The sequence below is a fragment of the Hippocampus guttulatus genome, chromosome 9 (assembly GCF_054856545.1).
Source record: "Hippocampus guttulatus isolate MCC_2025c chromosome 9, RoL_Hgut_1.0, whole genome shotgun sequence".
NCBI classification, from domain to species: domain Eukaryota; kingdom Metazoa; phylum Chordata; class Actinopteri; order Syngnathiformes; family Syngnathidae; genus Hippocampus; species Hippocampus guttulatus.
This window is the reverse complement of record NC_141269.1, coordinates 5,305,032-5,581,707: the sequence shown is the minus strand read 5'-3', so window position 1 is coordinate 5,581,707 and position 276,676 is coordinate 5,305,032. Positions and strand designations below refer to the sequence as shown.

The following is a 276,676-nucleotide window of genomic DNA, read 5'->3' as shown; positions in this document are numbered from 1 at the left end:
TAATGCGACAAAAATTTGGTGTTTCGTGAAATGGGTGGAATTTTGAGGTAATATGCATAAATCAGTGGGTAACATGGGCTCCCTCTAACGGTATACAAGAGAATCGCCAAATCGACTATTCAAACTGTGCAATTGCAATTACAGTGGGTGAATTTTTTTTAATCCTTACATACTTTTGATAAGTGTAGTTCAATCGACATTTTCCTAATATTAAGAAGTGTATTGATGTTTTATTATTTAATCTTAATATATATTTTTAAGAGTAAAACCACTACCGCATTTTTAATGACCATTTAGGTCGACTATGCTCCTTTATTTTAATGGACAATTTGGTGGTACTTTGAAAGAAATATTTTTGGAGACAGTAGGTGGTGTAAAACCTGGACAAACACTGTGCTTTCATCGTGTTCCCGACATACCGGTGTCCTCTTGGACGCTGTGGGTGTTTTGGGCTCTTGCTTGACCTTGGTGTCCTGCTGAGGGCAGGTTTGGACCAGGGAGTCAGGGAGGCGGGAACTGGAACGAGAACCAGCAGAGGATTTTCCTTCGAATCCTGAGGGAGGCAAAAAACAAACAAACAAAAAAAAAAAACGAACAAACAAAAGCAAAGATGTGATTATCTTTAAATCAAACATAAGGATATTGTGAGTATATCGGATTTCCTTAAACATTGCCTAGGTTGTCTTAATATTGTCTAGGTTTACTTAAGATCAACTGATATGGTAACAATAGGATCCGACTCAGCAACAATAGGATCCAACTGGCCTGATTAATGACACAATTATTGGTTGTGTCATTAGCCAATATGCCATGTGTCATTCGCACCAGCAGTTTTGAATGAAACAAACTGGTCATTCCAGCCCCACCTGTAGATGAACAGAACCCGTTATCTCAATAACCCCCACTGTGGCGTGCCCTTTGCCTGCTGAATTTTGGAATAAAGAAAGCCTGGGTCAAACATTCACAGAGACAAAAAAGCCTCCTGCTAATCCATGCAGCCCTACGTAGTTTATACCTGCGGGCCATTATCATCCTACATCTTAATTGAATGAGGGTTTCGAGGCGAGACACATTTTCTTGGTTATGGAACAGTCGCAATGCTGAAGTAAGCCCTATCAGGTAATCCCACCTTTTATTTATAGACATTTTTTTCAAGGATGCCACACCCTGCCATTAATTAAAAGAGGAGGGAAGTATTTAGGGAAATGCTGTATATTTTTAATTTATAAGTTGACACTGAAGAGGCAACGGGTTGCACTTACTGTGTTTGCTGTCATGTTTTTGTGTGTCAGGGCGCATGGCTGGGCTGAACGGCGGAGGGGTCAGCACTGGCGAGCGGGATGGTTTCTCCTCTTTTACCAAGTTCGACCTCTGATCCTAAACACAGATTGAAATTTAGGTCTAAATATACGAGACCAAAACGTCCATACACACCCAGCATAGTCCTAAGAAAGTATATAGTTTTTCGGGCCAGTGAACCCAAGACAAACATTTTTCTTGATCTGCGAGGGAGACGGCTGTCCCGTCGTTTGGAACTGCGGGATCAGTGGGCAGTGCATCATGAGCGGGGAGGGACTGTCACGCAGGCAACCTGAAAGAGGGGCATCAATTGAAAATGCTTTGCCTAAGCATTCAAACCAACACAATTGCAATACATGAAACATACCGTGTTTTCTGCACTAAGAGGCGCACCTAAAGCTCACCGCGCGCCTTAAAATCCGATGCGCCTTATGGTCCTTACGGTAATATTTCGACCCCAAAACGGCTCCTTGCTTGAGACATGCTGACAACGTAGAGTTCAAACTTATGGCGATGGGTTACGCAGTTGAACACGGAAATAGAGCAGCAAGAGAGTTCAACGTGAATGCGTCAATGTTATAACTTGCTGTTGGTTAAGTGAACTGTGTCGCCGCTTTATTCAATAAGTTTTACTGACATCTGATCGTTCTGTTGGGTATAGCTCCATCTAGTGGATGCATTGTAGATTGCGTCTTATAATGCGGTGCGCCCAATGTATGAAAAAAAATTACAAAATAGGCCATTCAATAAAGGTGCGCCTCATAATCCAGTGTGCCTTTTAGTGTGGAAAATACCGTAATCCTTTTTACAGTGGATGTAAAAGTCAACACACCCGTCTTCAAACTGCTAGGTGTTTGTGATGTTGGAAAGCCCCCCCGAAAAGTTCTTACCAGTAGAAAACTGGTCGGCCTTGATGCGTGCCGAGGGCTGTTGCTGATGTTGCTGCAGCTGTTGCAGCTTCTGCTGGAGGCTGGCCCCCTTCTGTTGTTGCACCGCTGCAGCGAGAGCATGCGGGTAGGACTGATGCGTGTGGCCGTGAGCCGTGCCGTGCCGATGCATGGCCGCGGAGGCGGTCGTCATCGCGGCTTGCATTGAGGGTCCCAGCTGAGCGGCGTTTTGCGCGGGCGAGTGCAGCGGTTGAATCTGCCCGGACGTCCGCGGTTGGAGCGACTGCAGGAAGCTTTGCACCTGGCTGAGGGGCGGCGATTCTGCGCTGGCTGGTGTCGGCTCGTCGTCGTCCTCCAGCAGGGCCTGCGGCGGCTGAGCGGAGAGGGTGCCAAGGATGCCGTGCGATGGCGGTGAAGGTACGCGAGGCCGTGGAGCAGGCTGGGGCAGGGGGAGTGGAAGCGAGCTCTGAAGCTGAGGTGGGGGCGTCGGGAGAGAGAGCAGCGACGAAGGAGGCGGATGAGAGTTCTTGGGAGGAAGTGGGGCTGCATGGCTGCTCGGGCGAGCTGGCTGTTGGGGAAGCGCGGTATGGATGGCTGAAAGTAAAGAAAAAGGAGTGCCCGTTAGGGCATTGATTTGATACAACATTGACCCGGCGTCCACATTACGACAAGTTTGTTGCAGTGTGTTAACTGTACTGCATTATATTTAGCGTTTCTGAGCCAAAATAATGGAAACTTCACAAATGCAAAATGGCACTGACCTGGCGAGGGTATGACGGGATGTTGGTTCAGAAAAGGGTGCGTCTCAGTAGGTGTGGGGCCAACCGGTGCGGCGACATTGAGGAGGCCAGAGGTGAGCGGGGGACAAGCAGCTCCAATGACTGGACCGGGATCGGTGTTGGGCTGGGTTAGGTGAGGGTTCATAAAGTGGGTCAGTGGGTCAAATCCGGCGCTTAACAGCTGGGAAGATTCCAGAGCGGGGACAGGGATAGCGGGAGCAGGGATGGGAACGGAAACGGGGACCGAGACGGGCACGGGTGGGGGAGCAATGTATTCGAGTTTGGATTGGACCACTTGAGGCTGCAGAACGCCAGGGCCGGTGATGCTGGAGACAGGCTGCTGCTGCGACCTTTTGATGTCCTTGTTGGACAGAGTCTTCTGCTGCTTGGGAACCAGCCCTGCTAAAGAGAAATACAGCCGAGTTTAAGATTTGATGTAAAAGACTAGAATGTTGGCCTATTTATTTTGGTACCATTGTCAGATTCTTCACTATCAGAGGAGTCACTGGTGCCAGAGGATGAAGACCCCGTCTTCAACTTTGTGACGTTGGTCATTTCCGGGGTTTTTTCTACAGCGACACACAGTGGGTTTTCATACATGTAAATATAGTCTGTTTTGTAACCAAGCACTTGTTTCTTCCTCTGTCTGTGACTGTGAAATTCATGTTATTGGAGAGGTACGAGTATTGACTCTGAGAACTCATTGATACAGAGTATGATACACTATGCTTCAATTTGAAAAAGCCTACCCGAGGACTTCTTCTTCCTCTTGAGGCAGCTCGATACGTATTTCTCCAGCTCGCGCAGCGTGGAGGGCTTCAGCGTCTCAAAGTCGATCTCAATCTCGTCCGGATTGGAGTTCTTCATGGAAGGCTCCCGGGTCTGGATTATGTGCACGACGCGGCCCAGCTTGTCGCCGGGCAACTTGTTGATGTCGAGGCTCAGCTGGCGTTTCTCTTCGTACGACATGGGCTTGCCTCCAACAGCTGCCGCGCTCCCGAACAAGTCTGGTGTGAAGACCAGGAGCAAGTTTACAAGAGACCAACGGCGATGACAATTTGATGAGCTAACATGCATACATACCCATGTCATCTTCTGCTTCGAGGGAGGCTGAAGGAACCAGAGGGGTTGGCCCAGTCTGAGGGGCCACAGCGGGGCGACTGTTTTTGATGCCTTCTTTCTTACTGCAATTCATAAACGCCATCAGCTCATGAGACAATGCATCATTTACCTTTGAAATGTGTTAATTAGCGTGTCATAAAGGATTAAGTCACCATATGTCATGAAAAGGCTCGCTAATGGCTAGAAATATGGCAGTTCAAGAAGGCAAGCACAAAACACTCATTTTAACTAGATAAAACTGTGGCCAAAACATGCTCGGAGGAAAAAAAAACATGAACCTGGTTATACATCTATTATGCCATTGACTGTTTTATTGATTACATTTAAAAATATTTTTGAAAAGGTTTCTACAATGAATGCTATCCACTGTGCTGTAAAAACTACCGACCCCGGCTTCTTCCTCTCCTTGGAAATGGGCATCTCTTTGCTTTTGCTCTTCTTAGAAATCTGAAGCACGGCAGGCTCCGGGGCTTCCTCCACTCCCATTTTCTTCTTGTGCTTCTCCTTCTTCTTCTCCTTCTTCTCCCTCTCCTTCTTCTTGGGCTTGCAGACCTGAGGCTGAGAGAGGGCGGCCAGTTGCTCGTGCACAGCTTTGAGCTGCGGAGGACACAAAGAAATGCGGTCGACAAACACGCAGAATCGTCTCGTGAACACTCACTAAAACCAATGGTCTCGAGCTCACCGTTTCTCGGTGCTACAAGGGCGCTTGCTAGTGCTACGTGAAAGAATCGTTGATAACACTGAAGAAATTACGCTGACAATGAAAACTAGTCAGTGTACAGCTTATACTGTTTCCTTTTTATGTACATCTCTGGCCCTAAATGAAAAGGCCCAAAGTGTCAATATTTTGAGTGGCCACCATTATTCCCCCCCCCCCCCCCCCCAAATCTCTTGGGCATGGAATCCTCTTCCACTTTTTCACTTAGGGGTGTCCTCACTCTTGTTGCCAGGGGGGTAGCTACAAATGACTGTTTTTTTTGTTGTTTTGAGAGAACAATGTATGTACATTTCCACAGTGAAATAACTTGCTAATTTTCATTGTGTCAAATTATCATTTCTTCAGTGTTGCCCCATGAAAAGAAATAAATGTCTGCATATCAGCAACGATACTTTAATCAATGAAGTTTTATTTTTCACCGTTTCACCAGCGTAACAGAGTGGCTAACAAAAATTTGAAATATAGCTTTTAGGACTAAAATCTGTGCCTTATTCTTGATCGATATTTGGGCCTACTATGCGACTGTATTTTATGATGTTGGCAATCGGAAATATTTTTGTGGTGGTGCTCGGCGTCAAGATTTTGAAAACCTTTGCTCTGACCTGTTCCTGCAACACAGCCAATCGCTGCTGCCGCTCCTGATCAGAGTCTGCCGCTGAGGACTCGGATTCGGAAGCACTGGAACTGCTGTCTTCTGAGACGATGGGCGGGGGTGGCGGCGCTGGTCGAGTGGATGGAGCAGGGTGGAGGACAGACGACGGGGTGGGAACCGGGGCGACCTCCTCCGGCTCATCGGGCATCTTGGCAAAACGCATCTCGAAGACGTCCTGGGAGAACATGTGGGGGTTTTACGTTTAATGAGATCGCTGAGTACTGTACTTTTCTTTGTATTTTCCAACAGTTAAGGACATTGTTTTTGTTAAAACTGTATCATATACAATAATATCCCCTTTTTGGGAAGTACAACATGTGCCTTGTCTTGATCAACACTTGGGCCTACTACATGATTGTATTTTCATGTTGGTCATTCTGGTGGTATTTGGAGAGACAAGTATTTTTGGAGACAGTACAAAGGACGAAACGCTTACCTGTAGTTTCCGTGCCATGGCTACCACATCGTGGCCCGGTGGATTATACTTGTAACAGTTGGAGAACATCAATCGGACGTCTGCTGCAAACTCTTGGGGGTCTCTGTACTGCCGATTGTCCAGCTTTTTCTAAAGGGAGGTAAACATTTCCTTTCAAGGCGTTTTAAATTTTTCGTTGGCTGATGGACAGTAAAGAAACAGCTGAAAAACATCACTCATCCCTTACATCCCAATTTCAGTTGTAACAAGTGTGTTTTAATACCTGTATTCTTTTTAATTGAAATGTGAAATACAGAACAAGTCGCACCAACCATGCAATTTGCAACAGCTTCTTTTTAAGGATAAAACAAATCTGAACATATCAGGAGTTTGAAACGTCTCATAACAAATTTTGAATGAGTGAGGTAGTTCCAGCAGAAGCACTTGTGAAAGGCAAGGACAAAAAAAGAAGAAAAAAAATTTCTAAACCTTTTTTTTTTAATCAAAGGGCATGCAGAAATTACCTTAATGGTGCCGAGGTCCATGGGATGCTTGATGATGTCATGGTAGTCATGGAGGCCAAGAGCTTTTGCATCAACGGGTAGGTGAAATGGCCAAGCGTATGCAAAGTGCTTCTTGGACAGCATCTCTTTGACAAGGAGGGAGCAGGAATGCATCTGATCTTCACGTTTGGTCGTCAACATGCCTCCCGCCTCCAAGCCGCCAACCAGGTGGTGCTGCGAGTCAGGCTGCAATGGGTCTCGCTTGGGCTGCTTTGATGGGCGACTGCTCTCTCGGCGCGTGCGATTCTCCGCCGAGACGGGGGATGATTCGCTGAGCTGGTCGTTAGCTGTAGGCGTAGTGGTGTCGGCTTTCCTCTTTTGGCTCTTCCTTTGCTAGACCATCACAAGAGGTCAAAGGATATAAACAAAAAGACATCATGTCGCATGGTTGGTAACAACTGACTACTTTTTGGGCTTGGCAATAAATGGATTCCAAAATAATATTTATCAGGTAATAATAACATAAATAAGTGCTTCAAAGAATATGTGAAAAGAGTTTTAAAATTAGGGATGTCCCAATCATGCTTTTTTTAAAAACCTGATTGCACTCAGCTGTTGTCTGCCCATTATTCTTTTAACAATCTGGGTTGCTTCCTTCCACCTCACATCCATTCTTTGGTTCCATGGCCCTCTTATGACACTAGCTGCAATGAGTCGAGTAACAGGAGGCTAACCCAACTCATGCTCTTTCAACCAGTGCAGTAGGTGCCGGTCGCATTTTTCCCCCTTTATATCATAACATCCAGTTTCAGCCGTGTTGTTTTCGTGATCAGTTTTCCGTTTCAACAATGGATTGTCGGTCAAATCTTGTTTGGGAGGAGAGTCAAAACAAGTCTCAGGAAGGGGGATAAAAAGCAAAACTTGTTTTGTCAAATGCTTCTTTCTATAAGCAAATGGGGGAGACATAACACTTAAAATCGGAAATGGCATTTTTGTGAAAATAAATCAATCATTTTTTGGATTTAAAGGCCATACTTGCCCATCCCCCTTGTAGGTACCTTGATGAGAGCAGGGCTGCTCTGCAGCATCGAGCTAGGATGGAGGCCTGGGAGTGCGGCTGCCGGAGGCGCCACAGCGGTCATGCCCTGGGGGAGGACGCCTGCTGTTGAGAGTGGATACGGAGGTCCTAGATGGGGTGCGTGGGCTGTAGGTGTTGGAGGCACACGTGGGGGCTGGGCCAGCACAGGCGGGGTTGGCGACGCGTGGGTCTGCGTGAGGGTGGAAGGGGGCGAGAAGCCTCGTGTGTGTGGGGTGCTGGATGGGGAGGAGAGGTCTTGGCTTGATTCAGACATGCTGATGGGAGCTGAAATCAAGCATGTAAATGAGTGAACACCAGAAAATAAGAGTTGAAGATTGAGTCCAGCAAGGATGCTACCAGGCTCTCGCTTGATGCCGCGGCGTCCTTTGGCAACCACGGCAATTTCCGTCTCTTCCTGCGGCATCTGTGTGATCTTCTGGAGGAAGAGCTTCTCCAAGGCCTTTGCCATCAACACAATGTCATCGCTGGGCTGCATAAGGCAAAGCAATTTGTGTTGCATTTACCATAATATCCCGACGATAAATCACACCCCCCACATCCCCCATCTTTGATTTAACATCGGCGGCTTATTTGCAGATTTTCCCAATCGCAGGAGCTTTGCATTCTCGTCTATGCTTTAGTTTCTCTTTCATGCGCTCAGAAATTCTGTTTGCCGTTCGTGAAATTATCCATGAGCTCCGTGCATTTTGAAGACCTTTGAGATCGGAATTCGAATCTATTTGGCATACAAATATTTACTGTAATTAACACACACACACAAAATGTGTAACAATACACTTTTTGATCGACAGAGTACGTGCCAATATAAGGCCAATTTTCGACAAAACGATATATTGCTATTTTTGGGCGGCATAATTTGATAAAGGGGATTGATTCAATATTTTGCTCAGGTCATAATGGATATGTTGATTGAAATGATGAATTATTACACCCCTAATTTTACAACAAAGTTCCCAGCTACTGACCTTGTTGTAGATGTAGCAATTGGTGAACATTGTGTTGAAGTCGTGAATACACTCCTGGGCGTTTTTGTAGTAGTGGTTCTCCAGACGTTTTCTTATTGTACCCATGTCCATTGGGGTTTTGATTATTTTATTGTAGTCCTAGAAATGGGACAAAAGGAGAAGATTTTCAAGGCTATCTTAATAGCTGTTAAAAGGTCAGGTTGGTATCCTGTCAGCACAATGATCGGTTGAATATTATCTTTAAAAAATTTTTTACTGGATATCGTAAGATGAGTTGAGGTCAGTCTGTTCTCATCTTTCTAGGTCACAGTTTTCAATGATGAATGTGGACTGCCTGTGGTGTAGTGATTGTTCATACTGGTAACTTATACACACTGCAACGGAACGGGATGTACTCGTTATTGCAGTCAGTCCCTAAAGGTTCAAAAACTGACCGACATCTAAATTGGCACAAAATCATCATGTGTGACGTCACACAAGATGTGAGCACCTTAAGCTTTAACACCACAAGTGTGTTTTGCCTTTTTCCTCATGATGACACCACAGAAGAGTAGCGCTGATGTCAAAAAGGAAGGAAACGTGTGATGTCGATCACAAACTGCTCAGGACCAAATTGCGACGTGGGAAGCATGCGTGTCCAGGCTGTTCAGTAGAATGTGCGTAGACAACAGCTTTTTACACTTGCATGACAGTTACGAATGTTACAAACAACATGATGCAGGTCTTTTGGTGACAGTTTATGTACACCTTCCCCAGCGTCCATCAGTCATCAACGGGTGAGTACACAATTTCTATTTTTATTAGCCAGCACTAAACTGGCTGTGGAGCTAATCAATGTTTCATGCTGACAGTTAAGACTCGAATTTGTGAAAAAAAATAATAATTCCATCGGGGAAAATACATTTCCAAATGCTTGACCAATACAATTAACCAGAATGTATTGTGTTCCACTGTACTTTAACACCTGCCCACGAGGCAATTTGAACCACATCCCTTCATAAAAACAAAACAAAACAAAAAAACACATGACTCACGGGTAAATTGAGTTTGACGACATCTACAGGAGCATGAAAGGGCCATGCGAACTGGTGCTTCCATAATGTCTTCAGTACCACTTTGAGCAAGTACTGAAAAGAGAAAATGAGTCGTCAGTTGCAGCCTCCTGGCTGCTCCCCCCCACACCCCCCCCCCACCCCCGTCGCCAAAATAATAATAAATCACAACAAAAAGCAGCAGTCCCTCTTACAAACCTGTAGCTGGTTGGTCTGTCGTTTGGGTCTTGTGGAATTCCCTATTTCGGGGGGTGCGGGGTTGAGGATATGAGGCTGTGGGGCTGAAGGAGGGTTGTGGCTGCTGCCAGGCTCCAGTCCGTCCCCCATCACAGTGGTGGTTTGCAACGGCCAAGCAATGAGTTTAGGCAGATTGGACCTGGCGGGGGCAGGTGGGACCGGGAGGATCCCCCTCAGGCCATTCCAATCCTCGCTTGACTCTCTGTTCAAGAGAAGTATGAGTTTTGGGGTTCGAGTGGTTTCTTTCTCTCTCAGCATCAAGAGCAAGTCAATGCCTTGTATCCCACAGCAATAACTTCACAACACTTCAGTAAACACTTGTCAACACCTGCACTGCCAGTTCCAACAGTCCTAATCGCAAATATAATGGGTGTGTCTTAATGTTATCATTTGTCTTTGCCCCTAACAACCAACACCCCCCAAAAAATAACACTTTATAATTCCTTCGGGCCATTATAACCAACTTCCCCAAAATAGGAGCCTATCAAATGGATGACATCCTGATGGTTTGAAAAAAGAAATGACAATTTTTTGGAAGCGAGAGTCGCCGCTTGGAATTGAAATGGATTTCCATGGGACAGGAGAAGTGAACCAATCTCTTTTTTTGGCAATGGATGCTACAGCTTCTTGTTGACTTTGAAACTTAGCTTGTAGCCGACGTGTGCACATTTTGAGCATGACGTCTCTGATCCACTGGTTAAAGGACACTTTGATTCTCTCCTCTTTCATCTCAAACTGCTTCAAACGACAAAGCGTGTGACGGAAAAGTGGTTAGGACTGCACGACTGTCCGTGTTTTATGTTATGTGTTGTGTTTATTATTTTACTTTGTTAACTGTTTTGTTAAGCGCTTTGTTACAGCTGCCGCTGTTGTGAAAGCACTATATAAATCAGCATGTATTGTATTGTACCATACCAAGGATGGAAACGGGAAGAGAAAAAAAGATACATAACTCCAAGGTCTGGGGAAATTGGATTCACTGCGCATTCCAGAAAAAATTTAAATATTAACATTTAGTATTGATTCTACAATTTCTTCATTTTAGCTGTCAGTAGCAGCATGTCTTATTAAGTTACATTTTTAAATAGATCCCTAAAGTTTCCCCTGTTTTACGTGGATTTCTTATCAGCCTTCAGATTTCTAAAAAACAAAACAAAAAAAGGCTGATGCCGATTTTCTGCAGTTGACGAATATTGGTCTCTCTCTAATCATTAGTACAGTATACAGTACAGTTTATCACGGAGGTCATGTTCTATGTCTATATTTTACATAAATTATATTGATAAAAATACCTTATTTCTTATGGTTGCTCTACATGATTCCCACTAGTGAGCTAAATGAACGTGCTACGTTGATGTTCCTGAAGACTTACATGTTTGTTGCTGTCTGGCCGTTACTTAAACTTGTTGGTCGTTCATAATGTGGACAATGAGAGGGCAGCGACGCTCTCTCTGAGAGTGCAAACTGCAACACAGTGAGAGAGACACATCACCCTCACAGAAAAACAAGAGGTAACGAGGGAAGTTACAGAAAAGTAAATAAAATAATTACAAGGGGAGGGGAGAAATCACATGTGCATTTCAGCGAGATGAACTCACCTTGTGTGTACATTTTGTTGTTTTGTACGGTGCCTTTTATTTCTATTCATGTGATAATTGTATTTCTATGTCAGGCCTCAAATAGGTAAATATAAAAGCCAAAGATCTGATTCACAATGTGCCCCCTACTTGTGATTTTTTTTCTGCTCCTTCTACAGCGTGATGTTATCAGAGAAGTACATAGCACTGGCGACCAGCTGATAGATGGCTTACAGAAGAGTTGACGCAATATTCCAGTCGAGGTCCAACAGACAACCTTGTGGGGTTGATGCTGAAGAAAGTAACCCTTGTCAAATTGATGCAGAGAAAGATCCAGATCGCTATTGGCAGTGGTCCAAGTTAACGGCGGATAACTGCTACCTGTTAAATATTAGGTACGCTAAGCGCCCAACCCAAGATTAATGATCGTTTGTGGTATCCATTACTAGGGGTGCATGGTATATACACGATAAGAATTTGCTGCAAGGGGCTAGACCCCATGTGCTTGTCAGTGGGCCCACGTCCATAAATTGTCTTAACTAAATTTGAAATATTAAAGTACAAACAGGAGTGTCATCGTGCGCACTGTAATTGACAACTGAAGGAAGACTTCAAAGCTGTCCTCTTTCATCTATGACTGCTTCAAAGCCAAAGCAAATATTAATAGAGAAGATGTTGGTATTTATTGTTCTGGTTTTGTGTTATATTTTCAAGACAGCGAGCCCCTGTCCTCTGTATGTTTCACATATATTGTGGATTGACAATAAAAGCGTAATCATATTGTAAAGTACAACCATACCATGAAGCGTTTTGGGGTTGGAGAATCGAGTATCTATAATACAGTGGGACTTGATTCCTAACACCACTAAGGTTTACCCTATTTCTAATCTTTCTGGATATATATATATATATATATATATATATATATATATATCGATCGATAGATAGATAAGACAGAAAAGACAGATAGTGTGTCTTTAGCCAAACAGCATAATTCCCTCTAACTTACTACTTGCTTGCTAAAAAAATGTCCCAGCTCGAGGTGACATTTTGTCAAATTGTCCTAGAATCCACAGACACAAGCTCATCCAATTTTTCTTTTAATTACTTACAAGATCGACGGATGTATACATCGTCGATGCAGGCTCCCAGATATTTGATGCTTCATTCGACTTTGAGTGAAAGGCAGAGCTATCCAATATTCAACAACCTTTGTGACGGTACTCAAAGAGCGAACTTCAAAGCATCAAGTAGACGCTAATTTTACCTACGTAGGAAGTGTTAGCCAATGAGCTACTATGTTCTTGACGGTGGATTTAACGTTACGACAACCGAGCGGGGGGAAACGGAATTAACCTAACACCATGTGTCCGTTTAAGCCACCAGCAGCTAAAAAAGAGCGACCACGTCCTCCCCCCCCAAAACGTCGTGCTAGCTGCTACATCGCTGTCTTTGCTAACCTTCCATGACAAGCAAGCACGTCGCCATGTTTCACCAGCAAGTGTCAACTTCGCACGTAAACGACCTTTCAGAATACAACCAGGACGGCTCCATATTCACGTAAACGAGTTACGTCACGTTGCACACGGCCTCCCGCGCTATGCCGCCTCGGCTACGCCGTCTGGAGTACGTAAGTTATATCATGAATACGGCCTACGGGGATACAAACAAACAGCTCGAGTTGAGCTAGCTGCTTTTAGCACGAGTGCGAGCTAACGTGTACATAATGTGACGGCGCAGTGTCTCAAACACCACAAAAACCATCTTAGTGCTTGTAATACAGAACGGAAGGAGCCGAGAAACAACATGCGCCAAAAGTAACGTTAGCTTCAAAAGACACCAACATGATCAATCGCGTGTGTCGCCCGAACCGGTGCAAGGCCCCACGCGAACACAGCTCATGCCGAGGCTCACTCTTGACAGCGGGAGGAAAGACACCATCGATACGGGGCCTGATCGCGTTTTTACCGGATCTCACCGGTTTCTCACTCTCGCTACATACGCCGGTGTCACCCAAGCAAGAACGATTCATACCTAGCTGAGTCGGTTGTCAGCGCTCGGAGGACGTTCCTCGCCCCAAATCCAGAACAAACAGTCCCAGTTCGACGTTGATTACGTCAGACGCACGGCGGCGGGGTGGGAGGGACGCCGCTGTCAGTGTCAGGCGAAGCTCCTCCCTCTCCTCAGGCATATTACGCAACACTTTGCATCCATTTCAACGCTACAGTGCAAGTATATTATCTAAAATAAATACAATGCTTGTGAAGAAACTTCTTTATAATAATATAAATTGGTATTATTTTGAACATGAACGTAAATGTAAATAAATTAAAAGCAACTTTTCATAAAATATATTGTGTCCCCGCATTGAGTCGCACACCTCGTTTAAAAGAGGCACCCTGTCCAGTCCCCACCTCTGGCCATCCCCATCGCTGCCAAAACCACCAGCACACGCGACGATGAGAACAAAATGGAGCAGACCTGATATTTTCCTTAAACTATATTGATATTGCCAGTCGAAATAAGCTACATCATGATAAAACAAGAGCAGTGAAGATCAATTGGAATTCAGGAAACAGGCAGAAATGCATACACATCTTACATTGCACTAATGAAATACTTTCATTTCTCAATTTTAAAAAAGTGTGCATACTTTCTACAATGTCGAGACATTACTTTTGTCCTTCTTGAAACTATATGATGTCCTTGTCATAAATGTTAAAAGTTCTTGGAACACGTTACCTCATGACTGGGTTATTGTGATTTGCATCAGTCTTCATGCGAAATCTGTCAAGCACAGTGAGGTAAGCATCAATTTCTGCTGAAGTCTTTCCTCAAAGCTTGACACAGTAATTCTGGATAGTTTGAGATGCTATATAATTTATTGTGCGGATATTTTGCTGATGGAGCTAGAGTAAAAAAAGTCATCCAAGCGTGAAAGGGTTGTTTACTCAAGTTTATTCATGACACTGTAGAAGTTACATTAATAGCGAAGGAACATGGGAATTGTTCAATTCACAACTGCTTTAAGCAGAACAAAACAATCCACCACTCAGTTGGAAGTGGGAAAAAATATATATCCGTAATGGGCAGAACGCAATTTTTAGGCTGACAAAATCGTATAATACAAAGTGCCTTGAAACAATTCGACAGTGTAATATAAATGAACAATAGCTTGAACAAAAAGCCACACAAAATATTGAAAAGCAATAAACACATTTTGCGATGGTTGTCTTCGGATTGGTATCAAACTGCCATGTTCCAAATGCATTTTCTGACTATTACACCAAAGTATAAACACGGACATTTAGGTGGAATAAAGTGAAATTTGTAAGGGTTACATATTTCATTGTTTGTCATGTGTCTGCTCCGTTCACCAGGGACAAAAGTTCATTCTTTATGCTCGTCTTCTTCAACGGCAATGGCCACCTCTGCTCCCTCCTCTTCATCAATTTCATCGTGGACCACGTATCCCTCTTCGTCGTCTTCTTCATCCTCTGCCACTTCAAATTCTTCTTCGCCCTCTGCCTCACCCTCCTGGTGCTCCAGGTTCTCCTGCTCCTCCTCGGCGCTCTCCATGAATGCCTCCTTCTCTCCCTCCACCCGCTCCTCCTCCTCCTCCGCCGCCATCTTTACTTCCTTGGCTGCCTCCACCTCGGTCTCCTGCTGCGCGGCTGCCTCGACGGCTGGGGTGCCTTCCTCGGCAATGACGGATTCCTTCTGTCCCTCTGTTGCATCCACCACCATGGAATCGGATGCCTCCTGGCCCTGTGGGTTACCAGTAAATGGATTTTCTCCCTGGAAAAACCAACAAGGCTATCAGTACAATGTCCGCTCCAACACTGCAAATACAATTAGGTTGATTTACATAACCGCGCCCAATCCAGTTTTCCCCGCCTACGACTCGGAAGCCGGGCTGGCTGAAACGCCGCTGTTCAAGTGACGGCTAAGATGGTCAAAGCCAAAAGGTAAGCAAAGCTAAGATATCGGCAGGGAATAACAGGAGGAATAGTGCTACCGGTATTTGTGTTTTTGTGATGTGTTGGCAGGGCACATATGGGACACTAATTGACAAAGAGTAAAGCTAAATAATGGTGAAAGATGCCCACAAATGTTAAAAGTGCACAATTTAGTTTCCCGATATCCAAGTATTTTTATTACAGTGAAGCACTCCATATTTTGCCTTTTTGCGTGTCAAGTCAGCTTTTATTGTCAAATATGCTCTATGTGTAACATACAGCACAGATGAAATTACTTTCCTCTCAACCACAGTGCAAACATGTAGTGCATTGAACACACACAGCTAAAATTTACGTTAAAATTCCATAAGACATAAGTATATAGACATGCTAAATAAAAACAATTATTTCATTTATTTATAAAAAATTATAAAAAAAATACATGAGTTTTTAAATTGAATGTATCTTCCTTTAATCACTATAAAACTCATCTCATTCCCTTTCTTTGTGCTCAAGACAGGCCAAAACAAAGCGTTACACCTTTGAGCCTTCATGTGCAATCTTAGCGCTGTTAAGATTGACTGCATCCCCTCTAATGCCTTCCAGGTGCCCCCCCTCCCCCTTGTCGTTTGGGGCTGCATGCCCTTACGTACCTTGAGGTAGCTCTCCAGCTTCTTTCCAATGACTTTGTGGTTGAGAATGCTGCGTGCAACCGACAGGCTGGATTTCTTCGACTGCTCCATCATTCCCTTGAATCACACAAAGGGAAATCCGTCAACGTGCATTTCTGAAGAACATTTAGAAAACAAAGTGGGATTGAGGGATGTCCCTTTCATAAAAAGAAAAACAAACGTGCATATACCTTGCGATTATAGTTATGGTCAGGGCATTTGATGTGTTTCTGAATCATGTGAAGCTCCATGGGGATGAAAATGTCACATGCGCTGCAGTGTGCAGCTTCCACTTTCTTCATGAAGTGCTCCATGCCAAGATCTGCAGCAGCGTACGCAAAAACCCGCCAATCAGCAATGGTTTGACTTTTTTTCCCCTTTCCGACCAGATCACCAGGCCCTCAGCTGGAGTCGCTTACCCTTCGTGAGGTCCTGATCTCTGTACATCTGGCAGAGGGCAGCGCTGTGGTGTTCCATCTGCTTGACGATTTGGTCCATTTTCCTGAACTTATTCAGCAAGTACTCCTGGGATTCAAACAGGGAAAGCGTTCAGCTGCGTGCCGCACATTTGTCGTGTTCAGTCATACTGTATTTCCTCACACAAGGCTTTTCTGGCAGAATGAGGCATGCACCATTTGTCAGGAAACAAATCGTATTTTGATCCGATTCTTTTTGGGCCGATGATGAAATATTTAACATGTTTTCCAAATGCGGCACTCTGCAGGTAAGAACACTTGTTCTTTAAACTCCACCATTAACTTCACCGTTACAGATACGACGGTTGAGCAGGCAGACGCAATCAGGATGCCTCTAAATAATGTCTTGTCGTTGGAAAAACCACAAAGCATGCAAACCATTTTCAAGTGAGCGACTGCTAATCACCTCGAGGAAGTCTGTGGTTGGCTTGGAGAGTTGGCCCGACAGGAACTTCAAGTGGTCTTTGTGGAAGCGACTCTCCAGATGTCGTTCCATATCATCCTTGTAGAATGATTTGAACTTGCACACAGAGCACGCAAACATCACCCTGGAGGCAGGAAATGGGACAAGTTGGCGTTTAAGCTTGCCGCCAAGTTGAACCACAGCATGAAGAACTGCTGATGTACGCTGAGAGTGGCCAGAGTTGAGTTTTTAATTTCCCTGCTCACCTATCCTGAAAGCCCCTCTTCTTTTTCATTTTTGCAGATTTGCCCGGGGTTCGGGGAGGAGGCTGTATTTCCTGAGGCGCTGCCTTCTCGGTGCCATCGTCCTGTGTAGCTGCACCTGGGAGGAAGACGGGAGCGGAGCTTAGTTGTGCAGAGACACTCTGACAATCAGCAGCATCAAAAATTTTGGTGGAGCATTATCAGAGCTGCCAATCTATAGAAATTGACTTGAATTTGTCAGAATTTCCACATTTAAAAAAAATTATGTCAAACACACGACCGCGGGACAGTTATTGCAGTATATTATGTAACACAACCCACCCCGAAAAAATAAATAAATCAAATACTCACTACACTACATTCATTGTCACTCATAAATGATGGTTACATCATGTTATTTTGGTGGAAAAAATATATACGCTAGTGGAGGGTGACATGAGTGTCGTTCGTTTCCCGGATTATGTGGAACATGGCCAGGCTGCAGAACTGAAGCATTTTACAAATTGGAGGGAAAACTAAACCGTCCAGTAGCGCCGACTGGTCACACTGGTGCGACCAGCTTTTACAGTTGGTTGCACCAACACAGAATTGGTTGCACCCATTTTTTGGGGGGTGGCACAGCATGACCACATTTGCTGATGTATAGTTGTCTCAATTGGCATGTTGTAGTTTGGGAGAACGTAAAGATTGACAGGGACTGATGTACTTGCAAAACTAACAAAAACACACATTAATTTGGCCAATGAACCAAAAATGTTGCGATCAGTGTTCCAAGCGTGACATTGTGATGACCTAATAGTGTTGTCGGGTAAGTTCAACATCACTCACACCCATGACCCTCTGTGTGCTCACCTGAAGTTCCATCAGTAGTCTCCTGAAGGAAAAAATAAAATAAAATAAAAATACCACAAATATTATTCATCATCTTGAGCGGATGGTGTAGTTGAGCGCAACCACAGGTAGACATGGTTCCACTCATGTGCTCCTTCCATGCGGTGCAGTTGTGATACTCACCGCAGCTGCAGTCGTTGCCTCGCCGTTGTCGCCATTTTTCTCTTCTTTCTCTGCATGGACAAAATGGTCAAGCACAAAGTTTTCTAATGGGCTCACTTTAGTTGAAATATGATCACGCCAACTAACATGTGCCGCATGTCTGCAACGTACCCTCGAAAGCGCCAGCATCTGCGCTTTCGGTCCTGTTCATTTTCGACTCTGGCTCATCTGCGGGAGTGAGCATCTGCTTTCTCTTCTTCTGGACATCATTTGGTGGTCTTACCTGCTAAAGTTCACCCAATATAGACTTGAGAAAGGATCAAGACATACTTTGCTTTTATTTTTTGGGGGGTTGGTGGGCAAAAACAAGGGCCCACATTAACTGCCCCCCCCCCAAAAAAAACTGCGCCAGACCTAAGTTACACTGCCACTAAATCTAGTTCATGAGTGAACACCAGAGCAAGTTAACATGTGATTAGACGACTCACCTGCCAGCGAATTTCAGCTATTTTCTTAAATCAAAAATGACCTTGCTAAACATTCGACTGGCGACAAAGGCAAAAACAAAAATGCCTTTTTATGTGTGCACACTTCACTCCTCATCTCCAGACAATGACCCAAATAAGAGGGACTGTGATATTGTGCAGTTAAGAAACAAAATGTTTTCCAACAAACCCTTTGGGGTGTACTTATTTATGTTAAGAACACAATCAGCTATGCAATTGATAGATCAACCCTCGCAGATCCTGGGGTCATTCCTCAGGTGAGGACCAGAACACACGATGAGGCTGCATTCAGCCATTTTGGTCCCCAGCTATGGAATGGCCTGTCAGAGGACATCAGATCCAGAGACTGTTGATATCTTTGAGAGCTTAAGGCACACCTTCTTGGCTTGGGATTTGGAAGAACATAACTATTTTAATTCTTTTAAATCAAGCCTTTTTTTTCCCCTGCACCAGTGTTTCCTCATGGGAGGCCTCAACGCTGGGAGGTGTGGCAGCTGTCATTCTTGCCAGTGTGGATGAGGTCCCCCCCTTAGGTGCTCTTTTCCTCGTATGGTTTCTTTGTGCCTTGCCACGTCTTTTTTAATACAGTTCATCAGGGTGTGGCGCGAGCACAGGCATGCCTGTGGCGATATGTATCTGTACGTTGGGGGAGGGTCCCCTTTTTATGTTGTATTTTTGGTGTTTGAATTGCACAGCACTTTGAGTTGCATTTTCATGTATGAAAAGTGCAATATAAAGATTGAATGATCGATACAAAGAGACCCCCGTTGTTCACGTCTGGTTACGTGATGCGGCAAAAGTGGAGGCATATAGGAGCGGTGCCAAATAGCAGTCAGTGTTAGCACAAAACATCGAGGCTTCTCCTAGAAAGCATTTAAAAAATAAAAAATAAAAATCACTGGGAAACTGTCTCAAACCACTTGACGTTGTGTGGGGGTTAAACCAGGGGCACTTGAATTGGTGGCAGATGTGTCCGGAATCCAATTTAACACGAGTTTGAATGTGTTTGGTTAACTCAGAATACAGCACGTGTCCAAGTTATGGGTGCGTGTATGACTCGTGCAAACACACTTTATCTCAGTTTTATTCACCCTGTCTCAACCCCCCCCCCCCCCACCCCACACACACACACACACACACACACCACCCATTGAAATTTACCAATTCTAGGTCACCTTCTATTAGTGGAAAAGGTTTTGAAATCAATCACGAAACCCAAAAAGATCAGGGGTGGGGGGGGGGGGGATGTCACAGCACATCTAACCATGAAATTTGCTGCTGCAGTGAGAAGCACAAAATTGCTTGTAGCTTACAAAAGAGCAGTTCAGATCCACAAAGAACTTGACATTACATTGAGTATTGCTAATAAATAGTGGGCAGAGTGCGGTGGGCAAGTGATTTAAATGTGGGTAAATGTCAACAGAGCGGGCACTGATGTGAAAGGCTGGCTGGCCAGTTGGACTACGGTCGAGAAAGGTGGCAATCAGAACAGGCTTCTTGGCCAGTATCTGAATAGGGGTTCCTCATTTGGCAGGAGGTACTTACTTTGTTGAGGGGTCTCTTGCGGCCTCGCTGGCGGCCAGCCCTCGGGCCCCCTCCAAAATGCCTCCCGGGAAAGTCGTGGGGCCCTTGGGAGGGACCCTGGTGGAAACCTCCACCCTCTGAGTACATGCGGTTGGACAGGAGGGATGGGAGCTTGCCTCGACCACCCCCTGGGGAGGGACCGCTTCCCCGGCCACCTCCGCCAAATGGCATGGGCTCTGACCTGTAGCCCCCAAACCCTCCGCCAGATCCTCGACCTCCAGCGCCTCCACCCCTTCTGGGGGAATGACGGCCTGCTCCGACCCATCCTCCCCCACCAGAGCCGCTGGTGAAGGACTCCCTCATATTCTGTCGCATTTTAGCGACTCCATAAGAAGAGGAGAGGCTGTTGAAGCCACCTCCCCCTCCTTGCCCCATGCCCCCCCCGAAGCCCGAGCCTCCTCGCTGGCCCAACAGCATGTTGTCACCACGGCCATCATCACAGCCATAGCTACCGCCACCGGATCTGAAGAGATCTCGGGAGGAGGAGGAGAGCGAGTCGAAAGAATCGAACTGGCCAAACCTGCGGGATGGAGGGAGAGGGGTTGATAGAGAAGAGCAGAGAGCAAGGCGGGAGGCAAGGAGGGCTGGCAGGTTTGGATTGCTCCATCAGATACTTTTGCACCTTCGCGGTGTCGCCATTTTCTTGTCAGATCACAAGACGGACATCCACCAACACTATGGTCTGCTTGCAATATCTGACAGAAAACATTGGAAATCGCCTCTGATCGGTACATATACAAGAAGTCTTCCAACTACATTTTTCACTCAGAGGTCAACCAGTGTTGCCATCAGAGGTGGGGAGGGGGGGGGGGGGGGTGCAGATTTACTTCCTCTTTCAAGAATGAGCACACCAAAGTAGCCAATGGCGCTTTGAGAATAATAAGACTACAGCGAGTACAAAAACAAGCTTTAGGTCTTTTCTTCTAGGTTCTCGGAATAGCAGACAGCCATGAGCAATTCGCTGTTGTAAGGCCAGTAGCTTGAAACTCATCTTGTGTGTGAACCTTAAAACCAGAGCGCAGGGTTAGGTCACATGGATGAGAAAAGCAACGCTTGTGAATAATGTAAACACAGTGAAGACGGAGGACGGCGTTCAAGGCGTGAAGAACGAGTAAACAAGTATGCCGATACCAGCAACAAAAAGCAAATGGGTTGCCTCAGACTTGGAAGAATGTGAACCAACAAAATGGATGGCAAGGGAAGCACATTCGAATCTGGCCCTAGAATGCTTCTACTAGTCGCAGTCATAAAACAACATGATGCCCAGCTTTTTTTCCCCCTTCATATGGGGCATGTGTAAAAACAACAGCTCAAACACAAAACTGCAAAGAGTAAGCTGAGGAGATGCTTGATCTTTTCATCACCATCACATGATCCACAGGACAAACGTGCATGGCATGACATAACAATGACGCAACAATAAATAAATACAAAACGACTTACCTGTCACCTCGGCTCTTCATGCCCCCTTCCAGCTGAGTGAGCATGTCCAAGCGCTGGTTAATTTTGGCAATAACTTCGTCTGCATGCGTTATCTTTTGCTGGAGCATGGATGACCCAGAGAGGCCTCTCTTGGAGTTACCGCCTCCGTAGCCCCCGAACCCCGACATGGAATTCTTATAATTCCCACCAAATAGATCAAAGTTTCCAGAACCTAATAGAGATTACAGTATTATAGAGGCAACACTATAACATTAACTATTCATTCATATCTCCTTATTACAGCACTTGCACTATCTCCCAGGTGTCAAAGTCAAGGCCCGGGGGCCAGATCTGGCCTGCCACACACTTTTATGTGGCCCGCGAAAGCAAATCAAGCACGTCAAGTTCCACAATGCTTGGCATAGTCTGAACCAAAAATTCAAATTGTCATATGGAATCTCCAATAACAGTCATTATAATTGACTTCAGATTGGAAAAAATAGTTATTGATCAATTTGTTGTGCGCTGTGAATTTAATATGTGGAGGGGGTTAAACATTTATATGGTTTCCCAAAATTCATAACGGCCCTCCAAGGGAAACCGTAACTACAATGTGGCCCGCGACAAAAACCCGTTTGACACCCCTACACTAACTGTTTGACCATTGAGCTCACAATTGGGCTGTATTTATACTTTTATCATTTATTATGGCTACAGGTCACACCTGAAACGGTCACCTTGATGGAATTTACTTCATGGAATGAATAAAGTATCTACCTACCACCCAAACGGGCAAGATATGTATGAGAAGTAGAAAATGTCCTCAAGTGGTGGAGTTTTTTTTTTTCATTTCACAGGCATAATCTATCTAATGCGGGGTACACACATACCAATAATCTTGCACAATTATTGCAGCCCTAAACCCCCTTCTGATCAAAGTCCAGATTCTCTCATGTCCCTAAAATATTATCATGTGGTGTGGGTGAGGTCCCGTTTCTCATCATACTTTCTTCATCCAATCAAACGTTCCATAAAATATGTATGGTGAGGGCTTTTGTCGGCCCACCGTGATCCGTTTTGTCGTCGCCCTGCCTGAACCAGCAGTGGCCCTGTATGTTTGTGATATAATACGCCAAGTTTCAATGATTATTTCACATTTAGGGACTTTATATTGCTTTATTTAAACCTTTAAGAAATATTACTTTTGTGTAGTTACTTTTTCTTTGCATGTTGTGTTTTATTTCATTGTATGAAATCTAAGCACATATGTAACATTTGACATTCTCTGACCTTTATATCTTGTTCAAGCCATTCCTTATTCAAGGATTTAACCTCATACACAAAAAAAAATCAATAAGGATTGATCCATTTAAGTGGATACAACTAAAAATAGTGAATAGAAACTTTTTTTTTTAAAATCAACAAGAACTTTTTGATTTAAATCGATCGACTTTAAAATGTGTACCGGCCCACTGACAGTCCACTGACGCTGGCTTGACAGTCAGAGTGTCCCCGGGCCATTGTTAATGTTAAGATGCAATAAAACACATCTTTATTTATAGAGTGTTTTCACAACCGCTGTGTTAAAAATAGGTATGCATGTACCCCGCCCAGCTATCTATCTATAGTTGAGTAAATGAGCAAATTCTGTATATTTTAAAGTCATGTCCTCGTCTTCTGTCAGAAAAGGTCCTTCGATTGGATACGCTATAAATACAGTTGAGTTGAATTATTTATATCGTGACAGGGAAAACTGACTCAAGGTTGGTCTGTATATGTAATGTAGTCAGGATCAGTGCATCATATCAAATACTGTATTTCCTTTACGTGACAATTTGATTTCAACCACATCGCTTACCTCTGTTGCCAGACCCTCCACGACCCCAATTGGAAAAACCTATAAAATACAAGCTTAGTATCAAATTGGGCCAAAAGAGTGAAAGTAATTGTACAAATACGATTAAGAATGGCAACTGGGATTTTTTATTAAGTATGATCAACAATACGTAATTCGCATTAGGACGCTTTATTATTTTTAAACATGCGGTGATACGAATTACAGCGACCGTAAGAGTCATGTTGTTCAGACAGCCATCTTGATACCAAACTATGATGTTTCGTGTTAACGAAACGTTGAAATCGTTAATTTGGCAACGTGCTAACAGCCACACGCAAATGGCTATATGCTAACAATGATGAGTTAGCTTAACGATGACGAAGAAACAAACGACGGCTTTGCTATTTGAATGCCAGCACACGTTTTAACGCATTAAAGGAAACGATTTACTATTTCACACATAAGAGACTTTGATTTGTGAAATCAAGAAATAAATCAAGTCTGCAAGGCTTCGAGTCCATGGCAATTGTTTGCAAGGGGTAAGGCTAGCGGCTAACAGTAAGCTAAAAATAAATATATAAAGCGACGAATGTAAGGCAGAGTAAGTAGTGCTCCGTCAGCTAGATATGTCACGACAATAGAAGCATATTTACTTGAGCCGTAGTTTCTCCCTTCCATCGTATTTTATGGTCTTGTGAACGTAAATAGGCCAAGAAGCGCTTGTTCTGAATACACAACAAGCAGAGACGCAGACAACGAGCCGACCCACGTCACGTGATCACAGTGACGTCACGTTGTGTTACAGCGCGCAGCGAGGGGCGTGGTCTACACGTCGTTCTTTTGCAGGGGAGCTTTTAGCAAGAGCTGTGAAAAGAAGCCACCCAACCCCCAGTCAAAAATATCTGTGGATGCCCACAAACCCTTGCTTGAAACTCTCACCTTACATCCCTGGCCCTACTTTGGAATCCCTTCTTCACACCCTAATCTTACTTTGAAACGCTAACCTTATTTTGAAAGCCTTTTTAAAAAACCCTAATGCTATTGTGAAACCCAACTTTGAAACCCGAATCATAGTTTGAAATGCTGACCCAAATTTGAGGTTTCAAATTAAGGTTTCAAAGGAGGGTTAGGGTTTCAAAGTAAGGTTATAAACTTGACTGAGGTTTCAAAGTTAGTTTTAAATGTAGGCTAAGACTCTCAAAATAGGGGTTCAAACTTGGGCTAGGGTTTCAAAGTAGGGTTGCTCAAGTAGGCTCGGGTCAGGTTTCAAATTATGGTTTGGTTCCAAAGGAGGGATTTAAAGTAGAATAGGACATCTGTAAATCACACAACAAGGCCTTTCCTTTGAGATTCATTTGCATTTATCACAGCAGCATTTCTTCACCCAGCCACTGAATTTCTAAACCTTACCAATTCGTTTAGTAGTGTTGTGTGTGACATCGATAAACAAAATCACCTCCGCTCAAGAACATTATTATCAAAAGGTGATGCTAATTTCCCCTTGTACCATATGTCTCCTTACTAAGAAAATACCAACAACCAACCCTTTTTGTACTGATTGAATCGACGCTAAAAATCGCCCTGATCGAGGAGTTTGTTGGAGCCTCAAGGGGGCAGCAGAATTTCATTATTCTGATACTGTAAAACCTGTTGCTCAATTGTCACAAAGGGAGGCATGACATGACTAAAAGATCTGGTCTGCTTTGATCGTTGCGTTGTATTTATTCTCCCCCTCTGTATCGCGTAATCCGGAAGAGGGTTTACTTTTATTTCAGTTAGCTTGTCAAGCCACAGCGCATTCGCAGCAGTGTGAAAATAAGCCGAGAAGGTCGCATAAGACCACAGTTCAGTGTGTCAAGGAAGTGTCTTTTGCTTTTTCTTTGGCCTTCTGCAGCATGATTGTTTTTGCCGCAGTTTGCATTGTGCATATTGCGCCCAGACTGCTCTGTACTGTACTTCAGTTTTGTCAGTTCATTTGCTTTCATTTCTTTATAAGTCTACATAAGAAGGTGACTGGGGAGGCATTCACAGCACCACACTGTCGTCGGAAAAATTCAATGAGCGGCAAAATGTCTTTTTCTGGCAATAGACCACATGCATGTCAACCACAAAAATCTTCTACTCAATTTATTTATTATACTCATAATCTCTCAAGGGCAAACTGAACCCAACCCACTCTGCTGTATATTTTGTGCCGCACACCACAAAGAGAACCACATCAGACTCATGCAGGCATGCAAGGAGACTTGTCAGAGTGAAAACAAAACAGTGTGGCGCCTCTTGAGCTGAGGGCATGGGGATGACTTCTGCTCAAGGGCACTTCAATTATAGCCAGCTGTCCGACAACGGTTGCCATTTTCACCTTTTGTCCACAATGGGGCTTGAACCAGCCCAAGTCCTGACAGATGAGCGACTGCATGTGCTAAAATCACGACAGTTACATTTCGGCAGGGGGGGATGTTGAGATTTCTAAGAGCCCCCAGACAACTCATAAAAACATGAACAAAATTCTCTTTGATTTCAAGCAATATTGTTTTAGTCTCAATTATCTCGCACTTTATTTCATGGCCTAAAAGCATCCAGTACAGCGCAGTTATTGTAGTGCTCCTTTTAAGTGACATGCCTGCAGCAGATGCTAAGCTAACGTCTGTGCTCCATTGCATTTAAAGCGACGGACTCCGCTGCTAACATGGCCATCTCATCGATCCATGCATAGTTTTGATGAGAACGTTGCCCTCCTAACATGGCCGCTCATTTCACAAGCCGTTTACCCTGCTTTAGTCCACACTCTAGTCTGTTAATTTATCATGAGGGGGCAGCGTAAACCGGACACACGTGCTACAGTGCCATTTATTGGCTTTATGATGAATTGTGGCAAATTCTGGAACCAACAGACTTTGAGAGGAACCATGAAGGCACATAAAACATATGAATGGAAAGAAAAGTTTGGCGTCGACTTCCCCTTTAAAGTGCAACTATCGCCACCGACCTGCGTCCTCGTGTCACACTAGCTGGCTCTTCGCGAGCATGCAGATTATTCAGTCCTGCACAATTCTGCCTCACAGCAATGTTTGTTTACATTAAATTTGCTTTCAGCTGTGAGTGATTACGTTGCTTCATATGCACTGCAGGAACACTGATTTCTAATTCACCTTGCTTATCTTTGCTTATTTATTATCCATCCATCCATTTTCCGATCCACTTTATCCTCACAAGGGTCATGGGGCATGTGGAGCCTATCCCGGCTGTCTTCGGGCAGTAAGCGGGGGACACCTTCAACAGGTTGCCAGCCAATCGCAGGGCACACAGAGACGAACAACCATCCGCGCTAACACTCACACCGAGGGATAATTTAGAGTGTTCGATCAGCCTGTCACGCATGTTTTTGGAATGTGGGAGGAAACCGGAGTACCCGGAGAAAACCCACGTAGCCACGGGGAGAACGTGCAAACTCCACACAGGGAGGCCGGAGCTGGAATCGAACGCAGTACCACTGCACTGTGAGGTTGGCGCGCTACCCACTGGACCACCGCTTATTTATTATTTAGATTAAATTCAAATGACTCTTTTCCTTTTTTTAAACTTCCATATCTGAGTTAATATTAATAATTTGTTTGAAAATCAAAGGTGAATTTTTACCAGATTTTTGGCGCTCCCTTGGCATCTGCCTATCAGTCCTATTTGGGTGAGGCGCCCCTGATTGCATTTAAACTTCTGTGTACAACCATGTTCCAACACACGGATGTGGTGAGGTTGACTGTGTTCGGCCCCAAATGACTACATACGCCCCTGGACAGATGTTTTGACAAGCTCCCCCCTCCCTTACTCACCCACCCCCGGTCTCCACCCAGGCAGCCTCTTCTTCCCTCATCACCGCCCCCCTGGATCCTCAGTTGACCAGCGTCGCAAGAGAGCGTCGCTCCTGCGCCCGGCAAATCTTCGTCTTACCTCCTCTCCCTCATCGCCTTTCTCGACTTTATTCGCCACGACAAGGTTTTCTCGAGTGAAAACTACTTGCGCACCTTGAACCAGCCCGCACGGCCAAAGGACCTGTTTTTTTTTACCCCACCACCACCTCCGGACTCAAGCCAAAGCAGTGGATGATGTTGCGAGAAATGTGGCAACTACGCGTTTGATTTTGTTGTCATTTGTGCCTTCGCTCCGTGTTGCCTTTTTTGGGAGGGGGGAAAGGCTGGGAATCATCTTGAGACGAGAGGAGGGTGTCTGCCCCAAGACATTTTAGAGGTAAATCGCTCATTGACACGCTACACTCAGCTGCTTTAAAAACGCTCCCAAACGCCCAGACGAGACTGACGACGTTGTCATGAAATGCTAAATGACCGTCGATCCTAGTTTTCTGTCTTTATTTCTGCAGTTGAGTGCGTAATTTCTGGAGTGGCAGCAGCTCGAAATACCTGAAATTGTCACTAATGCTGTTTTATAACCCGAGCGCATCTATTCATTCATTGACGTGTTCATATTCACACAAATCTGCTCCAGGCTGTTTTTTTAACCACCCTCAGCGCTTATTTTGAAAATATTGTATATACAGTATATTTTTAGAATTTGTTATTTCTATTTTTCCCTGCACATTTAACATCTAAATATATGAAAACATCAGAAGAAGGCTGTTTTATTTCTAGTTCTCCACACGTGACTATTATTTTGAAAATATTATTGACTTTTTACAGGTATTCAATAAATATTTTAGTTTTGTTATTTTCCATACATTTCTTTAAAAAAATAATATTAAGATTAAAATCTAAATTTACATTTAGCAGCAGCATTTTTGGGATTAATACACTTCCTAGATTACTGATATAAATTATGATTTTATTTTATTATTTAAAATATATGAACCTAAAAATCTTAAAATAAAAATCTATGAGTAAAATCGAAAAACACATTTTTCTTCTTGATGATTTCACCATTTTTAATTCAAATTTCTATGTTGACTTTTTAAAATGATTGAATCTTTGCAGGGTTAAAATATATTCTCCTAAAGGAAAAACAAAGATCTATGAAAATTGTTCCTTGTATCATCTCTTTCAACTGTTTACATTTTCAGTTATTATTTTTTCAATCATTATGTTAACTTTATTACTGTAAATATAGCGACATAGAAAAGAAAGCATTTCATGAAAAACAAATCTAAATATAAAGTATGGAAAAAAATGATGAAGAAATATTCTTCAAAGAAGAAAAACAAATCTTACACTCATAACACTAATACACTAATATAATGGTAGCACACTGGGTTTTTGACAATAAAACAATGTCAAGTTATTGTACTGGAATTGTAAATGTGACAATTTTAGAGCCATTTATATGATGAGCAACAGCGTGGTGCACTAGTGGTTAACGTGTCCGTCTCACAGTTCTGAGGTTCGGAGTTTGGACTTCCTATGCGGGTTTTACACATTCTCCACATGTCTGGGTGGGTTTACTGTGGATACTGTAGCTTTCCCAAAACATGTTAAGTTCCCTAAATGACTCTTAATTGTTCATAGGAATAGATTTGTGCTTGATAAATCACCAATAAGCGTTTTCCTACAAAAGTATTTGTGGGTGCACTGGATTGGATTTGAATCATGATGGATTGCAACCCGACTGAAGCAAACTGCTCAGCTCTGAAAAGTCAAACTACATCCACGCTGTGGCACAACCCCCTCGGGTATCATTGTTCTGACGACACTATGATGGAAAAAGGAGTTCAGAACATTCGATTGGCCATTCCTCCACCTTTCACCTAGCTGTCCTGATAAAAAACTCCCGTACACCACCGCCCGGCCACAGTGTGGAAACTACACCTAAATCCGCCCTGAATTCCCGCAAACTCTCCAGTCACCAACCTTAACTCCCCATCTCCACCTCAAACACGACTCACTCGGGTTTCAAGACCCACTGGGGCCCCAAGAGGCGGGGCTGTTTCATCCTGACTGTCCTTGCCAGATTTTTTTTTTCCCTCGTTGTGATGGTTGACGATGGCGGTGGTTTCGTAGCCTAATGTGAGGCTTTTCTGTGCTGTTGACGGCAGCAGGTTGCAGCCTCGTTGCATCATACTGTGGATTCGGAAAGGTCAGACTCGAGTCTTTTTCCTGTTCTTGGGTGCGTCTTGCATAAAAGCCCCTTTCCACCCACACTGTCTGATGCAGGGTGGAGGGCTGGGAGCTGCTCACAAACACAGTTAGGGCCACAACTATTTGGACAATGGCAGTGTATACCACTATAGAGGATTTGCATTGGAATTCTTTCCCCTGTAATTTAAAACAGGGCATGCCTGTCACATGCCAGTTAGTCTGTTAAAGCGATGTTACAATACAGTATATATCAAAAAAAAAAAAAATCAGTCAGTGAGCGCTGTAGCCTGGAGTCCGATCTGAGTTTCCTCCCCAGAGATCCTTTGCCGCCTTCGCTCGCTGCTATATGGCAGCTTGTATTGCTTTCCATCAATTGCTCCATTGCCTTCGTCTTTGAAACACATTTCATTTCTTTGCTCTTCAAAAAGTCTTTCCAAAACGTGTCGCGCCGTCCTATCCGTTTTGTAGCATTTGTCTGAAGTTGAGTATCGCGAGCATCTCGCCACACCTTGGCAGCCATACCTACCTGTCACATTATACTGCCCCCTCAGTGTGTGACCCTTGATGTGGAATGCTTTGGATTGGTTAAATTGCTCTTGGTTCCATCTGTCCGGTCAATCAGACTTCAGAAGATTGGAAAGATTTTTTTCCACGTTGCAACCATGCATGACAATGATATGATGCCATTATCCAGAGTATTCTAGACTTAACGTACTTGGGTCCCTTTACATATAAACATCTCAACTCCTCTTTTAGATCATTAGTACGGTACTGATTTCAGTCGTTCTACGCAGAGGATAAAGAGTAGGAGCATTTCAGCCATTGCTTAATGGGTTAAAGCACAGGTGTCAAAGTCAAGGCCAGGGGGCCACATCTGGCCCGCCGCATCATTTTATGTGGCCCATGAAAGCAAATCAAGCATGTGAAGTTCCATGATGCTTACTAAAGTCTGAACCAAAATTTCAAATTGTCATATGTAATCCACAACAACAGTCATTATTCTTGACTTCTGATTTTAAAACTAGTTATCCATCAATTTGTTGTGCGCTGTGTATGCAATATGTTTCCCCAAATTCATAACAACCCTCCAAGGGAAACGGTAACGACAATGTGGCCCACGACAAAAATGAGTTTGACACCCCTGGGTTAAAGCATCACAACATAGATGGTAATTAGCATTAGCATTAAGCTAGCAAGGGGTTACTAAAGGCAGTTATTAAGCACACAAGGTGTAATTCTCTTTGTTTTCTGTTTAGTTTGACAGTAAACGACAACCGAGAGTGGCATGAAACACTGTGCAGCCTGTTTTTAATGAATTATTCACTATTTGTCAAACAGCTCCTGATTGTAAAGTGTGTTGATTTGAATTCACTGCCACATACAGTGCTATAAGTCAATACAAAAATCAGTCAAACGACGGCTCGTATCTTGGAAAACGTGTACATTGAGTCACTCGTATCTCAAAGCACCGCTTTATTTTGAAGGGAAGGCTCTTCATCCAGTGTAGATGTCCACTGTGGTCATCCAGGCCATTGTCGCTGAGCTCACCAGCTCGCTTATGATTGGCAGGGCCTGCCTCTTTTCTATTTTATTCCAAGGGTATTTAAGAAGGGTTGAGGTGAAGTTCCTCTACACTACACTCATCCAAGCATGCCTTCATGGAACTTTAAAAGGTCTCCCTCTAACTGCTCACCCAAAATTGAAGGGGTGCTATTGTCCAATATGTCTTACAAAAATGAATAGGTAAAGGGAACAGATTACGAAAATAGGCTTGAATACAAATAGTTGTGTTGCCTTTGAAGTGCCTGCCTACCCATCAAGGTGGGAAATTAAACTGCCGAGCACAGGATATCTTTTGTGAGCAGTCTAGTTCACCTTGACAGACACTTACCAGTGAGATCCAGCCCGCTGTTGCGCATACACTTGCCGGCAAACTCATGAAAGGCAGCATGCGAAGCCTCTAATAGCAAAGCTCAGGTTATCCTCTGGACACCGTTGTCGTGAAAAGGAAGGGCATCCGGTGTGAAAACTGTGCCAAACATATGCGAGTGGCGTGCTGTGGCGACCCCTGAAAGTGAATAGTTGCTTCTTCTTAGAAAATAGTTTGGATTATTTTACAATCCAACAAGTTGGGTTGGTCTCTTTTTTTTTTTTTGTACCCAATTTGAGTTATTTTTGACCCAACTGTCCTTCGAGCGCATGAAATAAACAAAAGTTGAATTTCAGTTGTAATACAGTACGGCGGTGACGCTCGCCTTCTTCCTCCTTAACTTTCCTCACTGTGTTGCCGGCTGTTGACTATCACTGGCTGGCTGTTTGTACATGATAAGTTCAGCGGGTTCAGAGCAGCCATAAAAGCACGGCTTGCCCCAGCAGCAGCAGCAGGGGCAGGAGTGAGCTGGTCCTCCATGGGAGGGGAGCACAGGGTAGGAGGCGGCGGAGCAGGCGGCCTCCCCTGGTTCTCCTCCACATGCAACGCTATCCCTCTTGCTTTTGCTTGGCTCCCTGCTTGGCTGCGGTATTGTTTCTGGGCGCAGCCCTGCACCAGACATTCATTTTTCTCCTCTTAGTATGCAACCACAAACCAACCGCTGGCTCCCCGCATCCATTCATCCCAGGAATGTCTTATTCACCTCGTCTCCCCGTCTCCGAACTGAAAGCTCGCATGCTCGGCGGTGCCAACATCTGCAAATAAGCAGACACATGTGCTCACACGCTTTTTTCGGGCGCGGAGCCGTGCCATCGTGCTCACACTGTTCGGCCAAACACGCACGCACGAAAGGCGCGACCACCTGCGAGGGTCCACGCAAGCACGCACACACACACACACACACACGCACACGCAAACACACGCAAACACACGCACGTGCACACGCACACGCACACAACCCTGCTTTTCTTCTCCCTTCTTTTCCATTATCCTCATGAGAACGCAGAGCCGAGGTCTTCTCTTCCAAACCAAACATAGAGAAAATTCCACAAACCCCACCCGACACAACGCCCCCCCCCACACCCAACCCCCACCACCACCCTCGTTTCTACCTCCCCTCCATCACTCCGACTCCCTCCCCCCTCCCGTCCCCTCACTGCCTGCCTGTTGCTTTCTTCTGGGGCTGCGTTTGAGGAAACAGGAAGAAAAAAATAAATAATCATTTGGTCTCCTCGTGGAGGATCTGTCAAAGTGAATGAGTGGAACGTGAGAAAGAAAGGATGGTAAACAAAGATGAAGTGTCACGCCGGACGGATCAGAGCGGAACCACAGCTTTGTTGCTCATGCCGTTTTTTTTTTCATTCTGCTTTTTAATTTTTTTTTTTATGGCAACGGTGATGATTTTGACGCTTTGGTTTGGTGTCTGCCTCGCACCCAGATGTGTCTTTTGCTACAACATCATCATCAAAATGCTTTGGCGGTGACAAAAAACAAACAAACATGTAATTTTCCTTTTTCAGTTTTCATGATTGTGATCGCAGGAAGTAGTTTTGTGAAGAAGGGTCAAAACATGCACTGTCGTTTGTGTAAAAATGCCAAGCAGTTAATCAACTTCAGATCGACAGTGCAATGTAGTAGAATGGCAATTTCAAACTTGCAAAGGCTGCATTTTTGTATATAAAGAAAACGGATATATTTCAGGCGGTCAGTCGGCTTTTCATTTTATAGATCCATCATCCATCCGTTATCTGAACCGCTTATGCTCTCTTGAGCTATATATATATCATTTGAGAGGAAAAAAAGAAGATTTGGAATGTGTATAGCCATTTTACTTATTTTAATTTTTTTTTTAATAATATGCCCCCTTTAACCCTTTCATGCACCATGTAAACTCATAACATGATAAGCTGTCCACTGTAGTAACCGCTGTCCCCGAAAGAGTTAAGGCAGCGGTCCCCAACCTTTTTTTGCCCCACGGACCGGTTTAATGTCAGACAATATTTTCAGGGGCCGACCTTTAAGGTGTGACGGATAAATACAACATTATATGACATGGTCTGCATGAAAATCGGTGGAATTTTCGAAACATAATAAGAAACACGAATCATGACACGAGGAACGTCCTATCTGGTCGCCTCTGGTTGCTATGGTAACATTTAAACGTGCCTTCAAAATCAGATGCACCACAAATACAAAGTGCGTGAAAAATACGACTCACCATCGCCGCATATTATGCAGAGTGGGCTAGGAGCGTGGGAATCTCCCGTTGAGATAAATACGTATCTTAAGTAGGACTCCTGATACTGTCCATTCAATGTAGCCTTCTTTTTCTTGAAAGGCTGAGGCTTCTCGTCTGTCTCCTGGCCTAGCCTTTTCTCCTTCCCCCAAAACATTTCTTTTTTTACTGATTTTGCTAGCTTCAGGGTTTCATTTTAGCGGTAACTTATCACGTGACAGAGAAGCGCGCCTTCTCCTGCGTCAAGAGTGACATACCGTTGACGGATATAACAGAGAATCCAATATTTTTTCAAAATAAAACTGATTCCGAAATCAATAAAATGGAAGTCATGTAAGTTCTTTAGTCTTTTTGTGCAGCCTGGTGCCAAATGACCCACGGACCGATACCGGTCCGTGGGCCGGGGTTTGGGGACCGATGGGTTCAGGTGCTGCTATCCTTACACATACTACATTATTTTGGTCTAGACCAGTGGTTCTTAACCTTTTTAGAGGTATCGAACTCAACAAGTTAATATGCACATTTGAAAAATAAATCTTTTTTTTTTCTTTTTTACAAATTCAAGATATAAAAAACCCGCATTTATTGAAAACAGAAAAAAAGTACATACAATTTAAAGAGAAAAGTATACTTTTTTATTTTTAATTGTATGACGGACTATCACGACAGTCACACGCTGACTACTAAGTGAACTAAATTTCTCACAGCACAGATTGGACAAGCAATGACATGTGATCATCTGCAGCCAGTGATGGCCAAGCGGGCGTGTCATAATTAATTAACATGTTGAGTCGCGTGTGTCTTACCCTCCATGGCAGAGGCTCCGTCGAACCCCTGAGACCGACTCATCGAACCCCTGCGGTTCGATCGAACCCAGGTTAAGAACCACTGGTCTAGACACCGAAAGTAATGTGGCTACTACAACCTCACATCTTTCATCTGCTCTGATAGACTAAAAAACAGCAATGGATGACACCCAGTGGGAGGAATAATAGAGGATCACTACAACACGAAGTAGCTCTACGGGATACCAAATGCCTGAATGTATGATTAAGGTCTTACGGAGCAGCAACATTTTCTCCAACAATGTCAGTTAGGAATCTTCATTGTTTGCTTGAAGTGTTTGCTTCCTCTTCTCTCAACTCTCTTTCAGTATTCTGTTATTACAGACTGAAATGAGTCTGCCGTTTTCCATCGTTACGCGGTACCCACCTTGACCTTCATCCACCAAGCATTTCCATCACCGAGGTTCATACCAAATTGTGATTTTTATTTTTTATTTTTTGGCATACCTGCAATTCACATTGATGTGGTTTGACTTTCCCGTTGGTTTCAATGGTATTTCCACATCGAGTTGATTATTTGTCTCTATTTTCAAGTGGCACAGTTGAGCTATGTGTCATGGCAAGAAAAAAAAAGCTGATGTATCGGTTATGCTGTAGCTCTTGTGAATTGCAAAAATCCGCAAATAATTGACGCGGTCCTAAAAAGTAATTGCCTATATTTGCCACAAGATGGCACCAGGTTATTTGAAATGGAGATTGGTGTTCCGTTTGGATTGATTTACTGTTCCCGGTTCACAGTCCCACAATTTTGCAGATTTTAGTTTTGTCCAGTCATTTTTACTTCAATTTTGCCCTTAATTTTGGGATGTAATTCCACTTTTAGCCACCAGGTAGCGGGACACAATTGTGTTGAACACTGCAAACTTGAAAGATGAACAGAACACAGAAAGTGTTTCAAGATGAGCCACATTTTTGCTGACGAGATTTGGAAGAAATCATTGAATGTTTCCATCCTCTATCGTCCTGCATTTAATGCCTACAGAAAGAAAAAGTTGAAGGTTCATTTCGTAATGTACAATCTTTGGCCATGATTATTAATGTATATAATGAGATCATTAGTTTAGGGGAAAAAAATGCTAAATTCATTCAAAACACAATATTTTTTTCTTGTCCACTGCTCTTCTTAATTTCTCTCAATATATTAAATATTTTTGAAATGGTTTAAAGACCTTGGATTATCGTAGAATTTTTATAGTGAATAACTGAGGATGGGCTCCAATGAATTCGGTCAGAGATTCTGCAAACGCCAAAGCACACAATACTGGATTGTTGACTCGTGTGTACTTGGATGCACACGCAGTCGTATCTGATCTGTGTCATATGAAATCTGCAATGAAAGAGAACACAAGGGAAGGATAGGATCACCTTTCTTTTCGGCAACAACCATTGAATCCGAATTGGGAACTGAGATCTGCGGTGGCTGTGAAGCCATCTTAGAAGAAATGAAAAATTCCCGGTGAATTAAAATGTATGATTTAGTCAAATCTTCTCGCCTTGTTATTTGATGGAGGCATTTTTGCTCGTTTCCCTCTTTGAATCCCCAAACGACAAAAAAGACCGAGAGCCGACACGACAGCTGGGATTGCTTATTATTTACTGGCGCATGCTCTCTGAGTGGAAACAAATTGGGTGAATCTGCTCGGCGCTGAGGAATGTGAAGCGCCACAGTGTCTTTTTTTTTTTTTTTTTTTAGGGGAGTTTGGACGACAAAAGAGTGAAACAGAAAAGGTGGAAAGCGAGCGCGAGATTGTTTTTTTCTGCTGCGCTGACCACTCTTGACCTCGTCTGCCTCCCCTACAGCAAGCTTTTTTTTCCCTCTCTACCTTTGCCGCTTCTTTATCCTCTCCATCTTTAGTCTTTCTCCTCGCTCTTTCAAAGGCAGCCGGGGGGATGAAAGGCTAGAGGGGAGTTGGGGAGTGAGGGAGGGGGTGTTTGGAGGGGGGGGGGTGGATCTGTTGCTCTGCTGCTGATGAGGAATTACAGGGAGGGAAAAGCAGAGAGGAGGGAACGCTCTCTGTGTGTTGACCTTGTCCCGCTGCCAAGTGGCGGGATGTTGGCGGCGTGCAGGAGAGAGGGGTCGGGGCGGGCGGGGGGGGGGGGGGGGGGGGGTGGTGGTAATAGCGGGTGGGGGGTTAAAAGCATTGGGAGAGAAGAGAGGACGCTCGCAAGTGGAAGGGCGGAAAACAAGTGTTAATTTGAAAATCTAATCTGGCTGAATTGGTGTGAAAACAAGACTCCAACAAAGCGCGACATCATTTTGACTTGTGTCCATCAAACAAAAGTATCGCTCGGTACAATGCACAGATTTGGTTTAGGCCGCATCATAGGGATGGGCATTTGACGATGGAAAAAATATGAATCAATTTTGTGATTGTTATTATATATATATATATATATATATATATATATATATATATATATATATATATATATATTTGCTATAATCGGGCAGCTTGAGTACATTGTAGATTTTTTTTTGCGTTGTACTTATATGGCAGATTATTCGCAGTATTTTGCGGTGATTATTTTTTCCACACGGATTGTTACTGCAGACTCAGGCAGGAGAAAAGAGTGACGAAGAATTTCCAAAGTTTGGGATCATTTCACGCTGAAGAAAAAGAAGCTAACGTGAAATGTGCTGATTGCAAAGCGATAATTGCATGTCGATGGCAAAGTAAACATGGCTAACTTTTTTCTTTTTTTCTAATATAGTTTACCACCGCAAGTTGCAGCGAATTGTAAATTATAACAGGTGGTTAGGATACCGGGAAGACGGACACTGCCATTGGTGTACTTTCAATTACTTTAGTGAACAAACAGTGACAGTCGATTTTTTTTCATTCTCTTTACTACACTGCTTCCAGTATGTGGATGTGAATTTTTTTCTTTTTTCTTTTTTTGAGGCTAATCAGTTTTCAGCTTCCATGTGCTGTTATGTCCATCAAATCTGCCCAGGGTCTTTAGAATCAGTACCTATGGCCAGTGAAACTTAGACTCTACAGTGGAATGTTGATTTGACGGACCTGGAAAGTCACAGACTCCAATCAAATGTAATGGAAAGAACCGATATTAGCTTAGCATTGCCAAAGACGCGCGGCTCAAAATTAGCATGCCGTAGCTACATTTTTTTGTCTTTATTTTCAATAATTTTCTACCGCATTGTGTTTTTAGGCCACAAAAAAATACAAAAATAGTTATTTTTGTAATGGATTGCGGGGTTTTAGGCCATGAAAAAAAAAGGTACATCTATATACCAATCACATTGAAAAATTGCCTCTTGGATTTGAATCTTCATAGGTGACCTTCGTATTACACAACACTTTACAGTTGCATCTGTACTTTAAGACAAGTAGGACAAAAGGGTTGCGTGTGCTGTTGATTGTTCTCGCCTCATTGCAGCCACCCCCAACCTAACATTTGCGAAATGATTTGCACTCTCCAAAAAAACATCATCATCTCTCTTTTTGCGGGGAATGGTTCCACCCACTCCTCCTTCAAAGACCCCCCCCCCCCCCCCCCCCCCGCCTGCCCCGCCACCCCACCCAAGCGATGAATGCGGCGGCTGGTGCAGATTGCCGGCTGCTTTGGCGGAGTTGCATCACTCTGCGCCTTCGGGACGTAACATGTAATGATCCATTTAGGAATTCTGAAGCCCCTTTTAAAAAATATAATTTCCAATTGTCATTTGTTGTTGAATTCCGCACAAAGTACACGTACAATTTGAATGTGTCGAGCAAGCAGTTGTTATGTTTTGGTAAGGATCTAAATATAGCTCAAGGGATACAAATGTATTTCAACTGCACTTGCACTGGGGTCAAGTGCAGGGTCAGTGGTTCCGTTTTATACGTACTGCATGTTTACATTGTTGAAACATTGTGAAGGGTGCAGGTACATTATCTTTTCTCTTTGTGCCATGCAATGATGTCATACTATTGACACAGCTAGTGTCATCCTGCGGTGGATGACACACACACACACACACACGCACACAGATTGAGCTTTACGGTTCCAAACTGTACCATCCGCATCCGTTGTTGGTGGTGTGGTCAGGGGAAACCCGCAATTCTCCATGCCGTACGCTTTCATCCATTGAGTCCTGGAAATCCCTCTCTTTGACCAACTATACACCATTTTCGTGTTTTTGTCGACTGGAACGCAGATGCGTGCACACATACAACCCTAACTGCTGTGACCACCAGTTGCAGTTTTAGTCCGCGCTCGATATTTTCCCATGGACAGACCACAGTCTCAAAACCAAGTCCCCTGTGATCTTCAATTGAGTTTTGCAAAACTAGACAGGGATCCTCATTTACTTGTTTTATTTTTATTTATTTTTGTCCCAAGAGGTCTAATTCCAAGATAGATGTATTGCATGACTTTAAATTAAAAATAATGATAGCAAACAGTGGCGTGCAAAGGCCCGGGCTCCCACAGGGCAAGGGCCCCAGAAATTCACCTGCGAAAGGTGCATCCCGGATGATCGTTGAAGGTTTATCAAACGATATAAAGGAGGACCCGTTGGGGACAAAGGTTGTATGAAGGAATAAGGGCAATCTTATTATGGCACTTAAATTTCAAAATCATACGTCTGCAAACCCAATCTCCTGACGCCACGTTGATGGAAAAACGCGACAGGGTATCTGTAAGGGGGCATACAGCGTAATTTTCAAAATCTTCTCTCTGCAAGTTCAGTTAAAGGGAGTTTTGCTTCTTTAAGATCTGTGTCATTTTGTCCAAATCAAGGCAGTGAGCCCTCCACCCCCACCCCCACCACCACTAAAAATTAGGAGTCGACATCCTTCCCTCATTTGAGTGATGGAGCGTCTTATTTGACTCTTCCCTTCCGCTACGGGTGCTGCGCCTTGAACAAAATCAAAGGAAGTAGAAAATGAAAAATCAAGGAGAGGAAAATGTTGCCGGGACAGACCGAATGAAAGCAGGCGAGGTAGGCTCTGCTGGAGGACCGGGAGAGGAAAACCACAGGAAGGAGTGTGATGGAGGGAATTGGGGAAAGGGAGAGGGGGAGAGAGGGAGAGAGGGAGAGGGAGAAAGTCAATAGAAGGCGAGGAAGAGGCCACATCAGGGCTCCATGGAAGGTTTCCTGTATGTGCATATGTATGTATGTAGCACAGACAAAAACACTCTCTCTCTCACACACACACACACACACACACACACACACACACACACACACACACACACACACACACACACACACACACACACACACACACACACACACACACACACACACACACTTCAAATCACTTTTTGATAAAACCGTCAGTCTGACCTGACAGTAGTAATTAGCAAAAACGATTTGTGTCTGAGTGCATTTTGCACCGGTATCCTCTACAATGAGTTTTAATGGGGAAGTTAAATCCATCCATCCATCCATCCATTTTCCGAACCGCTTGATCCTCACTAGGGTCGCGGGGGGTGCTGGAGCCTATCCCAGCCATCTCCGGGCAGTAGGCGGGGGACACCCTGAATCAGTTGCCAGCCAATCGCAGGGCACACAGAGACGAACAACCATCCACGCCCACACTCACACCTAGGGACAATTTAGAGCGTCCAATCAGCCTGACATGCATGTCTTTGGAATGTGGGAGGAGACCGGAGCACCCGGAGAAAACCCACGCAGGCCCGGGGAGAACATGCAAACTCCACACAGGGAGGCCGGAGCCGGAATCGAACCCTGTCTGCACTGTGAAGCCGACGTGCTAACCACTGGACTACCGGGCCGCCGGAAGTTAAATCAACCATTCAAAAATGAGCCATTTTGGCACTTGCTGTCGACTGAAAATGACATCACAGTGCCCAAGGGCTTAGCTTGCCAACGTCACATGACACTTAGGCACTGTGATGTCATTTCCAGTCGACAGCAAGTGGCAAAATTGCTGCCTCTTGCGATGGATGAACACGGGTGGATTTTTCTGCTATATTCATATTCCACAAATGCAATATGGATCAGAATGGCGTGTTTAGACCAGCGGGAGAGCAGAGCACATATTACTGTAAAGTACATTTTTGACTCGACTTTCCTATAAAGAAACCACCAGGACCGAGGAAAAACAACCAATCAGAGACAGAAGCTGTGAATGCCCAGGCACACTGATAGCTGGCCCTGCAGCCTCACGCTGACCCGTTAGTTGGGCTTTCGGGGTTTTGCTGAAACTGTAGCGGAAAATCCACCCATGAGTGAAGTGAGGCTATGTGCAAATCTTACGAGCAGTTTTAAAACCCTAAACCCCCCACACCCCCCTGTAAGTCCAATAACAACTTATTTTTACTTTGCCTCCACTTTCAGAGGGGTCATCCAGTCTTTTCATACTGTGTGTATGTAGATGTACGTTATGTGTGGACTCATGGGCGTACCTCGGTGTAATTGTATGCACGTGCAGTGCGTGTGTGTGTGTGCGTGTGTGTTTGTGTGTTAACTAATGAAAAGTCCCTGGTCTCCGACATGTGTTTAGAATCTCTACCATACAGCATGTATGTGCGTGAGAGGGTGTTTTTGTAGGCAGGCAAGAGATCCATAAGAGAGTCTGGGCATGCTGCCACAAATATAAGGTCATTGAGGGAAAAAGTGGTGGAGGAGCTGCAGGAGGTTGGATGTGGTGGTGCTGTTACGCTGTTGTGAGGGGCGGGGGCGGGGGTGGGCTCACGTGGGGTTACGAGTCTGCCACTGTGATTTCAGGCCCTCAGTGTGCGTGCCTGCGTCCATATGGTCTTGCATGTGCGTGCTTCTACAATAACTACAATAACTCCAAATAGCTGCGTACATGTGTGTGAGAGAGAGAAAGAGAGACGACGAGACGAGGCAGAAGTCAATGAGTTTGCAGTGGAATGCGAAACCAGTGTGGACAGCCGTCAGACTGACTTCACTGTGGTTTAGCCTCTGCCTCGCACAACGTCAAGGGATCCCGCCTGTGATCGCGGGAACAATTATTTGGAGCGGGAAAATGTTCGCCCGCATCTGGAGAAAGATTAATAGAGAGATAAGCCGATCAATGGAAAGATTTAAAGATGCAGTGGTGGAATACTGGTCAACCTGCTAGAGGCCTTTTTTTTTATGCTGGATAGTCGTACAGTCAGTATTTTGGAATAGGCGTCACCAAAAAAAAAAAAAAAAAAAAAAAAAGGACCCACAAAGCCAAAGAAAAAGTGAAAACACTACCATCGCACTCTTAGCTTGTCATCACAAAAACACGAGTATACACCAGGGTCCGTTCGCGGCCTGTATATGTTTCATTTATGGACTGAAGGTGTAAATAAAGTGTGCGTTGTCCTAACTATGCGTGCAGCTGGTGCGCATTTCCTCACATGTTCCGTTCCGTTCATCTCCTGCAGATTACACCCCCATCCCCCCCCCCCCACCCCCTAGAGTGTCCTGTAAAGCACATAACTGCCTTTTGAGTCACTCAGCTCCAACAAGAATTCCTGCGCTTGAGTCAAGGAGCTGCTTTTTCACTCTTGCGCTCCCAGAATATCACATGACCCAGGATGGAAAACTACCATTTAGTAGCCTTAGTCAGTCCCCGGAGCACAGAAAGGGTTAGAACGCACTTACGCTATGATGAATCGCAGCGCCTCCAAAATACTTAACAGGCTGTAACGAAAACCAAATCAGAAAATCTGTTTAGCTTTAAAAGTGAGTGCGTTGGTACATACAAATGAGTCAAACTCGTAGAGCTTGACCGGGCCACAATCCGATCAAAATTATAACTTGGTATAGATCGGTTTGTTGTTGCTGATATATAATGCATACATATGTGTGTGTGTGTGTGTGTGTGTGTTTGTGAGAGAGAGAGAGTGAAAATGTGATTGCACAAGTGTGCACACCCTCCTGTAATTGGGGATGTTGCTGTGTGCCGGATTAACCAATCACATTTAAAATGGCTCTGTTCTAATCAAGTTCAGCCATTCTAATAAGCTTCTCTTCTTTCCCAGCTGGGCTGCTTGCATTACACATCATGTTGTCCTCGGACGAGCCGCTGGACCTCAAGCTTCCCTCGGGGCGGACGCGTTGTCCCCTCCGACTGGGAAAGCGGAGCTCGTCATCCATCTGCGCACCGCTCGGCATCCACCCGCGACCGCGCCTGATTTACACCACCTTCCCGTCACCGCCTTCCTCTCCAGGTAAAAGCCTCAACCAGAAGGGTCATTAGGATCCTAAGCAAAAACTAGATTTTCGGGCCCTCTACTTTTGCTCTCAATACAAATTTTCTCATCCCAACAAACTTTTTAATACAACTCCAGTCTCTGTTGACCTTTACTTGCTCTCGAGGCCCCCTCGTGGTTGCCAGGCCCTAAACAGGTGGTTATCGCTCATACCTTGGAGCACTCCTGGTCAAGCGTTATTGTTCTCGTTGACGCGTGATGCCACACTGCGCAAATTAGTAACGTTACCCTCCTAATGCAATCAGGTTATGAGCGGATTCTCTGTTCTTTGCCAGTAACCTAATCTGCTGAACTCGCTCAGTGGTCTCTCAGTGTGTTGTGTTCTCAAATAGAAATGCCTTGTCCCCCCCCCCCCACCCCCCTCCTCCTCCTCCCCCTCCCCACGCCCACATAGGTTTGTAACTGGCAGTATGTATCATAAGACGAGCTGACGCTGACTGACAAAGAAACCTCAGCAGAAATTCTTCATGTGACAGGCCAAGCTTTGTCTGTACCACAACAAAGAAATAAACAGGAGTGAGCTTCCATTTAAAAATGCTTACTCATGAGTATTTGGGCAAAACACACACACGCACACACACAAACAAAGCGCACTCACACACACAAAATAAATGATAGAATTACAATACAAAGTAAAATTATGATGGCAGGGCACTTCACAACAAGCGGCCGTTTGGTATTGGGAATAAAAATAAATCAATCAATCATATTTTAAAAGAGGCTCCGTAAATGTTTATGCCAAACCCAAGCAGGCATCATCATCGCTGCCCTCGTTCTGGCTTACACTGTCTCCCCCCATTCTAGATTCCCAGTCTCCATGTCATGAGCGACCTGGATCCTGCTTTACTCCCCCAGCCATGGACCTCAGCCTGTCGCCTTCCTCCAGACACGACTCCTCCCTTTCCCCGTCTCCCTCGTCCCCATCCCCCTCGTCCCCTCTCTCGCCTCTGGAGTCCCCCTACAGCAGCAGAAGCAGCGGCAGCCCTCGGCCAAACGCCTTCACACGGGTGAGTCCGGGTTACTGGCTGAGTCAAAATCACCATAAGGTGCCCTTTGGAACATTCCCATTGCGCAAAAAATTGTTGAGACGCTGCAAGTCCGGTTGATGCAAAATCCTCACAGGGAGAAACATAAGACGCAAGACTCTTAAGTAAACATTTCAACATAGGTAGGCGCTCGAATTGCCCCGGCGCTGTATAGTCTAGCTGCCAAGTCAGGGGAGGAACATGATAGGGGCATTTGTACACAAGTTATCAAAAAGTCATATTTCCATAATATATCTATTTTGACACATGGAAGTTGACAACATTGTTTTGTATCGACATCGCAGGAAGCGACGCTTCATCGAAGGGTGGAGGCTGACGCGTCACCTCCGCGCTATCCTTTTTATATGCCCATCGCAAGCCCACCGGCGGGGTACAGCTTCCCGTCTTCTCTTTTCAGTGGTCAGAAGAGGGACAAGCAAGCCACACCTGAACCCTCACTGGACGCTCAACTCGCATGCCGCTGGATGAAGGTAATTTCTATTTTATAATCATGCTCATAAACAACTTCGTAATAAGGTATCGTGAGCCTTGGCCTCGAGTACGTGAGCCCCCCGCCCCCAGCCGGAAAAAGAGTTCAGAATGACCTACTCTTATAATTTAAACCCTAAACATACTGTACCCTAAACAAAGTCGAACGTGTGATATTTGGAATCCGTTGGAACCGACTCGGTTTGTGTGTCCTGCAGTGCCACCTGCTGTTTGGGTCGCTACAGGACTTGGTGGACCACATCAACGACGCCCACGTCAAACCCGAAAAGGATTCTGGGTACTGCTGTAAGTGGCAGGGTTGTGCTCGCAACGGGCGGGGCTTCAACGCCAGGTGTGTTTGTATCTTCTGTTTTCATTCGGATTGTCTGTGTGTGTGTGTGTTTGTCAACTAGCAGGTACACTATTCTGCCTCAAGCTAACATTAGCTCACATGTTGAAGTACACCGTGGGTAAAGCACATGCTCACATATTCATGGCCATGTTTTAAATAAGTTTTATTTTCTTTAGGTATAAAATGCTGATCCACATCCGCACACACACCAATGAGAAGCCGCATCATTGTCCCACCTGCAGCAAGAGTTTTTCCCGTCTGGAGAACTTGAAGATCCACACGCGCTCCCATACAGGTGAGCTCCGCAAATTGTACAAAGGATAATTCCGGTTTGAATCAGAGAGGAGGGATACACGTTTCTGACATAACAGATTTGCTACAGCTTCCTTTTAATTAGAGGTTTTGTCTAAAATATTTAATGACATTATGTCAATATGAAGAAACTGATCGGTAATGACACAGGTGAACAACAAGAGAGAGAAAAAAAAAGCTTGGAATGAAAGTGTTTACGTTTCCAAATGATCACTTTTGTAACTTTCCAAGGAAATCATCACGTTTCAAGCCGGCCGGTTTCACACATTTTAAAGTATACATTATGTTACATATTCGTAAAGGTATTTTTTAAACTAAACACTATTGAGCTACATAAAACATGGGAGAAAAAATCCTGACAGTGATATACTGTATGTGAGATGTCTGAAAGCATTACGCATAAGAGTGTCACTTTCACACCTTAACATGCAATCAATATGACGGAAAAGTCATTGTCTATCCTACCATCCAGTCAGGGCTTCGTCAAGTAACGCATATGCCAATATCGCCCGACACACGTAATACAAACAGGAACGAGTCTAAAACATGTTTGACAGTGTGAAGAATTAAAAGAATGTTTTGTAAGAAAGGGGCTATTACGGCCCTCCTTTCGGCTGATTTTGCGTGAAAGGTGGGGCACGATCTCAATGTTTTTGTATTTTCCACTGTCCAGGAGAGAAACCTTACATCTGCCCGTATGAGGGCTGCAACAAGCGTTACTCCAACTCCAGCGACCGCTTCAAGCACACCCGCACGCACTACGTGGACAAGCCCTACTGCTGCAAGATGGCCGGCTGCCTGAAGCGCTACACCGACCCCAGCTCGCTACGCAAGCACATCAAAGCCCACGGCCACTTTGTTAGTCAGGAGCAGGGCGCCGCCCCAAAGGCGGGTCCTCTCGGAAACCAGGGGACGACTGACCCCGCCTCGACGGGGGGCACCCGGCTCATCCACCCGGGGGCGGCCGCGGCCCTCCTGGGCGGTTTAGGCACGACGCTGCCGCTGTCGGCGCTGTGCCACCCCCATGCGCCGCTCTTCTCCGTGGGAAGAAGAGGAGGCCTGGGCCCGCTCGGCCTGACGGACTCGCCGCTTTTTCACTTTGGACTATCGGCGGCGTCCGTGTTGGGGCTGAGCGCTCTGGGAAGGCTGCGCCGTGCCGAGGGCGACACCGAGCCAGAGGGGGAGGCTTTAAACCTGTCTGCGGAGGTGGCGCCCAGAAGAGGGGATCCCCTGTCCTGGGTGGTTGTCCCTCCGAGGGCACTCCTGCTCAAGCCAGCTGTTGTCAGCTAGGATGGTCTCTCTCTGTTTGGAGGCGGGGCGATGAGTGTAAGGGGTGGTCTGACGTGGTATTTTTACATCACTGACTTTTCCTGTTTACCCATATGGCCGAACAAATGACACAAAAAATCTTTCACTTGCGTGTGATAGTCAATTTCTAATACCGATTTGAAAGTAGTCATAAAAACAGGCTCCACAAGTGACCCACCCAATGTGACACAATCGCATGGATAGTGGTGACTACATGTGGGGGTTTAGGACCGAGCCATTATAACAACACAGAAATTCACGAGAAACTGACGCCCACCCAAAAGAAGTTTGGAATTGACAGTCGATGCCACAAGAGGGTGGCAATACACTTTGGTCTATTTGACAATGCTATGGCCTGACTTAGCCAAATAACACAAGGTGGGTTCCTCCCACCCGGTCATGAAAACATCCGCAAAAAAAGCACATTTGCATTTGCCCAACCACAAATATGCGTGGATTCGTTTTAATCCCCCAAAACAGGCAACGCAGTGTCAGGCCCAGTGTGTGACACAAATGCAGCCGTAAAGAAAGTGTAGTGCTTTCCATTGTCTGCTGACATTGCTGAAGGTATACAGTGCTTAACAAATGGAAAATGACAAGAGGTCATCAAAGTGCTCTCATTTGGACTCTTTCAATTTCCGCGAGCTCTTGACTTTACAATTTTGAACATGGATGAATCAAGCACAAACATTTATTTCTAATATTGTGTTATTTCTGACATCTGGATCAATTCATAATGAAATTTTCAAATATATATATTTTTTGGGGGCAATCTAGCGATTTGAATTTGAATCTTGTAGGCGATTTGGCATTTTTCAAACAAAAATGTCCCCATTCCTACTCAATTTCAGCTTTGGACCTTGAGACTTTTTTTGCATCCTTTTGGCTGCTGATCAATGAAACAGGTTTCAGAGGCTCATTTGTTCTAGCTCTCCTGGGTGGTGGTTAGAGACTCCTACCAATACCGATATTTTTACCAAGATAACAACAGTTTTCATGTACGTTTAGACCCTCCAAGAAGGCAAAGCATTTGTGTGAAGCAAACTCCAAAATACGATTTCAAGAGATTATCGTTTAGGTCCAAGAACATCTACATACGAGCGCATTAACCTGACGGATGCGTAGAAAACGGATGCCGTTCTAATCGTTTGCTAAGCACTGCAAATCTACGTACGAGAGAGGTGTAAACAGTCATTGCGGCCAAGAAATCAGCTGATGTTGAAAATCTGATTGTAATTCTTACTTTGCACTTTTATCATAATGAACCCTCTGTAAAAGAGAAATATTAAACGGAGGATGGGGAGCTTTGGAAGACTTTCATCCTGACGTCTTGCAGCGGACAATCGACGGCCTTTTCGCGTTCGACAAACCTCGCTGACGCTTCCGCTCGCCCGTATTTTAGCTTTAAACGAAAACGGGAATCAAGAGCGGGATTGCGCGACGGGGTGCAACCGGGAAACGTACAGTATAAGTTAACGTATGACTAAGTCGTTGTAGACTGCGGGTTCTACTAAGGGTGTATCTATCTTCAGGGAAATATATAGGCAAGCATAAAATGCTTTAACGTCAAAAAGATTTCAATACAGCGACATCACCTGTGGACAACAGTACAGGATTGGGCCGCGTCCCGGATCACCAAATAGTGGACTTTGGATTGTCAGGGGGAAAGTCCCTTTGGTCTACCCCTTGCACAAAGCTAAGTCTATAATAGCATGCTAGCATAAGTTTGGTGTGGAAAAGGAATGAATGTCTCAGGTGGGGAACACACATCATTTTAACTGATTTTTTGAAAGAAAATGAAGAGTGGACACATGAAGGGGGGAGGGGGGTGGTTAGTGGTGTGCTATTGCACTCTTAAAATTGCTGGGTCAAAAGTCATCCGAATTGGTTGAAATAGCCATCGCAGCTCCGCGTGAAAAAGGGACCGGGACAAATGCCGTTTTTATTTCTAACCCAGCACATTGGATTGAGGATTTGGCCTAGCACGTTGGGTTGAAATTCGAATTCAACAAGGGGGCAAAGCAACCTATACTGATAAGTTAAAAATACTAAGAAATGTCGTAGCATGTTAGCAGTATAGCTGTGGCTAAAAATCTGTGTTACCCGAAGCCACCAGCAATAATTGCTAAAATTGTCAGATTAATTTGATTTCCACTTCACGACACAAAATACTCAAATACAGTACACTCAGTTCATCCAACTCAAGTTCTGTGGTGCGCTCGAGATGACCAACACACAGAACCAAATCACCACTATTAAGTCCGATGAGGATTCGCGATCGTAAATATTGAACAGATCTGACATTTTGGTGAATCATTCGACTCGGTGTCGGACGCACATTTTGCCACTGGAAATACTGCGCGGGTTGAACACGCACGATGGTTGGCCCAGACCGTTTTTTCAAGTAGATCAGGGAGGGAGCAAAAAAAAAAAAAAGACTCTGAACACACCCCACACCACAGGATAATTACTCAGAATAATCTTTAGAGACCATTTGGCACTTGCTGATTTTGATCGGAAAAGATGGAACATTTCTACAAATTAAATCTGAATATTGTGCACCCAATTCAAAGATACATTTTGGTGAGCTTTCATTTTCCCTGCGCCGGTACTCTTGTCCACAGATTATGTGTATTTTAAAAATGAGGTTCGCGCAGCCTTTTGTGGGTCTTCGATGTTCTTTTCACAGTGACAGTGTGGCGTCAAAAACCGCAGCAATCGGCGGTTCTTTCTGCCCGCCTCCTGGCCACGTTAATCGTAGACAAAGATCTCCACGGGATCTGCCAATGTCTCCTTCGCCGAACGAGCGAGGAATGACTTCCGACAGTTCAACAAACAGGTCGCGCCCGTGCGACTGCCACATACTTGACTTGTTTCTAGTATTTTACATAGAGCTTAGAGAAGAGGAAGGCATTTTTACTTAAAAAAATAATAATAATAAAAAAAAAAACTTGGCTATTTTGCCAAGTCTGACAATGGCTACATGTGGCCTGTTTGTGTTGTGTTATATCTTAGTGAATATCTCTGACCTGTCCCAAATGTGCCTTGTGTTTCCAAAATGTATCGCACGGTATTTGAAAACATTGACGCAAAAAAAAAAAGTGTATTCATGTAACTTCTTTTGTGTAACTGTAACAATGACAACAGATGCGACTTGTGCATCAGGGCCACTGTGACATTTTCCAAATGACAATGACGGAATGTCAATAAAGACAAATATGAATGGTCTCTTTCTTCCCGTTTTAATTTTAAACTTAATATTTAACTTAAAAACTATAACTCCCCCTTTATTCTTTTTCATTTTATTAAAAAGAAACAGAAAAACTCTGCCACGACAATCGTCATTTGCCTATAAAATTGTTAGAAGTATACTACAGTATTACATAGAAACCTGATTAACATTAAAGAACAAAAGAAAGAAATGTAGTACAACTTATAGCGAAGAATAACTCCATTCACATCGATTTTTAGAAGAGAACCTAAACACAACAATACAACACCAAACAAAAATTAAGTAAACAATAAAAATACTCTAATTTTTTTTTTGGATCAAATTAATGCACCATTTGAACAATGTCACCATTCTGAAAACAAAATTAAACAAATCAATCAACGATAAAAAATCTAATTCAGTCCAGCAACATCAACTCAGGAGTACAATACATAAAACACTCCGACCTCCAAAATAAAAGCATTTGTGCTTTAAAAAAAAAAAAAATAATTATGAGATTGGCTAGATCACAGGTGTCAAACTCAAAGCCTGGGGGGCAGATCCAGCCCGCCACATCATTTTATGTGGCCCGCGAAAGCAAATCACGCGCGTCAACTTCTATGATCCTTGCTAAAATTAGTACTGAAATGTCAACTTTTAATATGTAACAAATAATGTCGAGATTTTGTGATAATCTTGTAACCCTGTTCACACTCACTCAAACAATGATTGAACAAACTATTGTCGTTAATTTGACTGATTTCAAAATTGGTAATCTATAAATACAGTTGAGTCGAGTTGTACAAGTAATAATAGATAAAAATATCATTAAATTTCACCGTCGTACCGAGCCAACGAAGGAAGATGCAACCCCAAACCGGCCCTGGAAAAAAATGAGTTTGACACCCGTGGTCCAGATCTGTTAGCAAAATGTAGGTTATTATTCAAAGATACATCCCCTTTCACATGTGCAAAAGCAGAACAGAAATACCAGAAAAAGAAGATCAGTTCAATTGTCCATATGTTAGTGTGGCCGTGTAACAGGAAATGGGGACACGCAATCATCGATATTCTAGCATGTCGACAGAAACACACCCTAAATGAGTGTCTTGAAACTTCTTCTGCCGGCCGCTTGATGCTTCCTGGAACTAAAATACTGTACTCATCGTGGCACCGGACTTGGCTCACCTTCCTCAGTGAATGTTTCTATCGAGATGACCTTTTTACAATATACGTCAATCGGTGTGGTTAGCAACACTTCAGAGAATTACAATGTTTCCTTTTCATGCTTTCCGGCAATCTCAACTCTTTTTTTTTTTTTTAAAAGAGTTTCTTGCATATAATCGGCCAAATCAGTTAATACAACCAAATAATATGATTACATACATACTGTATATCTTTTTTACAAATGACAAAGAAAAGTGATGTATAAATATGCTAGTGTGTGTGCTTAAATTTAAATAGTCTGCGCGCAAACCGACAGTTGTACAAACACACTTAAAAATAGCACATCGAAGGGCAAAAGCATTTGTTTGTGTCAGACTGAGACATACGAAAGAAATGATCCACGACTATATTAATATCAAACAAATTAAAAACTTCAAGAACGAGGTTGATTGCTTTACTTTGTCCTATTTCCTTTCAAATCCCTATTATCTGTTTATATGTCAAACAAACACACAAACACCAAGAAGTGGTAATAGTATAACCTCCTAACTACCAGTAGTTCAAATTTGTCCTCTGTAGAGGACTTTTGTGAACCTAAATATCTCCCACCCAGTGCCTCCAATCGCATTAACTGCTTTTGTTACTCCAAAGAGGACATTCGGTGCTTTCCAATGATACCAAATTTGTAGGGGTTAGAAAAAGTAAGAAAATGGCTTCCCTCAGTGCAAGCACCTTTTATGGGAAGAGGAAAAGTAATACTTTTTATCAAACACATTTTGTCTTGAAATGCTGTTGGCATTTTAATGATAAGACTCTTATGAACACGTTAAAGTGTTGTTTGAGTTGTTTTAAGTGTATTTGAGGCCGTTTAAAAAATGTAGTGGGATTTCAAAAATTTATTTTGGAGTAGTCCAATTACTTCACATGGATTGGGGAATTTCAAAATAAATGTGATTGGACAACATTTTTTTTCCTAGTAGACAGGAGGATAACAGGCTTAAATACTGTGTATACTTCAGTGTTAAATGGGGATTGCCAATATAATACAGCCATGAAAGATAAATGTTCAGTTGGTGACAAAAACTTTTTTTTAACACTCTTTCAGCATGCAGAGTTTGCCCCGTGCACTGTTCAACTCTCAACTTACTTTCCTCTCTCAACCACACAGTGCAAACATGTAGTGCAGGGATCCCCAAACTTTTTCCTGTGAGGGCCAAATAACTTTTCCCTTCTCTGACAGGGGCCGAGTTCGGTTTGGAACAAAAAGTGTGACGATCGCAGGAGGTGTCGAGACATCAACATTTATTGTTTTCCAAAAAGCCGCACATAACCAGGTATTAACCTTTTTCCGGGCTCTTGACAGGCACAATTTATGAAATCAATAATAACCAATCTTTTTTTTTCTTTTACTTAATCTTTTGGCCATTAGTCCATTATTTCTTTTTTGACAGGAGTGCATCGCAGATTTTATTTATTCATTTATTTATTTTTGGGAGAGAGGAGTTCCGAATAGGGCACCAACTGCAGAAGGGTGGAATAGAATGTTATGTCCTGTGCATCTACAAGTCTCGATCACCTGGTCAGACCTGGAGGGGGAAAGCCCCCCCCCCCAAAAAAACATAAAAAACACATCTTTGGTATTGTTCAGGGGGCCTACGAAAATGCAGAGGCGGGCCACATTCGGCCCGCGGGCCGTAGTTTGGGGACAAATGATGTAGTGCATTGAACACACAGCCTGTCATGGATGTTTTTTGGAATGTGGGAGGAAACCAGAGTACCCGGACAAAACCCACGAAAGGCCCGGGGAGAACATGCAAACTCCACACAGGGAGGCCAGAGATGGAATTGTACCTGTGCACTGTGAGGTCGACGCGCTAACCACTGGATCACTGAATTTTCGGCCTTTCATCCATAAAAGGATACAAAGTGGATTTCGTGAAGACATTTTGTTTCTTTCTGACCAACGGCTGGAATACGAAGAACAGCAGTCTTTTTTTTTTTTTTAAACCTCCTCCATGCCGTGGTGGCGTCATACCTGAGCCCCTTTGGGCGTGTGACAGTTTGAACACACACTCGTGCATTGGATTGGATATAAACTACACCATTGACCAAAGCAAGGGAAGAGGTGAGACGAGTGCAAGGTGGGGGACAAATTTAAAGACTTTACCCATGGAAGACCGTAAAAGAAGTCTGAGTTGGAGTGGACTCAAGAGGTATTGACTGATTATGTTGTTTTGTTTCGGGGTTTTTTTTTTCACTGAAACTATCAGCCACTTTTTCATTATTTGTGTTGAAGGTGAAATACTGCTTTGTACATGGTTGGATTTTCAGGAGATTTTGTTTCTTTTTGACCAATGGCTTTAACACGGGTTTTTGAGGATGATGTCGATTCTGAGATCAAAGAGAAAAATAAACAAATAAATAACGAATCCGATGACCAAATAAGTGTCGAACTGATTAATCCTTTCATGCACCCCTTAACCTGATGACATGATAAGATGTCCACTGTCGTAAACGCTGTGCCTGAAAGGGTTTAAAAAAAAAAAGACTCATATTTAGCACATTTATGTTCAATATTAGAGGCGGCCCGGTAGTCCAGTGGTTAGCACGTCGGCTTCACAGTGCAGAGGTACCGGGTTCAATTCCAGCTCCGGCCTCCCTGTGTGGAGTTTGCATGTTCTCCCCGGGCCTGCGTGGGTTTTCTCCGGGTGCTCCGGTTTCCTCCCACATTCCAAAAACATGCATGGCAGGCTGATTGGACGCTCTAAATTGACCCTAGGTGTGAGTGTGGGCGTGAATGGTTGTTCGTCTCTGTGTGCCCTGTGATTGGCTGGCAACTGATTCAGGGTGTCCCCGCCTACTGCCCGAAGACGTCTGGGATAGGCTCCAGCACCCCCCGCGACCCTAGTGAGGATCAAGCGGTTCGGAAAATGGATGGATGGATGTTCAATATTACCGGTGCTTTGTCCTTTTGTGTAACTTTACAGCCAAGAGGCAACAAAAAGTAACAATTCAACACACAATTTAAAATGCCATACAAATTAGAATCGAATGGCTGACGATACATGTCAAGCCCATCCATGTGCTTAACCCTTTCAGGGACAAAGGGTACTATAGTGGACAGCTTATTGGCTTACCAGGTTATCATTATTTATGCATGAAAGGTTCATTTGAATTGTGTCTGTTTTCCAGAAGACTGCGGTTCAAGTACCTGTTCCTGCTGTGCGTCATTCTATCGTTTTATTCCATTTGGAAGAACAAGTCGCTTCTCCGTCAGCACTCCCGGTGGTTGACGGACGAGACCCATTATGCCAAAGCCCCTCATAACCGGGTCCATCCTAAGCTCCGAGTCAAACTGGATGAGAACAATCCCAGCAACATGGGGAACGCTGGGGGCACGCAGTACCACCTGGCGTACCCGCGGAACTATCACTTCCTCCTGGATGTTGGCGACGTGTGCGAGAGTCGTACGCCTTTCCTGGTGCTGATGGTTCCGGTGGAGCCTAAAAACGTTGCGGCCCGGGACGCCATCCGCAGCACGTGGGGCAAGGAGAAAGTGGTCCAGGGCAAGAAGGTCTTGACTCTTTTCATGCTGGGCCTGGCCGAGGGGCCCAATCTGCAGCAAGAGAACGAGCTGCACGGCGACTTGATCCAGAGTGACTTCAGGGACACTTACCGCAACCTAACCATCAAGACCATGCTCATCATGGATTGGCTGGCCACGCGCTGCCCGACGGCCGCCTACGCCATGAAGATCGACTCGGACATGTTTCTCAACATCGACAACCTGGTGCTGATGCTGCAGAAGCCGGACATTCCCCAAACTGACTACCTGACCGGGCACCTTGTGTGGAACTCACCGGTCATTCGCAGTAAGAGCTCCAAGTGGTATGTCTCAGAGGAGATGTTCCCTGATCGGGTATACCCCCTTTACGCTTTGGGCATGGGCTACGTGTTCTCCAATGATCTGCCCCGCAAGTTGGTGGAGATCTCTAAAAGGATCAAGCCCTTCGACATCGAGGACGCTTATGTGGGAATGTGCATGAAGAAGCTCGGACTGGCACTCACGTCGCCGCCTGATCCCTCCCAATTCCGAACCTACGACAATAAGTTCGAGCGCTGCACGTACTCCAAGATCATCACCTCCATTCTAGAGTCCCCAACACAGCTGATCGATTTCTGGGGGCAGCTCAAGATGGCGCCTGGACCCCCTTGTTAAGACACTTGTTGCTGTGTTTGGGTTCACTCACTATTCAACTATCCGCTTTGTCAAGGGTGTCAAATCCCTCCAAATTACTTATACATTGTAAACATTTACTTATTGTTGTCATGTTCCTGTTCTGGGTCTGGCCAGCAGGTGGCAGACTGAGTGAACTTGCTGGCTGCACACCTGCTACCAATCTGTCAATTATGGAACTGTGTATTTAAGCACCCACAATCTGTCTTCTGGTTGTGGGAGTATTGTTTATGCCTTGCTATTTCCATGCCCAGAGACTATTTCTGGCTTTAGATCTCGTCGTGTTTCGCTTTCGAACTCTCGGTACCAATGGTTTTGTAAGTATTGGATTTTATTTTGTGATTTGGCTTTCGCTTGCGTGTAGTTTGATACATTGTTTTTTGTTTGTCTTCGCGGTCCTTATTTTCCCCCCTTGCCTTTTATGCAAGCGCTTTTTGTTGTTCGTTTTTTGTGCCCTCTGGTCCTTGTTTTGACCAGCGCTTTATGTTATCTCTTAGTCGTGGCGATTTTTGTATTAAAAACATATTTTTGCAACGGAGACCTTGTTGACGTCTACACTTTGGGGTCCAAAACTTAATTCGGCTTATCCGAATCGTAACAATTGTTGTGACTATTCAAATATTAAAAGATGCTGTCGATTGCAAATTTCCCCCACGTGGGACAAATGGAGGTGATCTTATCGTATCTTATTTCACTCACTGTTGATTTTCACTATTACTGTAAAATGTCTCTTATTCAATGAAGTTGGTTGCCAGAAAATGTGAATAAAACGGGAATAAAGAGTCCTCCGTTGCATTCATTCTTCGTCAGGCTGCACCGTTGTGGTTGCTCCTCTTTTGTCCACCAGAGGGACCACGAGGATCACAATTGGACGCTTCCAACTTCGGAGGGGAAGGCCATTCTCGACATTTCACACGTCAATGCCCAAAATAACCATCCATCCATCCAGCCAGTCACACAAACCGGTCTGTCGTGTGTGTTAATTCATCTAAGACCACCACTATTCCGCGACATTTATAGAGACCATCAACACTAGAGAAAAGCATAACTGACACCGAAGACCTGGGGCAGATTTGATTGACAGAGTAACACCAAAGTTGAAACCTGACTTAAATGATCAACTTAAAACAAATGCTTTTCACTGTCTTCTGAGGTTCTTTTTTTTTTTATGGTTATTTTGCGAGCTCCATCTTTATCACTCAAGTTGTCTCGACAGTTCACGCCGCTGGATCTGAAAGGCCAGGATGAGGCATCCTTTGTGCGTTCAAACAATAGCAGATAGGCAAAGAAACCGCAATATTTCTGACGTGTGCAGAAATTTGTGAAAAATTCGGAACTACTTCAGTGCCTTTGCCGTTTTTACGAGTTTATCAAGAAAAACGTGCAAGGGGTTTCATGAGTAGGTAGGATCATTTATGCACTTGTATCCGCAAAGTTTGACGGAAATCGATGTAACTCTCAGTTTTTTATGACGCCGTTTCTGCCTTTGCCTCTATGCAAAAAATCCATCTCAGTAGGCCACCACCATTTAAGTATTGCCTGTACTAAGAATGTTTACAAATTTAAATCGCCAGTTGCTTTGAAAATAGAATTTTAAGCATGATTGTTTCAGCATGGGAAGCATTTCACACACACCGCATCTATAAAACCCATTTTGCATTTTAAAAAAATCGCTACATTTTATTATTTTTAAATATAAGTGTCTTAACCGTTATCGATCAAATTATATGAATATGACCCGAAGTATATGAATATACTTCAATTAAGATTATGCCAATTTGAATTATTTTTTTTTACATTTCAGTTTTGAAACCCTACCACGAGTCGTGTGAAAAGTAAGACAAAACACATCCCGTGCCGAGCACACAGATAAACGCAACAACGCGTCCTCTTCTCATCGTGTTTACATTCCACTGCAGAGGGAGGTTGACATTTTGGGAGCAGCGTGAAAGAGAAAAGTGACGCTTCTTCGAAAGACAAGTCATTTCCGCTGTGCTGGGTCTGTAGGTGTAAAAAGCACGATTGTAGCGGATGACATGTAGTAATTTTCAACACAAATCAGGCAGGACTGAAATATTTCCCATTCCGTTTTTCCTTTTTTAAATTTCCACAGTCTCAAACCAAAAAAGTGTGCCTCCCTCTCGTGGCCGATAGTGAAATTACACCCAATATAAACGACAGGTCGGTGAAAAGCCCGCACTTTTAAAATCAACGTTTTAAGTGAGAATTATCAGAGTTCATTGAAATTTATCGCTAAACTGATCTGACTTGACCCAACAAAGTGACCCAAACCGAATCAGGGACAAAGGTCCAGACCAAGGAATTTATCGTTAGCTTAATAGCATCGCCTGTTTTTTTGGGCAAAAACAAAAAAACCCCACACACACACAACAAATTTAACAAACAAAAAAGTATCCAGTTGCCTCGATTCAACTTTTGCTGATTACTATACCATGACCTCGATGACTGAGAATGTACGAACCTAAGGGGTAACAAAATTTTTCCAGCAAGCACGTTGGTATTTTTCAGTGACATTGTGACAGTCAGTTAAACAGGACTGGGGCAATGATGCTATTTGGCCAACAAGACATTAACATGGGTTTTTATCAGAGGCGATTGCTCTAAGACTGCAAGGGAAGCTCAGCTTCCCCTAAAATTACTGCAATGCCCTTTACTTTGGAGTCAGCCAGTCCTCCATTAAGCGCCTTCAGCTGGTCCAGAATGCCGCCGCTCGCCTCTTGACTGGTACTCGTAAGAGGGAGCACATAACTCCTACTCTGGCATCCCTTCACTGGCTCCCCATTCATTTTAGAGTTATTTTCAAGATCCTCTTATTTGTTTTCAAATCTCTGAATAATCTCGCGCCACCTTACCTCTCTGAGCTCATCCGCCCCTACACACCTGCCCGGCGCCTCAGGTCTGTGGACCAGACTTTATTAGAAGTACCAAGAACTAAACTGAGGCTCAGAGGGGATCGAGCCTTTTCTGTTGCTGGTCCCTCTCTCTGGAATGACCTCCCACTAAACATTCGGCAAGCCTCCTCGCTGCCCATCTTCAAAACCCTCCTCAAAACTCACTTGTATTCTTTGGCATTCGACTCAGCATGACTTAGATTTGTTCTTGGTTTTACTGTTTGGTGCTTTCTACTGCCTTTATTACCGATTTGTCTTACTGTTTATTGTGCATGTTAAATTGCTCCATGTACAGCACTTTGTATGCAGCGATGGCTGTTTGAAAGTGCTCTATAAATACTGTTGACTTGACTTGACTTGACTTAAAATGTCAAAAAATAAGTGATAAAATATATGTGTGTACATGTCATTGACTAAATATGCGCTACAACGCGCTCGACTTTGGTTGTGAATCAGCTTCTTATTACTGGTTACGACGCGACTCTCTTCTCATTCATTCCCACAGCTTCACTGTGCTTTAAACCGTGTGGACGCTGAGCGTCTACAGTGCGGACGCGGGGCGTCGAGGGAGTAGTCCCAATGCATCGAAACGAAGCGAATCATTGGATAAATGCTGGTTTTGTTCCGCCCATCGGACGCTCAGCGTCTCTGGGAGTCGATGGACAGTGGGCGTTTATGGGCGGGCTGGGACGCTCAGCTTTTCTGCATGACGATTGGATGATCTGTCTGAGGCGGAATCTCTTGATTGACAGCGAAATGAGCCAATCACCGATCTTTTGGTGTTGCCATCCATGGGAGCATTTTTCAATTCTCATTCTGTTCCGAGTTGAACTGGAGGCTTCTTCCAATTATCTTCGCAACACTCTCTTTGTTGAAAATGACTCGTGACAAATTAATCTTTTATTTCTGGTGGGTTTTATTGTAATTGCTTGTGTTCGCAGACTGACTTATATCACCACAGTTAAGACCCTGGAAAAGACGCCTTGTTCAAAATAAACAGACACATTTTATGATGTAGGCCGAAATTTAGCTTCCCCTCCTTGACAGACCAGCATCCGCCACTGGTTTCAATGGTGTGAATGGAATGGTCGCCCATTTAGAGAGAACCACCCAGCAAGTAGTGAACCAACAGGCAAACAACTCAGAGGACCCATTATTGTTTTCCCCACGTTAACAGTAAGTGCAAGTGAGCCCCGTCTCTCGTAGTGTGATTCTTCCCATGAGAAGTTCCCACTTTTTTTTTTTAAATTGTAAAGCAGCAGAACAAACTCCGCTGTTTGTTTTTACCCGATCCTGTCAAATGTTCCTCTTTCTTCACACACAGACATGCGCATACACACACACACTCAGTGACGAGTTTATTAGTATTTTTGGTATGTCGTATTTGGCTTTATTACAGTCTTGGCATCAATAATATATAAACACGCAGACACAAACAAATAAAGAGAATTACATCATGTGTATTTACCATCAAATTATCTTTGCCTTTCAAAATTCTGATAGCATAGTGCTAACACATCGCCGTGCTAATGAAACCGGCATCTATGTGGCAGAGGTTTAACCTTTTCAGCAACCGGTGTTCAAATATAAACAGTGCTAGAAAGCACATAGGCAAAAAAAAAAACCCTAACAAACAAAATACTCACAGGCATATATTCTTTATCCTCTGCAAAACCGAAAAAATATAACTACAGTTTATTGAGCCATTGTGGCCATCTTTGTGTATTTATTATGGATGTATTATTCAGTTCAGTTCAAGGTGTACCCCGCCTATTGCCCGAAGACAGGAAAGGCTCCAGCACGCCCACGACTCTCGTGAGGATAACAGATGAGAAAATGAATTAATAGATGGATGGTATTATACTGCCCCCTGGTGGCCAATGCGCATATATCATCACAATATGGTGTCTTTTCCCAACTCAAAGCGAGAACACTCTGATTTCTAAGACATTTTAAATGAAGCGAGAAGCTAATGCGGTCACGTTGCTTCTTTTTTTTTTAAATCCCTTTTTGTTGAGTGTTTTTTTTTTTTTGTCTAATTGTTGAGTGTGCACATATTGCAGTTCGGGACTGGCGAGGCAGGTAGTCCCCGCCTCGCCTCTCCTTCTGTGCACCTCCTCCTTCAAGTGTTTCCCCGTGTGTGGAGTGGAGGCGAACACTGCCGCAATTTGGATTAAGACACGCAAAGAGAATAGACACGGGGCCGGGTCGTCGTGGAGACTTTCCGCGTGAACGGACGCTCACCGCGGTTGTGTTTATGCTCAAAGTTTGGATACATAGTTTGGACCCGAACATATATCCCGCTTGGATTTGATTCGATTTTTTAAAAGAACCGCGTCGTAAAGGGTAAGTGACATCTCGCGTTTCACACCCACGAACCATTCACACATGTGTCGTCGTGCGTGGAAATGAAACACGATTAGCCTGAGTGAGAGATTGTGTGGGACGTGGCCAGGGTTCACCTCTTACGGACACTCACATTACTGAACTGCTCTCTGAAAGTTACCCACCTTCTAAAACTATCACTCGCATGACTGAAATTCGCTCAGACACAATTGAAACGCTCTCACTTCACAATGAAACAAACACACTACCGAAATGTGCCCATACGCACGAGGCTTTTTTTTTTGTGGCAAATATAACACCACTGATATGCTATCCCAGACTACTAAAAGCTCTCAGGCACACAACTGAAACACTCGTGCACTCCTGAGTTTTTTAGGCTCACATACACTACTGAAACATTTTCATACATCTCTCCATCTCTCTCTCTCTCACACGCACACACAGTTTGTCCACATTTGTGAGAGGCTCAGCCTGTTTCCTGTGCGCTTTCTACATATGCTTCATTTTGGGTTTGGCTACCTGACAACAAGGAAGAAACATTCAAAATCAAGAGTGCTCAGACAGGCACAACAACAATCATTAATAGATTTTTAGAAGTAGAGTATATAGCTACGAAAAAATGTATCTGGAGCCGTATGATTTTTTTCATATATTACAAATATTGATTGTTTATCAGTGTTTTTTTTTTTTAAATCATGAGGTTTGAAAATTGCAATATTTTGATTGGCCATCCCTCAAAAAGCAGCAGGGTTCTTGGGCTGATTTCAAACAATAATAAACTTAAAACTACACGAACAAAGATGATAAAATAAAAATAAAATTGGATGTTTAAAAGCAGTCAGGTTCTAGATCGGGTGTATCAAAGCAAATCCTCCACCACAAAAAGACAGCAAAAAAAAAAAGATCACAAAGATTTGGAATGAGGAATTGGTATGACCTCTTGGCTGGATTCTCATTCCAAACCTGTATGGTTACTTGAATATAATTCAAAGTCATTTGGATTCCTGGTCCGACAAAAAAAAAACTCAACTTCTTGGACAGCATTCAAAGCAATACGGTTATTCAGTTAGCAATCATGCTTTCTAAGCAACTACAGAATATGGCTGACCACGTTGAAAACTTCTAAATTGATAGACAGTACCAGAAAAGCACCTTGATGATTGGCTGACAAGCTAACAAGGAGCATTGGACTCTCAAACATCATCCAAGTCATGCCAGGAAGCAGAACCTTAAGGAATGGGCCTCCATTTCACCAAAACCAATCGGCTTCTTATTATGACAAGGATCTCAGAAGAAGAAGAATCAGAAGGCTGAAAAATGCAAAGAACTCAAAAGCAGTTAGGCCCAGGCAGAGAGAGAGAGAGAGGAAAGCAAACATTCCTGACTCGCTGCCTCAGCAATTTAATTAAGTTTTTCTTATTTTGGAGGGGTGGTGGTGAGGGGCGCGGGGGGCGGGGGGCGGGGGGGGGGTGTTCCATGGAGATGGAAGATGCTGCAAGGGCCGGCACCATGAGAGTTTTGGTAATGTTTGTGGGAGCCTTTCAGTTGTGTGTGCTAGGGGGTAAAAAAAAAAAAACTGTTGTGGGTGCTACCATTTCAGTACTGTATGAAAGCGAAAGCATTTCCAGTAGTGAGTGAGACAGTGTTTCGGTAGTGTGTGTACAAGCAAAAAAAAAAAAAAAACACACAACCCCCCCTATTGTGCGCATGAGTGGTTTTTGAATGTGACTGCTTGATTCACAACACAACCACCTTCCCAGTTATAGGAGGGTGTGCACAGTTGTGCAACTCCATTATTTATTTAAAAAAAATACATTCTCAGTTGAGCTGCTATAGGTCATGTTCATTGGTGAAAAATCTTTTGAAATGATTTATCTTGTTCTCATTTTTTTTTTAAATCACAAACATCTGACATTCAAACAGGGGGATGTAAACTTGATATCAACTGCATAGGATCGGAATGAAAAAAAAAAACCTAAAAAAAGGTGGGTGCTTCTTTTGAAAGCGCGGTAAACTCCGACCCGCTTCAGTCAGCATCTTTTTTTTTTTTTGCTTTGAAATTAATGGGATTCTTTCTTTGATACGGGGCAACTGGAGTTCAGTGGCAAAGGCGAGCCTGCAGGGGCCAAACGTATTCCCCGTCCCAAATGTGGAATGTGGTCGAATCGTGCTCATTTGTTTTCAGCGCGTTTCACTCTTGTACGTTAGACTGCACTGCACTCGACTGGCGTGTCCCTCCACTCCAGCATACTGAGACAATCAGCTCCAACATGATCGATTTGTCTACATTCCACTGGTCCCACTCACTCGCGAGGCAAAAAAAAAAAAAAAATCATTTGGTGCTACTTCGATCATTATGACTTTGGCATTTCCTGCAGGCTGCCCATTTTCACCATGTCTGGGTGATTCTTTTATTTTTATTTCTTAAGATGTAATAATTTGCTTTGGTTTATGCTTGGAACATTGGGGTTGACCCCCCCCCCTCCCCCCACACAAGGCTCTTTGATGGTTTTGGCTCAAATATTGTGGCTTGCAAAATGCTTCAGTTGGACAAGGCTGTGTTTAATCATTATTATCCTAACGTTTTTTGTTTTGGTTTGTTATTTTGTAAAAGTACAACTACTAACATTACAATTTTTCTGTCATACTATTAAGCTTGTATTTGTTTTAATGATATTTTTTTATCAAACTTAATTCTCACAAAACGGCAAAGAATGAACTAATTTCGAGTCAATGAATGAGCAAACTTGAAGTTGGGCAATGCAACAAAAAAATCCATCCATTTATCCACTTTCTAATCCGTTCATCCTCACAAGGGTCGCGGAGGGTGCTAGAGCCCAGCGGTCTTCGGGCAGTCGGCGGAGGACACCCTGAACCGGCTGCCAGCCAATCGCAGGGGCATCCACAAAATATTTTAAGTTTTATGAATGAGAAAATTGGCTTCCCCACATTTTCCAACGAAGAAATAAGAGTTGGCAGAACTAAGTGTCCCTTGTATTGTCCCTCAACTTCACGATATGAGTAAAGTCAACGCAGCAAATTGTTTGGGAGAAAACAACTTGCTTTCTTTGCGATGCTAACTCGCATTGTTGCCATGAACATCAATCATTTATATTTTTCAAGTTGTTCCAACTTCACCCTTTCATGCACCAATAATGACAACCGGTGACCTGATAATATTAGAAGCGGTCCACTGTAGTAACCGTTGTCCCTGAAAAGGTTAAATTCCCGTTTTAGGCTCCAAATCATGCCATTTTTTTCATGTAGTGTCCCGAATTTATCCTCATAACAGTTCAAATTTACAACTTTTTTTTTTTTTTTTTTTTTTAGAATTGACGGTAATGTAGTGCACGTTGTCCTTTTCCGAGTGCCTAATATCGTTTCAGGTTTCAATGACAACAGGCTCACGTTGAACCTTTTACAAGTCATCTTGACACCTGAGGAATTCTAGAAGCAAAACTACACGGATGAACCCGCGCCTCGGCACGCTCACCAGAGGGGAACTTTTCTTCCCTTAGAAGTCCCCCCCGCCCCACCCCGCCCACCACCACCACCCCCAGGGAGCCTTTAGGGCTCGCTACTCTTTTTGTAAGCCATGAAGTGTGTCTCCAAGTCCCTCCCCCCCATCACCCCGGCACGTTGTATAAACACAGCGCTTCAGTAAGAAGGTAAAGAGCATGACATTTGTAGAAAAAAAAAAAAAGCACTCGCCGTGAACATTCCGCAGAGGTACCAGGAGACACCGGCATACAGAGGTGCGGATCTGAGCTCTGGTGACATTATTATGACGCTGATGTCAGGAGTTCGTCTCCTGCTCAGTGGTTCGTTTTTTCTTTTTTTAGCCTCACGTTAAAAAAAAAAAAAAGACTTGGCGTCGTTGTGTTAACTACAAGCTAGCCACTTACAGTATATGTACTACCATATCTACCTCGCTGCATACCTCCCTACTCACATACCAACATTCCTTCCTTTGCACCGGTCCCCAGTGGTCCCCAACTCCCGGGCCGTGGACCGATACCGGTCCGCGGGTCATTTGGTACCGGTCCACAGAGAAACAATAAATAACTTACATTACTTCCGTTTTATTTATTTCAGAATCTGTAAGATGTTTTATTTTGAAAAATTACCGGATTCTCTTACATCTGGCTATAGCAGTGGCGTCAAACATACGGCCCGTAAGCCAGAACCGGCCCGCAAAGAGGTTCGATTAGGCCCGCAGGATAATTTAAAAGTGAAAACATGCATAAAAGACACGGAATTAATATTTTTTTAAAGGTGCAATTCATGGAGTATCCGCTAGGGGACACACTGTTTTGATCGGATTAGAAAACAACATTGTTTTGATCAGAGAAGAAGACAACAGCAGCCTCAGTCCATCACAGACCCAACACAGCAGACGCCATCAATAGCACTCTCACATTTACCCATTTAATAACACTCTTAGTTTGTAAGGTGTAGGGAGGGATTACGTTTAGATTTGATATGCACGTGGAAATGGCTTAAAACATAATTTCTTTATAAATCTCGTTTAATCTTAAAGTGCATTACTATATTTTTCAATACCAATTACTTGTTAAAGTTTGTACAATCAGTGGGATCAGTTGCAATGCATATATGTGAATGATAAAAGTAAATTGCACATTTGTCGAAGCGAATGCAAGGTGCTTCATGAAATGTTTTGTAAAAGAATGTTCATTGAATTTCAACATTTTCCTCATGTTCTTGTGCTTTAGACCAAAACAAAGGAAAGACATATTATTTTGGTTATTTATAGCAAAGTATGGTATCATTTTAATGGTCCGGCCCACTTGACAACAACCGAGGCCGTATGTGGCCCACCATTTGAAATGAGTTTGACACCCGTGGTCATATCATATTATTTTGTTGTATTTACCTGCCACACATTAAAGGTCGGTCCCTGAAAATATTGTCTGACATCCGTGGGGAAAAAATGGTTGGGGACCGCTGACCTAGAGGACTTACTAAGCCCACTGAGCTATCTTCCTACCTACTTTGACTTTCACTGATGTTTTTGTAGCACCATCATGAGCATTTAAGCTACCTGCATACCATGCATACCTACCACCTACCTACTCGAATGTTAGCTGTAGTGCCACCTCAAGGTTACCACAACATTGTTTCTGTATTACCCCTAAGGCTCGATACTGCAAACGACTTCAGATTTTCCAAGTTGTCCCTCCAGTCAGATATGAACAAAACTTGCATTTACCCATAAACATGTAAAAGTGTTGTCGAAGGGATGTATGAAAACAGAGTAGGGAGGGAGACAAAAGCACAGAGCCTCTCTCACCTGAGGCGACGTTTGCTGAGTTATCCCGTCACCTCAGTTTCGAAAGTGTGACACGCGTGTCTGTGTAATTTACACTGCTGTCGTCGAAGCTGCTCCTCTCAACACCTGTTGTGCCTTGCAGGTGTTGATGGGTCACAACCTCGGCCTTTTCTGCCTTTTCTCAGCCCAGAGGCCAAGGGTTCTCAAACTTTTTGGTGCCCCGGGGGGGGGGGGGGGGGGGGGGATTAAAATTTTTCCCCCACCCGCTCTCATACTGCCCCCAAATGCCATTAGGATTTATCTATTTGTTTATCTAATTGTAACATGTATTTGTTACATATTTTGATCCCTTTTTATGCTTACGAAAACATTTATGTCTGAATTTTTTTTGGGGGGGGGGGGCTTGTAACGAATTAGGTCATTTACATGGAAAATGCGTCTCGACTTACAAAATTGTCTAGTTAAGGAATTTCTTCCACAACCAATTAATTTTCTCAGTAGAGGTACCACTGTATTATCAACATTTAGACATTTAAGGAGTCTTACCCCCTGTCACGTAGCAAGGTGGTGGTGGACCCTAAAAAGCAGGCAGGAGGAAGGAGCCGGGTGTACTTGAAAGATTGTATTAAACCTCAGAAAATTAAATCCAAAACAAACAAAGTCCAAAGTATCAAACAAAACATATGACTGAAGATAAAACATAACAATTAAACAATGACCAAAACCTGACTGAAACAAACATGACAGGAGCATACAAACAGCCGCAAACAATGACGGGAGTCCTTTTATAGCCACTAATTACCTAACGACCAACAGGTGTGCAGCTGCAGGGGGAGCCCTACAGTGCCACCTGTTGGTCCCAAACCGAATCATGACCCCCCCACCCCCTCAAAAAAAATCACGTCACGGCTTTTGAATTGCCCAAAATTAAGATAGAGAGGGATAATTGGTTAATCGACAGGTAGGTTCCCAAAAATCGTTTTGAATTGATATGACAGAACTGCTTGCAAATTGTTTTGTGGACAACCATAGTTTGTGGACCCCAGTTTCAGAATCTTTGCCAAAGCCCGCTGTCCGTAAAAGGATTACAATGTCGAGAAAATGCACAGTAGACATAATACTGCGGCAACACCATGTGTAGAAAAGCATACGCACATCGTTGTCAGTGTCGCATGCTTCGCTGCGGGCCGTCTGGGGATTAGGAGGTGAAAAGTCACCGTTTGGAGAAGAAGGAGGGGGGCTCGGGTGGTCCACATCAACAGACCACATGAAGAACAAAATAGCAAAGCAGACGAGAGATTGAAAGCATGCAGGGAGACGGATGAATCATAATCACATCATCCAGTCACCACAAAAAATAAATAAATAAGAAAGCGTCGCGACATTGCCACAGCTGCTCTTTGCTTCAAGAAGTTTTAGATGTATTTGTTCAAAATGCATCTTGTGTGGGCCTTCTATAAACTGATGGTAATGTTCAAATCACGAGACAATCGCTCAACAAATCAAGTTTGGGCGATAAAGCATGTTTACACATCAACAAACAATTGTTTTTGAAGTTTCACATACAGACGACAATGTTGTCAAAACAGTTTGCGTTCACAGAACTACAAAAGACAATATGCATTAGGGCTGTCACTATTGATGACTCTATTGATTATTCCATTGATTCATTGAAAAAAAAAAAACACTTTCATGAACAAAACTATTTTTTCCCAATTACTGTTGATTAAAAACGATTGAATGATGTTTGATATTGTTTAATGATTAAAAAAAAAACAAGTAAACAACAATTTAGCATGATCACACAAGACGAATTGATTGATGGACTCACCAACATTTTCACCTTTTTGAAACGGTTTCTGTCATTGGTTCGGTCATTGTTTTCCCACAGTAAAAACAGATGTTTGTCCAATTTTGATTCATCACAAAAGACAAATCAGTCTGCTTTCATGGACAGAAGTGTGAGAAAGCGATGACTTGATTATTGAAATAGTTGCTGATTAACTTGATAATCAAATAGTTTAGTCAATTAATCGATTAAAGGGGACGTAAACGAAGACAAAAACCAGTAGTTAGAACCACGGCATTCTGATTCATTTTGCATTTGTGAGTTAATTGGGAAAGTCCACCCGTTTAGGAACATCTCAGGCGGCGGCCATTTTGCCACTTGCTCTAATGCTCCCCTTTTAAACAGGTTAGCATTATTTTAGCCACCCAACGTCATTGTTGTCATGTAAGGCCACAAAAGGCTATGAGACCAACATAAAGGTTTTTGGAAGCAGATCTCAAAGTGGATAAGTACACCCCCCCACCCCCCAAAAACACCCTAAATAATCATAAACGTAAAAGGAAAACATTGCCTGCTACTGGCCTGGCATGCACATTACAGCATTTTCTGTATGACTAGTAGTTAGAACCATGTGTTAAAGTTTTATGTCGTTTCGGCGCCGAGGAACCAGAAATGTTTCATTGCACATGTTCTGTAGCTTGTGTGGTATGTGGACATCTTGCTCACAGATGAGAGCGAAATGCCACGAAAGAGACAACAAACAGATCCAAACAAGCGGGACGAGCGATTAGCTGAGAGTGTTTTTAGTGTGCACGTGGCCCATAAAGCATCAGCAATGTTAGCTTTAGATGGGATGTGTATAGACATGAGCATTTTTTATTTATTAATTTTTTTACTAGGAGCAGAATGCCCCTCCCTCAACTCCCCAAATGGCACATTTGTATTTCAATATTATTTTCAATATATTTTTCAGATTTTTTTTCATGTTATGGGGGAGCCATTCCACCCCTTTATTTATTTATTTTGTGGAAAAGGCTTACTGGCGGTTTAATCAGATTATCCCCCCCCCCCCCCCCCCCCCCAAGAACTTTATGGACCATTTACCGGATCCTAGACACTTGGGTTGAATGGATTAGGATGGACATTTGTTGGCGTACCTAATGAAGCGTCTGGCCACTGCATATTTCCTCTGACTGAGCTGTTTTTCTCTTTCCGCGCACACACTGGCCCAAGTTATGCCGAGCGTAGCCATAGCTTCACGCCAGACCGAGACGCTCCAAAAACAAACACACGCCATCCAAGACCGGCGGTGAAGCAGAGGAGAGTCGCTATGGTGACGGACGATTCAGAGTTGGGCGTTCACTGATTCGCAGATGGTTCTTGTTGGAAAGAAAAAAAGATTGATGAGACAGTCGTGGAAGCCGTAAAAGCTTCGACGGTATATCTGTGTTGTCTTTGATTTACACGTTTTTGATGCCCCACAAACTTACCAGGGGCATGAATGACAAGACGCGAGTCGCCGAAACAGATTGATTAAGGAACTGTTAAAAAAATAAAATAAAAATTAAGGATTTATATCTGCATGGAAAAAACAACATGGTCAGAATTTGATCTCAACACGCGATGTACACATGAGGCAAAAAAGTGTTTTCTTTTTGCTTTTGGAAGGCATTTTTAGTCAACGAAGGCTGGTGCAAAAAAGCCAAGGAGAAGCAGTGCCACCTTGATTTTTAAACCGCGTGAAAACAAACTGTATTGAAGGCACGTTCTTTTTTTTGGACACCTCTGAACAGAATTAGTCGTCCTCGCCTTTGCCGCCACCGCCACTGGGGTGTCATGTTCTCCAAATCTGATCACATGCACGTTTATTGCTTGTTACGATTTCTTCTTCGTATTCTTAGCTATTTCCCCCACGGACATTGAAGGCGCCGTAACGCTCGATGCTATTTTTAGTAGAGCGGAACCATGTCAAAAGTCGTCTGAGCGTCTTTCCAACAAAGAAGCATTAATTACCCTGTTAACAGGGTAAAATCAAATTAGGTTAGGCGGCGTGCGTGCAAGTGTGCAATTGTGCACACCCCTTTGTACCACACAACAGCATCATTTTTTTTTCAGTTCCAAACCTCCCTCGGGGCTCGTTACGGAGTTGTAAAACAAGTCGAGCGCCTTGCCACGAGTGTGCTTGTCTTTTTAGATATATATATATATTTTTTGAATGAGATTGAACTTAAGGCATCATTAAAACATGAGTGGGCTGAGGACTCAGAAGTGCCTGTAAGTTGTAACTGCGATAGCGTTGCAGGCGTGCTCGTGAGAGCATTTCACTGGGGCGAGACAGCATTTCAGTCGTGTTTTAGTTGTGTGTGTCTGCGAGTACGGCTTCGGAGTGAGTGAGTGTATTTGTGAAATCATCATTCTGAATTGCTTCATCCTCACGAGGGTCGCAGGGCGTGCCGGAGCCTATCCCAGCTGTCTTCGGGCAGTAGGCGAGGGGACACCCTGAACCGGTTGCCAGCCAATCGCAGGGCACACGGAGACGAACAAGCATCCGCACTCACACTCACACCTAGGGACAATTTGGAGCGTTCAATCAGCCTGCCATGGATGTTTTTTGGAATGTGGGAGGAAACCGGAGTACCCGGAGAAAACCCACGTAGGCACGGGGAGAACATGCTAATCCCACACAGAAAGCCAGAATCGAACCCTGCGCCTCTGCACTGCGAGGCAAACGTGCTAAACAGTCATCCACTGTCACACCGCTCGAAAAACAGTTGGGTCAAAAAAAGACAACAATGTGGGTCCCAAATGGATGGACTGCTACTTCGGTCAACTCAACCCAATTTTTTTTTATTTTTTATAAACCAACCTGAGTTTTTGGGGGGTTTGCTCAGGTCAGTCAATTTTTTTTACCCAATTTGGTTTACTTCTGACCCATCACACGCACGCACACACACACACACACACACATAAATGACGATACTGCTGCTAGTTAGACTACAAATCAAAGTCTTTTGCATCTCAATGTGTTTGTCACCCAAGAAAGCCGAAATGGCTTCCATATTTGGCGACTCTGGCGGACGCAGTACGTGAAGGAAGCCGAGTGGTTTGACATGTCTGCTTCCACGCTGTAAAAGATAACAGCGTCAGTCCTCGTAACGGGCTTGGGGGGTTGAGCAGCGCTTACAAAGGGTCTGACTCGTATGATCTTTTGCAGAATGAAGCCATTGTTTCTCTACGAAGCAGTCAAGGTCGGCAGATTGGAAACCCATGCAGGCAACGGCTCTAATTGATTCCAGAATGTGTGCGTGTTTACTTAACTGAAGGATTTGTGAGGGGTAAATGTAAATAGATAAGTGACTTAAGTAAACATACCCCCCCCCCCCACACACACAGGCATACGTACGTAGACATCATTTAATCTCCTTGTGAATAAATGGTGTCATACTCATTTGCTGAATAGTCCGTGCATGAGCGTGTGTGCGTGAGTGTGTGTTTGCACGTGTGGCAATCCCTATAGTTCTTCCAAGTTCTTGTCAGCCGTAAATCCGCCGACACTCATGGACTAAGGCGGTCGTAACGAGGTGATCCAAGCAGTGGGGCACACTTTTTCGTTTTTGCGTGCATGTGCATGCACGTGTGTGTGTTCACGCACATCTGGTCGATTTATGTCAGTGTGGCCAACCCCTCCAAAAAAACGGATTTTTGTCTTAAGGGGATCCACAAACTAGCCGCACTAACTAGATTCCTTCACTTGCAATGTAATGATGGGTTGTTATCGTAATAAACCAAGAAGCCATTTTCCTCGACTTTCTCTATTCTATTTTTCAAGGCTATAATTTAATTCACTTTGTTTTAAATGTCATTATTTCGTTGCTATGTCCAATCGGTAATTTTAAAGACTTAGGAAAATACCATTAATGCCAAAAAAAAAAAAAAAAAAGACGCTCATGTTTGTTTTTCATAGGACAGTGCTGAAATGTAACTTGAAATGGCGAATAGCATATTAGCAAGTCCGGTGTTTGTCGCTGCTCAAGAGATTTGGTTTTCCAGTCGAATGTCAGTTTCGCAATGTTTGGGACTTGTCGGAAATGAAGGGGAACCAAGCAACTCAGTAAATTGTCGCCGGCCAAAGGCCAGACGACTTTGTCCAACAGGGCTCGAGGGACGCAACAAAGGCACGAGATAAATAAATAAAGAGGAACAACGTGCCAATTTGTTCTTTTCTCAAAAGTGAGAGAAATTCTGATGACTACCAGACCTTGGTGACTGCAAAGCCATGTTTTGAAAACAGCTCAAAAGCTTACATGTGTTTAAATTTGACGTATAAGGAGTCAGGCGACTCCATGGGGGAGATTTGATCCATTTGGGTCTTGTGTGAACGGGCCCGACATTACAGGCTGTTTAATACTCGATACAGGCCACGTCACCGATGTTATTCGCGTGGATGGTGGGAGGAAGTCGAGGAAGGTTTACTGTCTGGAAAACAAGGTGAATTAAAACCTCGGTGTGACTCTTTGCTCAAATAACTACTTGACTGTAGGTGCGACACTGTTTCCAGATGGAAGCAGCTCATTGAGGAGAATGCAAGGGGGAAATTAGCCTTGTGGTCGCCTCAAGGTAAAAAGATTCGGTGAAGATTTGTTGCTGAACTGCAGTTCTAGAACAACAACTTGGTTGATTGATTGCCTCGTTTGGGAAGCCAGGAAACGAGGAGCCAAACAGTCCGAACTTGGCCGTTCCCAGTTTTTAAGTTTTAGCTCTTTACTCTTTGACATTTTGCTCACAAAGTCGGGTCTCCGTAGTCAGTCAGATGCTTTGTGCGCTGCACTACTAGCCCCGTCCCATGGAGTGCACCATACCATGTTCGGATGTATGAGCTAGGGATGAGTGAGCACCAATATCAGAGTATCAGTCTGGGGTCGATTCCAGCCTTATTTTTTAGATACCGAGTACTCACAGAGGCTGCCGATACCAGCCACCGATACTTAAAGAGCTGACATCGAGTCAGTTTTCTTTGGCAGTGGTTTAGCGCTATCCTGTGGCAAATCATCATGTGTCAGAAATAAGGGTTCTGTTGACAATGCTTTGTCATTGTGTGAAATGAAGAGAGACATGTTTACAACGCAGAGTTCAAACTTAAGGCGATCGGTTTCGCAGTTGAACACGGAAATAGAGCAGCGGCAAGAGAGTTCAACGTTATCGAGTCAATGTTATAACTTGCTGTTGGTTCTGTGAACTGTGCCGCCGCTTTATTAAATATGTTTTACAGACATCTGATCGTTGCTATATAAATCAGGGTGTCGTGTAGTGTTCTGTTGGCATTTCCTTGTGCGTAGCTCCATCTAGTGGATGCATTGTAGATTGCGTCTTTAAATCTGGTGCGTCCAATGTATGAAAAAAATTACAAAATAGGCCATTCATTGAAGGTGCACCTCATAATCCAGTGCACTTTTAGTGTGGAAAATACGGTAGTGTAAAAATCGATGTGTTTTTTGTCTACGCCAGGTAGTTGCTGTCCCAGTGTCAAGAAAGTTACCTGTTCGATGATGCAGGCACGTTTTTGAATTTTCGACTCATTATCCTGTTTAGGATTGCAGGTCGAATTTAGCTAATCCCATATCAGCAAGAGAAGAAGTGTGCAACCTGGGCTGGTCGCCAGTCATTGACAGCGGCCATATTGACAAACAACCATTCCCAGATACGGGCATTGGCCAATATAGAAGCCACCCACATAAGCACAGCGAGAAGATGCACATTGGAAAGAAGATCTGAGCCAATACTCAAGTAAGCAAAGGAAAAAAATAATGCCAAAACAATCTCAGGGATTGTTCTGGAACAAGAAGTCAGAGAAGTGTGAGTCTGTTGCCAAATGCCTTTTGGCAAACTTGCATGGGGCTTTTCATTTGCTGTTGCTCGTAAACACAATTGGCTCAGAGGCAGCAAGGTATTAAGAGGTGCGCCCACGAGCCCCTGCATTCCATACGTACTGATTACACACAGGAACTGGCCTCTATCAAGGTGTGTGAACTACTTTGTCGCCAATAAAGACCCAGACAAGGGAAATGGAATGAAATTCGGAAATATATATATTGTGTGTGTGTGTGTGTATGTTTTAATGAATTAGTAAAAAGATATCTGCCATCAGAAAAGGAAAATTTGACTTGGCATGTTTTCTTAACCCTTTCAGGCACAGCGGTTACTACAGTGGACGGTTTATAATGTTATCAGGTTACATGTTGCATGAAAGGGTTAAAATCAGGTAAACACTGGATTGTGCTATTTTTTTATTTTGTACTTTGGTATAATGTATTATCTGTTATATTGATGGAAATCATGTCACTCACCACGCTATTGTAAGTGTCTGGTCATCTTAATATAGACCCCAATGCAGTTGTCACTCTGCAGTCTAGACAGCAGTTGTCAAGTGTGAACGGCCCTACACAGGGGATTGAACTTTTTTTCTCCTTTAACAGTACTTGCCTCATGATGCAATTAATCAAACGACAGAAATTGTGGATTATTGACCAAGTATTTTTTGCTCTAAGACAACACAAATGCTAAGTAGCAACACTTGCCTGCAATACATGGAAGAAAATATCACCCAACCATTTTCCATAGCGCTGACATTTGAACCCAGAATCTTCGAACTGTAAAGCTGACATGCTTACCGCTAATCCACAGCGTTGCTCTGGATTGACATAAAGCGCCATGTACTGTACGATGTTGATATTTTGTCAGCCACGCTTCCACTCCAGTGTTTGGATTGCACAACGACCAGGTTGCGCATTGCGCTTAGACAATTGCATTTTGGAGCGATGTGGGGCCTTTTTAAGAGACCACAGAGCTTTTTCGGGATAAAGTAACAAGATATTCCACTTATGGGAAGTTAAGGGGGTGGGAGTGGGTGTTTTTTTTTTTTTCCCCCTCTCAGAAAAGATGAAGTAATCTCCCCTTGGACACATGTTCCCAAATGTAATTTATGGACCCCGTTTTTGCACTTAAGTACCTTCATTCCTTACTTTCCCCCCCTTTGTCCCTCTCCTACCTCTGTGCAGTCGATAACGGATTCCCAAGCAACGGGAAACGTTTGTGCAACACACATATTTTCACGGTTTACAATCTCCGAGCCCCCTTTTAACCTTTCATGCACCCAAGATGTCCACTATAGTAACCACTGTGCCTGAAAGGGTTAAGGATGATGCAACCGGGGTGATTTTTACATCCAGTTCACCTCTAACCCAACTTCTTCAATCCTCTTCACGCTCCTCTAGGAATGCCGAAAAAAATAAACCACCGACATTATACAGTCTCCAGCCACCTGCCGAGATTCAACCACAGTAGATCTTTTGATGCCTCGGCACCACATGACCGAAGAGAAACATACAAGAGAATACGTACTGTGTTTCAATAAGACTTGTGAAAAATAGTCGCTACCTCCTCATTTTCTTTTGCCTACATCCTTTTCTCCGTCCCGTTTAGTTTTCTTCCCTAGCTATTCCCTCTAGTCTTTAGGAGGACAAAGCAAAGGTTCATGTGGCTGTGTCGCAACGTGAGTGATGGCTCCAGTGCGTTATGGGTAACTTAATCCAGCTGTGATGGCGATTGCGCCTCGGCTGCTGTTCACCATGTAGGCTGTTGGTCTCAGGTATGCGTGCCGACCTGCTTTGCGTCACGTCAGTGGCCACGTTTCTGTTTGACGTTGAAAATGGCAGAGGCTCCACGTGAATGAGAAAACTGTGTCACATTTAATAAGGACTTTGAAAAAGTAGGAACTGGCTTTGTAGGTCTTCTTGACAGATACTTGGCTTCGGGTTAGGTGATGCAGTCAGTCCTGAAAGCCTTACAAAAAAAACAACAACATGGCTTTAAAAAAGAAGGTAAAGGATATAAAGTAGGACTAAATTGGAATTAAAATAAAGATTGAGGGTCCATCTTACAGATACACCTTTACAAACCACCTGTTCATCATTTATTTCCAATTTCTGTGGCCAATCAAAATTAACACCTTCCTTTTGTCTGTTTCCGTTTTGTCTTTCAGAGTTCCAAGCCCTGGAATGACCATGTTGCTTAATCTCGTGCTCCTCTTCCTCTCCTCAAGTCTGGTTTTATCCATCGAGTGCCCAGAAGATTGTACTTGTAACAGTCCAGGCTCAATATTCTGCATCGTTCGACGGTCCACCACTATGCCCCGGGTTCCATCCAGCACCATCAATCTTTACATCTTCCAAAACGGCATCAATGCTCTGACCCAAAACGACTTTGTGGGTCTAGGAGACTTGGATTTGCTAGATCTGAGCCAGAATGAGCTGAGAGAGGTTCCAGACGGTGTATTCAAGATGCTGTCGAAGCTGAAGAACTTGGACTTGTCCTCCAACGTTATCACTCATATTTCCAAAGAGAGCTTTTCTGGCTTGGTCCAGCTGGAGAGACTGTATCTCCACCAAAATCACATCCAGAGCATCCAACGAGAAGCTTTTGAAGGTTTAGAAATGCTACTGGAACTCAAGCTCCAAGGGAACAAACTCACATCTTTGCCCTCTCTTAATTTACCCAGGCTTCTGCTTCTAGACCTGAGTTACAACAACATCCCCACCTTGCATGTCTCAGACCTTCAGACACCCCACTTAGAAACCCTGAAAATGGCTTCTCTCGGGCTTGTTTCTCTAGATGAAGATCTTGTCGCTTTTCTAGGGAACCTCCACGAGCTAGACATCTCCATGAACCAACTCACGGCGGTTCCCCAAGCCCTAAAGAAGGACTCCCTAAAGGGCTTGATCAAGCTCAATCTGGCTGCCAACCCACTGGGTGAGCTCAGGACAGAAGACTTTCAGAAACTCACCGGGCTCCAAGAATTAGATCTCAGTGGTCTCAATCTTCAGGGCTTTCCCCAAGACTTTTTCCAGTCTTTCCCCAAACTTGTACATCTGGCAGCAGCTGAAAATCCATTCAATTGTTTGTGCCCCCTCGCTTCGTTTGCGGTTTGGCTGAAAGAGAAGAATATAAATCTGGGGAGGCTTAGGGAGACCAGGTGCCACTTCCCTCTAGCTAATGCCGGGAAGATGCTTTCAGCACTGGACCATACAGATTTTGGCTGTCCACCGACCACAACTTTACTGATGAAATCACCCATGGGGAGTACTCCAGCGCCACAGGATCCTACGACATTCCAAGAAACAACCCATACCAATGCAATTCCTCCTCCTCCACCACCACCAAGTGAACAAAGCCCGGACTCAAAAACAGACCCGCTTTCATCAGAGGTTACCGCCTCTCCAAGCTTCACCAGTGGGAAATATGACCAGCACATCTGTCCACCAAATATTTGTCTCAACGGTGGCATTTGTAACTTTGACCCAATAGGGCAACTGGGCTGTCTGTGTCCTTCAGGAACATCTGGACTCTACTGTGAAAATGTCGACAACGCTACGGAACCACCAAAACCTCCGGGAACAGAAGTGTCTGTTGAGGATTCCACGGTTCTTGCAGAACTTGATGCCATCAGCTCCCGCCAGGTGACCTCCACCTCTATTCTTCTCGATCTGCACCTCTTCATTAAGACACGGCCAAATATTCGTGGCATCAGGCTGACCTACCGCAATCTCTCTGGCCCCGACCGCCGCCCCATTATTTTGAGCGTGCCGGCATCCTACCCGGAGTACACCCTGCGTGGACTCAGACCCAACTGTACCTACTCCGTCTGCGCGAGCCCCCTCGGGGAGAGAATGACCACAAGGGCAAACAGCTCAGTGGAGACGGGGTCATGTACAGAAGCTCGGACGGCAGGGGTTCCACTGACATCCTTAGAACCGCGAGTGGAGACTCAAAGCTCACTCATGAATACTCTCATTCCTGCAATAGCTGCTCTGGCACTGGTGCTGGGGTTGGCATTGGTGGTCGGTCTGATCATCTGTCTCCGGAAAAAGAGGCAGCGTAAAGCGGGAATGGAGCTCGAGCTGGGTCCTGCAGATCCTGATGATTCATTGGAAGTGGACGGCATCAAGGCATGTCCGGAAGATGGGGGAAACGGCCCACTGCCCCACAAACAGACAGAAACTGACCGTTGTCACACTCGACAACCAACCACATCGTTGCAACAAAACGGCAATTTGGACTATCAGGTCCCACTGATGGAAGGCCACTCCCCCTCAAATAACAGTCGATCATCCCTAAAGCCATCGTATTTCTAAGATGCAATAATATATGAACACTTTGGAAGCCCTGCCCATCACCTGCGTAGTGGTTTCAGCATTCTGAGGTTTTGTCCCAGTTTCAATGCGGCACTTTTCCTTTGTTTTGTAAGACGATACCATTACTGACTGGAATGACGATTCAGACAACAAGGAGTCGCACTCACATTTGCAGCATGTTGGAAATGAGCCGAGTCAAGGCGGGACAACAAGCAGGCTGCAGTTTTCAAATGGGTTTGATGGTGAGAAAAAAGCCAACCAAGTGATGTAACAAAGTGCAATTGACAAGAAAAAGTCCAAGCGGAAAAGTGCCATTATTTTTAACATGGACACAGCCTTTGATAATGGTTTGTTTTAAAACTGTTTCTTGTTCAGGAAACATTGAATGAGTTGTAAATCTGTTGCTGGACTTGGAAGTGAAACTGGAGGGAAGCGCAGCTATTCATGATACAAAAAAAATACATTTGAAGTTTGACACAGCTGCATTTAAACCGGAAACCGACGAGTCTCTGCTATTTACTTTTCACCGTTTCCATCATGCAGTACGACTGATGGTCTGATAAAGCTTCGAATCATGTCACCAGACTTACTGATGACATTTGTGGATCGAAACTTCCAAGCATACCAAGTGTATTCTGTCAAAACACCCATCTGTTAATCTCTTCGCCCAGCCGATTGCTTTTGGGTTGGATGGAAGCTTAAAGACTGACGGACTCAACACAGAGGCATCGGGTCTGTCCACACAGTTGTGCCGTGGACAGGAAGGCCGGTTTGTGTGGCTGATGTTCCGATTCATTGTTGTTGTGACATTGTTTTCTGCCAATTAATTCAGTTATTTTGCTGTTAATTGTGATTTGAAACGATACCGATTTGGATAGACAAAAACATGCTTCCGAGTCACTCATGATTGTCAAAATTCTTTGCGACGGAAGCTGAGATGAATGTCACTCGAGAATAGCATTCAGGTAGCTGACAGTTTGGGACAAAACAATATGTTCATCTTTGTGTGTGTGTGTGTGTGTGTGTGTGTGTGTGTGTGTGTGTGTGTGTGTGTGTGTGTGTGTGTGTGTGTGTGTGTGTGTGTGTGTGTGTGCGTGTGTGTGTGTGTGTGTGCGTGTGTGTACAGTGGTACCTCTACTCAAGAAATTAATTGGTTCTGGAAGAAATTTTTTAACGAGAAAATTTTGTAGGTAGAGACGCGTTTTCCATGTAAATACCCTAATCCGTTCCAAGGTCCCCCAAAATTCAGACAAATGTTTTCTAAAGCATAAAAATACATCAAAATATGTAACAAACACACATTACAATTAGATGATCACACAATAAATGAGAGTTGTGCACAATGTAAAAAACATAGAGTAAATAAAAATGATGGTCATTTTTTAACTGCGCAAACGACCCGTCCAAGAATGTTCTCCCATGCTCGATGACCGTTCTTTTGATCTGTACTTCAAAAGCATAGTTTAGAACAACTGGATTCACTGTTTTGGGTTTTGCAGGCATGGTAACATATGCCTATATAGTCGTTCTGAGGACTGAGCTCAAAAACCGAGATTCAGAAACTCATCTGAGAGTCTCTGAAAATAGTCTTCCCCAAACTTCAGACACCTTGAATTCAGCCATTTTACCCCGACTGAGACTCAAACCTCGTCCTCTGGTCTGGAGCGAGAACTCATCACCATCTTATGTGTAAATGGTTTACAACAGTGCGCCTTTGATTCACCAGGCACGCAGATGTCTTTTAAAACAGTACTCGTTAAACGTGATGCAAAATCTTGGCTACAGCTGAAAGCGACGTTGTATATAAAAGGTAAAACTGCTTCGTCAAGTTTTCAGGACTAAAGTGCAGTCTAATGTGAATCCATACATCACCCCCCTGCCCCCAACCAAGATCAGATCCCATCTGCCCATCCCATGAACACATCAACTGGAATACTATTATGCTGCTTTGGACTGTGAAAGGGAACAGCAGCTGTTTGCAACTTGGTCGCTAAAGCACCATCATGCTCTGTATTGTTTATCTCAAGTGTTTATGTGTTTGTCAAAAAAAATGATGCCAACACAAAGGACAGTATTAAAAATAAAAGTAGCAATTTTCTATAAAACTGTGTCGTCCATTTCATTAGAAATAAGCGAAAGTGAAAGTTGGTTCAAAGGGATGAGGGGAGGTCGTCTTTCTGGACACGTTAACGCTTTCGTGCACCAATCCCTTTGTGACGTTGCTTTGGTTTGGGGTAATTTTCCATGTTTCTCAAAGCCAAGAACATTTGACAAAATGTTTTTTTTGGGGTTTTTTTTTGTGGTTTTCTTGTGAATGCATCATTGGCTTCTTCAACGTAACCGAACATAATGTTTAAATCAAGAAAATGGTCCAATCAGGGAATCAAAGCAACGTGCTTTCGGTGCAAATTGGGACATTGTGTCATTTGGTCAAAAGTATAATCAACCTATTTCAGACATGTGGCGTAATGTGCTTCCTGTTTAAAAGATCTTCTTACACACTGACTATTTCGAGGTGCCGGGGCTGCTCGATGGGGCTCCAATTATGGGAACAATCATCTGGTAGTAATAGATGTAGCAGAGCCCTCTTGGGGGCTGCACCGATCAAGAAAGCAGAGGTTAAAAGAGCACTGCAGACAGATCGTTTTAATAATGAAAACTAAACCATAAGACTGCCATCACAATGTGTGGATGACTTGTATTTTACCAATGAAGGCAAACTACTATCGTGGTACCATGAATTGCAGTCCCACGACATCCTCAAGACTGTTTTGGAACCCTAAAAAAAGTCATTCATTCCCTTTTTGTACGTCAGATGAGCAAGGTAAATTTGACATCAGCATTGTATCGAACTTGCGGGGGGACGGTTGTCACACACAGTCGCTTTCGCAGTGGTCAACTTTGTATCATTCCCACGTGGATAGCTTCACGTCATTTCCCGTAAACGTGCTTTGCACGCGCATATCTCCTGCACGGACTCCAGTGAGTCTGTTATGCTTCCACAAAGTAGACCACACGGGAATGAGGGGAGACGTTTCATTTGGCTGGCAATCAAATCGGCTGGGTTCAGTCCTAACAACGTCCAAAATTCACTTGCAAAAACTGAACCACACCAGAACTAAAAAGAATTTGGTCCACTTTTGGTCCGGACCAAACAAGCACACCAAAAGACTTTTCTGGTGTAAATACACCCTCTAGCATAAAAAAAAAAGATCTATAAATCATATATGAGGGATTTTTGTCTTTACAACCTGTCCCCCATCATATACCATGGTATTTTGAAATTAATCACTCTTATCACTAGACAAATAAAATAGACATGGGCAAAGCCCTACAGGCCATGGATACTTGGTTCTATCTGCAGCCCATGACGGGAGGAAGTAAGGAAATCAACACATCTGTCACATCGCGGCTTATCAAGCCAAACCTTTCCATGCCAAACTGATAGAGAAATCTACGAACAAAATTATATCATGTTTAAAGTTTCGGTTAATTTGGGCATGTCTAGACATGCTCAGCGCAGAGGTGTCGGCCGTTTGGGTGGAGGGCCTTTTCTTGAGTAATCACGTCAAAGCAAGGGGGCGAAGGCTAAATTCAATCAGAGTGGGAATAAACAAATTGGGAACAAAGAGTTGTTGAATACCAAAAGACAGTTTGGAAACAGCTGTCGCGCCCAGGTGGACATTAGTCATCAGCAAAGTCTGTGACTTGTGTATTCGGGTAAATCAGATCATTGCCGGGGGGCCGGACCGGGGGGCGCGGGGTGCAAATCTCGGGGGCAGTGTCTTTCTTGTATTTTGCAATAAAAGTTCGAACCGGCGGAGAGGGAGCCGAGTGTGTATCATCGGAGCAACTCACCGTCGTTCGCTCTCAGAGATCCGCTCCCGCCGATATTGAAGTCAATTTTCCTGTGTGCCGAGTCATTTCTTTAACTTTGACCGAGAAAATCTCTGACACAAACAAAACAACGGTTGGTGAACAAGTGACTTAAGTTGGGCATTCCGTTGCTGAGCGGCTTCCCTTCAGGAACCACTTAAAACCACGCTGTTGAGCCTAATTGCCGGCTCTAAATGGCCTCCGGGCATGGATGTGTTTGACTGCTTGCTTGTCTTTGCACGTCAACCCTGAATGGCCTTTAGGCTGATATCAACTGGGATTGACACCAGCCCGTGGTCCTCTTTAAAAAAAAAGTGCTAATAATAGCAGAATAAACAAATACTGTTGTGTTTCACATTTCCCGGAATGTTAATGTAAACCTTCACACAAATCCATTTACAGTGTGTGGATTATTAACAATGAACACTGGGATCAAATTGGATTACCTTTTTAAGTGAATGTTGGTCAGTAAATTTGGATTTAACTACAGCATTCGATACAGTGGATCAGAGTACAGTATTCTGTTGGCTCGTTTGCAGCACCTAGTGGGCATTGGCTGTCGCGCCTATGAGTGGTTTAGGTCCTATTCAGCTGACAGAACCTTTTGTGTCAGCCTTGGTTGCTCTGAGTCACAAACTGCCCCACTGTCGTGTGGTGTTCCACATGGCTCAATTCTGGGGCCTCTGCTGTTCTCACTGTTTCTGCTCCAATTGGGTTCTATCTCAAGGAAACATGTTATTTCCTTCCATTGTAATGCTGTCATGCTGTAATGCTGGATGTAGATCTGTAAAACTGTCAGATCTACATCCCACTGAGCAAAAAAGACGCTTTCTCATTGAGGCTAATTTCTTGAATTTCACTGAAAAGAAGACAAAAGTGATCGTGTCTGGTCACAGTGGCTGTTGCACATTCCATCCTATGGACCTGGGCCCCTGGCTCCTTATCTTAACACAACAGTCTTGAACTTGGGTCTTTAACTGGACCGGCAAATTGGTACCGTTGTTAAATCCAGCTTCTTTCATTTTAGGGCAGCTGGCTAAAGTAAAACCTCTCCTTTCTCATGAACACTTTGAGACAGTAACTCATGCCTTTGTCACATCCCGGCTGGAATACTGTAATGCATTTCTCTTTGGAGTCAGCCAATCCTCCATTCAGCGTCTCTAGTTGGTCCAGAATGCAGCTGCTCGCCTCTTGACTGGTTCTCGTAAGAGGGAGAACATAACTCCTACTTGGGCATCCCATCATTGGCTCCCTATACATTTTAGAGTCCTTGAGACTTGATTTTTAGTTTGACTCTTTTAGTGCTTTCCACTGTCTTTGTTCTTAATTTATTTTAGTTTTTGTTGTTGTTTTAATTACTTTATCTGCATGTATAGCACTTTGTATACAGCGGTGGTTGTTTTAAAGTGCTCTATAAAATACAATTGAGTTGAGAGAATCTGAGAACCGGTTGTTTTGTCTTAGTTTCTTCTGAGGCAAACCCAATGAATGAAGACATAGTCCGCTGTTACGCTTTGAAAGACGATCCAACGTTTACTTGAATTAGCTTTAATTGGCAGGTGAAAGCCAAAGGTCCCTTATTACCCAAGACCCTTAATGACTTCCATGCTCTTTGAGGCATGAATCTGAAGTCTCGGACTGCCGTTGAAAAAAAAAAAAAAAAAAGTTAGCAAATTGTGGGTCACTGACTGACTCCATATTTTTCTTCCTGTAATTGTCCCAATACTTTTTAGAAGGGTTGTCAGGTCTTTTTGCGAGTCTTTGGCCCATCTCCAGGCCCCAAGGGCCAGGGTAGGGCGATGTTGTGATAAGAGGTGGCATGACAGCAGAGAGCAGGATTAACAACCTTTGCCGGCTCTCTCTGCAAAACATAACACACCCGACTTAATATGAGCAACTGGCTGTCAGCCATGTGTTCATCATACATTTTATTTCAAGGCCATATCGCCCAGTTCCACCGTCATGGTTTTAATTTAACGAGCACATTTCGGTGAACGTTTCTTGTTCAACGGCATTCACAGTTTGTAAATGTTTACTGCTGCGGCTTAAGAAAACCACAATTTGGCATTAAAGCGAACCTCAACTGTGTCGCTGTCATCTGAGAGTGAAGGAGACTCTCACACAGGAGATAAATGCATCCAGTTGCGCCCACATGAGACATTGCATGACAGTGACACGCAACCAAGAGTTGTAGATGCACAACGTCGTGGCGCTTGTAAAGGGACAGTCTCGGTTAGAACTTGGATTTGGGGATTTCAATGGTGCAATTTATCCATCCATCCATTTTCTGAACCGCTTTATCCTCACAAGGGTCGCGGGGGTGCTGGAGCCTATCCCAGCCGTCTTCGGACAGTAGGCGGGGAACACCCCGAACCGGTTGCCAGCCAATCACAGGGCACACAGAGACGATCAACCACCCCCGCTCACCCTCACACCTCAGGACAATTTAGAGTGTTCAATCAGCATGCCATGCATGTTTTTGCAATGTGGGAGGAAACCGGAGTACCTGGAGAAAACCCACTCAGGCATGGGGAGAACATGCAAACCCCACACAGGAAAAGCCGGAGCCGGGATCGAACCCACGAACTCTGCACTGTGAGGTCGACGCGCTAACCACTGGTCCACCGGGCCACTCCTGGTGCAATTTATTAAAATCGATTTAACTCATTCACAATCAGAGGCAAAATAAAAATTAACGCGCTCGCAGAGACAAAGAACAACAAATCAACAAGATCAAATAACCAATAAAAAAAACAAAACAAAACAATGAAAGTCACACGAGTGCAAAAAAATGTTCTGACATCCATTTAGAACAATGTCATAGTTCTTTAGCTGCCTGTTTGGAGGGTGCGGGGGGACAGCTGTAAATTGCCCCACTCAGAACAAACTTAAAACCGCCGCAGGGCTCATTCCCCTCGACCTTTTACCTTTCAACACGCCACCTCTGACCCCCCAAGTCAGTTCCTCTCCAGAGCCACTTTAAAGCAGCAGAGTGTTTTACTATTTTCAGTAAGTTATGCCAGCCTCCCTTGTCATCTTTAATTACATCTCCCCCCCCATTCTGGGCGCACTTTCCGGCATGTTCACGACACGCGTTTGTTTGCCACCAGCTTGCGTCGTCCTCAATTTGCCTGCCTTTTCGTTAAGGTGTGGCAAGCCTACAGGGAACCGAATGTATGGCCTTGCCCCTCTCCTGTCATGAATGGAAAGCAAACTGGAAAATTGAATTCAGCTGAGGTGAAGCATGTTTTAACAAAGCCCAACGGCTCACGCGAAGACAACAGAGAAAATCTCAAAGATTTAATCGCCACTTAGAGCTCCCTCTGGAGTCTTTCTTTTGCGCCGAGGCCACAATACAACACAGGAACAAATCTAAAATCCAAGTGACAGGCAACGGTTTGCGAGTGTCTGCGCAGGTAGCGAACACAGATTTTTCAGTTATCGTTTTTCTTGTGGCGACACGAAACACGTTTTGCTGAGCGTAATTTACGAGATATTTTGTCGGCTCGGCTAATCTTATGCACGTTGCGCTGGGATGGCGCCGGTGGATTTCCATAGCAACCAGCGGCTGCGTTGAGAAACTCTCCTGGTCACGATGATCCCAAAAAAGATGGAGGGATTGCTCAACTGATTGGCAGCGATTCCAAGTAAAAAAAGGTTTATACTGCCGCGGCGAAGAGGAGCCATGCAGCTAAAAAGTATCCAAACTTAATTGGCGAGATGGCAGACCATCCAAGTGCCTCGGTGTGGAAAAGCTAAAAGGGCCTTTCCATTTTCCCATCTGGCCCTTCGGGTGTTTGCTACTTTGAGCTTGTTGACTGACAACCACTTCCCTGAAGTGGAGAAAATCCTCAAGAGGCTTTTGAACAAATAAGCGACTTTTGCCTGCTCAAACACAAAGACAAAGACCGCCTGGATTGACTTGACTCACTGCGATGAAATGTTTTAATATCGAGTCGGTCAGCGGGTGCGAGAGCACAATGGCTTTGCCCTGGGAGACCAGGCACACAAGGTCAGCTATGCTGCCACTCAGCCACCCAACCAACCCCCCCTCGCGCACACACACACGCACGCACACACACACACACACACACACACACACACACACACACACACACACACACACACACACACACACACACCCTTAAACTCATTCAGTCATGTAGTTACCCTCCGTACCAACTGGTGGCAGTGGTCAGTTAAGGTAAGTTCAAATTCAAGTTGAAGTTACGACACCTAGCTTGCAATCAATCAAACGGTTTTCGGAGGGGATGCAAAAACATCTGAATGTTCTCAATTCCTTTTTACACAGCAAAGCAGTTTCGAGCAGACTAAGGCTACCTGTAGGAGGAGTGCCGTAGCATGGCAGTGGTTCGTATACGGTTGATGTCATGTTCCTCTTCTTTTAAAAGCAGTGGAGAGTGAATAAACAGCGCCTCTGCTGGTTGCAACCGTGTAGTGCAATTTGTTTTGCCTCAATTGCTTGATTGAAGACATGATTAATCAGAAACCAAAAAACACGGTATCATATCACTAACCCATTCACTACCATAGTCTTCTATAGATGAAGTTCTTCAACAGGGTTTAGAGTCTGACGCTGCTAATTATGACTTTCCATCTTGTAAACAACCGTACGGACAAACAGACTGCAGGAGTTTAGTATTTTAGGTGTACCCAGGTTTTGAGTACAAATGAGAGATTAGAAATTAGAAAATGATTACAGGTTGGAAGTCAGTATTCGATGAGAATGAAATTGATTGGCCAAATACTGTATGCAAGAATATACAAGGAATTTGCCACTTCCACAGCAACAACAACTTGCTCGCCGCCAACTCAGCTAGCAAAGGCGAATGGATTTTTGCCGACACATAATCAGAACCTCGGGTGAGGACTGTGTATTTTCTTGAACGTTTTTTCAGTTTTTGTCACGTTATTAGATAGATAATGATTGTGAACTGCTGCATTGTCATGTCAACGATTGGACTTTAAGGTGATGGAAGATAAGAGTTTTAATTAATTATGTTTCCTGATTCATGATATTCTTCAAACGTGTCAACGCGACACCGACTCTTTTCCCTTCTTGCTTCAAGCGCACCGGAAGAGTGCGAGCGGATCTCCCGCGGCAAATGTTTTCCCCATTACTCGCTGTCTTTGCTCGGATTAGAATACGCACGGAGTGCTGAGTGACAGGCGGAAAGAAGCCTGTGAAAACACGATGGCAATCCTCCACGCCGTACCTCGCCAGGTTTAATCACAAACATGCCCGCTGCGTGCCCCCCTGCCTCTCTGCGCAGGAGCGTTCTCAGACAAAGGCGCTGCATGATGAACTCAAAACATTACAGGGGGCCCAATGGATTTACAACGGTCCCCACATTCCACATTTCGAGGATACGAACGGCACAAAATGAACTCGGCTGCACAGTAGCGTTGGAAGACAGTACTGTGTGGTCATGCAGTACAAGAAGACGCACTTGAGTCTTCTGTCACCGTTTTCTTGGGGAGTGCATCGCTCCGATAAAAGACGATTCAATGCGTATCTCGATACAGGAGGGGAGAGTGATACCATTCAAGGACGATTTACTTGAAAGTGGAAAAATGAGGTGAAGCTCAGACCATCTTTGCTTGCGAATGAATGAGCAATTCAGGGAAGCTCTTTTCATACGAAATCACGGCGGCCACCTGTTTCCAGTTTGCCTGTTCACCTGTGGGATGTTGCAAATAGGTGTTTGATGAGCATTCCTCAACTTCCTTGTTTTGCCGCCTGTCAACTTCTTGAGAACATTTTGCAGCCATAACATTCTAAGTCAGTGGTTCTTAACCTGGGTTCGATTGAACCCCAGGGGTTCGGTGAATCAGTCTTAGGGGTTCGATGGAGCCTTTGCCATGGAAGTTAAAACATACCCGACTCAAGATGTCAATTAGTTATGACACGCCCGCTTGTCCATCACTGGCTGCAGATGATCACATGACATTGCTTGTCCACTCAGTGCTGCGGGAAATTTAGTTCGCTCAGTTGTCACCGTGTGACTGTCGTGATTGTCATACAATTTTTAAAAAACTATACTTATGCCATGTAATTTTATTTACTTTTTTCCGTTTTTAATATATATTTTTTAATGTCTTCAATTTGTAAAAAAAAAAGATCTGGTCTCGTCTTGGTCGCCATGTGAAGTCAAGGCGGCGGGTCAAAAAGTCACCTGACCTTGAGTCTTGAATCACGCCGGCAGTGTGACGGACAGCTCCCCCTCTCTCTGCCCGCCCCCTTCAACATGACTGACCTTTTTTTTTTTCCGTGACAGGACCCCAAGCCTGGGCCACCCACTTCAAAGCCGACATTTTGCCACCTTGACCCCTCTTGCACAGAGGGACTCAATAACACGTGTGTCGTGCGACATGGAAGCCATTGCTCGTTAGCACTTGAACATGAGTCGAAGTCGGAACCGGTAGAGAGCCCAGGCAAACGCCGACTGACAGATTCTTCAAAATCAGTCAAAGCAGATGTCATGTTGAGCGGTTGTCCTTCGCCTGACATTGTTCGATCCGATTCAAGCCCAAAAGTTTCGAACTGTGAAGCGGATGCGCTCGCCAGTTGTTTGCCGTAATATGATGTATTCATGAATATGTTTTTGTATCCTGTAGGATTCGAATTACAAAGCCACCAGTTTTATTTGTTGTTCTAAGATGATTCAATTTCCTGGTGCCCCCCCTACCACCAAAACTGAAATGTATTTTCCCCATTTGTAACCTCATTTTGAGATCACAGTGATGAAGAGCGTTTGAGATTCTTCTTCCTCAAAACTTAGCATCAGCGATGACATCATCAGGGCCATCGGTTTTCGTGTTTGCTTTTTAAATGATGGATCGCTATCGGAACAATTTTTTTGAGAAAATAGAAAAATAATCAGTTTCAGCATGAAAGTGTCACCATCATAAGAGTGCATTCGAAAAGTATTCAGAACACCCCCACCCCATATTTAGATTTGTCACAAACCTTTTCTCTTCAAAATTTTACACACAATTCAATGAGGAAAAAAAAAGGTAATAGACATTTGCTTAGCATGTGCAATATCCATCTATTCCTATCTATAGTCGTGTGTGCATGTCTCTCAAACATGCTATTCTCGGACGTTTTTTTTTTTTTTTTTTAACAAGCCCCTATCTATGGAATACAATCATAACAGAGGTGGTGGGGGGGGCAGTTGCATGCCATTAACCCCCCTCCCCCCCAAGCACAAACGAGGCACGTTTGGATAAAAAAAACTGTGTCAAGCTTTTTTTACAATTATTTACACGAATTTTGTACGGTACTGGGCATTTTTTTAGGCCACGAAAAACTGTACTTCTGTTGAACAGACATTTGGTCATGTATCATGTTCTTCGATCAACAAAGAGAGTCTCAGTCAGCTGCAGCCTGCTGATGACTTCTACAGACGCGACTGTTCAACTACCACCGGCCAAAGACAATACGGCTTAATGATCACCCTGAATGGGGCAAGCGACATCTAAACGGATGGAAAAATTCCGCAAACATGATCCTGAGGAGAAAGCTAGCTTTTTGGCCATGCATGTCTTTGGTTGGCTGCTCACTTTTCGTGTGAATTGACATCTAGAGGCTGCCCAGCGCAAACCGCAGCTCTGCTCGTTTGTCAGCTACCGCTTTGCTTCTATGGCAGGAGCGCAGAACCGGACACACAGTCTGTAACAATGGGGATAGATGCATAATCGTATCCAAAGATGACACGATGTCACTTTCTGTAGACATAAAACGAAAGATGCTGGAGGATCGAGATACTGACTTCATCTCTTTTGAATCTCCTCAACAAAAATGAGGCCGACACTTCCTGTTTTCTCTTCTTTGTCTTTCAAATTTACTGTTTTACACACAGTGCCACAACCTAGTGGCCGAAAGTGGAATTACACCCAAACACAAACAACATTGAGACATTGACCTCATCTCTTTTGGATCTCCTCAGCAAAAATAAGGCTGACGCTTGCTGTTTTCTCTTCTTTGTCTTTCAAATTTACTGTTTTACACACAGTGCCACAACCTAGTGGCCGAAAGTGGAATTACACCCGAACACAAACAACATTGAGACATTGACCTAATCTCTTTCGAATCTCCTCAGCAAAAATTTGGCTGACACTTCTGTGTCTTTCAAGTGTATGGTTTTACACACTGCGCCACAACCTAGTGACCGAAAGTGGAATTACACCCAAACACAAACAATAACATCACTGAGTTATAACGGGATTTAAAATAATCTGTCAAAGAGCTGGACAAGGGAGGGTTACTTTACACACAAGAGCTCAGTAAATTACCTTCTGTGAACATTTAAAAAAACTTTAATTACCACCTTCATCATTTTACAATTTGGACTTCTACCGAAAAGGAAGTCAGGCAAAACCAAGAAACCATCAAACAAGAGCTCAACAAATCCGAGCATTACCTTGTCCATGTGTTTTTTTTTTCATTTTCTTTGGCTTCTTGGCAACGGCAGCCAAATTTTATAAATATTTAAATATATATACCGTGTATATATATATATATATATATATAGATAGATAGAGATATACACACACACACACACACACACACAAACGTCTGTGGTTACAACCTCTGGTCATCAATCAGAGGCTGCTGACTCCCATCTGTGAGGCATCAAGCTGGAAATCCCCTCATTCGCACTCCTGAAGTATTTCGTGTGTGTGTGTGTGTGTGTGTGTGTGTGTGGTGGTATGAATTTGGGATTTTAGGCCACATGTGGGCCCAGCATGTGGCTGAGGAGGCGTTTTGGCCCATGTATGTGTGTGTATTTTGCTTGCGTATGTTTGTGCGTGTGTGAGTGAGCAAGAGAGGTAGTTATCATAGTCTCTCTTTAGGATTGGCAAATTTGGCGCAAGACTGAGCTGTTCATTTACAATAACACACAAACACAGTTCATGCACAAGCTTGCTGCTTACACATGGACCTCCAAAAGCCATTTACACCCCCCCCCCTTTCTCACATTCTTACTTCAGAGTGGATGTCATGTTCCCTCGTCTGTCTTCTCCCCTTCTGCCTCGCGCCTTGCCAGGCCTCCCTGCTCACCTCAAACGTCGACACCCACGCCTTCCCCACTCCAGCAGCAGCCACTTCCTCTAGGGCCGCTTTCGCCTCTTGGCTGAAACACAAAAACAGTTCATGAATTGCGTTTATTTTTGCCCACTTGTTCATTTAAAACAACCGCGTATCTTAGCCTTTCAGTCTGCTAGCTTAATTTCAATGCTAATTAGCATCGATGATGCAGTTCTACAACTCTATCAGCAACTGATCGAACACAAACGGTGTCTCAACATCTGTCGAAAGACAATCCTCAGTCATATTATCTATTGTCGGCAAAGAATGACAAATATTAGTGCCGCATTAATGAGCTGAGAGGAGTTGAGGCATCTCAATCAAGAGAATATCTGTCTTTCTTACATGACTCCCAGACGGTCGAGATGGCCACTCAATGTGACAAAAATTATTTTCGCTTCTGTTTAACCCTTTCATGCACCCCGTAACCTGATAATATGATTAGCTGTCCACTGTAGTAACCGCTGTCCCTGAAAGGGTTCATTACAGGATGTCATGACTCCCTGTTATTATAAAGTCACATTCCCAAAATCTGCACGTGCGAATGCTTGTTTGTCCACAGGCGCCCCGTGATTGGCTAGCAACCAGCTCTCCTGTTACGCTAATGAGATTGAACGCTATAGAAAATGAAATGGATGAATGCAAGTTTAATGGCTGGACTGTTGATCGCACTGAGATATTACTGCAATATTCGAGTCTTCCCACACATTGAGGCCCCTGGGGTCGTTGTTATTTCACGCATGACTCAATGCAGGCCCACATCGTGGAAAGGAACTGTTGCTAAAAATAGCTCAAAGGGGTGTGTGAGGGGGTGGGGTGGGGGTTATGGTTAGATGGGAGTGTGGGGGTCACCAGTTGAGTGTTGAATTGGCTTATTTTTGCTTTGCTTCTTTACTTTATTGATCTGTTTGTTTTGCTTTTCGAGCGGGAGCATCTTCCCACGATCCCATCGAGAGAGGACGGGTTGTCGCCGTCACACACATGGACCCGCTCATACAAACATTCTCACACACACACGAACACAGACAGAGAGACAGACAGACACATACACACAGAGCTCTATATATAAATTATAAACATAGTCACGGATTCACTTATTCTCAGATTTTTATTTCAATATTGTTTGTTTTCCAAACCCCTTGGAAAATGTGTGGAAATGCATATTATAGTGTTTTTGAATATTTGTTTTGGCTTTACAAAGAAAAAATAATTCTCTGTTGCATTTCATCCATCCATCAATCTTCTGATCCGCTTTATCCTCACAAGGGTCGCTGGAGCCTATCCCAGCCGTCTTCGGGCAGTAGGCGGGGGACACCCTGAACCGGTTGCCAGCCAATGGCAGAGACAAACAAACCATCCTCACACTCACACCTAGGGAAAATTTAGAGTGTTCAATCAGCCTGCAACGCACCCGGAGAAAACCCACGCAGGCCAGGGGAATACATGCAAACTCCACACAGGGAATCCGCAGCTGGAATCGAACCCGGAACCTCTGCACTCTGATGTCGACACGCTAACCACTGGACCACCGGGCCGCCATCCGTTGCATTTCAATGAGCGTTAATCAGAAGTGGGTTATCGCTATGCGGGGACCCGCTTGGTCTCTCTCCCAGTGAGGGTCCACCGTATAATTTTAAGTTGTAATGTCACCTTCCACCACAAGATGGTAGACACTGTCTTTGCACCGGGTCTTACACTGTCCTTCTACTGCAATGCAGTATAATGTATGCCGAATAATTTTTTGTGTGGATTATGTTACTCTTAAAATGCTTCATGTCTCTTGCCTACTAAAGGTTTAACATTTTTCTCATTTCGCATGCCACGTACAGAACAGCATTTTAGAGTGACTGGAGGTTGCCTAACTAACCCCAAAATGTTGTCTGTTTTACCACTGGTTTGGGAGTAGTCCCACCAGAGAAATGACCACCAGGAGGGGGATTTATTTATTTATTTTACAAAGTAATAAACTGGACTCAGAAGGCACATGAGGTAGTGGTGATAGAGGGGAAAATCCCTAAAGGTGGAGACAAAGGAGAAAGAAGGTATGCAGCTAAAGAAGTGTGGTTGTTATCGTTGGAAAAGAGCTGGAAGAGAGAACAGCGTGTGTGTACGTGTGTTGATGCATATGAATGTGTGTGCTGCCGACACGCTTGATACAATCTCAACTTTCCCGAGCCGCACACTTCCCACACACGCGGCTGTGAAACCTGCAGGGTTGACATCTGGATCTCTGTTGCTTGATCCATTTTCAATGAAGTCGATCCACGCCTGTGCCGATCAAACACGATTTGTTTAATTACGTGAAAAAGGAGATTCGCCTTCGCATCTGGATGGAGGGCAACGCTTGAGCACGTCAAGTTTGGATCAGCGCTAAGCCGTTAAAAGTACCTGTTCATATGAGGCGGAGGTGGGTGGTCTGTGCGGCGTTCTCACCGGTTTTGTCTTTCCGAAGCTGGCACTCTGCCCCAAAAATCAACTGGCAGTCTTCCGGAGAGCGGTTTGTTGAGCAAGAGTAGGACACAGAGTGTGCATATATTAAGGGATGGGCAACTGGCAGCCTGCATCCACATTCTGACCTTTGATGAATTTCATCCCCCCTGCCAAAAAAAAAATCAATTTGAGCAGATTTTTATTTTATTTTTTTACAAATTCAAAGCCCCCCCCCCAGCCCCCCAGAAAAACTGATGAAAAAATTCTGACCCCCTGCAGTATTTAAGTCGCCCATCCTTGCCCTGCGATAAGAAGTCCCATATTCCCTCTGTGATTGTTCCACTTCAGTCACGTCAGTCAAGTCTGCACAATTGTAGAGCCTTAGCCCAAATCCAGTATTAACACTTCCATCTTTGGTTTCAAACCCTAACCCCCGTGGGAAGACCGGTGTTTGCAACCCACTTCCTCTTTCCAACACCGGGGGCAATCGTAAAGTGTCATCAGCAAACACCAAAGGACAGATGAACGAGCCAGTGGCGTCACGGCTCCCACCTGGGTGTGTACTGTTGTCCCGGCGAGACCCCCGATTATCCGGGATGAGCAAACAAGCGCGCTGCTTGGTAAACACGAGGCGGTGCAGCGGGGATTAGCGAGGACAAACACTTTCTTAACGGTCAAACAAACGTCAATGGCTTCAAAGTAAAATGTTAACAGGCTCGCTCGCCATTAACTTTGATGAGGCTGTGGAAAGTGTACAGAGGAAGATGATTGCATGTGCCCAGGTGGCCAGCCTCTTCACACTGACACATAGGAGCGCTAAAATTGCACTGTGCATTCCATTCTATTAGCGATGGCAAATAGTCACGACGGGAATGTACGGTCGTTCTCATCTCTCCTAAACAGGGTTGTAAATTTTGGATTTTAGATTTGAGTTACTGGAGTTTATCCTTTCATTGTGACTCATTTTTGAAATTCTGTTGGTTAGTTATTATTATTAAAAGCATATAAATATACTGTATAATCCCAAAAAAATCTACTTAACTTCACAACCACTGGACTGGAGTGACTCGTGCACATTGAACACCACTTTCGAGTTGGCGCGTCAAAAGCAATGCTGTATAAACAGCACCGTGTGTGTGTGTGTGTGTGCGCGCGCGCTTTCCATGATAAGCAACTCTTCTAGCGCAGTTCTCTCAGCACGCCTGCAGCTGTTTCAACAAAAGAGGAGAATCAATCCTCCCCCCCCCCCCATCGTTCTGCGTCCCGCACGCAACACGTTTCATTCTCTCAACGCAAATAACCACCCATCCCGATTTTATTCCAAATGCCAAAAAAAGGCGTTCCGCGAAGCCGAGTTTGCCAAAGGGAAAATGTAAAACACGGCCATTTAGTGACGTCTTGCACGACATCGACGCGGCGCGCGCGACGCTGTTGTTATGAAAGAAGGTCTGCCATAAGATTAATGCTGACAACAGAGCCTCCCTCGTGTGTTTACGCCGCGCTGTCACCACATCGTCCAAACAAACGCTGAGAGATGAAGGCGAGTGTAAAAGTGACGTGGGCCTGAGACAGAAAGCAGGACCCTCTTAACCTCAGCACGCACCAAAATGGTCGCGAAATATCGGCCTCAAAAGTCAAACAAAACCTATCAACTTAGTCACTTACAAATCATACCATCATCACATCTCTTTACAAGCGTGTTTCACTTCAGCTTTACCAGAGTTGTCACATTCCATTAAAAGGTGTACCCGAGTAATCTTTCACGGGTTTTGGTGCGGTGAGCTGTCAATTTCCGGGGACCACGTGATTCTTTTCGTGCCAATAAGATAGCTGGCTAGCTAGCTAGCTCCCACCATGATGGCTCAGCTGGACGTGGTGGATTGATTCTGCTCGATTTTGGAGTTAACAACACGTGGCGTAGTTTTACTTGATTTTGGTTTTAATTGACAAACGTCAACTCGTTTTGCGACTTTTAGTTGTAAAGTTGGTGCTTTTACTTCTGCTCAGGCAAACATCTGCTTTGTCCCCCCCCCCCCCCCTCCATTTGACTGCTTTTGTCACATTTGCCAGTTTCCCTCCTGTAATTTTGCTTCATACCCTACTGTCATTATATATAATTAGACCTTAATTGACTTTCCTGGTGAAACAACGGTTAAACATCCAGGGGGACGGGAAAAACAAAAATCACAGCAGTGAGAGCAAGCCAGAACCACTCCTGCATCATGGGAGCAATCAGGCAGGGTTGGGTTACGTTACTGAGCCGACGCAGAGCAGCACATTTTTGGCTTACGAAAAGCAAAGAAATCAAAGACGTTGACCTCAGCCAACAGTTTTTTTTTTTTGGTGGCACATTGTTGACATTTTTATTGTGCTTACATTACATGATCTGAGCCATGTCTCCAGGCGAACGTCAAAGCCGTTTTGAGGACAACGGTGACAATCTAAGCTCAAGTGGTCGGGCTAAAATCTGAACATTTTGGGTATGGCACACACCCCAAATTATAATTATAAATGACAAATAATGACTGCATAATTTCCGAGTAGTGTTTGGACTCTGTAATCATTCTTCATGCTGCCTTGGCGGCTGGATGTGATTTATAAGGCCAGTTGTTAGCCATGAGGCCAACAAAAATCACCAGAGTAGACTAACACGGGGGGGGGGGGGGGGGGGGGACACACAGCAAGAGAAATGTTCTGAAAATGAATGATGAGAATGTCCCATGCAGTTTGCTGCTTGTTTACGTGTGCATTTAACGCAACGCTGAAGAACATTTTAACTGGAGCTCAACCATTTTGAAAAGTAATCCAAATGGGATTCTTTTTCCTAAATACTGCGATTGCAAATCAACATGCATTTTTTTTCAAGGTCGTCTTCACAAGCAATAAATTCAGCTGCATAGCAATAAATGTAATCAGATTTATATACTGTACATGTTTTAGTTTTAGGCTAAACTAAAGGAAATCAACCATGAATTAATATGAAAGAAAGTTGAGTCAGCGCTCATTTTGACATGTTTTCTGACTGCAAATAAATGAGCATTTTGCCATCAAATGCCCTTTGCTTGTTTTAGTCCCGTTACAGTATGAAGTGTCACAAAAGCAAAAAAATAGCATCAAAGTCACTCTTCGACTTGAGATGATTTAGACTGAGATTTTGGGGGCAGAGATTCCAAGATTTTCTCCACTTTTGGGTTGGAAACGGGTGTTTTTGGTTAAACTAGCCTACAGAATGTTCTACTCTTGGTGACATGGAAAAAGCTAACAAGACGTTTGTTTGTTTTTTCTGGTGGGTTATCTGGTTACATTGTCAGAGAACACAATCTCCTGTGGGTCTTTCAAATACAGTACACCAAAAAAATCTCCAAAACAGCTGGTAATATGTGGAAGTCTTGCAGGTTATGAGTTGATGGTTGCCTAAATTAAGCAATCTTAAATCATACACACACACAAAAAAAAACGCAGAGCCAGATAGCCAGTAAATGGCTAGCTCATGAGCACTAAATACAGGCGGGAAACAAAACAAAAAGTCCCATTTCCTGTTGTGCAGTTATCAGCACTCTGTGACATCACAAAAAAAAAAAAAAAAAAAAAAATCAAGAAAAGGAAAAAAAACGCTTTTGGGTGATTCAAGTTCCAAGAGTAAGAAATCGTCAGTGATGCTTTGCATAATAACAGCTTCCGAAGACACTCTTTTTCTGGGTAAGGCAATGCTGGAAGGCATAATGACAGAGTCGGTGGATGTGAGAGATTTTTACTGCTGTAGTAAACAGCATTGCATTTGTGTGTGGGAGGCCAAAGGGTGACGTTGGTTCCTGCCTGTTTCCCATTTTTCCTCAATCACGGCGACGTCGCTTCCACTTTCAGCCTGCGTGCCCTTCCACCCCCGCAGCCTCGGCTAATTGGCCCGCCAGATCATTGCCATATGCATCTGCGCAGTGTGTGTGTATATATATTTTAAGACCATATAATGGGGTCAAGGAAATGTCCCCGCCTCAAAATCAGACCCCAGATTGAATATCAGATTACGAGATTACTTGATGCTTTCCACATGGGCTTTTATAAATCGGTTCTGGGCCTCCCACCCTCCTTTAGACACACTGTGACATATAACAAACATGCACTCGGGGATGAGCTCATGCTTGTTTATGTTTAAGTAGCCGTTTGCCCTCACAACAGCCGATTTTTTGTCCTCCGAACGTAACGGGGTGTTGGAATTTTTAAATGTGACGTGACATCCGCTACGACACCCAAAAGATAAGAGGCAGCAACAAACTCCACGGGGTAGGGCTGAAGGTATCGCGGGCCGCTGTTGGAAGGCGAGAAGAGAAATATACAGGACATACCACAAGATGCAAATCACTCAGAAGAAGGCCAGGTTAAATTTTGCAGTACAGAAACGAAGCAAAAAAAAAAAAAGAGTTTTGGAATGATTTTTTATGGACTGATGACACTAACATTAACTTCTACCAGTGATGGAAAAGTTAAAGTATGGAGAAAGAAAAGATCTGTTTGTGAGCCAAAACGCACACTGAAGGAGGCTGCAGTCAAGGCATTTCAAATGAAGTTCGGTCAACGGGGTTCATCGGCTTGAAGCACATATTGCAACTACGGGTTATGGCCACCAAATATTACATGTTATCATCATCCTTTGATGATGACATCCAAAACTAAAATAAAGGAACTAACAATGCTGCTCCTATTGTACAGAAGATGAACAATGACCACATAAGGCAAAAACAATTTCCCATGGGAGACTCCTGGTCAAGAAGATGAAGGCTCCCACCATTTCTGGACTTCTTCATTCACTGATTTGTCAACTAAAAAGCAACAATTTTGTGCATTTCACACTGTCCGAACACATTTGATGAGGTGCTTACTTTGAGGACGTATTATTAGGAACCACCTGTACGTGTCCAATTAGCCTCAGCTAGCTGCTTCTCGGGGGCCTTTGTTACTGCCCTGCCGGAGGCCGACCGACAATGCGGACGGCAAACTGTTTCCTGCGTTTCCCAGTTACTCCCAGCAACCAGCTGTCAGTCACGTGTGATTGACACACGGCCACTTTTCATATGTTTGTATAAGCACGAGACCAGACAAGGGGCGTCTGGCTTTGTGACTCGGAAGAGGTGAAACGCTTTGAGGAAGTCTTGATGCATAGCATTCAATCGGCTTTTATTGACTTTGCTCTCTAATCACCATTCAAGTCGCTGTCGTCTGTGTGTTCCCACTCTGTGTTTAACATGGCAAATTTGAATCTGCTGTGACTTTTTTGTTGTTGTTTTTTTTAAGCTTTTGATTTCTCACTTTGGTTTGGGGTGGCGTCTGAACTCCATGAAAGGAACCAGAGTGAAGGGGTTTGCGTTTTAATGAGCTGGACGACAATGCTGCGGGACGGTCACACTCGAGATTTGACTTTTTTGCCTGTAATTACACAGCAAGTGAATGCTTCTACACCACCGTCGCAACCCACGGCAATGAACACATTGTTCACTAAATACCGCTCTGACAGAGTTGATGAAGACTGAGTATTATCTTTGTAAAAGCAGCTTTTAAAAAAAAATCTTTTGTTTGAATTATACTGCAGTGCAGATGGAGGCGGACCGAACTGCTAATTTTCTAGTTTCTTCATTGCCACCTATGTTGAGCTTGTTGCATGGCCGCGAGAACACACTAAAGTGACTTTTGTTCAAATGTTCAACTTGTTCCCGAGATTTCTTAGTGAACAGAGGTAAAGTGCTTTGTTCAAGCTGTTTATTGACCGGAAAATTAAATGTATTTAACTTTGAATCCGTAAGCGACCACTACATGACAAAAGTCCGCTAGCTTAATGCTAACAACAATGCAAAATTCCATTGGGTGCTAAAGGGACTACTATCGCAAAATATGAAGACTGACAATGCAACAATACTCAGGCATACTGTACATTCTTTATCCTCTGCAGCAATACCATTACTACAGTTTACTGTACGGGTGTGATACTTCGACATGTACTATCGTGCTCGTGGTGACAAAATATTTACTGAATGCACAAAATCACGATTTTTTAAAACATTCTATTAAACAATTTTGTTTACAAGACCAATAGAGGAATGCCATTCCTTCGGTCACCAATTAATGGCAGTGACGTACAGTGAGAGGCAGAACAGATATAATGCTCTTCCATGCCCCCCACCCCACCAAAAAAAGGTAAAACAGTCAAACGTTCTGCCTTTAAGTTATCTTTTTTATTGTCAGCATTAAGGGACTGAAAAGTTATTTCATTCATTGTACTTTTTTTTTTTTCAATTGATCGGATGTTGGAATTTTATACTGCCAAATATCGGAATCTACATCAGCCTCAAATAATTCATATTGGTCAGGCCCTACATTCAACAGAATAGCTTTGGCTTCAACTAAACTGGGGAAGATTTCACAATGAGTGTTGTTTCAATATTTTGATATTTTTGTTGGCATGAGGGTTGTAAGTGCCTTGGCCCAATAAAAGTTGGTAAACACTAAATGTCCATAACCTGTTTCCAATTGGGGACCATGTGAACGAATAGCGTAGAAGAGTCCTGGAATTTGTACAAAATGGCAGATCGTTTAATTTTGTGCACAGCTCCTCAAGTCTTTTTTTGTGGTCCCGTTATGACAGGCATCACCAACTCATTTCATGTTGATCAGTGAAACTTTTGTGTGTGATGGTGGGACCCCTAAAATGAATACTAAATCACAAGGAACATTTCCGTCTTCAAGCTCGGCAATTTTTTCCAGCCATGGGCCGAGGAAGAAACAACACAGAGACTCAACCGTCGCTCCATAATTACACAAGAGTGATTTAGGAGTGTGACAGCCTCAGACTAAAGAAAATTTACGATGCCGCTGAGGCCCACATGAGGAGGAGGAGAAGGAGCAAGCCATGGCCGTGAAGTTTGCTGAATTCCCATGGGAGCTTTCTATTCTTCTTGGAAATTTAATTTTGCTGTATTCCGAGGTTTGAAAAGTGAATTTCGGGAAAAAAAATACTTTCAACTTAAAACTCAATCAATGTTGACTTTTTTACGGGGAAACAAAGCCCCAAAGGTCATCGTTTTCTTTTTGCGTCTGCCCGTGCAAAACAACTGCTTGTAGCATGATGGCATGTCTTAATAGAACAAAGCCAAATCAATGTTTGCTTGACAGGCAAACCAGTGTTGGCTCCAGCTCGCCGGAGGACGTTTTTCGACTCCGAATGAGATCAGCGTAACTTGAAATACTTCAGCGATCAGTCCAATACGGACGCTGAGCTTTTTTTTTTTTTTTGTTGCTAACCACGGCGCAGACGTAAATAGCAAAAAGGATTCCGTCAATTACTCGTCACACAGAACCACCTCGTGGAGTGTGGGCGGCTCGGTCAGCTTGAGTCAGGACGTTTACAGTTGTCGCGTGGAAACCGCACGCTGAGAACAGAACGTTTTCTGTGGTCCCAAAAAAGCAGCGAAAGGGGACAGCCGGCGTCTAACTTCAATTTGCCTTTGGAGTCTCCCTGCCGGGCTTCAAAACCACACAGCGGGTGATGACCCCCCCCCCCCCCCCCCCCCCCGGTTGTCCTCAAACATCAGCTACAATAAATGAAAGCTTGTGGAATTTATTTAAATATATTTTTAAGCCGCCGCTACAAGTTTCTTAGAGACATACAAGCCTTACGCTAATTACCATCGTCCTTTGCCACTTTGCGGAGGCGTTGCCATGTTTTTCTGGCCTGTTTGCTGCGCGCAACGTTTGCAACTGGCCCCATGCAAAGGTGACTCCTTCCGGATTCGTCGTCTTCTTTTTCCACATTGACCTTCATTGTCTTAGAAAAAGAAAAGAAAAAAAATCCCAAAAAATCATTTGATTGAGAAAATAGTCATTTGAGGGATTTTCCTTTTTTTAAAAGAAAAAGATGAAAATGTCAAGAAAAACTGTAATTGAAAAACCCCCCCCTAAAAGCGAAAGAAAAAAGTTTTGGAGAAAAAAGCTATACTTTTGAAGACAAATGGGTTGGTTTTTTTTTTTTGAAAAGTAGTAAACAGCAGGGAAAAAAAATCTTTCGGGTCTGAGAAATTTTCTTCTTTTGGCATATTGACCTTTTGTTGAAAAACAGTTTGACAGTGAGCTTTCAAAGATCCAGCTCACGCTAAGGTGGCTTCTATCAATTTGATCCTCGTACGTAAAGGCAGCACAGCTGCGGCAGCTCTTCCTGTGTTGGTGTGGGTTTTCTCCAGGTTCAGTTTCTACCCACATTTCAACAACATGCGCATTAGGTTCATTGCGACTTCTAAATCGTGCCAGTGTGAATTGGTTGTTTACTAGATGGGAAAAAAATGTATCATGGTCCAGCTCACGCTCACTCACTCCCGAGGACAAGTGCTACTGAAAAAAATGAGACTTTACATGAGGGTGAAATGCCCACCTTGTGGTCTTCATTTCAGCTAAACATTTTCTTGAGTTTAGAAAAGAAGCCTCCCTCCTCCTTCTCTTTTTCCTCCTTCTTCTGTTTGTCCACTGCTTCTGCTGAACTGCTGGCCCTCTCACTAGAACCTGACGCTCTGCCGCCCCCTGCTGAAAGCAAAGCGTCAACTCCATTACTGTACATGAACTGTACGTCTACTAAAGGTGGGCAGTCTTAATTCCTTGTATCATTGCTTCCTTCCATTTTTTAATCGCAATCGGAAATCACAATATAAGTGACTCAATATTTTGTCACTTTTTCAAATTCTAAAATATTTGTAGGCTTCTATAATTATGACAATTAATGATTCATTACATTGCTCGTCAACTAAACAATAAATCTTTCCTTTCATTAGTAAGCTGAACTGAAATGTAGCTGTTCTCAACTGAGAAAAGCAAAAAGGTAAAAACAAGTCTACCTTATTTTACTCTCCAACCTGCTCAGAAAACACTTCGGGGCTGATTTTCACAAATGTTAAAGCTGTTCAATAGTTACGATCGGAGAACATCTTCGAAATCAGTTCGGATTTGGAAAGTCAATATCAGTGTACCTCGATTAAATGGTCAAATTTACACCAAACTGTGTTGTAGTGCACAATTTAAATTAGAATAACGCATCATGGTTTTTTTGTTTTGTTTTTTTTCTCCATGGTACAATGCTTACCTGGAGACAGAGTGACACCATTAACGGTCCCAGGAACATCTATCTCCTCCTCGGCGTAACTGAGTAGAAGAGATCGCTGCCTCCGCGTCAACTTCCTACAGAAACAAACAATCAAAAATGAATGACATGCACGAAGAGACTTGCAGTGGAAGGTTAAAAATGCAACGCATGACAAAAAAAAAAAAGAACTTTTTAGTGGCTTGTACGCAAAAAGTTTGATCTTTGGATTGCCTGCCCAACCCATCAAGTGTGTAATTAAACGAATATTTTTTTTTTCTGAAAATCTGTGAACCAGCCATTCTGAATCTTAGAATTTAGGTCATCGTAATTCCTGCAATTTACACAATCCAGTCCTAACACAGTTTGACTTGGCAGCTAGGCTAGGCGAAGAGCCCGAGCCACTTTCAAGCCATGACCCAAGTTCTGAAACACAAAGCCAAAGGGTAAGGCAAGCTACACTGAGTTGTGTTGGATGCACAGATCAGCTGCGCACACTTGCTGTCTCATTCAAGTCTCTTACTTGGGCACGCTGATCTTGATGTGCACGTAGTGATCACCGTAGCCGAAGCTGTTCAGCCTGCGAATGCCTTTCCCCTGCAGCCGAATCACTTGATCCGTTTGACAGCCGGCGGGTATCTGCAAATGCCGCGACGAGCACATTTGCTTGGATTAAACGTCGCAATCGCAAATTTTAGGGGCACGTCCAACAATCCGGGCTTTCTAACCATCTCACCACAATGCTGATGGTTTTGTAGAGGCCTTGCACGGTGGCGGTGCCACCCAGGATGGCTTGCGCCACAGAGATCAGCACGTCTGAGTGGATGTCGATTCCGTTGCGCCTGAACACGGGGCTCCCCTGGACCTGTGTGGGCCCATTTGATAAAACAAACAATAAGGGACAAGGGAAAAGACATTCAGCCTTATGCCGAATTGATAAGACTCACCCGAAACGTAATGAGAATTTCCTTCTGGCCGATTGACATCTGCACGGTCTGACCATGTTCAACCCCTGTAGACGATTGCCATATTCACTCACAAGGACACAAAAGTGGGTTTCGCAGCACAATGTGAGATCCAAAACGTGAAATCGTGCTCATCATGGAGAGTGCATCCCGACTAGGCAATTATTTTGTAAATGTGTCTGGTCACTTAAGTATTCGACATCTACTCCCCCCCTATGAAGAAAACAAAAAAATGTGCGTATAATTACATTAATTCAGATGTTATTGTTCACACATGAACATTAAAGAACTGGAAAGCTCTTTTCAAGTCTCTGGCTAACCAAAACAGCAGTATTAAACAGCAAGAATTAAAGATGATTCGACATCATGTGGAGATGTTGTCTTTTTCCAGCGTTAAAGAAGACAGACATGTGACATCAAGCTGGCTCACTTTCTCACCACTTTTCCACATTTCAGTACAGTACCCGCTTGACAATACTGTACTGTCAAATAGTCATAACATTTTTTTTTATTATATCACATCAAAAATGCAACCCCTCTCCCAATTTGCAGTTGTGGTCAAGAGCCACTTCATTTTCCATACATCTGCACCACTACCCTCACAAATTTTATAAATTTTATCTCATTCGCTTCCGATTGATTTGATTCATGGTGTGTGTCACTTGAATCACACGATGCAAATCAGGTCTTTATTACGGTGGAACAAAACATGACACACACAACTCAGTATGAGGCAGGGACACCGCACAGAAAAATGATGAGATCCAGTCATCCTCCTGTAATATTTCAGAATGGACACCTACCGGCCGGAACCGGCACCGTGATCATCTGCCTCTTCTTTGTCTGACCCGAACCTCGGCAAAGAGCGCAGGGCGTGGTTACGATGGAGCCCTTGCCGCCACAGCGTCGACACGCGCTTCGCATCATGAAAGGGCCCGTGTGCAGCGACTCCTGTGGAAAGTAAAGCGCTGGCATAAAAGACTTTAATGTGAAATTGGGGAGAGAGGTGTGACCCACCATGCCGGTGCCATTGCAGTAGTGGCAGTGCGACACTTTGGTGCCCGGCTCGCTGCCCCTGCCGTTGCACCTTGGGCAGGCATCCTCGACGTTGACTGACAGCTGCTTGTCCACGCCCTTGGCCGCCTCGGCAAACGTCAGCTCCATCACAAACTATTGACGTGCAGGAGAAATGCGTCAAGTGCCAAGTGATCGTCTGTTGTAGATTTTAGAGATTCCCCCCCCCATAAAAATACGATCTCTAATTTCAAATATTTTTTTCCTCTTCAGATATACAAAAAGAAACCGATGTGACTCAAAATAAAAAGTGGAATCGATTACATTATACCAATTCACCATTTTTGTCATATTGAACCTTTTTACATCAATCACCAGTTAGCTGTGAAGCGGCCTTATTTTCTCTCACCTCCGGCCGTTGCTCAAACATGCTGTTGATGTCTTGGAAGCCACCGGCGAAATCCCCGAAGATCTTCCTGAAGAGCTCCTCGGGGTCCACATTGGCGCTGCCGGCTCTGTAGTATTGCTGCTGGCCCGCCCGGCTGGCATCGAAGCCGGCCGAGCCGTACGTGTCGTACTGCTTCCTCTTCACCTCATCGCTCAACACCTGTGATGCAGCAAGGATGTGGGAAATAACAACGGGTAAGCCAGCACAATCGAATGAAATTCAATAGTGGCTTTATTACTTGACAGATAACAGCACACAATAGTGTACTTTATAAAAACATAAAGTAACAACATAATTCTTTAAAAGAAAAAAAAAATTAAAGTGCGTTATTTCATGCTTCAGTTCAATGATTGTGCAGCTCCATGAATTGTGTGCGCCTCTTCCTGATGCTTTATTTCCATCTGCGAGAAGGGGCGATGTAAAAGTCGGTGCGTGTATGTTACCAGTGACTACCTCGTAGGCTTCAGCCAGTTTAGCAAACTTCTCTTTGGCCTCCGGGTCGTCTGGGTTGGTGTCTGGGTGGTACTTCTTTGCCAACTGTAAACAAAAGGAACTCAGATTAGACTGTTCGGCATACTTTTGTAAGGAATTTACCATGGTTTAATGAGGTGAACAACAACGGCGGTTGTCATACCTGGTAGTATGCCTTTTTGATGTCCCTTTGTGAGGCCGTGCGGGCGACGCCCAGCACTTCGTACAAGTCTTGCTTGTTCGCACATTTCGTGCTGCTGCGGAAGCATCGGTCTGGGATAACGTGAGGACATCGCAAGGCTGCAGAGGGGACAACACAATTGCACTTGTCACCTTGGTTGTACTGATCTTTGGTATACAATTGAGGGCATAAAATTGCGGCTCACGATTTACAAGTTGACACATTTGCGTTTGTCTTCCCTATGGGAGCCGTCTCCTGATATCCAATTAAAAACTCACCTTTCACAGTTTTTGCGCTCTTTCTGAAAAGGTCTAAATTGCCACGAGTTGCCTCAAAAGCCCTGTCTCAATAGGAATTGGTGTCAAGGAACTTGGAAGTATGTTGAAGAAATACACCTCGACTGAGAGAAGTTTTTATAGGTCGATGAAGAGACAAGTTTAACCTGGGTTGTTAGAGGAATTTATGAAGAGAACATGCGCACCTCAAATATTCCTTTTTCTACGACTGACAGTTGGTGCCAACAGATACCACCAAATACTACCAAATGTACGCTATTGTACATGTAAATGTTGTGACTAAATGTTCATTTAGTCCGGTGCTCATAAACTGCCAAATTAATGCAGCCATGACAGTGGATACGACTACGTAAGTAAACTGGTAAACCATGACATCAGGCATGAACAGATGTGACTTACTGGTGGCAGGCCGTTTTAATCTGTCCCATTTATCACATCCTAAAGCCTGTTTTTAAACACTTTACATGACTGGTTTGGCAAGCGCTGAATATGTTTTGCTAACATTAAACGGACTCACCTGTCAGTCGGCTCAATGTCGCCGCATTTTTGTGGCTCCGCGAGCTCGGGTGAGCCGTCAAATATCTCCGGTGTGCGACCGAGGCCGTGGCCGAAAAACACACATTTCTGGCGAATACAAAATGGAGATGAGCGCGGCAGAGTTTGGAAATTAGTGACGTGATGAAACAGCGCGGAGTGAGCCGGGTCAGGGAGGACGCCATTTTAATTTCGTCACTTCCTGTTCCGTAACGGTGTGGGCGTGCGCTAAAAGTTCTCTCTTTTGGCGGCAGAGTCTTGCGTTTTATTTGAAGAGTGGTTTCACTGCCACACCTAAATTCAAACAGCAGGTGGCGCCACCAATCTGTTAATAATAAAGAAGGTAATGTAAATAACAACGAGGGAATCTTTAACACCAACTGGGTCGTTTGTGAAGTAATGAAATAGGATATCTGGTTCTCATTCCAAGCCATCTCCACGCCAACCTCCTCGCTATATTTTGAGGATACACAGGAAGCTGAGATGAGACCGGACACATCGGATTTCTGTTTGTTGCTTGTTGTAACAACAGGCAAGGCGTCCAAAGATCCCACCATTTGACTCATAAGTCTTATGAGTCAAATGCTTATCCTGAGCTCATTTCTTTGTCTTTTAATCTCTCCAGCTATGGAGATAGACGCTCTGAGGTCAAGCCATCAGATCAGTGGGAGGTGAGGCAGAGGGCTGCTGTCAGGTCTTTGCTTGACCTTCTTGATGCCTCTGCAACTTCAACCCTACCGTACACACACGCAGACACACGCAAACACACTATAGTATAAAAGAAAATTACAATTGCCCTAGAATTGAGCCGTGAGATATACCTATGACAAAGGTATGGACAGAGATCCAGGAAGACAATATTCATTCAGTCAAAAACAATTTACTCCCAAAATACCTGTCTGTTCTTTTTCTTATTGTTTATATATTTCTGCAACACTTCGGTGGACTATACTACCGGAGGAAAACTTGTGTTTTTTGACATACTTACCTAAGTAAAGATGATCCGGATCTGATTCTGATCATTTTCATGCACTCGATAAATATCACAATGAGATGTGTTTGTTTTCAGCTAGCTATCATGAGTTTGCCCCTTGGTGATGCGACTGTGAAATTCTAATGTTATGTATTAACATCAGAGAGAAGCATAGATTCCCTTGTTGTTGAAGGGGTTTTTTGATTTTGGTAACCAATCAGTTTCGGCTCAGCTTCTTGAGTGCTCGCAAAGCGTGACAGCAAAGTGACCTCGCTTTCTCAAACACACGCAGTTGTTAACCTCGCTCGTAGGCAGATTATATCTATTAGATAAATCACACCATGTTCACCAATTCTTCCGTGTTGTGGAGATGATGCAGCTGTTATGGTTACATGCTGACACTGAAATAACGAATTGTTCAATAGTATGTGTGTCTGAGTCACCAGTATCTGTTTTAGTACCATTCGGAGTAAAAAGAAAAGGATAAACGGAAGGAAATACAGCGGAGTCTTTGATTTAGGAGATAACCAGATTTTGTTGTCACGCACCATAGTCACTTTGTTCTACTAAAGCAGCAATAAAATCAAAATTATAGTCATTGTTTTTTTCAACAACACGTCTAGGCCATAAATAGAAAACAAATTATAAACAGTCAGGACGACGATAACTGTGTGTGCCTTCTTTTGCTGCATGAGATGTTCTTACTCCTCTGTGTAAACGAGCCCAATACGGTTTGTGACCGTAATTGGTCAACGGGCAATGATTCCTACTTCTCTACGTTGACATAAATAAAATATTCAAAGCTGCACTACGTGGTTTAATATTTTTTGGTGTTATCAGAAAGTGCGTCAAAATATCCAAATCTAAAATATCCAAATTTTTTCTGGTGTACATTAATAAAGTATGCTTTTGGTGGGGGAGAAGAGAATTCTCACTTGGTACATGATGCAAACTAGCAAATTCAATTCTTAGCTGCTATGATGTCACACTATTTACGTTGCCAGTGCAATTATCATTATTCCCTAACCCTGATCAGGATTTATCTATCCAAACCGAACTGGACCGCTTGATAGAAGCAAGGTCTTAGAAAGATTCAGAAGTGAGAAGCTATTGTTCCAGCCTGAGCCTTAACTGACTCAACTAGCACCCACCCTAGTTTGGTATTCCAAATAAACGGTCCCCAAACACTAGGCCACACAGAGAGACAGAACAAAATGATATTTTATTGCTCAACTGACTCTGACAGAAGTTTAATTTTGAAAACCAGCTGCATCTGCCTGAACCTCTGTACAGTAGTCAAATACGATAATAAACGAGTAAGCCCACTAACCGGCATAAAATAGTAAAAACAAACAAACAAACAAACAAACACCTATCTGTAATGATGGCAACCAAAACAAAAGTACATATCAGAAATGAACACACTCTGGGTGTTACTGTCTCTCCCATTGCCCAAAAATGGGACAGGGCTTCCATTGGTTCCAAGAACTACAGTCACCGTAATCGTGAGTTATATTTTTATTTATATACATTTTCATTTGTCTCTATATTGGTCTGTCAATCAATTGCTTTAATGAGAAACCGGTCCGCAGCTTGAAAAATGTCAGGGACTGTGGCTCTAAAGTCTTCATGGTGACTCGTTGTGACTGAAATGACATTGTTTTCCCAAAATACCACACGGTCATTCACATCAACAGACAGGAAGCGACATCAGTTCAGCCACTCTCCTTGTCACCCACCTGAGTGCAGCCTCCAGGTACAGGTCAATGACCAGAGCTGTGGGTCAATAACCGGCTCCCTTGTTGATCGAGGAAGACCTCTCTCAGGTCTGATGTGTTTCATCGGCGGACAAAAGACCAGATAGAATACGCCCGTTAAGTGTTTGCATCGTCCGTGTATCCTTCTGGCTTTCTTCACCTGCTTCCCCATCAAACCACGGATCTGTTTTTATCCTTTTGTGACATGGTTTATTAAGCCCCAATGTGAAGGAACATGACTGGGGAGTGAATGAGGGCTGAAAGACGCACACGCCGCACAACTTGGCAGGATGTTACTTTCTTTTTACCGGCTGTTTAGTCAACAAGCGAAGGTGCATGCTTGGCTCAGTTTCGGCACATTTTCCCCATTGCTTTGTTGCCACTGAGAATGAGAAGGAGAGAAAAAGTGTGATGTGTTTCCCATCAATCTACAATTCTATTATTTTTCTGACCCAAAATATTACCCACAATTCCAGATGTCAGAACAAGTGTGTCGATGAGAAACCAAAGTTGAGGCCCAAACAATGTAGTCTGTACTTTTTTGCCAGTTAATGAGAAACTTTACATCTGTAGTCCCCAATTTTTGCCACCTATTTCCTCCATGTCTGATCCCTCATATAAACTACTGTGGTGGCCAGGGAGGAGTGCCAGCTCAAGGAGAAAGGTGGGGGGAGAGAACAAGGCCGGAGGCAACAGAGAACAAAGTGCACCACGTGAAAATGAAAGCAAGACCCAGCGTCCCCCTTTGACAAAGATGACTTTTGTTTTGGGATCACTGCAAATCCATGGATTGGAATTCTGATGCCGTCCTTACGAACTACAATAAGAGACGGATGAGGAAAAGAAGACGCGACGAAGCACAAGATGAAGAGGATGCGGGCATATCAAAGCCGGTTGACAATGTTGGTTTTTGCCTGAAGAAGAATCCAAAAGGAAAGACGGAGAACTTTGATCTCTTCAGGTAAGATGTTTCCAAAACAAGGTCTTGTGGAGCGTAAATTTCAGTCCGGATTATTTCTGTTGGGTCGTTCCTGCCTTTTAGGTACACATTCATGCTGGACATTTTTGGTGTTTAGTAAATGGCTCTAAATCGCAATTGCTAGTGTAAATTCAGACTCAGTTAACGACTCAGCAAATCCCAATGGTGGTCTTCCTTCCTTTGTCCCGCAGGAACAATAGGCGGCCCCCCTCGGGTGGGACTATCTTGAAGGAATCTCGATGCCCATGGAAAGCAAGATGGCACCTGATGGCGGGACAAAGCTCAGGTCAAGAGGTTGGGAGCCAAAGGTCGGGAAAGGAGTCCCGATGCGGTCTGTGGGGAAAAAAACGTGTTGATCACCTCTGAGCCTTTACAGACTGACAGATGTTTCTGTTTTTTTTAAGTCGGCCTGATTGATGTACTTGCCTCAGCGTGTGACTCAAGACTTCATATGGACACCTTGGTCCTGAAGATGTCTTGCAGTGCCATTTGTTTAACCAACGGGATGGTTCAATTAATCATCAACCCTTATTCATACTCTTTTGCCACCTGTTTTGAGTATGCTACATTGACCTCCAATACAAACATTCTACTTCAATTAGACTCACATTTTGGCAGAAGGATCCTTAAAAGCGCCACCTCGTGAGCTGCCCTGATAGGACCTTTAGTTTAGAATTCCAGAAGCACAGGAAACTACAATTTCTACTAGGACAGCAACGTCAGTGGCAACAATGACAACCCATGACCATTACTTTGATGAAAAATACCCCTTTGGCTGTCAAGCTAGCCAGCTATCAGCTGGTGGCAGAGGTTAGCTACCCTTCTGCTAGCATCGCGCTTCGAACAGTCCCAACATTAAATTACCTCCCATCTCTGCTAGCATAGCGCTTGAGGCGCTATATAATATATAAATATAATTCATTGTATTACTAACATGACCTCAAGAAAAACTACTAAAACTATTGTGTGGGATTGTTTTGACATGAAACCCTACTAAATAAACGTAGGAAGAGGCTTTATCATTAGTTAATTAGCAAATGGAATAAAAGCTCATTGCAAGCAGGATGCGAAGCTTCCTCCCATCCTTTGCAGGGTTCATTAACGTCACAGACTCCCACTGCTTCCTCGCCTTGCTTTGTAACCATTATTGATGTGAGGGGTTTAATGATTATCTTAGCCTCTTTAACTGTGTGTAAATCATCATCATCATCGGGAGTAGCAGCAGGGCTTCTTCCTTGTGGAAACCTTTCATTCAGTGCACCATGTGTCCGCTCTATAAATGTGGCTTCAATAAAAAGTCAGAAGATTTACTATCGTCCGGCGACCCCGCGAGGCCCTCCCGGGTCTTCTTTCTGCCTATTAAAATGTTCCCGTCTTTTTTTATCGCCATATATATCTCATGTCAAATACTTCAAAACATGTATCGGCCAACAAAAATTGAGGGCAGACTGATTTATCATTTGAATCGTATTGAAGATGACTTGGATGTATCTCGCGCTTTTCGAGAGACCCAAATCATTTCATAATTATATATTTTTTCCAATTAATATACTACTGCTATGACTACTACTTTAGATTTACTCAGCGCCTTTTGAGGGATGCAAAAAAAAAAAAATTAAAAATTAAATCAACATTAAATATAATTTGGCCTTGAATGTTTTTGTCTTTCTTTGGTTTGGATTGTACTTTTTAATATATTTTTAAAAAATCTGAAATGTATGATTGAACTCTAAATATACATGACTCTTAACGATATCAATGAATATGTTTGTCTTATAGGAACTGATTGAATAAATCTAAACATTGTGCATCTTTAAATAGCCCAAGTGATACATTTGAAAAGAATTCTCAATGCCATGGGAAGCCCCTCTTTATTTTATTTTTTTAACTTCCTGTCAACTTTCCATCTTCCACTGTCCCGCTAATTCCCCGGATGATAATCTCTTGAGCCTCACTCGGGTTCATAAAGTGACCTCTTTGCTGCGTGCAAACTGCAGATAATCCTCTTGTTATCCCTGCGCATGCGTTTCACGAGCCAAGTATGAATTTTTAAAAGTTTTCACAAAAACCACAGAAACCATTTTGGCATCAATATTACATCGGGGAATTGAGGTCAACTGTCATGACCTTTAGACCCTTTAAAGATCCTGTAAAGTGAAATATTACAAAGTAGTGTCGAAATACATTCTGTACGTTTGAAGAAGTTGAAAACAAGGACAAAACTATGCAGTACTCACTTGTGGAGAGATAGCATTAAATTGTTTTTCACCATTTCAGTTTTGCAGAGTGTTTGGGGGCGTGACTAAAACAGCGCCCAGTGACGCACTTGGGTGTCAAGCAAGAGTCACTCCTCACCCACTATGTGACAACTCTGTGCTTTTCTTTGCATCAGTGACAATCCTGCACAATTTTGAATCACTTATTTTTATTTACTTGGTCGATTTCTACCGCTACATTTTGCGGTTAGCTAGCTAGCTATGTCGACACCCCCTAAAAACGCATCTTCTCTGCATGCCACATTTTACAGAACAGTTCAGTTTGTGTTATTCCGTTGACCTCAATGTTGAAACATAAACCGTTGTGGGTAATTAACTTGCAGGGAGCATGTGCTCAAATATCTGTCACAGAGTGTGAGGCGCAGAATGAATAAATGGTTAACTAAGTCTCTCTGTTATGTGGACTCACATACTGACACAGCACGAAGCAAGGCGGTGATGCATTGGACGAGTCTGTCACAAGTCTTTTCAGCCTGCGAGCTAGCTGGTGGCTAGCACCTCTCATCGCAGCATGAAAAAAGCAGCGTGACCATTCAATTAGAATGTTATCCTTTGTCTTTGTTACTTTACTGTCTGCCTCTCACGCCGTCACAGCAGCATACGAAGGGCGTTTGACCAGTTGGACGCTGGATGAGAGTTGAACGCTTTGCCTAGCGCTAGCTAGCTGGTACGACACAATACTGATGGATTTACTTGACCAAAGCAAGAAATTCTACCGTTGGCCGGCGTATGTCGAGGGATTCGGGAAGTTGAAGTAAGCTATTTTGAACTAAAAAGTAAAACCCTTCCATGGGATGATACTTGTACGTCAACACATCATGTACACTCTGGTTCACTTTACAGACACGGCTCTTTCGTTTTTTTGAAATCTGCGAAAAACCCGTGAAAAGGTAAACTCGCAATGGTAGAGGTTAAGGTCAAAAATGAAAACTCTGCGATAGATTGAAGCCACAATAACCGAAGTGCGAAGTATAGAGGAAAAGCGGTATTTGGCCATTTTTATTTTGATGTTTTTAACTCGTTCATTCATCAAATTTGACAGGCAACATTACACTTTGCTGTGGTTTGTCAAAATGATCAACCTTATCCTCAGGTAAGAAAAATAACAGTTAAAATTAATTTTAAAGGTGGATTCATAAAAAAAGTGGATCATGGCCTCTCCTTGCTGCTCTTTGGCATCACAATGGCTCTTAATGGCTTTGAGCTAAATGCGAGCAGGACTATGAGGGATTAAAGAGGGCGGAACATGCCAGAACAACATCAAAACCATCGTCGGACTTTGCTCACAGCTGCACGGCTTAATCTCACGGCAAGCCTTTGAAATAGGTTGCCTTGATTGTTGTACAAGGTAGAGGGGCGGGGGAGCGGCGGGGTTTATGTTCCATGAGTGACACTCAATCACCACGTCACATCTTTAACAAGCCTCCCACTCCAGAGTCCATTAAAAAGTATTTAACACTCCCCCATTCGAGCTGAAGTGGACTCCCTGTCTCCGTTTTCCACAAGCTGGCTTTTTCCTCTTTTGTGCCTCAGCAAACAGGAGGCAAGCTTTTTGGGCTGAAACAAAAGAGGAAGAACCGCAGGGGATGGAGACGTGTAGGAGGGTGGGGGTCACTTTGTGGGGTTTGACAGCAGGGGTGGCTTTCTGCCTCGATGGTCATATATGTGAGCCAATCCGTGACTGTGAAACCAAGGGACATAACTCATCGGGATTTTTGGTGTACCGTGACAGCCCCTAATATTGAGTCCCTGGCCTTCTCAGATACCTTACGTGACTGGTCACTCAGTGGCCAAGCAGCACAGCAAGAAACATATGTGCTAATGTTAGTTTATTTCCTCTTTTGCCGTGCCATAGCTCCACACTAGAGGTGCTATGATTTCTCAATTAATCGACAATCAATGAACAAATTAACCGATAATTATTTTTGACAGTTGATAAATTGTTTACATAAGTGTTTTAGTTTAATATTGTCCAATTGCTCGGAATTCTTCCCACTAAGGGTTTCGTTAGCGTAATTTTCTTTTTTTTTTAATTTGGAAAACATTTTTTTACTACTTTCAGCCGTCTTATGTACCAAACCAGTAACTGAATCAGAATTAATGTTTGTGCATTTTCTGTCACTTTCAAATAGTTTCCTTTTATCAAATAAAGTGATGGAAATTAAATCATGTTTTTTTTAAATTCATTGATTACTAGACAAAATAATCAACACATTAATCAATTACACTGGTGAACAAGTTTTTTTGGTTTTTAAATTAGAGATGCTAGGAAACCATTATCTAGATTTTTTTTTTTTGCATGGATTCCGAATCCGCCCCGATTTATTTCTCTAGCACATCAGGTTTTCATAATAATAATAATAATAATAATAGTGATAATAATAAAAAATAATACTAATAGGGATTCATTCAGATTTGGTTCAGCAACAGGTGGATTTTTTTTCCCCCTGAATCCGTATTGCGCAAGATTTTATAGGCCGTGGTTACAAAAAATGAAAATATATCTCAAACATGCTGGGGGGGGGGCGATGTCAGAAAGACATTTTGGGAGACATAAAGCCATCTCTGATTAAAATTAGCTGTTGACCAATTTTATTAAAACAATTGTTAGTTGCAGCCGGACGCCACAGTGTGATACTCCGCGGCCTCCATTTTGCAGCAACGACATTATTATTATTTTTTTGTTCTCCATTGCTCGGCATGTCTTGCTGAGATCGAGGTGCAACCAATCCCAAACGGAAGAACGTAAACCTTAGCTATTGTCGAAAAGGCAGTTTTTAGATGAAAACAAATATAACCGATGTCACTCTTATTTTTCTTTTTTTTTTTCACTTATGTGACAACCATTTTGTATGCTTGGACAAAAGCAGAAAAGGAGTCAATTTCAAGGCTGGCAGTGATAATCAGGTTTATTTCCAGCCTCTAACTGACAATGCAAACATGAGGTTGCCTGATTTGTGGTCAACTCCCCGCGTCAGGTCGCATCGAGCATTTTAGCCAGCATGTTGCTAATCTGCTTAGCTGAGCTTTACCGAGATGGCAGTTTCTCCGGCTTTGAGACACACTTCAACACACACGTTTTCATTTCCTCCCTCTCACCTTTCACTTACGCTCGCTTATCCCCCATCTGGCTTCTCTCTTCCCAACATGCACATGAAATCTACGCCTTTGTGAGATGCCGGGATGCGGCGTGAAGAACGATTTGTCAACCTAGCCATAGTTGATGCGGACAAGATTTCGGAAAAAGTTCCACTTTTCAGGCATTTTCAAGATCAAAAACGCGATTTGTTGGGTAACGAAACAAGCAAAGTGACACACTAATGATGACTTTTCAATTAAAAAGAGTATTCCCGAAAAAAAGCATGCATTGAAAATTCTGGGAAATTGTAAAAATGCCTCATACAAACATCTCATGTTTAACTCACGCTGACGGTCTGAAAATGTCATGAATACAAAACCCCGTCTATGCCAGATGTAGCAAAGCAGCCCCAGAACATAACCTTAGGTGGAGCTTTATGACACCGGGCAGAACATTTTTTTTCCACAGGGTGCTGTGATAGTTTTTGAGATTTCATTGTGTGTCAGATGCAGAAAAGCAAAAAGATTTGCCTGCACAGAGATACACCGTGCCAGATGCAAAGCAGCCCCGGAAACATAACCATGCCTCCTCCATGTATTAGAGAGCGGGCACAGGGTTTTTTTTCCCCTCTCTTTGTGTGATGTGACTTGCCGAACAGTCCCACTTTTGTCTCCCCCCCCCCCCCCTTTTTTTTTAGCGGCTTTGGAAACACAGCTATCATGTTCTTCTTTGGTCGTGTTTTCGAAGGCTGTTTTTGACGAAGGCTGTGTGGTTTGACTTCCATAAAAGTAAAGTGGAGATGATAAAACAACTGGAGTTACCTCCGCAAACAGTGACCTTCCTCTTCCGCATTCTTCTTCTGCGGACTTGTAGTTGCGTGCTGTTCTCACTTACAACTGGGTGGAGAATTTAGCTTCTCAACATTATGATCCTGCGCATAATCTCCCTCAAACACACACACACACACACACACACATGCGTGTACACACACGCACACAGTGGACAATTGTATTCCCTTTCAGGACAAATGTTCCCATATAAATAGTTTATTAGTAATGGTTACATATCTGGAGGATGTTTCCCCTGTCTTCTTTGTGACGTTAAACATAGGTTATACAAATGAAGAACGTACACGATGTGCGAGATAAATGTCAAAATATATATTTAAAAAAACAAAAACAATGAAATTTAATCATATGCTCTGGAGAGGATTCATCCCAGTTTATAATCCGAGAGGATGAGCGGGTTACCATATGCAAGAAGTCCCACCTCATTTCTGATCCCATTTCTCCATTGAGGAAACGACGGTGTGCTAGTAGGTTGCCCGTCTTTGTAGGTCCATCAAAGGTCCGAAAAAGGTGGCAGCATGACTTCCTCTATGTAAAGTTCCGCAAGCATGACGCTAGAAGGCTCAAAAAGAGTGCAGTATATCCTTGTCTTGTTCTTGTCCCAATTGCTGCGCTAACTCCATCGTACAATCAGTGTGTTCACCTGATGCCTGATGGGAGAAAAGACGATCAAACCGAGGACATGTTCGTTTAAGATTTTACAGTGTAAACGATGAGCCAAAACAACATAGTCCGAGTCCGTCTGTTTTCCGTAACAAATCTGTGGTGTCTCTCGAAGGTTCCATCTGTCCGTCCATTTTCTCAGTTATACTGAGTTAGACTACAACTGGGAGTGGAGTTCAACAGTTTGAAGGAAATGTATAAAATAAATAAGGAAACATTGTCATTAATCAATTTTAAGGGATGAAAAAAAATGTGTCAATGAATGCAAAGAATATTAAAGGACTCTTGATGATCTAAGTGCTTGATGGGCCAGGTTAAATCAAAGAGCGGGCCGTTTGGGGCCCGCGGGCCATACTTTACTCACGCATAATCATCATATTCATAATAAAAATGTAAATCCATTGATTGTTGTGAGTCAGCAAGGTGAAAGGTCAGCTCCAGGCCACTTTCCTGTGTGGTACTAAAACCAATTTGTTCCCGGCAGCGGGAAGTGGGTTCCATTGAGGAAACGCACACAGAGAAAGGAAAAGAACCATAAATACCTTCTGGCTGTACTCACTCACCGTTGTCTGTGCTCGAGTTTGGACCCAGTTGTCGCCTGTGGGCGCACGTGCACTCCAGGTGGTCCTCCAGTTGCACCTGCACCTCCCTCAGTTTGGGTCGCCGCCGCACATACTCCACCTTGGCCACCTGGATCGAAGAAATTGGAGGATGATATGCAGAGATGCAAAGGAATCACGATGAAAATAGCTTGTAAATTTTGGTGGAGAACTGCAGAGGCAGATCTAGTTCTAGATACAGGGCAGAGCACTCGTGTAGTTCATCCGTTTACCCTGACGGTGCGGTGGTGCTTGCGGGCTGCCTGGCACCGCATGTTGCTGGTGTTGCAGCAGCCCGTGCAGCGCTTCACTTCCACGCACGGCGGCCAGATGATGAAGTTGGCGGCGGTGGGGTCCACCTGACTGCGAGGGATCTCGTAGATGGAGGTGCGCACCTTGCAGCCCGCAGGCAAGGCCTCCTCCACCACTGCAGGGGACGACCAAGAGACACTTTTATTGACTTTGATTGTACTTGTATCACACAGTATGCGCGTCTCGCCAACGCTATACCCATATTCGTTTCTTTGAGTGGGTTATTCTGTTTGAAAAGTGCTGTAGAAATTAAATTTGATTGATTGATTGACATGGCACCACCTGTATCGTGCGTGCATCTACGTATGAATGTCTCAGCATTGTCTCGAATGCACATCGTGTCTCGCCATTGCGTCACGTGTCGCGTGTTTGCGCATCAAGTTTGTGCACGTGTGCGTGTGTTTTAAGTGCGCACTCACAAGTGCTCCGCCTGTAACGCTCATGGGTTTGCTCTTGCTTGAGTTCCGGGAAGGCGTGAGAGAAGACCTTGTCATAGTCGTGTTTGGTCTCCTCGATCGCCTCGTTTTCTGGACCTAAGACAAAACAACACCTCAGGATGTTGCACGTTGTACTTTTTAAACTTCCCCCTAACCTTGTGTCATCTGACATAAACAAGCCGAACTCTCAATAGGCATCACGCGTTGTAGCGTGAAAATGCACATTATTATGAGAACATTTCACACATGCATGTGCCGATCTGATGATTCTCACAGTTTCACAGTGTCCTGAAAATGGAGCTCGGGAAGCACTGAGATGTTTCCGCACAAACTCATTACACAGATGTCATTACACATAGGCAAGCATCAATCAGGGGCTCCGTCTTGATGAGATTACGATAACTCATTTACGGGGGTGCCCACGTGTCCCCTGTTTGCTTGCTGGCATGAAAACACATTCCATGTGGTGATTGATCCAAGTTGACTATGCGTGTTATTTGCTTATGATGGACTTCTGTCTCATGCATTTGCTAGCTAACGGTCAATCAGAGCCGACACCGTTTTGCATACTGCGATTAATGGCCCATTCATTCAAATCATATCTAAAAAGCACAATGACACACACACATGCAAAAACAACCTTTTAATTCTTCACAATTCTAAATGCTGCTTTTTACTTTTGTTTGTTCCTGCTTGTATTATGAATGTGTTGAGCAAGGTTGTGGATGTGATACATTTAATGACATGAACCCATGACTGTGGATGGTATGATAAACAATGACTTCTCATCCATGTTGTGTGCTTGCTATAGTGTGAAAATGGCTCAAACGGTCTATTCAAAAGACAGTTTGTAAATAAATTAAAAATATATATTCAGACATGACATGACCACCTATGGTTGTCTCATATCTCTGTAACTGACTGATTTTGCTTGCTATCCATGTTGTAACTGGACTAATGGGTCGATCCCCCTCAAATGTGGGCTGGTCTCGGGGCATTTTAAAGTGCTCTATGAATACGTTGAGTTGAATTAAAATGGAAGAATATAATTCAATAGCACCGCATTGGCCCAAAAAGTAGGTTCCTCATTCTGTGGATTGCACAGGTGTACCTAATGAAGAGTCTATTGCATGTAGGAGCGCCTCGCAAAAAAAAAAAAAAAAAAATCTTGGCTGATCTCAACCCTGACGTGCAGGAATTCCGGCATGAATTATACATGGCAACGTAGTGGCCTTGCAGTGCAGACCAAATAATGGGCAGCGTGACAACAGCATAATGAAGTGAGGCACTTGGCCCCGCCCCCCTCAAGCGGGTGTGGGGGGGGTTGCAAGGGCATCACACTACCCATTTGCATGTCAATGATGCCAGGATTAATGGTGGCACCACACGTGAAAAATGAATCAGCAGAGTTGCCATTTATGCTCTGGAAAAGCTTCTTTTGTGTGGAAGTTATCTCCACGCACACGCACACACACACACTTGTCTAAGCACCTGAACAAAACAATGTGTCGACTTCCAACATGGCAGTGCGTGACATTACGGGAAAACTATCTATAGACGTGAATCCAAACCACGTTAGTTTACCAAGAAAGATTGCACAGGATGTAGTGTTTCTCCTGATTGGTCCAAAAATTATTTATGAAAAAGAATAATTCTTTGTTCATCTATATATGACAATGGCGTATCATGTCAAACAGAACAATAACACGCTTTTCCCCATTTTTTGTAGAAAGGGCTTATGGGAGGTTTATCCCAGTTTCTTCCAAAAATTTGGCGTTTTTATTTATTTTTTCCCATCAATTACATCTGGTTTATCACCATTCCCTGTTCCCCACGAATGGCTGGGGTCACGCTGCACTTGGTGTTAAAAAAAAAAAAAGTTTGAAAACCACTGCTTTATACCAAGGTTGATTCACACTACCATGCAATTGAAAAACAATAGCCTTTGAATGTTTTGTTTTGTTTTTTTTATAAAAAGAACCACATGTATCCCACAAATGCTTAATTGTCATGCCGTGTGGTCCCATTCAAGCGCTGAATCATAAATGTATTCTGAGGTATGTCCAAAGACTTTTGTCCATATAGTGTCAGGCTATGTAAGTACAAACTCAAGTATTTGTTTAAGAACCACTTGGGTACATGTGGACGTGAGTGTTAGCCTTAGCCTTAGCGGCAGGGTGAGATCACCATGACATCTTAAGCAAACGTCTTAGCCTCAAGTCCCACAAGCGAAATCCTCTCAAGCCTTCCAAGTTCCGCGTGGAATTGCTGAAGTGCCGCTTTCCTTTCCAAATCGTTCGTCTAGGTTTTGGCAAGCGGCTCACACGTTTTTAGGGTTCACCCAGAGTGTAAAGAGCAAGTCGGGGCAAGTCGGTGTCTTGGCAACGTTGTAGTAATGAGATGAGAGGACAGCATCCTTTCCCTGAGACAACTGCACAAATACATCCAATTTGTTCTTTCATGCCACTGCCTGACTGATTGGGAAGGAGGGGCGACCTTAAGGCGTTCAGCTTGAGAGCCCCATGCCGCACACATGTAGTGGGAATTTAATGGTTGTCATGCTATAATTTTTGGATTTTGAAGTTATTTTTTCTGCATGATTTTTGTTTAATTTAAATTATACTACTTTGTACAGTTTCTCCAATTCTATTTTTTAAATTTATGGTATAATTGTAAAAAAAAAAAAGTATACTATTTTTATGACTTGTACTTTGCTATACTTTGTACTAGAATATTGATTTTGGGTGTATACTGAAATTTTTACCTGAGTCTATTTTACAGTTGTTCATGCACAATTTTTGTCTTTGTCTTTAATGCCACTTATTATTTTATATTTTTATGATTATGTTTTATTTTATTAAGACAATTATAATCAGATTTGTATATTTTTATTAATAATACAATTTGCCAAAAAATATTCTAACATATTTTGAGTTTGGTATTTATGGAACGGATGTAAATTACAGTACATGTTATTTATATTACCATCCCTACTGTGAGTTTATTAATTTTTAGCATTAATTTCTCAATATTTTATGAATGTTGTCATTTATACTCTGATTTGTACATTTTTATTTAAGGTCATTTATACGACGGTATGTATAGTTTACAATATAGTATTTCATTATTTTATCAGTTGCGATAGGCTTTCTTTACATTTTATATATTTTCTTTTAAAATACTATTCTTATTATTATTAATAAAGAACAGCGAAGACGAAAACAGGAGGCATTTTTACCTACGGTGTCTATCTCGAGCAGCCGCTGGAGGTCGTTGATGCTCCGGATGTCGTTGCGGGAGAGCCGCTCCACAAGCTCCCGGGGAATATGAGACTCCTGCTGGAAGGAGAGTGAGAGAGAAGGTCGGTGTTTTATTGAGAGGTAGTCGAGGAGTTACGCAGTTATGCGTTTCTCACAAACATATTCGTCAATCAAGTAAACCCGGATTCAATTTTGTGTTTCAAAAAACATTCAAATGTTAATTTTTGTCATTTGAAATGTTTCAAGTTCGGTTAAATAATTCAAATGAATTAGAGAATATTAACCTGCCACTTTCGGGTATAGTTACCTCAGCAGCGGCTCGTAAGAGGCAGAGGCAGCCGGCGAGGAGCTGGTAGAGCGCGGGTCTCATCTCCTCTCGGATCCGCTGGGGAGGCTCCGCGAAGGGGCGAGGGTACACTGACGGAGCCCGGGTGTTGCTCCCTGCTCACGGCCGGAGCCCACAACCATGCCTCGGGAGAACAATTAATTCCCAGAAGAATGGAGTTGCTTAGTTCTCCTTTATTCTTGCTCTTAAAAAGAGATGTCGTGAAATCCTTCAGCCACCCCAGCTTCTCGTTATAATCCACTAAAATCAGTGATCGAAACGTACGCGTTAGGTGGCCCTGCCTGCTCTCTACAGGCAACTGAACTCCAGACGTTTCGGTCGCTGAATGTGACTGTGCGCGTCCTCGTGGTCAAAAAAAAATAAACGGGAGCGCGCTCCTTAAAAGCTGGCGACATGAAATCAAGCAGGTTAACTTTACAGGGTAGACACATTGTGGAAAATTGACATTTTTAATGGCTTATATGCAAAATAGCTGGCTCTACTCTTGTGAGTACCTGTCCTCAAGCAAAACTGTCAGGATTATCAAACACAAATGAACTAGTAAGGAGAAACGAAGAAAGCGAGAGAGGTCGGTGTCGAACGTTATGTCAGTGCTTAATTTAGTTGTGAAACTGGTTAATGAGTGTCACGACGAAATTGCCGTTCGTGACTTAAGACGTTCATATCATCTTTCCCCACTGACATGAAAGGAAACACCATTAATTGGTTTCAACCCCACCCCACCCAAAAACGAACCTATTTTTTATGAGGAAAACAAATGACGATATAGTGTAGTACTCAAGAAAAAACACTCAGAAAAGAATATATTCAACTGTAATTCAAATGTACATCATGATTTCATTTATTGTGCGACTCCATGTGTGCTTACATTAGCCCCATGGAGGCAGTATAATACACATATGTGTATTAACACAAAGAAGACGGTCACAGCTGCTCAGTAGGCTGCAGAAATATTGGGTGGTTTTTTTAAAGTTTTTTTTTTACAGAGGATGAATGTGGGTATTGCATCTTGCATTTTTCTTGGAGTGGAGCACTGAATCATTGTGGAAATAAATTCATGGAATGCATTGTTATAATAATATTATTATTATTATCTTTAATATGTTTTAAAAGCAACCCCAACATCTGGGCACAACTAGTGTGTGGGAGTGGGGTCAAAAACAGAAGGAGTGGTATGGGGAAAGATTACTGTCAGAGAAAGTTTCTTCACTGCAAAGTGAAGTTGTGTGTGGGTGAATGTGTATGTGTGTGCATTTGAGAGAGAGAGAGAGAGAGAGAGATTTCAGGCAATTTTGGACTAAACATTTGTCCAATTAAATCCCATTTATCCTGTCACAAGTGAGGAACCCTCCCAACAGAAACACACGCGCACATGCAGTGGTGCAGTGGAGAGGAAGTGGGTCACAACCAATTCAGACCTTGAATGGCAGCACGCTGTCACTTCCTGCGTCCTCACATTGTACGATGCACCTCACTCGTTGCTTCTCTGGACCGACACGCCTCCCTGCTGTCAAACGCTCCAAGTGTGACCGCCACAAACAAAGAACCACTCATCAGTACAGTACATACAGTCACAGGCCAAAAGTGCTCAGATCCTGCAACAAATTTGCAGTTGAAATAACAATTGGGAATGACAAGTGACAAAGATTAATGTGAGCCATAAAAGGTATTTTAATATGATTTCATTTATTTATAAAATAACCAGAAAATAAGCCTGCTAGCATTTAGACAGGCAAACTAACAAAAAACACAAGGCTCTGTTCACTCCCCTTCCATCCAGAACGTTTACTCCTCTTCCTCTTTCCTACTTCCTTCAATTCTATCACCATCCATTCAACAATAGATTGACGTGATAAATTAAATATTGCCCTAAATTACACAGAGGCTGAATCATCAAACTAAAACGTATGATCCAGGGGACAGCTGTTTGGATAAGTGCCGAGTGTGAAAACAGCGTCTCGTGGGAGGGTTGGAAATTGTGATTCAAGGTGGCCAATTGTGTGTGTCGTTTCACTTGGGAGATTTTAATCTCCTCACGGGGAAATAATTGGGAGTCAGTGAGGGAGTTAATCGTGCTTCCCGCTGACAAAAGTCACCACACACACACACACACACACACACACATACACACGCCCACACAGGACACACTAATTACTCTTACGCAACACACGTGTGAATGAAAACACCACCGTATTATCAGTCCTTGCGGTTAGTTGTTTCTGACTTAAAGCAAGTTTTATTTTGCTGACATCAAATAAATGTTACCACATTTCTATTCAGTGGTACCTTGAGTTCTAAGTTTAATTTCTTCTCTCGGCTGCCTATTGTTCAAAATGCATCTTTAAGTCAGTCATTCTAAGTTTTGCCAAATTGTGATGGGATGGTGGTTGGCGTTCTTTCCACTGCATGCGCCACATGCACGGATCCACACGCTGAAGTATAATTCAACAGCTTAGTAATGAAGCGCTTGCCACCATGAATAAGCAAACAAAAATTTCAGACTCTAAGAAAGGAATTCATCAATTTCATTGAAATTAGATCACCTTGGGCAAGGTTCAACTTTTACGGTTCCACTGCACAACCTTGACATCCAACGAGGAGGCTACAGCTCGACAGGAGCGGATTTATGTCATGTAACATCGTGAAAAGACAAATCTCTCATTTTCAAGTCTTTCTGGTGCTCTCTTTTCCAAAGACGCCAATTAGTAAAGGTCTCATACCAAGTATTAGCATGCTGGGAACTGGGAGGGCCAGAAAAATCCCTCTCTGTCCTCATCCAAAGGGAGGATTTCTGCCTCATTGTGGCCGCTTTGGGAGCGGAGGATGTGCGGGGCGTCGTTTGGGAGGACTGATGTGGTGCTTTTGGCTCGGAAACAATGCGACGCTGTCTGCTACGAGCTAATGGAGGGAAGCAGTGTTTGCACACACATGCACACACACAGAAACACGCTCTCGCTCGTTTCAATGAGGTGACATCATGGCATCACTGGGACAGCCACTTTCAGATGGGTCGTTCGGTTCAGATTGGGTTTGGCTCGCTGTCAATATGAAATGCGTTGTTTTACAAAGGTGAGTGTAGCACAGTGGCAGAGCATATGACCGAATCAGCATATGTTTGAATCTGGTTACCCTTTCAGTTTTTTATTTCTCATCTGTGAGTTTTGTGGGAGCATTGACAGTCTAGCACAAAACAAAAGATATTCATACATACACACAAAAAAAAAACCTCGCAAAGAGGGGGTGTAGCTCAGGAGCAGAGCATTCTACTACAGATCAAGAGATCCCCAGTTCTAATCTGGATGCAACCTTTTAGCTGTCGTTAAGTTGAAACTTCGGGGCCAGCTTCACTTTTATTGATACATTAAATATATGAAAGTGGGCTCTAGAAAAGGGGGTGTAGCTCAGTGGCAGAGTATTTGACTGGAGATCAAGAGGTTCCCAGTTGAAATCTGGGCGCCCCCTTTTTGTTGAGTTGAAACTTCGGGGCCAGCTTCACTTTTATTGATATATTAAATATATGAAAGGGGCCTCTAGAAAAGTGGGTGTAGCTCAGTGGCAGAGCATTTGACTGCAGATCAAGAGGTCCCCAGTTCAAATCTGGGCACCCCCTTTTAGGTTGAGTTGAAACTTCGGGGCCGGCTTCACTTTTATTGATACATTAAATATATGAAAGACGGATCTAGAAAAGGTGGTGTAGCTCAGTGGCAGAGCATTTGACTGCAGATCAAGAGGTCCCCAGTTCAAATCCGGGCGCCCCGTTTTAGTTGAGTTAAAACTTCGGGGCCGGCTTCACTTTTATTGATACATTAAATATATGAAAGGCAGCTCTAGAAAAGGGGGTGTAGCTCAGTGGCAGAGCATTTGACTGCAGATCAAGAGGTCCCCAGTTCAAATCCGGGCGCCCCCTTTTAGTTGAGTTAAAACTTCGGGGTCGGCTTCACTTTTATTGATACATTAAATATATGAAAGGAGGCTCTAGAAAAGGGGGTGTAGCTCAGCGGCAGAGCATTTGACTGCAGATCAAGAGGTCCCCAGTTCAAATCTGGGCGTCCCCTTTTCGTTGAGTTGAAACTTCGGGGCCGGCTGTACTTTTATTGATACATTAAATATATGAAAGGGGGCTCTAGAAAAGGGGGGTGTAGCTCAGCGGCAGTGCATTTGACTGCAGATCAAGAGGTCCCTAGTTCAAATCTGGGCGTCCCCTTTTCGTTGAGTTGAAACTTCGGGGCCAGCTTCACTTTTATTGATACATTAAATATATGAAAGGGGGTTCTCGAAACAGGGGGTGTAGCTCAGTGGCAGAGCATTTGACTGCAGATCAAGAGGTCCTCAGTTCAAATCTGGGCACCCCCTTTTCGTTGAGTTGAAACTTCGGGGCCAGCTTCACTTTTATTGATACATTAAATATATGAAAGGGGGTTCTCGAAACAGGGGGTGTAGCTCAGTGGCAGAGCATTTGACTGCAGATCAAGAGGTCCTCAGTTCAAATCTGGGCACCCCCTTTTCGTTGAGTTGAAACTTCGGGGCCAGCTTCACTTTTATTGATACATTAAATATATGAAAGGAGGATCTAGAAAAGGGGGGTGTAGCTCAGTGGCAGAGCATTTGACTGCAGATCAAGAGGTCCCCAGTTCAAATCCGGGCGCCCCCTTTTAGTTGAGTTAAAACTTCGGGGCCGGCTTCACTTTTATTGATACATTAAATATATGAAAGGGGGCTCTAGAAAAGGGGGGTGTAGCTCAGTGGCAGAGCATTTGACTGCAGATCAAGAGGTCCCCAGTTCAAATCTGGGCGCCCCCTTTTAGTTGAGTTGAAACTTCGGGGCCAGCTTCACTTTTATTGATGTATTAAATATATGAAAGTGGGCTCTATGAAAGGGGGTGTAGCTCAGTGGCAGAGCATTTGACTGCAGATCAAGAGGTCCCTAGTTCAAATCTGGGCGCCCCCTTTTCGTTGAGTTGAAACTTCGGGGGCCGGCTTTACTTTTATTGATACATTAAATATATGAAAGTGGGCTCTCGAAAAGGGGGTGTAGCTCAGTGGCAGAGCATTTGACTGGAGATCAAGAGGTTCCCAGTTGAAATCTGGGCGCCCCCTTTTTGTTGAGTTGAAACTTCGGGGCCAGCTTCACTTTTATTGATATATTAAATATATGAAAGGGGCCTCTAGAAAAGTGGGTGTAGCTCAGTGGCAGAGCATTTGACTGCAGATCAAGAGGTCCCCAGTTCAAATCTGGGCACCCCCTTTTAGGTTGAGTTGAAACTTCGGGGCCGGCTTCACTTTTATTGATACATTAAATATATGAAAGACGGATCTAGAAAAGGTGGTGTAGCTCAGTGGCAGAGCATTTGACTGCAGATCAAGAGGTCCCCAGTTCAAATCCGGGCGCCCCGTTTTAGTTGAGTTAAAACTTCGGGGCCGGCTTCACTTTTATTGATACATTAAATATATGAAAGGCAGCTCTAGAAAAGGGGGTGTAGCTCAGTGGCAGAGCATTTGACTGCAGATCAAGAGGTCCCCAGTTCAAATCCGGGCGCCCCCTTTTAGTTGAGTTAAAACTTCGGGGTCGGCTTCACTTTTATTGATACATTAAATATATGAAAGGAGGCTCTAGAAAAGGGGGTGTAGCTCAGCGGCAGAGCATTTGACTGCAGATCAAGAGGTCCCCAGTTCAAATCTGGGCGTCCCCTTTTCGTTGAGTTGAAACTTCGGGGCCGGCTGTACTTTTATTGATACATTAAATATATGAAAGGGGGTTCTCGAAACAGGGGGTGTAGCTCAGTGGCAGAGCATTTGACTGCAGATCAAGAGGTCCTCAGTTCAAATCTGGGCACCCCCTTTTCGTTGAGTTGAAACTTCGGGGCCAGCTTCACTTTTATTGATACATTAAATATATGAAAGGGGGTTCTCGAAACAGGGGGTGTAGCTCAGTGGCAGAGCATTTGACTGCAGATCAAGAGGTCCTCAGTTCAAATCTGGGCACCCCCTTTTCGTTGAGTTGAAACTTCGGGGCCAGCTTCACTTTTATTGATACATTAAATATATGAAAGGAGGATCTAGAAAAGGGGGGTGTAGCTCAGTGGCAGAGCATTTGACTGCAGATCAAGAGGTCCCCAGTTCAAATCCGGGCGCCCCCTTTTAGTTGAGTTAAAACTTCGGGGCCGGCTTCACTTTTATTGATACATTAAATATATGAAAGGGGGCTCTAGAAAAGGGGGGTGTAGCTCAGTGGCAGAGCATTTGACTGCAGATCAAGAGGTCCCCAGTTCAAATCTGGGCGCCCCCTTTTAGTTGAGTTGAAACTTCGGGGCCAGCTTCACTTTTATTGATGTATTAAATATATGAAAGTGGGCTCTATGAAAGGGGGTGTAGCTCAGTGGCAGAGCATTTGACTGCAGATCAAGAGGTCCCTAGTTCAAATCTGGGCGCCCCCTTTTCGTTGAGTTGAAACTTCGGGGGCCGGCTTTACTTTTATTGATACATTAAATATATGAAAGTGGGCTCTCGAAAAGGGGGTGTAGCTCAGTGGCAGAGCATTTGACTGGAGATCAAGAGGTTCCCAGTTGAAATCTGGGCGCCCCCTTTTTGTTGAGTTGAAACTTCGGGGCCAGCTTCACTTTTATTGATATATTAAATATATGAAAGGGGCCTCTAGAAAAGTGGGTGTAGCTCAGTGGCAGAGCATTTGACTGCAGATCAAGAGGTCCCCAGTTCAAATCTGGGCACCCCCTTTTAGGTTGAGTTGAAACTTCGGGGCCGGCTTCACTTTTATTGATACATTAAATATATGAAAGACGGATCTAGAAAAGGTGGTGTAGCTCAGTGGCAGAGCATTTGACTGCAGATCAAGAGGTCCCCAGTTCAAATCCGGGCGCCCCCTTTTAGTTGAGTTAAAACTTCGGGGCCGGCTTCACTTTTATTGATACATTAAATATATGAAAGGCAGCTCTAGAAAAGGGGGTGTAGCTCAGTGGCAGAGCATTTGACTGCAGATCAAGAGGTCCCCAGTTCAAATCCGGGCGCCCCCTTTTAGTTGAGTTAAAACTTCGGGGTCGGCTTCACTTTTATTGATACATTAAATATATGAAAGGGGGCTCTAGAAAAGGGGGTGTAGCTCAGCGGCAGAGCATTTGACTGCAGATCAAGAGGTCCCCAGTTCAAATCTGGGCGTCCCCTTTTCGTTGAGTTGAAACTTCGGGGCCGGCTGTACTTTTATTGATACATTAAATATATGAAAGGGGGCTCTAGAAAAGGGGGGTGTAGCTCAGCGGCAGTGCATTTGACTGCAGATCAAGAGGTCCCTAGTTCAAATCTGGGCGTCCCCTTTTCGTTGAGTTGAAACTTCGGGGCCAGCTTCACTTTTATTGATACATTAAATATATGAAAGGGGGTTCTCGAAACAGGGGGTGTAGCTCAGTGGCAGAGCATTTGACTGCAGATCAAGAGGTCCTCAGTTCAAATCTGGGCACCCCCTTTTCGTTGAGTTGAAACTTCGGGGCCAGCTTCACTTTTATTGATACATTAAATATATGAAAGGGGGTTCTCGAAACAGGGGGTGTAGCTCAGTGGCAGAGCATTTGACTGCAGATCAAGAGGTCCTCAGTTCAAATCTGGGCACCCCCTTTTCGTTGAGTTGAAACTTCGGGGCCAGCTTCACTTTTATTGATACATTAAATATATGAAAGGGGGTTCTCGAAACAGGGGGTGTAGCTCAGTGGCAGAGCATTTGACTGCAGATCAAGAGGTCCTCAGTTCAAATCTGGGCACCCCCTTTTCGTTGAGTTGAAACTTCGGGGCCAGCTTCACTTTTATTGATACATTAAATATATGAAAGGAGGATCTAGAAAAGGGGGGTGTAGCTCAGTGGCAGAGCATTTGACTGCAGATCAAGAGGTCCCCAGTTCAAATCCGGGCGCCCCCTTTTAGTTGAGTTAAAACTTCGGGGCCGGCTTCACTTTTATTGATACATTAAATATATGAAAGGGGGCTCTAGAAAAGGGGGGTGTAGCTCAGTGGCAGAGCATTTGACTGCAGATCAAGAGGTCCCCAGTTCAAATCTGGGCGCCCCCTTTTAGTTGAGTTGAAACTTCGGGGCCAGCTTCACTTTTATTGATGTATTAAATATATGAAAGTGGGCTCTATGAAAGGGGGTGTAGCTCAGTGGCAGAGCATTTGACTGCAGATCAAGAGGTCCCTAGTTCAAATCTGGGCGCCCCCTTTTCGTTGAGTTGAAACTTCGGGGGCCGGCTTTACTTTTATTGATACATTAAATATATGAAAGGGGGCTCTAGAAGAGGTGGTGTAGCTCAGTGGCAGAGCATTTGACTGCAGATCAAGAGGTCCCTAGTTCAAATCTGGGCGTCCCCTTTTCGTTGAGTTGAAACTTCGGGGCCGGCTTCACTTTTATTGATACATTAAATATATGAAAGGGGGCTCTAGAAAAGGGGGGTGTAGCTCAGTGGCAGAGCATTTGACTGCAGATCAAGAGGTCCCCAGTTCAAATCTGGGCGCCCCCTTTTAGTTGAGTTGAAACTTCGGGGCCGGCTTCACTTTTATTGATACATTAAATATATGAAAGGGGGCTCTAGAAAAGGGGGGTGTAGCTCAGCGGCAGAGCATTTGACTGCAGATTAAGAGGTCCCCAGTTCAAATCTGGGAGTCCCCTTTTCGTTGAGTTGAAACTTCGGGGCCGGCTGTACTTTTATTGATACATTAAATATATGAAAGGGGGCTCTAGAAAAGGGGGGTGTAGCTCAGCGGCAGTGCATTTGACTGCAGATCAAGAGGTCCCCAGTTCAAATCTGGGCGTCCCCTTTTCGTTGAGTTGAAACTTCGGGGCCGGCTGTACTTTTATTGATACATTAAATATATGAAAAGGGGTTCTCGAAACCGGGGGTGTAGCTCAGTGGCAGAGCATTTGACTGCAGATGAAGAAGTCCCCAGTTCAAATCTGGGCGCCCCCTTTTAGTTATTTGAAACTTCGGGGCCAGCTTCACTTTTATTGATACATTAAATATATGAAAGGGGGTTCTCGAAACAGGGGGTGTAGCTCAGTGGCAGAGCATTTGACTGCAGATCAAGAGGTCCTCAGTTCAAATCTGGGCACCCCCTTTTCGTTGAGTTGAAACTTCTGGGCCAGCTTCACTTTTATTGATACATTAAATATATGAAAAGAGGCTCTAGAAAAGGGGGTGTAGCTCAGTGGCAGAGCATTTGACTGCAGATCAAGAGCTCCCCAGTTCAAATCTGGGCGCCCCTTTTAGTTGAGTTGAAACTTCGGGGCCGGCTTCACTTTTATTGATACATTAAATATATGAAAAGGGGCTCTAGAAAAGGGGGGTGTAGCTCAGCGGCAGAGCATTTGACTGCAGATCAAGAGGTCCCCAGTTCAAATCTGGGCGTCCCCTTTTCGTTGAGTTGAAACTTCGGGGCCGGCTGTACTTTTATTGATACATTAAATATATGAAAGGGGGCTCTAGAAACAGGGGGTGTAGCTCAGTGGCAGAGCATTTGACTGCAGATGAAGAAGTCCCCAGTTCAAATCTGGGCGCCCCCTTTTAGTTGAGTTGAAACTTCGGGGCCAGCTTAACTTTTATTGATACATTAAATATATGAAAGGGGGCTCTAGAAAAGGGGGGTGTAGCTCAGCGGCAGTGCATTTGACTGCAGATCAAGAGGTCCCTAGTTCAAATCTGGGCGTCCCCTTTTCGTTGAGTTGAAACTTCGGGGCCAGCTTCACTTTTATTGATACATTAAATATATGAAAGGGGGTTCTCGAAACAGGGGGTGTAGCTCAGTGGCAGAGCATTTGACTGCAGATCAAGAGGTCCTCAGTTCAAATCTGGGCACCCCCTTTTCGTTGAGTTGAAACTTCGGGGCCAGCTTCACTTTTATTGATACATTAAATATATGAAAAGAGGCTCTAGAAAAGGGGGTGTAGCTCAGTGGCAGAGCATTTGACTGCAGATCAAGAGGTCCCCAGTTCAAATCTGGGCGCCCCTTTTAGTTGAGTTGAAACTTCGGGGCCGGCTTCACTTTTATTGATACATTAAATATATGAAAGGGGGCTCTAGAAAAGGGGGGTGTAGCTCAGCGGCAGTGCATTTGACTGCAGATCAAGAGGTCCCTAGTTCAAATCTGGGCGTCCCCTTTTCGTTGAGTTGAAACTTCGGGGCCGGCTTCACTTTTATTGATACATTAAATATATGAAAGGCGACTCTAAAAAGGGGGTGTAGCTCAGTGGCAGAGCATTTGACTGCAGATCAAGAGGTCCCTAGTTCAAATCTGGGCGTCCCCTTTTCGTTGAGTTGAAACTTCGGGGCCGGCTTCACTTTTATTGATACATTAAATATATGAAAGGAGGTTCTCGAAACAGGGGGTGTAGCTCAGTGGCAGAGCATTTGACTGCAGATCAAGAGGTCCCCAGTTCAAATCTAGGCGCCCCCTTTAGTTGAGTTGAAACTTCGGGGCCGGCTTCACTTTTATTGATACATTAAATATATGAAAGGGGGCTCTAGAAAAGCGGGGTGTAGCTCAGTGGCAGAGCATATGACTGCAGATCAAGAGGTCCCTAGTTCAAATCTGGGCGCCCCCTTTTCGTTGAGTTGAAACTTCGGGGCCGGCTTCACTTTTATTGATACATTAAATATATGAAAGGAGGCTTTAGAAAAGGGGGTGTAGCTCAGTGGCAGAGCATTTGACTGCAGATCAAGAGGTCCCCAGTTCAAATCCGGGCGTCCCCTTTTCGTTGAGTTGAAACTTCGGGGCCAGCTGTACTTTTATTGATACATTAAATATATGAAAGGGGGCTCTAGAAAAGGGGGTGTAGCTCAGTGGCAGAGCATTTGACTGCAGATCAAGAGGTCCCCAGTTCAGTTCCTGGCGCCCCCCTTTCATTGTTGTTTTATATCAGTCACGTGCTTTTCCATTCAAAGCTTCATGGAGGGGTTGTCACTGACATAAAGCGCCGGTGCCATCTACAGGAGATATAAACTGTCCCGTGTGATGCCAGACCGCAAAGGGCTTGATTTCCAGAGGACGAAAAATTTTTTTATTTGACATTCAACATTAATTGCTACTTAAATATACACTATGAAACAGTAAAAGTTGGATGTGCCAGTCTAGTTCGTCTTCAGTTTGTCTTTGAAGTCGTTTCAAGCAACTTTTGTGTCCAGCCACTTAACTTGGATCAGCGGCACTATCGATTGACAAAGAACAGAAGAACTATGTTAGAGGTAAATGTGGGGGGTGGGGGGGGGGGGGGCACAAGAGTGGAGTGGGCTACTTGTTGGGTTTCAGAGGTTATATCACGCTATGCCTCCACCTATTTGCAGATGCTACCTTAAATATAAGTTTTGAAACTCATCTATGTCCCCCCCCCCCGCCTTCTTTTTGTGCAGTGTTCTCCACTAATGTGAATGTTTTCTCTTCTCTACTCTACTCCTTGTCCGCAAGCGCTTTGGCAAGGGACTGCAGCACCTCCCTCTTGTCATACAGGTACATCTGCGTCTCCCACAGCATGTCTACTAGAATGGCATCGCTCACTTCATCAAGCATCACCTCCTGGGAAAGCTGCGGGCTCAGTCTGCAGGAGAGGGGAGGCAAATACAGTAACAACAGTGAGTCAAAAGATTGTTTTAATAGTACTGTTAGTAATAGTTGTAATCACAACAGGGGTGAAACAAGACATCTTTGTCGTGAAGAAACACCAACAAAAACTTTGACACTAACACATCCCGAGAGTATTTGCAAGTGCTTCTACCTGTGTAGATGTGATTGTAACATACCTGTGGTAGATGGTGTCAATCATTTCGCACCAGGCACTCGCTCGGTCCACGGCGCAGCCATCAGAGTCAGTACACTGTCCGGCAGCAAAGCAATGATGTCATGCACGTTAGCGCAAACTTAATTTTTTGAGTGAACTGATACTCACGCAGTCCACTAGCATCTTCCCCAGCTCCTTGGCTCCAACAATGCTCTTGGCTAGTTCCAGTGGATTTGAGGGTCGGAAAACATCCACGGAACTCACCGCCACCTGGGGTGGCTTACCTGAAGGACGCGGGGGGGGGGGGGGGGGGGGTGGTGAATAACTCAACAGGCACTTATCATCATTCGGCGCAGTGGAGCCTATTTGTATTCACACCGCTGGACAATTTAGAGTTTTCGGGCAACCCAACATGTATGTTTTTGAAAAAGTGTTACGGGGGGGACCCAACAACAAAAAAATCGCAGGAAGAACAAGCTAGCTCCACACAGGAAAGCCAGAACTGAGATTCAAATGTTTTCATATGTGCCTGTGTTATACTGCCCCCTGGTGGACGCGCACACACACACACACACACACACACACACACACACACACACACACACACACACACACACACACACACACACACACACACACACACACACACACACACACACACACACACACACACACACACACACACACACACACACACACACACACACACACACACACACACACACACACACACACACACACACACACACACAAAGGAGCACAAAGCTGGGCTGGAACACCAATTCATGACCTGAGTTTTGAATGTGGTCACAAAACGAATTAAACTCGTTAGTCAACCCATCGGTGCACAGTATTTGACTTTCTTACGTATGCGTGCACACAAGTGTGAGCGGCTTACCAGTCCCTAGAGAAACAACTAGCCCCAGCTTCTTGATCTCCACCCCATGACCCTGAGAATCAAGAGAGAATATTCTTGTAAATCAGACGGCTTTTAGTTTTTGAACACAGAAATTCAACAAAGTTGCATTACCTCTGCTTTTAACGCTTTGTAGTGCCGATGGATCTCCGACAAGGCGTCTAGAGTAGGGTTGTTGGCCAACAGCCCTCCGTCCAGAAAGCGTCCCATTGGCCGGAAGTAGGTTGGGGCGGCGCCACTGGAGCGGGCAGCTCGCCACACAAGTTGCTCTTATGAGAAGACATAACACAATAGATTCGCCTTGAAATGTGATTTGCGTGTTCCATGAGTGATGCCGAACATTCCTCCTTGCTGACTGACTGACAAAGTGACCAAGTGTCTCTCAGCGAAGCGCACGCACACACCTTCATCAGTCCCCTTCCTACGCTTACTGGCTGGCTCCACAGTGTATCCTACTAGCAACAAATCCTCATCCTCCCATCCTGCAACAGCAACACAGCTGGCGCACAGCGGCGACACAGCACGGCGAATCACGCACACCCTAAGGTACACACACACGGGTGGTTCTTACCTTCTGGGATGGTGAGGGGCTTGAAGGTGGCGGTGGTGGCGTAAGGGGACTCTCTGCCGACGGAGGGAGGGTCGTAGTTCCTGAAAATGTGAAGCTCTCCAGGGTGGCGGTCTGCCAGAACGCTGGTCACCATCACCCTGCGTGAGATACAAGAGTAAAGAAAGAAGAACTTAGCAGATTCACGGACAGTTGTCAGTCATCTCCCAAGCACTCTCACCCGTTTATGTGGAGTGTGTGTGTGGCTTTTGATGCTGGGGGGGAATCGGAATTTTACTGTTGACTTTGCAGAACAAGGGGGGAAAAGTCAGAATCGATCTGTAGTGTGAACACAGCCGAAAATATTGTGATAATCCAAAGAATTTTGTTGCATTTCAGTTTATTTTTTTCAATATCCAGGTAACATTTTTTTCATGATTTTATTACTTTTTGTATTATCGTTTTTGTATTCTTCTTCCATTTAAATTATTTGTTTGTCTTTTCGCCTAAAATTTACAGCTACTTTTTCCACATTTATTATTATTTTTTACAAAACTTATTCCCAGTAATTAAAAAAAAAAACAGTAACAAAGAAACAGTCTATCCTTTTCCTCTTTGACATTGATGACAAAATTCTGATTTTCTTTTGGACAGCAAAGAAAAGGAGGGTGTCTAAGATGGTTTATAAGTGTTGTAATGGGGCTGAATAAAGCAGCACCTGGGGTACTGGACGTCTGCCATTTTGGTATTCTCTCCAAACTCTTTCTTCAGGAAGTCCTCGAGTGGGGCCGATTCGTAGGGTCGCAAGCCTCTGAACACCTGCTCCTTCATCCGAAAGTACAAACAGCGGAGGTACTCCATGGACTTCCCTGCACATTAAAGCAGAGTTGTCATCACATTCATGTTGAGATGAGGGGTCAAGTGAGATGTGAAATTAAAAACACTAACAAACAAACAAAAACAACAAAAATATCCCAATGTGCAGACCATGGACAATAGCGAGGGCCAGAATGCCGCCAGTGCTGGTGCCGGCCACCCAGTCAAAGAGCTCCCTGATGGGCCGGCCGGCCTCCTTCTCCAAAGCGATCAGCATCTGGATCAGAACCAGGCCCCTGATCCCTCCTCCATCCAGACACAGCAACCTGTCCGTCCTGCAGAGGGTTCGAACGTAAACTGCAGTAAATCACTCCGCTTTCACCATGTAACAAAGCTACATGTACACACCTCCTTTTGTTCATCTTGGGACCGTCCACCTCTGACTTGCCTCTGCTCATTGCAGCGATCGTAGCTCCCATGTGTATTATGTCCTCAAATCCTGCGGGGTGATCAGATGGCAGTGGTTTGTGAAATCACGAAATGTCCATTTTCAGTCAGAGAGGGACACTTCAAACATTACACTGTGTGTATGTGGCAATGAGCCACATCACCAAACACGTGCTGAAAGCTAATTTAATAGGCAAAGGATTGACTTGTTCAACACCTAACATGCAAGCAATTAAAAAAAAAAAATCAACTCTTCATGTCTCTTAATTTAAAAATGCTATCACTAAGTTACATGAAACAAAGTACCTAAGTACAAGAAAATGTTAAGGAGATGCATCAAAGAGTTTAGAGGAGTGGCAGATAATGAGCAAGACGACAACGGTGTTACCTATGCCTGGCGCAGCAACTTTGTTGCCGATGGGCAGAGGGCTGCCGGGGGAGGGGGGCAGGCAGCGTTGCACACCCACACTACACAGCATGTCCAGCAGTATCTTTCTATTGGGACCTTGTTCGTTTTGTTTTTTTCCCCCCCAAACAACATGCACGGCAAATCGCAGTTAGACATGCACACACAAAGAAAGGGGTTACAAAATTTTTATTGGTAGGTTAATAATGATCATAAATAAAGATTAATAAATGACTTAATGGCAAGCTCAAGATGGCTTCCTTCAAATAAAATAAGTATGAGGAAACTCGGGAGTGACAAAAGAGGATTTTTAAGCAGTACCTTTGCTGGTGCGAGCGGCAATCAGGCCCGGCGTCTCTCCCAAGTCGTTGTGGATCTCCACGTTGGCTCCGAACACAATCAGAGCTTTGATCAGCTCCATGTGATCCATCTGTTCCCACACAACCGGTCATTATTCCGTTTGGCCAGGATTCGGGGCCACAAATCGCAGCCACGCACCTTCATGGCGAGGTGCAACGCCGTGTTTCCGTCCAGACCCTTCAGGTTGGCGTTTGCGCCGTGGGTGAGTAAGACCATAGCTGCTTCGAAGCGACCTTTCTTGGTGCAAATGTGCAGTGCACTCTCGCCTGTCTTACTGAGGTAGTTGATTGCGCTGCCCCTCTCCAGCAACATGCGGCACATCTAGAACGCAGGGCGTGTTGAGAGTAAAGCTCTCAGCGGTGGCGAGTAATGAAAAACAAATACGTTGTGCAAGTCATTGAGAAAATTCAGTCATGGTCTGTTCGCATGGCACAGTTGCACATTGGCCCACAACAAACAACGCTACAACTTAAAATGTAGGCTGGCGTTGGGGCTGTTTAGTGGGCCCGTCTGAGAAGTTCAACATTGCCCTCTGCTGTCAACTTTGTGTCGGCGCATCAGGCAGCTTCTTTTTTTGAAGATTTGCAATCGCAAAGGGCGCCCCGGTGATCCAATGGTGAGTGCGTCGACCTCCCAGTGCAGAGGTCGTGAGTTTGATCCCGGCCTCAGCCTTCCTGTGTGGAGTTTGCACGTTCTCCCCGGGCCTGTGTGGGTTTTCTCCGGGTTCTCCGGTTTCCTCCCACATTCCAAAAACATGCATGACAGGCTGATTGAACACTCGAAATTGTCCCTAGGTGTGAGTGTGGATGATTGTTCATCTCTGTGTGCCCTGCGATTGGCTAACAACCATTTCAGGGTGTCCCCCGCTTACTGCCCGACGACAGCTGGGGTAGGCTCCAGCACCCCCAGCGACCCTTGTGAGGATAAAGCGGATCGGAAAATGGATGGATGGCAGAAGCAAAGCAGGTGGGCCTTTAAATGTAGTGGCGTGCCGAAGTCGGGCGGTGGCACCTTGAGATGAGGGCATTTACCCCAGCCCCACACCCGCTGTTGCTGAAAAATTTCTACGAGAAAATGTCAAGGTCAGTTAATTGACATCTTGGGGTCACCGCTACATGGCGAGGAAAAAAAGAGACGGCAACAGCACGGAGGAACGTGAAGGAAAGCGTATTACAACATTGGTAAGAGATTTAGAGCACTAATATATTCTCCATCCATGGCCTTATCCATATATTATATTTATAATTTCGTAGTATAATCTGAAAAAAATAAATAAAAATATGATGTATTTATAAAGCGCTTTCACGACAGCTGCAGCTGTGAGAAAATGCTTTACAGAACATCCACAAGTAGCAGTGATCTTGTCGTATTGTATGTTGACGGTGTGTCGCTGGTGCTTGTACGTCAGTTAAGGTTGTTTCTGAGCTGGAAATCCACATCGGCGCTACATCACAACCCGTTCCCTTTGAAACACGTCATCGACAAGTAAACTGGTCAGTGGCAGTGAATGAGTTAAGTGTGAGAAATTTTGCCAGCTCTACAAGCTGTTGATAAGCTCTGGAATGACATGTTTTGTGATGTCCCTCACCTCTGCTGTTTTTGCCCAGTGGAGGGGCGTGCCTCCATACAAGGAGTCTTCGGCGTGCAGCTGGTCAGGGTCTGCTTTCAGGATCTCCTCTGTACAGCTGACAAAGAAAACATTTCTTATGAAGTGCTACCCATCATATGGAGTGACAATTTATGGAACTCGACAACGATTGTGGGGGTGAAAACTGTTTGCATACACATCAAAGCGGGACAGCCGCTTATCTCGCTCGACTTCTTTTCAATGATGATCGAAACCCGCAATTGTACTTTGGTTTTTCTGTGGATTTGTGTGTGTGTGTGTGTTTTAATGTTGCTTCAGAAGAGTACCAGTGATGGCAAAGAAGGAAATTATGATGAAAAGCAGTATTGGAGCTTAGTGTGAAGTCAGTAACAAGTGTATGTCCTGGCTGCTCAGTCCAATGTACAGTGGTGGCTTGACATACGATTGACTAATCTTGCAAGTTTTTTTAAGATTCCAGACTGCTTGCTCACCTCCTCTCACTGTACTTCATGGCAGAGTGGATTGGGTAGCCGGCGCCGCCGGGAACGTTGCACTTGGCCCCGCCTCCCAAGAGGGCTTTGACGGCCTCCACTCGGCCAAGGCGACAGGAAACGTGGAGCGGAGTCTCCCCGCTGTTGTTCAGCTCGTTCACGCCCGAGCACAGGCGCGAACACAACACCTGGTGACCACAGAACAATACCGATTGCCAAAATGAGGAGCAAAATTACAACTATGGAGAGGATGCGTCATGTAGAATTAGCTTGAGTAGTTAGTTTGTCTTAAAAGCACTGGAGTCATGATGGCTTACATAATTGGCAGCACTCAATTGCTCTGAAGGGTGGATTTGTTCTCAGTCTATTCCTTCATCGAAGTTGGGCCTATTAAGTTTGCTGCATAGCTGCAAGTCCATCGAGACGTGCGCTGATTTTTGTTCTAAGCCTTATTACTATTGTAGTTTGTTGCTTCTCAACCCATGCTTGGTTTGTCCACCGAATAATCGCACTTTGTAGTATTACTATAGAGCAGAGGCTGATATTTGAGAATATGGTAATTTTTTTCCCGCTCACCTGGATGATGGCAGGGGAGTCGTGCTTGGCGGCAATGTGCATTGGCGTCTCTCCCTGGTTGTCTCTGATGTCAGTGCGAGCCTGGCTCTCCTCCAGCAGCTCCTTCACACACGCCGCATCACTTCGCTCGCACGCCAGATGCAGCGGCGTCTGACCGAGTGCATCCCGAGCGTTGATCTGACTGCAAACATAAAACCTTTGACAGTGAACCCCAGTTTACGTCGGGGGATGCATTTCAGACCCATGTCTGACTTTGACTGTCTGGGTATGAGCTGCAGCCGACAACCGCAGTGTGGTCATGGTGTTTGTGTTTTACTCTTCAATCCTGTAGTTTGGTAACAATGTCGCGCCAGTGCCTCAGATCAGAAGGTTTGCATTGATTTATACAAACAAAAAGCCAACTGACAACAACTTCCTGGGAGTCCCGTCTCACCTCTGAACGTAGTTGTGTTTGAGACACTCCCTGAGGCCCGTGTCCACGGCGATGTGAGCGGCGCTCCAATCCGGGTGGTTACGCAGGCAGTCGACGATTATCTGGGCGGTCTCGGCCTTCATCGGCGGTAGTGTGTCATAGAAGGGCGGAAGTTTAAGTGCGTACTGCGGGAACCAGTTCATGGCATCCTCTTCTGACGCCACCTGGAAAAGCCTGATGCCAAAGGTGATGCGCATTTAGTCAAACTTGGTATATGGTTAACAACACTTCAAAAACTACTAAACTGATTTTTTAAAAAAACAAAAAAACTTTGGGGGAACCCAATAAACTCTGGCACATCTTGGTCAACATATTTATTTTTTGTATCAGTTGGTGTGACCTCCAAAAATGATCATGTTCAGTCAACAAGCAATAAATAGGTTCAATAGTGTACAGTCATACTTTGGTGTCAGACTTTGTATGTCAATATGCAATCATGGGCCAAAAGAGGAATACCATCTGTGACATTTCAGGTACACAAAATGTACATTTCACAAACACAACCATTACATGTGACATCTCCCTTGCCCCACTGACCTCAGGGCCGCTGCAGGTGTGTCGGGGCACATTAGCACACAATCCCATGATTGGCATTGGCTGTTTTTGTATAGAACCAGACGTCCTTCCTGCTTCAGCCTGATTTTCCCGCCCCCGCCGTAGTCGGACAACTGAACGTCCCTCACACGGTAAGGGTTGGTGAACAGGGTAGACACTGAGGTCACGGTGTCCAAAAGACGGCCCAGGAACTGCATCGTGACCTGGGAGGAATCATAATGTGAATCATTTCAAAACTTTTTCAACCATTAATGTGACCTATATCCTGTATAATTTCAGTGAAAAAAAACAAACATTTTTACATTACATTTTTACATTACAGCTGGGAAGGAAAAGTAACTTTGATAATGCGGTTGCACAAGTACGCATACCTTATGACTGGGGATGGAGCTGTGTTCAGAAATCACCAATCACAGTTGCACGTAATGTAACTTTGTACGCTGCTAAGCTACGTGCTGCATGGTTAAAGCTACAAGGCCACAGTAGGCGTACATCCCACAAATGCTTTTCTTGTTTAACATGACTTCTGGCATCCTAGTGCAAGATACACTTTACCCATGACTTTTCCTTTTTCTCTGCTTGTATTTTGAGGCTTTCAAATAGTCCCTTCCATTTTGTTAGTGCCCTTAACGTCAGTAGCATCTGTCAAAGCCTGTAAACAATGGTAGGGGGTATTCAGGTCAAGTGTCAGGTCAATGCAGTGAAACAGTAGCCCCCATCAAAATAGGCCCACAGTGACCTCTGAATGGCCTTCGCTCAAGACTTTCACTGAGCCACTAGGCCACGTGTAGCCCAAAATCTACACTCTTACGAGTACCAGTCAAGAGGCGATCAGCAGCATTTTGGACCAACTGGAGACGCTTGATGCAGAATTGTCCGACTCCAAAATAAATTGCATAGCAATAATCTAGCCGAGATGTGAAGAAAGCATGAATTACTGTTTCAAAGAGCTCTTGAGAAAGGAGAGGCTTTACTTTAGCCAGCTGCCTAAGATGAAAGAAGCTGGAGTGAACAACAGCACCAATTTGCCGGTCCAATTAAATGTTACTGTCAAGTTCGAGACTGTTGGCTTGAGATCAGTAGCCAAGTCAGGAGGTTTGGAAATGCAAGAAATCCACTGTCAACAAGGTCTTGATTTCCTCCAGACAAGATAAAAGTGACCGAATGAGAAAGTGTCTTTTTTGCTCAGCGGGATGTAGATGTGACAGTCTCTGCATAGCAGTGGAAGGAAATACCATGTTTACTTAAGATGGAACTCAAAGGAAGCAGATACAATGAAAACAGCAGAGGCTCCAGAATTGAACCCAGTGGAACACCATATGACAGTTCAAGACTCAGAGCGAGCATGGGTCATACAAAAAGTTCTGTCAGCCAAATAGGATGTAAACCACTGAAGGGCGCTAGCACTAATGCCCACCAGGTGCTGCAAACGACCCAACAGAGTACTGTACAGTGGTCCACGCTGCAGTTAGATCAACAAAACAAGTTACACATCATATCCAGTGTTATTTTCCAGGAGGATGTCATTATAAACTCATAACATGACTCACTCTGTGTTATGCATCATTTTCTGGTGTAGCTCCCTAATGATTTAAACATGCTGTGGTGCAACCCTGGCTCAAGAAACCTGGCCTTGACAAAAATGTACAGTAAAATTTTGGACGCAGTTCCACGCTGTTTTTTTATCCCAAAAACTCTGGGTTCATGTGCAGTTAAATATTTCTTGGGTGAACGTAAGGTCATGGAGGTCTTCGAGTAAGCAAGATCGTTGCATACCACAGTCAGCTCTGGTGCGAGTTTGGATATTGCTATTCATCCATTTGTCTTGAACACAGCATGACTTCAGCTCTGTTTCATTTCATATGGAACTTATCACATTCGTTTTTCACATGAAAAGGACAGTAAGATGAATTATTTCACTTTGTTTGTGTAACCCTGCCTAAGGGGCTGCAAGAACACAATTTATTCACACAAAAGTCAGAACATTCAAGCATTAAAACAAGTGCTGCTCAGCGCTCTAACGGTGCTGAACTGAAAGGGAGCCTTTAGATAACGACCCAATCAACGCTGGTATCTTGGCTGTCGTTTGTCTCAGTTGTACGTTTCCCATTAAAAAACAAAGCATTGGAGGTGAAACTCCATTATGAATGATAAAACAAGTCCATTCATTCTACTCGCACGTTTCAGGTCGTCCAGTTCATTTCGCATGACAACAAACACGTCAGAGCCGAAAGGCGGTGAAAGCAGTCATTTAAAGTCGTTTAAAAAACGGCTCCCATTGTGAAAACAAAACTTCATAAATTACATTTCTCCCCGTTAGTCGTAGATAATCGCGTTAAGTATCGCAGCAGCAGAGCACGGAACATACTTACAACAACCTCTTCTTTGTGATGTCTGACTTATGACAGCGGAAAAAAAAGACTACGCTGCAACCAAGCCTGATGAGTGACACTATAAGAACCAATCACACAGCTCACTTATCACTATGTAGGCGGGAGATAATAATTGAAACATATCGTGAAAATCATTTAATCACAATACTAACCCCCCCTCCACCCGAAACGAAACAATAAAATGATTCATGATACTTCGTGTGGTTCTTTTATCTCAGTACTTATTTATTTGTTTGTGTGTTTGTTTTTTGTTTATTTATCTGGCGGGGTTAAATAGTAAAATCTGTATGTAAAACTAAGTAATGAAATAAAATGTTGGGACCAATCAAATTAAATTAACAACAACATACAAGGACATACCATCTATAGAACAAACAAAAGTAAAATTGGGCAAACAAGAAGTATAAAAAAGAAGGGTCTCAAGTTTATTTCCTAAATATAAATCACAGTCTTCTGGTTGGATTTGAAACTTAATTATATATATATATATAAAAAATAGACAGTCCAAATAGAAGCTGTCTGAAATTTACATTGAAATTTGAAATTGATAAAATTATTCAGGTCAGTCCAAAAATACAGTATGAGTACAATACAGTCCCAAAAACAAATGGGATATTGTTTCCAGTTAATTAGAGCAAAACAGCATCATAAGTCAATGTTCATTTTAGATTTTAGCATCTTAATTTTTACCAATTTTTTAAAGGCCCCATATCAATGTGTTTCTACTTAAAGATTTTCTAGACAAAAGCCACGCAGTTTTCCAGTTTCTATCACCAGTAATCTCATAAATGTTGTTGTCACACCGGGATGACGTCGGCTAATAAAAGTGAAGCGCGGGGTTTGTAGGTTGTGGTGAGTGTCTTCCTTGTTTCCACGACGACCAGGGGGGCTGGCCTCAACCACGTGACACACAGGAGCAGGCAGAATTCAGTATCCGTGATTGCGTGCGTGCGTGTCGCGGACAGTTCGGCCGCGGTCGAACCAAGCAGAGCCGAACCCCCCACCCCCTGTCTCCGGTAACCGATTCCAGACGGGAACCGCATAATGGAGCTCTCGGCGATGGGCGACCGCGTCTTCGCCGCGGAAGCCATACTGAAGCGCCGCGTCCGCAAGGTGAGTCTGCGCTACCACCACCTCCACCGTCCTCCCGCGTGTTTTGACAGATGTTATCCGCGGGAAAGTCGTTCGTCTTCGACTCTCTCTCCGGCGCCGGAGGCCTCTGGCTTGCTAAGCTACATGCTAAGGTATCCCGCGAAAGTGTTCAAGACGTGACTGCCGTTTTGATGCGTTTGCCCGGCAGTAAAAGTCACACAAAAGAGGCTCGCTTGTGAAAGACTGAGGCCGGGAGTAGTGTTTAAACTGGGGCCTGATTTATGGCAGCTAACGGTGGCTAAGCTACGCGGCCCCAATGGGCGTACATACCACAGATGTCTCTTGTTAAATGTGACTTTTGTCTTCCCTCATACAAGATGCTTTCAAACCATACCCCTTTATTATGGTTGGCTTCCTATTTGAGGATTTCCAGTAGTTCCTTCAACTTTTGTTAGAGGCCACAAGGTCAGCAGTATCAGTCAAAAGCCTGTCAACAATACTAGGGGGTGCTCAGGTCAAGTGTCAGGTACATGCAGTGAACCAGTAGCCCCTCTGAAAAGGCCTCCGGTGACCTCTGAATGGCCTTAACTCAAAACTTTCACTGAGCTTCTTGCCACATGTGCCTACTACACCAGTGAATCTCATTTTGGTTTAATGGGCTCCATGAAACAGTATGCTGTATTAAAAATTGCATGTGCCTGCATACAGGGCCTGAGTGGGACTCCTTTTCAGACCTCCCCACTGTTCAACATGGTAATGAAGATATGCAATTTTACAAGGGCTGTGCGGTTAACCAAATTTAATTGCGATTTTGATTATTACACTCCATGATTGCAAAGCTGGCGAAAGCGCTTATATGACATTCTCACTTCTGATCTTCACTGACATTATGACTTCTCACATGAATCGGACAGCGGCACTGTGGTCGACTGGTTAGCACTTGCACTTCACAATGCAGACATGCAGGGTTCGATTCCGGCTCCTGTGTGAAGTTTGCATGTTCTCTCCATACTAATAACTATCTTTTTTTTTTAAATGACAAGGTGGGGGGGACGTTTTTCAAATTACACCTTGACAAATATATTTGAATTCATGGATAAATCACATAACGTCTGCACTTGTGCATGTTTTTCTTGCAGGGGAGACTTGAATATTTGGTGAAATGGAAGGGATGGGCAATGAAGTAAGTGCTGCTTCAACTGATCACGTGTACCCAAAAGTCCCTTATTTATTTATTTCAAGTCTAAATATAGAATTATTTTGTTTGTTTTAAGTATATTTTAAGATATGTCCTCTTTCGATGTGTTCTTTGTTCTCATTCAGGGACAGCACCTGGGAGCCAGAAGACAATATTCTGGATGACAGGCTCATACTAGGCTTTGAGCAAAAGTCAGTAGATGGCATCAATTTAAAATAAGTTTCAATTCGTTTCACACACAAATAATTATTCTATTTCTGCAACAGGGGTGGTGGGCATTTGTTTTATGAATTACTGTAGTTCCACAGCCACGGGGGCATTTTCTTCTAAAGTGCAAGACGATCCAGACTGCTAATTTGGGCACGGGGTTTTAAGAAGGCAAAACTATGATTTGAGGAAATGCACATATGTTGTGTTTGTGGTTGTCATAATAAACTGTGTTACTGTTTTATTTCTCTATTTTCTTTTCAGGGAAAGAGAGCGGGACCGTAACGGCCCCAAAAAGCGAGGGCCGAAACCCAGAAACCTGGTAATAAAGGTACATGAAAATGAGGCTAATGTCCACTTTTTTTATTGGCACTCTCAAAACGGTAGTCATTTAGCTGACCGAAATGCTCCTTAAATTGAAGCCCTTCTCAGTATGACACCATCCAGTGACAATAAACAAAACATAATGCTAATTTATTGAATCAAAATTTTCAGGGAGGGAATATCATTTATCTTCATTTCTCCAACTATAAAAATTGTTTGGTAAAATGGATGTTTTTTTTTCCAGCCTCAGAAAGGTGAAACAAGCTCTCAATGCACCAAATCTCGCCAAGCGAAATCGCACTCCGCTTCCAGCCGAGTGACTCCTTCCTCCTCTTCCTCTTCCGTGCCTCACACTTTGGCCCCCACGTCCCCGAAGCTCAGCTCCCTGGCCGCAACCCACAAGCTAAAGAAGGACATTCACCGCTGCCACCGCATGTCCCGCCGCCCCCTGCCCCGTTCGGACCCCATGGCGTCCTCTTTCCCCGGGTCCGGCGGCTTCCCGTCCCGCCCTCATGCCTCGCCTTTCTCCGAGACCGTGCGCATCCTCAACCGCCGCGTAAAGCCCCGCGAGGTCAAGCGCGGGCGTATCATCCTCAACCTGAAGGTAATCGACAAGCCGGGTCGCAGCGGCTCGGCGAGTGGCGGCTCTCGCAGTCTCCCGGGGGGCCGCCAGAATATCCCGTCCCGCAATCGCATTATCGGGAAGAAGGGAGAAGCTCCCTATAGACCTTTCCAGCCCCCGCTGAAGATGCTCGGCTTCCCAATGTACGGGAAGCCTTTTGGGTTGCAGTGCGGGGGACCCCTAGCCTTTCAACCTCAAACAGGGTCCTGCAACGGCAGGAACACCCGTCCTACCCCATCCAACTTGCCCGCTTCCGCACCCCCTTCCCAATCTGTCCCACAATCCAAAACTCCTGCAGAATCTCCAAATATCGCCCCGTCTGCTCCCGCCAACCCTGCTGCGTCGCCCACTCTACCTACCGGGGAGGACGCCGGCGACGCCCCGGGTGCCTCATTGCCCCAAGGTGGCGGTGGCCCGCCGGAACAAGCCAGGGTGCCCGCCGAGGGTGACCCAGACTGGCACCCGCAAATGGGACCCAGCTGCAAGGACGTGGTGGTCACCGACGTCACCACCAACCTGGTCACCGTCACCATCAAGGAGTTCCCCTCCCCCGCTTCAGGCCCCGCCTCGCCTGTCTCGGCGGAGGGCGCCGCATCCCCACTGCCATGCGCCGCTGACACCACAGACACCACCCCGCCCAAGCCATAACAGGTCATGTGGTACCACCATTGAATAGTTGTTGCCACTGCATCATTGAAAAAGATAAGAATGCTCACCTTTTCGAGATCTTAATTTCACAGTCAAAATAATTGGCACAGAGCCCTGTGACGAGTAAGCTAAAACCGTGAGTCGTTGTCGCTCTACCTAAAATGCTCTTAAGTTTGTTATAGTTACATAAACCTCCCAAATCAACTATAATCCAATTTCAAACTCTTCATACATGCCCTTTAAATTCTTAAAACATTTCCTGACAAATGATTGGAGTTTGGAAAAAAAAAATAATGAATGCACTGAAATTGCATTTGTACATGTACATGCACATGCGCTCAAGACAGGCTAGAATAGTGCTTTGTTGTCATATTGTGGAATCTTTTAAGAAGGTGATTCTCAACTAGTGGGTCTGGATCCAAAAGTGGGGCACAGATAGTAAAAAAAAAAAAAAAATCCACATTTTTGTATTCAGGTTTTTTTTTTTCTTCTCTTCAGAACTGTACTGAGGCAGATACAATATTGGGTAAGGACCCGGAAATATTCACTAGTCACTAGCTACTCCGTAAACAAATAATGTGCAGCTCAGCCTTTGGATAACGGATATCATAGATTGCAATTACAGATATTCGATACCATCATTTTCCAGACTGATACCGAGTACAGTACTGATACATTGTGTCAAACCGCCGCAGTATGGCGCCAACTGCTTGCTTCTGTTGCGCTTGGAGCTGCAGAGCTGTTCCGAATATTTTAATACAAATTATATGAGAAATACAGTATATTACAAGCGGTGAGCAGCGCAGCAGGATCACCACAGTGATACGGCTATTGCTAAATTCATACCTCTATGAATGTGCCGCTTAAAACAAGAGTCCATTTGAAATAAATGGCGTGGCCTCAAGGTTAGAATACAACCAAATTCCGCCCATCCATTGAATTGTCAAATGTATTTGAAAGTGTTTCACTTGAATTTGATGGCAGCTACTACGTCCCACCTGCCACTTGACTATACTTTGTTCACTTGGATAGCCGCGTTGCGTTCATGCGCACTTGGACAAACGCTCATTTGTGAACAGTGTGAAAGAAGTCGTCTGCGAAGGAGCCTTTTAACCGCCCCGCCCTCCCAAACAACCCCGCCCTTGCTGATTTTTCTTCAAATGCAGGTCCTGACAGTTTCGACGTGTTTTTGCACTGAACACACTGCAGTACGATGAAGTGAATAATGAATGAAATGCACTTGACTGCGTCCATAGACTCATGTACTGTAGTTCGTCAATGCCTTTCACTTTGAACGCAGAATACAGTATACACAGAAAGTACAAGCCAGTATTTATATGCACACGTAGTAAGCCGCATCGGTAGACTTTGTAACTTATGGTGATCCTTCATCCCAAGCCGCACTCCGGGCGACGACCGTTTTAACCTCGCCTCAGCTCCGAAGAAGCAAACACTTCCGTTAGCCTGCCACAACTTAAGCATGAATATGAAGACGCAAGCTTGTAAAAAGAAAATGACGTCTCCTCTTGTTCTTCTGCATACTGGATGGTTCTCCTTGTTGTCAGTACTCATAGGCTCACTCGGAGCGGCTCCTTCCAAAAATGGACCACATGAAGAAAGAGTCACTTCTTTTAAAGTTGAATGATTTTTTAAAATATATTTTTTTTGGAATGGGCTCTTCTGAGGATCGTGTATGTCCGCTATGTTTAAGTTGTGGGTAGAAGTCGTGTAGAAGTGTACCAAGGTGTTGGGCTACTTGCCGTTGTCATAAGGGGTAGCATAACTCGATTTAGTGGCCTATCTTTCTACCAAATAGGATTCTTTTTTTTAGGTGTGTTTCCCTTTTGTAATTTTATTAATGGCGTACATATATAATTTTCCAGTGCTTTATTTCGCACTGCTTTTTTGAAAGGAAGGATCCTTGTTGATGAATTGAACCATGTGCTTTTAAATTGTATTCTATGTACTATAGTACATTTTCGAATTATGCATAATTATGTTTAATGTGATGCAATTCGACGTGAGTTTGATCCAGAAGGCTGTCTTTGTTAGCTCGTTTATGAGTTCTGTACACGGGTGACATTGTAATGTACGTATCTCTCTGAAGCATGTTTTCAATTGTACAAATGATATATATTCACTTGTCATGTTACCTGTTTACTGCCGTTGCTTTCTGTGTGTTTTTCCTTTTACGAGGCTTTAAATTAAAAAGCTGTCCCGAAGCAGTTTGCCTAATTTCTTAAAAATACACTTGCAACAAAGTCGAATGAGGAATCAAACTATCACCGTCATAAAACATGAACTTGTTTTAAACAATTTGCCCAAGCTAACCACATGGGCAAATTTTAAAGTTGTTGATTCTGAATGACAAAAGTGTATTATAAAGTAGCCAGTGTAATATGAAGTTACACAGTAAAATGTTTTTAAAAAAGTTGTAAAATGATGTCTGATGTTCACCATAGACAGCATTGAACATAATTTTTTATTCAGATGCCGGTAGCTTTAATTTTCGGAGTGTGCTTGTTTGTTTTTATTTTTCAAAAATGCTTTTGTTTGTTTTAATATTAGTTTGTTTCTAAATACAGTCACCTCCAAAAGTATTGGAACAGCACGGTTAATTCCTTTGTTTTTTGTTATCCTCAAGACATTTGGGTTTCAGATCAAAACATGAATATTAGACAACAGTGCAGAATTCCAGATTTTACTTCATGGTAAACTGATTCATTGTAAACCTGATAAACTCCTTTTTGTTGACATTTTGTTCAGGGTCATTGTCGTGTTGCATGATGAAGCTTCTCGCAATTAGTTTTGGCTCAATTTGTTTTCTGTGTTGTGGTTTTGGAGACCTCATCATTCATTCGGCTGCTGCTATTGCAAATCGTTTGTATTATTAGTTTAAGGTCTGTGCTTGGCAATTTTTGTGACTTAGGTTAGAAATCCAGGTAATTCCCAAGTGGTTCACATACTTTTTTTTTTTTTGGCCCACTGAATGCAATGTTTGCTCTTCAACCTTTATGAAAGTGAGAAGGAATGCTCATGGAATTTAAACTGGTATAAGTTCCTTTTCACATCTCGTTCAAATTTGTCTTAGTTATAAGCACCAATCCTGTTGCTTTTCCGAACCTGTTCTGCCGATATTTTATGAAAGCGATTTACGTTCCAGTAATATTTCAATATTCCGCACAGTGGCGCTGTTGGGCTGCACAAGAAAGGCTCCTTCAGCTGCATCATGAAGGCTGCTTCAACGTCAAGGTATTCTTTTCTTTATCGTTCCAACTGTTCTGAAATGACTTCAGATGACACCAGAAGCACTCGTATCTATTTCCACTCCTGCAGCGCACGTCCTCTATTGAGAGGCCAGACCGAATTAAAGTCGTCCCCTTGGTGTCATCAGTGGCCCACTTCCGCGGAAGTGCGTGCGTTCGCATGTCACGTCTGCCACCTCTGGAGATTAAGCTGCCAATCTCGGCTGCCCGTGGCACCATTTATTATATGGCTCGTGCCTCGCTCTAGTGGAGTCCTATTAAGCCTCGTTTCGAGCATTTACGACTCTGAAACGAGAAGCTAAACGTTAGTTTGACTTCTCAAAGCCTGTTTCCACCCCCAAATGAATTTATTAAAGGTAATTAATTCGCAGCAGCCCCTCGAAAACATTGTTCGTGTTTTCAGTTGAATTCTGCTCCAATCTTCCGACCACTTCCATCAAAATAATTTGAATGTGTTCTTTAATCAAAGGCATCTACTGTAAAGGGTAGTGCGAAAATATGACAAAGGTGGTACGTATTACGTAGCATTTATAGCAGTCTGGAGACCTATAAAGATAGTGTAATAGAATACAGAATTTGGCCAAGTGGTTCATCCGCTGATAACGACTTAGCAAGAATGCCCCCATAACTCCCCACTGGTCTCTTAGAATCATTGAAGCTCTTCATGCAGTTCAATTGCGCCATCCGATACTTTGATCACATACCCAAGCTTGAGTTTGTTAGCGTTATGTGGCTAGCACATTCATTTTGGATTGGATAAACTTTATTGAACTGTCTGTTCATGTTCCTTTTCAGCAGCGCAGAATGCTTTCATTTTAGTTCCAGCTCACTTTGACAACTTTTCTCCTACACAGTACTCATCTATGTTGTGCCCCCCCCCCCCGCCCCCCGCGTTCAACAAAACAAAGCAATTGATTTATTCCCTTTCATTGTGTGTGAGAGCTGTGAATGTGGCCCATTAATCTTTAATGGGGCCTCGCTTCTAGTTTTCTCTAATGTCAGGCATGTGTGGAGGCAAAGAAACGATGCAGATGTTGTGGACCAAGGGTATATTGAATCGCTACTCGCCGGTTCACTTGATTGGGATACAGAATCTAATGAGCTCCAATACGAGAGCTGTATCAAACATTCTGCCATTTATGAAGCCTATACACAGGTCCTTTAGCAGAACGTAATGGTGACAGGTGACTCAATTCACTTCACAACAAGCGTCGGTTTGGCAAATACAAATGAGTAAATATTCATTAACAGAGAGAATTAAACGTGTATTTAAAGCACCCACAGAGCCTCTGCTACCTGAATGCAAAAATACAATGGGAAGCAACACAGGCTAACAATTAGCATCTATCGGAAGGTGCGGCTACCCTTTAATGAACAGATATTAGAACACAAACAGTGCTGAAACACATGCAGTCTGCATTGCAACATTCATAGGCATAAGACTATGAATATATATTATATATAATCCTATAATATATATAATCCTAAACAAGGAATCACCAATATTACTGTCGTACCGAGAAGCCAAGAGAGAAGCTGAGCAGAGTGTCAAAAGGCTGCAAATTTGGAAAGGCGAAGGGGGTACTCTAGGTTGGTCAGTAGTTTACTTTTTTCTTCTTTATGTCTATTTATTTATTGATTTTATATCTTGTTGAGGGCGGCCCGGTGGTCCAGTGGTGAGCGCATCGACCTCACAGTGGAGAGGTACCGGGTTCAATTCCAGCTCTGGCCTCCCTGTGTGGAGTTTGCATGTTCTCCCCAGGTCTGCGTGGGTTTTCTCCGGGTACTCCGGTTTCCTCCCACATTCCAAAAAGATGCATGGCAGGCTGATTGAACACTCTAAATTGTCCCTAGGTGTGAGTGTGAGTGTGAGCGCGGATGGTTGTTCGTCTGTGTGCCCTGTGATTGGCTGGCGACAGGTTCAGGGTGTCCCCCGCTTACTGCCCGAAGAAAGCTGAGATGGGCTCCAGCACCGCCGCGACCCTTGTGCGGATAAAGCGGATCGGAAAATGGATGGATGAATATCTTGTCTAGATAAGCTCATTGCTTGAGAAGTGCAGTAGAAATCGATATTTCATGAAACAAAAGATTTGAAGTGATAAACCCACACAGCATTATTGTTCTGATGTGATTTACGACTTACTGAGTTATTTACGCCACACTTGTTTTGTAAAAGTATATGAAGTTGTAAAAAGACTGCGAGTCAAAGTATACTCCAAGTGATCAACAGGATAAACTTGTATTTCATTTGAATTCATGGTTAATTTTCATGTATTTTAGCATTCGCCAAACATGTAATACCAAAACATTAGCAAGACAATCTGCTATTATTTATTGGAATTGTCATGTTTCGGTTTGTGACCAACATGTGGCACTGAGGGTCTTTTCCATGCAGTTGCACACCTGTTGGTCGTTAGGTAAATAGTGGCTTTAAAAGGACTCCCGGCCGACTGTTCATGGTCGGGTCGTCGTTGCTATTTGCTGCTGTCATGTTTGTTTGTCAGTCAAGTTTAGGTCATGTTTTTGGTCATGTTTCTGTTATTGATCGTTTTGAGCTTCAGTCATGGTTTTTTGTTTGATACTTTGGACTTTGTTTGTTTAGGATTTAGTTTTCTGTGTTTTATCAATACACTTCTTCAAATACACCCTGCTCCTCTCTCCTGCCTGCTTTTTGGGGTCCTCCACCACCTTGCTTCGTGACAGGAATATTTTTTTGCTTTTGTATATTTGAAAAAAATACATGGTATAAGGACTTTGAAAAAAATAATTGCTTATTAAATGTCTCTCTCTCTCTCTCTCTCTCTATATATATATACATATATATCCATCCATCCATTTTCCGAACCGCTTGATCCTCACTAGGGTCGTGGGGGGTGCTGGAGCCTATCCCAGCCGTCTCCGGGCAGTAGGCGGGGGACACCCTGAATCAGTTGCCAGCCAATCGCAGGGCACACAGAGACGAACAACCATCCACACCCACACTCACACCTAGGGACAATTTAGAGCGTCCAATCAGCCTGACATGCATGTTTTTGGAATGTGGGAGGAAACCGGAGCACCCGGAGAAAACCCACGCAGGCCCGGGGAGAATATGCAAACTCCACACAGGGAGGCCGGAGCTGGAATTGAACCCGGAACCTCTGCACTGTGAAGCCGACGTGCTAACCACTGGACTACCGGGCCGCCTATATATATATATATATATATATATATATATATACACACACACACACATTTTTGTTTTTGTCACGCCACATGATACGACACACACATTCACACGCACACATGCATTGATCTATCAGTGCCTTGTTTGTTCACACCGATGCTGCGAGTTCACCCCGGCCAGCCTGCTGCGACTGACGCAGAGGCTCACGGCTTGGCTCCTCCTCCTCTTCCTCCTCCTCTTGCACAGTGCGGTCTCCATGGCAACGTGCAGATGAGAGAGCAGCTTAGCAACAGCACGGCGAGCATCCAGACTGCTCGGTCCTACAGAGCAGGAGACATCCTCGACAAGAATCCTCTCCGAGTATCACGTTTCCATTTTTCATCTACGTGATATTAAGAGAATTATTTATTATTTTTAAAATTTTCTTTAAGATGAAGTTTATGGTGGTTCTGGTGGGCGCTGGCACTCTGGCCTTCCTCGGCGCCGTCATCTGCATCTTTGCCAGCGTTTATCCCCGTAAACGCGCCGCGGCTCTTTCCGACAACGGCACCCTGACGTCAGAGACGCTCCTCCAGCCTCTGGAGCGGCCCGGTGCGGTGGCTCACGCCGGCCCGCTCGGCGCTCTACATGGCGCCGACTCCTACGGCGAAGGAAATGGACTCGGCTTGGGGCTCCCCACGTTGAACGAGCTCGACCTCGGGGAGGAGACCGGACAAGGCTCGGCCAAGGTGTTCAGCTACAGCCGACTCATCTGCACGCCGGTTCCACTCGGGGACTGTAAAGGGAAAGAAGCCGAGCAACAGCCGCTGTCGGACGACCCTCTCGCCGACGAGGAGTGGACGTTCCTCCGCACCACTGCGGAGGAGCTCCGGCAGATGGTTATGCAGCAGAATGACCAGATCCTCATGGACCAGAGGACCATCCGGGAGCTGACGGGCAAACTGAGTGAGTGCGAGAGCGCCCTGGAGGAGGAGGACGGCGGGAGACCCGGACCTGAGCGAAGCATCGGAGTCTGGAGCGGCAACCGGCGGGTCATGGCCGGGGACGACGTCACCTCCTCGGCCGCCTCTCAGCTGCAGACTGCCCGAGCCGTGGAGGAGCTGGCCCGGGCTATCATGGATTTGAAGGACCGAATAGAGAAGTTGGAGGTAAGTGCAGATTGTTATTCTAGAATGTAAACACCCCCCCCCCCCCCCCCCCGACAGTTTGCTATCTTAATAGTAAGGCTGGGTGACGGGATTGATAATAATCAGGATTATTTTGATAGATATTAAAATAACGATTAGTAAACAGAATTATTCACGGAGTTCAAAACTTAAACACAACTTGAACAAACCTACGCTTGTTTTTCTTCCATTGTTTTCAAGTATAGCGAAAACCCAAAATTGAAATCAATTGGCCAGTCCCAGCACCAAATAACATAATTGCCCAAGTCAATTTTAACTTGCTGTCACAATATCAATTACACAAATGGACTTGCTAAAAATTGTGTTGATTCTTCATGTCTTTCAGATCTTTCAGATTCTTAAATCATTCAGATCATGATAATCCGCAAATGTTGAATCCAACAGGTCTCTTGTTGAATATGTTTTGCTTTTTCTTGCTTTCACGAGTCATTAAAAAAAATACTTTGATAACGATGCTATTGTGCTGACAATTAGTTGAATTGCCATATTTGTTTTTCCCCTCAATACAATACATTTAATATGTCCCAATGAGGAACCACAGTGTATTCAAAAATGTAGGATTAAGGGTATAATACATTTTACTAAACATTAAATTAAAATGAATGCAAAGGTGATCTCACGATATCCAGTCCGTATTCAATTCAGTGTGTTATGGCAGTTTGATGTCGGACATTACACCACTGCGATTTTTCACATTACATTACGTTTTGCAAAATAACTGTCCAAAAAAGTATGACTTAATTTATAAAGACAACATTTTTGTATAGAGTCAAATTAAATTAGGTACTGTAATGTCAAGACAGCGCCATGCATCTAGAAAGCATCTTTTTTGTAAGGGTGGGTCATGAATAATTGTAGTTGTGCGTCTGTGTGTGTGGTGTATATGGTATATGTCTATGTGTAAATTGCATACACCGCATATTTATATACACATATATTTAGAAATATGTATAGCTTTATATTTACATATTTATCTCCTGATGAATGCCCGAGATCAGAAGTGTCGGCCACCCACATCCCTCAACCCGACACGCCCCAGTGCTGTGACAACAGCGTTTCTCCCTACCCTCTCTCCACATGCAGGACAGAGAGACATGAATAAAAGATGAAGCTGGCCAGGTTGAGCAAAGAGAGGTCAGCTTCTTAACAGCCTGTGTGTTTGTGCGTGTGGGCTGAGATGGAGACAAGGGCACGCTTCGAAATAAATAAACAGTTCCAACGTTATCCTTCTCACTGTCAAGTTTACATCCCGGACTGACAGTCCTTGCCTCAGCAACCCTTGTTGATATTTGTTTTTCTCGCTCTGTATAACGTTGTGTAACAATGACCATATTAAAAAAAAGAAAAGAAAAGAAAAACATTGGGTGGGTTGTGTCACAAAGGGCATCCAGTGTATGAACAATGACAAGCATATCATGTCTGCGGTGCTCGATGGGCCAAGCTGAAAGTCACACAACATTCATGACCTGTTTAATGTAACAGAACATAGCTGATTTGCACTGCTTTCACTATTCACATGGCTGCTGGAAATTTTTTTTTTGACTCGTGTCAATGTGAAATGCTTTAAGGTGGATAAGCAAAATACGAGTGAAAGACTATTGACGATTGCGGTGCAGACCTCGATGGGTGGATGATCACAGATCAACGCTGCAAAGTCGGCAGCCGGAGACTTGCTGCCACCCTGACCTTTTGTGTCCATCTGTGACTCAGCAGTGCTATGGCCCAAATAGAATCACGATGATCAAAATAATAATCGTGAAATAACACTTTCAGGGACAATGGTAACTACAGTGGACAGCTTATCAATGTTGTCAGGTTAGAGCGTGCATGAAAACATTGAATGAACTTTACAATGTCATATTTATGAATGAAATACATCTACCACACATATCGGCAGAGTGCAGAATCAGTCTGTGTGCGCCATCATCAATTCACCAAAATCGCATTACACAACCTGTGCCACAACTTAGACCTGCACTTACTTGGTCTAAAGTTTAGGCTACTTTCTGACCCAATTGTCAGGTCCGCCGGAGGCATCAAATAGAAAACGCCTTTCAATGCTGGTACACTGTCTGCCAAATTCTCCAACACAGTCAACTAGACTTGCCCCGGCACGAAAATGAAGATGTGCCAGTTTACACATGTACCTGTCTACAATTATAGAGCCCTTTAATTCCGCTAAGAAACAGACATGAGCGAAACCATTTTCACTTTTTTTCCTGAGTGACAAGGAACTTTCTTTTGAAGTTAGAAAAACTCAGATTGATTTGTCCTCTTCCAGGCAGAGATCGGCCCAGCTGCCCTGAACCTCACTGACACGTCTACAGGAACAAGCAGTAGCAGCGGCACCCCGGTGGCCACCAAGCCTCCGACTCCAGCCACCGGCAACGCCAACCCTGCGCCCCCGGGCCCGGCGGCGGTAGGCCACGGGGCCCGTCGACCGGGCTCCTCCGCCTCCAAGCCCTCAGCCAAAGGGGTCCCCGGTCGCGGGAAGGCTCTCTGGAGGGTGGAGGACCTGGAGGGCGAGCTAGAGAGGAAAATAAAAATGCTGGAGAAGGAGCGGCAGGCCATTAGGAAGGAGACACAGGGCCAGTATGAGAAGATCAACCAGGGCTTGGACACCGCCAACCACCGTGTCAGTGAACTGGAGCACAGTGAGTCAGCGATACGAAATGGCAGCTGAATAGACACTGAACAAAAATGTACATTCATTTATATTATTCAATTTGTTCTTGTGCTCCTTTTTAATGAGACAAACTACAAAATGCAAGACTTCCTCTATGCATGCAAAACGCTTGTTTTTCTCACTGTTCACATTTAGTGAGCATTTCTCCTTTGCTGAGAGAATTCATCCTCCTAAGAGATCAGAGACCATGCCGTTTATCTACAATAGCAAATTTGGACAACACCGGACATTGTGAAGATGGTCTTTAACTTGATTTCAAATGGAATTTTTAAAAAGTATTTTACGATCCTTAAGGTTGAGAGACCCTGAGAAAGGAGAGCAGAGCATGCAACTGGGTAGCTGTTGAGTGAATTTAATTAGAAATCCTAAAGCTGGGTTGTTCGTCAGAGGGCCACATTCAGAAAAATCGAAGAAAGCAAGGGCAAATTCGGCGATGAAGCAAAAAGTCAAGGATTTCAGGATTACTCCATGGCCAGCGGCTCTTCATCCCATTAGAATAGATTGCCCTTGAGCTGCCGCAGTATCAGATCTCCATATTCTTAACAAAAACATGAGTAATCTTTCCCAAGACGATTTTTAAACAAGAGCAGAAAATATACCCCCCCCCCCCCCAAAAAAAAGCGATTCTTTAAGGCAACATCTTTAAGCGAGGTTGGGAACATGGAAGGGAGAGATGGGAATAAAGTTATTCTTTGTAGTTCAGTCAGGTTTGGTTGCATCGCTTCAGCGGGCTTTAGCATAAATCTGAATGTGGAATTTTGAAACCTCATTCAAAATGTGATATTTTATGTCCCCCTGAACATCACAAATGTTGACTAACCTTGTAGCACCATTTTAAATTCTCACATTCAGTGTTGAATCATCCATTTGTCGAGCTAGCTTCCTGCAGCGGAAGCAGTCATGCGCAACTTATGTCATGTCATTTGGTTGAGAGACTAAAAAAAAGCATAGTTGAGTGTGGCTTTTTATGGAGAGCTCATGATACAAATAAACCCAACAACTTTTGATTAGGGCTTGCTTAGGAGTCTTTTTACACTCTGTCAAGTATCTCCATCCGTCTCATGCTGCTTTTAGATTCTCTCAGCTCTCTAAGAGGCACTGCTGTAGTTGAGAGGCTGATCATTAGTGGAGCTCTTGCTTGGAGAAACAACAACGTTCTTGTGTAAGCATTCACAAGTGTCCCCGTTTTCCACTCTTTAATGGTTTGTCTGTGCCGCTCTTTTGTCCATGTTCTTTTTCTTGAAAGCCCTAACCGAGCCGTCCTTCCCCGATGGCTTCGTGCTGTCCTTCCCCATGCGCACTAACTACATGTACGGCCTGGTGCGGAAGGAGATAACTGAGATGTACGCCTTCACCGCCTGCGTGTGGCTGAAGGCTAAGGAAGGCGGGATCGGCACGCCTTTCTCGTACTCCGTGCCCGGACAGCCCAACGAGCTGGTGTTGCTGCAGGGCGTCCATAACCCCGTGGAGCTGCTCATCAATGATAAGGTACTAAGCCAGATCCTGATACAGATCAAGCATTATTGTAATGTAAAATGCCTCAAACAAAAGTGTAAATGTTGACTTACATTAGTGCCTTGAGTTGGTATGTGCGGTTTTACAAACCTTTAAGTGACGGATATTTGAACACATATGGAACAACAAATGTATAAACAAGATACTGTATAACAGTACTCACATGCATGCATTCTTTATCCTCTATGAAAAATGATTGATATTACAGTAGAGCGGGCGTCCGATACTTGCACGGGATAGGGACTGGGCTGTCCCGCGTGTTGCGAAAATCATGTATATTTGACACCTATTGAAATAAATTTGGGCGGCCCGGTAGTCCAGTGGTTAGCACGTCGACTTCACAGTGCAGAGGTACCGGGTTCGATTCCAGCTCCGGCCTCCCTGTGTGGAGTTTGCATGTTCTCCCCGGGCCTGCGTGGGTTTTCTCCGGGTACTCCGGTTTCCTCCCACATTCCAAAAACATGCATGGCAGGCTGATTGAACGCTCTAAATTGTCCCTAGGTGTGAATGTGAGCGTGGATGGTTGTTCGTCTCTGTGTGCCCTGCGATTGGCTGGCAACCGATTCAGGGTGTCCCCCGCCTACTGCCCGAAGACAGCTGGGATAGGCTCCAGCACCCCCCGCGACCCTAATGAGGATCAAGCGGTTCGGAAAATGGATGGATGGATGAAATAAATTTGGGACAAAAAAATTCGAACCCCCCCAAAAATTATTGGTCAACATTCAATATGAGGAGATGGGGAAAAACCCCCCCAAACAAAATCATTAAAATGCCCAAATATTTGTAAAAATTGGGATGGAAAAAATCCCAAACATAAATCCGCAGGTGCGGAATTGCGAGTATGTGGGGGTCGACTGTAACTTACTGAAAGTAGTCAAGTCTATTCTTTATTTGTGTTTGCATGACTGTATTATACAGTACTGCTTCCAATCGAATGGCAGCTAGACAATTAGCTAGCATGAGAAACTAGCTAAGCAGCCGCCATTGTCACTCAGTGCATGACAAATGCACAACACCAGTCAGATATGATTTAAGAAAATATATATATATATATATATATATATATATATATATATATATATCCATCCATCCATCCATTTTCCGAACCGCTTGATCCTCACTAGGGTCGCGGGGGGTGCTGGAGCCTATCCCAGCCATCTCCGGGCAGTAGGCGGGGGACACCCTGAATCAGTTGCCAGCCAATCGCAGGGCACACAGAGACGAACAACCATCCACGCCCACACTCACACCTAGGGACAATTCAGAGCGTCCAATCAGCCTGACATGCATGTTTTTGGAATGTGGGAGGAAACCGGAGCACCCGGAGAAAACCCACGCAGGCCCGGGGAGAACATGCAAACTCCACACAGGGAGGCCGGAGCTGGAATCGAACCCGGTACCTCTGCACTGCGAAGCCGACGTGCTAACCACTGGACTACCGGGCCGCCCTCTATATATATATATATATATATATATATATATATATATATATATATATATATATATATATATATATATTAATTTATATATATTTATTTATATATATATATATATGGTTAATACATGTTTCGGCTCAGAATCTACCTTTTTGAATAAACAGAGTAGCTCGTCAGTTGGCTAACGTGAGAAGCTAATGTAGCCGTCTTTGTATTCACTCAGTGCCTTCTTGGAAAACAGCACACTAATATATGAACAAGAACATTCAAATTAATTAAGTTGTTGACAAAAAAAAAGTAAACACTTTAAAACCCTATCAAGTCAACAGGAATGGAAATAAAAATAGCATTATCTATTTGTGGCATATTTTTAACCCATATTTTGTGAGACTCCCTGCATTTCGAGCCATAAAAAAGGCTTCATTGAGCTAACTCATCTTCACCCTCGCTCTCAGGTGGCACAGTTGCCGCTGTCGCTCCCTCAGGATGAATGGCAGCACATCTGCGTCAGCTGGACCCTGAGGGACGGTGTGTGGAAGGCCTACCAGGGTGGCAAGATGAAAGGTCGGGGGGAAGGACTAGCCGCTTGGCACCCCATCAAACCTGGTGGGGTGCTCATCCTGGGCCAGGAGCAGGTAAGGAAATGAGGAAGGAGAGATTTTTTCGCAATCTACAGATTCACGGCTTCTGGAGACTGTTTAATTATTATATATTTTTTGATACAAAATATGTAGCTGTTGGTAATGCATGTTCCGTTCCAAAGTAAGATAATCAATAACCTCCGTACACATTGTGGGAAAAAAACGCTCGAAGTTCTCGTTTGTTTCATTCAAGCCTTCTGTACTATACGCTATCTGTAGCTGCATACGTTTGATGAGAGACGGCCGCCGGTTTTGCACCTCGCACATTCTTCTGGGTGGTTGTTATAAAGGACACCTTGCAGGCGGGGAACTGTGAATGAAATGGATTACAGCCCAAGACATCCTCGTGTTATTCACGGAAACGCGTGACTACATAATAATTATAATGCTAAAGTGTATTCACTTCAAAACATAGAATCTCCTTGTGGCAAAGGCGGGCACACATGCAAGAGCAGCACAATATTGGATTGCTGCATTAAATCGAGATATGCAACCGGTTGATTGGGACCACTGATGTCAGTCGTTGTCTGAGGGGAGTCATCGTAGTAACATTTGAGGGCATGCTAATGTTAGCTTCCTTTCTCGTTGCATTATTATACAATGTTCCCTCACTTTTCACGGGTCATACCTTCCATGATAGTTGACCTATTTCATTTTTTACGTTCACATTAATTTTTGAATTAGTCTATAATCAGCAGCTCACGCTTTAAATGTTTCATTTTCCTGTACCACCTGACGCACTGGGCCCCATTTTTTATTATTATTATTTTTTGGGGCACTTTGAATCACCGCACAGCACATTTGAACAATGTGCTAAGTTCCCGAACGTTCTGAGTGAACGCACCTACCATAAGGGGACAGGGATTTTTGTGGCGATGAGCTTTAATGTTGATGGACTCAGTTTTTGTAAAATAAATTTTCCAGAAAAAAACAAAAATAACCCACTTTTTTTGGACTGGTCCGACCAGAACTACAGAAGCCTAAATCCCCCCCCCCCCCCAATTAAACAAAATTCAATTCTCACCCACCCCCTCCTGGCTTTTTTTTTTTTTTTTTTTTAATGTTACCTTCCCCTTATTTCTGCTAATTATCCTGAAGAGCACCTCTCTTTCCCCAACCAAAAGGACACCCTTGGCGGACGCTTCGACGCCTCCCAAGCGCTGGTTGGTGAACTGTCCCAGTTCAACCTGTGGGACCGGGTGTTGAAGCCCGCTGAAGTCACCGCCCTGGCGGAATGCAATTCCTCAGTACTCGGCAACATCGCCCCCTGGACCGATCTGGACGTGGACGTCTATGGCGGAGCCACCAAGGAGTCCTTAGACCCATGCCACGCTGCTGAAAGATCCAACCCCTCCAGCCCCAAACAGTGAGGGGGCCGGGGGCTGCGAGAGCTCACATAAGGTCAATGTAGTCGAGGGGTAAAATAAATTGCTTCGGAATGTAAAGCATTTGTTTGGAGCCAGAGAGCTGACGGGACGGCGCTCATCGGACGTTTGGAGCTCGTCTGTTTTTCATGTCTGGTGTGTTTAGTTCAAAAGTGAGGTTAGTCACTGCCTTAGTCAGGCAATCAAAACACAAGCTTGTAGATGAGATGGACTATCAGTGCTAATTTGTGAACAGAAAAACAGTATCAGACTCTTCGGGTCTTACAGTTTTGATGCAGGTATAGTCACTGATGATGAAAACCCATGTCATTGCTTGTGTTTGGATGCTGAAACTGAGACGCGTGTTAACGTTCTCGACGGGAAAACGTAACGTCATGTTCAAGTGTACATGGTCCGGCATACTTGTAGATTTTATACAGTAAAGTTCCTCCCACCATCCGCTTACAACAGTGATCTTATACCGTAAACGTGTAATTTATTGTGTGATAATGTAGCCTTGCCTTGCTGATGTTGCTCACCCCCCCCCCCCCCCCCCCGTCCCCCCCACAGCCCCAACGCATTGTAGCCTAACACAATTTGCAGAGAGTCGCAAGCACATAAACCAGCACGGTAAACTCAAGAAGAATACATTTAAATTTTTTTTCTTTTTGCATGAAATTTTGAGCGAAGACTGCGTCAACGGCAGTTCAGCCTCTCAAACGTCTTGTTTGGGTAAATTGGCATTCACAAAATTCACGAAATTTAAAGAGAAATAAGACATTAAGAAATTTAATTACAAAAACTAAAATTGTACTTAATGGCCAAGTCCAGTGTGACCTTCAGACACACATTTAAACAATTTCTCACAAATAATAATGCCGTTAAATTGCTATGATTCCGTTGCATGGTGCGTTTCTCTGTTTCATTACTATTCAGTAATAAAGTGAGAAAAAAAAAGCTCATGTATAGCTTCCCTTCTTTTGAAGGGATTGTAGCTGGTATAATTCATTTAAAATGTGGTTGTATTAGCATCAAAAGGCCATTATTGGTTGCAAGGCGGCTGCCATTTTGTTGCTATAATGGACACTTTTGACTGTTGTCAATGGCAACGGTCAAAAGGGTGACGCAAGGAATTCAGCGGTTTATGAGAGGGGCTTTAATTCTTACGATACAAAAACATCTAACACTGTGCAGTCAAGTGTACTTTGCTTCAAACCCTTTGTTACCTCGGTGCACGAGTACGAAGGAGTATCACGGCCACGCTTAAAAGAAAAAAAAAGAAACATGAAAGAAAATGCACCGACTAAAATCACAAGTCTTAATTTGACAAGAAGTAAAATATCATGATAATAAAGTTGTACATCTATATGGATAGCTAAGAACCAAATCTTATTACGAGTTTAAAAAAAATCGTACATAATACGAGAAAAAGACATGACCTTACAAAAATACAGTCGCGATATTACCAGAAGAAATTCACTAAATTATATCATATCACCAAAATAAAATGACAATAACATAAGAACAGTCGTAATGTTACATGAAATAAACAAATCCTTTTACCAAATAAAGTTTTGATACTGCCAGTAAAGAATTCAAGTACCATGAGAATTAAATCGTATTTTTTACGTGACTAATATTGCAAAAATGAGAGTACAGTTGTAATCTTCCAATAGGTACATCTATAAAGATAAATTCCAATAGCATATAAAAAGTTGACAGTTGTAAATTGAATAAAGTTGTTCGAGCAAAAGGAAAAAAATGGAATTGAGAAGAATAACGTGGCATTCGGCTTCATGTCATCATGTTACGACACACACTCGGGTCAAATTTGAATCTGATTCACAAAATTGGTTCTCGCAATATTTCAAATGTGTGACTTTCTTTTCCTGTGATCTGATATTTGCTTTGTCTCTTCGGTGTGGCCCTAACCCTCCTCCGTAACATGATAGCCCCCCCTCTCCCCCATCCACTATTTCTTTTGTAAGTGCCTATTTGGGCCTTAAAAGGCCCACAGTGGTAGTCGATCACTTTCCTCTCTTGCTTTACATTATCCAAGGCCGTATTCCGTCTTTGTCCTCCTCTGCACCTTCACGCGCTTGATATTGTGAACTCGGTGGATGCGACTTAATAAACTGCATTTTGATGGCATCGTCTGAGGTTCGCTCTGTTGGCGTTGTCACCGCAACGGGTTTGCTGATGCACCGACGGGTCTGATTGACTCATCTGCCCACGTGTGACATTTCTAGCGTGATCTGATAAGTAGCGTTACACTCTCCTTGGCCTCGCTGAAATGGATTTCATGGAACAGCAAACCCGGGTGGAGGTCAAACTCTGAATCTCATCTGACACCCCCCCCAGAAATAAAAAAGCACTTTGTCTGTCACTTTTCATCCCAGTTTAGCTGTTGCGTCACGGCTCTGACAGATGGACAAACCGGCACGAGCACAAACACAATCTCGGAGATAATTATCACCATAAATACAGATGCACGCGGGAGTGTGGCGACTCCTTAGTCATTAAATGTTGGAGGGGAGCGGTAACACAATGCTGATTGCATTAATTAAATGTGTTCTGCATTGCAAATTCTGCTCGACTTGCGGATAAAACCGCTTAAAGTGCCTCGTGGAAAATACTGTCCAAGTCAGTTGAGGGGAGAAACTATGCCGTCTGTGTTTCCCCCAGTTATGGATTTACAAATTCTAAGACCTTGGAGGGCTCAGCATTAGTTCTGAAAGACTCAAGAAGTGTCAATTCAATTTCTGTTCACGTGACAAGTCAAGGCTCTTCCGAGGCCATTGATGAACTTTGAAGTCATCACTGTGTGGTGATGAAGCTCTGACGGGGCTCCCGGCGATTGAGGTGTAGCTCAGACGCCTTATGGTAATTTATTAGTTATCAAATATTTTACAGACAACACCTCGGGGCTTATTTGATATGAGGTGAAATTTCTCATTTGAGAGAAACAGAGATGCAAAAAGATTGGCTGCCATGACAACGTCAGATGCATATTGGGAGTCAGCTGCATTCCATTCATTCATTTTATGTGTGGTTTGTTCTTTATCAGGCTTGAGTAAATGGAAATTATTCCAGCTGCATTACAACCTGGACTTGCGCTTGTCAATCACAAGGCACATAGAGTCTTGAATTAACCTAACATGCACGGTTTGAGGTTTTGGAAACAAGCCAGAGTAAAATTAAACATGAGGACAACACTAATTCCACGCAAAGATTTTCCGACAGCAATTCGGACCTGGCTCTCCTGACTCTCAGGCAGATGTGGTTACTACTATCCCATGAATATCTATCCAAACCAATTTTGAACCAATCACACAAACAGAGTTAAGAGTACAGTACAATATCCACACTGTTGCTTAATTAAAATGGACCCCCTCGTCCCACATTGTATGCGCCAGCACTAACCAAAACAGTATTCTGGCTAATATTCACCGTTTCTCAATTTGCGTTCTTGTCCCGCCGGCTCTGACATGTAAAAATATCACGGTTAAGGGTAAAGTATGAGCCTTAATGGAGACTTCTTTCTTCTTACTTTTTTTTCTTTTCTGATTGATATAAAAATGATTTATTAGATATAAGCACATAACGGGGTAGGACTAGATACGTTTTTTACTTCTTCCTACTCCCTTGAACATAATAACTGTGTTGAATGAAGACTGATTTCTTTCTTTTTACTATTTTATCTACCTTATTTTTTGTCAAATTATTACTGTATATGTTTTATGTTCAATAAACAACAACATTGTTCCGTAAAATGATAATAGGCAGAGAAAAAAAACAATCTTACAAACATGATTTCTCTCCTCAGTAATTTTGATAGCAGCACAAGAAAGCAGCCAATGCACACTTGGTTTAAGCTAGCAGACAAAAAAAAAAAAAACTACATTCAGTGTGTTCTTGGTTTATGTGTACTTTAATTTTGATTTAGGCCGCAACAGATGACGTTTCACGAGATCACAAGGATGTTAGAATGGACAACAACGCGGATTGAGAAATAACTCCCGTGTATGCTGCCCGAATGTGCGGCAGGCGTGCTACCTCATGTTGTTCGTCATTAGCACAATATCGTCTCATGAGTCACTGCGATTCCCAGCCGCATTATCGAGCCATCGGTCGATATATCTCGAGTCTTGGAGTCATCCAGTCACTAATTGTCACACGGGGTCTTGAATTCACCCCTTGCTCTCTCCCCCCATTCTGCTAACAATCTGCATCCGCTGCTGATGAATTATAGATGCTCACTAATTGGCTTTCCTGCAGGCAGACACACTTCACACAAACCTTTGTTTGACCTTTCCGTCTTCGCGCTGCCTTCACAAACACACACATTGTACATAGAAGAGTTTTTCGACATCTTTGTTTTGCCCTACAGCGATTCCTCCCACTCGGGTTCTTCTATATAAGTCATTGATGAAATGTTAAGAGTTCTTCTGTCGCCATGAAAACGTTTAAGAGCTCACATCCTCCCGCAGGCAGTTTCGTCGCAAGTCATACATTCCTTCTCCTTTGATCCACATTCTTAGCTTCATACAATTTCTACAGTCTACATTTTTATAGCAGGAGTGCATCAGGTCCGAGCATCATTTGAACGATCGCACCATCCATTAAACGTGCAGTTTTGAGTTATTCATTTTCATCTAAACGTATTTCAGAGAGGTGATATACACTAAGCCTATAAAGATATCGGATTGTTTTGACCACTCTTTTGAGGCAAAATTGGGAGAGTAGTGGTGAGCACGTCTGCCTCATCGTCAAAAGTTCTGGGTTTGCTCTTCTCCAGTGAGGAGTTTGCATGTTGATACAGCATGATGGATGTCATTGGAGTTGTACCCAATGGAATATCCTATTCATAATTTCATAGTACCAGGCAGACCTGTACTTTTTGACTGCTGTCATTAAACTGGGTCATTTGGATTTATGTCATTAAACTGTGTGATTACATAATCTAGTGCCACACAATTAGTTCATACCACACGTTGATTACCTACTTACTCATAGCCCACACACTGTGAGAGGTTCATCTGTATTAGAGTTGACCTGTCGAAAGCACCAGTTTGCATCACTACGTCTGCAGTCAGAGAGCTTACATGAGCCCAAACAAGAAATGAGAAATATCATTATTATGCTATCTTTGCTTGCCTCTCCACGGATTCATAATCCACTCTAATCCACAAAGGAGGGAGTACTTCTTTTATTTTTAAAATGAATCCACAAGCACAAACAAGACTGGGAATTTTCCGCAGCAATTTTGGGTCAGGAAAATCCACCTGGGGGACTCCATCCAGATGTGTCCTGCTCAATGTCGGTCACATTCAGTAAGAGGGCATTTTAAATAGGGTATACACACGCACACACGCACAAAGAAACCACAAAAAAATGACCAAGGTTTTCTTTAGTTCATAATCTGATGATACGCCTCCTGAACACGACAGCAGCGACTCGAACAGGTAACACTCGCGAAACAACAAGTAACTGTTAAGAATGCTTTTAAACACACTTCTTGTGTCAGGTCAAGTCAAGGTCAAATCATCTTTATTGTCAAATATGCTCTATGCACAACATACAGTACAGATACAACTTCTTTCCTCTCAAGCACAAGAAATACATTTTGCAGTGGGGGCATTTATCCAGAAAAAAATTGCAGCCCTATTCTGGGGTGAAATTGCGTCGTTTCGTTTCATATATGTATTTTTTGTTGATTACCGTCAGATGTACACAAGTGGTAAGAAAAATACAAATTAATATACTATTCAAAGTTCATTGACAGGACCAAAAGCCAATAGAAACGCTCTGTAGCATTCATAGGCGGGGCCTCTTCTGTCGGCGTAGTCACGTCGACAATGTCTCCCTAACAACCGACCCTGGGATTCAAACTGTGGAACTTTTCCAGCGGTCCACACGCCTCATTAGTAAGTCACCCAAAATTTATTTTTGACTCGTCCTTAACAAACGCTGACGAGTCAACAACGGGCGTCTGGTGAAAGAGAAATTATTAAATGTTATCTATTCGCCATGGAGCTGCAAGCTAAGCTAACTGGGTAGCTGGTAAACGCTGCTTCTTCGGTCTCACTTTATCCGCCTACTTGTTGTTTACAAGTCTGCCACAATGCCTCACAAGTGTCCTTCGTTTTTTTTAACATACAAACTTGCTAATTTGTGTGGAAAAGGACATGTAAGTCTGGCAAATATATGCTTCGTTATGTCGTTAGCTTGCTAGGTTTGGTAGATTTCTTCTCCTGGTGTGTTATTGCTCGTGCTGCTAGGTACGAGCAAACGAAGTGTCCCTTTTTTAGGTCCAATTTATTATTCTTTATATATATTAACAGGAGTCGGAATGGCAGGAACCGGCGAGGGAAAGAAAGAAGAGGCCGACTACAAGAGACTACACAGCTTCCCTCTCATCAGGGTACATGTAATAAATAGAGTACCGGTAGTCATATCGTTCATGATGTTCTGTGAACTCGATCTGCAGTCATGTTAGGAGAGTGCATTGGTAAAAAAATACTGTTTGGAGACCGACAAAACAAACCGCCCATTATAAAGACAATCGTCACGAGGTAATGTACTTAAAAGTCAGTGAACGTCTGTAACTTAACTGCACAATTGATTAATTAAAAGGTACTTGTATAGTGACGAGGATGGATGGATAGGACCCCCAAGACTCCGTGTATTTTGTTTGAGTTTTTTTATAAAGGTGAGTTATGTAATTTAAATTGCTTTGTCCTGCTTTTGTAAGCAGTGACAACTCTGACAGATGTTTAATCTTTGTTTATCATCAACCGAAATGTGTCAAGAATCATTGGCACGTTTTTATCTAAATTGAGGAGAACAGTAATCAAAACTTAATATCGTTTACCATTTAAACTCCTTTTATATTTACAACTTGGGGATGAAGAATCAGTTTTGCTCAGTGTAGGCACATGCTAAAATGCTAGCTGCTCAAGGGAAGTAACACAAAGGCTTCTAATGCCGTTTTTTAAATACTAGCTGGTCAAGGGAAGTCGCACAAAGTCTACTCACACCTTTTTTAAAAAATGTAATGCCGTATATTTTTGATTCAACAAATGCCAAGTTATATTTGTGTTATGCATATTTGTGTTTGAAATTCCTCCACTGTGATCTACAGTGAATTGATACCTCGTCAAGAATGAACTTATCCGTTTGTCAGTTTTAAATATTTTTTTTCTTTCTTTTGTTTGCCCACCCATGCGTTAAATAGGTCTGAATTTCTTACCCAAAGTCAGCTGGGATACGCTCCAACTTCCCATGACCTTCAGAAGAATAAGCCAGTGTAGCAGATTGATGGTTTGGAAGAGAGTGCTGTCCTGTTTCTCGTCAGACAGAAAAACGTCAATGATGAATCAGGTCTCAAAGATAAGGTGTCGTTTATTCCTCAGCACACAGACATGCCCGAAGAAATGAGGGTGGAGACGATGGAGCTGTGCGTGACTGCCTGTGAAAAGTTTGCCACCAACAATGAGGTACGCGAGTTCTGATGGTGATTATTATTATTATGGCAGCACAAGGATGATGTACATGATAAAATTAGATTTTATTTACAGTGGATATAAAAAAAAAATAGTCTACATCCCCCTGTTCAAATGACAGGTTTTTGTAATATAAAAACGAGACCAAGGCAAATCATTTCACAATTAATGTGACCTATAACCTGTATAGTGGAACCTAGTAATTTGTGAGGGATATTGGCCATATCTGCCGTGAATAGCAATAGAAATTAATCCCTGAACAGGTGAATCTGGGGGTGCCAAACCACTGTACAACTCGATTGGGGGTGGGGGGTGACTTTTTGAGAAGTAAAACTCAACAACTGAGATCATATTTCTTTGACACCAATTTTTTGCTTTTGGGCTTCTTAGAGTGTGACAGATGTAGCACAAAAACAGCGATTCGAAAATTCCGCAGGAAAAAAAACATGAATGGTTGTTACTCAACTCAACTGTATTTATAGAGCACTTTCAAACAGCCATCGCTGCATACAAAGTGCTGTACATGGAGCAAATTAACACATACAATACATAAACTACATACATAAACTAGTTTATAATAAATCATGGAACCCCTCTTTAAGACTACGTAGTATTTCGTCTGAATCTAAACAAGAGTTTTTTGGTTCCGAGTGGGAATTGTTTTTATTTACCCCCCCCCCCCCCCCCCCCCCCCCAAATGTGGCCTTCTTGCTGCTGGTCTCCAGAGTGCCGCCAAGATGATCAAGGAGTCCATGGACAAGAAATTTGGCAGTTCTTGGCACGTGGTGATCGGCGAGGGCTTTGGCTTCGAGGTCACGCACGAGGTGAAAAACTTGCTCTACATGTTCTTCGGCGGGAGTCTGGCGGTGTGTGTGTGGAAGTGCTCCTAGCATACACACAGACACACAAGCTTTTTTTTTTTTTTTTGCTTGTCCCACTATCCGTTCGCCGAAAGAAAACCAGCCGCCGGTTGTACTCTGGCTACAAAAAGTCACAGAGGTTTGACTGCTGCTTGGACTTGGGGAGAAGAACTGTGACATCAAGTATTGACCTGCAGACACTTGGAACAGCTTCCTGCCTTATCTTCCATTTGTCTTTTTTTTTCTCAAGGAATTTCCACGGTGTCACCACTCACTCTGACAAAACAACCTAGCCGGCCAGGGTCTCCAAACACCTTTGTCCTCTTTCCTCTGCAGGGAGTCTCTGGTGTGAGTGTGTGTGTGTGCTGGACACACATGTGAACACACTGTTCTTTTTTTAAACCGATACCAAACATCACCACCTAAAATGTCCGTGTCATCTCTCAACTTTTCTTATAGTTGGACCCACTTCTCTTTCAATACAATGTTTTTTACATTTTTTAAAAAAACAAAACATGTACATAGTTGGATGTGACTTGAAACAAGTGGCATCTTCTTACAAATGACCTGATCTACTTTTTTTTTTTTCTTGTTGTAAAGGTTTTTTATAACCCGGCATGTTTTACTGGCTTTGTTCCGTATCAACGGTTCGCGACACAGAATGAAGGGAATTAAGCGGCGTGGTCCGCCTTTTCGATGTCGACAAAGGCGGAACTGTGTGCAACAGTAATGGCTGGGGCAGAGTTGGGGAATTTTTGCCTTCCTGAGGTAATATCAGAGCCATAACAAGAGGAACAATCGCCTGTGTCCAAGGCTATTCACCACACCAGGCCTGGTGTGTGAAGTAGAATACCAAACCCTCACTTCTCCCAACCCGTCGTCGCTGTCCGACAAGCATTTTATGCCAAGCATTCAATGCTGACGTCGGCAATTTCTTTACGTACACACAGCAGTGGCAATAATCCCCGCGCCTTTAGCCCGGGGGTCTGTGTCAAAGGTGAAGAAATTCAGAATCTTTTGTTGCTGCAATTGTTAGCAAGAGTTTCCGTGCAAGAGGTTATTGTACGTGCAAGAGATCAATGTGATATACATAGTGAGGGATAATAAAACTCTGAAATGTGAAACGGCAGCCTGCGCTCTTTGTATTTGTTGTCAGGACAGTCGTCCTTTGAATAGTACCGTTGGAGCGCAGCACGGAAGGAACAACAGTCGCAACAGTCATTAGCGACTGCATCGAGCGCACATCTTGTTGCGGCTGGATTTGCCGAAGTTAAAAAAAGCAAGCCGACTTGCCACCGAGGAATACCAAGCCGCCGGCGAACATAATGTACGACTCTTCAAACAAATACAGAGAAAACTCAAAAAGATCCCTTCCCGAAGTAACTTGACAAAGAGGAACAAGATGAGAGTCTACGCTTTTAATCAGCAGCCAAAGAGAATACAAACGGAAAGTTCAAATATTGTCACAGTTGAGATTTGTGGCATTCTTACAAAGCGCCTGACAGTAGCAAAATATTCAGAAACTATGTGAGTAGTAAATGGCCAAGAACTTTACTCTCAGCCCAATTTGTACTTTTAAAGACAACCTCTTACCATCATATCTTTTTAAAAACGGCTTGTGGAATTTCAAATCATCCATCTATTCATCCATTTTCCGATCCGCTGGGATAGACTCCGGGTTGTGCTGTAGTCTATCCCAGCCGTCTTCGGGCAGTAGGCGGGGGCCACCCTGAACTGGTTGCCAGCCAGTGGCAGGGCACACAGAGACCAACAATCATCCACGCTCGCACTCACACCTAGGGACAATTTAGAGTCGTCCAGTAGCCTGCCATGCATGTTTTTGGAATGTGGGAGGAAACCGGAGTACCCGGACAAAACCCACGCAGGCACGGGGGAGAATATGCAAACTCCACACAGGAAGGCCGCAGCTGGGATCAAACCCACGACCTGTGTACTGTGAGGTCGACGCGCTAACCACTGGGCTGCCGAATTTCAAATCAGAGACAAATATTTTTATTACGATGTCCAGTGCTTAAGAAACGTATCGGCACTGCCCAATGTCAGGTTTCTCACAGCTTCCTAAAATTTAGCAGCGTGGTCACGACCTACGGTTGGAATGACACCGTTGATGGCGGCTTGTCTTGAGAACATCACCAAGTCTTGGTCTGCAAGTGTTAACTGAAAAGAAATGTTTTCCCCCAGGCTCTGTAATGAAGTGACGTCATTGCCTCGCATATTGTGCCAGCGCAAGGGCACCCTGACCCACTGATGTTGACAGAATGAGTATAATGTACCCAAAACACGCAATCAGGTCACTTTGTACTCGAGCCACACAGAGAATATTGTGTACTCGCTACGGAACAAATCTGTCAACATGTTTAAATTGTGTTTAGACATTTTTATTTGATGGCTATGTTTATGGATAAATTGTGTGTATGTGAAGGGACAGATTGAGTACACACCATGTGACTCAATAACAGAGTGAGGTTTTTTTTTTTTGAATAATCCTGCTGAAACACAATTCAAAAGCAACGTTTGATTTTCATTGGTTAATTGTTGTACATTTTAAAATTATCATTACTTTTGTCAGATTCAATTTATTTCTGTGGCCACTGACCACTCTGGGTGAAAGGGAGTGGGAACTTGTTTGTCGACATGTGTACATGTTTCTGTCCGGACAGAAAGATGTTTACATTATCCGTCGATCAAAAGGAGAGACAGTTTGTGGTGAAAAGCTGAAGAATAAAATGAATTCCCCCGATACTGTGCGAATGCGCCCCCTTATATCATAGCATTAAAACAATCCTAATCGTAAAGTTCTTTTAACATCTCTTAAATGTACACAATCCCCAAAACAACCAAAAAGTGATGATTGAACCGGTCTAAAAAAAAAAAAATAAAATATACACAAGCAAGACTCCACACACACGACATGGACAGTCTCAACTCTCCGATGATGCCGGTGGGTCCTGTAAACATCAACCCGCCCCTCCTAACCTGCTGACAGTTTGGCGCATCTCATTCATTATTCATACCAACCCCCTCTTTAAATATCTCCTCCCACCTCCTTTATTGCTTTGCTGTTAAATATTCATACACGGAGTCACACTTCTGGCTCACCAAAAAGCTTCCATCTTGCACAGAAGCTTCCAGCGAGGGAGATGTTGGCACTAGTGGAGGGTGTTAAATGTCGTGCACTCATTCCTCGCATGCAAACTCGGAAGTATCAACAGGAGGTTCATGAAAATGGTTAGTTTAAAATTGTTGTTGTTGTTTTTTTAATGTTAGTCACTGCAACGTCTCAGAAGACTGCTCGGAAGTTTTTGAAATCCTCAAGTGTTCTCAGTTTAATTTTGCAGGGTCAGGTGATCAGGGATGTTTTAATTGTTATGTGAAAATGATTAAGAAAATTTCACATTAATCGGCGATGGGCACGTAAGGTTGTTTTTTTTCCCACCGCACACGAGCGGCTCGGTTCGGTTGAAACTGCGGCGTGTAGCACCGTAGCTTTCATGGCTGAGGCACAAAAACAAGCCATGCAAACGTGAACACTGATTGATTTTTAAGAGATGAAATGACAAGGCATTAAGCAGTCGGTTCACTATTCACAAGAATCGGAATATTTGGGAGAAATTTCAGGAGGCACCTGCAATGCACTTTGTAATTTACAGGTGATCGTCATTTGACCTTTTCTAAACTTTTTAATCCAGCTCTCAATGTTTCAGTAGTTCTTGCACAAGAACAGCAAAATTCACGAGGTTTTTTTTTTTGATTCATGGATGGACCAATTCATTTCCTGTTTCAATCGGAATTGTTCCTCTTTTTACGCTGGTCTCCTTTTGACATCACGGAATCAAGACGGCACCTAACAATGGATAAACTGTACCTCGCCAAAACAGGATGTTCGCAGAGGAAAGTGGTCACTGAGCTTAAGAGTGTCACAGAATGTCATCAACAGGTTGCAAGAGGCTTTCAGAGACTGGAACAGTCACAAAAAGGCATCGAAGTGGAAACACACAGGCTGACAACTGATACCCGAACCACCATTTTGCAACTGGATTTCGGGCTTGTTTCAGTTTTGCCACATACTGTGTCCTCATTCCATGTTTCTCTCGAGTTTGAAAGCCGAGCGCCGTATCTTAGCAACCGCCTCAGCACCTGAAAAAAAAAAAGTGGCAGCCGCTTCTGAGTGCTTGCGCAAGTGCGTGTGGGGCGGGTGAAAAGATACAGGTGGAACAAAGAAAAAGCGGATAGAGAGTCTCAAAAGTCACCCCAGGACAAAAAAAAAGAAATTGCACTAGAAAACGAGCATCAGGCCAGAACAGAGATGAATTTTTCATCTGAGCGTCACTGGTTGGCTCTTTTGTGATGGCGATATGGGAAACACAATTTCACTTCAATATAAGTGTGTTAGTGTTTCGACCATTGGAGACTGCGTCGAAATTAAAAGAGCGCAGTGAATTTTGGGAGATGTGAATGAAAAAGGGATAAAAGCTACTCTGCGGATGTTGATGTGCGCATCAAGGCTTTAACCAGCTTGTTTACGATACACCAGCATGGGACACAGCATGTTCCAAAAAAACAAAAACAAAATAAAAGAAGCACGGTCCATGCGAGGAGAAAAACAAATCATTAACACGGGGGGGAACGCATGAAGATGACAGCTCCCTGCTGCGAATTCCGAAGACCAGCAAATGAGAACTCATCTCTCCTCGTGTAAAATGTGAAATCCAAAAAAGAGAAAGGATATGACTTTTACCAACTGGATCTTGACGGCGGCTTGTGGGGAGCTTCATAGACTCTCTCTGCTTTAATTGAAGACCACACTGAGAACCTTGCGGCTCATCAAATATGAACGTCCACTCAGTTGACCAAGATGAAACTGTATTTCAGGGACAGCGGTTACCACAGTGGACAGTTTATCATGTTATCAGGTTACAGGGTGCGTGGACAGGTTAAATAAACGGCAAGCTTCTAACTTGTGCTGAGCAAGTTCTTCCACTGCGAGTCACAAAAAGCTACACTGGCCATCGTTAAGTTAGTTAGCAGGCAATTTCCCGGTTCATGCAAGGTGACGAGCAGATTCGGGTCACGGGGCGATTCCGGGGCATTTAACGTTCAGTATTTTCTATGGTGTTGTTTATCTACTGACCTGGCCTTCCCCAAAACTAAGATACACAAGTTGTAATTTGACAGAAGAGTATTGCTGAGTGGACTCTCTGCCAGTTCTGACAGTTCAAACGAGTGTACAGAGTGGTGCTCAGATCACTTTAACCTGGCACGGTGTCCAAACTGCCATAGTACAAACAAAAGGGTAAAGACTAACCCTCGGCTGATACCAAATATTCCTTTTCAACTTCAGCAGTGTGGCAGAAAGTCCGATTGAAGACGTAAGTTGTTTTTTTCCTTCAATGGATGTTGAACTATTCTGTGACTTAAGTGAATGGAGTGCTAGCTCAGGTAGGGTTATTTATTTGTGTTACTGGACATGCCCCCCGCCCCCCACTTCTCCCTCTCCTTGTTTCCAGGAGGATGATGTGGCGAATACGCCGTCGCTCCAGGACAATCTGTCTGTCCTTGGCACTCGTTTCCATTTTCCTGCACCTCCTCCTGATGTTTGTCTCCCTTTCTTTGTACCACCAACCCTGTGACCCCCCGCCACTCACTCGGACACCCATCGCCACACACCTGGCAAACAAAAGCTACGGCTTCACGGGCGCTGCAGTTCTGGCCGAATCAACGGACGGGCCACGAAGACATTCTCCCGGTGTCCCTCTGGACCATTTCCAGGGCGGAAGAATAAAAGCGGCCATTGTTGAGCCTCTTGCGTCAAGTCTGGCGAAGCTACGGGCGCTGTTTAACCATCCTCTTTACAATGCGCCCATGTCGGCCGTTCAAGACGAGGATTTGTTGCTGAAGGTCATACCAAAGCTGCGGTCCGAGAGGAGCTCCCAAATGTGGTCAGTAGACAGAAGCTGGATTTACAATCACTGCAGGTCCAAGTGTACCTTTTCCGATTGAATGCTTATATCCGATTTCCGTGCGCATTTCAAGTGACACGTATTCATTATAACTCATGGAACAACTGCGTACACCCACACCGCATGTTAACAACCACCAGGCGGAACACAAATGTTTAATGTTAGATATCGTTTGTTGACACACATCCGAAACATCGGATTTTGATCCATATTTGAAAGAGGCCTGATTGCGAGCTGAGGTCCAACGGCGAATGTGAGAGGCGACACTCCAAATGACCATGACGGTGTCCGCAGGGTGAGTAGAAGCCAGGAGAGTTACGACAACGCCCACTGGAACAGCAGCAGTGACAGTCATCCCCCCTGGCTGCGTTTTCATCTGGCCATCTCCTGCTGGCAGCTCTACCCCCACCCGGACCTCAACATGGAGTCTGTGATCCAACAGCTCGCCACTCACCCCATCGTCAGCTCAGGTATGATGTAATGGCCCGCTTGCGGCCGCGTGATGTTGCGACCGCTCAAGGTGAAATGGATCTCAAGCGAGGGGAATGCAGGGGAAGTCCACTTGAAGAAGGTTACATTAGAAAAAAAAAATGAGAGCCAACACTGGAGGTCATTGGTGAATGTCCTTTGAGGACAAGGGCAGATCGGAGGGACGGTTTTGAAGAATAGCTGACAGCCGCTGTTTAGGAGTGACACTTTCAAATGCAGATTCAACCCTTGTTTGATTCCGTCAGCATCAAGAGGCTTTTAAGAAACTTGGAGGATCAGCTGAGGATTGTATGGAGCTTTACATTCATTGAGGTCACACTTTCACTTGTTAGCGCAATTACATGACGCGAGAGGAAATTCAATTGATGGGTTTGTCTGACAAAATTGGGACCTGCTCAACTTTCTGTAACATGTAAACAACTTGAACATCTTTAAAAAGGATTCTTTTTTCAATTTCTCTGGAACCCATTAACCGATTTTCCAAATCCTTTGTATGTTGTGCTTAGGTTGTCGTTTCAGTTCCAACGACACTCAACATCTTGACTGACTGTTATTTTTGGGAACGTTGCTAAGAACACTCTCATCTTTTTTTTTTTTTCCCAGTGCAGAAAACCGGGGGTACGCAGCTGAAGCTGGTGATGTCATTCCCAAACTATGGGCAGGCCATGTTCAAGCCCATGAAGTGAGTTGATAATGGCAAAAATTCGCATTTGAGAGACCTTATGAAAAAAAAAGAAGTGAAAATTTCTTTCAGTTTGTGTGAATCCCTCGAGAAAAACGTACACGTCTCACACGTCCTTACTAACTTGCCGATAGATAATCCTTTTCCAATCAAGCGGTGCTACAGTAGAACCTGTCAGGTCGAAAATGAGCCATTCTTGGGACTCTGGTCGATCGAGGATATAATAAGGATGTGTGATCAATTCCCGAGATTGCGCTTCACAGTCACCTGTGACCGACATTCTGTGCTTGCAGGCAGGAAAGAGATGATGAAACCAACTATAACCTCTACTATTTCTCTGACTTTGAGCGTCACAATGCAGAAATTGGAGCCTTTCACCTAGACAGGTATGATATCACATATGTGTAAAGAGGGGTACACGCATACCAATTTTTAACATACACACTCGCAAAAAAAACCAAAAAAACATTAGTAAAGGTATCTCCGCCAAAAATCGCAACTGTCCTTTGCCAAAACCGGATGTCTGTCGGATCAAGACTAATGTGAGAAGCACTATCGTGCCACAAGGCATGCAGACATTAAACACAAAGAAGAAAGCTAAGAAGAACCGGTAGACGCTCGCATCACAGTTAGCTTATCTGGTAACTATTTTTATTGTGAATTCCATTCTCTTTCTCTGTGTCTGGCAATAGTGTGGGCTTCAGGTCATTCCTGACCGTGTCACGATTATGGCTCAACCCAAGTGGGCTTTGACCACACATATAAGGATTTGTGATCGTATATATTGAACAGGTTTAACGTTAACGGTTGTTGACACCACTGAGCTCACTTTTGACACAGTCACACCACAGGATAAAGTGGAGAGAAATGCTCAAATTTGACCCCATGATAGGGATCTGTTTCCCGCTATAAAAAAAAGTACAAGCGTACGAGTGTGCAGCTGAGCTTACGTTACATGAAACCCCACTGTAATTTCATCATGCGTCTCTGCCCTTCTCTGGTGTGCTCATTCAGTCACTTCTCAGCCTTTGTATTTCCTCACTCCGCAGGATTTTAGGGTATCGGAGGGTACCTCCAGTCGTTGGGAGGCAGGTGGATGTCGTCAAAGAGATTAAAGACATCACGACGGATCGCAAACTGGCCCGGACGTTTTTTAACTCCCCCGGTAATCCTTGTGTTAAATTTTCACTTTGAGATTGGGTATTTCTGGATGCTCCTCCCGTCTGTACTTCTCACTTCCCTCCATTCTCCCTGCTCTTACTGCTCCCCCTAGTGGGCAATGTGTGCTTCTACGGCCGCTGCTCGTACTACTGCTCCACAGAACACGCAGTGTGCGGCAGACCTACGGACTTGGAGGCCTCTTTAGCCCTCATGCTGCCCGACCTCTCCCTGGCCAGACGGAGGAGCTGGCGATCGCCATGGAGACGCTCCTACAGCCGCAGCAAGCTGGCAAAGTGAGCGGATCGTCAAGGTTGATTGTGATACATGGGCTGTCAGGTTACTTGCAAGTGATGTGTATTTCAGATGGGAGACGGACCCGGACTACTGCACGACCATCAAGAAAACAGCGCCCTATGACAAAGGAACAAGGCTGGTGGACTTCATTGACATGGTCATACTGGACTTCCTAATGAGTAGGTTCAAGTTTCCATTAATACACTTATAATTTTCACATTATGCATAGTGGGGACCACACATACCAAACAATGGAGGCACTCTCATCAGCATTTTAATATCCTACCCCTCTGAGGTTAAGGGATTACCCCGGCAAAGGAGAAGTGCTCACTGGGAAAGATTTGTGAACAATTAATAAGGAAAAACAGGTCTTTTGTGTACAGTGAAAACGTATTGGATCTTTAGGGTCAGCTCATGAAAAACATACCTTTTGGAATTATGGCCAAAATGTTTAATCGTGGTTTCATCTGAACAGAACACATTTTTTCCCATGTTTTTGGGAAATTGGAGAGAAAATATGGCAGTGAAAGCATATGAACAGTTAAAATTTATGTGGGGTTAATCAGAGGAACTTTAATGCTAATTAAAGTTCACTCATTCAACAACACTTGAATGTCACTATTTCACTTGTTTATTTTACTTTCCAAAAGATTTAGTTGTACAGATTCGCTCACGTTAAGTATGGAAAACATTTTTTAAAAATTTTGGGGCTTACATTATAAAAACCTGACATTTGGAGTGTGTAGACTTTTTATATTCATATGCCAACATGCAACACAAATTGTCAAAAGGTGGTGAATTCAAATGACAGAAAAACAATTGATATCTGTAGTTCTACATTTTGGTTGTTTATGACCATGCATTTCTAAATTGTTTTTTATGACATTGTGAAAATTGACTATAAGTTAGGAACATACTTTGAAGTCTGATATAAAATCAGGAAAGCACATTAGTGAAATTAGCTTTTTAACGTTGTCAAAATCTACCATTACACTTTTCAGCAAAAGTGAGTAAAGAATAATAACAGAATGACTTACATTGATTTGTTGTCTCCCCGACCGTTTCCCCTGGTTTATTTTTGTTTCTCTTTTTCGTGAGAACAAGTCAACATTCAAGTGAAAAAGTTCAATGCCAAAGGTAAAGTCGTTACAATGCAGTGACGTTCAATGTCAAGCGAAGAGCTCCGGATTTTCCAGTGTTACGTGTTACCGTGGTAACCCCTATGCAGGTAAAAAGAAAGCGTCTCATCGCCTGCACTTCGGACCACTTTCATGACGTTATAAACCACAGAAACGACGAATTTGTCCATTTCGCCGTTCTACGTGATCGTCAAAGAACAGCTGTTATATTCAAGGGGTCGCCAAAGTGTAAGTTCTGCCTTTTCTATGATACATTATATTGTTTCATCGGGTAAACACGTCACGAGTGTTCGCTAGCTTTGACCAAACTTTAGCTAGTGTTAATTTTTCTCTTGTTACGTTTAATGATTTAGTTAGTAAAATCCTCCAGAACAAATACATTGACAAAGAAAAAAATTTGACAACTGAAGTACATGTCACATTCACCTGCCCACACTGCTCTTCTCACGAATAATCTTCAATTAGTGCTAGTTCGGTCGATCTTTGAGGGCAAATTTTGACCCATTGACATGTAAGAATAAGGGTGGATATTTTTAACTGAAACTTGCCAACCAATCGGAGAAGGGGGTTTCTTGAGTAGAAGACGAAATGAAAGGGATGAGGAGAGTGTTGAGAATTAATGAAATACTGTTTTCCAATCATTTGAAGTTTTTCTTCATATTTTCTAAAGGCGATATCACACGGAAAAAAATATTCTCAAAAAGGCCACTTTCCAACACAAAAACTAAATTCCTCCAGAACTCAGTGTCTGACTCTCAAAATTCTTGGTGCATTGTACTGAGGTTGAACTGGCCAATCCAACCAGACTCACCAAATCGTATCATGTTGCTTTTGAAATGGTACGAAGCACCACTCATTTTAATATCGGAGTTCATTTTTGCAGAAAAATTTAATGTAACTGAATATTACATTTTTTTTCTTATTTCTCTTATCTGCTGAAGTGGTTGAACACAAGATAGTGTCACTATTAGATGACCAAACTGAAAGTTGTGGATGGCACTTGCTAAATTATGACTAACAATCTTTAATCACTCTGTCCTTCCTTCACAAGATCAGGGAAAAATGTGTCAACACACAGTTGGTGAGCTTTGCTGATGATATTGGCGCAGCTTGTTCGCTGCCACTTCACAGGGAAGAGTCCCACCATGGAACCTCTAAAGCATTCAACAGACTGCGGGAAGCCGAATGCTAAGCCAAAGAAAAAGGAACCCTCTACGGTTGGCAACAGTCAAGCCAGTTTGCCATCACTCTGGCCTGTGCCGTATTCTCCCTCGGCATCCTCGCTGCGCAGGAGCCTTTTTGATCCCGCCGCCATCATCGCTGTTACAGACTCCCCCGTTCCGGTGGCTCAAGCTGGATCAATGAAAGTCTCGACAGAGTCTAGATGGAAGGAAAGACTATCAGGAGCATCTCTATCATGCACGAACCTATCTGATGAAGCAGCAAAGAGGTATGATATAGCGCATGTGATATTCTGAATAATACCAATTCACAAATAATTATAATCACTCATTCAGTTTGACAGATAAAGATGAATTCAGAGTCACCATTAGGGATTTATTCAGTCTTCCCGCCATAATTGTGGGCGCATCCTCTGAAAGTTCTTGTTCTACGGTTGAAGTGCAATTACCAGAGCTAAAATGGACAGAAAAGCTTCCAAAGAAGGCCTCTGCAACATGCACTAACATCTCCGTTAAGACTGCTGATGAAGCGGCACAAAGGTACGAGTGCGATGATAAATAATAAGCTCAATAAAAGTTGAGAAACATTGCTTGATATAATTATTTCCTAATTCCGCATACTGTTTCAGTTTCACAGAGAAAGACGCATCAAGAGTCACAAGAAGGGACTTGTTCAATCTTTCTGCCATTGGTCCGACCGCTTTCCCTGGAAGCCCTCGTGTTGCGGGATCACGGAAAGCCACCGCAGAGATAAAATGGACCGAAAAACCAAGACAGAAGCCCTTGCTATCATGCGCTGACATTCCTGTCACCGTGACTGATGAAGCAGCAGCAGCACAGAAGTACTTTACACATATGATTTACTGTAGATTACAATTTTTTTCTTTGGTATTTCTTGAAAGAGACATATTTAGTACTCTCCCAAGTTGAACTGCAAATGAGCCAGGGCGCACCCTACCCTACAGTATATACAGTACAGCTCAGTGGCAAGTCCGCTTTTCATTACCATGTTTACCAGGAGTGGAAACTTGAGCGTTGATGCCATAGACATACAAGTACTGCATTTAGATGCTGCACCGATTTAATGGATTACAAATCGTTGCGTCCGCCATCTTGTGGCAGTTATTTATCAAATAAGACTGCATGTAATTTTTTACAATCTGAAGAATCAATGCTCTAGATCTCTGACCAGCATAGCCGATCATAAGCACAGAAATTCGGTGTGTGGGAAAGTATGATATAAATTAGCCCCCGCTGTAATGTAAACGTGCGGATAAAATGCACAACGGCTTGCTTCCAGGCACTTTTGCAGAAATAAGCAAATAAGCCTACATGGTAATTTTTTTTTTCTCTCCGGAGATCCCACTCTAGTCCTGGTGCCTTGTTGAGCGCACTTCGCGATAAGCAGCAGCTTGGCAAATATTGAACAATAAATCAAAAAAGAAGCTTCAAGCTCTTATTCCCGGGCGAAGTTCACGTCAAACTAAACATTAAACAAAGAGATTTACACACGCGGTATCTAAAATAGCCTCATCGCTTTTCCTTAGGAAACTCTGTTTAGCTTAATGCTAACAAAGAATGCCAAACGCCATCGACTTGCTAATAATTGACATTGATTGTTATGGTTTTAGAAGCAACTGATGTTTTACCAAACAGTGGAGCAGAACATTTACACAATATACAGTAAAATGATGATTATTATAGTATCTTACCAAGTCATGTAGTGTAGTAGTAGAAGAAGAAGTGTTGTTCTTCGTTTGAAGAACATTCAGCATGAAATCATTGTGCACAAACGGATTAATTCTTAAATTCTGTTCATTTACTCTATATTTTGTCTGAAGTACAATACTATATAGAGTGTCATTTTTCCTTCTTAAAAAAACAAAACAAAACACAATTTTTGTTTGTTTTAGGGCGACTCTTGTTGAGAAGGTTCCCATCACTGGCATGGAGATAGTTCAGTTTTTCCTCAAGGAAAGAGATGTGGGAGAACTAAAGGTGTTTTACTTGAAGGAACAAGAGTGTGACTTGTACAGGTACAGCTTGGCTTTGCTACACCGACTGGTTAGCGCATCAACAGGCAGCATAAAATGTGCGTTTGTTGTCTCTTGTACTCAAGACCCTATGACCTGCGAGTGGTCCCAGTCAGTGAGGCCGGTTCCGAGCACTACGTCTTCACCGTCAGTACAGTGCTGCACGTCACCCAGAGGGGTTACGGAGGACTTGTTTCTTTGGATGAGTGGCACAGGGAGTCGGTGCTCTGGACGGCTTTGCGGGCGATCCCCTTTTTTAGGGATTTCATTCTGCGAAATGCTGTCACTCTGTAAGTGTTCAGATTTACGTCAAAACAACGGGCTTTATTACTGGAGGTACACCTGACTGTGGTGTGTGTTATGCTTGAATACCTAATATTGTGGTCACATTGTTTCTCTTTTCTACTAGGTGGTATAAAAATGTGCGTGAGATTGTTTACAATCGAAGATCTGAGGAAGTGCAGGCTCTCCTGCTAACGAAGATCCCCCAGTACAGAAATGGCCTCCTCCTCTTATCCAGGTCAGTCTCAATTTTCACACTAGGTCGCTTGAATTTTAAGCCTTAAACCATTGCCACGTGGGAAGTACAATTTGGACCTTAACCCCAAAAAAATTCTGATAACCATAAAACCATAAATGGAACTTAAGTGGACCACAGGAAAGAGTATTATCTGCTCAGCACTATTAAGAGTATAGTAATAGTATTTAATAAGAGTTATTTTTAGGAATTATCATCCAAATACACAAGAAGAGGCTCTCATATGCAGCATTTTATCTGAAAGAACAACGACTGACCACTAGTTTAGAAGTCAACCTGTGTCACTTGGCTTTGGTGCTGCTTCTTTTACGCTCTTCTTTTATGCTCCTGAAATCACATGACCTGCCTGTGTTATTACTATGACTAAGAATACACTTTTCTACAGAAGGATAGAAGAACTGAAAGTGACACACTTGCTACCTCTGGATGAGTCAAAAACATACACGCTGTCGGAATTTCAGAGAAGTCTGGTGACCTGTAGGGAAAAAGTTCTAAACAGTCTAAGGCAGCTATCAGAATTACGCATCGGCATCCTTAATAAGGTATTTAAAAAAAAAAAAAACCCAATGTTATTTATTTTAATAATGCCTTTCAAAAGTGGAAATTGTGTTGGAAATTGCCTTCAGGCCAAAGAGAAGAGTTACAAGGTCCTCAAGGAGCTTCAGGAGCACCTCTCCTATGCCGAATTGCCACATCATTGTTGCAAACCCATGCATCTGCATCAGGCTCACCTGACTGAGCTGCGGGGGGACTTGGCACACGCCGACAGCATCCTGCAGAAGTTGGGCAACTTTGCTGCCCTCGTCAATCACCTCATCGTGCAGAGTCTTGTCACCGTCATCCAGAAAAATCTCACATTGTTCCTAAGTAATGTTCTGAAGGTAACGTAAACCTACCCTAAATATTAATCCCACCGAAAACCAGGAGAAACATACTGTACATATACTGTACAATCATTTACATTAAAAAAAGAAACTCGCGACATTCACCAAACAAAAATGTCACATTCTTGTGGCACACTTGATGATTTCGTACAGAGGTTGGGAATCACCATCCTGAATTTTTTTTGTCTTAGAGAGAGTATTCTCACTGCGGCTGCCTCTTCCAAATGGACCTGCGTCTTGTTGCCGGTCGGCTGACTCTCGACCCACCTTTACATTCCTTCCGAGAAACAATCACACAGGCGCTTCTGACTGCCGGCGACTCAATAAGCCAGGTGACATCTATGTTTCCAGAAATAGAAAGCTTTATTAACTGCAAGTCTATGATCGTCTTTGTGACCTTTCTCTGGTAGATGTGTGACACTTGTGGATTTTTCCTGGAGATCAGCAGCGCACACGATTGTCAGGATGAAACATCTGACCTCGACTGTAGTCCATATGCTGGTGTCATAGACACTGAAGGTATCTTTTTAAATCAAAATGGCTCTTGTATTTACAAGTTAAGTACAGCTGAAGTATACTTAAAAATGTATTGGACTTGAACATTTTATCATGTAGTCTACATGTAAAGTGAAATGTTTTAACTGAGTGAATAGCAACAAGCATCATTCTCATATGTGATAATTAATCACACAATGTCCCAACTTCATTTGAATTGGATTGGTATGAAAAGCACGAAACGGCCATAGATATAAAACAATCAAATTAAAATAAATAAATAAATAAAGTGCAGCGGTAACTGAGCGCGCCCTCTTATGGCGATGTCAGCATACACACATGCTTGCAATATCCAAGTTTCTTCCGTTTCTTATTGTGTCTCACCTTCCCAGGTGAGGTAAAGGACGATGATGGAATGCCCACTCTCCTGCGTTATAGCTGTTGTCGTTGGATCAGAGAACAGCGCCCCCTTTGGAAGTCCATGACGACCGTGCAAGGCCACAAAATGCCTTTCTCATACTATCCTCTATCCAAAGAACAACTTGTGTGGTATATCACCACCAATGATGTGGCAATATGCGTCAACACGGAACACTCTGAGCTGATGCAGGTAAGCATTCTATCGCAAGAAAATATCGCCTCTGACGCACAATATCAACACACAATATATCCCTTTTGTTTGTGTCTCTACTATTTGGACAGGCAACAGAGTGTGAGATCCAACGGCTGTTAAAACGTTACACGTGGCTACTGGATGTCCGTGTGTTCATCAGCCAGTGGAGCCCAGCCTCTTTAGAAAACATGAAGGGTCAACCCGCTTCACTGTATCAAGAGCTAATTACGAAGCTGCGCCAGTGGATTGAACAAATGCGCGCTGCCCCCTCGTTTATCTCGACCTCCAACCAGCTATTCATTATCCACTGCACCCAGATAAAGGAAAATCTAGGTAGGCAAATGACACAGAAATTCTGCTCCATACGCATTTGGTGCTAACGTGTACCGACAGATAATGATCATCAGCCTATGCTATTAGGCTCCTGTTCATTACCATGTATGTATGTGGATGCATAAGTTAAGACCTAGTATCTATTAAAGCAGAGGTCTTTGAGGAAACATAACTTTTCCATTCCTTACTGTCTTTTAACCAGGGCAGCAGTTGAGTTTGATAGAGAATGAAGTACAGGAAGAGTTAGTGAAGCAATTGAAACTATGCTCGGAGAGCTTTTTGCAGCATTTGGAGGAATCTCTTGCAACTCTCAGGACTGAACCCAAAGATTTGCATGACTTGCCCAAATATGTTGATGTGGTATGGACTCCCTAATTCCTCTTTTCTTTTTCCTTTCACACCTGCATCACCTTTAATTTCTGGGGTGATAGCAATGAATGAATTAAACATAATTCTGTTCACTATCAAATGTTTTATTGAAAAATGAGAGGTGTTTCAGAGTCAAATGTGTCCTCAGGTGTGGAAGTCAATGAACATGCTGGCTGAGATGCAGAAACGTTTAGAGTACAATTACACCCTCCGGGACAGTATTTGCATTCACTATCGAGAGATGACCAATGAGGAGCTGAATTTGGAGAAAAAGGTTCAAGAAGACAACCAGAACATTGTTTTATATGTTTTTCCATCCAATTTGTACACACGCTGTACTTTGTTAATAATGTTTGTCCTCTTCCATTTAGATGTTGGACATGTGGGATTGCTATAATTCCCACTTGAAGCACGCAGATGGCACCTTGCGTTCCCGCCTCCCCACAGTGGCTACTGCGCTCTACACAATGTTCCCCTGGATGGCTTCCGATTTAAGAAGTATCGTCTGTAATGCTACCTCTGGTCTCTTTCTTGATCCAAGACAAAATGCTGAACATTTGGCCTCTGAATTGAATTATATGAGTTTACGTGTGGGAACTGCCTCCTCCAATCTGGAGCAGCTGTCTAAGACCGGTGATATATTCGAAGGTCAGGAAAAAAAAAGAATCACTATTTTGAAAATGTGTAAAGTAGAACTAATTAGAGTACTGGTTAAAAGTGATGTCATCTCCTCATTAGAAAATCCAGTCGACTTGACTGATCTGACTGACATTCCTAAGCTCATTGCCCGGAAGGAGCTTTGGGACCTCACGGCTCTTTACAGACGATGTTTACATGAATGGAATACGTGCCTGTTCACTGAGGTAAATTTATGCGCCAACCCTCATTTTGTCGACGTTGTAATTGTCCCCGCCCGGTAAAGCTCAGCATTGAAATATTGTCCTTCTGCTAGCTTGCGTTAACGCAAGCTCAAGAGCAAATCGCTCACTGGCAGCAGCAAGTTGCAAAGCTATCACACATCATACCCGCTGGTGACGCAGTGCTCCGGGAGACTTCAGAAACCATTGATGATTTAAGTTGTCGGCTGAAAATCCTGGCCAGGTTTCGGGGCCCAACAATCAAACCGAAACACCGGACCACTTTTTTCAAAGGCCAGTACCTGAATTGCATTGTTGATAATGCTCTGAGATGCGCAGTGTATGTGAAAAGCTAAAAACCTATATTTCATGTGACAGGCCTTGGCTTATGGCATGCTTCCGATACAAATGCAACTCTTGCACAGCTTATTTATCAGCCGTTTGGTCTTCACCAGAAACTGATCAACAAGGTAGGGAAGATGTTGTTGCAGATGCAGTGCAGGAATTTACCAACCCACCAACCTTGCTGTGTGAATGTAAATTCGAAATGATGATCAAACCAATTCTCAAACTCACAGTAAGTCACTGCTGCGTTTCAGATCTGTAGCGATGCTCAAAAGGAGAATTCCATGGAGCAGACGTTTCAGAAAATTCAACAGGCCTGGACAAACCGTATTTTCCAGCTGCAGAACTGTACAGGTCCTTGTTGGCATCTTGCTGATCCACAGATATTGACAAAGAATTCCACTTCTGACGCCTCTTGTGATGCCAAAACTATCATTGGTAAGTTAACAATGTAGCATGTAGCAATGAACATTTCAGGTTTTCTTCATGCATTTGATTGGATTGTTTGTTTTACTTTCCCACAACTAGGCCTAGAATTTCTCTTCTCTGAGATAGAAACGGATTTGATGACGATGACAAACATGCACAGCTCACGGCACAGTGTCGACTTTAGGTCACAAGTAGAAGAGTGGATGCACTTGCTCCAAGAGCTTGGTAAACACGTTACTCTGTAGCTGCAGCTATGGCACAACAAATTGTATTCAACTTAAAAAACGTATATTATAAAAAGTGGTTTCCGCTGTGTCCGTGTAGAGAAGCTGTTGCATTTGTTTGAGATCTATCAGCAAAAATGGATCTTCCTGACGAAGATATTTCAAGAAAGAACCTTGGGTGTTCAAAGATGGGATTTGGTACGTGCAATCATGATTATGAGATAAACCAATATCCATGTTGCTGTCTGAACCTGAATATCTTAAATTCCGTTTAAAGAAAAAAAATATATAACTCTTTCTTTTTTCATAGCTGGCACAATTCCGATCAGTTGATGAGCGTTTCAAGAGCATGATGTGTCACAACTCGGCTCACCCCGATGTGCTGAATCTTGTCCGTCCCAAAACGGGGATAGATACCCCCCACGGCGGCAGCCTTTGCGAAATTCTCCTAAATGAGATATCAACGTTGAATGCTCTTGCTAGCCAGATGGCAAATCGTCTCCATTCTCGCTGCAAATTGTTTCCGAGACTCTACTTCTTGAGTGACCGGGAAGTAGTGGAACTACTATCTTTACAACCAACACCCACCTCTCTGTTACCCTTTGTACGGAAATGTTTTAAAGGGGTACAGTCAATGGATGTGGAGGAAATATCTGGAACTGCGGATGGACAGGATACACTCGACATACAGACGAGGGTACTTGGGGTCTTCGGCAACTTCCAGGAGCACATTATCTTTCTTTCTCCATTGGAACCGAATCACAATCTTTTGATTTGGCTGAGTACGTTTCAGGATCAGCTCAAGTTAACCATGGAAGATCTCCTGATGCAATGCGCCGATGAACGAAAACAACTCGAGCCATCAACTCTAGACGCTTCACATAAAAACATTCGTGGACATGTATTACCAGAGCTTGAAATGACAGCTAAATATCCGCTCCAGTGTCTTCTTGTCGCAGAGGAGACCGTCTGGTGCAATGTCCTTAATCAAGCTTTCCAGGAATCGAGCACCATTAAGATGAGTGCGATTAATGCATTCAACAAGGCACAACTGGCAAATCTTTGCCGGTCCTTACGGGATGCTGTTGCGAGATCAAAAAGCGATGTACAGCTCTCAAAATACACAATGGCGTGCTTGCGTGCTTTAGTGCTCCTTAGAATTCAACATGCAGAGCAACTAACTCAACTAATGCAGGTGCAGTGTCAGCCAGGGTTATCTTTTGAATGGCTGAGTTCTCTCAGGTATTATGTAAACTCGACGGGTCAGAGTCCGAAAGAAACTGATGGTCCAAAATGTTATGTGGACATTTTGGGCCGTAGGATTCCATACGGTTATGAGTATTTTGGTCCAGAAGAATTTGGAATGGTGCATACTCCCTGCACCGATCGAGTGATCATGGGAATTCTCCTCGCCGTGACGAGCTACAGATGTGGATTTGTGAACGGGCCATGCTCTTCGGGAAAGACAAATACAGTGGTCCGTCTCGGGAAAGCATTGGGGAGAAATGTCGTGATGCTGCACTGCTGTCCAAACATGTCTCCTGATATTTTTCAAAAAATGCTCCTTGGTGCTCTTATGACAGGGGCATGGTTTGTTCTTGACTCTGTGGACTTGCTGCCTCAAGGTGTCCAGGCGTCACTGGCACAACAGCTTGAGGACATTTACCAGTCTTTCTTTGGGTTGTCGGTAAAGAGCAAAGACGAGGGAAAGAGTGCCTCGGGTTCTAAAAGCGCATTTCATTCAGAATGCTGCACGGTATTTTCAGGGATAAGCGTTTCTGCTAGCCTCAACTATGGAAGTGTTCTCATATCATCAAAGGAATGCAGCTCGGAGCTTTCACAAAGTTTGCGATTTTCCACAAGACCTGTGGCATTAACCTGTCCCGATCACAGGATCATTGTGGAGATAATGTTGACCTCCTTTGGTTTTAAGGAAGCCAAGTGTTTAAGTCAGCGTCTGGTATCCCTCATCAGCCTCAGCAAGGACTCGCTCTGTCTGCCGGTCTTCCTTACACAAAACCAGAGTAGCCACCTTGTCATTTTGCAAAATATCACATCTGCCTCTAAAAAACTCTTCAAACAATTTGTCCGGCACGAGAGATTTTCTGGTAAGGCCAGACGGTCTTTTGTTATCCGAACTATTCTTAAATCTCCAGAAAATGAACATGATGACGATATTAATGAGGCTCAAGAACAAGCCATTTTCTCTGGCTTATTGGAGGAAATAGCTGTTGTCAAAGCGATTCACTCAGTCTTGTCACCGTTTATGTATGTGTCCACCAAAGCCTCACAGTTTAACTCCATTTTCAAAGAATTGTTTCCTATTGCAAGTCAGCTTCCCTTTATTCAACAATATACTCAGGATGAACCAAACTACGAACTTGAAGAAGCAGTGTCCGAAGAATTAGATCAGCTCCAGTTACACTCTAACGCAGAAACTATTTGCCAGGCTCTGACACTCTACCACACCTTGAGTTTCTCTCGTGCAGTTGTACTTCTTGGGCCCAGCGGAAGTGGAAAAACAACCTGTTACAACGCTCTGGCAGCAGGCCTCACTCGACTTGCAAACAAAACTGGTGAAAATACATCTGATGACAACAAGTTAAAATCGGATACCCCTCAGGCAAAACTACAGACCTCTGTTTCAAAATGGATCTCCATCAACACTGTGGTCCTATTTCCAAACGCCATGTCCCATGAGGAGTTATTTGGTGGATTCTGTGAGAAAACCGGATGGCAAGATGGAGCTGTGACCAAGGCATTGAGAGATTCAGAAAGACACAAGACTGGAAAATTCAAAATGTGCAAAACGGAAGCGCCTAGTCATGAGACCAAAGCAGTGAAATGGCTGGTCATGGATGGAGAGCCACCGGAAAAACCCTGCTGGCTAGATCACTTAAGCACACTGAGTGACCTTGAGAACCCATTTTTAAGCGTACCTTCTGGTGAAACTCTCATACCATCCCAATCACTCTTCAAGTTAATTGTTGAGACCACGGATTTAAGTGATGCAAGCCCCTCCGCAGTGACCCGCTGCAGCCTTATTTACTTTACCGGCACTGATGTTTGGGATTCCGTGTGGAAGAGTGAAATGGATTCTTTCCATATCGGTTTCACTCTGGATCAAGCGACCCTGGAAATGTGGACTCAGCTGTCAGAAGATCTTTTCTCCAGCACTCTCAGTTTGCTGAAGAAGAACAATATTTCGAATAAAGGTCAACCCTCAACGTACGGCCTGGTAGAAATCACATCATGCATTCGAATCCTGCGTGCCCTCTTGGAACATTTTGCCAAGAAACACAAAAACAAAGAAGCCATCGCACAAAAAGGTATTACTACTCGCAAACTTAGAAATATGAAGAGATGTTGATTCCACATGTTTTTTACTGTTGTCACTGATTATTCCAGCAGATATGCCTCCAGGCAGAGATTCCGCTAGAAATCAAGATCTTTTTGTGTTGGCTTATATTTGGGGTTTTGGTGGACATCTCCATCCTCGGTAGGTAATCATTTTTTTGTTTGTGAACTATACAAAGTTCCTCATGTATTTTTGCCACTGACTACAAGTGACACATTTGCTTTTACATATTTTGTCCCTCTTGTTTCAACAGACTCTGGCCTCAATTTGACATTGTTGCCCGCCAAGTACTTTTGGATAGTCGATCTAAAATTGTGGTTCCCCCCCAAGGGACTGTGTTTGAGTTCTTCTTTAATATTGACAACCAGATATACTCTAACAACACCTTATTGACAAAGTCCATCACTCCAAAGGTTTGTAATCGTTTGTCTTTTTTTTTTTCTTATAGGACAGACATTTGACCAAATTGAATACGTAACAAAATATCACCCTCCCTACATAGTACTGGAAGTACACCTGTCTGCTCTCCGTCATGTTGGAGGCCATTCAGCCTGTATTGCTTGCAGGAGAGCCAGGTTCAGGAAAATCGACTGTGTGTAACGCCCTGCTGTGTTTTGATAAGCCACACATTAAAGTACCAGCTAGTTCTATACAGGGTCCCGCAGACTTGCGCCATTTGCTGTGTGGAATTAGCTACCAGAAGAGCTTTCAAAAAACCAAGGGTGTCATGACCAAACAGCCAGGCCTGTTACTTTATGTGGATGACTTGCATGAGACACCACGTGGTGAGTCAGAATCAGTACTGTAAAAAAATATATATATATAAAATCAAATACAATTTAGGCGACAATATTGTTTATTCTCATCATCATTGTCCAATTTTCATTTTGATAGATGTGACTGGGAAGACTTCAAAAATCTTAGAGACGCTACGACAAAGTGTTTCAAAAGGAGGGGTTCTTGCACTTGATTCTGACCACTTCAAGGTGCTCAGTCCGGGAGTCATCACCTACCTGGCTACCTGTTGTGTCTTTGAACTGGACAACCCCCATGCTAGTGTAATATCCTCCAGGCTATCACGTCTGTTCTCCATTTTTGCACTTCCAAGCTTAACCACAGAGTTCATCTTTTCTATTCGTTCGCCTCAGCTTAAGCTCTGGATCAGGGATGTGCCATTTATTCCGAATGTGCTGGGCATGGTGCGTTCTATCATCCATGCAACAGAGAATTTGTATGAAGATGTTTGCAAGAATTTCCAGCCCACGAGACAAAGTCCCCATTTTTTACTCTCCCACCATGATCTGAAGAAGGTGTTTGAGGGGATGTGCTTATGGCAGCCCGTCCTTCCAAAAATAGAGCCGCTAGACCCAAAGTTAAAATCGAAATGTTCCCCGCTCCCTCAAGATCCTTTAGCCATACAGCTCAACATTGTGCATCTTTGGATACATGAGTGCATGCGTACCTTTGGTGATCGAATAAACTCGGAAGACGAAAGGAATAAACTGCAATCACTCATTACCAAGACAGCAACGGCACACTTTACAGTGCAATTGCGAGATGATTCCAACCTCGACGACCTCTTCCCTCCCAGCTCCGCTAGGCTCACTGCAGGATTCGGCACCTCAGACACCCGTACGCCTCGAAGTCCAGCACAAGGACCAAAATCGGTTGCATCGACAGAATCGAATGCCTCAAGTCGGCAAACAAAGTTTCTTCAGCACTTGATGGAAGCGGTGACTAAGCTTACCTATGGCCCGGAGCTTGTTGGGAATCATTTTCCTGTATTCAAACGTAGCTCTTATCAGCCACAAGATCTCAACGTGATGATACAGCACCTATTGGCACACATTGACTTGAAAGACAATGAAATACCAGAAGCCGAGAGGCACTTTGCATTCAAATACGCTGTGCACAGACAAAGGATTTGTCAGATGTTGCATATTTTCAGGGCTCTACTCATACCTGGCGGTCACGGATTGCTCATGGCCTCAGGTAGTGGCACAGGACGTAAAACCACCGTACGTTTGGCGGCCTCCGTTTCAGGCTCCCACCTGATGGAGGTACACGCTGGTAATGAGAGTGAATTGAATAGGATTTTAAAACAAGCTGGGAATCGAACCCGGGTTTATGAAATTAACACCATCATTCTGGTTCATGAGAATATAAGCTCCTCTGTCAGAGAAGAGCTCTTGGTGGCCCTCAGGTCCTACCCGGGGCTCTACACAGACCAGGAGCTGGCCAAGCTTGTTTCAAGGGTGACCGCGGTGTATAAAACAAAAAGATTCCTTTTGGACAGCTGGATTTTTGACAAGTAAGGAGAAAGTATTGCATTGCACAGTTTATACTCATTTCTACTCTGACCTAAACATGTGACCTCTGGTTGTGTTAATATAGGTACTTGTGTCAGAACCTCAGAGACGTGCACGTATTCATTTTGATGCCTGCCGTTGTTTCCGCCAACAGTGGAAACAATCAATACAAGGTTTTTGGATTGCTTACGCTTGTTTTATTTTTAATGTAAATGTGCAATAAGCTGCATCGTGTCTTGCTAGCACGACGAACATATTATGGGTTCTTATAAAAGCTACCTAATGGTATTTACAGTCTAACTCTTTGTCACCTAGGCACAAATGAACAAGGCTCTGGGCCTCTGCTGTGTGGAGATGTACCAGCCTTGGTTCAATCGGTCTTTGGCAGAAGCTGCTGCTCACTGCCTGAAAAATATTTATCACAATTGTAAGTTAAGACTGCAAAAATCTTTTTATTTCTATTCAATGGCAACGATGGTAAGATAACTATGGTTTTCCCCTTCAATTCAGTGAAAATACAAGGCTCACAAGATGGCCTGGCCGTCGCTATGGCAGGAATCCACCAGTCTGCATATCAATACGCTTCTGTTCATCTGATGGCACAGCCTTTCAGCCCTTACACATTTATGGCCTTCATTTCCCACTTTGGTTACCTCTGCAAAGTTATGCTCAGTGAATTGGAGAGCCGATCCAAAAGGTAGTGAGTTTCCTCATTTTACTCTTCCAAATATTCTGCCTTTGTCTTGTGCTGTCTTAATCTAATAGGGACTTTTATAAGACCCCGGCGGTTAGCATTGATGCTAGTCCTGAATAATTTTTTTTGGTATTTGTTGTGATCGGTAAAAATAAGTGCTCCGCTATGATGAATATTTTATTTCAATAGACTTAACACTGGTCTGTCTCATTTGGATGCACTGGACAACACTGCCATGAAGTACAAGCAAGAGTTAATGAGGATGCAGGGAATAGTTGCTGAGATACAGCAGGTAGAGTATTTACACTTCTAACCATAACTGGATACATTATATCAACTCCAGCGCAGAAGTTGAATGTGGTGCATATTGTCTCATCTCCGTTTAAAATAAAAAAAAAATAATTAATATTAATTCATATTTACAATTAGTCTGTGTTTCTCCTGTCATATCACATTTTCAATACTGGATTGGTATTCAGCTTGTGCTCCCCTCGCCTTTATCTTGTTTCAGCGTGTGGATGAGCTCCTTGGAGCCATAAATGACCAGAAGACTTTGCTTCATAAAGCTGAAAAGAATCGTGCTAAACAGGAGAGAAAAATACAAATCCTGGAAGACCGCATTGCTGAATCTGAGAACGAGGTGAACACATGAAATATCTGTTTCCAAGAGCTCAATGATGACACAATGCCAGTTCATAAAGTAGTGATCATTTTCACTCATTCTTCCCAGCTGAGCCCCTTTTTCCAGGCAGCACTCGATGTGCTCCATAGTCTGGATCCGTTAGACCTCGAGGAGGTGCGTCACTACCGAGATCCACCTGATGGGGTGGTGCTCGTGATGGATGCCGTTCTTTTGCTCTTTGATCGACCATCTGGCTGGGCCAATGCAAAAAAACTCTTTGGACAATGCAACCTGTATAAGGTATCTTTTAAAAGCATTAACCATGAATAGATTCTACTAATTTGCCATATTTGACACATGATGGATTCATTATATTTGAAAACGATACTACAGTTGTGCCTCCCAAGGTTGAATACATGGATACGGACATTTTACCATTGGAAGTGATGAAAATTCAATGAATCGGTTTCAGGGTAAAAAAAAAAAAATCTATTTACAGTGACATTTTTAACAAACATGAATGTGCATGAATACAATTAAGCATTATAAAATTTAAACAACATTATTTGCCCTCATTGTGAGCTCTGGTGAAATGCAGTCACACATGACAGCGTTTTGAATGCTGAAGAATTTTTGAGGCCCCTAAATTGTGGGCAAATTCGCAAAAGTAGAAAACCTACACCCTCTAAATGTATTTTAATTGCAGATGGTCTTTCTTTGGCTTAACACTTTGCAATTCTTCTTTTTTTTTTTTAAACCCAGTGCCTGGAAACATTTGACTTCTATAGCCTTACGGACATACAAATGCTACAACTTGGTGAGTTAATTCAAAACCCCCTGTTTGTGCCGGAGTGCATCCGTGAGGTCAGCAACGCCTGCGAGACTCTCTGCCGCTGGATCCTTGCTGTCAACAATTGTGGCTCGAGGAGATACCAACTGATGGTCAGAAAGCAGCTTGACTTAATGCTTGTAAGGGCACAAGATCAACTTGAGCAGATCAAAGATTACATGGGGGAAATACACCGTTGCCTCGAAGAGCTCGGTGTTCAGCTCCAGCCGGTGCAGGAATTGCTGGATGAGCAACTCGTGCTTCTACACAAAGCTGAGTGCCTGGAGAGAAATGCGGCTAATGCTGTGAAACTCTTGTTGAAACACACAAGAGTGTGGAGGGCTGAAGCTCAGGTAACACTGAAAATACACAAATATAGCATCTTAGACCATTTCCATTAAAAAAATAAATGGCATAGAAATAATTTGTTCTGGGGAAAAATGCACCCAAAGTGCACGTGTACGTGAACATGAGATGAGGACTCTCTCTTACCTTTACTTACAAAGCACGTGACTCGTCGAGATGTATCAGTTCAACATACAGTACATCCTTGACGCCAATTCCTGTTTAATCAGGGCTTTAGTGGCGTCTTCATTAAAAGGTGCAACTCAATACTCGGGTCAAATTGGTATCTGTTACTGTGCTGTAATTTTTTTTTTTTTTGCCTACTTCAGGATGCACAGTTGCAGAGACAATGCTTACCAGGAGACGCCATGGTCCTAGCCGCCATCATCTCATATTTAGGCCCCTTTGCAGCTGATGTACGCACCGAATTGCTGAGCAAATGGAAGGTGTTGTGCCAGATAGGAATTATCGATGCAAATCCCACGGACCCCAGAAGTTCCCTGTTCACGTCCTCTGACCCGGCAACTGCTCAGCCAATGTCGGGTTTTCCCGTCACTCTGTCCGAGACGCTGCAGCCTCTCCTGTGTCGGGTGTTGGGTGTGAAAGACTGGCCGCCTCATGAGACGGCGACCACCAGATTGGTGCTGAAGTTGATGCTGTGGGGCTGCAGGAGGAATTGGGTTAAGTACTGGCCTCTACTGGCTGACACCAAGCATCATCTGGAGATCAATTCTAAAAATGGGGTCATTACAGGTTCGTGTCTTGTCGGTCACAAGTTGGTAGCGTGCTTGTTTCGGTTGCTTTTGCCCATTCGAGACCATTACAGGTCAGGATGGGATCAGAAATTGAAATGCTACTGAAGAAACACGTTTTGCCGATTTTACAGGCGAAACAGGAGACGATGTGAGTCTTGGGAAGGAGTTTGAGTGTGACATAGTGGTTTGTGCTGATGATCCAAAGCTCATGTGCCACTTGGACCTGGCTGCTGAGAAAGGTAACTTAAACCGAGAACTGCAATCATCGCACAGAAGAACCACTCAATTTGAAAGGCCATGAAATTTTACAATTGGGAATTCGACCAAAACTCTGGATTTCCAAATGTCAGAAGTCAAACTGTCATTATCCCTGACATCTGGAATAAAACTTATGACGTCTAGAAACACGAAATACGTCTCCATCCGGGCTGTTTAGTCAGATATAGCTAAGTCGACCATAGGCGGGGCAATTTTATTTGTAGAGCGCCATTTCTACACAAGACAAACAAAAAATATTGTGCTTTACTGACGCAGATACATAATTAAAATTAAGATTAAATGAAAAGATAAAGATTCCGTACGATGAACACACTGGTTATCTTTTTAATTTCATTTTTTTTCTCTGGGGAAAAAAATGTTTTAAAACAAACATGTTTAAGGTTGACCGGTATTCAAGAACGGAATGCGTTCAAACTCAAATGTTCCATATTTGGAGTTGCCGGGTGAATCTCAATAAATGTGAATATATGGGAATTCATTTCACTATTTTAATTCAAAAAGTGAAGCTTATGCTGAGACCGAGACAAGACCGAGTAAAAATGCCTTCTCTTCGGAGATGAGACAGTCACCCTTGAAAAGTGCTCTCGAGACCGAGACGGGTTTCGAGAAGTGCAACAGAAAACCAAATTCACCACCTCCTCAAGAAATTAGAATATTACATTAACTATTAAACAGATTTTAAATGTGTCACTTAAGTCGGGCGTATCATAAATTGAATGAATCTGTGTAACGTAAATTCCACTTTATGAATTAAACGAATGAATCAAATGACATTTTGGATGATACTCTTTGAGAGGCACCTACATATCCTGTTTTTATTGCAGGCTTGAAAATCCTGGTTACTCACATAGAGCGAGTATCAGTAAGTCCAGAGTTTCTCGCTACTTTGGCCCGCCCTGCTGCGAGTCGCCCCCCAGGGTCAAAACCTACTGCCCACCAGACCCACCCACAGTTCTGCCTCTTACTCAGCACCCACTATCCTGCCCGACTTCTCAGCAGTGGTAGGAAGCAACAACTGGAGAGTTCTCTTCTTCCGGGAAAACATGGATTTTGAAATAGACCCCATGAAGCGAGAGCTAATTGTGCTTTCTTCCTGCTCAGCCATCCATCCATCCGTGCTGGCTCAGGTGGATGTGGTTGACCTCTCGCCAAGCTCAGATCAGATCCAGGAACTCATGCTGACTCAGCTACTGCAGTCGGAGTGCAAAGTGCTGCTGATTCAACACCTGCGGATGCAGAATGACAAGCAGCTGCTGCAGAAGAAGCTGGTGACGGAGGAGGTGAGTCAGGCAGGCGTTGACCTCTCACTACTTCAAGTCATTGGTTCCCTCATTATATGGTGGCATCACTCACGTTTGTATCCTTTCTGCCTGTCGCTATCATTTGGCAGCATTGAGCTGAATCAGTTCCTGCTTGAACGAGCTAATTATACAATTACGCACACTCAGATTTAGATAGCGGTACAATCAAATTTGCGCTCTTCCCAATTTCTGAGTTTAGACTGGCAGTTACTCCAAATCAAACAAACTAACAAAATACATAAATAAGTACCGGTAATCATTAAAAAAAAAGAAAAGTATTTCATACATAACTCCTATGTGAGTAACTGAAGATCCTGTTCCTTGCCTGTTATCGTTTGACATTTTAAAAAATTCAATAAAGTAATACATTTAATGGGCTGTCCATGAAACATACTTGTTTTTTTATTATAAATAATGAATGAAAAATGGTAATTAAACATTCTTGGATAGAAATTCAAGATTACTTTTCAAGTTAAATTATTACTCAATTAATTCTAATTAAATTAACTACACCAGTCAACACCAAATTTTAATTTGATTTAAAAAATGTTGAAATGTTTTTGAGATATCTTCCTTTTTGTGATTAAATTTGACAAATAGATTTAGCCAAGGCATTTCAGAATTTTTTTACATTATTATTATTAATATTATACAAGTATAAAAAAGAACTTGCTGTGGATCTCAAAAGTCCACCCCTTTTCAAATGGCATGTTTTTGTGCTGAAACCAAGACCAACATAAATCATTTCAAAACTTTTTCCACAATTCAACCTGTAACCTGTACAGTTCATTAAAAAAACAAAACGAAATATTCATGACAGGGGAAGAAACAAACAACTCAAATAATGTGGTTGCACAAATGTGCACACTTTGGGGATGCGGCTGTGTTCAGAATTATGAAATCACATTAAATGGGAGTCAGCGCACAAATGCCACACCATATTAAAATGAATTTCAATTTTTATCGTGAATTAAATTACATGTAACTTGACAATACTCCGTCTTTTTGTAGGACTCTGTGATGGACTCAGTCCTGCAGTCCGACACCACACGAATGCAAGCGCCCGAGTTCCTCACCCAAGTGGCTGAGGTTCAAGAATCAATGTCTTACGTCCAGACTGAGTTGCAGCTGGTTGATGAGAGGAAAGAGTTCCTCGAGCCCCTGCTGGCTGCTCCCCAGCAGTTGATAAAGCTGGCTTGGCTCTTCTACCAGGCTTTGCAGGAGCTGTCCCGCCTCTCCCCTGCCTATTACTTTCCATTATCCGCCTTTATGGCAGTGATGCAGGAGGCCTTCGCTGAGAAGGCGAGTAGGCTTGTGTCATATGGCACCGGGAAGGTGATGGGAGGAGTAATACCGGAGATACGGAACAAGATGGTGGCAAAATTGATGTTCTACTACCGGCCATGTCTCTTTCGAAGCCACGGTGCTGTTTTCAAGCTGTTGGTGACTTTGGCTGTGATGCACACCAACCAACTCTGCTCTTTACCGGAGAGGACAGCTTTCTTATTGGGATTCAAAGATATTCTTGTTCCTCCAGCTCTACATTCCCCAAAGGACAATCGAATATCCCCTGAGGGTGACTCTGACCTCCTCGTTTTAGAAAGGATCCCAGACTTTACAGACTTGACCGCTTCTCTGACCTCCTCGCGCAATGAGTGGCAAGATTACCTGCGCTTGCCTTCCACCGTCATATTGGAACCGGTTCCCTGCGGATCTCACCGCCATCTGTCCTTGATGCAGCGCGCTCTCCTTTTGAAGACCTTGCACCCGCACTCCACAGAAGAGCTCGCTGAGGCCATGGCGGCCTGCCAGTTCCGCATACCTCGCAACCCATCAGTGCCTCACTGCGGGAACCCAGGGGCTCTTTACAAATTTCTTGTGGAGCACAAGGGACCCATCATCCTAACATGGCCTTGTCCATCCAAAGATAAGTGGACAAGCATTAATCCTCTCCACTTAGTGAAGCTCTTGGCCTCCAAGGCCACAGAAACAAAGGAGGTAAGGATAACGGGGTTTCATGGGATATATATCATTGACGTATTATTTTTTTTTTTAAATAATCAATAATTGCGGTCCAGGTGAAAGTCATTTTTGCTGGAGGACTTTGTGACCAAGACTTCATCATCTACACTCTGGAAAAAATAGTCCGAGACGGTCACTGGTTGGTTTTTAATAACTGTCACCTGGTGGAGCATTGGGATGCTAAACTCGTGGCACGTTTCAATCAGCTGTTTTCCCCTTTTGGAGGTAAGAGTGTTACGTCGGATAATGGAAATTGGATCAGTGCGACCGCTATAAAGCAGTCAGGGACAGAAAAACGGCTTGCCAGATGGCCATTTTACAATGCTGCTTATGTCAATCGGCGAGCCATGAACAAGGAAATGATGTGCTTACCAAAAAAAAAAAAAAAAACTCCACAAACCTGCCTAAATGCTGATTGACCTCACGTCTTTCTGAATCATACCTTTAACGAAATCGAAAACCCCCCAACTTTTTATTGACTCTTGGCAGACCCTCTCGGCTAATTGAACTCTGCCTCTTAATTTCCACAGCAACAAAGCACGTACATATTCCTCATCCAGACTTCCGAGTGTGGTTTCTAACTGAAGAAACTACTCAGTCCTTCCTACCCGGTAGGTTTTCTAATTTATCACTTCTCCCCTTGTGGTGATCTTAATGAATTTTTTTAACATGAGAGACCACCAGACATCAAGTGGAAAAAACGGCAAATGTATGCGGCGTAAAGATTTTTGTTCCTCTGTGTATACATTGTACCTCATTTCTTTTGTCGCCACATTTGAAGAGATACTTGCCTCTGTTGTTATAATGATTATGTACCTGGTGTAAATTTCATCCAGCATCAGTGCGATTGCATGGCCTGCCTCTGGCTTGTGACTCCTCCTGGACCGTGAAAGAAGAGTTGAGCTGCTCCTTACAATATTTGTCATCCGTCGCTCAGTATCACTCGGAAAACCTGGCCGACAGCACGCAACTCCTTCTGCGCTGCGCAACTTTCCACTCTGTGTTGGTACAGAGAGAGGCCTACAAATACTTGGGCCAGGCCAGAATCTACGGCTGGTGAGTCAAAACATGTTGTGACTAAAGTTGGTGATGATAAACGTTACAGTGCATTTGAAAATACAGAAATCTTCAAGATTTGTTTGTTTTTTCTTCACTCATTTCGACATGGAGGAGCCAGTCAGATCTTCTAGCTTTGGCGGACGTACTCATTTCTTCCGCCAGTCTGTGCCACGACAAGAGAAAAGCTTTGCAGTACATTGCAGGTAATGCAACATGGGCATGAAGTTGAGCCAGGGGACATATTATGGTAAATCATTTTTTAGGAGTCAGTGTGTGTGAGAGTATTTTATTTGATTGTGTGAAAGTATTACAGCAGTGTAGAAATCGCTTGCATGTGACGTCACTTGCGCTTTGTATTTTTCCGCTCGCCGTCTTGGGTGGATAGCATTCGACTGGACTGTTCATTTGATCACAAAACACGCTTCTCGGCTGTTCTTAAAATGATGTGCTGTTGCTGCCTCGTTGGGTGTCATCATGCCAAGAGTGAAAAAGGTTGAAATTCCGTGTGTATTGGAGCATTTTAGTAGTAAGTGTGAGAGCTTTCACTTGTGTGTGTGATAGTGTTTCAGTTGTGTGTGTGGGCGAAATTAATTTCAGTCGTGGGAGTGAAAGGATTTTTCTATCAGAAGTATATGCGACGGGGGGGATCTGAAATTTCTGTCCGACTGAGCGTTTCAGTAATGCATGCAAGTGAAAAAAATTGTGTAGTGTGCATATGAGAGCATTTAAGTTGAGTGTATGAATTATGAAATATGTCCCTCATGACCTTTCACTCCAAGCTGTATTGAAAGTTGACTCACTGTGATGGTTTAAGCATGTTTATTTTCATTTTAATTTTGACATTTCCAGTCCACCTTGTGCATGGCGGCCATGTTTTGGAGTCTGTGGATTCAGAGGTGTTGCAGAACACTGCAGAAACCTGCTTCAGCGCTGCACCACCTCTGGCCAGCGGGCCACACATGCTCGCCAATGTCATCATCAGCACTGAGCTACGAGGTAACGTGACACAGTTTGTAATTATTCTCTCAAGTCGAGGAGAAGAATGTTTTGCATGATAGCATTAGCAACTGCGCTAGCATACACAGTGCGTCTGTGTCAGTCAACTAGGGCTGGGCACTACGGCCTGAAAATAAAATATTTGTTTATTTTCACAATAATCCATGATTCGTTTTTCACCTCTTTGCGCATAGCAAAAGAAAATGACAGTTACATGATTCAAAAGTTTTGCTTTTTCATGCCCTTAGATTTTGACAAAATCCAGCGAATATTGCTGCCGCAGCTGCTGCGTGGCGTGGACATCAGCGAGCCTCTCCTGTTGGGTTTCAGTGCTGATGTGGAAGCTGAAATAGTAAAAATCAACAGTCACAATCTGAACAAGATGCTCCAGGCCTCCCAGACTCCTCAAGGGCTCGCCTCATGTTCTCGCAGCGGGCTGGCGATGCTGCCGGAACTTAGCCAGGCTACAGAGCGTCTGCGTGCGCTGCAGGATTACCTCACACACCAAAACGAAATCCGATCAAGAAACTCCGGAGCTGTTTTCCAGAGTCCCCTTTATGACTTCCTTCTGGCCGAGTGGCATGAGCTGAGCGGCTCGGTGTCCTCACTGCTCTCTCGGCTCCAACAGCCACTTCGATACGTGACGGCGACCTTCCTGTCCCTGCCCACGCTCACTGCATTGTCGCGCATACAGAGACGGGCGGAGCTGCTCAGCGCTTATCTGTGGCGCGACAACAATTTGGCACCTCGCGCCGCCTACCGACTGTCTGCTTTTGCCAATGCCAAGGGCTTTCTGGTGGCACTGAGGAGAAAGGCCGCTCAAGTGCATCATAAGTACATCAGTGATATCGCTCTGCAGATCGAGGTAATGCATCGCTGGGGAACACAATTTTTGTTGAGTTAGGTTTGATCGCTGTTTTTAATTCATCCAAAACTGATCTCAGTTTTTCTCTTAACATGTTTTTGAGGTGTATGATCCCTGTTTTCTAGGTGGGGAAAAAAGAAACAAGTGTGTATATATGTAAATAAAACACTCAAGTTTCTCATTCGCCGATTATTCTGTTTTGTTTTATTTTATTTATTTTTTTTTTACATTGCCGTCCTGCGAGAAAAAAAAATTGATGCGTTATACTTATTCTTTTTTTTGGTTGCAATTGTGGTATCAGTGCCCCAGATTTAGTTTTGATCAGTATAAAAATTTAACTCAATGCCTTTTTTTCCCTGAATTGTTCCTGAGTGATACTGATGGTTAAAATCGCAAGGCATTTTCCATGAAAAAAAAAGTCATTTAAAATTGAGAAATTAGGTACAAAAATACGTATTTCCCCATGTGCAATGAATCTATCATGTTTTAGTTTTACTTTTTTGAATTGATCTATGAAATAAATGATCATCTCTGATTTTCTGTTTCATTAAAATTAGTTAGTTCTTTCAATAGAAAAATAAGGAAAGCGTTTGAAAATAGGTTACATCTCTACCGTGGTCATCTCAGCCCTGATATATATTTTTCCTGCCTAAATGTAGCATCACTGACTTTTCACCACTGAGAGGATAACCGTCTTCTCATCCGTCCAGGTTCGTGACGATCCATTATTCACCCCACGTCCAAAAGATATAGTGGACTTGTGTGACCTGGAACTAAGAGGAGCATCGTGGGACGTGCACAGGACAGCCTTACAGAACTCGCTCTCTCCACAGCCCTGCCCCATGCCTCTCATTTGCATCAGGGCACAAGTGAAAGATGCACACTTTCCGCGTCCCCTGAGCGCCGATCAAGTTTATCATTGCCCGATTTATTTGGAGGATTTGGACACTGGAGAGGAAGGGCGAGATGACTTTAGCATTGTCACAACGGTTCCGCTTCCTAGCGAGTTAGAGCCTTCCTTATGTAGTTTACGGAAGGTTCGGCTAGTGAGCAGGCTTTGTGATGCCGAGGTTTGTTCTTAGCCTTTTACGCAGAGATCCCGTAACAAAGCGGAAAACTACGCTCTTTTACAGTGGCGAGTGATACAACATTGAAGTGTGCAACTGAAATCCTTTTTTTTTTTTTGTACAAAATTATTGACACACAAATGTGTGTATGTGCTGTTGGACTACAAGCTCTTCAGAATATATTCATCCATGTTGCTTTTTCATTAAAAAGGTTCTCTAGTCATAATGATAGCTGACAACCATTTTGTTTGATTTATTACAAAACAGCATCGGCAACATCATACTTCTTATTGGACTGTCGTATATTTGAATCTGAAAATGTCATGCTATTACTCATTCTAATAATGATTGATAACACGTTGCTCCCTTTGTCAGACTATTAATCATCTTAGGCTGGACTATGAGACCTTTTCAACTTTACAAGTTGGAGGTAGACTTTCAACCTTCTGTGAACTGTGTTTTTGCCATCTGCCCGGGCCTTTTCCTTCTCTTCCGTACTTCAGCTCTTTCCGCGAGTTCATTAACCTTCAATGTCTTTTCAAAAGTCCACACTTCATTCGTAACGTGGTGGAATCGAGATACCATTTCTTGTTGAGTATGATGAATAAGTTATTTTAAACAACAGGTAGTGGTCCTTCTTAAGTCCTGCTCTTCTGACTCATCCTCTAGGCAACATGGACAGACACCACTACGAAACATTCGAAAAGTTTGGCAATGACACTTTCCTGCTGCACCTGGACAACGGCCGGGCGTGAGTACAGTATTTCTGTCATGTCCGGTGTCCAAGCGACTTGATGCTGTAACTACGTTGTCGATGCAGATTCGGGCGCCACTCCAAAGACGAGCCATCCATCTTGGTGCCATTAGAGCAGTGTTGCAGGTACAAATATGCAATAAATGATTATTTGTGCCGTCACTGTCTCCCAGACTTTTTTTTTTTAAGTACAGGTGCCCATCCCTGCGTGAGAAGTTCCAGTAAAAGCTTTAACCACAAATCTAATCCCAGTTCCCTCTTCTCGTTCATCCCTCTTCTTCTAGAATCCGTCGTTCCACCTGGCTCCGCCTGCGCCTCCTGTCCCTGCCGCAGTATCGCCTCAGTGACGTCATGCGGGCCTCACTTTCCCAAGACCCCCTACATGGCGTGGCCCCGCTGCTGACAGAGCCCCATCTTGCCGCCCTCGATCGGCGCTTGAAAACCGTGCTGGATGCTGTAAGTCGTTGCATGGAGAAGCGGAGTGAGGGCGGTGGTGCCGAGGTCATATACGACGACATCGGCCAGCTGAAGGACATGTAGACTCCCGCTGTGTACAGCCAACAATTCTTCAAAAAGGCTTCAACCTGTTTATTGCCTCTCGCAGTCAAGGTTTACTGTCATACTAAAAAGATGTGTCTTTAAAACCAACCACATGACTTTCTTTGCCTTCGGAAAGTCCCCTAGCTTCCTGCTAACACAATGCAAAAACGCCATAGCTGGGCTAACGAAACACCAATGTTGCTCTGTTCTTATAACCTGCAAGCAGCAGATATTTGAACACAAGTAGCACAGCCCACACATGTAAACTTATCATATAAAAATTCACACGGGCATTTATTCGTTGTCCTCTCTGAAAAGCAGTAATATTGTGAAACTTCATTGAAACTCCAAATGCTCGCTGCACCCCCAATGTCGAGTAATGTACAGCGAAAAGTTGAAGTTAAGGCTCTTCGTTGCTTTTTTAACCATGGTTACCACCATTTTTCTGTATGGGTATAATAAAGCCAGTTGTTTTTAATCACAAAATCGAATGAGTCTGCGTCACAGCTCGTTGGCCAGCTGGCTCTCGTCTGCCTCCTTTCCTTTCAGGCTTGCTAATCAATAATTCACCTGGCAGCTCATATCGATGGCACCTGCTCCCTTTTCTCATGCCCTCGACCGCTTGCCCGCTCTAATCCACAGGCTGAGATGAATTTTCATCGCAAGGGGATCCGGTGAAAGACAAAAGGATTTTTTTTTTTGACGTTTTGAGTTTGTCAGACATTCGGAGGAGAGTAGAATTGAAGAAAAGAAGGGGACTGGTAGTGCTTCAGGTTGCTTACACCCCGTCGAAGTGCGCAAGTTTGAATGGGCGTACAGACCCCTCCAACTTGCTCTGTCCCCATTGTCCTCTTTTGAAGCTATTCCATATTTGAATTTCATATTCGCTCTCCCGTCGGGCACCATGTCAGGAACCAGCAGTGACCAGCTGCACAGATCAACCTTATCTGTCTATTCCGTGAGTACCAACTTTTGTTTTCTGTCTCTCAACACATTTTGGTTGTGCGAATTAAGAGCAAAACTTGCAGACGGTCATGTGTGTTTTTGTTAACTGTAGAACCTGATGGAACATTTCAACCCTGGCCTTCAGAAGCTCGTTGCGTTGGGTAACAGCTATGTCAAAGCTTTCCAGGGTAGGTGTGAACAGAGAAGAGCAAAAGGGATGACAATTGAGTGCAGTTTGTGCAATGTTGGAGTAGTGGTTAACACACCTGCGCACGTATTATACCTTTTTATTTTGTCGTAACAATCTCGAAGTTTCCAACATGGTCTAACCGTTTCATGTTTTCTGTGTGGTTTTACAGCATTAGGTGTTTGTAGTGAGGCCTACTTCAGCGCTGTGGCCAAAATGGGCGACCAGGCGATTCACACGCTATCTTCCCGCTCCCTTGGTAAGTTATGATGATCGAGGGGGGGGGAAAAAAATAAAAAAATCCTGTCATGACTGTACACTTGTGTAAGCGCATGAGTGGCTTCCATTATTTTCCACTTGCGTCACTTTCACGATGACCACCGGGACCTGTCGTCGTATTCAGTCCCACGTGGTTGGTGCTGTTGATGAGAGCGCACGTGCTTCTGTTACTTTAGATAACTTGAGAAGGTCAGCGCACTGCAGTTTGATGAGTGGCCCTATTGAGTGACGCACACTAAATTATTGAAAGAGCTTTTTTTTTTTTTTTTTTTTTTAAAGACATGCTCACTCAGTCAGCCCCAATCTACCTTCCTGTGTCCACACCAGCAACACATTGCTTTTGGAAGGTTCAGTTTACCATTTGGTTGGAAGACATTTTTATTTATTTATTTAGTGATTTTATGCCTTTTTTAGATCCCCCCCCCCCCTCCCAACACATGTCACACGTCATTCTGCAGGTCACTTATCAGTTCAGACAGTTTATACGTTTTTACGCTTGTTTGACCTAATTATTATTTTTTAAAGTGAACAGTGGTCCACTATTTAGCATGTCTCCCTGTGTACTTATTGTGCTTCTCGCCCCAAGTCAGCTCAGATATTGCTGACGTCGGGTTTGAAACCTCACAAGCAAAATTTGGAAAATTCCATATTTTTTCAAAGTGTATACTTATAAATTATTGACCAATCTGAAGTGTTGAAAAGGACTTGCGCTCTTTGATGATGCAATGTTAATAGTTGAACAAACATGCATTTTTGAGGTCTCCTGCAAAATGACTATTTTGGAGGTACTAGGTTTTGACTCGCCGCCAGCGATATGCTCCAGCTCACCCGTGACCTTAATGATGGCAAGCCCAGTGGAAAATGGATGATCCGATGTCACAATAGTAACTGCACTTACCAGTTGTCCTATTCCAGGGGATGTCCTGATCCAGATATCTGAGACGCAACGGAGACTCACTGCTGAGATGGAAGGAGTGGTCGGTACACATAATAACATTCTTAAATCCACACTTGCATCCTAATGACATGTACATATCAATGGAAAAGCCACTCAATCTGACGATGGAAACGATGGACTACCGATTCTATCGCTCTGCCTGCTGCAGTTCCGATGGTTCCAGGTGGAGGTGTTACAAGCCATGGAGAAGAACGTCAAGTTGGATGAAGAGTACATCGACGTGAGGCTTTGTGTAGCGCTGGAAATGCCTTTCGCTGATGGTCACGTTGTGTTTTGCATTGCGTTTGCAGGGTAGCCGGCGAGTGTATGAACTGGAAGTGAGGAACCAGGCGGAGGCTTTGGAGAAACAGCTAAGACGGGGAGCCTTCAGGGACTCTCTGGTAACATCTCGACACATTATTTTTGGGGCACTGTGTTTTGTGCGTGAAGTGAACACCGAGCAGAAACGCAAGTTGTGTATGCACTTTGTTACTAGGAGAGCAGCGACTACATGCAGTACTTGAAGCAGAGCCAGCAGGAGATCCTGAAGGAGGAGGAGAGGCGATATCGTTTCCTGGCAGAGAAACACTGCGGTTTGACCCAGTCCCTTCTCTTTCTGGTCAACAAGGTATAAGCGCACATACTGTACATATAAGATGCAACTTTCTAGTAAGCAGAAGTTGTAGTGTTCTTACAAACGATGCAGAAACGAATCAAATGCATCTCAAGAAACTATTTGTCAAAGTCACAAACAAGCAAGGGCATGGCATTAAGAAGCCAACAGCTGCAGGCCCTTTTCTACTTATTGCTGTTTGATCTGGCCAGAATGTAATGAATGAGGCGATCACCTTTCTCATCTGAATTCAGACAGGCGTGGCTCTCCAGTATAAAGCAGAAGGGTGGAAGGAGAAAATAAATGAGACCAGATCCGGATCTCGGACTCCCACGAATTTGGACCAAGAGGCCCAGGTATTATTGTCGCTCACAAGGGTGCACTTGTTCAAAGTAAAACGACTAAACTGCGTGGTCTCCCCTTCCGCTTCTCTGCAGCTGCGAGGCTCCGTGAGCTCCCTGCTGCAGACGGTAGCCAGAGATGACGACATGTCCTGGGCCAGGCGAGAGCAACAGGCACTGGGCAAAGTGCCCTCGCGAGGTGGGCAACCAACTTTTTTTTTTTTTTTTTTGGAGCCAATGACACAAACAACACTTTTTGACCCAAAGTCTTTTTTTAGGTAGTGTTTGATGCAAACATTTTTGAGAGTACAGTCCTGCTATTTCTATTGTTGCCAACAAAGTGTGTTGCTACCCCCTGCTGGTTGAAAGTGTTTCACGTGGAGCCCTCATATAATTACAAGTGTGAGCTGGTGTACCTGGTACTGTCATGGGAACAACTTCTGTGTAATCATCTCTGTCCTCTCTCCAAAACTCAGCACCATCACCCCTGCCTAGCCGCTCGCGCTCCAGCTCGGTGGGAGAATCTCTGGGTCTGGGAGGAGGGCGTCCCATGAAGGCCCTGGTGTCTCACCCCGCCTCATCCAACCCCAAGCTGCTTCCTTTCAACCGGGGGGAGACGGTCACCCTGCTGGTCCAGGAACCGCGCAACGGCTGGTTATATGGCCGCACCGACAACAGCTTAAGGTGCGTTTTCCTGGCTGGGAATGTGACAGTTTTGAAGGAATTGTCTCATTCAGTGGTTTGACCTTCTCCAGACAAGGCTGGTTTCCTGCTGCTTATGTGGGCCTCATAGATGATTTCGACAGGTGACATCATTTGAACACTTTTTTTTTTTTTTTGCTCACTTTCTGCAGTGCACATCATCTGATATTCTTCTAACTTCTCAGTGCCGGTTCTCTCCGGAGTAGCAGTATGAACAACCTGCTGGACCCCGGCGAAACCCAAAATGACCAATCAGAGGGCAGGAGCTATGGCGATGTCCCACCGCCGGCAACGCCCAACCGCAGAGCGTCTGTAGACTTCCGGCCCGTTTCTCCTCTCCTTGAGAAGAAGGCGGAACAGATGGTGGAGATGAAACCTATTCATACAAAGACCATACCTGAGGTACCGCCTCCTCCACCTCCTCCTCCTCCTCTTCAGAATCTCAGACGGGGCTCTGTGGATTTGCGACCGCTTTCTCCCGCCCCTGACGCACAGGTACCAGAGGATATTGAAATGATCAATGCTGAATATCATCTTTCGCCCCCCAAAAAGTGATTGAATCCTTTTTCTAGGCTTCATCACCCAACGGCCCACCTGAGAACCCTCCATTTCTGAGGTAATTCAGTTGACAGTGCATTGTTTCATTTGACTCCCACTCGCGTTTTTGAGCCACGTACCGGTTTCACATAATGACATATTTTGACGGGTTTCAAATTGACAGATGATGTTTAGTGTCGTAGTTGTTATGCTGGCTTTGAGTTACAAGGCTTCACATGCTGCCGTTCTCGCTTTCGCCGAATTCGCCAAAACTGTGATCCTTGAATCTCAAATGGAATCTTCAAAGCTCTATTTATGAGTTGGCCTCTGCACTCTGCTGGTGGGTAGCCAGGTTTGTAACACTACATGAAGCAACAACACTTTTCAAACGTATCAATCGCATACTACCTTGAAAATGCTGAGTTTCAAATGGAAAACAGGCTTGTCAAGTTGAGTTTCATTCTGTATACACTAATCTTTAGCCAAGTAAGTCCCATTGCCGGCAATGGTTAATTTAGTAACTCCATTTTTGAGTCCCCCCCAACTCTGGAGAGACCCCACAAGACGAGGAAAAACAGCAGCCCTACTCAGTGTTGGCCACACAAAATAAGGATTTGTGATTGCAAACATTGACAATTTTCTGCCTGACTGTTTTCTGAAATGAAAAATCACTTAACACACCCCACGCCACAGGATAATCGATCAAAGACAATCCGGATCAACAGGCTCCTATTGAACTTGACTTATTGGTGGTATGTGTGAACCCTGCTTTTGAAACACACTTGATGTCAGAAGTCTTGGGATACACATCTTAAATCAATTAAAACTCATTCAGTACCAGCCAATTCTGGACCAAGTCTGAAAAGACGTTTAAAAACGTCTTTGGGAGTGTTTGAGTTAAATTATTGATCAGAGCTCCTGGTCCTCTTAGGTCTTACTGATTCTTAAACCTTCAACAAGTCATGAAGTCATTTTGGGTAGTTGGCTGCATCCAATTTCATTGGAGCAGATTGGGGGAGGCTCTTATGGTTCGCAAAGCGAGGTCCGATCTTCGCATCCTTTTGGTGTATTGGCCTGGCGTCCCAATTATCGCGTATGTCAGAATGAACAGAGGACGTGCATGCCCCCATATGGAGTCTGAAAAAAGCAACTACTTTTTAGTCTGTGTTTCTAGAATCGCAATATTTAAGAGCGTGTTCACATACTTGAGGTGCATTCTGAAGCTAAATGGACTTCTGGAGCTAGCCAGTCAACTATGTGCACGGTGTTATGTTTCCACCCAGGCGTGTGTGTGTGCATGGACAACAGTAAATGCTGCCAGGGATTGTGTGACATTTTCCATCATCCTCTCATTTCAGAGGCACAAACCCATTTGCCACCGTGAAGCTTCGCCCCACCAAGACGGATGACCGATCCGCTCCTCGCATCCATTGATTGCACCAGGCCAGACTCCGGTTTGTACATGAGGCGGCAGTGATGAGACAAAACTGTGACGGGTTTAGTTGAATATTTACGCCAGCGTTTTGGGTTCCCCCCCCCTCCCCCATTTCATTTAGTACGCACCTGAATTGAAAGCATCTGCATGAAACACATTTTGTTTAGTTATTAAAACTCCAATTGTCTCAAATACTCTTACGGTTTTCTATTTTGTAAACATACAGTATGCTGTGCACATTCATTTTCTATTCTGTAAGTCCTAAAATGCGATTAATTGAATTATGATTTGGAGTCTTTGAGCCTTCACACCTTGGACAATGTTAATACCCATTCGTTATTTCAATGGTGATCGTGTATTTTAATATTTAACGTGCTTGTTTTGAAAGTAACAAAAGAAATATCACTTACTCAATCACGCTTTTATTATCATTTCTTAATGTCTTCTCTCATTTCTTGGTTGTGTTTATTGTGTCATTTCGAGGGGGTGTGTAAGTGAAGAGGATGAAGGTGTACTGGCATGTGACCAAAATATGAAAAATAATCATTTGGAATACAACAGCACTAGCACCAAGCTATCTTTATGAGCTCATCAAGAATGATTGTTACCCGATACAGAAGTACATTTGATACCGAACAAAAAAAACATGAAACCCAAATTTGGTAACGCCTCCTGTAGGATGCTGCCTGGTGTCGTGGGTGAGCGGTCAGGCCAGTCCCACTCCATGCGTAGGTTCCCCCCAGGGAGGTGAGAGAAGTTTGATGGTGGCAGGTACAAACTATGAATTCAGGGAGGTGGAGAAAGAGGAGGACGTCCCGCTGTCTCCTACTCATGCACCATCGCTTCGAACTCTGGTGAGGAAGAAAATGAATGAGACACAATTCGGGAACATGCACAGTATACCGCTGTTGGGAAAAATCCAGTGGGATCTCCAAAGTGGAACACAACAGAGGCACTAAGAACGAAAGTGGTCGAGCTCTATTTTTGTCATTTTACAGGTGAGCTGTCTTCGGGCAGTAGGCGGGGGACACCCTGAACTGGTTGCCAGCCAATCGCAGGGCACACACAGACAAACAACCATCCACGCTCACACCTCGGGACAATTTAGAGTGTTCAATCAGTCTGCCATGCATGTTTTTGGAATGTGGGAGGAAACCGTAGTACCCGGAGAAAATCCACACATGCCCTGGGGGAACATCAAACCCCACACACCCGGTACCTCTGCACTGTGAGGTCGATGCGCTAACCACTGGATCACCGGGCCACCATATATATATATACTGTAAGTCCCCGCGACCCTAATGAGGATGAAGCGGTTCGGAAGATGAATGAATGAATGAATATACTGTAAGTACCGTGTGTGTATATATATATATTTTTAATTGTCAATAATCTTATTTACTTACAGTACCAAAAAGATTATTTCAGGTTTACATAGAAAAGATGAAAAAATATGAATATTACATTTTTTTTAAAAATACATTAATTACGTTTTAGTTTCTTGGTTGACGTTTTGTTTGAGCCGGATTTTCAATTTTGCCCACTTAACATGGCATGGTGTCTCTTCTGAAGACTTAGTTATGCCTCATGTGATTAACTTGTACGCCTCTTTTATACATGTTCTTATCGTGACAGTATAGGTTATCATAAAAAGCTTCCCTTCTCTCACCGTCAATGCCGATCTTGCCGTCGCCGTCTTTGTCTCCGGCTTTGAGGAACACTCTTGTCTCATCGTCTGTCAAGTCCCTGCCGTCCTCTGAGAAGCCCTTCAGCACAAACCTACAAAAGAGAAAATATTTCTCCGCAGCTTATATAAAAACACTTGGCAGGTATTTTCTCATTTTTGCCTCACTTGAGTTCCTCCTCTTCGATGAAGCCACTTCCGTCCACATCCAGAACCCGGAAGACCTGTTTGACGCTCTCGGCCGACATTGCCGTCATTCCCACCAAGTCGAAGAACTTTTTCGGGTCGAACGTCTCTGCTACTCCGCAAAACAAGTCGGCCAAAGAGCCCATTAATATGCACCCAGTGGTCTTTCGGCACTAAGCGAGGTACCCACACACCAATAATTGTCCAGAATTTGAGCATGTTTGCTCTCTGCTGAGCAAAATCCGTTAAGGCCACTTGATTAAATCAATTAGGGTAAATTCAACAAAAAAAACTTTTTTCATTTGGAGATCATTAAACCAATCTGAAATATTCATCAAAGTCAACCCAAGTAAACAAAATGCAGTTTCTAAACGACTACGCTAATAAAGATAAAAGGTATGAGCTTATTTAAACCCAATTGCGATGTTGTTATATGGCCTTAACATTTCAAGCTTGAAACCCCCCTTTGATGTGATAAATATGTCTATTTTTCTTTTCACAGTACTGCACACTAATCCAACCTGCAAAGGCATCAAGCGCTTTCTTGATCTCCTCTGCTTTCAACAGGTCCGTCATCACCATCCTGTCAGCTGGAGGAATGGACACACAGAGGAAACGCATCAGGTTCACACTGAGTTGTGAGGACGGGACACGTTGCCATGGTAACATACAGTCCAAGATACGAGATTCACTCAAGCACATGTTTTGATTTGTTGGTAGTTTCGTAAGTCAGTCCAGTGCCTAACGGTTAGGCACTGGACTAACCGTTTAATGGATATCGGTTAGGCCCTAACCGATATCCATTAAACTTTGTAGAGTTATGCACCATTCAACTTAAAAATTCTAAAAGTGACGTTCGAAATATCTCAAGCCGGAGCCGTCCCACTTTCCCCTCGTTGGGCAGTTGGTTGCATAGTTTTGAAATGAACCTTTTCAGGGGTAGTTACAACAGTGGACAGCTTACCATGTTATCAGGTTACGGGGTGTATGAAAGGGTTTAATATATATATATATATATATCCCATTGACAGTTATGTTTGATTATTTCATCAGAAGTTTGGAAATCATTTTGCTCATGTAATTTGTTGACATTTCTATTGAACAAAATATGTTGTTGAAAATTATACATTTTCTACAATGTCTCCAAGACTTCAAAGAACAGCCTTAAAAATCGAATTCCAAAAATGATTACTCAAGTAATTATGAACATACATTTTCATTGCATTCTTTTAAATAAAACTACTATATACACAGTATCACAAAGCAACCCAATAGGCAAATCGATTTTTTTTTCAGACGTCGATTTTGCTATTCCAGCCGCAACAAGTCAAGCATTTACTGTAATTGGCTCATTAGCAGCGAAGCTAACTACAGTCAGCAGCTTGAGTGGGAGACTGTTTGCCAAATATGCACGCACACTAACCACGGTATATTTAGCATGCACACTAAGGCTTTTACGTGTGAGGGCGGCTGTGGGCGCGCTTTTAAAAAGGAATCCACCAAGTTGTTGGCTGTTTGGCCTGTTACGCAGCCAGCCTCTTGTTATGTAATGACACAGTATATTGTAAATTCCACATCTATATTGTAATCTGCAATGAAAAGTGATCAACTATTATAGACAACAGCTACTGATACACACGCTCAGTTCATCACAGATAAGTCCCACAAAAAGTGAATATAGAGACCATATTAAAAATAGTTTTTCCAGCACATTTATCCATCCGTCCATTCATTTTCCAATCCACTTATCCTCACGAGGGTCTTGGGCGTGCTGGAGCCTATCCCAAGGGTCCACCCTGAATTGTTTGCCAATCCATTTTAAACACATTTAAACTTATTAAGACTGACTTTTCAAACACATTGTAAATAGTGGCAGCGACTGTGGCTCTCCTTTACCCCTTTTTAGGAAGTAAGAAGGGATATTCGAAAAACACGTTAAAAACGATCGCCTAAAATTCACCCGAGGACCGGGGGCATGAATGATGAAATGTGATGTCACAACTTGAACACATTATTACATTTGGGTGATTTTTTTTTTTTTTTCACTCTTGAAAGTGGTGGGTTGAAAGTAACCCAAAGGTTGGTCAAAAAGGAAAGCCCAACCTTCAACCCAAACTGCTCGGTCAAAATAATTAACCCAACCGTGGGTAAAAGCAACCCAAGCTACTCAAAATCCACAGCGAACCCACAGCGAGGGTGAAAACAACTCAGCCTTTCTTAGTGTGTTCACTTGCACATGCAAGCTTCAGTGCTCCCTCCCAGCCTTGACAGTGAATAGACGCTTGAAAACTCATTGCCCGTTATTCACAGCGAGCGGCGTCTGCCAGCCACAAGAAACTCAACTTTTTTTTAATGCGTTGTGTATTTGTGTGTGCTTAAGCACATCTTTTCACTGCAGTGTCACACAATGCAGCCAAACACTTCTCTTGGGTTGTTTGTCCTTCACTTTGCATCACACTTCACGTTTGATTCCACTGCAATGAATTGACTTGTCAGCCATGACAAAGAAGTCTTTCTCGCACATTTCAGGTGGGGTACGAACATCACGATTATCTGGATTTTATACCAAAATAATCCTCCCCCCATGTCAGTTTGTGCTACAATGTTATTTACACGCGAGTGTGTTAGCTAATACTATTGCGGAGCCTCATTGACGGTGAATATTATAGTACTGAATACAGTTGTTTATATAATAATATAAGTTGGATTGTGTACATGCTAGATACATGGTGTTGATGGTTTATGATGCCCTCCGTTTGACGTGCTTTGTCACCATCTTGTCATTTATACCTAATTACTAACCATTTCACGTCTGCGTCTGTTTTTTTTTTCTTCTTCAGTATTCAGAGCAGCGCTCGGTCACTATGAACGCATAACTAACGGACAACTAAATATATATATTTTTCCTACTGATCACCACTGGTACATTTCAAGTGCACAACACTTGAATCGAATGCTTTCATTCATAAAAACATTTGATTTCAAATGAATACTGGATACTGTGCTTTGTTTTTGACAAACGCTTGGGCCTGCTACACTACTGCATTTTAATGTTGGTGAGTATGGTATGGTGGTACTTGAAGAGCTCAGTACCTGTACTTTTGAGGTGCTGTAAACATTTTGGGAACCATTGACCTGTGCTATCCTGTATTTTCAAACTTTTTGGGGATAAATTAGCCTGCATTTGTCTTTACTATATATTTTATTTTACTATTATAAATAAATTAAGAAAAAAAATACTAAATGGTGTTGGAATGATGATATTACTTAAGTACGGGTACTTCAACGACATGAAAGCATATCTCCATCAAATGAAGTATTGTTTTTGTCTTCATACTTCCAAACGGCAATTTCGCATACAAAAAGTTATTTAACAGATCAATTGTTATTAGTTGTACTATATTTGTGTACTGAAAGTTCCCTTTTTTGGTTTGTTTGAAAAGACGAGCACCGCATCACACTTCCTGGTTGCTAGCCTCTCTCTGGTCCGCCCTTGGTCTTGTGTGCGGAACATCATCAGAGGGAACTCTCACTTCCTGATGCTACTTTCTTTCTACTGCGGAGTCATTCACATTTTTGAAACCATTTTGTTTGCTTTCTACGCCGTTTGACACCTTGGCCATGTCGCTACCGCCGCAGCAGCTACGCTACAAAAGGTGAGTTTACAAATATGTTTCTTTCACTGGCGGCGGTCCGGTGTGGGGCCACATTGACTCCGTGCGTGTCAGTGTTTTTTGGGGGGGGGGGGGGGGGGGGGGTCACGTTGAAAGGAGAGACCACACCTTATTAAAATGTGCATACTGTAGTTATACACGAATAATATTACAAAATTATGAATTGAGTTTAATATATTTTAGAATGGTGAAACCATAGCAATCTGGAGTTCTCTATACAAAATAGAAGTTTATCATGATTAAAATAGTGAGGATATTTAAAATGGGTCAACCCAGGTCATGTCTCGAGTAATAAGTTCATAATATTTACATGTTTTTGCCGTTATATCTATTTTGATTTTTTTTATTACTGTTATTGCTTCTGTTTTCTCACTTTTCTTGAACTTGTTTGGATCGTCTTAGCTGTTAAAAACATGCTTATTGTTACAATGTATTGCCACTTGCCAATTGTACGGTATACATTTTTCATTGAATTTGATTATTTCTTACATGACTATTTCATTGAACTCAATTAACCCTTGAGGATACAAATTACAAAAATGACAAAAACATTTAAAAAATCTAAAATTGTCGGTACATGATGTATGGAATTGTAAACTGTACTTTAACTGATCGTAACATGAAGCATTTCCTGTTACCTAGTGACTTTGACCAGCTGCCTAATAACGTCCCCATCAGCGCCACCATTGCGGATATCGAGGAAAAAAAAGGCTTCGACTATTTTGTAAGTTTGAAAACACAAAACAAAACGAGACGGTTGTTAACATTTTACAGTGACTTCGAAAACGTCTTTGTCTTCTATCCACTATGGCAGAGGTTTGTTGTTGAGGTGAAAACCAAAGGATGGAGCAAGTATCTCATCTACAGGCGCTACCGTGAGTTTTTCAGCCTGCACCAGATCCTGGAGTCCAGATATGCTCCAGAGGACCCAGACAGACCTGGTCCCAACACCTGCGTGTTGCCCACACTTCCAGGTATCTATTTAAAAATACCATTTCGGTCATGGTCATACCTAGCTTCAGATGACTTATTAATTCCGGCATCCAGAAAGGTTCTTTTTTGTTTCTGTGCCTATTGTGTGCAGAAAGTAGCTTCGAAAACAATTTGGCCTTTGATTGCGGACTGCTGGAGATGCGGCGCACCTGTTTGCTCAATCGGTGTGGCGGTTGATTGCGCCACAGGAAGCTTTTTAAACGCTTTGTACCCGGGAGAGAGCAATAACAGCGCTAAGAATGGCGACAAACATGAAAGTGATGGGGTGTCATGCATTTGTATTTCATGAGCAGTCGCGGTGACTCGAGCCAATCGCTGTTGTGTTTTCTTTGCAATAATTGATTTATGGTTAGCCTCCAAGCCGACTGTGTAATGAAGTCTTCAGCAAACGAATTGACAAATCCTCAAAGTTTACAACAGTGCTTCATCATTTTGCAACAAACTGTGAAAAATACCAAAAGCTTGTCGAGAAATGTTATAATTCTGCGAGCAGGGCAATAACTTGTTGTTAAACTAGATTAAGTGCAGTGGAGAAGCTGTAATGAGAATCGGACAAAGAACATCTTTATAGCAATAACTCAGAGATGTAAAAAATAAGATAAAGTTATGACTTGGGCAATTACCGTATGCTATTAAGCTAACAAAATGCAAGCAAAAACCTTAGCTCCTCTATTAGGAGTTTCACATGGCAACGCTAGATTAAAAAGTGTATATTTAAATTTAAAGGAGATATATCGAAAACTGACTAAAAGAACCAAAAAAAAAAAAAAGGTTTACACAAAAAGTTGGGCCTCTGGACTGCCCGCCCACCCAACAACATGTTAATCTTTTTTACGAAAGCTGTTTTCTTGACAAAAAAAAAAAAAGTGGCCAAAACACTTCCTGTTAGCACAAGTTGGTGTTGCGGGCACAATTTGGAGGTGTTGCAAGGATTAGCTTCTGATAATCATGTTCTAGTAATGTTTGGATATGTACGTGACGCGAGGCATGTTATGTCTTGTGCCACAACGCTGCATTTGCTGCATCCATCAATGTTTGACACGAGTCAACACTGGGCCTGCTACATAGCATAAAAAGATGACTAACTATGCTAGCTAGTGTTAGCCGTCACAATTTTATTGGCTTGCTCTGGTGAGGTCCTGCTGTTGTGTACAAATCACGGTTCCTTTCGCAACGACGGACTATTTTTAACATCAGGTTTAACTTTTTAACAAAAGCTACTCTTCTTGCTTTTTAATTTGATCTAGAAAATATATATTTTTGAAGATCAATATTTGGAGATACCGTACACCCTTTCCATTGGACAGCAAGCCATTTAGCCAAAACATCTCTATGTTGACCATCTGAGCTAAAAGTCCTATTTCTTTCCTTCCCACAAGATTTTTGTCTTTTAATTTTCTCGGTTGGAATTTCATTCAGGCACTATTTGAATAGAACATGACCCATAGTAATAATTTCAGATCAGTATTGCCTTTTTGATTTCGGTTGAGATTGCACCTTTTGGGGAAGTCAAAAGTAGCAAAACCTTTAAAAGCACTTTGAATGGATGCTACCCCATCACGATTTATCTTTTGCGTAAACGGAATATATTACGACTTCAATCAGTCTCCATCACCGAATGGGAGGACTGAGGGGTAGGGGAGGGAGGGAGCGTTCAACATTTCTACAAACTTTAGCATTTGCCACGGAGGAATCCGCAGGATAATATTAGATCTGATGGGTTTCATTGCGGAGCTCATCAAGCTGGAAAGGGAGACCGAAGGAGAGACATGGGATGATAGGATGTCAGGCGGCAGGATGGACAAAAAAAAAAAAAAAACGGCATATGGTCTTGTCGGGCTCTTTGAAACAAGTCATTAAATAGCAGAATGATTCTCCTTTGGCTAGTCATTTTAATGTAATCCAGGATTTTCCAGCCATGTGGATTTTGTGAAACAAATCACTGCCATTACAAAGATGAAGGTTAGAAAAGACAATTTGATTCGATTCAAACGAACTCGTGTCGCAGAGTGGCTGAGTCATTTACTGCTTTAGTGTGAATGAGGAGAAGGAGGAGGGGGAGGAATTGATTGAGTGTGAGCTGAACATTAAGGCCGAGGGTCATTAGGAGTGGGCTAAATGGGATTTAATAACAGCATTAAATGGCCTTGGGAGTGATTTAGTCGGCGCCGCCTCATCCTTTCTGGACTTAGAGGGGTTGTGTCATCTTGAGATTTTTTTGTCTTTGTTTTAATCTACGCCTCATTTTAGAAACCGGTGAGTACATACTGGATATATATTTTAATGTTGGTCACGACCGCTAAATATTTTTTTAGTGGTACTTCGAGTAAAAAATTGGAGCACTACAGTACTGATAAGGGAGTTTAAATGGCATGCATGACTTGTCTGCAACCAGCAGAGGTGCTGTTGATTCACTCTCAAATCGGATTACAGGGTGACTGCCAACTTTCAAAGACAGACCGAGTTTGAATGAAATTGAACATAACATGAATTTTCAAAGGGCAGAAATAATTTCACATCAAGCAGCAGTTTGGATAATAGTGAACAAAAAGTGCATTCTCCAAGCTGTTTTATCACCACTCCCGATTTAACGTTGCTGTCAAACTAGTCATAAAATAAAGAATTACATGTTTTATATTTAACCAAATTACATAACTGCAATGTCCACTTTCTTTCTTATTAAAAAAAAAAGAAGCAAAATGCCATAGACAGGCAAAGGAAACTAGCATCGACTTTGAACTGTTATAACCCTTAATGCAAGGTATCAAACTCAAGGCCCGGGGGCCACATCCGGCCCACCACGTCATTTTATATGGCCCGCGGAAGCAAATCATGCATGTCAACTTGCATGATGCTTGCTAAAATCTCAAAAATTCTCATCTGTAATAAATAAGAGACATATTGTAAGCATTTTCTTGGAACCAAACCCCTCATTACAGTAACTTAAACAACAGTTGAATACATTTTTTATTTGGTTTCAGTCACAACAGCCTTCCAAGGGAAACGGTAAATAAAATATGGCCCATGACAAAAATGAGTTTGACACCCCTGCCTTAATGCAATGGATATTGGAACACAGATGATGCAGCAACACACATAGACAAATAATTTTACATTACCCACAGGCGTATACTCTTTAAAAATAAAAAAAATTATTATTACTGCAGCTCATGACCAGTATTGACGGTCTGTTTAAACTGTTTAATTCTTTGCATTTTATCTTTCATAATGCTTTCATTTCTCTGTCGCCAGGGAAAGTGTTCATCGGCAACAAGCGGGAGATCGCGGAGAGCCGAATCCCCGAGCTGAACACGTACATGAAGGTAATCGCGGCGCTCGAGTCAGAGCGAAGTCTTGTTGCGCTCGCTCCAACTTGTGCGCCTTCACCTATAAGTGGGCTGAGTGATGCTGTAGGTGGATGCCGCACTGACGTTTACTGAAGCATCAGTTTGCAGATGAAGCTGCGCACGTAGGCGTCGCCTCTTCTCTCCCTCTCTTTCTCTTTTCTCTCTCATTGTGCCCCGTGCCCACATCACGCCTGACTGACAGCAGTTGTGGGACTTTTGACACGTTGCGTGCAGCCCAAAAAACAACAACACACAAAACGCTCAAACCACGTCGTCTTCTCCCACTCACTTGCCGTGCTTGTTTGGCCGCAACCTACGTGGGTTTTTTTTCCTCTATCTTTTCCTGCTTCGCACCTTCCACCTCGCTAGACTCCCACAACCCCTCCCCCCCGTTCCCCTCAGATTCCTCCTCTCCTTCCCCCTGCAGAGGCTGTTGGGTCTGCCGACGTGGTTGCTGCTGGATGAGGATCTCAGGATGTTCTTCTACCAGACGGAGCAGGACAGTCAACACCAGCCTCGAGCTCTCAGGCGTCTGCGACCGCCCACCCGCAAAATGTGAGCCCCTCTGTCCATATATCTCATTAAGCACCACCGGTGGAATTGCTTAAACAATTCTCAAGATGACCAGCAAAGTTACAATTGCGCTCACAAGCCCCTTTGAAAGCCTGTATGAATCTAATTAGCCGTGGAAGCTGCAGTTTGTTTGGCTTTCCAAGCAATTTCCCCAAAGGAATTCGTGTTCAGTGTCTCCTCAAGATAGAGTCAAACACTCACGGATTCTATTTTCACAGATGAGAGCGTGCAGACATTTCTGTCGTTAGTAAATTTATGTGCAGGCTCAAGGCTCACATCGGATTTGCGTCTGGAACAAAATGAGAGCCCTCGTTCTTGACATTAATGAACTCGCTGCCAGGCGCGATTCAGCATTTGTGAAATTGCTCGTTCACAGATTTTTGGGGGATCTATCCGAATGGAAAAACTCACCTATTTGCTTTTTTATTTTTAAAATTTTTTTAGCCTTCCTGTGCTAAGTATGTTGTAGTGAGTTGAGGAGTTTGCTTTGCCAGAACCTTTTGACACTTACAGGGCAAATTATTTATAGGTATATTTTTAAATTTTCAATTAGAAAAAAATGTGTGTGTATATATATATAATATACTGTATATATATAATTAAATACAATAAGTTGTATGATAATTTCAAACCTTATTATTCGCATATTATTGGATATTGTTAAGATTCTTTGCCACATGTGCATTTACATTTACATGCGCACTTGAGATGAATTTTAAAAAAATATGAAATCATCTGAAAGCTTTTTAATTTTTAAGGGTACAATTCTTTCTCTCTCTCTCTCTCGCTCTGTGTGTGTGTGTGTGTGTGTGTGTGTGTGTCTATTACACACACACACACACGTTTTTGTTCAACAAGTCATTCTTTTCTAAGCTTACTTCCTTATTTGCGATAACCATGCAGCCATTGGATGATTCGCGCATGGCGTGTTTCACCAGCAGAACATGTGGTAAGGGGAGACTCTCTCAAGAGGAAATGATGCAAAATTTGAGTCCCATTACTTCTCCTTCGCACACATGCCCTTTTCCAACCCCTGCGGCGCAGTTGTTCTAATGGTGATATTGCTCTCGGAACGGTGTTTGTTCCACTTTTGAAACCATATTCCATGTTGGACAAAATCTTGTGTTAATTTGCATTTTCTTGATCTTTTAGTAAGACAGCCAAACCCAAGACGGACCTCTTCTCATCACCAAGGGCTGAGGTATATGCGTACTTATTTTATTGTATTTGTTTCGTATTGTTGCTGTGGTTACCATCCCCCACGGCCACCCAGGTCCACAGCATCACACGTGACCCTGCCGGGGGGGGGGGGGGGTCTTTGATGCATACATTCAAACTAAAAATCAATATACAAACATGAAGGATTAACAGCGTTTGCTTGTGAAGTTGAAAGAGGTTCTGATCGTTGTCGTACGATTGGCCCCACCTTTGGCTTGAACGCATCAGATGGATACACACTCCTGCCATCTAGTGGAGGAGCATGTAATTGTTTTGTCACTATATGTGACTGACATAGATCATTTATTTGTCTTCATTCATTTGTAGCGGTCAGATGAAATCATTTCCAGATTCACATTTGTAATCTCTCGAGGCACTGTGGTTGGGAATCCCTGTTTTGGAGCAGAGTACAAATAAATTCTCTGGGGATTGTTACATGAGTGTTAAAATGAATAAAAACACATCTCGGTATAATTCAGTGAAAACCTCAACCGCTGCGAACCTTAAGCGCAATTTTAAAAACTTTGTTTAGCGAATTTGTGCCGCTCACAATCAAAGGCAGTAGTTTGAGGACCTCTTGAATTTGATTTTATAATAGCTCCTGCAGGTGTACCTAATGCTATGACCCGTGATTTTTGTGGTCTGTATGAAGGCGCCTCAGCGCACGGGCTGACTTCACGTGTTGCTGAGGCTCTTGTTCGACACGCCCTTGCCGAAACGCGTAACTTCTCTGACACTGCTACCGAGCAGAAATGAATGCATTCAATACCAAAAAAAAAAAACCTCCACACACACACACTCCAGCGGTCTTTCATTGGCGAACCGAGCTGTTTATTCGCCCCTCGCTCTCACTCTCTCTCCCACACAGCAGTGAAAAACTTGGTGTATCCTACCCACAACCAGCCTACTCAACATTTTATTTTAGATCGTTCTCTCTCTGACAACCGAGTGCCCCCTTGGTGTGCTTCTTGGTGCCTGCGCTCGTCTTGCGTCTCGTGTTCTCGCAATTATGAGAAGCGGTCGCCAAGTGAGAATTCTCATCGGAGAGCCCGGGGCCCTAAGTTCCACCCTACTCTGATACACCGATGCAGCAATAATGTAACCGGTCCCTCGATTGAAACTTAATTGGCCCTTATAGACATGCTATTAAATGAGCACCATTTTTGAATGACAATTGGCAAATCCCGACCATGAGCACCTCTTGAAATGTAGAAACCACCAAACGTCAAAGTCGCAGGAACAAAATACACCAAGTCTGAGCTTGGAAATCGTCATAGTACACCGCAAAAAATCAGACCCGAGGTGGCCTGGAAGGGGGTTATGGTTGGACAGGGGTGTGAGACCCTGGGACCTCAGGTCTGGGGCACGGAAGACCATTTGGCACAATCAAAAGCCTGAATGATGGATGGAAATAATTGACATGAAATAACTGATCAACCACTCGTGCAGTTTTCCTTATTGTTTTTTTTCTTTCGTTTTTTTGCTACATTTTTGTTTGACGAAAGGCCGGGAGCTCCAAATAACTCATTCAATCCCAGCCATTTTCACTGGAGCAACCCCCTCAATCCCAGCGTTTTACTGGATTTTGACTGATCTTGCAAGGCCCACAGAATATTTGGTTCTAATGCTATATAAACATGGAGCCTACCAAAATAAAGTTTGGACTCTGTGCTTTCAGCAGAAAAAAAAAATTGTTTCTCGCTTTTTCTATTCTTCAGCAATCGGCATTACAAAATGGCCAATTTCCATGAAAATGGCGATTCCTGGGCAAAAAACTGAGAAAAGAGCTTTTTGTAAAAGCATGCATTTCAAGCACGTGACGCACCACTGCCACCTACTGGTCGCTTTTTTACATGATTTACAATGCAAACGGCTTATTCTCATTCACAGATTGCATCAGACCCTCCTCCTCTCTATGACACAAAAAAAAGACTTAGACGTACAAGTACGTCCTTGGTAGGCGGGGCCTAATTTTAAAAAGACGTACAAGTCTCGTGGAATGAAAGAGTTAAGGAGATTCCAGGAAATTGACGTGTCATTGCAGCATCTGCAGGGGCTTACGGTTGAGTCATTGAAATGCATCAATGTCAGGTTTCACTTGGCATCTCCTAAAAGCCACCGGCCTGGAACAGCTTGCAAGAACCCTGCGTGGGGCGAGTGATCAATGATCTCATTGCAGCATGGCCACTGTTTTGTCTTTTTTTTTTTCTTTTTAAAGCTGACGACCCATGATCAGAAATCACAAAGTTGTTTCAAGTCTCAGCGTCGTCACTACTTCCTCCTGCCTCGTTTGCGATTGGCTCCTGTGATCGCATCACTCATTGCTCTTCATTCTCAGCAGCCCCTTCGCTTCTCTCCAAACTTTTAAGCTTCGCTCATTCCTCACGTCGCTTTCAGTGTGCCAGAAATGGTGAGGATTCTTTTCACTTGACACGGTCGCCAGCTGTAACCATGGAAACATGGCTAGCAGTTCTGAATTGCCCTGCAGGTACAGTAGTTAGGCCTGACAATCCGGCGAGTCAAATCTCCCTCCAGTAGAGTCCTACAGTACAGGCTTCATAAAGTATTCCTCTCGCGTCTTTTCACCGAGGGAACGCCAGCTCCCTCCTCGCTGCCGCTAATCAAGGAGCGAAGGTTTTTTACAAGCTTGTTAGGGCGGGGTGGGCGCACGTCTAATTGTGTACGATGATTGCTCCTGTGCCGAGCTCAACCCAGGCGTCATTTCCAGCCGTTCCCTGTGCAAGCGAATCGCACCGGCGCAACAATACTGAACTGCTCCATTCTATTGGAGCATCTTGCTAATGTTTCTTGCCTAGTGTTTTTTTTTTTTTTTTTGCCAACACATCCGTGAATGAATGCCAAACTGATCATAGCAATCCTTCCTCCTATCACGTTGTTATCAGGCTTGTCATAGCTTACTGATAAGGTGATCATTTGAGTCTTTCTACTCTTAAGTGGCCTTTGTAAAAGGTGACTTCATCATTTCTCTCGGTCCGATAATCTCCCAGGGAAAAAGTCCGACATAATCGATTTAAGAAATTCAAAAATAATCATCAATTTGACAGATAAAAATTAAAGATGTATACTTTTTAACTTGTGTATCAGCATTTTCTCACGTAAAAATAATTACAACTCACTTTAAAAAAAAAAATCCACCAACATTGTTGGAGTAGTAAGAAAAAAAGATTTAACTACTAAATTTTTTAATACATTTTACTCGTTTGTCAGCATTTCGACATAAAAAAGAACATGTAGTATTAAAAATGATTTTTAAAAATAAATAAATATGTAACATAAAAAGTCCATCATTTCAGAAATGTACTTGTAAGTAAAAAGATAATTCCATCTGTCAGGGTGGAAAATTCTTTTCAGAAAAAGGTATTTAAAATGTGTGCATTTTTGTAATAGTACATAAAAAAATGATCATATCAAAATACAATTTAAAGAAAAAATACATTTTTACTTTTACAACAGCATTTTCAACCCAAACAAAACAATTTTAAAACCCCCCGAAATGAATATAATGACTTCTTTTTCAATCCTCCTCTTTATGTGCTTGTCTCACATGCTAAAATTCATTGCATTGAAATAAAATGTAAATGACACTCAGTTGATACTTTTCATCTGCTAAAGTAGCACCTTTAACGCACAAAAATAAAAGAAATAAACCTAAATTGTTCTCCCACAAAAAATAGACTTTTTTCCCCTCTACTTGGGGCGCAGCATTCACGCACTAATTAGTGAACTCGGATGCCACCAAACCAAGCAAATTCAACAATCATCGATTGAGAGTCAACCGAGCATTTAAAGGAGTTTGTGCCGTCAACACCTGCAAATTATAGCCAGAAATGCCACAAAAGTTCTATGCGGAGTCAGATGTGTTCTTTATTGGAAAAAGTTAAGGTGCCTTTGACGTGTTTTTTGTTCGAGTGTGTTGGTGTCAACACGATCAAATTATTTTGCGTCTGATTATTCGTACCGATTTCTTATTCTGTTCACACGGGGATTAAAGTCACACGCACGCAACACAAAACACGCACAAGCACACACTCTCCATCGCATTTCATAATAGTCACATAGTTGAAATGAATCAAAGACAAAAAGTTGCTCACCACACATCGTCCCGTGAAGTTGATCCCGATCTTCCTCACTCGCTGCGAGCCAAGCAGACAGCAAAGGCAGCAGTGATCTGTCAGACCCGTACCTCTGTTTAAATTTCACTATTCCTACCTCCTCCTCCTCCTCCTCTTCTTCTTCACCTCCCTCCTACTACACTCGCCGCTCCGTGTTCTTTTTTTGGCCAGCTGAGCTGTGCTGCTGCTGCTGCTGCTGCTGCCGCGTCGCCCAGCTCGACGTCTCACGCGCCCTGACGTGCGGCTCATCTCATCGCAGCTTCCTCTGTGCTCGTCTTTTAATATGTGGCCCGATGATGTTCGCTTCAAAATGTTGGGTTTGGTTTCCCAACGCACATACTGGGTAGATGTGGATTTTGAACTGATTTAAAGACATTTATAAAAAAAACTGCCTTTGAAAATATTCCTTCGTGCTTGTGCTCGCCCTCTCACTGTTGAGAAATGGGAGACGAGTGTATAACATCACTTTGAGGAAACAAAGACTCTCGCTAAGAACAGTTTTCGAAATAAGAGCCCAAAGTGTGCTTGCTCGAAGATGCGTCTTTCTCACTCCCAGTTGAAGTTGACTATAAATCTGATACATGAATCAACATAGAATCAAATATTGTGTATTTAAGCAACAAAATGTTTTAATCAAATCATTCATGTGACACACCCACTTACTGCCACCTTTACATTATTTTCATGTAATTGTTTTGAATTGTCGTATTTTGTGGGGATGGTGTTATTTTCTACTCGTGCCGTTTTTATGATTGTTTTTCTCGAATATTTGCTATTTACTATTTTTGGGGTATTTTCCATGATGGGTGTGAATTGAAGTCAAGCTTTGCACAAAGGCCATAAATCACACACACACACAAAGTGTGTTTCAATCCTGCAATGCTTGCTGAGCTGTGCTCTTTGACCTGTGGAGCCCTCTGTCTTTAAAGGTTCCACTGTATGACACATGACCCTTTTTCTCTTTGCGTCACTGACACTCTTGACCTCGGCAGATGCAGCAAGACCACATTTGACTCAAAACTGTTTCTCTTCTTGCCGCCAGGCCATCTTTGACTTTTGTGGCAGCAGCAAGGCAGAGTTGAACCTGAAGAGAGGAGACTTGATCTTCCTGCTGCATCGAGTCAACGCAGACTGGCTGGAGGTATTCTAAAACGCATTACAAGGGCATGAGGAGGTGGTGGGGTTAGCTGGACGGATTGTTTGGGGGTGGGGGTCCTTTCTGACCTGTCTGGTCTGCTGCTCAAAATAAGCACCAATAGGCTACAAACATTGTCCACTGTACTCTAGTTTATATATGAGCTCTGATTTGCTTCTGTCGAATCCCAAAAGAACTGTATGTGGCAATTAGATGCGTTTGCCCACCCTTGGCAAAGGCCTGCACCCATTTTCACCCTGAAATGCAGAAATAAGGAAAAAAGACGAGCAGAGTTGTAGCATTAGCCATCATGTGGCATGACTCCTTCTTGTGACTGGCTTCAGCGGTTCTTCAACTAACCATTGCAATTTGTCTTCAAGTTTGATCAGTAACATTGCACAGGCTTAATTTCTCTAATTGCAACCACTCCCCGCCTGTACACACGGCAAATGAACCGCGTGGCAACTTTGTGCATGCGGCAGACCCAAAAGAAGCTGTGACCGGTTAGTAGATCAGCTTCCGTGTGCACTCAGGTATGCACCCTTTTTTGCAGCGCAAAACTTTAGTCAATCAGACCCGGATTAGCCACTAGTAAATCAAGTTCAATTCAGAAAAGGGAAAAATATGAAGTGACACCTTGACGGATGCACTCTCTGAAATGCTGCAATGCTAACATCATGCTAAAATATTGTTTAGCTAAACCCTCATTATTTTGTGTTACAAATGAATCAAAGAAGTAGTGTGTCGTGTGCAGGCACCAGGAAAAGCTGCTCATACGATGAAGTAACCGGAGGTGGGTGCGATGGAGGGACCGCAGTGAGGGAGAGACAAAGCGAACGTGGAGGATGCACTCATCTCCGTCTTATTTTTACCTTCTGGCTGCTCTGCACACACGTCCAATAATGCTTAATGGGGAACGTGCAATAATCTGTTTATTGTCCTGCGGTGCTGCTTCAGCGTCATCTAAAAATATATTTCCAAAACCGAACGCGGCGGTTGTGTGCGGACAAGCGTGACCGTTTTGAAGCAGGGTTGAGTCGTAAATGGCAAAGGTTTGGTAAAGTAGCCAAAAGTTGGACTCGAGAGGATCGTTATTTGAGAGTAACTTGACTCAAGTGAAATAAAAAGTCTTCCAAATTATTACTCAGGGTGGAAGGGGGGGGGGGGGGGGGGGGGGCTATCGCAACATGAAGTTTGCCGCCATATTTAAGTCACCAGCGGTTATCACCAGCTCATTCTGGATTGATGTGTACCCAAAAACAAAATTTGCACGGATCGTCCTTTTCCACATAGCGACGTCTCTGCCAGATGTGAGTCGGCCACATTTAAAGGGAATGACAAATGTGCACTTTAGAGTTTTTCACCATTCAATATTCCCGACGGTTGACTTATTTTTCTCACTTGCTAAGACTGTGCAAATGTGACTTCAAACAATGGCTGTACAGTGAAAAAAGTTGTTTTTTTTTTTTACTGGAATTTTTTTTTCTATTTCCGTTATTTCCAATGGGAAACTTGTTTCCATTTTCGTTCAATTTGGAGGTCAAGGAATGTCTTGAAAAGTGATAATTGGTTTATTTACTTTTATTTAATTATTTCCGACTACTTTACGTTTCCCATTAGAGTCTCTCTCTCTCTCTCTCTCTCTCTCACACACACACACACGCACACGAGGGTGTACTCACAAAGGCTTACATGCTAATTGTCATGTATCCTGCGTGAGCTAATTAGTCAGACTTCCACGAGTGCGAATCCCTCACACTTTTCTGTGATTGTTATCCCCCCCCCCCCCGCAGGGCACGGTCAACAACCAGACGGGGATTTTTCCACAATCCTTTGTGAAAATCATCAAGCCCCTCCCGGAGAGTGAATCAGAGGGCGAAGGACAAGGCCACACCTACAGCTGCCTGCGATGCTACCTGCTCACCCCCTCGGGAATCCAAGCCAGGTATGTTTCTATGTTTATCTTTGTTCAGGCTTATACTGTGCATTCTGAATACTTGGCTACTTTAAAATGGGCGAGTTGTCCTCAAGATGTACTGTAAATGTGATATGTGTGTGTATGCATGCGCTTGCAGAGACGTGTGCGTTCAAGAGGACCTCAACATCCAGCCAACACACAAGGAGCTGATGTCTCGTATGAGGTAGTTGTCGTTCTCCACACTTGTCCCTCTTTTAGAAGGGGCACTGAAATAATAAAGCATGAGTTCCATTAGCGGTGTCGTCTGGGGGCTGCAAGTAGACTTGGAGTAAGACCATCTCTGAGTCGGTCAAAGTTGTGGCGCAGGTTGTCCAACGGGGTTTTGGTGGTTCCCATATCAAGGGTGCTGTACTTTCATCACGGAAAATATAGTTGTTGTTGTTTTATTTAACACGAATCAAGTTACCAAAAGTGTTTCCTTCTATTTTAAAACGACCATTTAAATAGGGCTGAACAATTGATTGAATGCGCAATAGACATTGCAATTCGGTAGAATGTCATTTTCAGACAAATTCAAATTCAATTCAAAAATCCAATTGAGATTTATTACATTTATTACTCATGTTTACGCCACGCTTTTTTCTTTTTTTTTAATTTTGTGAAGTTGTCATCGTGAACACTAAAAAGACTGCAAGTCAAAGTGTCTCGAATTGAAGCAGGGACAGAAACTGTCTTTCACCTGAGTTTATACTGTATTTCCCTTATTTTAGCGTCAGCCTAAAATTAAGGCAAACCCCAAATCTCTGATCATTTTTCCAAATCTATCAGCCCTGCTTTTAAGTCTGTACATCCATCGATCCATTTTCCGAAGCGCTTATCCTCCCTAAATTTGAATAAACACACATTGCAACAGCTGCAAGAGGCTTGAAATAAACAAGAAAATATTTCTAGAAGCCCCTTCATTCTCCACAGTGCCGCCACGCCACACTCACACTCACCTTGAGCTTCTCAATTGGTGCCTGCCAATCACGGGGTGCCCATCAAATGAGCTGTCGAGGGACCTTCTCCACCCGCAAGCCCCTCCGTGCCCTCATCACGGAGCAGCGTAGCAACATGCCCGCACGCAATGTGCTTATTACGGCGCCGTATCTGCTCGTTAGCTGCTCGGCCGCGCTAACGTGATTAGCCCGAGCCTGTTCCCTAATCACTTCATTTCTACTCTCCTCTCTTGTGTTCGCACCCCGGGTCCGGGAGAGTGCAATGTTTTTTTTTTGTTTGTTTGTTTTTTTGCACTTTAAAATGCATGTTGAAATGTAGTTGATAATTGATAAGTAAATTCATTGATACAGTCCCCCCCCCCCTCCCGTCCCTTTATCCTCACGAGGGCCGCGGGCGTGCTGAAGCCTATCCCCGCTGAGTCGTCATTTTAATTTTTTTTAACGATTTAAAAAAATTCCCATCTGAAAGCTACTCCAGAAACAAAAATAATCATCACCACTCAAATGTGGGGAACGGATATTTAATATAATTCCGATATATTTACAATAGTGTGTTAAACTCAAAAGGACGTTATGGGAAAAAAAAAAAGGAAAAAAAACTACCATCTCCTCATAAAAAATGTATCTCCTGGCTAAAAATAAAAAGAACGATGAAAGTAATGTCTTACCAAGCATCATTAATCCAACGCGAGATCGGTTCATTGTTTTCATCTCCATGGCAACCGCTGCATTGAAGCTTGTGCGCTCACGCGTGTGCGTGTGTGTCTTTATCAGGGACGTGTTCACGGTGGATGACATCGCGCTGAACTACCGCGACGGCGAGGGCGACCTCATCCGTGTGCTGGATGACGAGGACGTGCTGCTGATGATCAAGGAGTGCCGAGGTCAGGCAGCGGGGGCGGTCCAGAGGCCTGTCAATCAGTTTCCGTGGGAACTGCTCGTGACCATGGCCTCTGACCTCTCCGTTTACAATGTGGAGGCGTGACACCATTCTTACGTTAGTATAATAAACCATATTCACTAGTATATTTGATTGTTTCAAGTTTACTCGCCAATACACACACACAATATATATATATATGTATATACAGTATATATTAATAATGTTTTTGTTTTTTTTTCAATGCAGGCCATTTGCAGTCACACTTTTATACATAGCGGTCACATCCATGGGCAGCTATTCAAAAACTTGAGTAGTGATGTCACAGAAGCGTATCAGTTACAACTGTGGATGTGCTAGTGTGTCATGAAGCGCACAACAGTGAACAGCTATCGAGAAATAATCTCACAATGAGGGATGTTCGATACCACTTTTTTATCAAACCGATTTCAGTATGAGTATTCGCGATACCGATACCAAGAAACCAATACCAGTCGTCAACCATCCATGCTATTTACTTCCTGATAGCAGAATGGCCACAAGAGGGCACCATGACTCTCAGTGACTAGTATCGGCAGCCTTCGTGAGCCTTGATACTGTCATGACTGATGCACAACTTTGACTTCCACAACTACAAATTGTACCATTTGCCTCCAAACTTTTTTTAATAAGTACACCTCGACATAACATTGCATCCTTATGAACATTATCGAAAACGAGAAAAAAAAGATCAAATTTAGTCCTTCACAGAAAAGATTTGAAGGACATACATTTATCAGCGTTTTTTTTTTTTAAATACAATACAATACAATACATGCAGATTTATATAGCGCTTTCACAACAGCGACAGCTGTAAGCGCTTCACAAAACAGTTAACATAAAGTAAAATAATAAACAACACATAACATAAATGAGAGCAACATTGCCACATTGTAGTGGATGTGCACTTATACTTTTTTTTTAACTGCAAAAAAAAGTCCCTGGGTCACACACATCCACCCTGGCATTCCATTCGCCCCCCACCCCACGACCATGACCACCAGGGGCCCGCCATACTACTGAGAAGGACTGCTGTAGGGTCACAGAACACAGTATGATCTGCAAAAAATGATCAACGAGCCAAGGTTCAAATTTTGTGTATTTCTCTTTCTTTCTTTCAGTGATATTTATGCAAAATAGCCACCTTGAAAAGGTGTAAAAATGTTTGCTTTGACAGGTGGGGTTAAACAAGATGCTAGGACTCACACAGTGGTAGAATAAATTCATAAAAGAATGCAATTTCTGTCAAAAAAATATAAAAAATATTTCTGGACTGGTAAATTTTATTGTAGATTTTTGGGAATTTGGGAATGTGATAAGCCATTCGCAAATATCCTTCATGTTTTCCTATTCAAGCTAGTTTCATTCCGATACTTTTCTCACTAATACCTCAAAAGTTCACAAAGACCCGAAACAAGGTCCCTGGGTGCAAGGAGGCGTAAATGGAAGCTTTGTCGCGTGTTAATGGTTTTCAGATATGTGTGTGTGTGTGTCCACACGTGGATGCGCTGTTGTTTACCGTCGCTACGATTAATGCGAAAAGGAGTGAAAATTGCGTCCATGTTTATGAAGCGTGAACACATTGGCAGGCCGCGCGGCAACAAGAAGGACTTTGCACGACTGGGCCTCGTGTTCACACGGAGGGGGAAGTGGGAGAAAGCAGTCATAAACACCATGTTGGCATATTGCTTCTGTACTGTATATTTGTCATGATGAGATCAAAATTCAGTCTTGAAAATTATAATGCACATTTTTGAAAGGCATTCATATAAATATATTTTTTTGTAAATAAATCTTTGAAGTTTGCAGCGGGGTGCAATTGCACTGTTACCCACCTTTCCTATGGTGTCCCCCAGAGTTCGATGCTTGGTCCTCTCCTTTTAATCCTCTACATTGTCCCACTCAGTAACCTCAAAATGTACACAGTTTAAGCTGATGACAACCGGTTCTATATTGCCCGTAACACTTTAAATATCCATCGCTACAGTGCTTATTGTTTGTTAGGCTACATCAAATGAATTTGAGTACTTTGAAAAGCACCACACCGTACCAATAAAATGTTAGATAAGTGACCGATGTGTTTTTTTTGTTGTTAGTGTCATTTTCAGACGTCGCTGCATCAACTGCTCATTAGCATTTGTGACACAATGTCACTTTCACACTTGTCTGTCATCTCTCCTTCTTAATGACTGTGTGAGCTTTGCCCTTCGGCGTAATGAAGCTGCTAATGAATGTCATAAGGGCCCAAGTCATGCGTACTTGTGACCTGCCAAGTACGTATTTATCTTCAAGCACCTGTGAAACGTGTCTCCATTGCACAAGTCGCTTCATGGGAAAATAATTAGGCCGTTTCACATGTTACGTTCACGATTTGTTATTGAAATGATTCAGATTAAGTGAAAGTACTGTATCTTAAGCATTGAAAAAAACGAGTTGCTGAATTCCCAATATTTAAATTGACATGTCTTCACCAAACATTAACTAATTTCCATTATCAGCTATTTACATCCATTATGTAGCTTAATGTCTTAAAAGTGATCCAAGTGATCTGTTTTGTGCTGGAGGGTCGCAAATTTTATAATACAGTAGACTGCCATATACACATGCGATTTCACCACACGCACGCACACACACACAGTCAAGTCCATGACCAAATGATGCCAAAGCTGTGACTAAATACTTTGTATGAAAGTATTGCAGTAATTGAGCCAACGAAATGTGTTGGAGTGTTACAACTTGGTGGACAGACAAGCTTTGTTGGAAGTTATGGGTGTCTTTGTCTCATGTGACTGCACAAGTGTGCATTTTTTTTTTTTGAAAATCAAACCACCCATAAGCCATTTTAAAGCGCAACAGTTGAGTTTAAAATTATTTTGAAACTATTTTCTGCATTTCTGTTTCACCGTATGGTCAAGTGTTGTTATATTGTATTATAAGTGACGACACCTGCAGGGGCGCTGTTTAGCTACCCGCACCTCCCCCTCCCCTCTCTGACTACTGTATAAGTAGCGAAGCTACCTAAACTCAATTCATCACATGCCTGGATGAATCTCTCCTGTCTTCACATCCTCCTCTTTTCCGCCCTGGCCCTTCTTTAACCTTGCCGCCTTCTCCCTCCCACTTTTCTCTGGCTCTTTTGGCAGCGCTTGCCGAATAAAATTCCGCCCTCGCTCGCTGGGAATCGGACTAAACGTGTGCTACCAGCACGCCTTTAAGTGGCGCCACTGCAGATCGCATTCTCTCCCCAAATCGCATTACGGCCGCATTCAAAATGGCTTCTGGACGCAAAAGGGGATTACACTCAGGCATTGTGAGAAAGGTCAATCCCACCATAAATTTAAATGATGCAGTTTATGAGTACAACTTTCAACCTTTTTCATAAGGAGCGCAATAAACATTTGCAGCCCTGTGAAGTCAATATTAACCTATAAGAAATATTGATCGTTTATTATTTAGGACCTCAGAAGGTTTCCGCAAGATGTTAGAAAGTTTTCGCATAATGTAGATTTACTGGGGATTTTTCTGTCCATAAATTCCTACGTTAAATTTATTATTTTGAAAATGAAAAAGAAGTAAAGATAGCCTAAAATAAGAACCTATACAAACATTTCAAGGGGGGGGGGGAATAAAATTCACACCGTCGTGTGGAAAAATCTAATTTTATATATATATATATTGCATCAATAAATAACATACGAAGAGAATCATTAAAAAGTCAAATACTTCAAATAATTTTTCCTGGGGATAAAAACCCATTGTTGACTTGCTCTGTACTTTTGCATTATTGAACAAAGGAGGGCGCTGTTGAACCACTCTTCAAATTTCCTCAGTTCGACTGTCCAGATGTTGAATACTGTCACTTATTTTCATGTGTAACGGTCAAGTAGTGTTTTGAAGTAATAGGTCATACATATATTAGATTATTGGTGGTAATGTGCATATATAATATCTCTGTTGACTGAATCAGAGTGGGCTCCCCCCACAAAACATTCTCGTGAATGTCATCAGCATCCGGACTATTCTCACCACTTATAGCATCCTATACTCTCTCAACTAGATATCATGACAAGTGACCTTTTTTTTTCAATCCACATCCTATCGATGTGTACCTAATGAATTGGCCAGAGATGGTACGGAGCATCGGGTTCAGCGTACAGATGTTGATTGTGAGTTCAAATCAATGAACAAGGGGTCATGCAATCCAAGAGAGAAGAAATAGAACAGCGTGACAGGCAGGTCTATTTTAGTTGGATAAAGTACAGAACCATTACGGTTCTTGCTGAGATGTCAAGAACACACTCACATACTCGATGACGGTCAGTTCTGAAGATCTGGAGGAGGCACAGACCGCCGGCAGTCTGTCGTCTCCTGCTTGGCCTGAGACGTCCGTGTGAGGATACACTCAGCACTGTGTGTGTGTGTGTGTGTGTGTGTGTGTGTGTGTGTGTGTGTGTGTGTGTGTGTGTCTTCGTCCGAATCGGCAGTAGAGCCCTTGGACTAAAGGAGATTCAAAGTCCTAAAAATTAGTTTGTGGGGATTACTGTAAAGTGGACAAATACTTTATTGTTTTTTTTTTTCTCTGTGTGTGCTGAGATTAGAGTGACTTCATTGTGTAGTTTGGAGTGAGGATTTACACGAAAAGAGCTTAGCGCTGAAAGACACATAAGTGATTGACGCGGTGTCTTTTCTCTGCCGAGCGATCTGCTCGAAGGGCGGAAAGTCGACTGTGTGAGCCTTTATGAAACCAGTTTTGTTTTTGCATTCTGTTCATGATTCGAGATGTTTGTCATCTGTAACATTATAAACATAAGGCTGAGCAATGAAAGTCTCCCTCCCGCTATACAAATAATATGAAAGAAAAAAAAAAAGAGAGAAATGGGAAATCAAGTCGCAAATTTTCTTTCGAATAATGTATTCAATGTACTCTCATGGTTTTCTGATCGATATTTTTGTGGAATTTGAAAAATTTGCCTTTTTTAATCCATCTCAGGGCATGGCCATTTTGCCTTGAACTGCCACTAGCTGTCGACTGAGAATGACATCACCGTGCTGAAGGGCTCAGCTTGCGGATGTCATGTGACCAAACCCCGAAAACAAATGAAGTGTGACAATCGTTGAACTGCAAATGGCAGTCGCGTGCGGCCCGCAACCACCGTCTGAGAGTCTAATACCCACCACTCAAAAAATAACTTGATTGAAAAAACATTTTTAACCCCCCAAAAATTGACCCAAAAAAACACTGATAATTTTTTTTACGAGTACATTTTGTCCATATTTAAAATAGCATCCTTGTCATACATCGGGTCCGGAAGTGCGTGATGCTTTGCGTCACCCTCCCCCCTCCCTCAGTAGAACTGATGAAAAATTATGGCCCCCTGCGGCATGTAAGTTACCTACCACTCTTCGAGTTCGTGCAAAAACAGAAATCTGTCTAGAATGCAGGAAGATGCTTGATTGATGATTGTTTTGATACCATCCATTCGTTTTCTGAACCCCTTTATTCTCACAAGGGTCGCTGGGGGTGCTGGAGCCAATCCCAGCTGTCTTCGGGCACTAGGCGGGGGGCACCCTGAACCGGTTGCCAGCCAATCGCAGGGCACACGGAGACGAACAACCATCCGCGCTCACACTGACACCTGGGGACAATTTGGAGTGTTCAATCAGCCTGCCATGCCTGTTTTTGGAATGTGGGAGGAAACCGGAGTACCCGGAGAAAACCCACGCAGGCCCGGGGAGAACGTGCAAACTCCACACAGGGAGGCCGGAGCTGGAATCGAACCCGGTACCTTTGCACTGTGAGGCCGACGCGCCAACCACTGGACCACTGGGCCGCCCCCGATACCATCCACTGTTATTAAATACAGGTACTCCGAACTTGGTTTTTTGAGGGGGGGTAGGGGGGGGGTAACATGTTGTCAGACATGGGTGTGTTGCATGTGTTGGGGGGGAAAGAATAGACGATTGTTATGCAGAGGTCACACACACGCGCACGCACACTCACTCGGTATTGATAAAGCGTCCAAAAGTAGAAAGTGGGACAAGGCACTTCTGAGATGTTGAAATTATCTGCCTGTCATTGTTCCCATCTGCCGAGCGTCTTTGGTCTCCGCCCTCGCGTGACCTTGACACCCGTCCGATGCACAAGCGTGCGTGGCGTCGCCTCCCATTCGCGTTGCGCATCCATCATTTTTCCTTATCGCGCTTCCGTTTTTTTGTTCCATATTAGTCTGTCTTTGTCTCCCGGCAGCCGTTTTGCCCCCCCCCCCCCCCATCCCAAAAGCATTCTTTTGCTCGGAACGCGACGTTGTGAATGTTATCTCGCTCGCCGCTTCCTCCTCGAAGGCCTTCTGCTGCATTGGCATCGGAAAGGAATGAACGCCTTTGAACCTCAGCCACTTTGTTTCTCGGTGGAGCGTAATCGCGGCGTTGACTGTGCGCTCTTCTGCCGCACCTGATGGGCCTGATGCGATATTGTACCGACCCACTTCCTTTGCTGTTTTTGATGAGTTTTACAGTGTGCCTTTGCCAGATCATGCTTTGCTTCATGCAAATTCTCCTATTTGTGGATTTCTTCACTTTGGAATCTCTTCTGTTATTAACTGAAAACCTGTTTTTGTGCAGTTATTTATTTATTTTTGCATCTACAGACAATTAGAAACCTTTTGAAGGGAGTGTCAATTACACACGGATTTTTGCTATTTGCGGCTGGACTTGATTCCAAATCCCGACAAATACCTTTTGTGTTCTGCCTTAGTGCAATTCATGATGCAGTGTACCCTTGCTTTTTGTGAGGGTTAAGGACCCAGCAAGAAAAAAAACAAAAAGTCAACTTAAAAAATTTCCCCAAACTGCTCCTAAACCACTTCAAAATCATTTCTAAATAACTTATGGTTAAAAATAGCTTTTATATTATTTCTATCCATCCATCCCTCATCTTCCGCTTATCCAGGGTCAGGTCACGTGGGGCAACAGCTCAAGCAGAGAAGTCCAGATTTCCTGCTCCCCAGCCACTTCAAACTGCTTATCCAGGGTGGGGGGGGGAAGAGTTTTTCCATTGTGTCCCAGGTCATCCTCGGGCCTTCTCCCGCACCTCCGCACTAAGGAGATATGTCCAGAATATCATCTGAACCAGATGCCCAAGCCACTTTATAGTTCCTCTGACACCAAGTGGAGGGAACTCATTTCAACAGTTTGAAATCCGTGTTCTTGTTTTTGGAACTCGACTTAACGCTCGTGACCTCAGAAGATGTTGCGAACATAGGTCGGCCGATGAACTCAAGTGACTCCTACTATTTGAACTCTGTTGCTAACCAAAAGAGCAGCACCTGGCGAAGCATATAAATCGTCTCTTTGTTGAAATAAATGTGGAGCCCTACAAAGGTGACCTCGCATTACACGGGGATGCCGATGCCGCCCTGAATGATGATCAGTGTTCTAATAGCTTTGCTATAATATTGCGTCAACGTTTAAATTGCTACAACTATACTTCGAAGAGTGTTTATTGAGCTATATCACAGTTTGCATTCCTTTTGCTTTTACACTTAGTTTTAAAACCGTTACTTTCATGTATTTTTAATTCCCAGTATCTCTACTTCTACTTGACTGATACACGTGAATACTTTGGCCGCCTCCGCAAGTGAGCTTTAGCAATGAAAGCAATGTCGTATTCAGCACACAGTGTCATCTCACGATGATCTAATGGAGATTCTCCGCGACCTCCTCGTGCTCTCAGCATAGTGAGCCCAGCTAGAAGATCCTCCGGTGGCGCCCCCACAACTACTGTTACTACAAAACAATTCACACAAGCAATATCAGGTTGTGAATTTGGCTCCCATGCCAGCAATAATGACGTCCGACAGCTGTAACGCGCGGTTGCCTGTGCGCGTTGGTATTGCCTTGATGCGTTTGGGTTCAATCCAGCAACATTTTGTCAAGGGAGCAGCAGCTGGAGAAACATTGCAGAAGCAAGTGAGGGGAGGGATTCTGTGTATTTGCAGTGAGGCGATGACACTAAACAACTGAATGAGATTGTATAGTGATGACTGCTGAGGTGGACTCAATGGTGTTTTTATAGGAGGGCAATATATATATATATATATATATATATATATATATATATATATATATATATATTAGAGCTGTCAGTTTAGCGCGTTTTTATTGGCATTAATTTAAATGAATTTTAACGGGATTAAATATTTTCTCTCGAGATTAACGCGGCACACGTCACAAGCGGATGTTACGTTGCTCTATAAATACACCAGAAACAAAACAACAAGCGCGCTGCAGAAGTCCACGCCCATGTCTGTTTTGTCAGCCACGGCAGGTCGAGACACCGAAAACGGATACTTAAAGAGTTTATGAATGGAAAGTTTACGTTTAAAAAGTTGCCAGATTGCTCCACTGACAAGACCAAAGTTACCTGTTCTCTCTCTCTGTATCATACAGGTATACGATGTATGCCACTGACGCGATTGTTACTTGTTTGGAACTATTTTGTGTGGAAGGTTACAGTGTTCTGTGTCCATATAAAGAGAGCGGGTGGAGCTTCTCTGTGTTCGTCCGACAGTGACAGTGCGCTGCAATGGTAGCGACCGAGCGAAAATAAAACGTCTCCAGTGTTGTCATCGAACCAAGTGTAGTCATCCGAAATGAGGTCTACACAAAACCGTAGAGAGACTTCCACGCAAGAAGGACCAACACAATCAACATATCCTGACTGTGTTAGGGGGAGTGAAACCCCCCTCTTTCAGAATGGTTTGCCCCAGCAGCACGGGGGAAGTGCGTGCGTTTGTTTGTAGGCCGGCAGTTTTGAATACAGCGGCACATAACGAACACTGGTGTCCGGTGTCTCGTTATTCTTCAACAAACATACAGAAACAGACTGCTGTGTTCAAAGCAAACTTGAGAAAAACGAAGTATGCAACCATGGTTTAAATCCACTATAGGCTGAGTACTAGTTTACCTTAGATGTGCACTTTATGTGATATTGCTCTGTTTTGATTTCATAAAAAAAAGCTGTTAAAGCAGCTGTTGTGTGACAAAATATTTTTTTCACTGTTGTTGATGGACAGTAATATTGTGTGAGAGATTATGTGTGAATAACTGCTCCAAGTGAAAAATGTTCATGTAAAATTGAAAATCGAAATTGTTATTTCAGTAAATATTTGCATTTGGCACATAGAAAACTGATTCATGATTCTATGTTGATGAGAGCATTAAAATGGGGAAAAATAGGACAAAAAATGTAAAAGGAAATTCAGAAATGATAAAAAATGTGTGAGTAATCACGATTAATTTTTTTAGTTCATTTGAGTTAATTATGACAGTTGCATTTTTAATTAGATTAAATATTTTAATCGTTTGACAGCTCTAATATATATATATACCAATAGGCAGTAGTAGTCAACATGTTTTTTTGGATAAGAAAATATGCCTCCTCCTATGGAGGAGGCCTTGAATGTTATGTTTTTTTCCCAATTCCAAAAAGTATAATTTTCTTTTTTTCCCTTTTTTTTATTTCTTAATTTTGCTCCATAGGAGTATCAGGCATGTATATTCAAGCTAACATAATTATAATATATTTTTAGTTCATATTTTTATTGGAATTAGGATAAGTAGTAGTGGTAGAAGTACAAATAGTTTTCTCACAAATGCAGCTATATCTATCAATGTTCTAATCCGCTTATCCTCACGAGGGGTGCGGGGGGTGCTGGAGCCGATCCCAGCTGTCTTCGGGCAGTAGGCAGGGCATGCCCTGAACTGGTCGCCAGCCAATCGCACATATACAAACAAACAACCGCGCTCACAATCACACCCAGGGACAATTTAGAGTGTTCCACTAACCCGCCATGCATGTTTTTGGAATATAGGAGGAAACCCGAGTACCCGGAAAAAACCCACCTAGGCACAGGGAGAACATGCAAACTCCACACATGAAGCCTGGAGCCAGAATCCAACCCTGCACCTCTGCACAGTGAGGCGGATGTGCCAACCAGTGTTTCACCGTGCCGCCCCCAAATGCTGCTATGTATTTATTTGTTTATTCATTTATTATTATTCTTTTAATTTTACATAACGGTTAGTAAAATAGTTTCCCGCAAATAACCACCGTATGCTACTCAAAAGAAGTATTCTTGTATTCTAATAAAGAATAATATCATTTTTATTGGTATCGGGAGGTATCCAGAATGCATCTGAACCAGATGCCCAAGCCACTTCATTGACCTAATGAGACCATCATTAGGTCAACTGAAGAAAGTGCTTGGCAGGTATTAAAAAGGACAATTTCTGAAATGTCACGTAAATTGAACATGACTTTGAACGGAATTGGTTATTGGCTAGGAAGAGGGAGACGAGAGTGGTTTGGTTTGTTTCCCGACCGACATCCATCAGCATGCAAGCTGTGCCTCCACTCACGTCGTGCTCTTGAATGAGGCGACAAGCTCGTGTCGCGATGCTGGCCTTGGTGTAAACACGAGGAAGGCTTTCACTTTCCAAACATCCTGAGGCGGGAAATAGATCCAGTTCTTGTCTGTAGTCGTGACCTCACCCTCGTGTGTTCAGTGCGTAACCGCAATAAGTTAAAAGTTCACAGCTCCCCCATCCACACGTTGGCAGAAAGATGACGGATGACTTTGAGCGTTTGAAAGTTGGGCACAAAGCGAGAATCTCATTCATTTTGAATTCCACCTAACATGAGATAACCAAGGGAGCTCCATTACGAGATTAATAGGGCCATACGTTGGACATAAAAAGTCTACACACCCCTGTCGAAATACCAGGTTTCTGTTATATCAAACGATCAATGTCATTTCAAAACTTTTCCACCATTGATGTAACCTATAAGCTGTACAAGAAAGTAAAAATAAAGAAATAAAAAATTCGAAATGGGTGTGTGCGGACTCCCACTTGACATGAGAGGAATGTTGAACGCAATTGGTGGATTCAGAACAAAGCCCCACCCGAGTTATCGGAGGGTGTGTACACTTGTGACACACCCTTGTGACACATTATCAGTTGTTCAGTTTTCTTTCCCTGACTCCCTTTTTCCAGTTGCGCTGTACAGGTTAAAGGTCATCTTCATCGAGGAAAAAATTATTTTGCTTCGTCTAATCTTTTTTTACACAACAAAATTATAACATTTGAACAAAGGGTGTGTAGACTTTTTATATACTCAATGTTATGCATTTGGTTCACAGTGTCTTGATAAATCATATTCAAACACATATACTCCTAATAAAACACACACACACCAAAAACAAAAACAACAATTTTAGTAAAAAGTCAAAATCAATACAGGCATTCGTGCAACCCAACCTGGCTCGCTTAGTTGAAATGTTTTTCTCCAATACCCGCGTCTGCAGTGTGTGCATGTTCCAGAACACGAGTGGATGTGTGTCGTCTTTGAGGTCGCACAGTATAGGTCCGTGCATGTTTCTCTCCCGCTCTCTGATGCGTCCTCTTTCTCCTTCGCTTCTGACATCTGGACGGGTGTGAAACAGCTGCGCATGCTGCCGCGCCCCACACAATTTACACTCGCGTGGATGCACTTCCTCACCTAACCGCTCATCCCTTATCTCCCCCACATCAGCCCAAGCTGTCCACCGCCCCGCAGCTTGTTCAGAGAGAACGGAACGATGCCGCATGCGATTGCAATTTATTTCTGACAGTAAAATGTTTGCTACAGCTGAGCAGTCTTAAGTTGTAATAGCGTTGTTCACCACTAGATGGCGGACATTCCTTACCACTTCCACCAACAAGAAAACGAGAAACCAGCGTCTTTCAGATAAAACAGGAGGCAGCCACAAGAACCGTTGACAGTTCGTTGGAAGTGCATGAGGAATTGCTAACATTGTGGCCCCGCCCCAAAACATGGATATTTTACATTTAACTCTTTCAGCAACAGCGGTTACTACAGTGGACAGCTTACCAATTTTTATCAGGTTACAGGGTGCGTGAAAGGGTTAATAGTGCACATGGCTTGGAAGAGGACTCGCCATGCAGAGGGAACACATGGGGATGAACTTTACTCCCTTCTAGTGCACTACATTATACAAGTTGCGTGATTAGACCTGTTTCATTTGGGGATTTTGAATGACATCCCAGACTGACATAATGCAATACTAAATAATATGAAGACCTTTAAGTGAGTTGATTTTTGTGAAAACGTGCATGAAATTAGTTTTTGGATTTAACGTGGTGGAAACTGTACGCAAGAGAGCTCTCTGCACATGGCAAAAAACAAAAAACAAAATTACAGTATGTTTTTGTTTTGTGTTTGCTTCAAAGCCTTTGTTTGTTGAAGGATGGATCTTGAAGATGATTTGAGCATGAAAACATTATATTGTTTTGTACCTTCAGTAAAAAACCAAAAAACAAAACAAAGCAAAAAAAAAAAAAACACCCCAAAAAACAGTTGGACATAGTTGGTCCTTATTTAACTAGGCAATTTTGTCATCTGATTAGAAAGTGTGTGGGCCTATGTGACCCCTCCCCCCCACCCCCAATGTCGACCAAAAAAAATGTGAAATGTATTCCCATGCTAACACAGTTACAGTATGCGAGTTTGGAACATTCCTCGGGCTGTGATCTTCTGCTGTCCTCCTCCCGTCATCTTCCTCAGGGCAGCCATTCATAATCAAGATCATTTTTGGAAAAAGGAAGTCTGTACGGGGTGGGGTGGAGAGAATGCTGTGGGTTGGGGGTGGGGGGGGGGGAGACTCATCCTTTCATCTTGGTGCCCTTCTTCCTTACAGCTGCATTGCGGGATGATGCAATGCGACGGCCACCTGCGTAACCCCTCCTCCGGAAAGTTCTGCAGAAATCCTCTTAGAGAATTCCCAGGATCCTTAAATCACAAGACTTTTCAATGTCAACCGCTGACATAGATCACTGCACTGCCCAAGGTGGCATTCTTTGTCCGAATCGGTTTTCCGTTGAATCTTTCTCATCAAGACATATTTTTTCAGATAGGAAGCTTTGCGCGGTGGATTTGGTGGCTGAAGGTGGAGGACCCAAGCGCAGGGAAGTCAGGGAGGCAAGGCACGAATGAGGGTCTGGATCTTCATTCAGACTGTCTGACCATTTCATGAGCAGGGAAACTCGATCTTGGGGCGGTCACTATTCACAGTGGTACCTCTACTTATGAAATTAATTGGTTCCGGAAGAAATTTCTGAACTACAAAAGTTTGTAAGTAGAGATGCGTTTTCCATGTAAATGCCCTAATCCGTTCCAACCCCCCCCCCCCCCCCCCAAAAGTCAGACAAAAATCAAATTATGTAACATATACATGTTACAATTACATTATTGCACAATAAGATAAGAAAAAAGATAAGAAAACCTTTATTAGTCTCGCAACGGAGAAATTCCCAATTCACAGCAGCAAAGTTATGAAAGGAAGAAGTAGAACAACAAAATATAGGAGCTGCTGGAAAGGCAGCCACTCTCGCGGCGCCATTTTGAAGTCAAAATAACAAAAATAACACAACACAACACATAGGACACAGACAGTCGTGCAATCTTCACCAATTTTCTGCATACACTTTGTTGTCTGAAGCAGTTCTAGATGAAAGAGGAGAGGATCAAAGTGTCCTTTCTCCAGTGGATCAGAGATGTCATGCTGAAAATGTGCTCACGTCTGCTACAAGCTAAGTTTTGAAAGCAAACACGAAGCTGTAGCGTCCATTGACGAAAAGAGATGAGTTCACTTCTCCTGTCCCACGTAATCCGCTTCAAACTCCAAGCCGCGACTCCCAGCTCCAAATCCGCATCGGCGCTCCGCGCTAACGCTCCTTTCTTCTCATCGTCGGCTCCTCAAGACTTACATCCATCCAGCCGCAGACCGTTCAACAGCACTGATCTCTCCGCTGAACAAAGCGGGGCTGTGAAAAATGCTGCCCATTACAGGCGCAAGACACAAGCGCCCCGGGACTGTCCAGCAGCGACAGTCAAATGGCGCCGACATTCCTCCCAGTCAAAAACAGTGCTGGTATACCCATGCTGCCGAGAAGGCGCAACCACCAAGCACAGAGTCTCCTCCTTGATGAATGTCGTGGCCAAAAAATGCTGAAAAAAGTCCACATCAGGTCCACACGACGTAACAACAAACACAAAGTGACAAAACAAACACAAAAACAACAAAAAAAGCAAGGCTCATGAGAGCACTTGCTGACGGCTGCCTACTCGGGCGCCATCTTGACTTCAAAGTATAAATAAACGTGAGTTGTGCATAATGTAAAAAACAAAGAATTAGAGTAAAGAATAAAAATGACTGTCATATAACTTTTAACGGCGTCCTTGTCGTTTTTTTGCCCTCTTTGGTCCATGTTCTCGCTCAAAAGTGGTTTTGCCCGGCATTTTGTCAAGAACTGATCCACGGAGGTTTGCTTTTGTCGGCTTTCAACAATCCTTTGAAAATATCGGGGGGATCACCCTTCAAGTTAAACCTTTTTCTGTGTGATTCACATTTGCGTAAAACTATCGGAACGCCTCATGGCCCACGAGGACAACGCTGCATCGACACATATCAATCTCTTTACACACAAAGACATATTCGATGTCCCTCTTAGCCAATGGGATGTCAGGATGATGCTAGGTAATAGCCAATAGCAGAGCAGCTACAAGTATGTTGCGTTCAGGAAACGTGGAGCTGCGACTAGCAGCCCATACTGTATTTTTACCTTTCGTATCTTGAAATTTATTTCATAACAAAAGGTAATATTGAAAATTTCGTATGAAGTTTGGAGATGCAGAGATGAAAATCACTGTATTATTTATTCTATAACCCTTTGTTCACTATCAACTCTGCTATTGACAGCTTTACAGATAACAGGTCTGGCAGGGCCACAGTTGGTGACCCCTGTCATAAGTTGATGTTCCTTCTATATTTTCTTTTACACACAATACTCAAGTCTTTTGGCACACTGAAGTGTCCGAACCAAGGCGTTAATTCCTCGGTGCCTCGTGGACTTACTTCACTGTCTTGTGAAAGCAGCCAGCAGGCCAGCGGTGATTAGACCTGTCTGCGAGCTGATTAATATTCTCCAGAGATGTGCGGCGGGGTGAGGTGAGGGGAAAAAGATTATGGGATGGACAGATAATGGGAAGATAATGCCCGCATGGATCACGCTGTCAGAAAAAGAACAGAGCAGAGCCGTGAGAGAGGAAGAAGAGGGTGAGCCCCCCCGCCCCCCTCAAAGAAACACGTTTGAATGGACGGTGGCCTTAACTTGACATACGTAATGTTCTTTTGACACAGGGGCCACTTGAACATGCTTCTAAACCCTTTTTATAATTGATTTAGCCGCGAGGGTGTGGAAATTGTAAGGAGAGGGAGAGGGAGGTTAACAAGTGGAAGAGTTAAATCCAGCTTTGGTGTGATGACCTCATCGCTAAACCGACACGTTGTCAGTTTGAGAGAGAGAGCAAGAGTGGTGAAAGATTGTGGAAAGTGGAGGACGTAAGGCGCAGGTTGAGAAAGATGGATCAAGAAGGATTGATGGAAGAGGAGGAGAGATGGATGAGGATGTGGGGAGGGGTGCAAAGAGGAGGGAGATAGATGGTGGAGGAAGATTGCAGAACCAGGGAATGGAAGATAGATTGAGGAGGAGGCTGGCAGACGGAGGGGGAAGTTAAGACGAAAAGTGCTAATGGGTGGTGGAAGAAGGATTAGGAAAATGAGTACAATTGGATTTTATATATACTGTGTGTGTGTGTGTGTGTATATATGTATATATATATATATATATATATATATATATACATATACACACCCACACACACTGTGGATAGCTAGCTAGCTAGCTCAATGGCTAGCTAGCTAGCTCGATAGATAGATAGATGGTTAGAAAGATAGATCGATAGAAAAACAATTTATTCTCACGCTCGCAACCCATGCAGCCTGTTTTTTCTTTTGTGTGTGTGTGCGTGCGTGCGCGCGTCAGTGCGTGCGTCCCCCTATTGTTCCCACTCTGGGGCTCTCCCCTCCGTCACTCGTGTAAAACCTGGAATTTGAGGCACTTCCTGTGTTTTGGTCACATTGCTAAGGTAGCACTTCCTGTCTGAGAGGCTGGAAAACATTCACATACACACACATGCACACAAACGTACGTCCACAAAGCACAGGTGTAACCAAACACACACTGAACTTGGCAAAAACATTTTTGAGATTATAGATTCTTGTGAACAACAAACATGGGGTGGTCGTCTTGACGGGCACGTTCATGACGCTTTGCTGTCAACTTTTACTTAAAGAGAACAAATGACGTTCTCTTTCAGAGAGGAATGGATGACGATTGGCTTTCTCGTGTGATGTGTTCAAGGCCCACGAGTAACTTCCTCACTCAAGCATATCAAAGAGTCCACATTTTTGGCTTTTTCTGACATCCAGCGCATAAGCCTGACTCTTGAATTCAGACTTTATGCACATCTTGCTCCCTGTCACTCCCCCCCCCCCACCCCCGCCTTCTTCCCCTTGACAGCTGAGGCCGTGACATCCACAAAGGGCCGAATGAAACACAGTGACAGCGCTGTCATCTGTGTGGCCCGCCGGCCTGTGACAGTGCGGAGGGACTCCCACAAATAGACACGCACCCACACAAACACACACAGACACTCAGTTGGGATCTACCGATCCGATCACGCGATTTTCAGACGCTCCAATATCGGGTGTAAAAGTATGGTCGTTATTATTTTCTCAAACCTATGTAATAATCCTAATGTGCGAATATCTTGCCAAATAGAACAGTATGCGCTTCATTTTGAATTACACAATGTTATGTTTCGTGTTGGGGTTTTTTGTCGCGATGTAGTTGTTCACTATGCGTTTGCAAATGTAATGCTGAAAAAGAAACAGAAAACGTTTAGTCCCAAGAATAACGGGCATAGACAGTATATGTGACGCATACATCGATCGCCGATAGTACAGGCAAAGTATACATAGCAATCGGTGCGGGAGTATCGAGTACATTCATGTGTGTAGTAATAAACAAGTACACCTGGCTGCTTACATAAGCTCACGCCTCCGCTAGTGTCACACTTTCCACTGCGGTGACCTCACACTTTTGATATGCTGGCACATACACAAACAAACAAACACACACACACACACGGATGCCTGACAATCCACGCGGCGTGTGAATAACGCGTCGATCACAATCACTTTTCTAATATTATGCTATGCGCCGTTTACGTCTCCGTGATTTTATGCTAATTGCTATCTTGGTGACTTCTCCGCTTGTTGGACTCCTAACAATGTCGCTAGCTTGAAAGCGGCTAAGGGCTCACGCTAACAACTAGCCCGCCCCCGAATTACCGTTGCGATCCTGTTGTTATTGTTTTTGTTTAGGTTACATTTGGTTTTGTTCCTTCATGTGCCCTTTTTGTTTCCACCTGTTCTCATCATCCGGGTCCCTTTTGTTTAACCAATCAGCTCCTTCGACCCTTTGTGTCTTGTCCAGGTGTTTCTTGTTGTCTCGTCACTTTGCTTGTATTTAGTTCCCTGGGTTTTGTCAGTCTTGGTGGGATCAAGTCTGTGTGCTCCTGTCATGTTTTGCTCCTGTCATCGTTTTTTTCTTGTTTGTTTGTTTTGTTTTGCTACTTTGGTTTCTTGTGATTTTCAGGACTTTGTTGAAGTACTTAAATTAGTTTATTTCCAGTTTACTCCTGTTTGTAATTTTGTTAAATGCATTTTGTTCGGCCCACCCTACTCCTCCCTGCCTCCCTGCTTTTCGGGGTCCTCCAACTACCACCGAGCAAAAACTGACACCTGTGACGTCATTCCCAGTTTTACTTGAAGTCTGGACTGGTACAAAGGTATGATCATTTTTATCCTTTTTTTTTTTGGATGTCACGCTTTACTTTGTGCACAGATGCAACAGTACTGTTGAGTTAGCCGTTGTCCCCCAAATTTTCTCTTGTATATATTGACAATATGATTCCAAAATGGCCTCCGCCATGTGCAGTCGAGTAAACGAACGCCCGCTGTTTGAGTCACGTCAATCCGATCGAAAATTTCTGAGTACCTCAACGGACGTCAGTGTAGTCGCTGTAGGCCTTCTTTTAATCAACTGACTGCGTGCGCACTTTAATCCGAGAGAATGCATGCACGCACATACGCATGGGTAAAATGGGACACACACACACACACGGGGGAAAAAGTGTGTGACTTGAGTGCAGTGCAATGAGGATTAGAGAGTGACAGATCAGGGTCATTGCAGTGCAATGAGCTCATAGCAAAACACCAAAACATGACATGGGAGTTCTCCCCGATGATTATGTCCCAAATTAACAAAACTCAACACTAGCAACCGCAACGTCGCGCAAGCGCAACATCTTCAGCCCCGCCGGACATCGGGGAAAAGTGTGTTTTGAGGATGTGAGAAATGGCGAGTTGTGTTGCGACAGCGCGCGCATTTCGCCACATTGACATCGACAAGTATAGCCGGTAGGGCAACAAAAACAAAACGGCAAAGCTAAGTTCCCTTTTCCGCGGAGCAGCGTGATGAGAAGAGCGTGACCGGAGGGGGAATACGGGAAGGCTGCGAGAAACGTATCTGCAGCTTTTCATGAATAACGGGGCGGCAGAAGAGGGAATAGAAAAGGATGCACTTCTCGTTTCGCTTCTGTAAATGCCAATGTGGAAATGAGTTTATGCCAGGTTGCCACAGCGAATGCAAACTAACCGCATCTTAGAATACTTTGGTGGTTCCTTGCACGGTTATTCGTGATCACTTGGGACTCTGCATAAAACAAAAGAACAGTTCAAAATAATCCAGAAATTCAACAAAAACAACAAAAAAGTCCTCTGCATGCTGAGTGCCAACCATGTGCAATTTAAGCACTTTTTAAATCAGCCAATTTTTAAAATGAAAATGATGAATAATTTTTTTTTACACATTAAGATGCAGCTAAATTAAAGATCATGAAATTTGTACATTCTCCTCCTAAAAAAACGGACCAAAAAAAGGCGATTTTTCTTCCTCTCTATCGTAAAAGATAGCCAAATATGAAAAGACGAAGTAATGTAAAATGGTCAAATTTCGACCTTCAAATATTCCCCTGAAAAAAAAAGCAGCTCTCCCCAAAAATCTCATTTTTGCAAATTTTTGGGGGGACAGACATACAGCAATACTGCAAATATATATATATATATATATATATAAAACATTTTAAATGAATCTTAAAAAGCCCATGTATGATATTCATTGACAAAAAATGGTTTCACTTATTTTTGTAAACATAAGATGGCATTTCGCTTAGCAATAATTTATTAACCCTTTCAGGGACAGCAGTTACTACAGTGGACGGGTTGCATGAAAGGGTTCCCTCAATACACCCCACACCAAAGGACAATTGGCCAAAATAATTGCACCTTTGAGCTCAGGCTCAAAATTGATCTGATTATTGACAGTTTTATTTTCTTCTGTTAAACAGATTTGAATTTTACGGCTGCCAATTTTGTATGTTATTCTTCCGAGCGTCTTGAGTCATTTAGTAATCTTGACGGAAACTGCATCATTGCGAGGACCGAGGGAATACAGTACTCCGAACCATAGCAGAAAAGTGGACAGGGCATGAGAGGTATGACAGACATATCGACTTCAGGATTATGACTTCAGCCCTCTTGTAAGATAATAACAGGAAATTATGCAGCGCCATTTGCAGGAAGACTGAGGACCAAACTATTGTGACAAATATGGAGCATGAGCTACAAAAAAAAAAAAGTGCATTGTTTTTGTTGTGTCTTTGTGTGAACTTTGGGTGGTTGTCGTAAGCACATTTGAGTGGGTGGCTCTTGAGTTTACCATCAAGCTGATTTATAGCCAGTCCAGAATCATAAGCTTGACAATTTTATTTATTGCGTTGGTGACGCCGCTCGCCTACAGGTCGGGACTGTATTGAGGCGGGTTTGCATGTGTGTGTCTGGAGACAGAAAGGTTGGCCCAAGACAAAGCGTCGAGTCAGGGGTTAGATGAGGCCGAGGATGGAGACACAACTCCCCCTCTGCAAACAACGCACACACCAAACTACTGAGACAGCCTCATACAAACACCATTGTGGCAGTGTTTGTGTGTGTGTGTGTGGGGGGGGGGGGGGGGGTCTGCTTTCCTCAAGTGAGTGAAATGCAAAGAGCCACTTCCATATTGGGATAGATAGATAATATTGACTCAGTCTGTCATGCCAATATGAAAACTGAAATGTCCGACAGGTGGGCGGGGTTTACTCCAACTCATGTTTCTTCCTTTCATACTTCCCGTCAATGCCGGCATTTTCCGTCTCACGGTTCTGCAACTTTGCTGAGTTGTAAGCAGTTAACACTGTCAGATGAGTACTGCGCACGATAGAAGGCTCGAAACGTTTTTTGCAAAATGACGGAATGAATGACTTTATTTGTGGAGCAACTTTCAAATTTTGTGGAGCAATTTTTTTATTTTTTATTTTTTGGCAGGTGAATCCCAAGGACCTGAAGCAAGGGTTTTCATATTAAACAATAAAATCAATCGTTTTTATTTCTCAAATATACTTTGGGAATAGATGCAAACTGTATTTTCTCGTCTAGAAGCAAAGCTGTGTTTTACAGGCCACGCCTCCTGGCTGACTTTAATGGAAGTCAATTCATTTCCGGTTGCAGTTCTGTTTTTAGCCAGTAGATTTTGGTCTCCAGAATCCACACAGGTTTTAATTTGCCTGCAATTTTGATCTTCAAAGCTGGATGTTGTCCACTTTAATGCCGTTCCAACCGGACGTCATTGAAAAATGTCAATGCTCACCCAAACAAGGACTTCTAATGTTAAACGTGCAAGCCGTGTCAATCTTAAATTCCATTTGACTCCTGTATGAAAATAATCAGAAATCAAACTTATTTCATTCATGCTTGGGTTTAATGTCCATCACCCAGATTTTGATGCCCCCCCCTTGATTTAACCCCTCTCCCCCACCCCTTCTGCACGCCACAGCAGCCACCTACTACAAGCTCACAAACACACTGAAGTAAACCATAGTCCCGTAACGAAAATGACAAAATGACACTGCGCCCATTTTTACGGCAAGCGCAGCAGAAGACTTTCTGTCAACAAATCTTCAGATGAGTCGGGGGCGAGGCACCCACGTGAGCAACAAAGCCACTAACATGCGAAACTAGACTTGCGCTGGCACGAAATTGAAGTTACTTCCTGGTTACTGATGCAAAAGGATTCCAGTTTGATACGCACTTCTGAAAAAACAAATTTGCTTCAATAATTTGGTTTAAATCATTCTCTCGTCATCGAGCTTGTCATCAGAGATGCTGTGGTTTGGTCGTGCGCTTCAATACTGACAATTGAAGTATCATTTTTATTTTCAAATATTGTCATTTATCATTTACGATACCATGATATCCTTTTTAGCGATTATTCCGTAAAATTAGACTTAACAAATGAATTGCATGAATACATTAGAATGAACTAATTTTAGCGGGCCGGTTTAAAGACTTTCTTGAATATTCCTAATTTTCCCCCGTCACTCTGTGAGAAGTCACTGGGCTGAAAGTTCATGCAGGTTCATGAAAGTTTGGTTCTTGGAATCATACTTTCGAGTTTTTTCGCTGCAAAGGCAATTTATCCTTCGAGTGTGTGTCGGTGTGTGTCTTGTCAACTGTGTGTCACAAGTGGGTGGCGCCGACCGCGGCGTTTACACACGACGCCGCGGTTGCGGTGCAAACTCGGTGCTCGCCGGTGCTCGACCGTGCCAGCAGACACACTCTCGCATTTGTTTCACAACACACTGACAGTCGCACACTCTTGTCAGTGGCGGCCGGCCGCTCTCACGCACACGCACACACACACGCAGTGGTAGCCGAAGCCTGTCTGGCCTGTGTGGCCTGCGTGAACTTTGGCTCACCCTCAGCTCTTCATCACACCACACAAGCTCACACCTGGATGACGCTTGGCTGCAGCAGCATGTGGCGAGGTTACGACCTTGAGCAGAAGAAGGGGATGTGGAGGACAACTGAAAGTGAACTTGAGGAGTGAAGAAATAGAAATCGAAGAAGTGAATGCACTTTAGGTTGCTGTTTTTTGGCTTTTGTTTTTGATGATGGTGCTTTTGCTGTGACACTGATGGCGCTGTAAAACTAGTAGCGGGGGATAGGGGGAGGACAACCTTTGGGACATTCTGTCTTAAACTGATTTTTATATTCATTCATTCATTCATTCATTTTCCAAACCGCTTAATCCTCACTGGGTGCTGGAGCCTATCCCAGCCGTCTTCGGGCAGTAGGCGGGGGACACCCTGAACCGGTTGCCAGCCAATCACAGGGCACACCGAAACGAACAACCATGCGCACTCACACTCACACCTAGGGACAATTTAGCGTGTTCAATCAGCCTGCCATGCATGTTTTTGGAACGTGGGAGGAAACCGGAGTACCCGGAGAAAACCCACGCAGGCCCGGGGAGAACATGCAAACTCCACACAGGGAGGCCGGAGCTGGAATCGAACCCGGTACCTCTGCACTGTGAAGTCGACGTGCTAACCACTGGACTACCGGGCCGCCAGAAGAGAACACGCAAGAGCGACAGGCCAGAGCTGGATTTGAACCCTGGACCTCTGCGTTAGCACTCCAACGCACTAACCAGTGGGCCACGGAACCAGCCCTGATTTTTATATATTTATTATAATTTCAATATTGTTTCCTAAGGAAAAATGTAAGATTTTCATTGGTTTTTCGTCAGCCCAGTTCCTTTTGTCAACCAATCGGCACCCTCCAGGCCCTTGTGTCTTGTCCAAATGGAGTTCTTTGTCTTGTCACTTTGCTTGTGTTCAATTCCCCGGTATAGAAACTTGGTACTTTCCCTAGAATAGTTCAAATCTAGTTCACACTCGAATTTTAATGTCTTCCACCTTACAGTACGTGCAAAGAAGGCAGGGTAAAGGTCAGGAAAACCGCATTCCAGTTTGGTTTCAAATGAAAATAAGTTGCTCAACTATTGGTCAATTTCCCTAACAAGTGGCTTAGGTAACGTAATGGTTGACGTAGCTGACTTGCAGCTGGCGTGGAATAGATTCCCGTTCACCATATATAGAATGTTATTTCTCTGTTCTTATTTGTGTCTCACTTGCGCTTCCTCCTTGCGGAAAGTGCATAGTTGCGTTTATAACAATGTAATAACACAGCAATAACAACATTGATTTACCACTTATGCACCACAATTCAGGTTTAGCGAGTTGCATCATCTTGACCCTTAAGCATGTGCGTGTGTACATCTGGGAAAGTACGTGCTGAGTCGCTATTTCCTGCAAGCGTATCTGCTGACCGTGCAGTTTTGAGTGACTTTTGCTCGAATTGCTTCAAGTGAACATTGTGTATTTTCGAGCCATTTATCCCGTAATAGATGCTTCATCGCATACCTTCACCCTCCTCTTCCTCATTCATCATGCATCTCACACACGCATACATAAATCCCCCGCCGCCTCCCATCTCTCATTCACCATATGATATTCCTCTGTTGACATGTCCGCTGTCCTGTCGCCACGGCAACCAGACATTTCTACTGAAATGTCCCCCCCCCCCCCCCCCCCGCCTGTACTGATTTGCACGACAGCCTGGCGCAAAGAGTACAAGACACTTTATTGCATCACAAAACACGATCTCCTCCTTTTACATTAACTATTAACAAAAGGGAAACTATCGGGATTTTGTTTGATTTAGAAAAGTTATTAATTTTGACACGTTTTTTCGCATACACGCAGGCTCACTCGCTCTCACTCACGCACACACACTCTGATTGACACGTGCACACACAAACATAACATCTGATCAGCTTTCTTTATTTTCTATGAAAAATAACATTCCTGACAGTTACAGTGTATTCCGCCAACAGTTCCTTTGACTTGAAACAGCAACAACAACAATAATAATAACAACAATAATAATTACACTTGAGAACCAAAGGACTTCATTGTCCTCCTTTTTTGTTTTGTTTTAAATAAGTTAAGAAATAAAAAGTTGCTTAAAGCGTTTTTTACATAGACGGCGTTGGACTGTTAACTGTCTCACAGCATCTCGCTCGACAAAGCTGCGTCTTTCAGACCGCCTTTATCATCATGTATGTTCATCCATGTGCTATTTGGGGGTCCATGTTAGGTGGCAGTAGCACAATGTGAGCGGGTTTTGACGTCGCCGCAAAAAAAAAAAGCAGGGAGCAGCCTTCCCTGCCCAATGAAGCACTCGGGAGGTGTGAGGACACCAGAGTCCGTCCAGTGTTTAGTGTGACGCAGTTTGTCCGCCATCAAGGAGTTCTTAGATTGCACTTTTTTTTTTTTTTTTTCCCCCGGCCACCGATGTCCACCTGCATCTGTCCTCATTGTCCAATGTGTTGTCCAGTGTGTCCACACAACCTTTGGAGCTTTTTTTTTTTTTTTTCCGGGTCCCCAGAGCCTCTGGTTTGCTTCAAGAAATCCCTTTTAGGAAAACAGAACAGTCTGTTATTACCTTCTTCAAGGCGACGATATTACAGTTATCAAAAATTAACAACCTCAACCAGGTAAATCGTTTTTGTTCATGAAATAAAATAAAAATGCTTTAGAAAAATTAAAACAAACATAAACTACATCTTCTGTTAGTGACACTAGCAAGACCACAAAAATTGGAACTACCTTTTGTCCAAGTATTTCCAGGTCATCTTGCTCAGATAAGGAAAAGGAAAAATTCCCAAAGCAAAACCGAGTATCTCGTGCTGTGCTCACCTGCACATCGGCACTACATGATCATGTCTCTCATGGCTGCCTTGCTGATGCGCTTGCGGCGTTTCCTCCTGCGGCGGGGGGACGCCGGCCTGAAAGGTGTCTGGAGGCTGGAGGGCGGGGCAGCCGTAGCAAGCGCTGCGGAAGACAAGGGTCGCACATGTTAGACAGGCGGAAATAACGTAGGTCAGAAAATCCATCCGCTCATCCATCGATTATTCTATTTAGGCCGAAAGACAAATTGCGACCTTGCCTGATCAACAGTCAGTTTCAGGCCAGTTGTGAAGGGGCCATTGAGTGGGAATGGATCCCAGGTCAGCTCTAAGAAAAGTCATGTACTGTATGTGAACCACTACACTGCAAATGACTCGCGCTCAAAATGTAACCGAAAGAAAGGAACAGGAGTGAACAAGCCGGTACTGTTTTTTTTTGTTTTTTTTTTTTTAAGGCAATCACTGGGCGATTGAAAATGTGTGTGACTCCATCCCAGGCCAGCTGCACCAAAGTCAGCTATGTAAACCACTACACTACATACAATGCAAACTAACAGGGAAAATATAACCTTTAAGTTGAACAAGCGCAAATTTAGTTCTAATCACTGAGTGGGTTTTGATCCAAGCTAAGATGTACTTTAGCCAGCAAAGTGAATTGCTACAACTCTAGATTCAACAGAACAATTAATGAACGCTAGAATCAGAAAATCAATTAAACCTGGAGTGGGTTTTTTTTGCCAAGTGCAGGGAAATTGTAATCAGGTCACTATCGAAGAATTAATCTCACACCAGCAGCGCAATTTGAACCACAAAAGGACGACTGAGCAATTTGGAAATATTTGAAAATTGCTATGCAAAACAAAAAGAAAAAAGAAATTTGACTAGGATGAGCCAGTATGGCTTCAATAGTCCTGCGGCAGCAACCGTGATATGAATATGCAAGGTCGAAATCTAACTCGGTACATTTTTTTTATAACTTGTAGTTGTTTGAAACATGCTGACATAATGCGAACAAACAACAGAAACGTCCATAGGGACATGGCCTAACAATTAGCATCTATTTCGCGGTGTTTTTAGCCCTCAAAAATGGGTATTTAAGCACAAACACATGTAGTCAGATAATATTACAATACTTCCAAGCGTATAATCTCTATCCTCTACAAAAACCTACAATATTACTGCCGTACTGATAAGTGAGGAGCTGAAAGGACTAACAGTAAATTCAGTACCAGAGGCACATTTGTCGCGTCAACGTTTTCATCACACCGTTTGTATTCAAGCTCGCGTCAAGAACGAACACTGTGACTGTGGAACTTTCACACAGGTTTTAAATATTTCCAAGGTTACCCGATGACCTTGGAACTTTCATTTGAAAAAAAAGTGTGTATGTGTGTGTATATATATATATATATATATATATATATGCTTGCATCATTCAGTTCTCTGTGGCTGTAGTAGAATAGCAGGACACATGCAGCCTTCCTGTTCCTTCTTACCCATTATGCATTGTGTGCAGCAGCTAATAATGGCCTGCATGGATAGTGTACACACTTTTTCTCTTGAAATTTCCATTGGTTACATTAATAAATAATGATGTTGGATCTGTGTCATACCAATCTGAACCATAAAACACACACACACATATACTTTTCCATACATACTGTACATACATACATATATAGCTAGCTAGCTAGCTAGATATATAGATTTTATTAAACGAACAGGGAGAAACTCAATTTACACTTTGCTGTGAATTTTTGCAAACATCATACAGAGAAGATACAAATCATCATTCTCAAAAAGTGTGTGATATTATGCTTTCGGATGAAATTTCAAGATTGACCTGAATGGCACTGCAACATTTCCAGTTGAATTTCAATGCGACCTTCTCTGAACTTTTGAATGCAGAACTGATTGACGTTTTTGTACTTCTTGCACAACTTGCTGTTTTCAAGGAACTGAAGCGCAAAAATCATGATTCAACCTATATATTTCCTGCTCCAACTAGAATTGGTACTCCAAACAGTCCTTGCCATCATGCGATTCTCATTTTGACATCATAAGAGTAAAACACCACCAAACAATTGATCATCAGTACCTCGCCTTTGCTGGGCGCAGGGGTGGTTGCTGACGTTTTGTTCCTGATCAGAAATACTGTAGATTATCTGCCCCCCCCCCCCAAAAAAATATAGATATCTCTATCTCGCTGTGTGGCGCGGTACCAAATTGCCTGCGAACCGGTCCTGGGCCGTAGACTGTTGAAGACCACTGATTATGTGGCTCCTTGCGAATCAAGAAGAAAACTTGATATAATCTTTACCTGGTTTTGGTCTTTGCTGAGGATGAAGATTGGGCTGGTCTAGTTCCCCCAGAACGACTTCCAGAACCTTCTGCCTCCTCTCCTCTTCTGTGAGCTGACCTCCACCATTGGCCAGTGTCAAGTCTTTAGCCTCTCCCTGACTGGCCAAGTCATTGTCCTGTCTCCCTCCCCCTGTTGGTCCTTTCACTTGCATCCTCGGGTGTGTCGGCGTCGCCTCCATGTTAGGCTGGCCCGTCACCAAGTCTTTACGATTGCTGGAAGCGCGCAAATCGGTCGTAGGGCTTTGTTCTGATTGGGACGACGGAGTCGGTTCCGGGTGGGAAACACCGTCCGACTGGGGGGCATTGAGTCTATATTGCGTCCTAAGATTCCGATCGTCAGAATCTCTGTGCTTGTCGCTCTGGGATGGGAACTGCCGACGATGCAATTCGCCGCCTTCCTCGCGACTGCCCTCGTGTCCGCTCCCCTGCCCAACCTGCGGTGGCTTTCCCGTTCTGCCCTGTCCCGCCCATGCGTCCGACGGCCAGCTGTTGACAGGCTGCGGCACCCTGGGCTGCGTCCAGTGCACCAGTTGCGCGTATCCCCCCTGTGGCCACTGCCTCGCCGCCGGCTCCTGCTCCTCGCTGTTGTAGAGCCGCTGGTTGCGCTTCAGGTCATCGTTGCGGTGGAGGTCGGCCTTGGAGCCTTGGGTCTTGGGTGGTGGTGCGGGGTGCGCCGTCCGTGGGAGGGGTGCTTGAGAGTGGGACGGCAGGGTAAGCGGTGGCGAGTTGGGTGAGGAAGGTTGACATCTGCATGCCAGGTGGTCCTCAACCGAGATGATGGCTTTGTCATAGCGGGCCTTCTTGTTGATGTACTGGATCTTTATTACCTGCGTGCGCACACACACACACACACGTCTCGTGAGAATGTATTGTGCAAGTCACATTGGCATGAAGACATTTCCAGACAAGCTAATAACGCTTGGGAAATGTGGTGGCTTCCTGCCAGAACAGATTTTTTTTTTTTTTCCAGCGTCATTTTCCAGCATGTTTTAAAATTGACATCATGCATGTAGACACGTTTTGTATGCCGGCAGATGCGGATGTCTTTATTGGTGCGCCACACACGACCGGACTCATTTTTTACAAGCGTACGTCTACTTGATCCCTCTTGTCTACGGCCGTGCCTAATACGAAGCTTAGCGTCAGAAAAACTGCCAACCCGGAGGTAACAAAATGTTCCTGCAGCAACTTTTCACATGTCCTATCTTGTTTGTATAATCTGACACACAAAAAAAAAATGAGAGTGTAAAAATGTCAAGGTCCCCGTTTGGTGAGTTGATTCCACTTGTGCATTCACACTGAAGCCAACGTCCACAGCGGTTTGAAACAAAATATTCCCTGTTCTGAGGTCTGTCAACACTGACAAGAAGGCTCAAGAAAATCAAAGGCACAAGATTGACATGCTAAAGGGGAATCTCATCTATTCGAGGGGCCGGCTCCACCATGGACTTGGGACCCCATAAGAAAATATCACTTTGGGCCCCACTACTTCTTTCGTTTTACCAGTCAACAGTCTTTATAATCCTCTTTAGCGCGCCCTTGTGTACGGGTTAACTTCAATTGCTGGAAACCAGACCAAAAACCACCTAGTGTCTTGTTTTTCATCCAAATCTTTATGACCATCAGTCAAACTCATCTAACGGTGATGGTGGGAGGAGGACCTGCGGGGGCGGGGGGGGGGGGGTGTTACCTGCAGGTATCTGCTGGAGGTGACGGTCGGTACGCACTGCATCAGCCCCGTGTTGCAGCAGCCCGAACATCGCTGCACTTCCACACAGGGCGGCCACAGCATAAAGTTAGCGTTGCGACGGTCCAACATGGATCTGGTCACCTCCATCACCTCGGTCCGAACTCTGCACACCGCCTGCTGGGCAACCTCAACCTCCACTGAGGTTGGTGGGGGAAGGGAGTGAATGGAGAGCGGTCAAGATGAGAAAATAGAATGCAATGAAAAGTAGCATTCGACAGGTGAAGCCCTACCGATGCTTCTGATGTGTCGGCCGTGTGTTTGGTTCGAGAGAATGCTGCCATCATCTTCGTCTTCTACGGCAGAGAAACAAAGAATATTTTCAACTCTAAAATGAAACATAGTCCATATTTTATTGCCTCTAAAAGTTAGAACTGTGACCACCCAAAAAAAACAGGAAAAATGGGGTGCTTGGAGATGGTCTTATAGCCTGTACCTTTATTTAATTTGCTCGTGTCAACCAATCATTTTCTTTCTGGCCCCCTGACACAACTCTCTTCTTTGCTTCCTCTGGTGCATGTTTAGTGTAGTATACACCACGTCCCAAAACAGAACAGTGACTATTTGTCACCCTTTAATTTGGCCTACTAACTGATTATTTTTATGTCTGTCGAAGCACAATTCAAAAGAAGTTTTTATGGGGGTTATTTTCTATTAATTTTGTCAGATTCAAGCAATTGTTGTGGCCACCATGGGGTTTTCTTTTATTAACAGAGGGTTACCAACAATTTTGTCTAGTGGTGTAATTTTTTCCCACTTTTAGAGATGGAACAGGCAGGTCGGCACCAATGACGGGAAGGATGTGAAATTTAAAACCCGACTCAGATTTTTCCTGCCCTTTTATGTTAAAAGAAAGTCTTTCATCTACCATCACACGATTGCATCAAAATAGCAGGCTTGGCTAGGTTCAGGTAAAAAGTTAAAGGCAGTTAAATGGCACCTTTTCTGTTTCTGACTCTGATGCGGTGGCAATTTTGCAGAAATTTGTGTCAAAGACACACCGTATTTTCCGCACTACGAGGCGCTTTGGAGCATAAGGCGCACCTTCAATGCATGGCCTATTTTAAAACCGTTTTCATAGATGGGGCGCACCACATTATAAGGCGCAAAGAACAGAAGCTACAATAGTGGTTGGGCTTGCGTTATGCATCCACTAGATGGAGCTATGCAAAAAGAATACAATACAATACAGCTTTATTTAGAGTGCTTTCGCAACCACTGCAGCTGTAACAAAGCTCTTTACAGAACATTTCAAATACTACATCCAAGAAATCAGTATATTGATCCATATATAAGGCACATTGGATTATAAGGCTTTTGAGGAATGCTTTTTGGTGAGCCTTATAGTGCGGAAAATACGGTAACCTCCTTTCAAGGTCGTGTCAGCGCATAATGGAGGCAGGAAACGGGACACCGTCTGGACGGTCCTGCTTGTGCTGGGTTCTAAATAAAAGGGCCTGTGACAAAGCTTTTTTGCAGGTTCTCTGCGTGAAAGCGGCTCAGGAGTGGACGCAATATTTTTAAAAGCATGTTTTTAGCAGAAGTCATTGTTCACTGCAAAAGGAAGCCATTTTTCACCCCTCCTCCCATTTGAACAATTAAGCTATTTTTACCGCAATTCGTTTCAGAGCTGTCAAGAAACTGTTGAGGGGAAATATGAACCATTAAATTTAGCGCTCGCGTCTGTGTGTGTGTGTGTGTGTATGTGTGTCACACACGCCACCATTTCATATTTTGCCCCTCGGCTTTAATTATAACCTTGAGTGTGCATTAGAGCGAGGTTATCCCGGGATATGCATATTTATATTTTTTTGGGATTGTTTTTAATGAACCACTTGATGTGCCTCCAATTATTTTCAGAATTTGTTTTCCTCTTCTGTGCCATTATCTAAGTTTTTGCATGACTGATTCCTTTCTTCTTTTTTTTTTCATTTCATTTGCCTAATTGCGTTAAAAGTCGAAGCTCGTCGGCATCCTCACACGCCAGCATATGATGCGCCTTTATATTGGTGTGTGGTTATTAGTACTATAAACGCTAAATATTGAAAAAAACAACAACAACAAAAATTTTATTTTGCCTCATAAAACCTTTTTGTCCTCATTTTAAAATTTTTTTAATGTCAGTCATTTTACCAGTTGGCAATAACCGGTGGAGGGACCAATTATTCAGCTGCCAAATTGGAGTCCAGAAGAGATTAGATAATAACGTGTTTTTTGACTAAACACACAATGAACAATGAGGGGACAAAAAGGGATGAAATAAGTTAACTTGCTCATAATTTAGGCCAAACATTTTGGCTGCCTAAACAGGCTGTGGAAGAAAAGCATTGAAAGAAGAGTAAGCCAAGTTTTGGACTGGGAAATCGATTATTTTCCATCAAACCACAATTAATCATAAATGATGCACTCAATGGTGCATTTCCGACTGGTTTAGACAGCAGATAGGAACTTTGCATTGCAAGTGACTCATCTTGTCCCGTTTCTGTGCAGACGTTCGTCTCCGTGCTCGCTGATGTGTCATCGCTTTATTTATGCATCGCGCCTCGATCAAAGGATCGGCTTTTTAATAAATGCATGTGAGAGTTGATTTCACTGTAGGAGGATAAGATGGATGCATTTTTCATCTTGCCTGCATGCATATTTTCTTAGACTGTGACATTTTTTTTTTTTTTTGGCCAAACATTCATCAAGGTCACAGGTACTTTTGTGATGGCTGCATTCTTGCCTCTGCGGATAGCTGGGGGCGGGGTTACAGCTTAACACTTGCCTCCTCCACGTTGGTCAACTATAAGTGTTTTTTTTTGGGTTTGGTTTTGTCCCCCCCCCCCACCCCCTGATTACCAATTGCGTCTGCCTCGCGCTGCAGCAGTAGCTTCAGGTCGTCCACAGAGGAGATGGGAGAGTTCCTCACCAGGTCAACCAGCGATGCAGGGAGCGGATCGCCCTGCAGAGACACACAGACAAAAGCATGCATTGTTATCGGGCTTGTTTTACAATGATGTCGAGTGGCAAGGGTCTTTTCTTGCAAAGAAAATACTTGGTAGTACAACCGGTACAAGTTGTCGATGCTCGAGAAAAACTTTCCAATCTGTTAAAGTGAGGTTAACCCTTTTATGCACCCTGTCACCTGATAACATGACACGCTGTCCCTCAAAGGGTTAATTGGCAGCCCTCGAGCACACACATTTGAGCATCTGAGTTCACGACGGAGTGCGGCAAATTGTAATCAGCTTGGAAAAAAAAAAGCCTCTTGTCAAATTATTTTATGACATCACATGATATATTATCTCACATTTGCATTCCTGACGGGTAAAAATCGATTTTTACTTTAAGGCGACATTAATTTGTGACTCATTCGGACACCGCGTTCATGAAATAAATTGACGACCGCTATTTCATGTAAATGCCTCCTGTCATGACATAACTGACCTACTGCACACACACACACACAGTTAAAAAAAAAAATGTTGACACAGCTGCCCGAAGGAATTCTTCAATTCAGAATTGATAAGTCGCTTGTTTGTCGCGCTTTTGTGGAAACGTGATAAGGAGCGGTATGCAGCGCGGCTTACTGGGGTTTGAGGAAGCTCATTCGCGGGTGGAGAGCGCGCTGATTGTATTGTTACTCAACTTTGGACTACAGTGACATTTTTACGGCATAATCAGAGCTGCAAATGAGGTTTGTACGAGCCGCATGAATGATCTGAATGCCGAATGTTTCAATCGTCCAAAACACTTAACCCATTCAAGATGAATGATCTGAATGCCGAATGTTTCAATCGTCCAAAACACTTAACCCATTCAAGATGAATGATTAATAAAAATACTCCCTTTCTATTTTTTGCTCAGGCACAAAAGTCTGTTCACTCCCTGTGCAATGGAGGGGAAATTAATGAGATGAAAACTATTGTCGAGTCTTCCTCTCTGATGATCAGATCAGATCCAATCAGAACGAAGCATTCTCGGTGGTCTGATCCTGCAGCTCCTTCACATGTTTAAGATGCAACGACGCAAAACAAAAGTCTACATTGTGCCTTTTCAAAGCCCTTTCGTACCCTCACACTGTGGAAGGAAGTTGTTGTCCGCCCCGTCTCCAACGCTTTCACATTAGCGGACACAAGTCTCCATTGTTACACGGTGACACGGTCCCGTACATCCTTCCATCCGTTTTCTATACGGCTCTTCCTCCTAAGGGCCGGCGGGAAGCCGGAGTCTGGACCTCCTGACTTACAGTACGTCGGCTACATACCAGGAAAATTACATTGAAATGTTTTCCCTGACTTTATAGTGTGTTTTAGACCTCTGCCAACACAAAATCAATCCAATTCATTCACAGTTTCTTTTTAGTTCGGAACAGGATGATGCAAAAAAAAAAGTGAAACCGATCAATGGAACCTCAAATATTGCACCCTCAGGGTAACTAAACTCGTTATGCCTCGACTAGTCTGAACACGATTATTGCCTTCGTGCAATAAGAGTTGACCAGATTAATTCAGCAATTTTCATCCATTTCATGGGGTTGGTATCTTGGGCAATATCATCCTCTGGAGTCACCCGAAATTAACATTACAACTAGTCTGAGCGTCACATGACCAAGCCCGGAAAGTTTAGCAGATTGCCTCAGTAAGGTGTGATAACTAGCATAACTACTTTGATGTTAACCCGTACTTATGCTAGTTATCGCAACATACACATCAACCCTTAGTTATGCTAGTTAACACAGCATGCGCGGTTTTAATCAACCCATAGTTATGCTAGCTATCTCAACGTATGCGGTGATCGTCAACCGGTATTTATGCTCGTTATCGCAGCATCCGAGATTGTCATCAGCCTGTGGTTATGCTAGTTATGACGGCATCCCAGCTATTATCAACCCTTCGTTATGCTAGTTAACCCAGTATGCGCAGTTTTAATCAACCCATAGTTATGCTAATTATGACGGCATCCCAGCTATCATCAACCCTTCGTTATGCTAGTTAACCCAGCATGCGCAGTTTTAATCAACCCATAGTTATGCTAATTATGACGGCATCCCAGCTATCATCAACCCTTCGTTATGCTAGTTAACCCAGCATGCGCAGGTTTAATCAACCCATAGTTATGCTAGTTATCTCAACATATGCGGCTACTATCAACCCACAGTTGTGCTCGTTCTCGCAGCAAACAAAATTGTCATCATGCTGTTGTTATGCTAGCTATGGCAGCAAACACAGTTATCATCCACCCGTAGTTATGCTAGTTTGCCGACTGTGCTGCCATGTTGACAATTCTCCAGAGTTACAAAGTCACTTATATCAATCCATAACACTGTCTCAAATCCCATCTGCGGGGAAAAAAATGTCACCAACGGTAACGGCATCTTTTTCACACAGTCCTCTTTCTTGGAGTGGTACAAACGATTGCGATTCTGTTTCATTTGCGTCCTGTCTTTGATGTTTCTGCTTGAGCTAGTTTTGACCTTCTCGTCTTGTCTCAGTCTGCTGCAGGGTAGGCAGCAGCATAAGACACCTGGATGACTTTCACAAGCCACTGGCTGACCTAGTTAAGCAAACACACACACGCACAACCACACTACCACTTTGCTTTCCACCCAATTCGTCCAGAAATCCTCTCGCAAACAGTAGCACAGCCACATCGTGCTTTACCAGACATGAATAAAACAGTTGCTCCTGAATGAAGGGAGGCAGCAATAAAGTGGACACGGAGCTAATAATACACCTCTGGCCCAGCTAAATGAGCCAGTTTGGATGCTTGGCAGAGTTGCATATTTGCGCGCTACACCTCAAATATTGTCTTTATCTTTTCTGGTGGCCTTGTTGTTTTGACTATTTCAGCGTTTTCCAGTGTTGTCTATTCAAAGACACACACACACGCACTCTGTGCAGGAAGCCCGGAGGGCACAGGGATCTTATGGAATGTTTGTGGAGAAAGGTGAGGTGTAATGGAATGTAATTATGGGGCCAGTTGGTGGTGCTTCTACACACACACACACACACACACACTCCACACACATTTCGATCATGGAGACATCATGAATGAAAATCATTGATTTAGCAGTGTGGCAAAATCAATGCACAGTATTGGCTTTAATTGGATCGGAGAATCTCTCACTTGAAATGTGCTGAACTTCTATTTGCACAAGAGTACATATTGAGCAGTTAAGTGTGCCTGGAGGGGTTTGCATTTATTCAGTTACGTCCATCCCTGCTATGTGTCAAACACACACTTGGCGAGATACGGTGATGTCATTAGGCTTGTTTTTCGGGTCGTGGGGGATCTTAAAGCACTGAAAAATGTACCGGTATTCCAAAATTGGTTCCTAAATAGATGATTCGTGTTTGAATTTGAATGCTGATATAAATGTGAAAAGTATTGAATTGGAAAAGCTCGCGCGTTAAATGTTTTTTCACCATTTCAGTTTCCCAGATTTTTTATTTTTTTTTGCCAAGGCTAAAATGGTGACCGGAACACACTTGGGCATTTGCCATGAGTCACTATCCACCACTATAACGATAACAACTTGAGCTGCCTGGTGACGTCACCCAAAGACTGACATCAGTCCCTTTTCATTCACAGTATAATTTGGACTGGACTTGCACTTCGTTAGCTAAGTCAACAACTTGAAAATGTATCTATCCTGGATACTACAGGTGAATGGCCCACCACCCATTCACCCGCAAACAGTAGCCCCGAAACCCTATCAGCTGATAAAATTCCTAACAACTGTGGCGTGTTGCGATACATTCCACCCACCGTTGGCAGTAAGCGCAGATACTGTATTATAACTCGGCATCAGAAAATTGCTTGAATATTCAAATTTGTTGCATGTATTATTTTGTTATTATGAATTCAAGATGGCGCCACGAGAGTGGCTGCCTTTACAGCAGCTCCTATACTTTTTGTTCTTCTACTTTCTTCCTTTCATAACTTTGCTACTGTAAATTGGGAATTTCTCCTTTATGAGGCGAATAAAGGTTTTCTTATTCATTATTATTTTTATTATTATTTGGCAGGTTTGTGAAAAGCACTCTTCACTGAGGCGGGCCAATAATACATCCTACATTATGTAGAAGACATGCTTATGTTCAATTCGCAAAAGATCTGCAATCCCTAGGCTCAAAGGTGCGGATCAAACCGTCGCCAATTCCTAGTGGATCGCAGTGAAGTCCGTAAGGGAGCCTCCACGCCGAATTGACGGGACTTTCCATCACTGGAGAGTTGGTGCGAAGTGGTAATGACCTTCGGGTCAGCAAAATCCCGCGGGACCGCGTCCGGCGGTATACAAATCCACCGCAGTCCTGGCGTTAAGCGCCTAGCAAGGTGGCTGACCGGATCCCCAAGCCGACCATCCCCATGGGTTATGAAGGAATGCCCACCCTTCAAAATAAAACACTGGGCCCGGCGCACCCACGGTCCAACCTCGGGTGCTGCAGACCCCCTGGACCACCACCGTCGCCCACCGCGCTGCCGTGGACCCTGGCCACGGGGTCGAAGTGCGGGGGCGGGGTTGCGACCCGTCCCCCTCCCTCACGCTACATAGCCCCCAGGATGGCTTATGTTCACTTTACGGGGACTTCAAGCGTCCATAAATAATTTGATATATTCTGAAACATTCATTCATTCATTCATTTTCTAATCCGTTTACCCTCATGAGGGTCGCGGGCGTGCTTTAGCCACTCGAAGTAGTCTTCGGGCAGTCGGCAGAGTACACCACAAATTGCTTGTTAGCTAATCGCGGGCACTCATAGATCAACAACCATGCGCACTCACACAAACACACACACACACACACACACACACACACACACACACACCTGGGGACGATCTAGAGTGTTCACTTTACCTACCATGCATGTTTTTGGAATGTGGGTGGAAACCGGAGTACCCGGAGAAAACCCACGCAGGCACTGCAGAACATGCAAACTCCACACATATGGCCTGGGATCGAACCCTGCACCTCTGCATTGCGAGGCCGACATACTAATCAGGCGACTATAGTGCAGCGCTATTCTGAAACATCACAACTTAAAAAAAACAATAATAATAATTAAAAAAAATAATAATAATCAAGCTGACACAGAATCACCTTGTTGCTAGGCAGAATCCAAAGGGCTTCCATCCGACAGAGAGCAATGAGAAAATTAGCACCTGGCACCAAATGTCCATAGCATTTTTTGAATGATCAACTGATGGAAATGACCAATACATGAGCAATACATCTTTTGAAATAGATTCTCCGGTTTGTATCTCATACAAAATTTATCGTTGAAATTTGATGACATCGGCAGCTGCAACTTCCCACATTTTATTTCCCCAATGTCCATGCACCAAAGTGGGTTTAAAAATCAAATACTCTTATGTGCCTTTGCGCTTTTACTGACACGCAACACATTCACGAGCACATATGTCCAGCAACACGCGCAGCTGGACACGCGCGCACACGCACACACACAGTCGATGAAATCCCTCACAGATTAGTTGTTCTTATGTAAAATGGCTCAGCAGCCACCAATCACCCAAACTCAACGTCAAAGGACAATAGTCAGAGGGCAGCCTGTTCAAAAGTGTGTGCATGTGTGGATAGATAGATAGATCGATGGATGGATAGATTGTTTTTGTACATCACAGGAGCGGCCTTTTTGCCACTTGCTGTCATTTAAAAATGACATCACAGTTGCTCAGGGCTAAGGTAGCGACCAATCACGGCTTACTTGTTTTCAGAGTTTGGTCATGTGACATTACCTGAGCCCTGAGCAACTATGATGTAATTTGAAATTGGCAGCAAGTGGCAAAATGGCCGACGATCAAAACGGGTGGATTTTTCTGCTTAATTTATATTCCCCAGACACAATATTGATCAGAATGCCGTGTTTAGTGGAGGCGCATAGAGAATGTTATTGTCAAGAACTCGTTTGACTTGAGTTCCCCTTTAAGGAGATTTTTCATGTTTCTATCCTTTCTTTTTACTTTTACTTCCTACAGTCAAACACGGACAACTTTGTCCTTCGTTTTTCTAAGTAGGCTTGCTACTCTTTCAACCTTGAATGTGTAAAAAAAAAAGGGAATTAAATTGGTTGAAATCTTGATTGATTGATTGATTAATATCTCAGTTAGGCAGAAGTGAACAACGGGGCATTAACAGCACCGATGCAACAAAATTAAGGAATCATTCCTTTTTGAAGAGATCGGTGTTATGTTTTTGGCAAGAGTGATTGACGAAACTTGCAAATACCGTAATCTGAAAACTATTTATTATATGTGCAGAGATGCTTTTTTTTGGGGGGGGGGGGGGTGCCAACATGTCAAAACGGTAGCTGTATAACTGACAGTAAAAATGGATTTTTTTTTACTTTACTTTCACTTAACTAATAGCGTTGAATCAGGACCACATTTACCAGTCTTTTTTTTCTATCTGTATCTGTTCTTTTACATTAGTACATAATGAGTACTTTAGCCCTCTCAGCTCTTACCTCAGCGCTGCCGAGCCTCAAGCGCGCCGCCGAGAGCGCGGTCAGGAGCAGCAGCGGGAACCACGACCTCATGTTGCCGCCCAGCCAGAGGAGCCGCCAGCGACCGGCTGGGCATTTAGCACCTCGGCGTCCACTCTCACCGCCGAGCCCCGCGTTTCCCTCCCCCTTTTCTGCTTTGGTTTTGAAGGATCCCGAATATGTTGCCACCTGTCAGAGCCTCACGGTGATATTACTGACTCACACTCAGGCTAGACGTGTGAGTCCGGCCATGGTGGGGCAGGTGCGCGGAGGCTTCTGGTTCCACGGATGAGGATGATGGGGAGCGAAAAAGAAGCGAATCCCCCAAAATCCAAACTCGCCCAAGTGCGTCAATTACGCACACATTCCACGCTAAACGCCACCCAAACCAGCGCTTCCTATTTGAAGCAGTTATCAAAAGGCGCTAGAGTCCTCTTGAATAAAGTCCAGCGTGGCTAAAATATCCGTGCGCAAAGTTGCGCGCGTCGTGCGTAAATCTCTCGAAAGGGCAACGCTGCCTCCCCCCTCCCGCTCTCGCAGCAGACCATCCACAAACGAGCCTCCGCAAGCGCGTGTCTCTGTGTGAGGGGTGTGCGTAATAACGGCGCAAACGTGTTTTCCCCGCGTCAATGTCACGGTCACGTCCGTCTCGCTCCTGCGCGTCTCCTCGCTGACTGCCTTTTAAAAAAGCTCGGAGCGTCTTTTGAATCCGACTGCTTTCTACGCTCAGGTTCACCGCGTCCAAACTGGCACACGTGTGCAGGAAATGTGGTGATTTATTGTTCCAAATTAAACCCGACCGCCGAGGCGTTCGTGAATTAATTCAGCAATTACATTTATTTTGAAGGGTTCAATACGGAAGCGTTTCTCCCCACATTTTACCTTTACATCCACATACGTTTTCCTCAAGGGTCTTTGTAAGGGCAGGGCTTATCGCCTCTTGGAGGAGTGCTCATATTTATATTTAACATAAAAATCACACACCTTCAAAAATAAACCGTCAACGCAAGTTGAAATATAAATAGAAGGAATGAGTTAATAGGGCCTCAATGAAAAGGGAATAAAGAGTTATAATAATAAAATTGTGGATTACACAGGGTGGCCCGGTATCCAGTGGTTAGCACGTCGGCTTCACAGTGCAGAGGTACCGGGTTCGATTCCAGCTCCGGCCTCCCTGTGTGGAGTTTGCATGTTCTCCCCGGGCCTGCGTGGGTTTTCTCCGGGTGCTCCGGTTTCCTCACACATTTCCAAAAAAACATGCATGGCAGGCTGATTGGTCGCTCTAAATTGTCCCTGGGTGTGAGTGTGGGCGTGGATGGTTGTTCGTCTCTGTGTGCCCTGCGATTGGCTGGCAACTGATTCAGGGTGTCCCCCGCCTACTGCCCGGAGATGGCTACAGCACCCCCCGCGACCCTAGTGAGGATCAAGCGGTTCGGAAAATGGATGGATGGATGATTACACAGCCCTAATTTGAGAGTCAGTATTGCAATGAAAGGAATATTATGGGAATAAAGCCATCCTTTTATTTTTGTGAAGTCTTGATGAGATAAAAGTATCAATATTATGAGAAATATTAAATGATAATAATATTACAAGAAAAACGTATGTGGACGATAAAAGAATTTTCATGACAAAAGGCACAGGGTAATATGATGACAATCATTTTATGTGAATACATTTGTTATTTAGGACAACAAAATAAATCGGGTAAAAATCATAATGCCATGCCCAAAAAAAAATCATAATTTTTAAATGTACATTTACGAGAAAACTTACATTGTCACAAAAAATGTACACTTGTTTTTTTAGCAAAATGTGATCCTTTTCATTAATAAAGTTGTAATATTATGAGAAAAGTCACAATTTAATGGTAAAAAGTTGTGATTTTACAATGAAAATGTCCTACTGTCTGAGGAGAACAATTCGGGTTTAATTTAAAGAAAAATGTGCCGTGTAATGCAAATTTTGATTGAGAAAAAATTCTGCATTCGAAGAAAATCAATTCCTCAAATTACTGAGAAAAAGTAGCAATTGTATGGAAAAAAAGAATAACAAAAATTAGGTTGGAATACTAAAAGAAGAAAGTCATCATTTTAAAATTATAGTCGTTAGGCAATAAATACATAAGAAAATACATTTTTACACACGCTCATTTTTTTTTACAAGAAAATGCGAAAAATGTCATAGTTACCAAATAAAATTAGCACAAATTTCACCTTTCCCATACAACAAAATTCTGACTTAATTTGTAATCATTTGTAGTTTGCAATGCGCATTGTTTTTGTGACAAGTGAGGTGACACAACGAGGACACATTCTTTGTTTACCAAAGTGGCCTGAGACTGTTTTCCAGGAAGCTCACTGTCTCGTTTCGGGGGTCACGGCAGTACGGGTCACGGCGGAGGTCAAGGTTCATGGTGGATTCTTCCGCTCCGCTAGTGCAGAACGGAGGAAGCAGGCCTCCCTGTGCGGCTATTCCTGGATGACACAAACACACCCGAGCCATGTGTATCAGCTGGAATAAACGAAAAGCTTGTTGCGGTAAGTGTAGCCTGTGACAGCTTCAATGCATATCAGGTTTATGCACGCTCTCACGCATGATGCATTGCATTTGGTTACATTTTAGACTTTTTTTTAACTCAGTCTTGTGAGTTTTCGACTACATTTTTTCCCAAAATGCTTTAGCTAAATTTGCATTAGTTTTAGTATTCGATATATTTGTCTCATGTACTCATGCCCTAAATCAGGGGTGTCAAACTCATTTATGGCCCGGGCCACATTTTAGTTACCGTTTCACTTGGAGGGCCGTTATGACTGAAACCATATAAATTAAATAAATGTAAAATTTTGGTCGCCATTTTAGAAAGGATCATGGAGGTTGACATGTTTGAGCTGCTTTCACGGGCCATATAAAATGATATGGCGGGCCAGATCTGGCCCCCGGGCCTTGTGTTTGACGCTTGTGCCCTAAATGATTGTTTATAGGATTTACCAATATGCTTCACTCACGCACAATGTCAAAAACTCAAGCCATCTCTCCAACATAGGAGGTTCAAATTCAGTCGCAGGTGGATAAAATCTCTGGTCATTTTACCTTAAAAAAGCCCATGGAAACGTCACAAGGGCTGCTTCAAATCAAAATGGCAAACTTTTTGTCTGTGGGGGGGGGTTAGGGTGACTTGTATTCTTGAGACTTTTTTGTGGGTCTCCTCATGGGCAGACCTACAAATTCACATTACGGTAGTTCCACAATGAGCATTGTCACGTGCTGTTGGAAGGCAAACCAATTGGTCTCAAACGCTAACAGGCTCAAACTGGTTTTCACGAGACCGGAGGCAACGTGTGTGCGTGTGTGTGTGTGACTGACAGAGTGAACTTCAAGTCAGTCCAGACAGTCAATTGTGACGTCACGTCAAGGTCTCAGACAAGTCCCGTTCAGTTTCAAGAGACTCATATTGGCTTTGCCTATCGGTACCTTTGAAGGTCACGTCAGACATGCTACTCATTTTCTGCTGATTTGATTAATTGCTGTCACCTGTGTTTTCTCTCTCTCTCTTTCTCTGCCCCCCCCACCTTCGTTTTCATATCCTCTCATCTACCATCACCATCTTTCCGTTCTCTTTCAAGCAGTAAGAGTATGAATTAACTTCCCGCCTGATCGAATTAGCAATTACAGCGCATGTCTTTCCTCCTCGCCTCGTCGTCGTCTCATCGGCTTTGAGGCGCTGCGAGTCCCAGCGGAGTTCAAACTCAGGTCATAGACTTAACACACCTCTGCCGCTCTCTCCGGCACTATATCGGGGGAAACTTTGCACGGCACTTTAACACGAACAAGCACAGGTACATACTTGAAGGCGGTGGTTCCCAAGCAAATGTTTGTTTTAGATTTGGACAAATGGGAGATGGTTGTTTCTGTCACTGACAGTCAACACTCTCCAGACAACAACATGGCCTTGAATTCGTTTCTCGCCCATGACAACTGGTTCCACAAAATTGAATGAAGTTTGTGGAACTCAAAAATGAGCAATATCCCAAAAATATAGTCTCTGATATTCTGTTGTTCTTTTTTCGCTGTCATCGTGTCGCTGCAATTTAGCAATCCTCTAAAAAAAAAAAGAATAGATAATAACAAAACGTTGACATTGAATCATTCTACCACACCATTATTTCGGTATTACAGGTTCTCATCAATAGGCTGAATTTATTGGTACCTTGCATTTAAACTACAGTGGTACCTCTACTTACCAACATCTCTTCATACCAAAGTTTCAAGTCGCGAAACACCTCAACAGGGAAATATTGCCTCTTGTTACGAAAGAAATTTCAAGATACGAAAGGAAAAAATACAGTGTGGTGCGCTACTCGCAGCTCTGAGTTTCCTGAACGCAACATACTTATAGCTGCTCTGCCATTGGCTATTACCGAGCATCATTCTGGCATCCCATTGGCTAAGAGGGACCTCTACCGAATATGTCTATTTGTGTGTGTGTGTGTGTGTGTGTAGATAGAAAGATATATGTTTATGCAGCGTCCTCGTCATTCGCCCCTCGCACCATGAGGTGTTCCGACAGTTTTATATAAATTTGAATCCCCAGAAAAAGTGTTCACCAGTTGTGCGATCGCTCATTGTGCTTTTTCAAAATTTTCATTTTCAAAGGATTGTTAAAAGCCGGCAAAGGCAAAAGGAAACGTCCTTGGATAAGTTCTTTCCGAAACGGCAGGCAAAAAACACTTCTGAGAGAGACCATGAACTAAAGAGGGCAAAAAAAAAAAAAATGACGAGGACGCAATTAAGTTAATTGACCGTCATTTTTATTTACTCAATTTATTATTTTTTACATTATGCACAACTCTCATTTAGTGTGGGATAATCTAATTTTGACATGTATTTAATTATATATTTTGCTGCATTTTAATGCTTAAGGAAACATTTATGTCAGAATTTTTTTGGGGGGCAGGGGCTTGGAACGAATTAGGGCATTTACATGAAAAAAGTGTCTGTATTTTAAAAAAAAATGAAGTTAAGAAATTTCTTCCAGAACCAATTAATTTCATAAGTAGAGTACAGCATCTGTGGCGTACGAGGAGAAAAGGCAAGTGGGCAGATGATGCAGTTGGCAGAGGGAACGAGGAAGGTCTGAATCACGACGTATTGTTGTGGGGGTGGGGGGGGGTTCCCCCAGCATCAACAGCAGAGGAAGTGGAATGTTGTCGCTAAATATACAAACGGCACAATGAGGTTGCCAACGTGGAGTAGGTGTGGAACATGGATGTCAGCGCAAGTGTGAACTGTTTATGTTTAAAGACGGTGAGGGGCATACATGAGTAAAGTTGTCGTTTTGTTTTTTTTGTTTGTTTTTTGGGTGGTGGAGATGGCGGATGTAACCACAGCTTGGGCAACAATTCCGATGAGCTAAAAATGTCACGAGT

The 276,676-nt window shown here is 43.5% G+C and overlaps 17 protein-coding genes and 48 non-coding genes across 79 annotated transcripts in view; 58 read left to right on the top strand and 7 right to left on the bottom strand.

Moving 5' to 3' along the window:
• LOC147200020 (bromodomain-containing protein 4-like) overlaps positions 1-13,439 on the bottom strand; it is a 15,901-nt gene extending 2,462 nt beyond the window's left edge. The window contains exons 1-19 of one of the 3 annotated variants that reach the window (XM_086119731.1): positions 13,340-13,439; positions 11,101-11,192; positions 9,690-9,930; positions 9,474-9,566; positions 8,440-8,577; positions 7,811-7,943; positions 7,434-7,738; positions 6,397-6,768; positions 5,894-6,022; positions 5,408-5,632; positions 4,476-4,684; positions 4,049-4,149; positions 3,715-3,972; positions 3,439-3,534; positions 2,948-3,367; positions 2,190-2,780; positions 1,491-1,591; positions 1,263-1,377; positions 420-553 (exon numbers count right to left, since the gene is read on the bottom strand). In XM_086119731.1, coding sequence (XP_085975857.1) covers positions 420-553; positions 1,263-1,377; positions 1,491-1,591; positions 2,190-2,780; positions 2,948-3,367; positions 3,439-3,534; positions 3,715-3,972; positions 4,049-4,149; positions 4,476-4,684; positions 5,408-5,632; positions 5,894-6,022; positions 6,397-6,768; positions 7,434-7,738; positions 7,811-7,943; positions 8,440-8,577; positions 9,474-9,566; positions 9,690-9,818 — 3,549 coding nt within the window. In that variant the 5' untranslated portion in view covers positions 9,819-9,930; positions 11,101-11,192; positions 13,340-13,439. The remainder of the gene's footprint in view (positions 1-419; positions 554-1,262; positions 1,378-1,490; positions 1,592-2,189; positions 2,781-2,947; positions 3,368-3,438; positions 3,535-3,714; positions 3,973-4,048; positions 4,150-4,475; positions 4,685-5,407; positions 5,633-5,893; positions 6,023-6,396; positions 6,769-7,433; positions 7,739-7,810; positions 7,944-8,439; positions 8,578-9,473; positions 9,567-9,689; positions 9,931-11,100; positions 11,193-13,339) is intronic. The other 2 variants (XM_086119733.1, XM_086119732.1) reach the window with 2 other exon arrangements.
• An 807-nt stretch (positions 13,440-14,246) lies between these two features.
• akap8l (A kinase (PRKA) anchor protein 8-like) lies at positions 14,247-24,225 on the bottom strand. 2 transcript variants are annotated; one of them, XM_086119924.1, is made up of 13 exons: positions 24,073-24,225; positions 23,441-23,479; positions 21,604-21,814; positions 20,122-20,680; positions 18,242-18,356; positions 18,092-18,141; positions 17,930-17,951; positions 17,081-17,195; positions 16,818-16,959; positions 16,355-16,460; positions 16,127-16,257; positions 15,918-16,013; positions 14,247-15,073 (listed from the first exon to the last, which is right to left on the bottom strand). In XM_086119924.1, exons 1-13 carry the CDS (start codon positions 24,095-24,097, stop codon positions 14,696-14,698), a joined length of 1,989 nt encoding a protein of 662 aa, XP_085976050.1. In that variant the 5' UTR covers positions 24,098-24,225; the 3' UTR covers positions 14,247-14,695. The 2 variants fall into 2 exon arrangements, with proteins under 2 accessions (XP_085976050.1, XP_085976049.1); XM_086119923.1 differs by having other exon boundaries at positions 14,247-15,103; positions 24,073-24,224.
• A 3,102-nt stretch (positions 24,226-27,327) lies between these two features.
• On the top strand, positions 27,328-49,407 carry LOC147200018 (zinc finger protein GLIS2-like). Its single transcript, XM_086120995.1, has 7 exons — positions 27,328-27,664; positions 42,464-42,652; positions 43,499-43,701; positions 44,025-44,210; positions 44,427-44,560; positions 44,737-44,855; positions 45,546-49,407. Exons 2-7 carry the CDS (start codon positions 42,487-42,489, stop codon positions 46,160-46,162), a joined length of 1,425 nt encoding a protein of 474 aa, XP_085977121.1. The 5' UTR covers positions 27,328-27,664; positions 42,464-42,486; the 3' UTR covers positions 46,163-49,407.
• Positions 49,408-52,646: 3,239 nt separating this feature from the next.
• LOC147200017 (beta-1,3-galactosyltransferase 5-like) lies at positions 52,647-55,520 on the top strand. The gene is made up of 2 exons (XM_086120286.1): positions 52,647-52,771; positions 53,751-55,520. The coding sequence occupies exons 1-2, from the start codon at positions 52,728-52,730 to the stop codon at positions 54,775-54,777; spliced, it is 1,071 nt and encodes a 356-aa protein (XP_085976412.1). The 5' UTR covers positions 52,647-52,727; the 3' UTR covers positions 54,778-55,520.
• Positions 55,521-59,708: 4,188 nt separating this feature from the next.
• LOC147200016 (vasorin-like) lies at positions 59,709-79,424 on the top strand. Its single transcript, XM_086120894.1, has 2 exons — positions 59,709-60,053; positions 75,171-79,424. Exon 2 carries the CDS (start codon positions 75,187-75,189, stop codon positions 77,317-77,319), a length of 2,133 nt encoding a protein of 710 aa, XP_085977020.1. The 5' UTR covers positions 59,709-60,053; positions 75,171-75,186; the 3' UTR covers positions 77,320-79,424.
• A 10,772-nt stretch (positions 79,425-90,196) lies between these two features.
• Positions 90,197-105,946, bottom strand: LOC147200015 (dnaJ homolog subfamily A member 3, mitochondrial-like). 3 transcript variants are annotated; one of them, XM_086121015.1, is made up of 12 exons: positions 105,745-105,946; positions 104,914-105,050; positions 104,733-104,816; positions 104,241-104,438; positions 103,835-103,987; positions 103,621-103,768; positions 102,800-102,864; positions 102,589-102,717; positions 102,376-102,491; positions 101,856-101,950; positions 101,154-101,302; positions 90,197-90,356 (listed from the first exon to the last, which is right to left on the bottom strand). In XM_086121015.1, exons 1-11 carry the CDS (start codon positions 105,944-105,946, stop codon positions 101,169-101,171), a joined length of 1,461 nt encoding a protein of 486 aa, XP_085977141.1. In that variant the 3' UTR covers positions 90,197-90,356; positions 101,154-101,168. The 3 variants fall into 3 exon arrangements, with proteins under 3 accessions (XP_085977141.1, XP_085977139.1, XP_085977142.1); XM_086121013.1 differs by lacking the exon at positions 90,197-90,356 and adding an exon at positions 100,331-100,553; XM_086121016.1 differs by lacking the exon at positions 90,197-90,356 and adding an exon at positions 100,331-100,553 and having other exon boundaries at positions 101,154-101,299.
• A 9,909-nt stretch (positions 105,947-115,855) lies between these two features.
• Positions 115,856-121,571, bottom strand: LOC147200014 (platelet-derived growth factor subunit A-like). 2 transcript variants are annotated; one of them, XM_086120176.1, is made up of 6 exons: positions 121,252-121,571; positions 120,923-121,022; positions 117,667-117,780; positions 117,169-117,362; positions 116,900-117,026; positions 115,856-116,323 (listed from the first exon to the last, which is right to left on the bottom strand). In XM_086120176.1, exons 1-6 carry the CDS (start codon positions 121,312-121,314, stop codon positions 116,313-116,315), a joined length of 609 nt encoding a protein of 202 aa, XP_085976302.1. In that variant the 5' UTR covers positions 121,315-121,571; the 3' UTR covers positions 115,856-116,312. The 2 variants fall into 2 exon arrangements, with proteins under 2 accessions (XP_085976302.1, XP_085976303.1); XM_086120177.1 differs by having other exon boundaries at positions 120,923-121,019.
• Positions 121,572-124,680: 3,109 nt separating this feature from the next.
• trnas-gga (transfer RNA serine (anticodon GGA)) lies at positions 124,681-124,752 on the top strand. Its single transcript has one exon. It is a non-coding gene; the product is annotated as a tRNA-Ser (tRNA).
• Positions 124,753-124,828: 76 nt separating this feature from the next.
• Positions 124,829-124,900, top strand: trnac-gca (transfer RNA cysteine (anticodon GCA)). Its single transcript has one exon. It is a non-coding gene; the product is annotated as a tRNA-Cys (tRNA).
• A 225-nt stretch (positions 124,901-125,125) lies between these two features.
• Positions 125,126-125,197, top strand: trnac-gca (transfer RNA cysteine (anticodon GCA)). Its single transcript has one exon. It is a non-coding gene; the product is annotated as a tRNA-Cys (tRNA).
• A 76-nt stretch (positions 125,198-125,273) lies between these two features.
• trnac-gca (transfer RNA cysteine (anticodon GCA)) lies at positions 125,274-125,345 on the top strand. Its single transcript has one exon. It is a non-coding gene; the product is annotated as a tRNA-Cys (tRNA).
• A 77-nt stretch (positions 125,346-125,422) lies between these two features.
• On the top strand, positions 125,423-125,494 carry trnac-gca (transfer RNA cysteine (anticodon GCA)). Its single transcript has one exon. It is a non-coding gene; the product is annotated as a tRNA-Cys (tRNA).
• A 77-nt stretch (positions 125,495-125,571) lies between these two features.
• Positions 125,572-125,643, top strand: trnac-gca (transfer RNA cysteine (anticodon GCA)). The gene has a single exon. It is a non-coding gene; the product is annotated as a tRNA-Cys (tRNA).
• A 77-nt stretch (positions 125,644-125,720) lies between these two features.
• On the top strand, positions 125,721-125,792 carry trnac-gca (transfer RNA cysteine (anticodon GCA)). The gene has a single exon. It is a non-coding gene; the product is annotated as a tRNA-Cys (tRNA).
• A 77-nt stretch (positions 125,793-125,869) lies between these two features.
• On the top strand, positions 125,870-125,941 carry trnac-gca (transfer RNA cysteine (anticodon GCA)). The gene has a single exon. It is a non-coding gene; the product is annotated as a tRNA-Cys (tRNA).
• Positions 125,942-126,018: 77 nt separating this feature from the next.
• trnac-gca (transfer RNA cysteine (anticodon GCA)) lies at positions 126,019-126,090 on the top strand. Its single transcript has one exon. It is a non-coding gene; the product is annotated as a tRNA-Cys (tRNA).
• Positions 126,091-126,166: 76 nt separating this feature from the next.
• Positions 126,167-126,238, top strand: trnac-gca (transfer RNA cysteine (anticodon GCA)). The gene has a single exon. It is a non-coding gene; the product is annotated as a tRNA-Cys (tRNA).
• A 77-nt stretch (positions 126,239-126,315) lies between these two features.
• On the top strand, positions 126,316-126,387 carry trnas-gga (transfer RNA serine (anticodon GGA)). The gene has a single exon. It is a non-coding gene; the product is annotated as a tRNA-Ser (tRNA).
• Positions 126,388-126,463: 76 nt separating this feature from the next.
• On the top strand, positions 126,464-126,535 carry trnac-gca (transfer RNA cysteine (anticodon GCA)). The gene has a single exon. It is a non-coding gene; the product is annotated as a tRNA-Cys (tRNA).
• A 225-nt stretch (positions 126,536-126,760) lies between these two features.
• On the top strand, positions 126,761-126,832 carry trnac-gca (transfer RNA cysteine (anticodon GCA)). Its single transcript has one exon. It is a non-coding gene; the product is annotated as a tRNA-Cys (tRNA).
• Positions 126,833-126,908: 76 nt separating this feature from the next.
• Positions 126,909-126,980, top strand: trnac-gca (transfer RNA cysteine (anticodon GCA)). Its single transcript has one exon. It is a non-coding gene; the product is annotated as a tRNA-Cys (tRNA).
• A 77-nt stretch (positions 126,981-127,057) lies between these two features.
• On the top strand, positions 127,058-127,129 carry trnac-gca (transfer RNA cysteine (anticodon GCA)). The gene has a single exon. It is a non-coding gene; the product is annotated as a tRNA-Cys (tRNA).
• A 77-nt stretch (positions 127,130-127,206) lies between these two features.
• On the top strand, positions 127,207-127,278 carry trnac-gca (transfer RNA cysteine (anticodon GCA)). Its single transcript has one exon. It is a non-coding gene; the product is annotated as a tRNA-Cys (tRNA).
• Positions 127,279-127,355: 77 nt separating this feature from the next.
• trnac-gca (transfer RNA cysteine (anticodon GCA)) lies at positions 127,356-127,427 on the top strand. Its single transcript has one exon. It is a non-coding gene; the product is annotated as a tRNA-Cys (tRNA).
• Positions 127,428-127,504: 77 nt separating this feature from the next.
• trnac-gca (transfer RNA cysteine (anticodon GCA)) lies at positions 127,505-127,576 on the top strand. The gene has a single exon. It is a non-coding gene; the product is annotated as a tRNA-Cys (tRNA).
• Positions 127,577-127,652: 76 nt separating this feature from the next.
• On the top strand, positions 127,653-127,724 carry trnac-gca (transfer RNA cysteine (anticodon GCA)). The gene has a single exon. It is a non-coding gene; the product is annotated as a tRNA-Cys (tRNA).
• Positions 127,725-127,801: 77 nt separating this feature from the next.
• trnas-gga (transfer RNA serine (anticodon GGA)) lies at positions 127,802-127,873 on the top strand. Its single transcript has one exon. It is a non-coding gene; the product is annotated as a tRNA-Ser (tRNA).
• Positions 127,874-127,949: 76 nt separating this feature from the next.
• trnac-gca (transfer RNA cysteine (anticodon GCA)) lies at positions 127,950-128,021 on the top strand. The gene has a single exon. It is a non-coding gene; the product is annotated as a tRNA-Cys (tRNA).
• Positions 128,022-128,098: 77 nt separating this feature from the next.
• Positions 128,099-128,170, top strand: trnac-gca (transfer RNA cysteine (anticodon GCA)). Its single transcript has one exon. It is a non-coding gene; the product is annotated as a tRNA-Cys (tRNA).
• Positions 128,171-128,246: 76 nt separating this feature from the next.
• On the top strand, positions 128,247-128,318 carry trnac-gca (transfer RNA cysteine (anticodon GCA)). Its single transcript has one exon. It is a non-coding gene; the product is annotated as a tRNA-Cys (tRNA).
• A 76-nt stretch (positions 128,319-128,394) lies between these two features.
• Positions 128,395-128,466, top strand: trnac-gca (transfer RNA cysteine (anticodon GCA)). Its single transcript has one exon. It is a non-coding gene; the product is annotated as a tRNA-Cys (tRNA).
• Positions 128,467-128,543: 77 nt separating this feature from the next.
• trnac-gca (transfer RNA cysteine (anticodon GCA)) lies at positions 128,544-128,615 on the top strand. The gene has a single exon. It is a non-coding gene; the product is annotated as a tRNA-Cys (tRNA).
• A 77-nt stretch (positions 128,616-128,692) lies between these two features.
• trnac-gca (transfer RNA cysteine (anticodon GCA)) lies at positions 128,693-128,764 on the top strand. Its single transcript has one exon. It is a non-coding gene; the product is annotated as a tRNA-Cys (tRNA).
• A 77-nt stretch (positions 128,765-128,841) lies between these two features.
• Positions 128,842-128,913, top strand: trnac-gca (transfer RNA cysteine (anticodon GCA)). The gene has a single exon. It is a non-coding gene; the product is annotated as a tRNA-Cys (tRNA).
• Positions 128,914-128,990: 77 nt separating this feature from the next.
• Positions 128,991-129,062, top strand: trnac-gca (transfer RNA cysteine (anticodon GCA)). Its single transcript has one exon. It is a non-coding gene; the product is annotated as a tRNA-Cys (tRNA).
• Positions 129,063-129,139: 77 nt separating this feature from the next.
• On the top strand, positions 129,140-129,211 carry trnac-gca (transfer RNA cysteine (anticodon GCA)). The gene has a single exon. It is a non-coding gene; the product is annotated as a tRNA-Cys (tRNA).
• A 77-nt stretch (positions 129,212-129,288) lies between these two features.
• Positions 129,289-129,360, top strand: trnac-gca (transfer RNA cysteine (anticodon GCA)). Its single transcript has one exon. It is a non-coding gene; the product is annotated as a tRNA-Cys (tRNA).
• Positions 129,361-129,436: 76 nt separating this feature from the next.
• Positions 129,437-129,508, top strand: trnac-gca (transfer RNA cysteine (anticodon GCA)). The gene has a single exon. It is a non-coding gene; the product is annotated as a tRNA-Cys (tRNA).
• A 77-nt stretch (positions 129,509-129,585) lies between these two features.
• On the top strand, positions 129,586-129,657 carry trnac-gca (transfer RNA cysteine (anticodon GCA)). Its single transcript has one exon. It is a non-coding gene; the product is annotated as a tRNA-Cys (tRNA).
• A 77-nt stretch (positions 129,658-129,734) lies between these two features.
• Positions 129,735-129,806, top strand: trnac-gca (transfer RNA cysteine (anticodon GCA)). The gene has a single exon. It is a non-coding gene; the product is annotated as a tRNA-Cys (tRNA).
• Positions 129,807-129,883: 77 nt separating this feature from the next.
• trnac-gca (transfer RNA cysteine (anticodon GCA)) lies at positions 129,884-129,955 on the top strand. The gene has a single exon. It is a non-coding gene; the product is annotated as a tRNA-Cys (tRNA).
• A 77-nt stretch (positions 129,956-130,032) lies between these two features.
• trnac-gca (transfer RNA cysteine (anticodon GCA)) lies at positions 130,033-130,104 on the top strand. The gene has a single exon. It is a non-coding gene; the product is annotated as a tRNA-Cys (tRNA).
• Positions 130,105-130,181: 77 nt separating this feature from the next.
• Positions 130,182-130,253, top strand: trnac-gca (transfer RNA cysteine (anticodon GCA)). The gene has a single exon. It is a non-coding gene; the product is annotated as a tRNA-Cys (tRNA).
• A 76-nt stretch (positions 130,254-130,329) lies between these two features.
• trnac-gca (transfer RNA cysteine (anticodon GCA)) lies at positions 130,330-130,401 on the top strand. The gene has a single exon. It is a non-coding gene; the product is annotated as a tRNA-Cys (tRNA).
• Positions 130,402-130,477: 76 nt separating this feature from the next.
• On the top strand, positions 130,478-130,549 carry trnac-gca (transfer RNA cysteine (anticodon GCA)). The gene has a single exon. It is a non-coding gene; the product is annotated as a tRNA-Cys (tRNA).
• A 76-nt stretch (positions 130,550-130,625) lies between these two features.
• Positions 130,626-130,697, top strand: trnac-gca (transfer RNA cysteine (anticodon GCA)). Its single transcript has one exon. It is a non-coding gene; the product is annotated as a tRNA-Cys (tRNA).
• A 77-nt stretch (positions 130,698-130,774) lies between these two features.
• Positions 130,775-130,846, top strand: trnac-gca (transfer RNA cysteine (anticodon GCA)). The gene has a single exon. It is a non-coding gene; the product is annotated as a tRNA-Cys (tRNA).
• Positions 130,847-130,923: 77 nt separating this feature from the next.
• trnac-gca (transfer RNA cysteine (anticodon GCA)) lies at positions 130,924-130,995 on the top strand. The gene has a single exon. It is a non-coding gene; the product is annotated as a tRNA-Cys (tRNA).
• Positions 130,996-131,072: 77 nt separating this feature from the next.
• On the top strand, positions 131,073-131,144 carry trnac-gca (transfer RNA cysteine (anticodon GCA)). The gene has a single exon. It is a non-coding gene; the product is annotated as a tRNA-Cys (tRNA).
• Positions 131,145-131,220: 76 nt separating this feature from the next.
• On the top strand, positions 131,221-131,292 carry trnac-gca (transfer RNA cysteine (anticodon GCA)). The gene has a single exon. It is a non-coding gene; the product is annotated as a tRNA-Cys (tRNA).
• Positions 131,293-131,368: 76 nt separating this feature from the next.
• trnac-gca (transfer RNA cysteine (anticodon GCA)) lies at positions 131,369-131,440 on the top strand. The gene has a single exon. It is a non-coding gene; the product is annotated as a tRNA-Cys (tRNA).
• A 75-nt stretch (positions 131,441-131,515) lies between these two features.
• On the top strand, positions 131,516-131,587 carry trnac-gca (transfer RNA cysteine (anticodon GCA)). The gene has a single exon. It is a non-coding gene; the product is annotated as a tRNA-Cys (tRNA).
• A 77-nt stretch (positions 131,588-131,664) lies between these two features.
• trnac-gca (transfer RNA cysteine (anticodon GCA)) lies at positions 131,665-131,736 on the top strand. Its single transcript has one exon. It is a non-coding gene; the product is annotated as a tRNA-Cys (tRNA).
• Positions 131,737-131,812: 76 nt separating this feature from the next.
• Positions 131,813-131,884, top strand: trnac-gca (transfer RNA cysteine (anticodon GCA)). The gene has a single exon. It is a non-coding gene; the product is annotated as a tRNA-Cys (tRNA).
• Positions 131,885-131,960: 76 nt separating this feature from the next.
• On the top strand, positions 131,961-132,032 carry trnac-gca (transfer RNA cysteine (anticodon GCA)). Its single transcript has one exon. It is a non-coding gene; the product is annotated as a tRNA-Cys (tRNA).
• Positions 132,033-132,317: 285 nt separating this feature from the next.
• pla2g6 (phospholipase A2, group VI (cytosolic, calcium-independent)) lies at positions 132,318-142,658 on the bottom strand. 3 transcript variants are annotated; one of them, XM_086121111.1, is made up of 19 exons: positions 142,601-142,658; positions 140,211-140,431; positions 139,635-139,847; positions 139,202-139,382; positions 138,626-138,813; positions 138,135-138,231; positions 136,685-136,867; positions 136,508-136,616; positions 136,169-136,285; positions 135,742-135,832; positions 135,505-135,668; positions 135,236-135,386; positions 134,542-134,678; positions 134,375-134,452; positions 134,085-134,239; positions 133,953-134,004; positions 133,223-133,338; positions 133,077-133,150; positions 132,318-132,874 (listed from the first exon to the last, which is right to left on the bottom strand). In XM_086121111.1, the coding sequence occupies exons 2-19, from the start codon at positions 140,423-140,425 to the stop codon at positions 132,727-132,729; spliced, it is 2,469 nt and encodes an 822-aa protein (XP_085977237.1). In that variant the 5' UTR covers positions 140,426-140,431; positions 142,601-142,658; the 3' UTR covers positions 132,318-132,726. The 3 variants fall into 3 exon arrangements, with proteins under 3 accessions (XP_085977237.1, XP_085977235.1, XP_085977236.1); XM_086121109.1 differs by lacking the exon at positions 134,375-134,452; XM_086121110.1 differs by lacking the exons at positions 134,375-134,452; positions 142,601-142,658 and adding an exon at positions 140,600-140,942.
• Positions 142,659-143,488: 830 nt separating this feature from the next.
• Positions 143,489-148,934, top strand: cbx6a (chromobox homolog 6a). The gene is made up of 5 exons (XM_086120421.1): positions 143,489-143,734; positions 144,853-144,896; positions 145,037-145,102; positions 145,383-145,449; positions 145,687-148,934. The coding sequence occupies exons 1-5, from the start codon at positions 143,666-143,668 to the stop codon at positions 146,710-146,712; spliced, it is 1,272 nt and encodes a 423-aa protein (XP_085976547.1). The 5' UTR covers positions 143,489-143,665; the 3' UTR covers positions 146,713-148,934.
• A 4,428-nt stretch (positions 148,935-153,362) lies between these two features.
• Positions 153,363-164,124, top strand: nptxrb (neuronal pentraxin receptor b). The gene is made up of 5 exons (XM_086120420.1): positions 153,363-154,292; positions 156,613-156,985; positions 158,264-158,505; positions 160,424-160,603; positions 161,734-164,124. Exons 1-5 carry the CDS (start codon positions 153,576-153,578, stop codon positions 161,977-161,979), a joined length of 1,758 nt encoding a protein of 585 aa, XP_085976546.1. The 5' UTR covers positions 153,363-153,575; the 3' UTR covers positions 161,980-164,124.
• A 3,677-nt stretch (positions 164,125-167,801) lies between these two features.
• On the top strand, positions 167,802-171,467 carry LOC147199962 (dynein axonemal light chain 4). Of its 3 annotated transcripts, none has more exons than XM_086120755.1 (5): positions 167,802-167,900; positions 168,318-168,397; positions 169,389-169,472; positions 170,204-170,302; positions 170,589-171,467. In XM_086120755.1, the coding sequence occupies exons 2-5, from the start codon at positions 168,326-168,328 to the stop codon at positions 170,616-170,618; spliced, it is 285 nt and encodes a 94-aa protein (XP_085976881.1). In that variant the 5' UTR covers positions 167,802-167,900; positions 168,318-168,325; the 3' UTR covers positions 170,619-171,467. The 3 variants fall into 3 exon arrangements, with proteins under 3 accessions (XP_085976881.1, XP_085976876.1, XP_085976880.1); XM_086120754.1 differs by adding an exon at positions 169,211-169,296 and having other exon boundaries at positions 167,804-167,900; positions 170,204-171,467; XM_086120750.1 differs by having other exon boundaries at positions 170,204-171,467.
• A 4,097-nt stretch (positions 171,468-175,564) lies between these two features.
• On the top strand, positions 175,565-206,671 carry LOC147199960 (extracellular serine/threonine protein kinase FAM20C-like). The gene is made up of 11 exons (XM_086120340.1): positions 175,565-175,728; positions 175,867-176,298; positions 176,614-176,789; positions 177,412-177,490; positions 177,784-177,876; positions 178,540-178,655; positions 178,764-178,944; positions 179,015-179,124; positions 205,556-205,637; positions 205,707-205,766; positions 205,925-206,671. The coding sequence occupies exons 2-11, from the start codon at positions 175,871-175,873 to the stop codon at positions 206,178-206,180; spliced, it is 1,581 nt and encodes a 526-aa protein (XP_085976466.1). The 5' UTR covers positions 175,565-175,728; positions 175,867-175,870; the 3' UTR covers positions 206,181-206,671.
• dnhd1 (dynein heavy chain domain 1) lies at positions 179,131-205,115 on the top strand. Of its 3 annotated transcripts, none has more exons than XM_086120339.1 (45): positions 179,131-181,534; positions 181,602-181,805; positions 181,895-182,107; positions 183,179-183,301; positions 183,385-183,588; positions 183,708-183,818; positions 184,225-184,378; positions 184,463-184,717; positions 184,912-185,052; positions 185,131-185,239; positions 185,608-185,825; positions 185,918-186,161; positions 186,364-186,521; positions 186,679-186,804; positions 186,902-187,178; positions 187,269-187,393; positions 187,483-187,681; positions 187,766-187,857; positions 187,987-188,170; positions 188,261-188,386; positions 188,486-188,583; positions 188,696-191,714; positions 191,794-191,884; positions 191,997-192,156; positions 192,246-192,528; positions 192,638-194,054; positions 194,138-194,225; positions 194,368-194,479; positions 194,563-194,749; positions 194,936-195,038; positions 195,258-195,386; positions 195,477-195,668; positions 196,131-196,550; positions 196,872-197,295; positions 197,429-197,536; positions 198,401-198,577; positions 198,678-198,856; positions 199,889-200,875; positions 200,956-201,124; positions 201,430-201,510; positions 201,736-201,955; positions 202,070-202,161; positions 202,808-202,954; positions 203,203-203,819; positions 204,530-205,115. In XM_086120339.1, exons 1-45 carry the CDS (start codon positions 181,179-181,181, stop codon positions 204,899-204,901), a joined length of 13,491 nt encoding a protein of 4,496 aa, XP_085976465.1. In that variant the 5' UTR covers positions 179,131-181,178; the 3' UTR covers positions 204,902-205,115. The 3 variants fall into 3 exon arrangements, with proteins under 3 accessions (XP_085976465.1, XP_085976463.1, XP_085976462.1); XM_086120337.1 differs by having other exon boundaries at positions 184,222-184,378; positions 191,797-191,884; XM_086120336.1 differs by having other exon boundaries at positions 184,222-184,378.
• Positions 206,672-207,092: 421 nt separating the features above from the next.
• baiap2l2b (BAR/IMD domain containing adaptor protein 2 like 2b) lies at positions 207,093-212,982 on the top strand. Its single transcript, XM_086120341.1, has 14 exons — positions 207,093-207,313; positions 207,485-207,571; positions 208,507-208,568; positions 208,698-208,769; positions 208,840-208,929; positions 209,025-209,156; positions 209,396-209,497; positions 209,579-209,681; positions 209,959-210,166; positions 210,238-210,288; positions 210,370-210,679; positions 210,757-210,800; positions 212,080-212,175; positions 212,835-212,982. The coding sequence occupies exons 1-13, from the start codon at positions 207,244-207,246 to the stop codon at positions 212,153-212,155; spliced, it is 1,407 nt and encodes a 468-aa protein (XP_085976467.1). The 5' UTR covers positions 207,093-207,243; the 3' UTR covers positions 212,156-212,175; positions 212,835-212,982.
• Positions 212,721-228,170, bottom strand: pvalb7 (parvalbumin 7). Its single transcript, XM_086120343.1, has 5 exons — positions 227,944-228,170; positions 214,548-214,616; positions 214,009-214,138; positions 213,826-213,935; positions 212,721-213,007 (listed from the first exon to the last, which is right to left on the bottom strand). Exons 1-5 carry the CDS (start codon positions 227,948-227,950, stop codon positions 212,982-212,984), a joined length of 342 nt encoding a protein of 113 aa, XP_085976469.1. The 5' UTR covers positions 227,951-228,170; the 3' UTR covers positions 212,721-212,981.
• ncf4 (neutrophil cytosolic factor 4) lies at positions 217,507-244,033 on the top strand. 2 transcript variants are annotated; one of them, XR_015101852.1, is made up of 12 exons: positions 217,507-217,682; positions 218,343-218,424; positions 218,515-218,674; positions 221,946-222,016; positions 222,468-222,595; positions 223,766-223,814; positions 229,007-229,105; positions 230,893-231,044; positions 231,175-231,240; positions 232,790-233,012; positions 238,445-238,798; positions 242,807-244,033. XR_015101852.1 is itself a non-coding variant. In XM_086120342.1 (10 exons), the coding sequence occupies exons 1-10, from the start codon at positions 217,648-217,650 to the stop codon at positions 232,998-233,000; spliced, it is 1,053 nt and encodes a 350-aa protein (XP_085976468.1). In that variant the 5' UTR covers positions 217,507-217,647; the 3' UTR covers positions 233,001-233,041. The 2 variants fall into 2 exon arrangements, 1 of the variants encoding a protein (XP_085976468.1); XM_086120342.1 differs by lacking the exons at positions 238,445-238,798; positions 242,807-244,033 and having other exon boundaries at positions 232,790-233,041.
• Positions 244,034-256,722: 12,689 nt separating this feature from the next.
• Positions 256,723-271,955, bottom strand: pdgfba (platelet derived growth factor subunit Ba). 2 transcript variants are annotated; one of them, XM_086120912.1, is made up of 7 exons: positions 271,230-271,955; positions 264,601-264,703; positions 261,993-262,052; positions 261,703-261,899; positions 259,972-260,839; positions 257,662-257,796; positions 256,723-257,376 (listed from the first exon to the last, which is right to left on the bottom strand). In XM_086120912.1, exons 1-6 carry the CDS (start codon positions 271,299-271,301, stop codon positions 257,675-257,677), a joined length of 1,422 nt encoding a protein of 473 aa, XP_085977038.1. In that variant the 5' UTR covers positions 271,302-271,955; the 3' UTR covers positions 256,723-257,376; positions 257,662-257,674. The 2 variants fall into 2 exon arrangements, with proteins under 2 accessions (XP_085977038.1, XP_085977037.1); XM_086120911.1 differs by having other exon boundaries at positions 261,993-262,055; positions 271,230-271,954.
• Positions 271,956-276,676: the final 4,721 nt, after the last annotated feature.

Coding starts and splice junctions, on each gene's coding strand:
- LOC147199960 (XM_086120340.1), top strand. CDS start 175,871: ATGATGTGGCGAATACGCCGTCGCTCCAGGACAATCTGTCTGTCCTTG. Junction 179,125..205,555: donor CATACTGGACTTCCTAATGA/GTAGGTTCAAGT, acceptor CTCATCCTCTAG/GCAACATGGACAGACACCAC. Junction 205,638..205,706: donor CACCTGGACAACGGCCGGGC/GTGAGTACAGTA, acceptor TTGTCGATGCAG/ATTCGGGCGCCACTCCAAAG.
- pla2g6 (XM_086121111.1), bottom strand. CDS start 140,425: ATGCAGTTCCTGGGCCGTCTTTTGGACACCGTGACCTCAGTGTCTACC. Junction 135,387..135,504: donor GGCCCTCGCTATTGTCCATG/GTCTGCACATTG, acceptor TTTAATGTGCAG/GGAAGTCCATGGAGTACCTC. Junction 132,875..133,076: donor ATTGACACCATCTACCACAG/GTATGTTACAAT, acceptor CCTCTCCTGCAG/ACTGAGCCCGCAGCTTTCCC.
- dnhd1 (XM_086120336.1), top strand. CDS start 181,179: ATGATATTGGCGCAGCTTGTTCGCTGCCACTTCACAGGGAAGAGTCCC. Junction 187,682..187,765: donor CCGGACCACTTTTTTCAAAG/GCCAGTACCTGA, acceptor TTCATGTGACAG/GCCTTGGCTTATGGCATGCT. Junction 194,480..194,562: donor GAAAAATATTTATCACAATT/GTAAGTTAAGAC, acceptor CCTTCAATTCAG/TGAAAATACAAGGCTCACAA.
- pvalb7 (XM_086120343.1), bottom strand. Junction 214,139..214,547: donor AGCGCTTGATGCCTTTGCAG/GTTGGATTAGTG, acceptor TTTGCGGAGTAG/CAGAGACGTTCGACCCGAAA. Junction 213,008..213,825: donor CGGCAAGATCGGCATTGACG/GTGAGAGAAGGG, acceptor CTTCCTCACCAG/AGTTCGAAGCGATGGTGCAT.
- cbx6a (XM_086120421.1), top strand. CDS start 143,666: ATGGAGCTCTCGGCGATGGGCGACCGCGTCTTCGCCGCGGAAGCCATA. Junction 145,103..145,382: donor ATACTAGGCTTTGAGCAAAA/GTCAGTAGATGG, acceptor TTTTCTTTTCAG/GGAAAGAGAGCGGGACCGTA. Junction 145,450..145,686: donor CCAGAAACCTGGTAATAAAG/GTACATGAAAAT, acceptor TTTTTTTTCCAG/CCTCAGAAAGGTGAAACAAG.
- LOC147200015 (XM_086121015.1), bottom strand. CDS start 105,946: ATGGCGTCCTCCCTGACCCGGCTCACTCCGCGCTGTTTCATCACGTCA. Junction 104,439..104,732: donor AACTGGCTGAAGCCTACGAG/GTAGTCACTGGT, acceptor GCTGCATCACAG/GTGTTGAGCGATGAGGTGAA. Junction 103,769..103,834: donor ACTGCAATGGCACCGGCATG/GTGGGTCACACC, acceptor TACTTTCCACAG/GAGTCGCTGCACACGGGCCC.
- LOC147200016 (XM_086120894.1), top strand. CDS start 75,187: ATGACCATGTTGCTTAATCTCGTGCTCCTCTTCCTCTCCTCAAGTCTG.
- baiap2l2b (XM_086120341.1), top strand. CDS start 207,244: ATGGAACATTTCAACCCTGGCCTTCAGAAGCTCGTTGCGTTGGGTAAC. Junction 210,167..210,237: donor CGCACCGACAACAGCTTAAG/GTGCGTTTTCCT, acceptor GACCTTCTCCAG/ACAAGGCTGGTTTCCTGCTG. Junction 210,801..212,079: donor GAGAACCCTCCATTTCTGAG/GTAATTCAGTTG, acceptor CTCTCATTTCAG/AGGCACAAACCCATTTGCCA.
- LOC147200018 (XM_086120995.1), top strand. CDS start 42,487: ATGTTGTCCTCGGACGAGCCGCTGGACCTCAAGCTTCCCTCGGGGCGG. Junction 42,653..43,498: donor GTCACCGCCTTCCTCTCCAG/GTAAAAGCCTCA, acceptor CCCCCATTCTAG/ATTCCCAGTCTCCATGTCAT. Junction 44,856..45,545: donor CCACACGCGCTCCCATACAG/GTGAGCTCCGCA, acceptor TCCACTGTCCAG/GAGAGAAACCTTACATCTGC.
- akap8l (XM_086119923.1), bottom strand. CDS start 24,097: ATGGAAGGGAGAAACTACGGCTCAA. Junction 18,142..18,241: donor AGATGCTGGCGCTTTCGAGG/GTACGTTGCAGA, acceptor TTGTCCATGCAG/AGAAAGAAGAGAAAAATGGC. Junction 16,960..17,080: donor AAGAGGGGCTTTCAGGATAG/GTGAGCAGGGAA, acceptor TCCTGCCTCCAG/GGTGATGTTTGCGTGCTCTG.
- LOC147199962 (XM_086120750.1), top strand. CDS start 168,326: ATGGCAGGAACCGGCGAGGGAAAGAAAGAAGAGGCCGACTACAAGAGA. Junction 168,398..169,388: donor ACAGCTTCCCTCTCATCAGG/GTACATGTAATA, acceptor TTTATTCCTCAG/CACACAGACATGCCCGAAGA. Junction 169,473..170,203: donor AGTTTGCCACCAACAATGAG/GTACGCGAGTTC, acceptor GCTGGTCTCCAG/AGTGCCGCCAAGATGATCAA.
- LOC147200017 (XM_086120286.1), top strand. CDS start 52,728: ATGGAAGACCGTAAAAGAAGTCTGAGTTGGAGTGGACTCAAGAG. Junction 52,772..53,750: donor AGTTGGAGTGGACTCAAGAG/GTATTGACTGAT, acceptor TCTGTTTTCCAG/AAGACTGCGGTTCAAGTACC.
- nptxrb (XM_086120420.1), top strand. CDS start 153,576: ATGAAGTTTATGGTGGTTCTGGTGGGCGCTGGCACTCTGGCCTTCCTC. Junction 154,293..156,612: donor ACCGAATAGAGAAGTTGGAG/GTAAGTGCAGAT, acceptor GTCCTCTTCCAG/GCAGAGATCGGCCCAGCTGC. Junction 158,506..160,423: donor AGCTGCTCATCAATGATAAG/GTACTAAGCCAG, acceptor CCTCGCTCTCAG/GTGGCACAGTTGCCGCTGTC.
- LOC147200014 (XM_086120176.1), bottom strand. CDS start 121,314: ATGAGACCCGCGCTCTACCAGCTCCTCGCCGGCTGCCTCTGCCTCTTA. Junction 117,781..120,922: donor GCTCGAGATAGACACCGTAG/GTAAAAATGCCT, acceptor GTTTTGTCTTAG/GTCCAGAAAACGAGGCGATC. Junction 117,027..117,168: donor AGCACCACCGCACCGTCAGG/GTAAACGGATGA, acceptor TCTTCGATCCAG/GTGGCCAAGGTGGAGTATGT.
- pdgfba (XM_086120911.1), bottom strand. CDS start 271,301: ATGAGGTCGTGGTTCCCGCTGCTGCTCCTGACCGCGCTCTCGGCGGCG. Junction 261,900..261,992: donor CCGACACATCAGAAGCATCG/GTAGGGCTTCAC, acceptor CACCAACCTCAG/TGGAGGTTGAGGTTGCCCAG. Junction 260,840..261,702: donor CCTCCAGCAGATACCTGCAG/GTAACACCCCCC, acceptor GTGCGCACGCAG/GTAATAAAGATCCAGTACAT.
- ncf4 (XM_086120342.1), top strand. CDS start 217,648: ATGTCGCTACCGCCGCAGCAGCTACGCTACAAAAG. Junction 222,596..223,765: donor CGACCGCCCACCCGCAAAAT/GTGAGCCCCTCT, acceptor TTGATCTTTTAG/TAAGACAGCCAAACCCAAGA. Junction 231,241..232,789: donor GAGCTGATGTCTCGTATGAG/GTAGTTGTCGTT, acceptor TGTCTTTATCAG/GGACGTGTTCACGGTGGATG.